Genomic DNA, 288,358 nt, shown 5'->3' with positions numbered 1-288,358 from the left:
AGGATTTGGTTCATTTTTTGTTGTTTGCATTTCAGTAATTGTACATTTAATTTCAACAAGTCTTTCTCTTTTTCTGATTAGTTTTTTCTTTGTATTACCAAACTTAAAAAATTATCTTTGAAGTAGTTGTACAAAGGAGTTGCCATTTAATAAAGAAGTTTCTGAATATAATACATCTTGATCTATGTCACCCCTTCCAACATTCTCACCCAACCCTCCCCTACCCACCCGGTCCATTACTCTTCTTAATTTTTAGGCTTCTTGGTTGCATTCCACCTCTCTTCTCCTCTCCACTTGTCTACCCTTTTCCTCTTGCCCCAACCCACCCCTTTTGAATACCTGGTGTTCTATTTTGTTGAGCTTTGATATGGCTTTCTAAGGAATTTAATGCATTTGTATGGACTTACATAACACCAATGTATTTACTTATGAGTTTCCAAGCTAAATCTAGCTTAGGGAAAAGATGTATCCTGTTTTATATATCGATTATTAACCATCATTCTGCACCTACTTTATTTATCTCTCTACATAGGCTCTGATGCATTCTGAATGTCTGCACCCCACAAAAATGCCATATGTTGCAACACTGACCTCCAGGGGAATGGGGTTAGGAGCGAGGGCTTCGGTCACAGAAGTGGAGTCCTCTTGAGTGGTATCGGTGGCCTTAGAAAGGAGAGAAGGAGAGCCCCCATACCATGAGCTCACAGCTAGAAGGTGCAGGCTGCCATGTAGATCACATGCCCTCACCAGACTCAGAACCCATGAGCACCTTGATCTTGGATTTGCCAGATGCTAGCATTGTCAGAAATAAGTTCCTGTTGCTTATAATATAAGCTTCCCAATCTATGACACTTTGTTAAAGCAATCCGAGTGGGCTAAGACAGGACTCTACACACATTTCCCTCAGAAATGTATTAGAGCCAGGGCCTGTTGGCTCACTCCTGTAATCTCAGCTACTCAAGAGGCTGAGATCTGAGGATCAAGGTTCAAAGCTAGCCCAGGAGGTAAATTTCTTATCTCCAATTAACCAGCAAAAAGCTGGTAGTGGAGCTGTGGTTTAAGTGGTAGAGTGCCAACTTTGAATGAAAAATCTAAAGGACAGCACCCAGGCCATGAGTTCAAGCCCCAGAACCTGAACAAAAACACCATCATCATCATCATCATGTGCTGACACCTCACACCTGTAATCCTAGCTACTCAGGAGACTGAGAGCTAAGGTCCTGGTTGAAGCCAGTCTATATCAGATGTCCTTGAGACTCTTATAACTAATTTACCACCAAAACCTGGAAGTGGAGCTATAGTTCAAAGAGTACCAGAGCTTTGAACAAAAAAGCTAAGGGAGCCGGGAGCCAGTGGCTTACACCTGTAATGCTAATTATTCAGGAGGCTGAGATCTAAGGATCACGGTTCAAAGCCAGCCTGGGCAGGAAAGTCCGTGCGACTCTTATCTACAATGGACCACTGGAAAACCGGAAGTGGTGCTGTGGCTCAAGTGGTAGAGTGCTCGCCTTGAGTTGAAATGCTGATGGACAGTGCCCAGGCCCAGAGTTCAAGCCGAAGTAATCCCCCCATACCCCCCACAATTGTTTTTTCTAATTCTATCATTATTATTTTTTTGGGTCCAGTCGTGGGGCCTGAACTCTGGGCCTGGGCACTGTCCTGAGCTCAGCTCTTCAGCTCAAGGCTAGCGCTCTACCACTTGAGCCACAGCACCACTTCCGGCTTTTTTCTTTTTGCATATGTGGCGCTGAGGAATCGAATTCAGGGCCTCAGGCATGCAAGGCAAGCGCCCTACCACTGAGCCACCTTCCCAGCCCAAATTCTATCACTCTTTTTAATATTTTCAACTGGAGTTCTGCTTCACATTAAAGAAACCCTTTTATTTCTTAAACCCACCAAATGGTGAGCGACTATTTTACTTGTATCTCCCTGATCGTTGTTGAGACTCAAGCTGCATAATGACTAGCCATAGCCTCTGCTGCATGGTGCATTCCTATCACAGCTCCACGACGCATGCATTAACTGAGTGACCTTGGGCAAATCACATGGTTCCTCTGAAATGAGCAAAGTAGCACAGGGTAGGTTTATCATAAGGATGAAATACAGACTACTTACCAGTCAGGGGCGGGCATATAGCAGATGTTTTGTAACATTAGCAATAGTTATTATCTCACTAACAACATTCTTAGACTTCCCTAAGATTAGCTACTGTTGGAAACAATTTTCAGACGCTAGTCTATTGAAAACAGTTCTGTGCATCTCAGCAGGAGAGTGAGGAATGGTTATGGGGGCTACAGCTTTTAAGTTCTTTTATGTAGCACTGAGGCCTTTGGTAGTTTTCTTCTGTGTGGTTTTGTGTCTCTTGATTTCTCTATTCCTATCCCTTCACTCCTACCACTTTGCTTTCAACCTTTAAAAAAACATTCCTTCCATTTTCCTGTATATTTATTTACCTTTGGTCATTTCGTTTTGGAGTTGTCAAGTTGTCCTTTACTAAAAATTCTTTGTGTCATTTCAAGAATTAGGTTGCAGGAAATGAGATAGAAAGTTATGCTTGCCTGGTTACTTTAATCCAAATGCTCTCTTTCGCATTTTGCAAGAAGAAAGTTGTGAGTGACTTTTGGGAAAACAGGTTTAAAGAAGATGGGGAGAATAGACTTTAGAGGGGTGAGGGAAGAGGGAAAGGTGTGTGGAAGCAGTTGGTATAATCGCCCAAACAATAGTAACCTTCCTAAATTCAGTGATCACTTCAGTCATTTGATGTCATATATGTATTGGTGTAACATATCCCACAGAAACACAATGTAACATGTTGGAAATGCCAAGAGCATGGAATATAGCATGTGTTTTGTAGCTTTAGGAATGTAGATTTCATACAGTGGGTACAGGACATACAGTGGTAAGTTAATGTTCTATTGGCTGTTCAAACACAGATTTGTTAAGTCATTTTGAATAAACTACTTAACCTGGCCTACAGAATATCATTTCCTGTCTCTTGCCCACCACAAAGTTGTCCTGTGCGTATCTGTAAGCAAAGTACTTTCATTGTTTTGGGTACACCCCCACCCCCCCACTCCCTCACCCCCCACAGTCTTTAAAAAGGTTATAGATCCCGGAAACTCAATTGCTCATTTCTTTTCTGAAAATACCTTCCCTAGGCAAGTGTTTCTGTGAGACTAATGGACCACTTACATTACGATAATCTAAAACTCAATTTCACTTCTAGAAAGATTTCTGAGTTGTCGCCCAAAACCATGGAATCTGAATGTATGGACGTGGGCCTGATAATCAAAATTTCAAGTTCACATAGAGATTGCAGGACCCTTGCTTTGGGCCGGATGACTTTAGAGGCCTTCCAACGAAGGAGCTGATTATCGTTCCTGTCAGGTTACATTTAATTTTATGTCAAAGGATAGCTACAATTTAAATCAGGAATCTGGGTTTTAAAGAGCACAATTAAGATGCTCTTCAGGCCCAAGCACCTAAAAACAATTTGAGGGGGGATTTTCTTGGTCCATAGGCATACACTGTGGGTGCTGACATGAATGTGGGCAGTGTTGTTACTACAGAATCATTCATTTCCATTTTTGAGAGGTGTTACTTCCACATCAAAGAGTGTTTGAGGCAACAGTTGACAGCTGGAGAAAATATTGAATCTGCATTTATCTCCTGTGGTACTTCCTCTGCAGAGACAGGAGGAGTAGGGAGTGAATAAGAAACTTAAGTCTCTCTGTCTTTCTGTCTGTCATGGTAGATAACTAACAGAAAAGAAGAATGTCTGCTCAAGTGAATCTCATAGGTGGCCCAGCCTTAGAAACCACTTTCGGAATTACTTAGAGTTCAAGTGAAACATTTTAGCTGAATAAACGTGGAGGACAGGGTAAAAAAGAAATCCTGTTACCTGTTCTGTGGACCTTGTAATCAGATCGATTGTCTTTACTTCCCTCCTGCTGTGAATACCCACAAAGAATGTGGAACCTGGTCTGAGTTTCTTCCCAGAGAAGAAGCACCGGAGGATGCTCCTTTTACCTCTTGTCTGTGCTTCTTCCTGACTGATGTGAGGACTCCGTGGACACACGATGCGCGCTGACAAGGTCTCTTCGTTTTAGCATCATAGGAAAACTAAGAATCAAGTGTCTTGTGTCACTTGGCGACTATTTGCTCTGCAGAAGACTTTACAGTTTTGATTTTTAACACAATCAATTCTATTGTCTAGTCACCTAAATGTCTCTCTCTCTCTATTTCTTGCTCTCTCTCTTTTCACTAAATGAGGATTTGAGAAGTGGTTAATCTTGATTTATTGTTTTTAATTCTTCTGGAATCTTTTGTGCAATTTGCATTCCACTTTGTTTGGAATATTTTTATTATCTTTGCGTAATTATTCAAAGGAGTTGCCATTCACCAAAGCAGTTTATGAATACCACGTATCTTGAACAATGTCACCCCTTTCAACCTTCTCACCCTCCTTCCCAACCCTCCCCTTCCCTTACTTACCTTAATTTTAGGTTATGTGTTTCATTGTTTTGCCTTTTACCAAAGCAGCTTATGTGTACAATGCACCTTGACCTATGTCATCCCTTCAATATCTTTACCCCCCTTTGTCCCCTCCTTCCCTGATATTTCTTAATTCTGTCGTATGTACAATGAATTCTTTCCTGCATTCTCTCTCCTTCCGTTTCATTTTCCTGCCTTACTTCCCCTTGCTTTCACTCTACCCTCTCGTGAGAACCCAGAAGGCTTAATACAGTTTTGATGGGAGATAACTTAGTATCTCCTTTTCTCTTTGCATTTTTGTCAAAATCCAAAGAATGCTACTGAGGTCATGAGTATTTTAAAAATTTTGGTTTACTTTTGAATCAAAGTCCACCAGTCCTCTGTGCGTTCATGATTACAACAGCAAATAATTGCATATATGTTGAGCCACGGAACACTGCAGGTCTTATTCCTTTCAAGTCTCTACTAATGATAGACAAGAAAAATACCCAAGCACATTGAAATGTTTGAAGTGGTTGTTAGTATAGACAAAAGTCAAGCGCACTTTTGTACTCATCTGAGAGCTTCTATATTAGGTCTTTTTCTGACAGCACATTATTGGACTCTCTGAAGAGCTAAGTACTCATTAAGTGTGAACTTTGATTTTATTTCTAAGAGTTAGGACAAATATCAGCTAATTAGAAACTTGATTTGAGCATTTTCCCAGGAGTTATTCAGAAGAAGGGAATGAACAAAGCAGGTACTTTTATTCAAAGTAAAGATAGTTGAAGAGACCCAGTCATTCAGAAAGGGTTGGTTATGTCAATGCTGAGTACTAGACTGTAATAATTAGCAAAATCTGACATCTGAATGCCTCAATCACATCTTTGTTTTCATCTTTCAATAAAAACAACAAGCCCTTAATGAGCTTCTGTGTTTAAAAGGAGGTAATTATTCAGTTTTATTTTTGCCCCTGCCCTTATTCTCCTCTTCAACCTTTCAGTAAAAGGTTGGTTTTTTCCCCATTGTTCAGGTATAAACTCAGCTAATAAGAGAATCAGAGAGAAAATGGCTTTAGCTGCTTGCTAAATCAGAAACAAACAAACAAAAAAAGGGTTTTCACTGGCTACTTCTGTCTCAGATTGCACTCTTCATTCGGCAGTAATACCATTGATGTGTTGATTTCTATCATTGTTATGACTTTTGAGCTCCTTCAGTATACGTAACCAAATTGTGTTTTCCCCTTTCCCATGTGTATTTCTTTTATGCCTGGCATACACTAATGATTTCATAAACATGTCCTGAGTTCTATAAGGTTTTGCTACTTGTTTTATAACTCACGCAAGCACACAATTTGCAAGCTGAGGTACTGACGTGACACTGAGTATAGTCCTTGAGGAACAGGAAATTAAGAATGAATTTTCCTTTCAAATCAAGGCTCATATCCGAGTTCTCGGTGATTAAGGAGGTACCATCTTTGAGAGATTTAATGCAGTAAGCAGAGGAAGTTAGTAAAGGATTAATAATTTTGAGAACCTATTGACCCTAGGCTGGGAACTGGAAGCATAGGCACCAGATGTGTTTTTCCTAAAAACAAAGTATTTTTTTTTATGATAGAAAAACTTCACATAGAACATTCTAGTGATCTGAGCCAGAATAAAGGTATGTGCCTGTAATCTTAGCTACATGGGAGATTGGAATAGTGAAGTCTGAATTTGGTCTTAGGCAAAATCTCCAGTTGCTATCTGAAAAATAGTTGAAAGCAAATATGAGCTAGGTGTGTGACTTAAGTGGTAGAGCATTTGCTTAGCAAGTGCAACTCCAGTGGCAAAATTATATTGTTCTGTAAGCATTTAACATGTAAGCATTGGTGTGACAGAGCCCAAAGATCAAAGAATATAGTAATTTGTAATAGTGCTAAGTCCAGTATTGCATGAAACTTTACGGGAAGTGGGTAGTTAGACATTAATGACTTTACTAGACTTTACAGGACTTGCTAGCCCTATCTACATCTTCATTGACATTGTTGCCCCGTTTTTACTTTTGTGAATGTATTTAATGGTAGTATCTGTATTGTATAACACTATAATCATAGCCTCAAAATAGAAAAATGTCACGGATCTTTCCTAATGATATGCGATTTAAGTAGGCCCTCAATTGTAGATTTGAAATATATTTCCCAGATTTGGGAATTATTTTCAGTAATAAATCCTAAGCCTGTTGGCAGAAACATTTCTCTGGGCTCTGTCTGTCTTTAATTTTGGATGGTCCCAGTCTATTTATTTCACTCAATCACAAACTTGCTTCTGTAAGATCTATGAGGTTAGTAATATTTTTGTGCAGAGTCACCAAGTCCTGTGTCATTCATCTTAGAAATGTACGTGAGCTGAGCAGTTGGCTTGTCTTACAAATGAAAAGAAAAAAATTGCACCTTGCCAAAGTTCTGAACAGTGGCCCCTTCTCAGAAAATAAATCATTCAATGTTTTCTTTAAGATTCACTGCCAAAGTTTAAATATTTAGAGCTTCAGATGAAGTAGGAATCATGGTTTTGAAGTCCCAAAGCATGAGCCAAAGTCTCCAGCTTTATAATTAATAATAAGCTGCCTATTTGTACAGATTCAACAGGTGTGTAGAAGATCTAGGTGACCTGTTTGGCAACGAGAAGTGAATATGGAATTTTCCATAAGTAAAATAAGACTATTAAAAAAAATCAATTTTACAACTTAATCCCACTCTGTGGAGAAGTTAGCCATAACCATTTGAGGCGGAAAGATAGAGATGTAGGCTGAGAAGCAGAGCAGGCCAAACAGAGTACCCAAGTAAAAATGGTTCAATGGCCTATAAAATAATGAGGTCTAAAAAAGCACTAAGATAGCAAGACAAGACCCAAAGTCCCTGTAAAATAGCCTGTATCCATGAAAATAGCCTGTGTCACAGAAATGGAGGGAATATGGACATTCAACAAAATAAAAGAACATGGGGACAGCACCAAAAGTGCAAAAGAGAGTTGACATGTTCATTTCCCTGACCTCTGCTTTCTTTCTCTCTGCTTTCTTTCTACTCTCTCTCTCCCTCTCCCTCTCCCTCTCTCTTTCTCTCCCTCTCCATCTCCCTCCCCCTCTGTCTCTGTCTCTGTCTCTCTCTCTCTCTCTGGCTATTGTCACTTCCAATATAATTTGACAACACATCCTCAGGTAATGCTAACTAGAAACAATTGGAGGACAGTGTGGTCAGAGGTCATGGGAAAGTCACTCTTCTCCAAGAAGCTCTTCTAATCATTCCAAGAAGGAAGTGCAAACTCCATACCAGTCTTGAATTCCTCTCTTCAGTCATGTTTATTTCCAGTCTAGAAGGTAATGCTTTTTGGACAGTAGCCAAAGCTCTTTCTTTTGCCTATAAAGAAGCTTCTATAATGTTAGAAATGTCTTGAGATATTGAGGTGTCTTGTAGGAATAAGGACAATAACTAGAAAAGAGCTCAGTAGGACAAGAGTTTACTTCTGCAGAAGTTTGTGCTACTGACAGGAAGCTAAGTAAGCAAGTGCACACACAGATTTTATCCCTAATCCACGACTGTCCTTTACTCCGTTTAGTCAGCACTTAGGCCATAATCTTGTATGATTGGCTAGTTTAAGAGGGGGTTAGAAGTGAATCCTAACTAAAGTCTGGACACTTGACCAAAGCAGGAACTTAGAAAACCAGTTCTTACTCAGCTGGCATTCTGGCATTCTGCCACTTGAATCACGACTCTAGTCCATATATGTGTGTGTTGTGTGTGTGTGTGTGTGTGTGTGTGTGTGTGCATGTGTGTGTATGTATATATATATATATATGTATGTATATATTTAAAACAACAAGATGTGGCCTAATTAAAATAGCTTCTTGTAAGATGATCGCTACTCTTAAAAATGGCAGTGCTTATATCAAGCAATCACTTTGACAGAAAATATTCTAATTCCTGCCATAATGGTGCAAAATGGGAATCAGAGAGCAAATGGAGAATGGAAATGGTTATGGGATCAGAAACTCCCTTTCTCCCCATATTCCCTCCCTATTCCCTATTCCCTCCCCAGGTAAAGCTTTCCCTGAGCTGAGATCCCACAGCTCAACTTTTCAAGCAAGGCTGATAGTCTTTTATTTAAAATATGTTTTTATTGTAAAAGTACTGTACAGAGGGGTTACAGTTACATGAGTAAGGTAATGAGCACATTTCCTATTGAGCATTGTTACCTCCTTTTTTTTTCCCCTTACACTGGTAGTCTTTTGGGGAGAGGGTTTCCTTTCTTTCACAACTCTCTTAGAACCCAGTTCCCTCTCCTACTTTTCCCTCTTCCCCTTAAATATGTAGCTTTGTCTGCTTGTTCTTTCAAACACAGTTTAAACTTGGACTCTTCATCCTTCTACATCAGCATTGGTCCTCAACAAGGAGAACTTAGAAATGATTTTGGTCTCTTTCGTCAGTTCAATCCAGACCTGTCAACTCATACTGCCCCAGAAGTTAGATGTACTGATTTTCAGTACTGATGTCTGGTCCAAAGCCAGAATGAGTTACAAAGATTTAAAGCAAATGTCTATATTATTCAGGAAGAAGTTACTGCCTGTTTAGGGACTTGACGCACTCTGATAAGTTCTGAGCTAACCATCACTATCTCTCCAGTTAAAAAAAATGCCAGTTAGTTAACTCCCATTGGGCCCTAATGAGCTAATGATGGAGGTCAGCGTTGTAAGACTATAAAACATGCTATGAATGTGAGCCACATATGTGATTTAAAAACCTTGGACTACACACATTTAAAAAAGTAAGACAAAAACAGCAACAAAGCATTAACAAAAAGATCCCACATAGATAAGACTAAGTTTACTTAGAACAAACACATTTGAAGTACTTAGCAATTGCTTTTAGCTAATGGTTGCCATATTGGACTGAGTAGCGTCAGTCAGAAAAGCAGGGATAGAGTGATAGTTGCTTTTGTGGTGGGGGGTGTTCTGGGATTTGAGCTCAAGGTTTTCAGTGTTTTATCCCTTGAACTGTGCCTTCCCTCCAGTTATTTTGCCAGTAGGGTCTTGTGTTATGCTGTCCTATCTACATTCTTTCTGTATGGCTGGGATGACCTAGGCCTGCCACTACACTCAGCTTTTTCATTTGTTGAGATGGGTTCTCATTAAATTTTTGCCTGGGTTGGCTTTGAACCATGGAACCTCACCTCTCCCTTTTGAGTGGCAGTGACATATGCTACCATTCATGATGGGAGACACAGCTCCCTAAAACAAAGTCATTCATTAAATCCCATCTAATTGTCCTTTATGACTTAAGATATGTACCAAAGGTGAAACTTGGGAGACTCTTTTCCAGTGAGCATGGTTCTGATCGGCTCACATTTCTTGTGTGTTTTTTTTCTCATTTTTTTAAAAAATCATGTGGGTGACAGTCTTGGCATCTACTTTCTTCTACCTTCCTACCCGAGAGAAGTTTCCACATTTTTAAAGGGCTATGTAGTTTTGTCATGGTGCCAAGATTTATTCCAGACAATACATTAGGTTTTCCTTCTAACCTACAAATCAAGACAAGAGAACTGTGTTTTCTTTGTTTTGTACATGATGGGTTTGTTCTAGGTTTGGGCTTGGATGAAAGCTGTCCTCTTCATTAGGTAGTAGACTATCTGTATATATCTTCATTTAGATAAGAAATAGGCTTTTCTCAGATGACTTGACATTTGGACCAATTTTCTCATTAAAGATCTCATCCTACAGTTCTTCAGGTTTAACTGGTTACTTGTCATGGTTCTTCATACATCTTTAATTCTGTTATAATTTTACTTCATGTAAGTGAATTGTCCTGTTATTATTTAGTTTATTCTTCATGAATCTGAAATTCAGGACGAACCAACAATTCTCCATACAATTTAATGTCAGTGAATACAAATAGGTGAAGTACTTCCTGCTGATTATTGTTTAATTTATGCTATTTTGTAAGAATTTTATTGAGCTATTTCTCTGAACCCTAGTCCATGTATAATGACTTTATACTAAAGCTTCTAAGTTCTGGGGTCTCAGTCTTTTCAAAGACTGCAGGGAAAAATTGTTCCACTGGAAGCAGGGAGAAATTGTGTGTAAGAATGTTTTTACTTTTTTGTAATCAAATATTATCTAAAGGAGCAAAGTAGAATTACCTGGGCTAATGTTCTTGTCTCAAAACAGGAAATGTTGCATTTAAGAGACATATACTTTTCTCACGAGTCCCAATTTTAATATTTCACAGAGAGAGCTGAGCTTTGTGTTGTTTAATCAAATATAGTCTAAAGAAGGTCTGCACAGAAAGGTGTGTGTGTGTGTGTGTGTGTGTGTGTGTGTGTGTGTGTGTGTGTGTGTGTGTGTGTGTGTGTGTGTGTAGCGGGAGTGTTTATGTGTTTTCTCAAGGAGAATGTCCTCCAACTGGAGAAAGAAAACAGAAGAAGAGAAATCTACAGTGGGTCAGAAAATGACACTTTTCTAAATCTCAGGAGAGCTGTCTGAAATAAATGCAGAAAATTGGGCAAATCAATGTTTGTAGTTTTAGTTAGAGAGTTAAAGTGGTTTTTTTTCTAGATGAAGAAGATAGGTAATGCGTGATGAGTCCGTTTTCATTTCCCATAAAAGGCACAGTCATACAAACAGAGTGTTATGAGCCCAGGAAGACCATTGGGAAATAATGGTGGTTGGATTTTACCTTAAGATTTCTCCCATTAATGCACAAATTTTCCTGTTGAGAATTTCATTGTGTTTTCATCTGCAACTCAGCGCCCAGCACTTAGTAGGTCCTCAGGAAACATTTGTGGAATTCATAAATAAAATACTCCTGTTTCTAAAATTCCACTATGTACACTATGGAAATAATGTCGACAGATACACATTCATATGAAGCATATAGATCCTATTGTTTTTCCTTTAATTTTAAGACTAAAAGACCTTCCCAGTATGGGTCAATGGTGCTAATGTTTTCACATCAGTTAGGAAACAGGGACAGGAAGGAATGTACTGACTGTGCTAGATTGTGAGGCGAACAATAGTTAAATTATTGTAACGTTTTCAAAGAAATGTCCCTACTCCTGCCTAGACTGCTCCAATCCCTCCCCCACCATTAAATCTCCACAGATTTATTCAGTAAAGATAAAGGCCCTGTACAGGGACTTTGAACAGACATCAGCTCTAACTGAGCAGGTTCTGGCTGGCAAGAACTAGGCCTAATGTTTTGAATATAATTCTCAACAGGGTATGGAAAAATCTCTTTGGAAAAAAATCATATGACATTAAGTGTTTTACGATCCATTTCTTCTCTGTTAAAGAGTCCTGAAAGGAATTACAAGTGTGCATTATGTTTTTGTTTTGTATGCTTTTTAAAAATAGTATTGTGAAGTACACAATGAGAGACCCTGACTATAAATAGGGAACCTTTTTGTGAAAATAAATTCTACCCTGAACTAATAAGTACCATTGGAAAATCTCATTCATCTCTCTTATGGTTTTCTTTGTTGTGTCATTAGAAGCTATTCTGTGTGAATTTGGCATAGCACAAGTATGTTTGAAATAGTATGGGAAAAACAAATGGTCAGTATTTACCAGGGGTGGGGAATATTTACAAATCCTTCACTAGGTTTGGAGTGGTTGGTTCTCATGAAGTCACCTGAGAAAAATATTTGAGAAGTAAGACTACTGACCTTTCTGATGCATTTTATGCAGATGTGAATTTCTCCATTGCATTGTATTACTACTTGCTTTGTGAAAGTCTTAGCTTATATTTTGTGTTTCAGAAGGGGAAACATGGACAGATTGTGAGCCAGAGTAGTAGACCAACAAAGACAAAGGGTATTCAAAGACTTCTCATAATCTGATTTGTGTCCTTGAGCTCTACTCAAAGATTTTCTACAACTAAATTATACTTTTTAGAATTTATTTTATAGTGCTAAGAAAATCATTTTATAGAATAGAGCGTCCAGAAGTAACAGAACCCTGATTTTTTTAGTAGATGGAGACTACACATAAACATGAGGTTATTTTTAGGGGATTGGGTGAAGGAACTTTGTAAGGTTTTCATTAGCAACTATTAACTGGGCTTGACAAGTACTTATGTTGGAGCATTGGGAGAAATGGGCTTGTTTTATCACTACCAAATCTTTCATTTAGTACTAGGACACATGCAAATATTTTCATATAAAATTGATCACCTTGAGCTACTTCATCTATACTATTAGTTCATGAATTCCAATCCTCCAAAAGTAATTTTATAGATACAGTAGATGAATAAAACCATCGTTCTTTGGAAGGCATGAGGGCTTCAGTAGAAGGCTAATATCTAAACAAGCAAGCATTAGTGAAATCGGACATTATTGGGGGGCCTGGATTTTCAGATTCTGGTTCTGTTTTCTCAACTATTTTCCCTAATTTCCTATACTTTTCCCTATATTTCTTTCTTTCCCACTCTTCTTCAATAGCTTCCTTAGACTTTGTTGCTAAAAACATATATCTTAATAACTCAGAATGTTAATGGTGCAATAGATATTCTTAGAGTTACAGTTTTAAAAGTTGTCAAATGTGTTGAATACATTCCATTGTTAAAGTACTGTAACGGTACCTTATTTCTGGATTGATTTTAGTGGTGCTAGGGTTTGAACTCATTGCTTCATGCCTCTTAGGAAGGCTATTACCTGAGTTGCACCTATGTCCCTTTTCTGATTATTTTAAAATAGGATCTCATGTTTGGTCCAGGCTGTTCTAGACCTCAATCCCACTTGTGTTTCTGAACAGAGCTGGGGTGAGTCACCATCGCTGGCTGCATGCTGCAGTTTCTGGCTATCGGTTGAGGTGGAGTCTTGGGTGTCCAGCTACCAGTTGAGGTGGTAAGTTTTTTGTAAGTTGTAAGTTTTTTGCTCAGACTGACTTCAAATTGCCATCCTCCTCACCTCCATCTTCTCAGTAGTTACGATTGTGGGCATGAACTTGCTATTTTTTTTAAAATTGGCCATGGGGCTTGAATGGCCCAGGCTCTATCTCTGAGCTCTTGCTCAAGGCTAGTGTGCTAGCATTTTGAGCCACAGCTCCACTTCGGGTTTTCTGGTGGTTAATTGGTGGTAAGAGTCTCGTGGATTTTCCTGCCAAGGCTGGCTTTGAACTACAATCTTCAGATATCAGCCTCCTCAAAAGCTAGGATTACAGGTGTGAACCACCAATGCCCAGTTTATTTTGAGTTTTTAATCCTTGTGTTTCAGAATATGATGAAAGTGTCACCCAGGAAAGATACTTTGGAAATAATTACTGAGCATGCTTCCATGCCAAAGATGTTGGATATTTGCTATTGAGTGAATTCTGTTTATTTCAAACTATTGAATAATGGACTATAAAAACACAACACAATTAAAAAACCCTGCCTCTAGGAAAAGATGAAATAAGAGGTCTTTTAGTCCTTCATTCTTTCCTTCCTCCCTTTCTCTCTCTTTCCTCCTTTCCTCTGTCCCTCTCTTCTTTTCTTGTTTTCTTTACAATTTTTAAAGATTCAATTAGTTGTGCAAGGGAATTTCATTTTTACAAGTCCATGTATACCTACAATGTATCTTGACTACATTATCTAGATAATTGCTATCAACACTTTAAGGGGAGAAATTGTTTATTTTGCTTTATAGTTTCAAAAGTTTCATCCCATTGTAGGAGGAGAGCATAGCATGGTAGAGCAGCTTACATCATGGATCCATTCATCCATCATCTGTCCATCCGTCTGTCTGTCTATCTATCTACATAGGGAGAGAGAGAGGAAGAGACATAGAGAGAGAGAGGGGAAGGGAGAGAGAGGGAGAGAGAAACAGAGAGAGCTGTCAGGTTGGGTGACCCCTCCGCTCTTAGTTAATCCTTGTTTCTAGAAACATCCTCAGAGACACATCTGGAGGTAGCTTTATTAAGTTCTTATGTGGTGCTCAGTTCAATCAAGTTGACAATCAGAATTAAAACTCACAAAGGATCTTAATCATTCAACTGTGCTCTTCATTTCATAAATAAGAGAACACGATAAATTAATGGCAAAGCTAAGAATGCTGCCCAGGACTTCTGTTCTTTATTCTAACATCATGTAATTATGCCCTTTATAGTAAAAAATGTTTTATTCTGGCACAAAATTTGATGTTAAAAACCATTATCCAGTAGTACATCCATAAATAAAAGTATTTTCTACAGCACAGCAGTCAACAAGGTGTAAGTTTGTCAGTTAACTATTCTCTATGCAGTCTTCATCTATGTACAACAATGTGTTTTGATGAAAACCTTTATTTTTTTTTAAGGTGAAACACACCAATCACTTGCTGGCTAATGTTAGTTCCAGTAGGAAGAAAAATAAACTTTGTCACTAAGTAAGGCAAAGAACCATATTAAATACCTCAGAGATTAGACTGTTCAATTCCTTCTCCTTCTGGGCCTCTGAGTGTACATGAGGGTTTCTGTCCTCATAGAACATAATGAAGGCCCATGCTCTTGTTTCTAGTGAATCCATGTACGTGGTGGTGGTAAAGACTGGTTTCCACACACAAGCCCATTTCCAAGGGTCACGTTTGCCCTTGATCCTTGCTCTGACAGTCACATGAGCCCTCTCCCATCTCTTTCCCAGCCTCCCCAAGGACCCTTGTGAAAACCCCATATGTTATTGCTTTGCAAAACTCAAATCTTGTGTATTTGTCCTTGACTATGACAGTAATGTATAGTTTATTCCAGATGGAGAAAGTCTGTTATACAATCAATGACATATATGTGTGTGTATGTGTGTGTGTGTGTTAGTTAACAGTAACTTGGAACTCATTCAAAGGAAAAAATGAAGCTATTTTCACCATTAGTATATCCAAGTGACTCATAAAACTTTCAGTGGTATTTGTATGAAAATACAGATTGCTCCCAATTAATGGAAATCACATAGGAATGTAAGATAAATCTTTACCGTAGGGGGTTAAGATCTTTGAGATTTTCAATATGTCTGGCCTTTAATTTAAATTTCGGTACAGAAAGGAGATGGCCAAGATATATTTTTGAACCTAACTACACATGTAGGGAGCATTTTTTTCTCCAAATATCAAGAGCAAAGCATTTTGATTTCATATTTCCTAAATTTAACATTACATTAAGGTGGTTTAGTTTTCCTGTTTAACTCTCATGCTAAGCTAATTTTATTTAAATAAAAATATTGTTATTTTAAGTCATACTTTTGGTTTCTTAAAGCTGGTAAAGGAAACCTAATGTAATGATTTGTAAAAATTCCGGTGAACGCTAAAATGTGCTGTTCTGAAACTATTATGGTAGACCGAGATTCTACTGCTTCAGTTAAAATAAGAATGCCTTAAAATATATTTTGATAGTGCTGAATGTATTTTAGGAGAGCGTTATTCAGTTTTTGTACATGTTTTTAATAGCAATGCTTTGAAAGTAAAACCAATTAATTCTGTTTCATTATTCAAACGGAGGCTAGTACTAGAACCGTAAAAAAAAAAAAGAAAAGAAAAGAAAAAGAGAAGGTAATAAAATATGTAGGTGTTGGCTGATTTATGTCTTTTTCAGCCTGTCAGCTATTTTATATGACTTGCTGTTTAATAATTTAGCATAGTATTAATAGCAAAATTAAACTCTTTCAGTATCCAGTTTCTGTTTCACCCATGCCATTTCCATGTGTTTCTTCAGATACGAGTTAATAAGACAAACTAGCCGAGAAAGTATGAAGCTCCAGGCTACATAGAGGGAAATGTTCCCAGGGAACATCTGCTTTGGGTAAAGCAATTTAATTGCAAAGATCATGGTGGTATCACTGGGATTTATTTCAGGAGAGGAGCAAAGAAGCAAGAGAGGGCAGTAAAGACCCTTGACACCCTCCTTCCTTTTGGAATTTTATCATCAGCAACCAAGGGGCCAAGAAAAATCTGTCTTCTTTTGCTTTCCTTTGTATTAATTTCCTCTGCTGAAATAAGGAAGTCTAAACAAAGCAGTCTGGACTTTGAAATATTATGCATATATGAAGCATTTCTGCATGCATACGTAGATATTCACCATCCACACATATGCATTACACATATAAGAGGTGTATGTACATGTATTTTCTGAACAATAAAATTACCCCAAGAGACTTGACAGAGACTCCCAAATGTCCCGAGAAGAGACAACTTTAATGGTACACGAACTGAAAGTTATAAGTAAGCTCAGTGACAGTGGTGTAGCCACATACCTCCCAGACTATCAGTGAAAAGCTTTCTCACCCAGGCTCATGTTGCTGCAAGGCTGATGTACAACCAGACAGTGATTTAGAAGAAAATGGTGGCTTGTATTTTGAAAAAAAAAAAAAAAGGTGAAGGAAATTAGCTATTATACCATTGGTATGAACATTGAGAACTATTGGGATTTTGGTGGAATGATGTCTCTTTTGGAATGGATCAACACATTTCTTCAGACATAGAGATTTGAGGAGGTTAATATTCAGAATTTAAGACATTCACTCCACCAGGACAGGCAGGCAGGGGACACGCAGTGGTCTTCTTGATATTAGTTTCCCAAGCATGTCCATGTTGAATTTCTTTTCTCTCTGATGATTGTGGCTGCCTTTCACATCCAGACATGAGGTAAGAACCTTTTCGAGTTACAGATGAAGAGAAAGCAAGGGACACCCAAGGGGACCATTGTGAATGAAATTTCTTTAAAAGGCACAGGTATTGTACAACAAGCCAAGTACATACCAAACATGCAGGTGAGTGGTGGCTGTACATGTAGAGTTTTGACTTCCAGCATGCATTGCAAGACCCATCAGTGACTTGTGAAGGCTCATTTGCAGGGTTTCAAATCAATGTAAAATATGGGTCCTTTCTTTTGTTCTTACAGGTAAGAATGATTGTCCTTTTCTAGTTTCTTTACTTTCCAAGCCTGTTTTTGGTAGTTGCTAACATATATTATTCTTAAACTAAAGGACTGCTGAAGAGCTGAATCCCATACTATTTAATACAATTGCAGTGGTTGAGCAATGCTATAAAGCGCCTCTTCGCAGCAGAAGCAATGAGTGGTAAAAGTTAAGACTGGAAACATTTTGCATGCTAGCATGGTGCACTTTATGGGTTGGTCATCTCAATGGGTTAGATAGATTGCAGACCCTGGTTTAAATATCTCCATCGTCTCCAACAGGAAGTTAAACCTAAGAACAGGAAAGTTAGTTCAGTGGCAAAAAAATTATGAAGTTTTGCACTTGGAATACCAGCTGCAAAGTATAGAATTAGGGAATATTCATGCTTTGTAAGCACCCGTGGACAATAAGCACCAAACTTTAGAAGGGGACTGAATGTAATCATGTCTACCTCTAATTTCAGCTACTTGGGAGGCAGAGATCAAGAGAATCTCAGTTCAAGTCCGACCGAGGGGGAAAAATACTCCCAATTCAAGTAGTAAGACAGACTTAGTTACCAGCTATGTGAGAGGCTGGCTCTAGGCAAAATGATGTCATTTGAAAAATACCTAAAGAAGAAGAAGAGCTAGGGGGCACATCCACCTATGAAGCACAAAGCCCTGAGTTTAACACCATCCCCAAACCTCTAGAAAATACACTTTAGGAGGGAATCTCCTGAAGTAGAGCTTTTACAGGGAAGGGTAAATGGCCTGGGAAATATGGTCAAGCTATAATGTATTATGCCCAGGGAAGAATAGAGAATAAATGAATAGTTGTCAGAGGGAAGAGACATTTTCTAGTTGTGGCTTCATTTGTTTAACTATGAAGCACAGACACACAAGACAGTTACACAGAACAGGAAACCTTCTTCTGTATCTTAGTGTCTTGCTCTGAAAGAGAATAATGCTATTGATTCTTGGTCCAGGAGCAAGGAGCAAGGAGCAAGGAGAAAGTCATCTAGTTAGCATGTGAAATCTTTGGCACATGTAGGGAGATGGTGCTGTATACTTCCCAGCGCCCTTGATGGGATGAAGGAAGACTTTTCCTAGCTGTTGGGTTGATAGCCCACAGCTATCATAAGGTTGTAGAGAGGCCTACCTGGAATCAGGAACACTCAAAGCTGGGATCCACAGCTAAGCTGTGCACACAGGGAGCAGGGATCCTTGGAGCTCTGTGTCATTTATCATGATGCCCTAAGGCCTTCATTCTTTCTTTATTTTTTAGCAGAGGCAGCAGGCACATGTTCCTGCATTCTAGTAATCACATCTCATTTCACAGCCCTAGGCTGAGAGATCGAGTCACTTGAAGGCATAGTGAAGTTGGCTTAATCAGTGAGACTATAAATCAGTGATTGGTCTGTGGTGTCTTGTCTCCATTTCCTAGATTCCAGTTCATGGGTCTGGACAGCGTCATCCTCTGTTATTTTCCTGTTTCACTCTTTGAATCTCTTGAATTCTGTTGGTGGAGGCAGCTTGCTTCTCGAAGGAAGAACACTTCCAGCAGAGGCATACCACACATCCTACTCAATTGAAGGCCATGATGCTACCTAGGCACTTCTGGATCCTCAGGCCAAGAGATGAGCAGGTGAGAAGTTTTCACCCTGGCAGATGTAGCTGACCATGATCCTCAGAATGTGGTGCACACCTGGGGCAGAAAGGAAATCTACGTGGATATCACTTCACCCAAGTTTGATGGTAAGTGAATATGTGTGAGGACCTGGCCTTGATGATTAGAGAATCTGGTAACTGAGGTCGAGGTTCTTGTCACCAAGTCAACTACCCAGACCAACAGAAGTGATACCTGAAGGTGAGCAGTGTCTGGAAGAGGGAGGGGAGGAGTCTGGATCTCTTGTGGTTTTGAGACTAGCAATGCAAGCTAGAATGTGTCCCATACCTCTCCTTCCATAGGTTTTCTGCAGGAAAAGAATCATGGAGGAGCTACTCCCAGAGCTTCAATCCTTCTTCATGTTCTAACACTCCCTACTCCAATGTCTTCCACCTGAAACAATCCCATTTGTATTTGTTTCTGCTCTTACAGCTACATTGTCCTTCACACTATAGCGAGAGTCGGCTTTTGGTAACAGACACTGGATCAAATTCTATCGGCACTGAAAATCCTTTAATGACAGACTTCAGAGTAAACTTGACCTTTATGGCCCCCAAGGGTATCCTACAAGACTCATTTTCCCCCCACCCCCCATCACGCTCATGTTATTCATTCACTCTGACTGGCCACACCAGAACTTGCTCTACCTCCTGGTCCCCTCTGCTTGGAATGAACTTATTGTTGCATGATTGGTGGCTTTGGTTTCTCTGCACAAATCTCTGAGAGATCTCTCTAGATGATCTAAAATATATCCACCAATGATCACAACATAGCTGCTTAGTTGGCTTTATTTATTTATTTATTTTAGGGAAATGTTCCACGAGATTGTTATTTCAGTATTATCTTGTTCCTTTGGTAGTTTTGTGTGAGTATTCCCACCAGAATCTCCACTCAGTGTAAGCTACATCAGGGGGAGTCCTTTGTTTCTCTTGTTGGTCTTTAGTTCTAGCACCTAGAACCTTACCTGATACAAATTCAGTTCTCAGTAATCATTTGTTGAATGAATGTGTCTCATGCTAGTGTTTATGACATGTAGCATCATTGAATCTGTTGTTGTTTTCTACAGTGGATCTATTTCCTCTTTTCAGTAATATGCATAATAATACTAAGGAACGTTCTTAAAGATATTGTGAATGAACAGTCATATTCATTGTGTTTGAAGTAGACAGGGTGCCATGTCTAGGCTCAGCTATTCAGTGTTTTGCTCTAAAGAAAATATCTGTTCTCTGGCTTACTTTAGTGAGGATGTTTGATATGACTGGGCCGGATTTGAATTATAAACTTCCAAACTTTCCTTGGAGACATTTATCCTACCTGTTTCCAGCACTTCCTGTGGGGAGGTTAATCTAAATTCTAAATTTGCTCCAAACAGGGCAAAATTTGAGTTTTGTTCTTCTTATTAACAAGTGTGAAAGAGTCCTTTTGAAGGATTCCTTTGATTTGGAACATATGAATTAGAACTTTTTAAGCTGAAGTCACCCATTGAAATATAATTCAGAGCCAGTGGTCGACTTTTCTTTGTGAATATTGATGCCACTGGTTTTACTCAATGGTACGAGCCTCTTTGAAAGTGAACCCTATGTTTACAGGGAAGTGCAGAGGCATTCAAACCTAATATTTTCAAAGTCAACTTTTAAGCAATTATAGAAACTGCCCTATCAGTTGTTTGTGGAAAGACTTACAGACTTATATTTGTTATGAAACAGAACAGTTTTATGAAATGTTTAGCTAACCACTCTGAGAGGTAATTTTTAAGACATGTTCTAGTTTGTAAACATGTCAGGCTTGCTTTATATTTAATTCAAAATTTCAATGACTTTTCTGAGGAACATCCAGAATTAGAGTTAATTGTAAACACAAAATTTCAAATTAGCCAATGAAATGCTTACTCTGGGATTTTGCTAAAGGTACTTTGCATACAGGATTGAGTTAAGAAGCTTGAGATGCAGAAGCTATTCTTATTTATCCAGAAAGACTCAAGATTATCACAAGGGTCTTGAAAAGAGTTCAGAATTGACTTTTTTTTTCTTTTTTGATGGTACTAGGGTTTGAGCTTAGGGCCTTGCCTTTGCAGTTTTTCTGATCTGTCAACTTATTATTTGACTAAAATTTAACTACATACTTATACCCAGTGTCAAATTTTATCTTCTGATGATTTGATGAATCTTCACTTACAGTTTCATTATCTTTTTTTCTAAAATGTTAGTGGGGCAAGCTTTACAAATAATAAATTATGTTCCTATAAAATTAATTTTCTTATCTTATTGGTTGGATACTCAGGGTTGTTTTCTATTTGTGCTTCATAAATCATTAAATTAAATTATGGAACAATTTCTATCCTTATTATTTTGCTTTTCTATTTGCTATTTAGTTTCTTATGTGTCATCCAAGAGAAAATTCTCCCTTATTTTTAAATGTCTTGTTTTACTTTTAATCTAATATATTAAATCCTAAACCCGTACAAGTGACACAATCATTTACAATGTCAGTAAGATCTCTGATAGAGGATATTATTTTGATCAGAAAGTTTGAGTCAGATTTATCCTGTGACTTTGATTTTCTTTGAGTTATGAGCTTTGGAACTGCTTTCCTATCTCCATAAACCCTAATCTAGAAATAGCACAGGAGCCAGGGAAGCTCTTTTTTTCCTTTTATAGCTCACAAAAATTACAAAGAGTAAAGCAAAACACACAATACCACACAATTTCATCGGAGCAGGTTACTACCCACATTCAGTGTGTAAATACAATATCACCCCTTTGATCATTCTCCCCAATCCATCTTAACTTCACCAGGCTCAATTTTTCATTAAATAGTTTTGGGTGTAGAAAAATAAAATTTGTAAATTCTTTACAGACCAAATTGTATGGTTTTCGTCTGAAAATAGACAGCTTTGAAATGAATCACAATAATGCTTAGAAACTGAAGTTTATTACCAGTGGAGGGAGAATTTTTGAATATCAACCACAGCTAAACATCCCTGGGAATTCATTTATTTTTTTGGAATATTGGCTATCTTGGCCATGCAGATTCTTTTTCTTTGAGAAATTTCTATTCTTCTGAAGTTAAAGTTTTTAGAACAGAGCAATACATTAATTTTGGCCTCTTTTATTAATGAAAAATTGGTGAATGGAAAGAGACAATTCCACCAAAGGGAAACAAAAGCAAAGGGGGGGGGGAAAAACCTGTCTAGAATAATGAAATGCCTCACTGTGGAAATGCATTCAACAACAGTAGTAAATGTTCCTTTAAATTTAATGCTGACCACAATGCTTTGTAATTTTCCTCACAAAAACTGGATTTTCCCAGCATGACACGCAGTGCTGGCATCAGTAACAGGCACTTAAAAAGCACTCATGCCAAGGAGTTAACAGGAAGTATCTTGGCAAACTCAGAGTCAAAAGGAAAGCACAAAATTGTCAGAACACATATCGTGTTTCTCAGAATTATCTGTATCACGTTGGAAGTTTTTATACGGAAGTGTGTGTTGACACAAATGATTAAGGCCAGGATTCCTACAATTGACAGGAAAATGACCTATAAATAATGACCTGTGATGGACTTGTCATGCAGTCATTAAGTGAAATATTCTAGAACCAGCTTCCTCCCTTTGGTATTCCAGTTTCCGGCTTCTGTAAAGTACTTTTCCTTTGCAAAGATCACTCGTTTCGTCTGAGACCATCAAGTTTCCTTTGGGCTTTATCAAATGATCGTTTCATTCTCTCTCTTAGATAAGGAGATCAAATAGAGCTTCACAAGCCTTTTTGGAATACATTTTGCTTGCACCGAAATTTTCTCGGGAGAGTCTTTTATTTTCATTTCTATATAAAAGGCAAAATAAAACACTTGAAATGTTAAAGTTCAGAATTTTAAAAGGTTAAGAGCCAAATTAATTTTTGTAAGTCATTAAGCAACTGGTTTGCCTATTGCTTTATGTAACCCCTCATCAAATTTGCTATTAAATGAATCAAACTCAATGGAATTTTTAGGAACATGGAATTCAGAGTGAGGCAGATGAACTAAATATTAAAGTTCCACCGTCTCACTGTATCTTATAAGTAAAATTTAAATTTCTAGAAGTCTTAATTTGGTAATCCAATTAACCTATAGAAAAGTGACTTGTAGAAAATAAATGAAATTGTAGTTCTCTTAATGTTCAGAGGCTCTACTGGATTCTCTCCTCAATTGTGGATTGTTTTTCTCATATTCAAAACACCCTATGGACCAATACTCATTCTTTTTTTCATTCTTCTTTCCCTTTTCCTCTGCTTCTTCATGTTGGTGGGTTGGAGATTACAGTGAAAAAGTTCTGTGAAAAACACTCTTCTAAACCTACAAGCAATATACATGTACTTAGGGGGAAAAAATCAATGGAGAACTTGAAACTGTCATGATAGGACAATTTAATAATAGTTTAATAACTATTATAATTAATCATTGATACAATTAATAGTTAATAACATGTAAATAACAATGAAGCATGTGTTGTTTAAGGCTGAGAAATATTTACAGAAACTAAAATATGAGATCTCACTACCAAGCGGAGTTAATATTCTGTAAGTGCTACATTTAATGATTTATTATGTTGCTTGTTCTAAATGCTAATGTCAGAATAATTTTTCCCACTACTTAAAAAAAATGACCTTAAAAAAACTTGTACATCAACAATTTGACATTGAATGATACTCAACAAAGGGATAATACATTTGCTCCATGTAATTAATGTTTAGTTCAGAGATACAAAGGGATATTAGGATCGTTTCATTTAACTTTCACATTTTATGGATAATAAAGGTGAACCTGAGAGGATTGGAGATAATTATGACTTCCTTATGTCCACAGAGTCAAAAATAAAGCTGGTACTTCACTAGTGAGATTGTGGTACATCATGATGCATGTTCTGAAAGCCAATTCTAATAACAAGATGAGGATCCATAGTTCTTTGGAACTAGAAATGTATGCTCTCTCTCTCTCTGTCTCTCTATCTCTCTCTTACTCTCTCTACCCCTACTCATATATCTTTTTGCACAGTATGTATTTAAATCAGTATTGAGCTGGAGAATATTAAAGACAGGAACGGCAACAACATTCACCTATAGAAAAGGCACAATCATAATGTAGAGAGAGGACATGTAAGACAGAGAGAAAAGTGAAGTCCAGTCCCTTCTAGATGAATTTTAACTGAAGTTGTTGTTCCATATCTACCCCTTGGAACATCTTCAATAAAGCACTATGAACAACCCTTCCTACATATCTCTTTCTCTACTTGAATTATTCTTTCTTTACTTGAAATAATTAATGGGTGTACCTTTAGGGAAAAAATCCACTGAGTACTTCATACAGAAGTGAACACAGTGAAGATCCTCCCTAGATCCTTCTTCTGGTTTACCCCCAGTTTTAGGACTCATTATTCTCTTACAAGAGCTAGTCTCTAGTCAAAAAGCATGGCCTATTATTGCCTTATACACATAACTTTCATGCCTTGAAAGTACCTAGACAGGCTTTGTTGTATGGGATGGTATCTCTTCATCCTTATCCATCAAAATTCTATCATGTTCCACAGTCTAGACTAGATGGTGCCTTTTCCAAAAAGCCCTTAATCGGTTGATTTTTTTTTTCCAGTGCCTTAAATATCGCAAGAACTATGATTCTTTGGAAACACTGTCCTTGAGACACTAACACTTACTCTTGAACTACATTTATTCTATACCTCCTAATACAGTTTATATTTGATAGGCATGGGAAATGTTTAGAGAAATCGAATAGAGATTTTTTTTGGGGGGCGGGTCTGGTCGTGGGGCCTGAACTCTGGGCATGGGCACTGTCTCTCAGCACTTCAGCTCAAGGCTAGCGCTCTACCACTTGAGCCACAGCGCCACTTCCAGCTTTTTTCTTTTTGCTTCTATGGTGCTGACGAATTGAACCCAGGGCCTCAGGCTTGCAAGGCAAGCGCTCTACCACTGAGCCACCTTCCCAGCCCTCTAATAGAGATTTTTAAACAGAAAAAAAACCCTCATGAATGAATTTTAAAAAGTTCAAAGGGAATTTAGAATATGCTTGGCCAGACTTCTCAACAACAACAGCAACAACAAAACCCCAAAGGCTGGCAGCATTGCTCACTATGGCAGGTTTCATTTTGAACAGTTACAATTGCAAAAAAAAATTTTTTTTATTGTGAAAATACCATTAAGAGGGGTTACAATTACCTGGGCAAGGTAATGAGTACATTTCTTATCAAGCATTGTTGCCTCCTCCTTTGTTTCTCCTTCCCATCTCCCCCCATTCCCTTCCCCCTTCTTCCCGGGCCAAAGTTGTAAAGTTCGTTTTTCCACAGAACGACTTGTACATCTTATTGTTGCAATGGGTCCACCTATATCCCTATTTAAACAATTTGTTTTTTCCCTTCTCCTCCACAAAGTATACCAACATCAAATACAGTGAAAACAGGGGTTATATCATGGGGGAGGGACATACAAAGCACCAAAGAAAGCATCTTATAAAAGTGTTAGAAACAATTGCAAGAAAGAAAAAACATTTGAATCCTTATCTTGGGGTTCATTTCACCTAACATCAACTTATCTGACCGTTTCTGCTTGTCTCAGACTGAGGCAGAGGACAAACAAAAGAAAAGAGCTCGAACCATAGGAAAAAAATTAAAACCTTGAGTTAAGTGGAAGTAAAACCTTTGCTCTGCAAATACTTCTTTAAAGATAAAGATTAATGGACTGAGAACAGTATTCACAACACACACACACACACACATATGTAATAGAGAACTTAGATCCAGAACATAGAAATAATGCTTCCAATTTAACAATAGGTCCAAATATTGAAAAAAAATTGAACAAAGATCCCAACAAAAAAGATACACAAATATTTAGTCACATCAGAAACAGATGTTGAACTTCATTAATCATTATGGATATGCAAATTAGAAATACCACAGAATACAACTGCATACTGATTAGATTAGCTAAAATGTTAGAAATAAACACTGGACAGTATCATGTATGTGCAATTGAGAGTTCTTCTATACTATTAGTTGGGTGTAAAATGGCAAAACACTTTGGGAAAACAGTTTGGCAATTTCTTATAGTTAAGTATATCTAGTTCTAGCCCCCCCCCCTCTTTTTTGTAAAGAAAAAGATCCACTCATTCTCTTATAGCATTTATTTAAGAAAAAAATATGTATACACACACACACACACACACACACACACACACACACACACCCTCTTGTGCATGCAGCTTTATGGTAAATTTACTCATAATGATTTCAATTTGGAAATGCCAATATACAGATAGTAACAGATAAAGACCATAGATATTTTGTGAATATATATATATATATATATATATATATGTATGTATAAGGGAATACTGATCAATAATAAATAAGAAACAAACTATGTATAAAAGGAAGGATGGATATCGAAACCATATTGAAATAAATAAGCCAGACACAAATGAGTTTATATGATCTAATTCTATATGATAGTGGCAGAATGGGTTTCTGTGCTGAGGATGACAAGACTTATGGAAAGAGGCCTTGAAACACTTCCTGGTGCGATGTAAATGCCTTATTCTCCTAGAAGTTGAGCTCTTCGGACTGCATTGTAAAATGGGAAAGACCTGATTTGCTCCTCCAAGAGTGGATGTCCTTTTCCCCCTAGAAGGTCACTTGTTTGTACAGCCAGACTCCAATTATGAAATAGGGCTCACTGTTTCAAATTAATTTTATTTTATTTTTGTGTGTGCCAGTACTAGGGCTTGAGCTCAAGCCCTAGGAACTGTCCTTTTGTGTTATTGTTTTTGTGTTTGTTTGGTTTTTTTTGCTTAACTCTGACACTCTAGAGCTTCACTTTGGGCTTTTTGGTGTTTAATTGGAAACAAGTGTCAGGGACTTTCTTTCCCTGATTGAGTTGGAACCACAATTCTCAGCCTCCTGAGTAACTAGGATTACAAGCATGAAATTCCAGTAACTGGCTTCAAGTTAACTTTCAATATATTGACTTGGTGAAACTTTATTATATAATGATGCAATAGCTTTTATGTAATTGTAACAGAGCCAAACATAAAAGAGGGGTGTTATAAAACCATTTTCTAAAACTCTTGGGATGAGAGCTATTTGGATTTTAGAATAACAATATGTTGTATGCTTTATATCTTGTACACCACCTGCAGCATTCCTTAATTAAAAACTTGATTATTTCTGTTATAAAAACACACAAGAGTTCATACAAAATGAGCAAGAAAGATCACATATAGACTCTTTTCAGTCTGAGGTCTGTTTTTAGCCAAATAAGTGCTGGTATCAGACTTCTAAAGCTTTAGTTTTTGAAGGTCTTTGGATTTTGGAATTGCAGATAAGGAACTGAGAACAGTATTTCAAGCTTATTAAGATGATTCAGCAGAGGACATGCTGTAACACTGCACATGTTTCATTGTAAGGAACGAATGCTGCTGTCAAGTAGAGTTATCTTGGCCAACACTAACTTCATGGTATTGCCTTTGAGTGGGACAGTGGAATCCTTGCCCAAGAGACAGTCTGGTATTAGTACAGTTCCTATGAGAATGAAGAAACATTTCTTTTTACTTAACTGAATTTTCTCCTATTTAATTACATTTTAAACTGCATATCTATATATAAGACTACAAGAAATGGACAAGCTGTAGAGAAAGTATAACTTTCCCTGTTAAAATGAAGAAATAAAAAGCTGAACTGGGAAGGGATTGAAGACTAAGTTTTAGCTTAAGTGTTCATTTGAATTTTTGCTTCGTTCTCTTGCAGTTGTCCCCGATTTCTTCTGCATGCTCTCCAGTGCTCATTGTCATGCATGCATAGAACCTTGGTACCTATGTGGAAGGCAGATAATGCCCTATAGTACAGAGAGCATGGTGAGAAGACTTAGACTAAATTCTAAGATGCTATCTTAAATATTGTAACTGTAGTATAGCATCTGCAGGAGCAAAGTCCATGAAGTAAGCCTGTCACACCATTAACAGACATTGAACTGTTATATGGCGAGTAAACAGAGAAGCCCCATTTTGAGAGGTAGAATTGGGAGTCTTTATTAGAAGGCCACCAACTGCAGGCAGACTCCTGTCACAAAGACCCGCAGTCCCATGAATACGCTTAATTAACACTGTCAGAAAACTGAGCCATGAGAGCAGGAGAGAAAAAGAAGAGCAGGGAAACAATACCAACAAACCAGATTAGCTCCAATGGAGAGCTGAAATGGGATGCCATGTTGACCAGAGGAGAGCCAGGAGACAGGACAGGAGCAGACAGGAGACTCATGGCATGGTGTAAGACCCTGAACTGGTCCAGGCCTAAATAGGGTCAGGTCAGGAGGCAGGGCCCTAGAGAGCTTGAGAGTTCATGAACCAGGACTGGCAGATCCAGTCACCTATTGTCCAAGTTCCAGCCCCTGCCTCTAGGAATTCAGGTTATGCCCACAACCTGGGAGGTGGGGCTTCCCTGCTTCCACCATGAAGACAAGATGGCACCAGTTAAACACCATATCCTGATATCTACCACGTGGCCAAGATGGTGGTTAGATTCAACTTCCCTACTTCATAACGAAAGGAGCATCAGGAATTAGAAATGAGGTTGAAAATGAGGTTTGCTAGTGGTGTGAGAAAGGAAAAACAGGAGAGATACAGCAAGAATACCCAATGTCCACCTATGGTAAAAGGTGTGAGACATGTGGAATGAGTCTAGGGGAAGGGATAGACCGAATGGGGAAAATGATGGAAAGGGTAACTGATCATGAAGCACTGGAGCTTAAATGGATACGTGAAACTGTAACCCTTTTGGAAAATCTTTTAACGTTCAGAAAAAAAAAATGCAATGGTAGCTATTTGTGTTTTTGTGAATCTAAGCTCTGCTATCTAGGAAATTGTGAAACATATCATGTTTGTTTATGCCTTTATAAGACTTTCAATCACTCAATACAGGGCAGAGGATTTATGATCATGTTTATTATGGTATTAATAATCCTTAATAGGAAAACTTATAGCTGAAAAGAGAAGTTACATAGTTGCGGTAGAGATCAACTAAGATTTCACCTTGCGAAAATGTTATTTTGCTTCTCCTTATAAAACCATTGCATGTTTTTGCCACTAGAATTTGCCAAGAGCTATATTTGATCATATCTCAGTGTAATATTTTATGATATCCCTTAGAAAGCCCAGTAGGAATTAAAATCCAACGAGTATAAAGAAAACTTAAAGAGTTCTAGGAAATTATACAAAAACATTTCCTTCAATGGGAAAGACGTAAAAGTTAACAACAGATCACTGAAAAGTTGCAGCTGTGATTTAATTTGGATACAATGAATGAAAATTAAACTTATTTTGTGACAGTTTGGCAACATTGTTCGATGAGCATGAGAGAAGTTTCATTATAAAATTCCAACTCTACATAAACACTCAATGAAAGCCCATGAAGTCATTTACTATTGAAATCATTCTTTCAAGCTGATTTCTTAAGCATCAAATTCAGTTAAGCCATCAACTTATTCCTCTTTTATTTGTTTTTTTCCACTATTTAGTTCTTATGGGAAATTCTATCCAGGTCATCATAACATGATTGAAAACAACTGATAATGAAAAGAATGCTAATTGGTTTCCTCTCTCTTATCTCTGATCCTTACACAGTAAGCAGAGCTTCCACATTCTTCCTCTTGTTTGTGCCCAACCTCTCTCTATATCTAGGCATTAAAAATTGTTTTGGAAGCAATCATGAGCTAAGAAAGCAATGCAAAGCATTGATAAGCTACATTGAATAGTAGATAGTGCTCTGAACTTGGACTAGAAATAGCAAGTGGTTAAAGTCACTGGATCAAAGATTTATTGAGCAAGTGCTAAGCCAAGTGTTAATGATAAAGATAAGACTGGAGTTTTTGCCCTTTGGGAACCCAGAGTCTAATAAGAGAGATGTGTCTATAAACAAATATAATCTAGAGAACAATACATATAAAAACAGATTGTAGCCAAAGTAATAAACATTTAGGCAAATAATAAGCTGGCTGGACCAGCAGAGACAGGGCCATTAACACTAGTCAAAAGCTTATATTCTGCCTCTGAGATTTCTGTGATGAAATCAACATCATTCCAAGTTGGGTAAGCCAAGGGCCATTTATTATTTCAGTCCTTCATTCCCACCCATTTCAAAGGCACTGTCAGAGCTAAACTCAGGAATTCCCAGATCTTAAATTTCTGTTTCATTTAGGCAACATCCCAAGTTTCAGTGACTTCTTTACAAAAAAATAATCTCCAGGTGTGGGTGGCTCCTAGCTACTCAGGAGGCTGAGATCTGAGGATCGTGGTTCAAAGCCAGTCCGGTCAGGGAAGTCTCCTGTAAACTAGCAGAAAATTGGAAGTGGGTGCTGTGGCTCAAAGTGGTAGAATGCTAGCCCACGTCCTGAGTTCAAGCCCCACAACTGACAACTGCCTCCCACCCCCCCATTCTATGTTCCTCTGCATTGTGTGCTTTCCCTCCCTAAGACAGTGACTGCCAACCTCTCTTCCTTCTCTCCTCTCAGACAACTGGTACCCCTGAAAGACATGTCCCATAAGGTAAAGATTCCCCTAAAATTTCTAGGGATAGCATTCTACCTGTCTGTGCCACAGCTGGATGCCAACTCTGTTAGAAGCCACCATCACCAAAGGCCTTAAGAGGTAGTTGCTATTTTCCTGACATCTCCAAATATGAAATGTCAATCAGTGAGATGAGAGTCTTTCCTAGTTCCCATGTTAATGTCCAGACACCAGTTTGCCCATGCCCATAACTACTCCCTCTGCCTCCAGGCTTGCTGGGCATTCACTGCTTGATAGTTGGGACCTAACAATCCTCCAACCCCTGGACTACTGAGTCTAAAGAAAAATTTATTTTCATTTTGTTTTTGTCAATCATAGGGCCTGAACTCTGGGCCTAGGCGCTGTCTCAGATCAAGGCTGGTGCTCTACCACTTGAGCCACAGAGCCACTTCTGGCTTTTTCTGATTAAATGGTGCTGAGGAATCGAACCCAGAGCCTCATGCATGCAAGGCAAGCACTCTACCACTGAGCCAACTTCTCAGCCCTGAAACCTTTACTTTCATCATAAATTCTTTCTACTATCCCATGAGAAATCCAGGTCTAGTGTTTTTCACTTCACTCTCACAACCATTAGGACCCTAAACTTCTCCTTTCCAACAATGGAAGTGGATTAAATTTGAAATCATCTGTCTGCACAGCATTTCCCCCTCCTAGCTAGTTGCATGAACTGTTATTTTTGGGGGGGGGGGGTTATATTGTGAGGCTTAAACTCTGGGCCTGGGCCCGGGCACTGTCCCTGAGCTCTTTTGCTCAAGGCTAGCCCACTACCACTTGAGCCACAGCTCTACTTCTGGTTTTCTGGTGGTTAATTGGAGATAAGAGTCTCACAGACTTTCCTGCTCAGGCTGGCTTTGAACTGCAATCCTCAGATCTCAGCCTCCTGAGTAATTAGGATTATAGATGTGAGTCACCAGACCCTGGTGACCTTTAAGAATTTTTACTATCTGCCCTGACCCTACTTACCTCAACTTGAACCTTAATCACACACATAATTATAACTCTTACCTTGACTGCCCTCCTTTTGACCTTAGATTCCATGGCCCAATATTTCAACAACCACCCCCACCCCCTTTTTTAGGAACTTTAATCTTATCTCTGTCTTTCCATTGCATTCATTTAGCCAAAACAGATTCTTAAACAATCTATGTCTTGGGCAGCTGAACATTGCCGAGGACAAGGGTAGCACTCCGATTACTCATCGTCATCTGGGTCATTAACGGGGATGCACATCCAACCACATTTCTTTCTCACTCACCTCAAGTATTCACACATTCAGTGTTGTTTCTCCACCTAATTTACACCAGGGATGACCCATCATTTTTTAGAGCCAGAGAAATTTCAAAGGGAAAAATAGAAGGGATGGAATGGGTGCTTCCTCATCTCTCCTAGTAGAAGGTCTTTGAGTATCTCCACCGCGTAAGGGGGAAAGGATCATCATTCTTTATTTCCATTAAACATTTCCATTGCCTAGATTCAAACACCCACACCTCAACCCTCAGGAAGCACAGCCCATCTCTTTTACCTCCATGTAATGTCTTCTTTTCTCAAATGGCTCCTTCCTATAAACTCTTGGAGTTATTTTTCATCTTAAAAGCCAAACCAATACAGAAACAGAACTCATCATGTTACCTTCACTCTTCCTCTTCTGAACTTGACAATCAACACTGTCAGCCCCCTCCCCCCTCCTCCCTCTCCTCCTCCTCCTCCTCCCTCTCCTCCTCCTCCCTCTCCTCCTCCTCCCTCTCCTCCTCCTCTTCCTTCTCCTCCTCCTCTCTCTCTTACTACTACTCCAGTCCCTGTTTGCTTTTATAAGTTAGTTTTCAAGCAAACTCTTGCCTCCTGCCCAGACTGTGATCCTCCTATTAATACCTCCCTCATCGCTAGAATGACAGGCATGCACTACTATATCCAGCTTTTTACTGGTCGGGGTGGAGTTTTGTGACCATTTGCCTGAGCTGGGCGTACACCACAATTCTCCTGCTGGAGCCCAAATGTCCCACTTCATTGGAGGAGGCCTGTCACGCGAATCCCAGACCTTTGGGAAGCCACCACCTCTCTGGTGGTGGGGGTTCTCGAGGTGATAAAGCTGGTTTTGTAAGTGGGTAGAACAATCGCCACCCAGATTCACCTGCTCCTGTGCCAGGTGCCCCCAGGCGGGGCGAGGAAACCGGTGTGGTGGGCTGTTCAGAAGGACACAGCAGCAGCTGCGAAGCAAGGTAGGAAGGGGTGCGCCCGCCCCTTTCCCCGCTCAGGTCCCATTCTCTTGTAGCGCCCCCTTTGGGCAAAGACTTGAATTTCGGCCAAGCAGAAACCTCCCAGTTCCGGCTTGGCGTTCAGACGCACAGGAGTGTACTCATCTTCTCCCTTAGTAGGTCCTATGGCTTGCAGAAAATCAAGCCTATGTAGCTGCAGCGGGGCAGGAACCACGGGCATTGCTGTCACGAACCCCTGCCAAAGAGGTTAATGCATCAGAGAACTCAGGATTGGCTGGGGAGACGTGAGAAAGTACCTGGTTCTCCATGGGGCTGATGAGGACTTTACTCATGCCTGTCACAGGACAGGACCTACTATTGAGACCTGAGCTCACTGCCAGCGTTAACCCTGGGTACATTGTTCTGGAAGCAGACAAACTCCCCACCACGCCAGCATGGCTGGTTGCAGAGGAAAGATGATAGGTGGTCAAAGCCAGGTGCTTCATTATTCCTGACTAGAATGATCTAGAGCCTTAGGGGAGAGTAGCTACAGTTCTTACAATAGCTGGCCCATGACAGACACTCCATAAATATAAAGGGTGAAGAGAAATCTGTACTTGAAGGTAGGGAACTAGTATGGAAAAAAATATGGCAGCTTCTGTTTGGGGGTCTTTCTCTTTCACTACTGTAACATTTTTTTAGTGACACTATTAGTGACAACCTCCTCTTCCTCCTCCTCCTCCCCTTCCTCCTCCTCCTCTTCCTCTTTTTCTCCTCTTCTCGATGATGATGATGATGATGATGATGATGATGCTAGTACTAGGGACTGAAAATTGTTTTTCTGAGTCCAGCTTATTTTGTGTAGCATGATCATCTCCAATTCTATAGATTTTTCTGGTGAATAACATGATTTTGTTCTTATTCATAACAATAATATTTCATTGCTTATAGATACAATATTTTCTTTATTCATTCTTCAGTTGATGGTTTTTTTTAAACTTTGCTTCCACAACTATTGTAAGTAGAGTTACAGTACACATGGGTGTACACATGTAACCATACACTGGCTTTGATTCCTTTGGGTTTTTATTCTAAGAATGGTATAGCCAGATTGTGTGGTGGCTTTGTTTTTTGTTTTCTTGAGGAATGCCCAAACTGATTTCCAAAGGGGTATACTGATTTACATTCCCATCAATGTATATAAGGGTTCCATCTCTGGTGCTGTCTTTATGAGCATTTGTTGTTACTTACTTTCTCTATGATAGCCATTCTGACTGGGGTAAGATGGCTTTAGGTTTTACCTGAAGACCTTTGATTCATTTCAAATTGATTTTTGCATAAGGTGAGTTGTAGGAATCCAGCTTCAGTTCTCTGCATGTAGAAGTCCAGTTTCCCCAGCACCCCTTGTGAATGAGGCTGTCTTTGGCCCTTTGGTCAGGAATCAGATGACTGTAGGTTTGTGTGTGTGTGTGGGGGGGGGGGGGGGAGGAGAGTTATCTGTAGGTCCTCTAGTCTATTACATGGATCTATATGTTTGTTTTTGTGATAGTACCATAGGTATTGAGTATTTTTAATACCTCCAGCATTGTTTTATATTCATTTATTTTCTTGCTTTGGCTATTTGGCATGTTTTGTGTTTCCATATAATTTTATTAAGATTCCTTTTACTATTTCTGCGAACAATGTCAGTATAATTTGGATGGAATTACAGTGACTATGTTGACAATAGTATAGGTAATTAACTAACATTAATTCTTCCAACCAATGTGGCCAGGTCTTTCCATGTTGTAGTCCTCAATTTCATTCCCCTGTGTTTTTACAATTTTTAGCCTTTTACTTCCTAGATTAGGTTTATTCCCAGTTCTTTTGTGATTGTTATGAATGGAATAATTTTCCTAATTTCTTTCTTTGAATTTATTATTTAACTGTATTCTTAATAATAATGGTTTTATAAGTGCTCTCAGTATTTGCAGCACTGTCTTGGATAATTAGTAATACTCATTTCACTGAGTTTACCTAAAATTCCTGAGGAGAATCATCAACTTAGGAAAACCACAACTGACTGAGTTGAACATTCCAAGAATGAGAAAAGGTGGTGTCCCCTTTCACAAGGATGTGGACCAAGCTGAAATTCAGTCCATCTAATTATAACCAGTTATTATCCAATTATGGAAACACTCTGTAACCAGATACAAGAAAATCCTCCAGTGAAAGCTCAGGCCTCAGGCAAGGTTTACTACTGGTCTCAGAAACCTAATTAAATATGATCAGAACTATGTTGAAAAGCCAGTTAAAAAGGAGATAGATCAGATATACTTCACAGCATTTATGCAGTTATCTTTTGACTGGAACACAGTGGGTGCCCTTTTCAAAGCCTTCCCTTTCCACTTCCTCTTCCTCTTTCCCTTCTCTTCCTCTCTTGCCCTCTCCTCCTCTATTCATCCCTTCCCCTTCTAGTTCCTCTCCTCTCCCACCCTCTATTCCCCTCCCCTCTTTTCTTTCCCCTTCCTTCCTTCCCTCCCTCCCTCTCTCCATGTTTTAGACAAGGTCTTGCTATGAAGCCCACACTGGCCTTGAAATCACTGTGTAGCACCATCTGGTCTGAACGCAAGATTCCTACACGCACCTCTGAAGTGTAGGCACTCAATCTTTAGTTAGTGAGAAATTATTACTGAAAAAAGGACAATGTTTATTCTTAACTGTAAGAGGAAACTTCTGTAAAAGGCAGAAGCTATGGATCAATGAATCACATATATCATTACACCATTCATGTTAAAACTCTTGCTATATTTTTTAAATTTTTGCAATATAAGAACACTTATGTATGCATGTGCAAAAATGAACTTGCATTGTTCATACAGCTATCTTCTCAGCTTTACTTTTCACTTATCAGACACCAAGAATATATTTATTTATGAATAAATATATATGCTTATTCAACTTTTTAATAGATTTACCTCTATTAACACATTAAACTTTGAGAATTCCTCTTTTATTGACTGTTTAGAAAGGTCCCATTTTACAAATATTATAGCTTCAATTTTAATCACTCATTTAGTTAGTTCTTCAGGATAAATTTCATCAGTGGAGTTTTCTGCATAAATGGTATATTCTTTTAGTCTTTCAGTGTATAGTGAATAAGTATCTACCATTAGTATCTTAGAATATCTGATTATTTGGAAAAACATCAAGATGCTCTTTACCATCTTTGTCAATAAGATATGCCAAGACAATCTTTTGGCTTATTTTCTTCTTCCTTTAATAATGGCCTCATATGCTTTTGCCATTTATGTTTCTTCTGTGAATTGTCTTTATTTTTTATTGAATTGCGTTCATTTAAATAGCATATATTAATTGTGCAAAATATATTAGTTGTGTTATTTTTTTAATCAGATTCACTGCCTCTGTCACTCTTTTTTATCCCTTGCCCCCTTTAAAAATAATTTTAATGGGTTTCCTTATTTAATTTTGATACATGTTCATAAAGTACTCATTGCCTTGCTCTCTTATTGATTTTTAAGAGATTTTCTCTTTTCATATTTTTTGTATGTTGCAAAAATGCTGACCTTGGTGAATTAACTATGTTGAAATGTCCATTTACATGCATTTCCTATATTCTGTTGAAGGACAAGATAAAGTGCATATCCAAAGGAGTTCTGCCTAAACAGACACAAAAACATCAGTGACAAATTTGCAGAAAAGCAAAAACAAACACAAAAACAAAACTCAGTAGTGGGCTCCAGAGAAACTCAGGAAGACACGCGGTGAATTCAGTCTGAGTGAGAACTGATGTGATCCACAGCGAAATGCTTTCCTTTATCAACTACTGATTTTAACTTTCTTTTTTTGGGGGGGGGCTTGTACTCAGCACTTTGTGCAAGCTAAGCATTTGCTCTACCACTGAACCTCTCCTCACTTCCAATTGGGCCCTCAAATTTCTCCATGAAGGAAAACTGTAGCTGGATGTTGAGCTCCACTGTGTATCTTTCACAGTTCCTCTCTGCCTGGTCATGTTTCTTCATTCCTCAGATCTGGGCTCCAGCTCTGCTTCCTCCAGGAAGCTGTCCCTGACCTCTCCGCCACCTCACACCTCTTATTTTATGTTCATGGACAGCACTTCTGGCCATTGTGACTTTACATTTGTGTATCTGCTTGTTTGATTCAATTTCTTGTGCTCACAAAAACGGACACTGCTGGGGAACAGAAACTTACTGGTTCTGCTCCTCTTCTTGCTAAGTTTAGTTAGTTATGAAGGAAATGAACAACAAAGATTTGTGAGCAAGCTGAGTTGTGTGTGCACTGCATTACAAAATATATTTACATCATATATCCTTGTACTAGAATACACAATGAAGAGAATAGAAAACATCAGATCTAAGCCATTCTACATGAACACCTTTTAATCTCATGAAATGCTTCAGATAGTATTATATAGAAAAATCTAAACTTAAGAGAGCAAGATTTACAAGCAAATTAGACTCTGGCACTCCTCATGATCAGAACATAGGCACCCTGAGCTTGTTGAAGCACAGAGGACTTCTTTTAAGTACTTCATAGCTTTAAAAAGGCTTTGATGATTTACAGAGACTCAGAGACAAAGGATCATGTCAGATACCTGTGTGGTCTCATCGGATAGCCATTAGCCATCTGTAATTTGTAACAATCCCATGGACATATGTGTCTCACACATATTAGATATGCTAAATATCAAAGACTTATAAAGAGAATAAAAATGTACCTCACTATCGTAAATCATAATCATACTTGGCCTTACTGTGTTGACTAACATATATTCTTAATATTAACCTCATTTGTTTCTTTTCACATTTTTTAGTGTTTAGGTAGAAAATTTTTGTGTCATTTATATTTTATGGGACATTGTTACTTTCTTCTATAACTTAACAACACAAAAATCTTAACTAATCTCAGCTTTATACTGTGTTTTACTATCTACAAGAATTGAAAATGGAAATCTGTGAAAGAGACGTTTGAGTAATAAAAACTGGTATGGAAATCTAGGTGTGAAAACTTATACAAGGAAAATTTCCACAGCATCCACTTTCCTCTTTGCCTTATCTACAATTTAACACAGCTTTTTGATAATGAACAAATTTACTTGCTTTCCATGGCCAAAGAAATCAATTACGAATGCTGGGAAGGGCAGCCCCTAGGGAGTTCACTTATATCTGAGAGTTTAAGCCCTGTTCTTTACATCTCATTAGCTGACTACTCCATGATGAGAATGGTAATAGAATATGCAATAAAAAGAATAGAAAACACCAAATAGACAGGGGAGAGATCCCATTCTGGGCCCAGTATAGGAAGAAGAGCTCCATAGTCTCAACAGCTTTAAGGATTCTTTGCATAGTCTCCTCTAGTCTTTGATCCCATGCAGAAGAGTTAAATGATTGATTACAGGCCATACCCCCACGGCACCCCCCCCCCCCCCCGCAAGAACATGATAGAGGTGTCATAAGAGGGTTATCAAAGGCGATAAAAAGGAAAGATTTGATTTTTGATAATTTGTTTACTAAGAACAGCTTGTTTTCCCCCAGGATAATGTGTAGATATAGAAGATTAGAAAGGGGGATTGGTGGTGAGGCTTTTGAATACTTATTGTTAAATAATTATTTGCAGTGCTGGGGATTGGAACTAGGGCCTCTTGCATGTCAGGTTGGTATTCTACAATGGAGCCACATTTCAATCCCAGCATTTTATTGTTAAAGGAGCTTAAAATTTAAAAACGAATCATCTTTTATTATACAACATATTAACTTTTAGGATAAACCTATATTAAGTTGGGCGATGGCAAATCTTCATATGGATACCAGCCAGTACAGCTCATCTCGTAGTTGTACACTATTCTGCCTTGCCTCTCATATCAACTAGCATCCTCGCCGCGTGCTTTATGACAAGATCTTAATGGAGTCTTTGGATTATTATACACTTTGGCCTAAGCAAGTGAATGACCGTTGGGTCTGTTCACTGACTTCAAATCACATGTTATCAGTGAAACCTTCCCTGCTGAGTTTCCTTTCATTGTATCTCCAGGCTGACCATTTCCTGTCAGCATCCTTAGAACGGAGAGTATACTAAAACCTAGGCTTAGCCAGTATGCCGATAATCCTACACTTCTGGCTTAGTAAGATAAAGCCGTTTTTTTTTTTTTTTTAATGTTTTGTTTCCAAATATTATTTTTTAAACCCCACATTAGAATTTTCTGCGATTGGTTTCTTGTTAAAAACAGCAAGTTACATTTTATACCACGTGTGGCATTGCCCAAAGATTTGCCAATGAAAAGTGAATTAATTTCTTGTGTATCTTATACCTCATTCAAAAAAAGTGTATGCTCTGTCTAGCACATGGTCTTCAAGAAGGCACAGGAGAAATAACTTAAGTTTGAGTGTCGCTCTGCAAACCTAGAAAAGAATGCTTGATCGTTAGCTTATGCAAAGTAATTTTTAGTTCAAAGTGTACTAATTATAAATGTAATGCAGCAGCATTCTTATATACCGGCTTGTGCTGGCAAATGTGTGTTATTTTATAGTAAATGTTATAAGTTGCTTTGTGTAGCTTCCTCTTTTTAACTTGGCAGATAGAGTCAATTTATTATTTTGGTCATGTTAGAGAAAGTGAGCATATCAGTAAATCAAAGAAAATGAGGCAAACACTAACTAAATCTGAAGATGAGAAGACTTCAAACATCCCAGTGGGCCAGAGAACACACATCCAGCACAGTTGTTTGGAATTGTGACCCTCCTCCTTCTCCTCCTCCTCCAGATTTCTCACATTATTATTAGACTGGCTAATGACCAAGGTGTGAAGGATTAGGATTCTGAGCCCCCCAGTAATTGGCAGCATACAACCTGCTATTGGAATGACAGGAGACAGAAGCCTCTTGCAGGTGATGAGAAGGTGGTAGTGGGCAGGAATCACTGGCACTTCTTTCTCAGAGATTTCTGGCTCTGTTATTGATTGTCATTGTTCTTACTGAAGTGTGTATATTCCCTTTCAACAATTTCAGCTCATTTCCTGTGAGGAGAGCTATATCTTCATGAGCAGTGAAATCAACTGATAGCTGAAGAAAGTATACAAGAAAAAGCAATGTGAATCAGAAGGAAAAAATCATCTCACTTTTCTGAAGTTATGTGAAAAACAACAGCCTTAATGAACAGATCCAAAGTAAGTGTTTGGCAGTAGGTCAAGATCAAACCTGGTTTCTAACACATGTAGATTATATAGAATTTTTGACAGGTGCAAGAAAAAGTTCTCCCTAGGAGAGAATGTCTGGGCATAGGTCCCTGGGAAAGCTCAACTCAGAAAATAAACTGTCCAAAGAAGAGAGAAAATTGAAGAAAGCAGGTCTTAGATTTTGTTTAGGCTCAGAATAATCTTTTGAGTAAGAGTGAAACAGCAAACATTGACAACCAATTCCATGTCTGGCCTCAAATTGTGGGGTTTTTTTGGTAGTCTTATTATTTTGGCATTGCATTTATTCACTGATATTTGGTTAGTGGATGTTTTACACTGAACTAGTCACTCAGTTTACCTACTGACCAAATGCCAGTTACATCATCTTGGGTTTCTCAATGGAAATTTCTGATTCTCTTTCAATTATCCACTCTGGTGTGATATTTTTTCTTTTCTTGAGTCCCTGTCTCTTTGTTCAACACACACATCCCAGGGACAGATGGCAGAGGAAGATACCACCTGTCTGACAATAGGCAGGTCCAGGCTCATTCTCTGAATGCCATGCTGAGGACAGGCAGACTGGTGATTCTGTAATCAGAGATGCTTAATTGTATTTAGTTTTGCTGCTACGTCCACACAGCCTGTATCTTTTTTTTTTTTGTTTGTTTGTTTTTTAATTTTTTAAATTTAATTTAATTTTTTTTGTGAACATACTGTATAGAGGGGTTACAATTACACGGGCAGGATAATGCATACATTTCTTATCAAGCATTGCAGCCTCCTCCTTTGTTTACCCTTCACATCCCTTCCCATCCTCCCCCTGCCCCCCACCCAATCTGTCCCCCTCCCCCCCTCCCCCGCACCAACCTCCAACGTTGTAAAGCTCGATTTCGACATGACCTTGTACTTCTCATTGTTGCAACAGGTCCACCTGTATCCTTAAACGACTTGTTTTTCCCCATCTCCTCCACAAGTTATACTGACATCAAATATAGTGAAAGCAGGGCTTATACTGTGGGGGAGGGACATACAAAGCAACACAGAGATAATCTTATAAATGCGTTAGAAACACATGCATGAAAGAAAAAAACATTAAAATACATATCTAAGGGTTCATTTTCCTAACATCACATTATCTGACCTTTTGCGCTTGACTCATACATATACTAGATATTGCAAATAAGGGAAACCATGGGACCTATGTTTCTTTGAGCCTGGCTTACTTCACTTAATATAATTTTTTCCAAGCCTTTCCATTTCCTAACAAATGGGGCAGTGTCATTCTTTCTGATGGAGGCATAGAATTCCATTGTGTATATATACCACATTTTCTTGATCCATTCATCTACTGAGGGGCATCTGGGTTGGTTCCATATCTTAGCTATGGTAAATAATGCTGCAATAAACATAGTTGTGCTGGTAGCTTTAGTGTGGTCTTGTTTGTAAACATTTGGGTAATTGCCCAAAACTGGGCTTGCTGGGTCATAGGGGAGCTCTATGTGGAGTCTTTTGAGGAACCTCCATACTGCTTTCCAAAGTGGTTGAACAAATTTATACTCCCACCAACAATGAAGTAAGGTTCCCTTCTGTCAGCCCTGTATTTTAAAACTTAATGACTATGTCTTCTTAAACTTAACTCATGGAGCACAGTGACATCATCCTTCTTCTCATACAGACTTCCAATAAGACCCTGCAGAAGAGAATGAACTATTTGATGATATTTATTATTCCACCATAGTTTTTTAAATTTTACTTTATTGTTGTTTTAGAGTTGATACAGTGTTTGTTTTACATACAACAGGTATTAAGTACTTTCCTTTCACGTAGTATCATCTGTTGCCTTATTGTCTCCCATCCCTTCCTCCCCTCCCCACCCGTGAGTTGCACAGTTCACTTTCATCAATGACTAGTGCAGCCAGTGCGCTCCACGGCTGCATTTTTTGTTTTTCCTTTGATTCTGTGCCTCCCCTGCCCCCCCCCCCCCCCCCCCCCCCCCCCCCCCCCGTCCCCGCAGATGTGAAGACACCGTAGCTAAGGTAAAGAATACAGAGTCATAAAAAAAGAAAAAACAAATTCAGACAAAAGTCCTTTGTTTCTATATCTTTGGTGTTCATTTCAGTGTGTGTATTGTTTTATACATGTATGAAGAGGCGCTTGGGTGTTGCACCTTTGTGATTCTCCCCTAAGACTATGCTCTTTGGCCTCACGGTATGTGGGTATCTAGAATTCTGTGTAATTTGTCATATCCCAGTATTGCACAACCGTTTGTTCTCTCTGTCTCTCTCTCTCTCTGTCTCTCTCTCTCTCTCTCTCACACACACACACGCATATGCACACACTCTCACATAGGTTGAAATGGTAGATTATTTCCTGAATATTTGCTTAACGAATGAGGAAATTATGTTTTAACTGTGAATTTAGTGACTAGAAGGAAGAGTGGAGAGGCACTTCCGGTTCCTGAAGCGTATGTACTCTTCTCGATTGGCCTATGGTTAAACAGAAGGATAGAGTTCAGGAAGCTGGGATGGAATCTAGTTACATTTTTAGATCCTCAGAGCCAGGATGTTTGCTTAACTACTGCCCAATTCCATCTGCTCTTCCACTCCTGGCTCCCGTTTATAGCATCAAAAGATGGGGGTTGAATGTGAGTGAGGGTGGGTGAGGAGACCAGCTTGTTTTTGGTGTTGTTTTGTTTTGACCAGGGAATATTATTCTTTGTGAAATTTGTAGTATAAAATTTAGAATACTTTCGCATTTTTTATTCTTCCTTTATCCATTTTTGTGCTGGTCTTTGGGCTTGAACTCAGGGCCTGGGTGCTGTCCCTGATCTATTTTTTTCTCTCTCAAGGCTGGAGTTCTACAGCTTGAGCCATAGCTCCACATCCAGCTTTTTGGTGGTTAATTGGAGATAAGAGTCTCATGGATTTTCCTGCCCAAGCTAGGTTGGAGTCGTGACACATAGATCTCAGACTCCTGAGTAGCTAGGATTACAGGTGTGAGCCACCAGTACCTGGCAACTTTGGATTTTTAATGAGGAGGGGGGAAAAAACCCAAAACCTCTTTTGTATAGCCAATTGTTGTTCATGACTTTATAAGACTTTTGATTCATATACAGAGCCCTAAGTTTCATTTACAAATTGTCAGTTCTCATCTTTCCTATTCTCATAGCCGCTAGATTAGGGAAATCAGCAGGCATATTTTAGGTTTTATTTTAAATTCTTTTAACTGGCATGAGATATACTTACTGGCATTTGTTAAATATATTAGCAAATGGATGATTAGTGTGTTCTTTAATATTATTACCATCTTTTAAACAAAGTTTCTCCTTTGAGAGTAAATTTTTTTTTCTGTTTTCAAGTCACAGTGTACCCATCTCTGATCTGATTCATGTCATGTCCTGTATTGTAAAGCCTCATGCTGGGAAATCCTAATTTCCTATGTCATAAGGTTGATGTGGCCACTCATAATCTTCTTAACCTTGGTTTGTTATAGCTATTTCCCAGCACTCTGATTCATGACCATCTCATTATAAGTCAGAGCAAAATATACACCGAGCACATTTTTTTTTAACATATAATTCTTCTTTGGGGATATTTTTATATTCAGCTTTGCCCTTGTCTATCAAGTTAAAATCGGCACTATAGCTAGGAAGGTCTTTGCTTTTGAGGCAGCTGTTTAAAATTAAAAAATGACTACTTGGGGATAAAAATGAAAAGACAAAGGAAACTTGGTTCCTGGTTGTCTAACAGTGCTGTGTATTTAGGAACCTATTTAGGAAATGGAAATGAAATTAAATATTGATGTATTTGAAGGAAAAAATGAATTGTTTTAATCTTGAGTTCACAGCGGAAGTGTCCTACCTTCTCAGTTATTATTCATTCCTATTACTGAAAGAACACTATTGTAAATGGATCTATCATTTAAAGTTTCACTATGGGCTGCCAGATAAGATCCAGTGGGATTTTTTTTTCTTCTCATACTTCCAAGCAATTATGAGCAATGGATAGATTTGGAGAGTTGTGAATAGGCTCCAATTTCAAAAATTTCTGATTCTAATACTTCCCCCTTTAAGATTCCAAGGATCTGCCTTTGAAATTTTCAGATCTTTTTTTTTTTTTTTTTTCCAAAAATGGAGACTTTTCATCCTGTCCTGGAAATCTAACTTCGTTGAGATGATTTTTTGGTCACACGCCTTTTGATTTTCCACTTCTAACAAGATAACAATTCAAGCTGGAATGAAAGCTTTCAGAACTAGATAGGTAAAACTTGCCATGGCCACCTCTCTTTCTCTCATCTGTTTGGTCCCCCATTTTCTAAGCCTAGTATGAGCCAACAAGGGGTTCAACTCTTGTACCTGGTTATTAAATGGAACAATTGTAATTCAAATGACATCTTCTCCAGTAATTTATTTTATCACATGATTTATGAGCATAGTGTCTTTGAAAATCTAGAAGAAATTATTGTTCATGTTGGGATTTGAGCAACCTTTTAAAGAGTCCTAAGGAAATATTGGGGCAGATGAGATTTATAATGTCACTTGTAAAATGACTAGTTTCTGAGTACTTAGTGCACAATGTGGTAACTAAACAATACAGTATTATACATTTGATAAGAGCTTTCTTCCAAAGGGTTCTTTCTCAAAGGTTTGCTTTCTTGGCAATTGTTCTTCAGCTAATTTAAGAAGTGTCTTGTCAAACAGGCTGTTTTTATGTTGATTTTTATATCCTCCAACTTTGCTGGATTCATTTATTAACCATAATTTAATAGTTTTAAGGTACAATTGTCTGTATATCAGATCAGATCATGATACCAGGAAGCAGTGACAATTTTACTTCTTTTTCAATTTAGATTTTTTTCTTCCTCTCTTCTTTTCCATTCTCTCTTCTTCTCTCTCTCTCTTTCTGTTCTATCTTCTCTTTCTCCTCTCTTTCTCTCTGGCTCTCTCTTTCTCTTTTCCTTACCCTCCTCTTTCCTTCCACCTCTTCTTCCTTCCCCCTCTTTTTCCTTCCTTCCTTCCTTTCCTTTTGCTTGATTGCTTCTGCTAAAATTTCCAGTGTTACGTTGACTAAAGAAATGGTGAGAGTGAGCATCCTGTCCTGTTTTGGATTTTAGTGAAAAAGCATCCATGCAGTATAGTATAGCTGTTTGCTTATTATTTATGGTTCATATTTTGTTAAATTCTTCCCAAGCTGGTTTTTTCAATGACTTTTTAAACTGTGAATGCATGTTGAATTTTATTAAATACCATTTTTCCATTTGTTAAGATAATGTGGCTGTTGTCATTTGCTCTATTGCATTTTTTTAACATTTGTTGATAACTGTATATTGAACCATTCTTGCAATGCTTGCATGAGTCCCACTCTATCAAGGTACTGTACTGGTGGATTGACTTTCTAGGATTCTTCATCTGTGTTCACCAAGTATATTGATCTGTAGTTTATTTTATTGTGTGTTTTTGTCTAGTTTGATATTAGGACATACACTGGCCTCATAGTTTGTTTTGAGGAATTCTCAACCTTAAAATTTTTGGAATAAATTGAGAGACACTGGCATGAATTCTTCTTAAGATGTTTGATCAAATTCAGCCACAAAACCATCTGTCCTAAGTTTTTCTTTGGTGAGAGGTATAATAATGGATGGACTATTGTTACTGATTATTGATTTATTCATGCTTTTATTTCTCTACTTTAGCCTTGAAGAGATTATGTATCTAGGAATTTGTCCCTCTCTCATAGGTTACCATATTTACTAGCATATAGTTACACACAGCAATCCCTAAGAACCCTTTGTATTTTTTCTGTGGAATTGGTGTGGTGTCTCCCTTTTCATCTCTGATTTTATTTATTTTGAGCTTTTTTGTCTTTTGCTTTTGTCTAAATGATTTTTTCCCCTAAAGGCCCAGCTCTGTTTCAATGATGCTTTATTAATTTTGAAGTCCTTTCTGTCTGCCACTTGTATTTTGCTTATTCTTATCTGTGGCACAATGGTCCACTGAGATGGTATTATGGTCTACTGGAATCAAATTGTCTATAATATATAATTTGCAAATGTTTGAGTTAGAATTTATTCTGGCTTGTTCATTCCACTTCCTTTTAAGATTTAGATATACAATTTAACTTAGTTCTTATTTTATTAATCTCAGTGGCTTTTTCTGCTACTGAGTCAAAAACCAAAGGGTTAATGTAGATGTGGATTGTGTATAGATGTCAGGTCAGAGGCCATTACGTTTTAGAGGATGCAGTGGTGATTTGGGCTCCTGGGTTGGAAGTCTTGTGTCAGTGGGAATTTCTTTTCCCTACAAGTATCCTCAGTTTCACTTAAATGAATGAAACAATCAGGAAACACAGTAACTTTTATATAACAGGACCCAAGAGCTCAGGCACATTTCCAGGATGGTTGACTCAGTGCTCCCGAAGGTCATCAAAGACCCATGTTCTTTCCACCCTTTGTGTCTGATGCTCTTGCTTTGAGCTTCCTGCTGAGCATTGGGAAGTAGTAGGCAGCAGTACCAAGTATCCTTCTGGACAAAGAAATATCATGAAGAGAGGAGAGGAAGGCTCTTTAATGTGGCTCTCTCCTAGGCACATGTCTTAGAAGTCGGGCATCCTTCTTGTCTCATTGGCAGGAGGAAGCAAACTGCTCAGTCCTGACTCAGTCACTGGCAAGAAGGTTGAGGTCAGCCTTTGAACAGTCAGTCCTGCTCTTGGAGCAGAGGGTGGAGCTGGACTCTGCTGAAACACGTGGATGACTGTGGGAAAGTTCTGACTGAAAAGAAAAAGGGAGGAACTGAGTTTAGATGGGCAAATAGAGTTCAAGTCCCTTACCAAAGTGTCTCACTGATTTCTTTAGATTTTAGAATGCTACAGGGTACCTACTAGAATCTAAAAATGAAAACTTTTCATGTGTATTCTTTCTAAGGATTTTTAAATGGGCAGTACCAAAATTATTAACATTAATCGGTCACCCAAACAATTCCACAGTAAATCGAATCAGCCAGATCAGTTCTGGGCATATCTCATTATCCAAGGAAGTTTTCACATGTAAACGAAACTAAAAAACAATCAGTCATTTCAAAAGGTGTGGTAACATTTGTTTCAGATCATTAACATTCCTGATAGAATACACAAGAAACTAGCTCAGAAATGTGGTCTGAAACCTTGCACGACAGTGCATTAGTGAAAAAGAGCAGAAAAGTCAGAACAGTATACACTGTTCCTTCAATTTGTGAGTAATGTAGAACGCTTAAAATTATATTATAAAGAGCACCCAATATGTAGTGAAAATGTATAATAAAATATAAATTGTAAAGTGAATATATAATGAAGCATGAATTATAAAGTAACACACAAAGAGGATTGGTATTAAGATCTCATCAGTAAACTAATTTTAGAGTTATGCAAGAAATGGCAGCTTTCTTTCTGCAGTTTAGGTTTTCCACATTTCCAAAAGGTATCATTGTGTTCTCTGCTTTCTCTACGAAGGAATTCTGCCTTTGTAATCTCATCTCTTAGGTAAGGAATTAATTGGGTTTGGTATGTTAATTCACAGTTAATGAAATGGTATGAGCTATATCTGAGCAGAAGCTGAAGAACCCTTTGAGGAGATGTCAGTGCTACCTGCTCCCCTCCTGCTGGGTACAGCAGGCCCACAAAAGGGCTATTTGTCATTCTGTATCTTTGAATTAAGCATGCATACAGGAACTAGGGATATGGCTTGAGTAGTAGAAAGCCTGCCTAGTAACACAAGGCCCTGAGTTCAAGCACCAGAATCTCTCTCTCTCTCTCTCTCTCTCTCTCTCACACACACACACACACACACACACACACACACAAACACACACAGATCGTAAGTGAAATAGACACCATTGTTTTTAGTAGGCAGTAATATTGTAAGCTTTTGGGGCTGTTCATTATCTCAGCATATCGTTGCAAAAACTTTCTAACATACAAGTTTATGTGTGGTGTGTTTTAACTCAATAATAATAATAAATATAAAAACCATAGTAGAAACATTATCCATACTTTCAGGAGATGGGACGTGAGCACACCATTGGAGCATGGAGGTCAGGCAAAGGGAGAAGAGGTTTGTTCTCAACTCTGTTGCACAACACTGTGTGGCAGCAGACCTGTCTTTCTTATTTGGTATTAGTATTCTTTTTGGTTCTACTCCCATGACTGCTTCTGCTGCCTGTAACATAAATATCTAACTAAAATACTTAAGTAATTGCTATAGCTAAGTCCTTGCAAGCTCTCTCTTCTTATCTTTTCCTGCCCATTTCAATTTTTACTCCTCAGTCATCAATGATGTCCTAATGGGCAAATGAAATGCCTTACTTCTTCTTGGCTTGTGTATAGCCATGGATTTAGGCAAGCATCCCCATCATTACCTGACGCTATTCCTCAACTGGTCCATGTGATGTCACCATGTTTTGGGAATCTCTCCTTTTTGTCTGTTACTTCCTTATTTTCCATTCCCTTACAAGCATAAATGCTTTAAGCTTTTCTTTATTCTTTCTTTCTCTTTTCTCGTTTTCCTCACCATGGCCACTGTGTCACACATATTAATTCATTTCAGAGATGTATAGAGACATGAGCAATATGTTTGCAAGTTGCCTCTATCTATTTTACTGGGATACAGTGGCATGGCTCTTGACACATAAATACCTTAGAAGAAAATAACATTCCACAACCAGAGCTAAACCTGCCCTCCCTCATTAGTGAAAACTATTCTCATTGGTGAAACTATTCTGTGAATGGTCCCAGGACCATACTTTTATGTCCAATGATATTTTCTGGGGCCTTTTCTGGTATGGTATAGGATCACTAGTTTTCACAAACAAACCACACTCAACAACGTGAAGCATTATTGATGTTGGCAAGATTCCACAAGTTATGTAATAGCTTGGGTTTCCAAATATGAGTTCATGGACTGTTATGCTCATGGAGAGGAAGAGCCAAATTTTAAACTAACGATTTTCTAGCACCACCTCACATATGCTGAGATGTTTATTTTGTGTGGAGTCATGAAAGCTTCTGTGGAGCTTTGTTAGCGTTGCCAGTTACACTTCTGGAATCTAATGAATGGCTTTAGCCCCAAGAAATAACATCTATGGTCATTGTCAGAAAAATTCATATTCTTCTTGAAATTGCATTTTATAATTATTTATCTTCATATACACCACTGTCATGGAGAGATGAAGTGTGTCCTGTTTTTTTTTTTTTTAAAAAAAAAAAAACCCTAGAGGAAACAGTTTTAGAACTTACTTTTGGTGACTTATTCCAATGACTAAATCCCCTTAGGAAACTATTTCCCATCTAACCTGAATATTTTAAAAAAAATGCCTAAATGTTTTCTTTTTGCTATGCTCTCACTGAAAATGTCTATAAATTCTTTCTCAACTGGGAAACCCATTTTTCATTAAATGGTTCTGTACTAATGTTCCTTAATCAAACCCCAATCCTTTTTAATAATAAAAGGAAATCCTACATCATGTCTGAGATACTCCGGACGATTTCCAATGCAGATGGCCGAATTCATTAATGAAAATAATTATGTTGTTATAGATTCAGTGTTCCTAACTTGCGGTTAAAAATATTTAGACTATCCAATAATGTTTAGAATATTTAATAGTGTTTGGAAATAACCACTAATGTTTCCATTGAGATACAAGCCATTATAAAACATATTCATTTAGCTAAATGTACAATACATATACATGTATAATACATGTACAAATGTATAATACATAGGTTAATACATATGCATATATAATACATACACATTTAGTTAGACTTCGAAGTGCTTCTTTAACAAACATAACGCCCATCAAATTTACACCACTAATGGTCAAAACAAAAAAAAGATGGGCTGGGGCTGGGAAGGTGGCTCAGTGGTAGAGTGGTAGAGTGGTAGAGTGCTTGCCCTGCAATCAAACCCTGGGTTTGATTCCTCAGCACCACATAAGCAAAAAGAAAAAAGCCGGAAGTGGCGCTGTGGCTCAAGTGGTAGAATGCTAACCTTGAGCTGAAGAGCTGAGGGACAGCGTCCAGGCCCAGAGTTCAGGCCCAACGACCAACCCCCCCCCCCAAAAAAAAAAAGATGGGCTGTAAATGTCAATTCTTTTTCAACTTCCTGGCTTTTGTGGCTGCTGTTACTCTTAAGCAGTATTATCACAGTGTAATATAAATAAGAGATTAACTTCGAAGTCAGTCGCCATTCACCATAAAACTCCTTGACCTACTCAAGTCCTCCTGGGTCAGCGTTTTCTTTGGCCAGCTTGGGCCTTTGGCTTTGGTACTGGGGGCTCACGCCATGGAATACTGTCAGCACAAGGGATATCCTTTGGAAAACAACAAAAACTTGTTCTTTTTTTTTCTTTGCATACACATGTAGGGAAAGCCATTTTTCAATTCATTAATGTCAATGAAGTTTATAAGGACAAAGAAAAGTCTTGCTAATTAACTATTGTGTTGCAATCATAATCAAGATTTACTAAGTACTTTTTGTGCCAGGGGAGCACATAGAAATTGCACAGGAGATGGTTTCTGCTGACAAATTTTCTGCCAGCCCTGGGTCCCAGGCTTCAAAAGTTTGGCACTCTGTGCCAAAACCTTCTGATTAATTAGGAAAATTCAACAAGCATTTATGAAAATAACTCCCCAAGTCATTTAGACACAAGTTAGTATTTTCCTGTTATAGTCCCAGTAAACAGAAGGATATTGGTTGATTGTTGGAGTGGGGGAGTTGATTGTAATCTTTTGGCTCGACATAATGAGCCTATGTCTTAATTTCACTTAATGGTTTGGAATTCCAAAGCCATGGAGTTGGTTGGGCAAGCAGAGGAAATAAGCACATGAGAAACGCAAGGAAAGAGACACATTGAAACCCAACTGGCTTTCTTTCCCCAGCATCAATTTGTAGAATGGATGGAATTTATAACTACCACTTTTCAGAAGCAGACACCAAGAATTAAAGTTATCATGGTGCTGTCTTTCTAGGAGTTGATAGTACACGTGCCTGCTCAGCTCAATGGACGAGGAGAGCAGTATTAAGTGACTTTGGGCTGCATAGGAGTAGAATTACTAAGAAGTTGTTTGAAATGGATGTTTTCATTTACAATTTTAACTGCACATAATGGTTTCCCCACAGGAAAGCTCATGGATCTATAACCCTGGTCCACGGTTCTCACACAGGAAGGGAGCTGTTTATGACTGCAGCCTGAGCCACCTGCTCAGCTATCAAGTGTACACTGGTTCCCCTGGGAACAATGGGGTGGGGTCGTTACTAGAAACACGGCTAGGATCCAGCTCTATTCCACTTCTAAATTCTGGCTGACTCCTCCACTGACCCCTGTCTAGTCCCTTCCATAAAGCTAACCATTGCTTATTTAAAACCAAAGCCCAGATACTTATGCCTTGGGAAATATCCTTACTTCACAGGGATTTCTTTGGCATAGAATATGTTCAAAATTATACTTGTCATCAACAAATATTTATTGGGCATATTCCACTAACACACAATGAATGAGTCAAAGGCATATACTATATCTGGATTTACATGGTATCTTTTTGAAAGCTGAGATTGTTATAAAGAGACTATTTTATAGACTGTTATATAAAGTGTGTGTGTGTGTGTGTGTGTGTGTGTGTGTGTGTGTGTGTGTGTGTGTACTGGGGCTTGAACTCATAGCCTAGGTGCTGTCCCTTAGCTATTTCATTCAAGGTTAGTTCGCTACCACTTGAGCCATAACTCTACTTTCCAGGTTTTTTTGCTGGTTAGTTGGAGACGAAAGTCCCACAGAATTTCCTGCCCAGGCTGGCTTTGAATCTTAATCCTCATTTCTCAGCCTCCTGAGTTGCCAGGACTATAGATGTGAGCCACTAGTGCCTGGGTGCATGAGAATTTTGGGGGTAAAAGAATTCATGTAAATTCTCGTAAGATTTCAATGAATAGCATTAGCCCTGTAGTGATTGATAATTGGATGTTTTCCATGTTAACCAGAATTAATTTTAAAGATAAACATTGACACAACAAAGCCCAGATCTTCCCCATCCCTGTAAGAACTTCAATGTTAACTCATGAAGTAAGTTCTTTTTAATTGTTGTTATTAGAACAGAGTTAAAAAGAAACAAACCAGATCTCTGTCCTTGAAACCCTGTGTTTGCAGGGTTGATGTGGGTGGATAAGGACAAGGTCTTCTCTGCATCCTCTATAGTGTGTAACAGCTCTTGGCATCGTGACACTCCACAAATGGCCTTAAGTGGCAAAATAGTCTTAGCACCAGAACCTGCTTTGCAGCTCCCAATTCAACGTTGTTTTTTTTTTTTTTGTCAGTCATGGGGCTTGAACTCTGGACTTGGGCGCTGTCCCTGCGCTCTTCAGCTCAAGGTGAGCACTCTACCGCTTGAGCCAGAGCACCACTTCCAGTTTTCTAGTGGTTTATTGGAGATAAGAGTCTCACAGACTTTCCTGTCTGGGCTGGCTTTGAACTGTGATCCTCAGATCTCAGCCTCCTGAGTAGCTAGGATTACAGGCGTGAGCCACCGGCGTCCAGCTAATTCAATGTTTTTTAATCTTTTATTTTACAATTGGCATAGAAAGAGAGAGAGGGGAGAGAGAGAGAGAGAGAGAGAGAGAGAGAGAGAGAGAGAGAGAGAGAGAGAGAGAGAGCTGTTCTAGAAATCAGAGGTATTAAAAGGATGGAGATCCAGAAATGGAAGGGGAAAGATGAGAACTGTCTTGCACATTATTAAACACTGGAAACAATGAAGTGGTTGCTAAGATCCTAAATGTTTTAGAGATAGACAAATCTAATGAATCTAAACCAGACCCAGTTTGGTCTTCTTATAAGAACCTCACTGGGACTGCAGTGCACAAAAATAACAACAAAGACAGTTCTAGACACAGTGAAACAAACTTTGTGTCTCCTAAATATTCCACTCAAGAAAACTGGTGCCATCAGCTAAGCAAATATGGTGCTCCAATTCAGTTCTCAAGTTTTGGACAGTAATTTTCAGCATGTTCTTCTGGGTCTACTTGCTGCTGTGGGTGACTTTATCCAATTTTCAGTGGGGGTAATTAGCTAGTTTAAGAAGGGAGAGTACAAGTAGAAGAATGAAACATGACATCACATTGTTGAGGTCTTGGATGCTTAGCATTTGGTTTTCCTCTGAATCAGTTCCTCATTCTAAAAATGAGTCCACTGGACATATTTCTTTTCACAATCAACTTCTCACTGACAGCTGCTTCAGGGAAAGGAACCAGGAGATGAGCATAAAGAAGATCTCGACTGATGAGGAATGAGCACTGGTTTTCCAGTGTGATGTGCACACTGGCGGTAGGTTATCTGCAGAGAGGGCTCATAGCTCTGCCTTCTGGATTCAACTTTCCTTTTCCTTATTTTGTGCATGTGATCATACTGTCTCCCCAGGTTCTCTCTCTCTCTCTCTCTCTCTCTCTCTCTCTTTGTGTGTGTGTGTGTGTGTGTGTGTGTGTGTGTGTGTGTGTGTGTGTGTAGGAAAGTGAAGGTTTGAAGGGAGAGAAAGGTGGGGGAGGAATATCTTTTTCTCTTCTTGTAAAAACACCAAACCTAATAGTTGTATTAGACTAGGGACATTCCTCAATCTTCATTACTTGTTTAAAAGCCTATGTGTCACATTGGGGTTGGAGTTTCAAAATAAAGATCTAGGGGAAGAGAAGGAGGGACACCATTCCGCCTATAGCAAATGATAACTATTGCTTAGTAACTACTACTAGTGCTAGATAAACGTTATATAGACTAAAATAATTCATAAAATAAGCCAACTGGAGCCTATCTGAGAAGATCTCACTTTATACTATAGGCAATAGAACAAGAGACACTTCATAATAGATTTTTGGCAACCGGACATATTGGTTTGGAATTTCCATTCTACCATTCACTCGTAATGAAAACTTGAGTAATTAGTTTAACCCCTTCTTTAATATGAAAGGTTACTGTAATGACTAAAGTGAAAAACTTTACATTATTAAGTAGTGTCTCTAGCACCCGAGCTATGTTTGGTAAAAATAAGTTAATATTATATGGATAATGAGTCCTATTCTACTAATGAAAGTATTAAAATGAGCTAAGTTCAATGAGAATTGAACATTTGTCAGAAACCTTGTATTAAGTTAAATGTTTTATATTTATATGTACACGTGTTGCAATTCAGGGCCTACATTCTGTAGAGTGACAATAAAAGCTCTCTGAAGAACTTAACAGCTCCCCTTAGGTTCAGACATGGGGTCCAGGTACAGTGTCCAGGTAGTGACAGACTCTCTGGTGCCCTCTTGAGGCTCTACTTGAAGAAGAACTATCAATGCTCTGTACAGAGCTGATGGTTTATTACATCTTTTATTGTGGCACTTAAAATCACCAGAGGCACAGGGATGGTAATTAGGTCAAAAGTGTTACATCAGACCATAGAGTAGTGTTTTTCCATAACAGTGATGAAGGTGGAGGTTTTGTTTTCCAGCTACATAAGCCTTCTGTTCTTTTGCTACTTTAACTCCAGGGCATTTTAGACCTTATAAGCAAAAGCAGTAGACCATTCTGTTGTGATCATTTTCTAGCTACTACTCTTCACACAGCTTTTGACATTTATAAGTAATTCTGTTCTTTCCCCAACTTGATTTTATGGATTTTTTTTCTAGGTTTGGCATTGCCCTTGCTTCTTGGCACAACATTGTGTTACTATTTTTAAAAATGAGCATGACAGTGTAGATACTGAAATGGAAGCATAGAGCCAAAACAAAGTTCGGATTCAGTTGGATGAACCAAAATGCTGACATTCAAATGTTAATGGATTCCCCGATTCATTTCTCTTTGCTCTTTTTTTTTTCCATCGTGAGATTTACTTTTAAAAATCCAAGGTTGCTATTGCATTCAGCACTATCAATTTAATTTCCATCATAGTATTAATAAATGTTTTAATTTTAGTCTCAGTGGCCTCCTAATGACTTTATTCTTGGAAATACTCTTTAAAATATGTGGTTTAAATACTTATCTCTCATCAGCCTTCCTCTTCATAAAAACTCTAAAAGCAGAAGAGATGATACAACCTTGATTTAGGTTGTGGACTCTCATTACAGAAAACTAATGAAAATATTTTTAATTTCTTTGTTGCTATTTTACAGTCTAGATATTTATGTCTGATTTTTCTAGACTTCATCTCACTGTGAACCCTAAAGTAACATAATGATTTTAGTATGCAAATGGATAATTTCACATGCCTTTTTTTCTCTCTTCTCAATCTGAAAAGGCTAGAAGTTACAATTGAGTCTATGGGTTTAACACCTAGAGAAATTAATTTCCATAAAAGAGGAATATACCGACCAGATACTTTGGAAGTGTGGGCAGTGAAGTTCTAGCTGGCCGTTTTTTTTTTTTTTTTTTTGAGAGACCAAGAAGAAAAATGCTGTCAGCCAGCCTGCTAAATTTGGAAATTCAGTGTGGTGCCAGCGGGTATGTTAGCAAGGCTGACGCTATACTTGGAATTTGTCAAGAACATCAATAATATTTCATAGCACATTTGGCGGTGTGCAAAGTAGATACAGAATGTATTCATCACTCTCACAATGAGAAATACCACATTTAAAAATGTATTAAGGTGACTTCCTCCATTCTGTTCTTCTATTTATTTTTATGGTGTTTATTAAGTAAGCACCTAAGCTTCTTTTGAAAATGTCCTATCTGAGCTAACATATGGAGAGTTTATTCACCCCAGATACTTCAGTTGGATTCAGACAGGGATAGAAAAAATAAACTAGTCTGGCTACTTGGGCAACTAATATTACTAATAAGTGCAGTTGTAGATTGGTGAAGTAAAGACACTCTCCAATTGGCTGTTAAAACTCAAGAAGCCAATGTTTCCATTTATCACCCTGTAGTTAGGTTGTTATGCTTTCAGAGTTTAGGAGAATAACGACTAATCTGTAAGGGTAACTGGTATGTCGTTATGTATGTGGGGAACATCCATCCATCAGGAAAGACTTTGTTCTATAGACTCAAAATTCTGGAGTGCGAGAAGGCCTTAGGAGGACTTTTCTGGACATTCGAGTTTTAGACACGTTAAACTACATTCTAGTTGTCTTGTGTTTCCATGGTACCATTGTACCTCTCATTCCAGATTATTTTTACTCTGATGTTAACCTATGATAATTTGTGATAGTGATTTCCAATTAGATCAGTGACCGAAAAGACAGGAGAAACCAACAGTTACAACTCAAAGATCTAGAGATTTCAGTGTTGTCTGTGTTGATTCATTTTCTTCAATGTCCTGAAGATGCCTTAAGTTGATGCCCTAGACCCAGCTCCTATTAAAGGGAATCCAACAATGCTGTTAGGTATTATTCCTTTTGGCACCCAGGAAAGGACTGTGGTCCTGGTGACCCCGTGAAGCACGGTGAAGAGAAGGATGGGCAGTCAGCCGGTAAGCCCCAGGACTTCGGTGGTCTCCATTCACAGTTGTGTGTGCTTTACACATACTGACCCCTACTGCAACCTCGTGATTTTTATCATGCTTATTTTCCAGAGAAACTGAGAAACTTGTCCAAAGGCATCCAGAGACAGGAGTCAGACATCGAAACAGGAAGGCCAAATACTCAGGCCCAGCTCTGACCTGCTCTTCTACCTTTTCTCTCCTCTCTCTAGAATTTGGTCACTGCATGTATTAAGTAACTTGTAAGTTTTATGTGTTAGCATCTCTCACAGTAGGGAAAGCAGTTTTACACATTATTATTTGATACTTATGACAACCTATTTGAAACTAACTCACTATAATTGTATAGACCTTGGACAAATTAATTATGATCTTCAGCTTACCTCACATTATCCTCATTCGTCTGTGGAGAATCTTTTTTTAAATAATTGAATTAGTTTAAGCACACATACAATGACTGACTTATCACTTAACTGAGCAAATATTCTAAGAGTAAACTATCTGAACTTCATGTTTGTATGCCTCTTTTCAAAATGAGTCTACTGAAAATATTCTAAAATATTTTGTTTGTTTATTTTTGTGACAGATCTCACCATATAACCCAAGATGACTTGGAGCTTGATATGTGAGCGAGGCTGGCCTTGAACTCTCATTTCTTTTGCCTCCGTCTCCTGAGTGTTGGGATTTTGCTTGTTGTTGAAATACAAATAGTATTTTATTATATGTGATTTTTCCAATAATGAATATATGACCAGAGCTATAGCTTGTTGATTTTCATTTCTCTAAATATGTAATTGTAAACACTAAAATTTTCTTATCCATTCCCTTATTATTGATAGTTATTTTGGTTATCTCTGGGTTTTATTGGTTTGGTAAAAAAATAAACATATTGGTAAATATTCTTGCATGTTATCTGGTGCACACATGTCCCCTTAGATATAAATCTTGGTGACAGATGTATCTGTGTTAAAGATATGTAATTTACAAGATAATGCTGTTATTTTTCAAAACGTTTGTACCAATTGATACTTGTACATAAATAAAACCATGTATTTGACTTCATTTTTGGTGGTACTGAGGTTAGAACTTTCTGGGTAAGCCTTTTGTCACTTGAGCCGGGTCTCTACCCCTTTTGTGCTTTGATTCTTTTTCAGATAGGAGATGGCATTTGAATGCAGACCACAGTCCTCCTATCCTTTGCCTCTTAACCGCTGGGAGACCAGGCACATGACACCACACTCAGCTTATTGGTTGAGATGTGGTTTCAATAACATTATGCTGTGGTTGTTTCTGAATTGAGATCTATCTAATCTCTGCTTCCTGAGTAGCTGGGATGATAGCCACTAGCTCCCAAATTTCTTAATTTGTGAACATTCAGTAATAGAGCATCAGGGTCTTCGGCCTTTTAAAATTTCCTTGAGAATGGATGTTCTTAGCTTTTCCCTCTCTACTGAGATGCTTGTCTTCTTGCCTTTATATTCATTTGTAGGAATTTATTATATAGTCTATAATAGTTATTACCTAAGGCTGGTGTTTGCATTGCAAATTTGTAGCTGTCATTGTCTTTTAAAAACATTTTTATAGACAGATGTTATAAGTATTTTCATACTTTAATTTTTCCATCACTAACCTTATGCATGTCTGTGATCTCAGCACTACCAAGGTTGAGACAGGAGGATCAAGAGTTCAAGACAAAGGATGAACAAATGCAGCAGTGATACTCACTAGACATTATGTTGAAATGGGACTATACAACTTGTGGGAGAGGGGGGTTAGGAGAGAAAAATGGGAGAAAATGAGGGAAGAGGTGACACTGTTCAAAAAGAAATGTACCCATTGCCTGACTTCTTTAACTAACCGCTCTGTACATCACCTTTACAATAATGATATTATATGTGTGTGTGTGTGTGTGTGTGTGTGTATAGTTCAAGACCCACTTGGTCTACACAATCAGTTTCCAGTGAAACTTGGCTATAGTAAGACCCAGTAACAAACAAACAAACAAGTCCCCAAAACAAACACATGAAAAAAGAAATCTGTTTTCTAATATTTATTGACATTATCTTTGTGTTCTCTTATTTAATCATTTTTGGGCAATTTTTATGAGTAGTTGCAAAGAATGTATATTCTGTAATAATGGTATAATTTTAAATATTCCTAGTAGATTAAACTTTCAGTTTTTGTTACTTTTTTTTTTTTTTTTTTTTTGGTTCCTTATCTTTCCTGTTTGGTTGTCTGTATAACACATCAACTGTTGGAAAATGTTGTGAGTTTTCCTACTATGCTGGCAGGTCTATCAATTTCTTTTTATAGGTGGGTTAGTCTTTGTTTCATGTATTTAAAATCTAGTAAGTAAAAATACTGAAAAATTTTATTTTTGGTGATATTTTATAAATATCCTCCAACACTTTTGGCTTAAGATCTATTTTGCTTAGAACTAAAATAGATATGTCCAGATGTTTTTGTTTTAATATTTATCTGATATTGTTTTTTTATTGAAACTTTTATTTCCAGATGTTTTTGTCTTAGTATTTGTCTGATATAGCTTTTTGTGTTTTTATTGAAACTTTTATTTATACTTCTATTTTGTGTAAGCTTTCATAAACAACTTAAGATTGATTTTCCAAACTTTATCTGACAAATCTTGTCTATTTGGTATTCTTAGTTGCATGTTAGCTATTGAGAAATAGGCTTGATTCTACCTTTTTTTCCAGTGGATTTCTATTCTTTCAGATTACTATGGTTTTTCCCTTTTCATCCATTGTAAAGAATAACTGACTTTTGGTTCTTTTTTCTCTCCCTTTCTTGTACTTACTCACAATGTCTAAGTCTGTACTTTTTTTTATTTTTTATTGTGAAAATACTGTACAGAGGGGTTACAATTACATGGGCAAGATAATGAGTGCATTTCTTATCAAGCATTGTAGCCTCCTCCTTTGTTTTCCCTTCCAATCCCTTCCCAGCCTCCACTTGCTCCCCCACCCAATTCTCCCTGCCCCCCTACCAAAGTTGTAAAGTTCGTTTTTGACATGACAACGTGTACTTCTCATTGTTGCAACGGGTCCACCTGTATCCTTATTTAAATGACTTGTTTTTCCCATTCCCCTCCACAAATTATACCGACATCAAATACAGTGAAAGCAGGGTTATACTGTGGGGGAGGCATAAGTCTGTACTTTTGTAGTTACCCTTCAAATGTTACCAATAAGATTTAACTTTGAGAAAATCCAAAATAAAAATTTTTTTTTTTGAAATAAAAATTTTTTAAAATAAAGTTCTTTACATAAATCATCAGAGTCTGGGTAAATTTATCTTCAATATTTCAGTACTCTAAAGTATTGTACTCAAATTGGACACAATATTTTTAATATATTACTTGTATTGTTTAATTCTAGTATCTTTATTTTTTTAAAAAAAATTGTAGAGCAGGTTTCTTGTGGGTAATTTCTGCAAGTTTTTTTATTTTTAGGAAACCTAATCATTTTGCTTCCCTATGGCTCTGAGATTATAGAAAGATATAGAAACTATAGAAAGATAAGCAAGTATGAGTGTTAGAAGGAACTTTGTTTCTGATGCTTATGCAGTGATCCAGGCAAGCGAGGATAACGAGGTGGATTGGTTTTGGTAGTGCTGCAGCTAGTGAGAAGTGCATTGGCTCTAAAAGCATTTTCAAGTTTAGCCAACATCTCTTAATTGGGTATAGACTGTGAGAGATAGAGAAGTTAGCTTTGAGGCGAGGTCAAGAGCTTTAGGAAATGAGAAAGATGTAACTACTATTAATTAAAATGGATGAGCTATAGATGAAGCCTATTTGTGGAGAATAAATAGGATTTTACTTTTGAATATGCTCATATAGTTGTTATTAGATATTAAAGATATAAATTGAGATATATGCTGGATTTGCAAGAGAGAAATTAGCATTTTTCAGTCATTTATGTATAGATCATATTTAAATTAAAAATATACTGGGATGCAGGTCTCTAGATATTCACACAGTGAGAGCAAAGGAGGATATTCTCAGATCATATAACATACTATCTATTGAAATGAACTCCAAGAAATAGAAACAAGAGATGTTTGTTGTTGCTGCTTTCATTGTTTTTTTCCTTTTGTCTTGTATGTTAGTCTATCTGTCTTTGGGAAGGTAAGGAATGTGGGGGACACAGAAAAGGTGGGAGAAAGGGTGAACAAACACAACACTGGTACTCACTAGACACTATGTGGAAAATGAACTATAGAGCTTGTGGATGGGGACGGGAGGGAAAACCTAGAAGAGAGAGAGGGACGATGTGACACTGCTCAAAAAGAAATGTGCTCTTTATCTGACTTTTGTATCTGTAACCCCTCTGTATGTATATAGTATATATTTTTAAAAAGACATTAAGATAATCACATGAAATGTAAAACAAAAGTAAGTACCTGGGAAGATAGGAGTAAGAATTGAGTGTTGGAAACTGCAATGTCCAGAGATCAGAAAGAGCCAAGGAGGAAGGAAAGATGCATTCAGGCAGGAGGTAAAACACCCACTGTGCTACCTTCCACAGTCGAGGACAAAGGTGAATTATCTGTATTTGACACTGCTGGTAAGTTAAATATTTGGAGGAGAGGGATCTGACCACAGATTTTGTTTTTCATCTAAAGGATAATCTTTTTTTAGTTTTCTTAGAGTGCCAGACAAAATGTTTTATGGTATCAATTTGGGATTTAACTGGATACATATGCTGAGTTTCATAAGAAATATGCCTCTTTTTCTTACTTTGTTTCTATTCATGTGTATTAGTGGCACATATTAGTGTGGAGTTTGGTGTGACCGTTCCTGGTAGGCAACAGGGTGTTCTGTTGAGATCTATCCTCCATTTTGCTGTGCTGTGTCTCACACACCTTTCCCGATTTCTCCTCACTACTGTTCTACTTTCAGGATGACTTCTTACAGCCTCCATGTTTGAAGAGCATAGTGGTACTCACTGAGTTACCAAGGTAGAGAGAAGTATGGGTGACATTCACTTGAGAAGTTTGGGTTGACTGGTGACATCAAGCAGTCGATTGGATTTAGCTTCGGTGGTGAAGAGTAATTGGAAACAGTGATTCTCCAGGAAATTATACTTACAAATGGAGACGAAATGGGAGGCAATTGCATCAAGGCCAAAGGTGAGAGACATAGATCAAGTGCTGGTTGGAACAATGGGGTAGAGACTTAAATTTATTCTGAGAATAAAGTTAACTCACCAGAGAAGTCTCTGCTATAAAAGACCATTGAGCACTAGAAACACAAACAGTTTTGAAATGAGTTATATACTTTAACAATGAAATATGTAGCAGGCTTCAAAGGTTTATATATACATATATATATTTACTATATATATATTTACTAAACATATAAACTATCTGAGCAAGTATCACACTGGTTTCATGTTGAAATGATGGCATTTTGGGAATAATAACATCTTGGGTTTGCTATACTATTAAAATTAATTTCACCTACTTTGCAATGGCTTGGAAAATGTTTAAATACTAGAACATTTCAAATTGCATTTCAGCAAAGTGTTTCCCCTGAACAATGTGCATATGTTCTAGTGAACTTGTCTAAGCAACCGCTTTGGACTGAGGATATAGCTCTGTGGCAGAGAGCTGGTCTAGCAAGCTCAAGGCTTTGGGTTTGATCCTAAGCATGGGGAGATTGGAGGAATAACAAAATAAAGACAGAATGACAAGCAAACTCTCTATATCCAGTGTAGGAGGGGTTCAAAATTAAGAAGCCATACACATTAACACTTAATGATAAATAAATATCCAGTTTATAATTTTTTCATTTGATCAAACTCTCATTGAAATTAGAATTTTATAATAGAATTGATTGCTCTCAAACCATGTATATACTCAGTAATTTGATCAAACATAAAATAGCTAAGAAAGAGTTCTTAATATTTGTGTCATTAATATTTTAGAATTGTGTTTACTTTTTGTTATTTTGCACATGAAAGAAATACAAATGTCATTGAAAACTTCTTAAATTAGTCGTTTTCTAACTATTTGTGTCCTCCATGAATATTTGGATCCAGTAATTATATATGAAGGATGGAGAAACTCAGCTGTGTTTCGATCTCACTGAATATCCTGAACTATTATTAAAAATTATTCGAGGAGCATAAAATCTAAATTACATTGTGCCAGGGATGTTGTATATTCAATTTTAGACTCATGTACTCATGTTTCAGAAGGAACTTGATCCATGAGTCTAGAATTAATTTACACACGACTCATCAACATTTTACAACATTTTAGACTTACTTGGTGTTCAAGAAGGTAGAGAAACCACTTAATAAGTGGTTAATGTTATCTAGTTAATGTACTCACTTCTTTTAGCCAAAAGAAAAAAAAACAATTAAAAAATATTTGTTGTGATATTAAAATCCAAAAGCCCATTAATAAAAGATTCTAACTGAAGTATATCTACACATCTGACATCAACTTACAAAACGATATAACATTATTGGATGGCTTTTGTTGTTGTCTTTCACTATATTCAAAAACATAAATTCTCCAGAATGGATCTGTATTCTACAATAGTTACACCATAGCTAGATTTACTCAGTACAAGCAGTAGGAAAATGGGGCTTGTATAAGTGTCTACAATCTCACAATTTTAGCAAGTATGGGCACTGCCAAGGAAATCTTTCTCCATCTTTCATATTCAATCACAAGAAGTTGCAATTGTAGAACTGTTGTGGCAGGTTTATCTGCCTATTTGCTTTGCAACTGAAATCCATAATACGATAGAGAGGCGCTGTAAGTTGATACATAAACAATTTCCAGAACATGTGCATCTCATTTTGATTTGTTTGTGTCAAGAAACAGGAAATAAGCAGTTTGGGGGTATTCCTCACATCTCTCCCACTCAAGACTAGCTGTCTTAGTGATTGTCAATGAACTCTGGAATAGTAGGCACTTACCAGAAATTTCTGCTTCCTGATTTGTTTCATGAGTTGGAAGACATGGAGATTATTCATAGGGAAAAATAGTTTCATCTTTCTCCTTTATATCTTGTGAATTAAGCACTTCAGTGTGCATTGAAGGGCCAATTTATCTTAATCAAACATTCACTCCAATTCACCAAAAGCTCTCAAAAGCTTGGCTCTTTTAATTTATTACAACACAGTATTCTTAGTTGAAAACATGCCCAGAGACATACTCATTGTATGCCTTTTCTTAAATTAAAGGACAAAGAGCGAATTCTGTGAAGCAAACAGTTGTCATAATTCTATATTCTATATTTATTCACAGACTGTGAAATCTTGCTCCCTTTCTGAAAAGGACTTGGGCTGTAATGATGTTTTATTGGCAGGCTTGTACAGCCGGATAACGATTGTGTATATATGTGAAACACGGCCTGTGGTTCTGCTGTCAAAAATAAATGGCTCAGAACCACAATCAGTTTTGACGTTGTCAGCACCCAGGTTGGTTTTCTGGACACACAGTGGAGCTGGTAGCGCTGGTTTGAGATCCCACCCCCTTTAAGCCTGAGATCCTGTTCATTTATTCCAGACTGAATGTTCAAGACAGACAGGACATTCTCCCTTACTCCAGATGGCTCCTGTTTAGATTAATTTCTGTTGAAGGGAAGATGGCTCTTGGTTTTATATTGCAAGCAGTTCACAATTCTTCTGTTTACCATAGGCAGCAACTGTTTTCTCGTTAAAGCCTCCTAGGAAGGAGCTCTGCCTTTGTCCAATCAACCTGAGTCCAAATGTGTGAACAAGTCCTCCACACAGGAGATTCATCCAGCACCTATTAGCCATATGCATGCATTGTACAGGATGTTTTTGTAATATTCATTTCTCTATGCTTTTATGACTTTTCAGATGGGAGCTGCCCAACCACATGGAGAGCTAAGCTGAACCTAACCTTTCCACTCAACTCAGCACCAAGGGCAGCTTTGCCTAGGCAGATGGCCATGTGCATTGGCGTGGACAAGCCATTTCCATGTCAGTGGACATTCTGGACTTTTCATAAGCAAGCTCAAATATATTTTAAAATACAATGTCATGTAATGGATTATGCCCCACGTGTTTGCTTTAGGGCAAAGATTCTTGCCTTTTTCCATTTTAACAGCTAGCTAAAATTAAATATATGAAATCAGTTTACAACGTTTTTACCCCTTGTGTTTGCGTAGGAGAGGGTTAAAGTTTCAGCCTGGATAGCACAGTCATTAATAAGCTTCCAGTTCGATCACTGAAAAGAAGTTGAAAAATAGAGAGGTGAGTAACAATGTTTTCCCCGGAGAAAATATTAGGAACATTGCATAAAATAGAATAAAGGTAAAAACTACTGGAAGTAAAAAGTAAAATGGTTTGATTTCTGATGTCTGCCATAACTCAACTCTATAACTTCTCTGGACTTTATTTCTATCACATTAAACTAAGAGTTTTGTTTGCCATTGCTATTTTTATTTATTTAATTTTTAATTAAATTTTATTATAAAGGTGATGGATAGAATAGTTACTGTTCTATAAATCCAGTCACGAGTACATTTCTTTTTGAACAATGGAACTCCCTCACATTTTCTCCTAGTTTCTCCCACTCCCAACCTTTCTTCTCCCCCTGACATTAGTATTTTTTGAAAGTAGACTTCTTGGATCTTTTTCTTCAAGATTTACAGTGAAGAGAGCCACATGATAAATTCAGAATGCATTTAGAAATTCATGAAACATTTGAAATATCTGAGAAATCAAGTAATAAAGAAATCATCTAAGGCAGATACAGTGACTCATACCCACAGTCCTAGCTGCTCAGGAGACTGACATCTAGAGGACTGTAATTAGAAGACAATCCAGACAAAAGGTAGAAACACACCTGTCAACAAATACGCTAGGTCTGTGGTTCCAGCTGGGTGAGAAGCATAAATAAGATTACACATTCTGAGGCTAGTCCTGGGGAAAAATGAGAGATCCTATCTGAGAAATACCTAAAGGAAAAAGCACTTGACATATGCATGGCTCAAGCGAGCCTGCCTGCGTGCCGAGCTGGGATAAGACCTTGAGTTCAGAAGAGGAAAAAGCGGAGGAGGAGGAGGAGGAGGAGGGGGAAGATGAGGGGGAGGAGGAGGGGGAGGGAGGGGGGGAGGGGGGGGGGAGGGGGGAGGAGGAGGAGGAGGAGGAGGAGGAGGAGGAGGAGGAGGGGGAGGGGGAGGAGGGGGAGGGGGAGGAGGGGGAGGAGGAGGAGGGGGAGGAGGAGGAGGAGGAGGAGGAGGAGACAAATTTAACTCAATTTGGGACTGGGAAGGTGGCTCAGTGGTAGAGCGCTTGCCTTGCATCCATGAGGCCCTGGGTTCGATTCCTCAGCACCACATAAGCAGAAAAAAACTGGAAGTGGCACTGTGGCTCAAGTGGTAGAGCACTAGCCTTGAACTGAAATGCTGAGGGACAGTGCCCAGGCCCAGAGTTCAGGCCCCATGACTAGCAAAAAAAAAAAAAAAGGAAACATACTATTAAATACTATATTAAATGCTCGGTGATAATACTTCAGGAATTACTGGTTATATAATTTGTAAAGGTTTTATCATAAATTTTGCAGGCATTTATATTTTGTTGATGAATGTATTAATATTAATCAATAATTTAAAATGTAACTAAGTTTACTTTTTTATAACTATTGCTTTTATTTTACTTTTACTGTCTCATATCTGAGATAATTAGCAAGCTCTGGTCTTCAGATTTGATGACAATATTCTCTAGCCTCATCAAATATGTGTCTTAATCTGAGTTTTAACTTAATTGTTTTAAACTGAGAAGCCTTACATCCACTATGTATATAATCTTATTATTGGATACTTACATGGCAAAAGAACTTGAAGTACAATGAGTATCTGTGAAAATTAGAACTCCAAGTTGAAATTTATTTTTGGGGGGCGTTTAACTTGTCATCTAAATGTCTAATATAATCCAAACACATTAAAAGAAATTAATAGATGATCTTACTTAGAACTGAATGCAAATGACTATGATGCTTGAGTTCATGGGTAGTTTCCATTAAACACTGTGAAGTTTTAGGGGATATGAAGAATTGATTAAATATCATAGGAAGTACAGAGATCGATGCTCTAGTTACTTGGTAAGAACAAGGAAGATATTTAGACATACAAATGATACCAGATGCCATATAACCTTGTGACCTCAAAATGATTCCAGCAATAATTTGGGCAGCTGCTGTGCGGACGGTACCATATGTCTGTTGGTCACTGAACTGAGATCCTGCTGGCTAAATTAGTTTTACATACCAGTGTGTAACTATTTCACAGGGTGAATGGCCTAATTATTCCAGAATGGGAAAATAAATGGGCAGCATATTCATGGTACTATTTATATATAATTTAGGAAAATATTTCATATTGTTTAGGAGTAAAAGAGTGCCTAATTTAAGATAGAATAAATTCCAACCTTTCCCTAGCATCCCAGGAATACAAAGAGCTAACTTTTGTTGAGTACTTGCTACGTTCTGGGTAAATGCTGGCCACTGTGAATATCTCTTATACTTGTCAAGACAGCATTACAATTGCTTTATACATAAAGAAAAAGAGGCTTAAGCCCTAAACCAGTGACACTTAGAAGTCAATTTTACATTCTTTACCAAAAAAAAAAAAACCCTCTACTCTCTCTTGGTTGCTTTTTTGTAGCTTTTGTTTTTGGCACAAGAAAAGTGTTTTTTTGTTTTGGTTTGGTTTTTTTTTGGGGGGGGGGGGGGTCTAGTCGTGGGGCCTGAACTCTGGGCCTGGCACTGTCCCTCAGCTCTTCAGCTCAAGGGTAGCACTCTACCACTTGAGCCACAGCACCACTTCCAGCCTTTTTTTTCTTTTTGCTTATGTGGTGCTGAGGAATCGAACCCAGTGCCTCATGCATGCAAGGCAAGCGCTCTACCACTGAGCCACCTTCCCAGCCCAAGAAAAGGAAGTTTTATAGCTACCTCCTAAAAGTGCCAAACACATTTCAGTCATTTCATTAATGCTAGGTGATGTTTTCTCTTCATATAAGATTCAGTTTAACATTAGATCAACAAGAAAAGTACATCTTATTGTTATGAATTTTTAGCAATAACAGACTTGTGTTCTATAAAAAAGACAAGTATTGACCCAAGGAAGTAGAACTTCCTTTCCTTTCATTAAATATACACTCCGAGATGTTCATAATGATGAAGTTGAAGCCAGTCTATGGATCCTGCTTTTCACCATTGTATCTAGAGTTCAATCATAATTATTCTAAATAAATATAGGTAGGACTTACATCGACGATTAAATCCACCTCTGAACCCTCAGATATATTTCCATAGTACAAGTTGACATGAATGTATACTCTTGGTACCAAGTAGCAACGTTCTTGAATATTTCAGTTAAGATGCACTGTATATATAACAGGGTATATTATGATGCCTCCCATGCCACTTAATTTGATAGTCATGCATACCATAGAAAAAAAGGAGTCATGATTTGGTTATAGTCTTTACCAGTAAGACTAGGAAGAAAAGGAAAAAAATATATATATATACATATATATATATATATATATGCATATATATATATATATATAGTCTTTGTAAAAATAAGGATAAGACTAGTAAGAAAATAAGACTAGTAAGAAAAGGAAAATCGATATATATAGTCTTTGTAAAAATAAGGATGTTTCAACTTTGATTGTATCAAGCTAGACATATCAGTACCATATATTCCAGGCAAAAGAAACAAACAAAAAAAGAATAAACTACAGTATCCCAAACTTCATTGAACACAGGCTTCAGCTTGTAGAATTATGAAACAGAGACTAAAAAGTATGTAAATATTATCTATCTTCCATCATAAAATTCACAACCGTTTACCCACCATGTTGATGAATTTAGCGACAGCATGATAAGGGTATTAAACCCAATGCTGTTAATTTCTACTCACTTCCCTAACTTTGAATATCTAAACTATGTCAACATTTCCAAACAAAGCATCTAAAGACCAAGTGAGAGCAGTTGGAAAGAGGAGTATATTGGTATGCTTTGCATCTTGAATATTCTACTGCTAAAAGGAACATATTTGGGGGCAGAGACACTAAGAACCCTGACAGTGGATGTAAGAAGGCCTACTAGTTTATATGCGTTAAGTTTTCAGTTGTAATGTTGGACTCAAATTCTCGAGTTAGACTGGCTTAAACTTGATTGGCATGCTACTTCTGGAGTCATGCCTCCAATCCAGGAATTTGCTAGAAGCCTAATGGATTTTTCTGCCTGGACTGACTTTGAATCGAGATACTTTGATTCTTACCTTGCTGAAGTACTCAGGTTTTGGGGCCAAGTGCCACAGGAATCTGGTTAAATATAACTTTTAATTGTTAGGTACATATGGCACAATGATAATAAGAAGCCATCAAACTATAGCAGATCTGTCAATTATTGTTTATATGGGGAAATGTACATAGATAGATCTTTTCTTCTGCTATAGACTTGAGAAGAGGGTTAACCATCATAAAATCTAATCACAATCCATACTGTTTGAAAGCAAATGAACCACTAGACTGTATAAAATTTTAATCTTGATGACCAAATTAAAACATAAATCATCATACAATCTGTGAAAAAAGGCGGAGAGATAGCAAATTAAAGGAAAAGGGTCACATTCTGAAGTTCAATGAAAAAAGCTCTATCTCTGAAAATTAATTTTTATCACAAGAAACAATTTTAATAAACTTACAGACATCCTTAGAAAGTACAAAAGACTATTCAAACAAGAGAATATAAAGGCTGGTGCTGGTGGCTCACACCTGAAATCTTAGCTATTCAGGAGGCTGAGATCTGAGGATCAAAGTCAGCCTGGAAGGAAAGTCCATGAGACTCTTACCTCCAATTAACCACCAGAAACCCAGAAGTGGTGCTATGGCTCAAAGTGGTAGAGTGCTAGCCTGGAACAGATATAGCTCAAGGTCAGCACCTAGACCCTGAATTCAAGCCCCATGACTGACAAAAACTGTCAAAATATTATAAAAACTTGGTTAGAATAGAAGGAAATAAAAGCAGGATGAAAGGAAAATAAATATGGGTGAATAAGGTTGAAATACTTACACACACACACACACACACACACACACACACACACACATTTTTGGGGGCAGGGGGAGAAAGGTTAAATGAAGGAGAGGATTAAGCTGATTAATAGGTATTATAAGCCATATCTAGACAGGTCAGAAATGAAACCCTTGTGCAACTAAGAGATGCAAATAACAATAAAAATCAATACAAATGGAAGCTATTTATATCATGAAAATATTAACCTGTTAGTATATAGAGAAAACTAAATAAACTTTGAAGATAATGTACAAAGTGAAATTTATCACAAAGACACAGAAGCAATGAAAATTAGAAATTTTGGAAGATATAACTGAACTGAAAATTACAACAGAAAGCTTCAAGAGTAGATTTAATCAAACAAAAGAAGGATGAGTGAACTCAAGAGATAGAACACTTAAAATCAGCCAGTCAGAGGAGTGAAATAAAGACTAAAAGCGTGAAGAAAGCCTACAGGAATTATGGAGCACTATCAAGAGTTCAAACTGTTGTATAGTACAAGCTAAAGAAAGAAAATGGTAAAAAACAATAATCTTAACGATATCTGCAAGGTGCTATAATTTGGAGATAGAGGATACAGGCTACAAACTGTTTCTAACCAAACTAAAGCTAATGAGAAATTTATCAGGGTACATAATAGCAAATTATCAAAAGTTGAAGATGGAAAAATAATGAGAGCAGCAGAAGAAGCATATCCCATACAAGAGATTGAATGTGACTAGTAGTTGCTTCCTTAGCAAAAACTCCCAAAACCAGGAAAAAGTGGATGACATATTCAAAGTACAAAAGGAACAAAATCACCAATTAATATTCACTGCTTCAAGACAGCCTTTCTGAAGAGAGGAATGAAAACTTTTTCAGACTAACAAAATGTAAGGGAGCTCATCAGTACTAGATCTACTTTACTGAAATTGCTAAAGGGAGAAATTGCTTGATTAAGCTAAAACAAGAGGACATTAAAATACAAACTACACAAATACAAAAGCCAAAGATATAAATAAGTAGATCCAATTTAGAATACTCTAGGACTGATATAAAGTTTGTAAATCAATTGTATTCACTGGACAAAGAACAAAAGACAGATCTATTAGATATAGCTAAGCAATGTTCACTATAAATGATATCAGAAACACAATGTTTGATCAAGATGCATTGTTCTTATAATCTGACATATGGAATTGTAACCTGTTTGTACAACTACTTAATAAAACACCCACACATATGCATATAATGTAGAAAGAGAAGTGAATATATAAAGTTGAATGCAATCACAGCTAAGTTGTTATCACCTTGACCAGGCGGTTTGAAGAATAAGATATTCTATGTAAATCTCATGATCACCACAGAGCAAAATCTCCAGCAGAAGCACAAAATAAAAACAGAAAGGATTTGGAGCTACCTCTATAATAAACCACAAAACTACAAAGGAGGACAGAAGAAACAACCAGGAACAAATGTGAAAATGATCATCTCCACTGTAAATTGATTAGCTTTTCTAATTAAAAGCTACATTTCCTTGACTTTAGCTTAAAGAATGATATGTACAGGGGGAAAATTCAACTGATATAATTCCTTAGAAAAAAGAAAAAACCAGTCTGACAAAATGAATATCAGAAAACTGGAGTTTGAAAGGTGTGGAAGGAGGTCCAGGGGTAGGGAGTCTGGATGAATGAAGAAGAGGAAACGGGAGAACATAGTTATAATATTCAATGAATACCTTATGGAACCAGTAAAATTGAGGGGAGGGCTAGAAGGGGTAGAGGAGAATGGTGAAGGGTCTGACAAGCAAGATGCATTGTACTTACACACTGATTTGTTGAATGGTAATTCCTTTGTATAACTGCTTCAAGATAATAATTATATATACAAATATTAAAAGATGTAGTGTGGGCTACTCAAGAGACAAGGATGGAAAGAACTGGGGTTTGAGGCCAACCAGGGCAAAAAAAACTAGTAAGACTTCTATCTCAACAAACCACTCAGATTGTAGGCTGCATGTCTGTAATCCCTGCTATAGGAGATTTGTAGATAACTGAATGTTTCTGATCCTATCAAATTATCCTAAAGCAAAAAGTATATTATATGAAGTAAGCCAGGCCCAAAGAAACATAGGTCCCATGGTTTCCCTTATTTGCAATAACTAGTGTAAGTCGAGGACAAGTAGAAAAGGTCAGAAGCTATATACATATGATGATATAAGATGAAGTTAAGTAAAATGAACCCCAAGATCGGGACACAACTTGTTTTTTCTTTCTTGCTATTGTTTTGAATGCATCTAAAATGTACTATGTGATTTTTTTGTTTCTCTTGTATGTTCTTCCCCCATGGTATAACCCCTGTTTTCACTGTATTTGATGTCAGTGCCCCACATCTTGTATATACATTTTTCTAATTTGAGGAGGGGAAGGGAAATAACAAAATGCTGAAATAAGGATACAGGACGACCCGTTGTAACAGTGAGATGAACAAGACACTATGTAGAAAACGAACTTTACAACTTGTGTGGAGTTGGGAGGAGGAGGGAGTTGGGGAGGTGGGCAGGGAAGTGATGGTAGGGGAAAACAGAGGAGGAGGTAACAATGCTCGATAAGAAATGGACTCATTACCTTACTCATGCAACTGTAACCCCTCTGTACACTATTTTTACAATAAAAATGTAATAAAGGGAGTTCCGGGAAGATGGCGGAGGAGAAGCTGGAATCTGAACAAGCTCTTGCATAGAAAACAGTTTCAGAGTTCCAGTGAACAGTCCCAAGCCAGAGAATCACACCAAGTGTGCCATCACAGGACAGAGAGTTAGTCAAGAGAGGGGAAGCCAAGCAGACACATCTGAGCAGCTGCCGCTGCGGCGGCAGGGTCGCAGCGGCGACCACCGCCGCGGAGGCATACCTGAGACGCAGTCCGGGACGAAGGAGCCAGACGCAGCGGACGAGCGGATTCTACTCAACACCAGCAAGAACCGACAAGGAGCGGACAACTTCATCCTGCACTTTGCAGACCAGAGACGACCCGAGATCCAAGACTCCGCGTGAGTAGAAGCCCCACTTCCTCACTCCTCTGGGAGCAGAGGAGGGAAGGCCACCCCTCCCCCCCCAGCACCGGTGATCTCCATCTTGGATACTGACAAAGCTCGGAGGAGCGGCTAGCTCCAGCTCAGGCCTTGGAATAGAGCTAGTCATTTGGCAGGTCACAGGAACTTGGCGGCGAGGTGACCTCACAGACTCAGTTCCATCCAGGGAGGGGTCGCCCAGCTCAGGCACCAGCCACTGGAGTGGCTCTCCTCGCTGGGTGGCCAGAGCCAGAGGCTGCCCCTCCCTCTAGCAGCCACCACAATCAATTGAAAAACAGAAACCCTGAGAATGGCTCCAGGCTGGGTGCTGTGAGTTTTTTTTTCACAAAATAGCCCCAGGGAAAAGCTACTGTTCGTTGAAAGGCCTCAACTCTACCCAGAACCTAGCCTCATCACTGCATCCCCCTCTTTTGTGATTCTCAAAGCAGATCACCCTCCCAGTAAACTAACCTGGGAGGGGGATCTCAAAATCTTGGGTAAAGCAGAGCATTTTCCTGCCTGTTCCAACAAACTGACTTAAGAAACCAATCAAGCCACAGGACCTCAAGCTGACCAGAGACTCCAACCAGACTCTAGTTACAGACAAAAGGGAGATACAGGACTCTTCCCACCCCTCCCAAAAAAAAAAAAAAAAAAATCAAAGAACTTTTTTTTTCTTCTTCTTCTTTTCTTTTTTTCTTTTTCTTGTTTTGTTTTTTTTCGTTTTTTGTTACCTTATATATATATAAAAAAAATTTTTTTGCTTTTCTAAAACTTTTATTAATCTTTAATTTTTGCCTCTTCTGAAAAAATAATTGTTTTCCATTAACTTTTTTTTTTTCTCCTCTTATAATTTTTATTTTAGGAATACGTGAATGTGTGTTTTCTTTTCTTTTCTTGTCTTCTTTCTCTTTTTCTTTCATTCTTAATTATCTTTTTGTTTTTTTTTTCTAGCTCTACTGAACTTCTGATCTTTTCTTCTCACTTTCCTATCCTTTCCATCTTTTCCTCTTTGTTCATCTTTATGTGACTTAACTCTTGTCCTGCACATCCTCAGATAAACCCGTAGTTAACCAGTAGACCCTATCCCCCATTGTGTACACACTTAATCCACAAACTTATTACTCAATTCAAAACCTCTGAGACTTAAATTCACTAATAGCAGTACTTTATACCTATACAATATTTTAAGCATTTTTTTAAAGTTTTTCTCATCTCCTCTATGTCCCTCCCTTTCTCTCAACATATTCATATTCCTCTATAAATAGATGGTCTTTTAATCTCTAAAATAACATTAATTTTTACGTTTCTATTTTTTTTCTGGTCTCTTTTCATTCCTCTTTCCCTTTCTTCTTTTTCTCTCTCTCTCTACTTACATCCTACCCAACCTATTTCCTGCATTGTGATTAGGACATAGTTAACTCTCCCTGTGCCTCCCCACACCAATCTATTCCTATTTTTTACCCACATCTCTTCCTAACCCTAATAATTTCTGGCTTTCCAAATTCTTCTCTGCGGTTCGAAGTTCTTTAACATATAGTTGTTTGATGTCGAATAGATGTATCTGTTGAACTAGATTGTATCTGTAGACTATTGACTGTACAAATGCAAACTTTGGTGGATGGTTGCCTTAAGATAGTGTTCTAGCACAAAACTGGTGCTATCTTCATCTCAAATGGGCAGAGTAAGCCGGAAAAACACAAGAAAAATGGCAAATTCGGGTATCTCAACTCCCAATCCTGATAATCAGGGGTTAGAACAGATAATGAATAATCCAGAGGAGAGTTCCCAAACAGCTCTACAAACACTGGTGGCAAACATGATAAATGAAAAGTTTGACAACGTACAAAGGACTCTGTATGAGCGTGATAGGGAGAGAGAGGAGGCATCCCAGAAGTTTATACAGGAATATCATAAGCGTGAGGAAGCTACTCAAAAACTGATACAGGATTTGCGTGAACAACTTGAGAATACTCAAAGAGAAAGGGAGGAATGGCGTGAGCAGGCTGAGAACACTCAAAGAGATCTGCAGGAATCCCACGAACGGGAGGAAGCTAATCAAAGAGTAATACAGGAATTGAGAGACCAGGTAGAGAACACACAAAGATCACTAAAGGCATTCATGGAATCCATTAACAAAGAGCTGAAGGAAGTCAGGGAGACCACAAAGGGAATGCTGAATGGAACCCAACAGAAGGAATGGGAGCCCAAAGAAACCATAACCAATCAACTAAGTGATTTGAGGACAAACACTGAACACCAAATTAAGGAAGTAAAGAAATTCATACAAGACCTAAAACAGAGCTTCAACAAAGAACTTGAAGCCATCAAAGCTGACCAACTAGAAGGAAAAGAGATAAAAAACAAAGTAGAGAGTCTTGACAGCAGGTTAGACCATGCAGAAGATCGAATCTCAGGGATTGAAGACAGCCTAGATATTATAGAGAAAGAACATACAACCATCCAAGACAAGTCCAAGAAATATGATAGATCTATCCAACACCTGGAAGACACCATCAGAAGGCCTAATCTAAGGATAATGGGTGTAGAGGAACACCTAGAAACAGAAGTTAATGGTCTAGGAAATCTGTTTAACAGGATCCTAGCAGAGAACTTCCCAAACATGCAAAAAGATAGGCCTGTCCAGATACAAGAAGCCTTTAGAACCCCAAATAGACCAGACCAGAATAGGACATCCCACCGTCACATTATAATCCACACAGGATCAACTCAGAACAAGGAAAAGATCCTTAAAGCTGTCAGGGAGAAAAGGGTAATCACTTATAAAGGGAAACCAATTAGAATCACCTCAGATTTCTCAGCAGAGACAATCAAAGCAAGAAGAGCCTGGAATGATGTATGCCATGCCCTAAAAACAAACAACTATCAACCAAGAATACTGTACCCAGCTAAACTCTCCTTCATAACTGAAGGCCAAATAAAAACCTTCCATAGCAAAGAAAAATTGAAACAATACATCTCCACCAAACCAGCCCTACAAAAGATTCTTAAAGATGTCCTACACATAGAAAACCAACAAGACCTCAATAAAGGCCAAGAAACTGCACCCAAACTGAGAATCCAAGAACCATAGGAAGAACCCAGTTTTCGCAGCCCCCAAGAAGGTAGATAACATGGCAGGAGCTCCCAAATACCTCTCAGTCCTATCTCTTAATGTTAACGGACTGAACTCTCCAATTAAGCGACATAGACTGTCTAGTTGGATTAAAAAACAAGACCCTTCTATCTGCTGCCTGCAGGAGTCACATCTTGCCCATAAAAACAAACACATTTTCAATGTTAAAGGCTGGAACAAAATCTACCAAGCAAACGGACCGCATAAACAGGCGGGAGTTGCAATCCTAATATCAGATAAAATAGACTTCAAATTAAAATTCATGAAAAGAGATAAAGAAGGTCGCTACATACTAATTAAAGGATCTCTCCTTCAGGAGGATATTACAATTCTAAATATCTATTCGCCAAACAATGGAGCACCCAAATTTATCAAAGAAACACTACTTTCCCTCAAATCCCATATAGATCCAAAGACATTAATCGTTGGGGATTTTAACACACCACTCTCCCCACTAGATAGATCAACTCGGCAAAAACTCAACAGAGAAACCGCAGATCTAAACAGCTGCACAGATCAATTAGACTTAACAGACATTTACCGAACATTTCACCCAGCAGCATCAGAATACACGTTTTTCTCAGCAGCACATGGAACGTTTTCTAAAATAGACCACATTTTAGGCCACAAAGCAAACTTGTCTAAATTCAGAAACATTGAAGTTATACCTTGCATTCTCTCTGACCACAAGGGAATAAAGTTAGAACTCAACACCAAAAGCCACCAAAGAAAGTCCAGTATCACATGGAGGCTGAACAACACACTGCTGAATCATGAGTGGGTCATGGAAGAGATTAGAAAGGAAATTCAAATGTTCATGCTATTCAACAAAAATGAACACACAAAATACCAGCTCCTCTGGGACACAGCAAAGGCAGTACTCAGAGGCAAGTTTATAGCTCTGAGCTCCTACATCAACAAATTGGAGAGATCTGAAACTAACAATTTAATGACACATCTAAACCTCCTTGAAAAAGAGCAGCAAGATAAACCCCAATCCAGTAGACGGAAAGAAATAATCAAAATTAAATCAGAATTAAATGAATTAGAATCCAAAAAAACTATAGAAAGAATCAACAAAACAAAGAGTTGGTTCTTTGAAAAAATTAACAAAATTGACAGACCCTTAGCAAATCTTATCAGAAAAAGAAGAGAACACACCCAAATTAATAAACTCAGAGATGAGAATGGAAACATCACCACGGAAACAAGCAAGATTCAGAACATTATAAGGGAATACTTCTCAAAACTTTATGCTAATAAGTTTGAGAACTTGACAGAAATGGACCTCTTCCTAGCAAATATTGACATGCCAAAACTAAACCAAGATGAGGTAAACTATCTTAACAGGCCCATATCAAGCATTGAAATAGAAACAGCAATAAGAGACCTCCCAGCTAAGAAAAGTCCAGGACCAGATGGTTTTACAGCGGAATTTTACAAGGCCTTCAAAGCAGAGCTCACACCAATTCTCCTCCAACTCTTCAATGAAATTGAAAGAGAAAGCTCACTACCGAACACATTCTATGAAGCCATCATAACCCTCATCCCAAAACCAGGTAGGGACTCATCAAAGAAAGAGAACTATAGACCCATTTCTTTGATGAACATTGATGCGAAACTTCTCAACAAAATTTTGGCCAATCGACTTCAACAATTCATCCAAAAAATCATACACCACGATCAAACAGGATTCATTTCAGGGATGCAAAGCTGGTTCAATATACGCAAATCAATTAATATTATTCATCACATCAACAGGAGCAAGAATAAGAACCACATGGTTATCTCAATAGACGCAGAAAAAGCATTTGACAAGATCCAACACCCCTTTATGATGAAGGTTTTGGAAAAATTAGGAATCCATGGAACATTCCTCAATACAATAAAGGCTGTATATGACAAACCTACAGCCAGCATTATACTCAATGGTGAAAAACTAAAGCCATTTCCTCTTAACTCAGGAACAAGACAAGGATGCCCACTCTCTCCACTTCTTTTCAATCTAGTATTAGAATGCCTAGCTACAGCAATAAGACAAGATGCAGACATAAAGGGGATCCAAATAGGGAAAGAAGAAATAAAACTCTCCCTCTTTGCAGATGACATGATCTTGTATTTAAAGAATCCCATAGACTCCACTCCCAAATTACTCAAGCTGATTCAAAACTTTGGCAAAGTAGCAGGTTATAAAATTAACCCCCAAAAATCAATGGCTTTTCTGTATGCCAACAATGAGAAAAGTGTGGCTGAAATTAGGAAAGCAACTCCATTTGTAATAGCCTCACAAAAAATAAAATACCTAGGAATTAACTTAACTAAAGAAGTGAAGGACCTCTATGATGAAAACTTTAAAATCTTGAAAAAGGAAATCAACACAGAACTTAAAAAATGGCAAAACCTCCCATGCTCCTGGATTGGAAAGATTAACATCGTGAAAATGGCAATACTGCCCAAGGCTATCTACAAATTCAACGCAATACCTATCAAAATTCCACCCTCATTCTTCAAGGAAATAGAAGAGGCAATCCAAAAATTCATATGGAACAATAAAAGACCCCGAATAGCAAAAACGCTCCTCAACGGAAAGAATACTGCTGGAGGAATATCAATACCAAATTTCAAACTCTACTATAAAGCCATAGTAATCAAAACAGCTTGGTATTGGCATAAGAACAGACCTCAGGACCAATGGAATAGAATTGAAAACCCAGAAATGAACCTACAGACCTATAGCCATCTAATCTTCGATAAGGGAGCTAAAACAATAGAATGGAAGACAGACAGCCTCTTCAGTAAATGGTGCTGGCAAAACTGGTTAACTACATGTAGAAAACTAAAGCTAGATCCTTATATATCACCCTGCACCAGAATCAACTCCAAATGGATCAAAGACCTTGAACTCAAAGCAGACACTCTGAAAACATTACAGGATGGAATAGGAGAAACCCTGGGTCTCCTTGGCTCAGGCCGAAATTTTCTGAATAGAGACCCGGAAACACAACAAATCAAAGAAAGGCTGGACAAATGGGATTGTATAAGGTTGCAGAGCTTCTGCAGGGCAAATGACATAGCTAGCAAGATCAATAGAAAGCCCACGGACTGGGAGAAGATCTTTACTAGCCATACAACGGACAAGGGTCTCATATCTAAAATATACTTGGAACTCAAAAAATTAAACCACCCAACAACAAATCCTCAAAGAAACAACTGCCCAATAAGTAAGTGGGCGAAAGACTTAAAGAGAAGCTTCTCTGAAGAAGAAAGAAGGATGGCCAATAGACACATGAAGAAATGTTCAACATCCCTAGCCATAAAAGAAATGCAAATCAAAACAACATTGAGATATCACCTCACTCCAGTTAGAACAGCAAAAATCAAGAACTCTAACAACAACAGATGCTGGAGGGGATGTGGACAGAAAGGAACCTTACTTCATTGTTGGTGGGAATGTAAACTTGTTCAACCACTTTGGAAAGCAGTATGGAGGTTCCTCAAAAGACTCCACATAGAGCTCCCCAACGACCCAGCAATCCCACTTTTGGGCATTTACCCAAATGATCACAAACAAGGCCACACTAAAGCTACCAGTACAACTATGTTTATTGCAGCATTATTTACCATAGCTAAGACATGGAACCAACCCAGATGCCCCTCAGTAGATGAATGGATCAAGAAGATGTGGTATATATACACAATGGAATTCTATGCCTCCATCAGAAAGAATGACATTGCCCCATTTGTTAGGAAATGGAAAGGCTTGGAAAAAATTATATTAAGTGAAGTAAGCCAGGCCCAAAGAAACATAGGTCCCATGGTTTCCCTTATTTGCAATATCTAGTATAGGTATGAGTCAAGCGGAAAAAGTCAGATAATGTGATGTTAGGAAAACAAAACCTCAAATATGTATTTTAATGTTTTTGTTTCTTTCATGCATGTGTTTCTAATGCATTTATAAGATTATTTCTTTGTTGCTTTGTATGTCCCTCCCCCACAGTGTAACCCCTGCTTTCACTATATTTGATGTCAGTATAACATGTGGAGGAGACGGGGACAAACAAGTCGTTTAAGGATTCAGGTGGACCTGTTGCAACAATGAGAAGTACAAAATGTCATGTCAAAACCAGCTTTACAATGTCGGTGAGGGGGGGGGAAGGGGGGTATGATTGGGTGGGAGGGAGAGGGGAGGCTGGGAAGGGAGGTGAAGGGTAAACAAAGGAGGAGGATGCAATGCTTGGTAAGAAATGTATGCATTATCCTGCCCATGTAATTGTAACCCCTCTGTACAGTATGTTCTCAAATAAAATAAAATAAAATTTAAAAAAAAAAAAATGTAATAAAGCTTGGATCAAATAGTCGAGTGCCTGTATTGCAAGCAAATATTGCTAAAAATATGAATGCCTCAATGTATGAAACGAAGCCCAATGGTAGGCTACCTACAAGGGACCTATTGTACTTGTAAGAAAACACATAGACTAAAAGAAAAGCAATAGAAAACCATATACTGTGCAAAGTCCAAAAGCAAAGATGTCTACTTTTTTTTTGTCAGTTGTGAGACTTGAGCTCAGGGTTGTGGCTCTGTTCTTGAGCCTCTTTGTGCTCTACCACTTGAGCCCCAGCACCACTTCCAGTTTCTGAGTGGTTAATTTGAGATTAGAGCCTCACAGTGACTTTTCTGCCCAAGCTGGCTTCGAACTGCCGCCTGCGTAGCTAGGAATACAGGTGTGAGCCACCAGTTTTCAGCTTAGATGTCTACTTTTTAAAATTTTTATTGTCAAGGTGATGTATAGGGGGTTACAGTTAGATAAGTAAGGTAGTTAGTACATTTCTTGTTACCACCTCCCTCATTTTTCTACCTCTTTCCCTCAGATGCTTACTTTCAACTACTAAAAATACAAAGTAATTCACCAACTTTAAAATGAGACACTGAAGGCCATTGTAAACTAGTCAATTTATTTAAGGTCTAACAGTTGTAGATATGTTTGCACCAATGTCAAAGCATTTAAAGGAGTCTATATAAAGGTCTTATAAAGGAGTCTAAAGGAAGAAATATGTTGTAATATAATAATGGTAAGGAATCCTTGATACCCTACTGTTCAGTAATACACAGATTATACTCACAGAAAAGGAATAAAGAAACATTGTACTTCAAACAAATGAACAACTCTTAAAAGACTTAAAAGACATATACAGAATATTCCATCCAACAACTCAAATAGCATTTTCTGACCATAAAGATATGAAACAAGAAATCAACCAGACTAGGATTTTTGAAGAAATCACAAATACATAGAAATTAAGTGACAGTCTTGAACAATCCATGCATGGATCATTGAAGAAATTAAAGTGAAAACTAAAAATACATCTGGAGGACCAACATCAGCTAAAACATATGACATGTCAAAGCATGAAACACAGTAAAAACAGTTTTAGGAGGAAAGCTTATAGTAATAAATGCCTTCACCAAAAGCATCTTTTAAAAAAGGAACAGTGTTACTCTTCAAGAACCAAAAATAATAACAAAATAAGCCCAAAATGAGTAGAAGGAAGGAAATAATAAAGTAATAAACATCAGCATAGAAATAAATCAGTGAAAGCAGTTAATGTTTGTTCATACCAAAACTAATAAAACTTTAGCTTGACGAAATAAAATGGGCTCAAAATCAGAGAGAAGGAGGTATTACAACAGACACTGCAGAAATACAAAGAGCATAGTTATACAACCAAAAAGTAGATAATCTGGAAGAAGCAAAAACAATTGCAGACATATACATCTTATGAAGACTGAATCAATCACAAAGAAATATAAAATACAAACATATCAATGACAGATAAGGAGATTACATTGGTATTGATAAACATCCCAGCAAGGGCAAGCCTAAGATTTGATGGCTTCACTACTGAAGTCTACCAAACATTTTATAAAGAATGAATATAAGTCTTTCTCAAACTCCTCTAAAAATTGAGTAGCAATGAATAATCCCCAATACGTTTCATGAGGATTCCCTGATAATAAACTCAGACAAGGACATTACAAGAGTAGGAAATTCCAAGCTCATTTACTTGATGCAAAAATTCCCCCCAGACACTTGCAAATCAAACTTAAGAGCACATTAAAAGGATCCCTCACTATGACCACAGGGGATTTTTCTGTGAGATGGAGTAGTTCATCCTACAGATCTGTACATGTAATATGTCACATTAATAGAATGAAGGTAAAATAACCAAATGAAGAAAACAACAAAATACCACATAATCTTCTCATTAGACACAGAAAAAAAATTAGGCAAAATCCTACATCTTTTTGTGATTTAGGAAAGCTGAACAAATTTAGTACAAAAGTAATGAAGGCATTATATAAGAATCGTACATGGGGCTGGGAATGTGGTTCAGCGGTAGACTGCTTACCTAGCATGCATGAAGCCCTGGGTTTGATTTCCCAGCACCACATACACAGAAAAAGCTAGAAGTGGCACTGTGGCTCAAGTGGTAGAGTGCTAGCCTTGAGCAAAAAGCTCAGGGACAGCACCCAGGCCCTGAGTTCAAGCCCCAGGACTTGCAAAAAAAAAAATTGTACAGCTCACAGTACACTCAATGGTGAAAAATTGAGAGGATTTGTATCTGAGATAGTGAACATGAGGAAGAATCACTTTTATCACCTCTTGTTAGCATGGCATTTGAGAGGCTTTTGCCAGAGCTATTTGGCAAGAGAAGAAAATAAAAACCATCCAAATAGAAAAAGAAGAAAAACCGTTACAATTGCTGATAACATGATCTTACATAGAGGAAAGCCTAAGTATTTCTTCTGTAGAGGAAAACAAACAAAAAAATCCAACTCAGTATTTATGCATGAATACAGTGAAGTTGTAGACTTGCAATCAGCACATAAAAGTCAACTGTATTTCTACATGGTAGCAATAAGCTCTGAAAAGAAAACCAAAACCCAAACCAGAGAATGATTCCATTTATAATTGTGACAATTATTAAAAGACTGAAGACTAAAAGTGACAAAGTTTCCATTTTTTTGCTTAGATTTGCTAATATTTTGTTTAGATTTATGTATCAAGATTTTATGAATGACAATGTTATTCCTTTCCTTGTAAGATCTTATTTATCTTTTTGTCAATCTTATGCCACATTCAAAAATGACTCTGGGTAGAGTTATTGCTTTATGTATTTTATTATTTTGTTTAATTTTGGAAATTATTTCTTTCAGTGTTTAGCAGTATGATTTGATGGCTTTCATGATGGAATTACATGAACAGTTATAGGGTGGTTTTTAGATTTTCAATTTCTTGTAATTTTTAGAATTTTTAAATTTTATTTAATAATTTTAAATATTTATAATATACTCTTTTTAGTCTTTTATTATCTGCCATTTAATATTTTTATTTCTGTTTTATATTTTCTTTTGAATTTTTAAGTTTTCCCTCATCAACCTTGCTAGAAATGTGTCAGAGTCAAACGTCTATGATCCACTCTCCACATAAATTGAGCAATTGTTTTTAATAATTTCTAGTGCAAATATTTAAAACTATATATTTTCCTCTAATAATTGCATTAGCAATTAGTCTCAACTTTTGATATGCATCTTTTCAGTTTTGTTCAATGTTAACATATTCTTTATATATTCCCCCTTTGGAGATTTTATTTTGTCCTTGAATTCTTAGAATTTTGCTTTGTCTTGTTTTATTTTTCTCTTTTCCGAAACACATTCATGCGCATGCATGTGCACACACACACACACACACACACACACACACACACACCCCTTTAATAAAGCTTGCTGTGCGGTGCTAATAAACTTTAGGTATCTTTCCAAAGTATCTTTTCTCACTTCATAGACAATTCTCAATATAAATGAATGAAATGGCCAATTATGATAGTTGTTTTGTCAAATATCTTTTAAAAGTTGTACATTTTATATTTGGAGCCATATTATTCCCTATGTTAAACAATGAAAGGGTTATGTCTTTACTATAATTAGCTATTTATATGTGCTACCCTCTATATCTCTAGTAGTACATTTTGTCTTATAGTCTGTCTTATATTACCCTTTCAAAAGTTCTTTTGTTAGATTTTATTTTTAGCATTTGCTTGAAACAATGATTGCAGATAAAACGTAAAAGCTAAAGAAATAGAAAATACATAGCTCTCATGTACTATTTTTGTAAGTGCCTTGATAGTCTCTTTCCTTTTTGCTTTTTGGTGCAAAACCTTAAGTCGTTAAAATTGTGACGGTTGACACAACTGAATTCATTTGTACCATTCACGTACATATTATATATAATATCTCTATGTGCTATGAGTGTATGAGTATATTAATTAGTTCTTTGTATTTGTTAGCTGACATGGAAGAGTTACAATTCATTTGGTTCAATTTCTTCATTTGCAACTCAGACTTCTTATAAGAAGTAGAAAAATCAATAGACTAAAATTCACTCTGGAAAGAGAAAGTATTCCACAGATGCAGAAAATAATGCAAGACCTGTAGAAAACGCCAATGCAGTCTCTGGGGAGCATTTAAACTAGTGCATGGCCCCAGGAATCAACTAACAGCAGGGTGGCTGGGCCCTCAGCCAGTTTCACAGAGCCTCAGCAGTAGCAGGAAGTGATTCCCATCTTGCTGGTCTTTTTGTCTGCTCTTTCCTGTGAAACTGGGAGTCTTAAGACTGAATACATTTGCCAGTTAATTCTTAAAAATGGGAAAAACAAAATAACTCCCATGATCTATTCTCCTACAAGTAAAAGAGTTGCATGCAACTATTTTTATTCCCTCTCTTCCTGCCACCATTCAAGATGACCCTCTCCCCAGCCTGAGAGAGGAATTCCAGGACACTTCTCCTCTGTGTGCTAATGTTAGTCTCAACCTGCCATTAGCCTTGTTTGTATGTAGTTGCTATGTGCAGATACAGACAGAGGCAGAGCAGTGCTGAGGAAGAGGCTACCTTCCCAATAGTGAGGAAATTGCCAATAACTCAAGAAGGTGGAGCCTTGCAGAGTTGAAAAGGTCACTCTCTCCCTGTGACAATAACAGGCATTTGTTTTATACAGGAATTATGCTCAGGGTTATCTGTGATATGCTATCTGCATAAATCATTTTGACCTGTGGTAACTTCTTGAGCAAAATTATCTACTTTACCCTCATTACCTTTTCTGAGGTCGCCAACATTTATAGCTTTTTTTTTTCCCTCCCTTAAGTTAAAAATCCAGTTGAATTTTAATATACGATTTTAAGACTAGAATTTTCATTATCCACAGTATGAGGCAATAGGTTAATTATAAGACACACTTGCATGTTTTTAATGAACAGTTTTGGGAGAGTAGGAAAATTAAATTCATCTGTTAGTAAAATAGAAAGAAAACCTTCCAAAGCTGTGGCAATGTGAAGGTATTAGAATGTCAATTATGAGTTTATTTTAGACATATATATATATATATATATATATGTACTACAGTGTAGACTTGATACTTAGCAGGCCTTGGAAACCATCATTTCTGGAAAAGTTACTGTGAAAGACAGTTTATTGTTAGACAGCTATGCAAATTTTACAAACATGCACAATATACAGATTTTCTGATCTTAGTTACCAAAAGTGGAATCACAATAATGCACAAGAAATGTGAAATACAAACAGATATTCTTTCAAGGAGCAGCAAGAAATGGCCTAAGCATCTTTTTAGACATTTCTTTATTAGATATTATCTTTCAATGAGTGAGAACACATGGATAGTTTTATAAGAAATCTCAAACAACAACAACAACCCTATTCATCCCTCTAGTCTAAAAGAGGCTGTTTATCTCTAGAGTGACGAATGGTCCCAATGGTTGAGTACTAACTGTACTCAGGCTACTGGAAGTGAATATTCTTATCATAAAACATGTCAAACATTTGAGGTGATGGAAAAGGAGGTTGGTTTGATCCACATTCTATTAAAAAGATGTGACATTGTTTTTTGTACCTCATGAAAATGTGCAGTTACAATTTGTCAATGTACAATAAAGCCCAGCATGGTGGCACATACTTGGAATCCAAGCTACTTTAGAATTGGAGCAGGAGTATCATTTGAGCTCAGTCCAGTCTGGGAAATATAGTAAGATCCTTTATCAGCAGAAAAATAAATCAGTAAATTCATATGAGTATCAACATCAATGTATAGAAAAGAATAAAGAAGACAGATGTTTAGCCACCTGTATCAATTGTTGATTTCTCCTTTTTCCCTTTTCAGGGTCTGGACACTGTCCCCGAACTTTTATTCCTCAAAGCTAACATTTTACAACTTGAGCCACAGCTCCACATTTGAATCATTAAAAAAAAATTAATGCTACTATACAGGTGATGTACAGAGGGATTACAGTTACATAATTCAGGGAAAGAATCTATTTTGGATAAAGTCATTCCTTCCCTCTCTCTCTCCTAGTTTTTCCCTCCTATCCACTTTTGGATCTTTGATGGTTACTTAGAGATAAGAGTCTCCAAAAGTAGAAAGGATAATGTGGAAGAATTACTCAAAGTGAGCTCATGATAACAATGACATTACTATCACATCAATGACATGACTAGCCCTCCTTCTATGTGGAAGAGTGACCGGTGTGGGTGGAAGAGGGGATGTGTTTATACACGCTGCAGTCCTGGCTCCCTATCCCATCATGATTCATTTAAATCATCCTCTTGGAGAAAAGTGATTCGTTGTGTTTGTGAACATGTAGCAGCTTCTTCTACTGCTGAAAGCAATGAGCTAAAACAGCACAAGAAGGACAAGAGTGCCAACACTGGTAGAGAGAGACAGAGAAAGAGAGAAAGAGAGAGAGAGAAGGACCAAATCTGTCCTGTGAACAAACGCAACAGTGGTCCAATGCTGAAAGAAATATCAATAAACTCCCCCACAGATGAAATCCATCTCAATGAATGGAAGTATGTGCATTTTGTGCCAGTGATGCCCTGCTCTAGGATATACTGCTGCAGCTCATTGCAAAGTGAAAATTAGATCTCCTTGCAGATCACCTTCCAATCTACTTTGCAATGCTTTGGGGTTTACAATATTGTCTACCAGAGTCACTATTTACATGCAGACATATCTATGCAGCAGAGGCTCCAGACTCCTTCATTAAATTAAGTGGTTACCTCCTGGGCAAGGAGAGAGAATGTCCTTGGGAGGTGGAGACTGGGGGAGGTAGTATCAGTAGTTAATTTAGAAGTGTAAGCATCACAGAAGATGCTTCCATTGGAAAGTTTCTAGGAACAAGGGCCAGGGGTGTTAAGTGGGGCACAGGTAGAGTTGAAAGGCATCTAGTTTTCTAGAATCAGTAGTGGCTGGATCTGTTAACCCTTTAAAGAATGCATATTATTACAATGCTTTTTGGTAAAGGCCATTAATATCATAGTTGTAAATCTAGGCAGTAGATTAATTCATTTCGTAGCCAAATGGAATGTCCCACAAGCCCAAAGATGGGATGAAAAGAAACTATTATGACTCTTGAAGCCTGGGCGTGACTTAGAGGATGGTAAACAAGTTGTAGCCATAAAGATGTTTCGATAATCAAGCTTTGATCTTACTTTGGGTATTTTATGTCCCAAAGCTTGCCTTCAGGAAGTGAAAATAACAACAACCCAAACACTGTCTTTGTTTCCAAGACAGCATCTATTTCAATATTTTTGTTTGGGATTCAAATATATTGGTAGTTTGATTCAATAGAATATATTAATTCAAGAGAATTGGCCTAAGTGGGTTTTGCTCTTGTAGGAGAATTAAAAATTTATTGAGAATTATTGAGGTTCAATTAATGTTGGCTTTACTCTGAGAGGTGCAAATGAAGACAATTCTTAGGTGTAGGGACGAGGTGGATTTCTAATGAAAATTTCCTTGCGAAATGAGAGGTATAATTTCAAATCTCTCGGATAAATACTATCTCCTGGCATTTGAGGATATGGAATATAGGTTTAACTAAACCAACCCAAACACAGATTTGGTCTACCTGAGTGGTGTTCAAAGTAATCTTCACTTGCTGAATGGTTTTGTAATGTAGCTGAGGTTGACTAGCTCCTTAATGTGTTTAATGTCAATTCAAGCTTAGGTTAATACATCCCTGGTTAAGATGCTTTACAAATATTTACACATAATTTATGCTGTGGCCACATTCAAATTAATTTGCATGTCCATGAATTAATCAGAATTTCTGGATTTGGCTTACATTTAGATTTGGGGGTGGCTCACTTCTGTTTCCTTTTCCACATTGGTTTCATTCATCATCACCAAAAACTCTGTCTCATTTCACTAAGTTCTAACTCAAATAATTAATCTTCAGTGACAATGTATTTGCAATCCTCGAGTCAAGCCATTTGCTAATATGTGGATCATTCATCTGAATTCACAATGAAAGTCTATACTATTGCAGAAAAGACTCATAAAAAGACATTGAAAGGGCTGGGAAGGTGGCTCAGTGGTAGAATGCATGCATGAGGCCCTGGGTTCGATTCCTCAGCACCACAGAAGCAAAAAAAGCTAGAAGTGGTACTTCTAGCACGGTGGTACTAGCACTAGAGCACTAGTCTTGAGCTGAAGAGCTGAGGGACAGCACCCAGGCCCAGAATTCAGGCCCCATACCACTACCACCAACAACAAAATAAGCAGATATGGTGGAAATATTTTGCAAGTAGACACCCAGAGCAAGGCACTAATATTTACTATGGAATATTTAAATAAAGTGATTGGATTATTTTTCAAATTATGATAAGTTTTGTAAGCTGTGAATATATCACAACCATCTCTTCCCTGAGTCTGATTGTCAGGTCCACCTAACTGTCTTAGTTTCTTAGGAACTGGAGTCAGTCTCTCTAGACTTTAGCTCAAGCTTTCTAGCTGGATTATGGGATGAGCAATAATATTTAGATGTGTTTCTTGTTAAATAACAAGAATGGTAGTGGGCATGTTAATAAAGTAAAAATTTGCTGTGCTTTTCACACATATTTAGAGTTGGAGGGATAATATTCTGTATGTTAGTGCTTTTTATCTTGTCCAGTAAATATTTTATGCATGCCTAAATATCACTTTCTTATTATTTCTTAAATGAAAAGGATTTCTTTCCTCCTATAGCTTTTCCTATAAGAATCAACTGCAGGGAGAACTGATAAGAACTCTTCTTATTTATTACCCAGCAGTGGTATATTCATGGACATAAATGACAGCATTTCATGTCACTCATAAAGCAAATAGCAGTAACTTTCCTCAACAACTTGAGGAATGCTAAGTATCAAAGAACACTGAATTTAACCAGCCGTGATCAGGACATATGTACAAATTCATTAGCTGGGTCTACCTTAGAAGTTTCTATTCTATATGACAACCAGGATCTTTCAGCACATTATAACCTCACAAAATATGAACTATATTCCATTTTTCTATTCTGTCTCATGTATAAATAGTCTTGCAAGCATAGCGGGTTACCTGAACCTCATTATCAGTTCGTTTCTACCAATTGCTTATATCTTTATAGAAAGAGGAAAGCATGAATTTCTAATATATCTTAACTTTCATAATTTATACTTAGCCTTCTCTTCAGCATTCCTTCCCCACCCCAAAACATTGAGAAGAACTAATACAACTGGTATCATTATATATATATATATATATATATATATATATATATATATATATATATAGGTATATTTGTTGGTATACTTACTCTTATTCTAAGAGTGTTCCTAGTTTATAAAGTTCTATGTGTATATATTTCCCCTTCCTTTTTAATAGATCTCTAAAACTCATGATTTAACAAATGACTACACACTGCATGCTAGAGATCTACTTCATCATGACCTGGACTTTCGGTTCACTTAAATGAGACAATTCCTGTACTCAGTCAGGAAAGAATTTACTACTATGGAAGGCAGCCAGTTGATTCTGCCAGAGCCTTCTATCTCCATAGTCACTAGAATTTTCTCAGAGCTATATTAGAATCTTTGGTGAAGACAATGATTCCGTGACTTAAAAAGAAAAGGCTAGTCTATGATTGGTCAAGTTTTGAATCTACCAAGATGTTTACAGATTGTTTTACTAATATATCTTCATGAGTATAATTGAGAAGGAAGTCGGGCAGGCTAATAGAAGTCTGCAGGATTTCCCTGTTCTCTTGTGTTTGGCATTTACCTCCATATTTATTTTTTCTTCAGTTGTTCTGATATCTGCTAATGATTTCTTTTTAAATCCTCACTTTAAGATAGTAGGATTAAAAAGAATTCAAATTTAATCTTTTTAAATTAAGGGGGAAAATGATGGTAGGAGTGCTGCGGATCATGATGCGTTATGCTCATAAATTGACATGTTCAGGTAAAACCCTTTTATTTTTATTAAAAAATAAAAATAAATTAAAAACATAAAATGTTAGGTTGTTAGACTTGTTTCCAAACCCCATTTTATTTATTTTTCTATGTTACAACAAAGCAAATTTACACATGGTATCATTATGAGATTCTTTTCTCTTTTGTGATCTCTGCCTTAGGACCTATGACCATTCTTCTTAGTGTAGTTAAAGTAGCTTTTATTTTACAGTTTGTTTGCTAGAACCAATTGACTACTTTTCTTCCTAAAACTGTTTTCTAAATTATCATCCATCTCCTCTTGCTACCATATCAACATGATTTATGTTTCTAGAATGCTTGATGTGTGTCTTGCTAAATACTTCATGTTATAACATCCAGTCTTCATAAAGAACCATTTTAAAAACTAGGGAGAAGGGCACAGGAAATAAGCAACCCATATTATCATCCATATTCATTGGTTGATTGACAACAAATTTTTTTTTAAATAAAGTTTCTCGAGAGGGGCACTGGTGCTCATGCTTATCATCGCATCTAGTCAGGAGGCTGAGGATCATGGTTCAAAGCCAGCCCAGGTAGGGAGTCTGTGAGACTCTTATTTCCAATTTATCACAGAAAAAGCTGGAAGTGGAGCTGTGGTTCAAGTGGTAAAGAGCTAGCCTTGAGCAAAAGGAACTCAGAGGCAGCACTCAGTCCCAGAGTTCAAACCCCAGTACTGGCAAACACACACACAAGAAAAGATCTCAGCCTTGCTACTTTCTGGAATTTCTTTGTTGGCTCCTGTCTTGTTCCTACCTAATTTTTCTTGACGTGGTTCTGCAGTTGTGCTTTGTTCCTTCCCAATATCCTTTTCGTCTTAATAGCGAGTTTTCTTCTACCTCGTCATTCTCTAGAGAGTACCAGGAAGCCACAGTAAATCTGGAAGTACACAAGGCCCTGTTTACAGGTGAGTTATTCGATGGCAAGATAACAGAGGCTGGGAAATTAGTCATAATGAGTGTTTCTGTCAATAGATGGCAGGAAATCATAGACTGCCTCAGTCCTGTTGATTGTAACTGCCTGGGGTTCTTGCTGGGACATGGGCAAAAATAATAATGGTTGGTATTTGAATTCAGCTTACCAAAGTAGAGCTGTATTTCATTTTACATATTTGTTCTATAGGACTCCCCCTCCCCCAGCTTGTTTGATAAAGGGTTGGAAGTAGGTGCAGAGAGGGGAAGTTCACGCTGTCATCTTTCCCTTCCTACAAACTTGGTGTGAAATTCCACTTGGCATCCTTTCTGAAATCCAGCCTGAGCAGCACACACAATGATACACAGTGTGTACAGGAAGGAAAATTCAACAGAGTACCTTTGGCTACCACCCATGCTTACACAGAAGAGGAAATGGGCTATTATCCTACTCTCCTGGCTGAACTTTGGCTACCATTGCTGTGAGGACAATATTTATCCTCATCTCACTTCATTCGAACTTCTGTACTGTTCTGAAGCCGCAGGGTGAGACGGCAGGAACACAAAAGACCTGAGGGAAAAAAAAAACAAAAAACTTACCTACCACAGTCAGGCAGTGTAGTCACAATCCACTCAGTTCAAGCAATAGAAAATAGCTTCACTAAATCAGATCCACTGACACATGGGTGGCGTTCGGGGACAAGGAGTCCATGAGACAGGAGATCAAGTTTTACTTCCTGAGGGCATTTAGAATCCCTTAGATCATAAAATGTGTAAGTAAAGAGGACGTACGTGGTGGTCTAACTCATTGATAATATATTGAATCAAAAGGTCTAACATCCTTCACCGATTTTACATGCTTAGATGTTTCTTTTTGTCAGAGGAAATATTAATTGTAACTAATTTTTATTAAGAAAAAGTCTTCTGCTTATTTATAGTTAAAATAGATCATTTATGAATTTTCAGCCACAAAAGCATAATCCTGTATAATCTCCATGATGAAACATGTATCACACAAGTCCAGTTGTGTGTTGTTAATATTATTTCATGACAATTGAGTAGTACTATGATTGCCATAGTACTTCAACACAAGTACAGACAGGTTATTTCTGTTTGGAGGAAATTGAAGAAGCTCTTTGAAGGTTTTTTTTTTTTTTGGCATAGGATTCAAGAGGGGAGAATGTTTAACAGAATAAAGAAGAGTTTACACATGAACAGAGTAAGTGTTTTGTGTGCTTAGCATTTAGGACAATGTTGGCTTATTGTAGGTGTTAATTGGGAAAAGGCAGGGCCGAGAAAACCTGCTCTATTGGAAGGAAAGGAAGAAGGAGAACACTAAGTAGAACTGGGTGTATGTGAGAGAGAATCTGAAGAGGGAAGAGGAAGTGGAAACTGAAGCAAGCGAGAAGAGAGGGAGAAATTACAGAAAGAAAAGATAGAAGAAAGAAAAGTCTAGAATCTTTTGATGAAGGAAAAAAAATCAGCTGTTGGCATAATAGGTAATAGAATCTCCTTTAGTGGGAAAAGGGTTTGGTTTGTTGGTTTGTATTACCAAGCATTTTAATGGTTTATTTATGATGAAACTGAGTTATTTTGAGGCTAGGTTCAAGAAGGAGCTGGAATAACAGGGTATTAAAAATTAGGTATAAATCATCCTGCCTTAAAAAATGTGAACAAGCATACCTGTTAGAAGAATTTAAAATTGCTTAATGATAAAGCCATGGAAAGAAATGGGCAAATGATAAAAAGTAGCAGCACATCATCACATTTCAGTGCTGTTTCTGCTCTGCTTATAAATCTGTGCCAAAGAATTTAGCATTGAATTAGTGTCATTGAAATCTCTGCAAGACACTGAGTCAGAAATGTAGCTTACAGCGAGGCCTAGAATTCAGGCAACTGCTCATTCCCATACTAACTGCTGACTGTGTTGCAAACCCCAGCACCTTTCTTGGATGGTTGTTCATCTCCAAAGGGTTGTTCAAAGCCGTACATTGGCAGTGACCTTGAAATGATCAGAAAGAATTTAGTGCCTTTTTGAATTTAAACTGTGTGACCTGTGCAAATGAACTTCTCCATAAGTCTTAGTTTATTTAACCATACAATGGAGATTGTAATGCTTACAGTTTCCTTCTGTAGGGAATTAAATCAAGTAAGTTCTAGGACACATCTAATACAATGCCAGGTGTCTGCAGTAGGTGTACAAGTATTAGCTCTCTTTCTTCTTGCTTGTTTTTATCTAATGACTCATTTTTTTAAAAAAATCTAACAGGTAGAAAAATACAATCCCCCCAAACCTAGGAATTTAGATTACCTAGTAAGGTTGGGCTAAACAATTACAGTTCAATTTGACTTTAGTAGTTAGAAATCAGTCTTGAATTTCAAGTAACCCTGTGCTGAGCCACTCTTTTGATTATTTCTCTGGATGTATTTAAAGTCATTACAGTTTTCTGCTGTTTTCATGGTGAATGACAAGTCCTACCCTTGAGTCAATGTACATCGTCAACATAAAGAGCAGGAGAAGAGAGCAAAAAGAACTAAATGTTAGAAGGGAAAGTATAGGATAATTTGCTGTCTTCCTTATCTTCCTTCCTGAGTAAAATCCACTGCAATTCTCCATGCCTATATTGGCTTACTGATCCCTCTTTTAAGTAAAATTCTGTACATTAAAGACCTATAGTGAATTTAGAGTCTATTTATGTAATTCCTTTATCAAATTTCCTTTATGTATCCCTTTATGTATCCTTTATGTATTCCTTTATTAAATTTCACAAAATTTGACTCTTCTATTTTTATCTTTCCAAAACAAGTCAAAATCAAAAGAAAGTCTAGTCTGCTCAGATGTATCTGAGATTTATTTTGCTATACGTAAAAGAAAAAAGTATAATTAAGGTTAGGTAAACTAAATGGATGGTCAGTAGGTTAATGTCATGCAAGGTTACTGCCAATTCCTGCAGACATTTGCTTAATATGAAGGTAGAATAGATGTCAGTAGAAGAGTGACATGTTTGCAAACTTGTCTCTAGGAGAGAAAAAGCCATCTGCATCTTCATAGTGGAACAGGTGTTTCACTGAGTCTTGTATAATTTTTTCATTAATTACCATGCTTAAAAAAACTAAGCTTATATGTATGTGTTCATGGGTTCAAACTTCCCTATAATATTCAAATCTTTCTTTTACTTTGTGTAAGATTGATAATTTATAATTTTAAAATTATTATAACCATATGGGTATTGAAAATATTATTAAAATAACACATTCCATTTTCCTTTGTATGTTTTTCAAGTATAACATGGTATGGGTTATTTATTTATTTATTTATGTCAGTCTTGGGGCTTGAACTCTGGGTCTGAGCGCTGTCCCTCAGCTCTTCAGCTCAAGGCTAGTGCTCTATCACTTGAGCCACAGCACCACTTCTGGTTTCCTTGGGGTTAATTGGAGATAAGAGTCTCACAAACTTTCCTGCCTGGGCTGGCTTTGAACTGAGATCCTCAGATCCCAGCCTCCTGAGTAGCTAGGATTACAGGCGTGACTCACGGGTGCCCAGCTCAGAATATCTTTTTTGAGTTGTGGTTGGACTTTTCCTAATACATGTTTTTCACAGAAAAACTTAGGCATACAAAGGTGATGCCTCCCTCACTTGCAAACCAGGAACAAGCATGTTCTTAGTTACAAGCAGTTAATTCACCTACTGACTGACTTGTTTTTCAAGAAATAATCCTACTGTATTAGGGAAAATGACCACTCCTGGGTACTACAGTGTCACTAGCTGTGAATGCTGTCTTTCCTCACCGTTCGATGTCTAGAGCTCTGTTCTTCACACTCTGTTATCCTTGACTATGTAATAAACAGACGACCATGTGCTAGAAGAACATGGGTACCATTTAAAAAATATAATACTGGTTATACCATAAAATCCAAAACTTGCGTGTTTTGGAAACCTAAAGATTCTGATGGATATACTTAAAATTAGTTTTAGGCTAAGAGTCATCTTTAGTATTTCCAGATCTTCATGTAGCTGACTTCCTGTCCTTAAATTCCACAGAAGCTCTGAACTCTGACTTCAGTGTCAAGTTCTCTTCCATACAGACAGCCTTATCCTCTACCACCTCTGCACCATTACCTCCCATTATTGTTCAGTTTTAATTCATACCAGAGGATAACTAACTTATAAAGGATTTATTTCTATTACGTATTAATAAATGGTATAGACACACTGTTTTAAGAGCACTTTTTCTCATACTCAAACATTTCTGGAGCATTGCTCAATAAATTTGAAAAATAAACTTGATTTAAAGGGCAGATTTTAAGTTCTGTGAAACCTTTATCTGTAATATGAGAGATATCATGCCTGTTTGGGTGTCGGTTTTTTTTTTTACATGTCTGGCTCTATGAATAAAACTATGTTTGACTCTACACTCTAATTAATGGAGTTCATTTTCTGGCCAGGTCTCTATTGGCAGCCCAGGATGGATCAAGGCCAAATTTTTGAGGCTGGTTGCTCATGAGTAACCTGACCTAACCCCTTCCACCCCCACATCCCACCAGCCCCAGCAAACAGATTTCAAAGTGGTTTTTTGGTAACAGCTTCAATGCAAATGATAATTTCTTTCATCTTTCTTGCTACCAGCTCTTTACCTTATATTTAGGTATAAGAACTTTCTCTCCAGCTTCAATGCCCAATTACAAGAGATACAAATGTCTCTCAAGGAAGCTCCTCTATGTCACATACTGATTTATGAATCACATTAAACTGTATATAGATTCATTTTGGAACTTCTTCCTCGGCAGGAGAGGGTGATGTGGAAAGCCCAGGCTTTGCAATGTGCAATCTGGCTTCGTGGCTCAACTGTTTATAGCTACGTGACTAGAGCTATTACTCATCTGTTCCAAACCTCAGCTTTCTTATCTAGAAAATCAGAATTTTTAGTACCTATTTCATTGTGCAATTGTATAAATTAAATAAGATTCAGTGCCCAGTTTTAAGGACTCATTAAAAGGTGGATAACATTATTACTACTATGATTATTTTTGAAATTCTCCATGATGAGGACAAGGGCTATAATTAATTGTCAACTTAACCTCACTAAAAGTGATCATTTGCAGCATCTGACTTGATGATACTTTATCTCCCAGGATCTCTGAAATATTTATCGCAGCTCAGGAAATTCTATCCAGGCTTTACAATAGACAGGAACACAGTTCACTCTTATGCTGACAGATACCATACTGTGGTCTGGGACAGTTTTTGTTTTATTTTATTTTTAAGCTGGTTAAAAAATATGCTTTGTCTCTGAATAAAAATATTTTTACAAAAATGTATTCACTGAAATATGACAGATTCAAGGGGGAACTCAAATAGTGTAATTCTTAGAAAGGCTAAGTCACAGTCCAACAAAATAAACACCCAGAAATGGGTACTCAAAGAGGGGGGTGGATCCATGGGGAGGGGTAGATAAATGAAGAAAGGGGGGGGGAATGCAATTATAAAATTCAATGCATAGCCAATAAAATTTCAAAAAACAAGGGAAGGGGTAGGATTGGGAAAGATGGGGGAGAATAAGGAAAGGGGTGATATTGATCAAGATATATTTTATTCATGAATTGCTTTGTGCAACTACTTAACAGTAATTAAAACAGGGGGGAAAGGAATATTTTTCATACGATCTTATTAGGTGAAATGTCCCCAGTGACTCCATTCCTCCTCTTCGGCCCCTTCCCTTCCTAATGTGGATAGACTGCCCCCTCTCCCCGCATCCCGGCGATAATGGGTAATCCATTGATGTAGTTAACTTTCTCAAGATCCAGTCGCCTCTAATAGAGCCAGGAAGGGGGAGCCAGGCCTTGAGCACACAAGCCTTTTTGCTAGATACTTCAGATTTAGCTAACGTTTTACCTCTGGACCCCAAAAACTCAGGTACATTTCACAAGGCAAAATGTCTTCAGCTCATCTCCAGGAATCTCCAAATTCTCTGCTGTTATGCAAAAGTGCAAGGCCAAAATCTCTTTTGAGATGCAAGCCAACTCTTAGTTTTGAGTTGTAACATTCAGAGAGCAAGTTACATTTGAAAATACAGAGGGTAAACACACTACTCCAAGAGAGGGCATGGGACAAGGAAAGGAGCCCACTGGAGACCAAAACTCAACAGGGCAAACACTGACTCCCATAGCTCCCTGTCGAATTTCTAGAGCACATGAGGATGTGTCATTCGAGCCCAGGGTGTAGAAGCCTTTTCCTTAGGCCTTACTGTCCATAGCCCCCATGACCTCTAGGTAGACATTCCATTTTTCTGGCCTATCTACCTGCCAGAGGTCTCCATTTCACTCTCACAGTTCCATTTTTCTCTAACGGGTGCAGGTCAGAGATTCTAACCGGTGCAGGTCAGAGATTCTAACCATCCATTATATTGCCTGGCCTCCCAGACTTTCCCTTGAAATATAGGCAGAATCCAGGACCTCACAACTAATGTGTTCTACATGCCTGCAAAACCAGCTTCACTGGGAAGAGGCAAAGGTGTGTCTGCAGATCAGATAAAATACCTCCGCCCATGAGGGTCACAGCTACAGTGGCTTCTGAATGCCTGGGTGGCTGGAAAGGGAAAACACTTCCAGAGATTGTCCAGTGTAAACCTGTGTCCTGGATCACTCCTCTCAAAGCAAAGTCTTTCAAATGAGTTTACACCTTTACACCATTGAGTGGGGAAAGGAGCAGCGTCTTTAATTAAAGTTTCTGAATGTTCCCATGCAGAAAAATGAAATGAAAACTCACCACATATAAAAAAGACAACTTAAATAGATCCATATCTGAAACTGTAAATAGATCATACCTGAAACTGTAAAATACCATGTTTTGCTGGGCTCCGGTGGCTCACACCTGTAATCCTAGCTACTAAGGAAGCTGAGATCTGAGGATCGTGGTTCAAAACCATCCAGGCAGGAAAGTTTGTGAGACTCTTATCTCCAATAAACCACCAGAAAGCAAGAGGTGGAACTATGGCTCAAGTGGTAGAGTGCTCACCTTGAGCTGAAGAGCTGAGGGACAGCGCCCAGGCCCAGAGTTCAAGCCCCACGACAAACAAAAAAACCCACAAACATTTTTTTTAACAAGAAAAATGCTTCAGGATATTTTACTTGGCAAATATGTGCCCCAAACACAGGGAAAAAAATGAACAGTTAATCAAATGAGGTTATATCAAATCAAACAATCAACAGAGTGAAGCAATAATCTATAAAGTGGGAAAAAATATTTTCAAATTATCTAGCTTATAAATGATCTGTCTTATAGTAGTATTCAGACTATATAAAACTTAATAGCAAAACAAAGAATCTGATTTAAAGATGGGAGCTGGGCACTGTGGCTCATGCCTGTAATCCTAACTACTCAGGAGTGGTAGTTCAAAGTCAGCAGGGAAGAAAGTCCGTGAGACCTTGGTGTCCAATAAACTACTCAGAAAAAGCCAGAAGTGTTTCTGTTGCTCAAGTGGTAGCTAGTTTCGAGCAAAAGAGCTCAGAGACAGTGCCTAGGCCCAGAGCTCAAGCCCTAGGACCAGAGAGAGTGGGCAGTAGACCTAAAGAATTAGTTCTCAAAAGAAGATTTACAAATGACCAAGCAAATATTGAAAAAAAAGAAGTCAGTCAATACCACTAATTATCATAGGAATGCACATTAAGATGAGATATTATAAAAAAAAAACAAGAAGTAAGTGCTGATGGGAATGCGTAGGAAAGGACACAGTTCAGGCTGTTGTGGAAAACACAAAGTAGCACAGCCATTATAGAAAATAGTATGGAAAACAGTACCGTGCTCCTGTTAGTTACTTTGCATTACTGTGACAAAGTATCTGACATCAGAAAGCTAAAATGATGAAACACTGATTTTCTCAGTGTTTTTCTTTCTTTTTAATCATGAAGGGACATTGAATTTCTGGATCTATTGATATAATTTTATGGTTATGTTTTTCATTTCATTAATGTGCTCAATTACATTTGACTGAATTGCATGGGTAAAATCATCCTTGAAGCCCTCGTTTCCACTCGATTTTGATAAGTAATCTTATTACTAATGGCATGATTTGCTTATATTTTGTTAAGGAATTTTGCATTTACGCTCATTAGGAATATTGGCCTACAGTTTTCTATTTGTGTGTGTGTGTGTGTGTGTGTGTGTGTGTGTGTGTGTTCTGGTTTTAGTATTGGTGTATTTCTGGAGTCAGAATGAATTTAGAAGAATTATTCTTCTCTTCAATTTTTTAGAACAATTTGAGACTGATTTGTGCTGTCAAATATTTGTGTTCTGTTTGAGAAAGATTTAATTTTGTCTTAATCCATACCTTCCACCAGATTAGTTCCTCTTTATTATTAATATTCACTTTAATGATTCAGATTAAATAATATAATTGGGATTAAGCAATAATAGAAGTGATGTCAGCTCATTAATGGGCAAGAGTAAAAGCAGAATACACTTGCAAGAGACCAAGTTATTTATATGATACCATCATTTTTGTCAGGAAATGATGATAATGTCACAGATTATTCAATGATATATATTTTTTTCTTTCTTTTTTATTGTGAAAATACAGTACAGAGGAGTTACAATTACATGGGCAAGATAGTGAGTACATTTCTTATCAAGCATTGTAGCCTCCTCCTTTGTTTCCCCTTCCCATCTCTTCTCATCTCCCCCTCCCCCACTCCCCCTACCCCCCCTCAAAGTTGTAAAGTTCGTTTTTCGACATAATGATTTGTACATCTCATTGTTGTAATGGGTCTACCTGTATCCCTATTTAAACAATTTGTTTTTGCCCTTCCCCTCCACAAATTATACAAACATCAAATACAGTGAAAGCACAGGTTATACCGTGGGGGAGGGACATACAAAGCAACAAAGAAATAATCATATAAATGTGTTAGAAACAATCGCATGAAAGAAAAAAAAAAACATTTGAATACAGATCTTAGGGTTCATTTCCCTAACATCAACTTATCTGACCTTTTCTGCTTGACTCAGACATATACTAGTTATTGCAAATAAGGGAAACCATGGGACCTATGTTTCTTTGGGCCTGGCTTACTTCACTTAATATAATTTTTTCCAAGTCTTTCCATTTCCTAACAAATGGGGCAATGTCCAAAGATATATTTTTGCTTTTATATTTCTCATATCTTCTCTATTCTTAGGGAGGTTGAATAACAACTTTGAGTTGTGAAATCTTACAAGTTTATTTCCTCTTACCATTCATAAATTTAATTTTCTCATGTAGGCTATAGTACATGACTTGACTGTACTGTAATGACTTGAACATAGTGACATTGAGCTTTTAATACTATAATAATTGTAAGAAGAACTTTATAGTTTTGTTTCCTAATTAATCTATGACAAAAGCCCCACAGGCTTCCAATTGAGTGTTTGGCATTAAGTTAATCTAGCACCAGTCAAATGAACTATTTTTTTTTATCATCTTAAACAATTGCTTTTCTTTCTAAGAATACAGTATGTCAGTAAAACTGACATTTTTAACTAGTAAGTTTCTCTGTTATAAACTTTGTTTCTTTGTATCCTTTAACAGGATATTATTTTTTCCTCTTCAATTATTTCTATCCTATGAATTTCTATGGTGCTTCGCTAGACAATGGCTTTAAATAAATATGAATACAAATGGACACGACACACTGTTGAACACTACCATTTATTTGTAGTGACAAGTGCCATTCAATAAATATGAATATAAACACACACACACACACACACACACACACACACACATACACACACACACACACCACTGAAAGCAACTATTAATTTGTTGTGACTTGATGGGTTTTAGGCGTAAGAATATTTGGACTATCCATGAGAAAAGGAATTTTTCTCTGAGGACTTACTTGTCATGCCAGGGCTATTCTGACTACAATGTATGTTAACACATTTACATGGAAAGAAAAAATACCCTTTGCCAGAGCTCATTATCATTAGCAAATTATTATTAGCAAATCATTATTCCAATTACCAGCCACTGTACCACACCCAGCAGGAACAGAAAGACCGCTTGTTTTCTCCTTTGTTGCAAATCATGTATGTTTATGTGGTTCTATGAACTATTCTTTACTATCAGCTTTGCTCATTTCCAAAATATCAGTTAACTAATTCAAAAATCATAAGCTCAAGTAACATAGAATGTAAAAATTAGTATATGACTAGGTTTGAAGCCTCCAGACTGAGAAGCTGAGGTAAATGAGCTATTTTTACTGTCCTGGCTGCCAACTGTGGTGTCTAAAGACGCTGGCCAATCGCTGAAAGCTCTTTCAACTCAGACTTACTCAGATGTTCTTTTGTGATAAGGAAGATAGGGGAAAGCAGAAGAGTTCCGTGCCCTTCTGTGGTAATGAAAGAAGGTCAGACACCACAGCATGCTGACTTTTAGAAAAGAGAACTTCCAGAGAGAGAAGAGAAAAGATTATTAGCAAAATTGACCTTGTAATCCACGGTGATCAATCCTAACTTAAGGCTAAATTGAAACCTTTGAGGAACAAATAATACATAATGACTCAGAACAATAATGACTCACTCTGGCAGAGGTGAAAAAGGCTTAATTTTAAATTATAGCAGCAACAGCAGATTTAAAAAAAACAAGCTTTCAGTAGAACTTCCCTTCTGGTTGATCTTTTTACACTGAAGGACTATAAATGTTTTAGATTTCTCCACAGACATGACCATTGGAACAGAGATACTTCTTATGAGAGTGATAGGAATCAGATTAATCTGGAAAAACCGAAATCAATGGGACCAACACAGAGGAACAAGGGTACATAGTGCTCTAAGGATATACTTACGGCGAGGAAAAGATTTTACTTTCATTGAGTAAATGTTCTTAGGTACCTTGTGGCATCTCAACAGCAGTTTCTGTTTATTACCGACACAACCTAAAGGTGATATAACTCACCTAGACAAGTTGATCAATTTATTCCAAAGCCTCAGTTCAACAGACAGCAATGGTATGGGGTAATCAATATCAAATGGCGTCTCAAGTATCACTATGCAATTGTAATGTGAAATATAGTCCTGCTATGAAATGCCTCCTGAACATACTGGAGAAGCCCCAACAAAAATGTCCTTTAGAGATCTTCATACAGAAATTTTATTATGCTGTTGTTTAAAGTAAGGATGTTTACAATCAACATCTAGTCTAGTGAATAAAGTACATTATAAATAATATTGTTGTGTAATTAATTATATTTAATAATGATCAATTATTTCATATTATAGGCATATATTTATTATGTGTATAATTAATTATATCAAGTGATATTTAAAATACAATATTACAATTAATAATACTGAAAATAATGTTGCTAACTTCATTGGATAAAAGATAATTCTATTCAAATAGGATTAAAACACACATGTGCACATACAGCATTAGATCAAACAATTATTCCTCAGCTAGATATTTTGATATTTAAGGCTGTTTCTGTGCAAAACTGTGGCATTTCACTAAAGTGTAAAATATTCCAAAGTTAGCTTATTTGACCGAAAAGATGATTAATAAATGCATGCATTTATCTTGCATCTTGATAGAATAAATTAACCAAAATAGCAGAACCAATTGTATGCAATGGTGTAAAATGACTGTTTAGATGTTCCAAGTCCACAATAGATGTGTAGGCTTCACAGACAGATGAAAAGAATCCTGAAATAACCAGAAGACTTGTCTTGATGTAAATAGTTCCATGAAACTGAAATTTCCGGACTTTAGTCTGCTGATCTGTGAAAATAACAGAACTAGATTAGATGATCGCTTATGATCCTTCCAGCATTGACAATTTATGTTTCTATATCAATGATCCAAGCCACCATGCCATTTTGTTGCCATATGGCTATTAATCTCTAGAAAATTATCCTTTTGACCTCGTAAGTATTTATGTATCAGTGTATAGCTTTCACTGAAGTACATTAAAAATTCATTATAATTAACATCGGGAGGAAAAGTTTGGTTTGTTTATGATCTCAATTATATGAGGAATCTGGAAAGACTTAAACTCCAAAAAGTAGAGAGCATGAGAGTGGTCAGTACAGGTACTTGGGTTTTGTGTATAGGGAAGGGGAGGTGCTGACCAGAAGGTTAGATAAGAGGAATAAATTCTGGTGGTCTAGTGTGCAGAAGAGTGACTGGAGTTAGTCACAATGTATTGTACAATTCAAAGTAGATCTAAAAGAGCATTTTGAATGTTCTCCCCACAAAGATGTGATAAATGATTAAGGTGATGGATATAGAAATTAGTTTGATTTGCTCAGTCCATAATGTTGATAGATGACATTATATTCCTTAAGCCTATCCAGTTTCTATTTGTCAATTAAAAATTAAATAAAACAGCTAGGCACTGATAGTTCAAGTCTGTAATCATAGCTACTCAGGAGGCTAAGACCTGGTGGATGGTGTTTTGAAGCTGACCCAGGCAGAAAAGTCCATGAGACTCTGTCTTCAAAATATCTAGTGGAAAGCTGGGTTGGAAATGTGGCTCATGTAGTAGAGCCAGTTAACCAAGCAAGTATAAGGTCCTAAGTTCAAACCCCAGGGCTGTCAAAGTGTAAATAACTAAATCCATACAATCATGCGCACATAAATAATAAAATGAAATAAAACAAAAAATAAAAATTAGGTTAAGATTTTCAACCTGTCGAGAATGTACCATTTTAATTTTCTCCCTAAATAGCTTGGCAATCAGCTGCACATGGAGACATTCCCTAAGCAATACATTTCAGTGTGCACTACATTTTTATTTCACTTTTTACATGAGGAAATAATCAGAGTTAGCTCATAAGGACTTGCTTTATGGAAAAATTTGGAGTAAATCTTTGGCTTTTTTCCTTTCAAAACCTCCCTGCCAGCTACAGTGAGATCCATATGCTGTGGGGTATATAAGGAAAAACTGTTTAAAATTTTTTTTCACACCTGAACTATTTTAGATGTCCCCAAAAATGTGCACCTAAAAAGAGACTGCAAAAATAGATTATAAAATTATTCTGGCATCCCTTACTGTCTCAAAAATGGGTAGTATTTACTAACATTTGCATCACACCGTTATACATCAAAGAAAAAAGCCAGTAACTTCACCAGTTCCTGGAGTACTATTTAAAGCAATCAAGTGAACAGAAGTGGTTATTGTGTCCCTTTGTCTCACTTGAAATGACTTCCACTATGAATAGATACACCTGGCTCTCTGCTTCCTAAGACCCTGAGTTTTTTTCCTCTGTAGAATTTGTAATTATAGTAGTTATTTTCAATTTATAATATGCAATCATTTATAATTACAAGCACATGTAATCTTGTTTTTTTTGTGATTTGGGGCTCTTGTAAGCATTAGGTCTCCATGGAAATTCCAGCATGTTCCTATTGTCTGCCACGTTGGAGAGAATGAGAGCCATTTGGGCACAATCCGAGGCTATCACAGAGGCTTCAGAGAGCAGGATATGGTGCAGGTGCAAGCTCAGATGCAGAAAACATTTTTTGAAGTCCTTAAGTGCTAGAATCAGATTCAATAAATGTTTTACGTCCCTAAATAGAAAATCTTCCTAAGCATACACCTTACTCATTCTTTTCTTTAAAAACTCTTAAAATTTGTTTATAAAGGTGATGTAAAGAGGGGTTACAATTACATAAGTCAGAGTACATTTCATACTTGCTTTTAAATACAGTAAAAAAGAAACACATGCACTTATTATATTCAGTGTACATTATGTAAAAATTAAAATAGGTAACTGGAGGGTAGGGATGGGGAGTAATAGAGGAGAAAGATGGAAGGTGTGACATTGATCATGAAGCATGGTACTCATAACCTGACATGGAATTGTAACCTCTTCTTATAACTATTTAATAATGAAATACACAAATCACTGCTGATATAGAATTCTAGCAATTCTGCATGTAGCATAGAATGTCTACACAGAAATGCAGAGGTACTTATAGTATTCACCACTCCATGTTAACAGTTCTCCAGACAACAGATGACACAATGTCTTTCTAAGTACATCACGTAGAATTAGGTTCCATGAACATTGTATACATTTTCAAAGTGTGTGTGTGTGTGTGTGTGTTTAACTGGTGGTAATTCCCAGGGCCTTGTGCTTGTTAGAAAAGTGCTCTACCACTTGAGACACACCCAATCACTTCTGTTTTAGTATTCTGTTTTAGAGATTAAGTTCTCATTAACATTAATTTTAGAGGCCCTTCTGTTTTTAACTCTGACTTCAACTTTAACTATCACACAGATTTCTGCCTAGAAGTATTACCAAAACAATGCTGACACCTATAGAGAATGTATTTTTAACTGGGGGATGAGGGAGAATCACTAGCTGCCACTCAGAATTTTCTCCATTGCCTCTCCTCTCATTCTGTAGGAGAACTAGTCCTCAGGAACAATTTGAGTTTTGTGTAATGAGTTTTCTTTTAGCATACAAAACTCACATAGTCTCCTAAATGTAGACCAAAATTAGGTCTAATACTAACTAAAAAATATGTTGAGAACTAGTCATCCCATAAAGAAATCAGGCTCTGATAGTGAAAGAAAACAAGGGTCCATTGGTCATAATTTAAAGCTGAAAATATTACCAAAATTGTGTTAGAGAACATCTTATTTATTGGCAATAAAAATACCTAAGAGTAACTTTAGTAATAACAATTTAGTATCCTTTTATCTTTTCATTAAATTTAATTTGTTATAAAGAAGGTTTTTATATACAGTGTGTACTGTAACAGTTTATATTAAAAGTCAACCGAGTTTACCTAAAATGTTAACCTGGTTGCATACCACCATTTAGTATCTTTATGAAGAAAGAGAGTATAACTTGAGTTATTTATCGACTTGAGTTGATAAATTGCCTTATATTAATTCAAGGATCCGATCCTGACTGCAAGAATTAATGTAGAGATAACAACTGTCTTCTACTTAACTTCTGTGTTTACATAATCCCTCCTGCCAAATATAGAGAAATCTTGACATGCAAAGATCATGGACAAGACCTTTCAAAACTATTTTAACAATAAGACTAATAAGAAAATAGTAGTGGCAAATAATTATATATCTAATGAAATTCATCGTCTATAGTATATACAATAGGCCATGTTAACCATATAATTCAAAGTGTTAAATAATTATAACAATGTATAGTCAGCATTATATAGATATCATTGTTTAGAAACAGACTTTGGTACTACAAATGATTTTGAAAGAAAGAATATCCAATATAAAGGTATTGTGTAAACTGTTTTCCTAGTTTACTATATTAGGAAGACCACAAAATGTTCAAAGTGCATATATTATCTGATCTTTGGACAGCAACAGATTATCAAATCAAATGAGATCATGAAGTAAAAGAAAATTGTAGTCCACAACGATAGATATTTCTGTATATAACTAATATAACACATAAATTGAAATGAAAGTAGCAAACAGGGAAGATACTTGGAATGATTTTTGAAAAAGAACAATAACACTTTAAGGGAAATCCAATAATGTCTAGTTGAAAAGTAGACAAGGATTACAAAAATATATTTTCGGAAGAACTAACACAAATATTTAACTAAGGAAAATTTATCCAATATCACTTTTCTTTCCAGAGTAGCTCAGAGTTCCAGAAATTTGAATCAGTGGCTTCTTAGCAAACATTATCTTGTCTTAAAACCATCCTTTGGTTTGCTTTGTGCTAGCTTTGGGGCTTGAACTCAAGTCTTAGGGGCTCAAGATTAGTACTCTACCACTGGAACCACATCTCCACTTCTGCCTTTTTGGTAATTTCGTGGAGAGAAGTCTCTCACAGACTTTCCTGCTCTGGCTGGCTTTGAACCACAATCCTCAGATTTTAGTCTCCTGACTAGTTAGGATTAAGGCCCGAGCCATCCTTTGCCTTTTGCTCAAAGAGCTGTAGCTTCTTCCTCTCTTTCATAAACCTAAATCTTACTCATGCTTTATAATGACAGGTCCTACATAGTATCTTCCTTTAATCCTCATACAGAATGTTTCATTTCGTGGCTGTTCAACTTTTATTTATAGTTTATGATCAACTCATACAGGCCTCTATTTTATTCATTTAATTGATATTTTATTTAGTCTCCTAATGGTAAGTTATATTTAGCAAAACAGTAGTAATTTGTGCTTCTCCATCCTTGACAGTTCTGTCATGCCTTCAACAAAATGAAATAACAAGAACAAAAAGTAGAAACAAAGCAAGAGTAGTGACAGTTTGGTTGGTATAAATAAAGACATTAACATACAAATTCAGTTTCTTATACACCAGGAAAGAAAACCTGTTTCTTTGCCGTGTTTGTGGGGCTTTTGGAACAGCTAGTTATATTTTGAATAGAAAACAAAAACAAAACTCTACTACATTCCAAAAGGAAGGAAATAAAAGCAAGATTATATTCTTTTGATCCAATATAAATTTGTATGTTAAATTTTCAAGTAGCCAGGCTGGTATAGTAGCACAAAACTGTAATCTTGGCACTTGAGAGGCTGGGTTTGAGAGTTTCAGGCCAATCTGGGCTACCTAACAGGTTCCTGGGTTATAAGGAAAAATTGTCAGTATATCACCACCACCATCATCATTGTCATCATCATCATCATCATCATCATCATCATTATCATCGTTGTCATCATGACTAAAAATACTTTCCAGTAAATATATCACTAAAACTAAAAAAAGAATTAATTTTAATCATGCATTTATTTTAACCAATATATTCAATATTGCATACATTCAACCACCATTTCATCATTATTGTGTCATTGGTCTCTTAAACACTGAAATATTTTACATCTTTGGTGTTTTATCTTTATGTCTTTGAGCACACATGTCTTTGGAGTAGGCACATTTTCCAAGGCTTAGTCATGACATGTGGCTAACGGCTACCTCTGCTAGTGGTCCACAGGGGTCCTAAGGAAGAAAAAGGAGGAAGCACTCTCCTGTGACTGAGGAAACTGGTTGCTACAATTTCTGCAGGTTTGCAGTGCTCCATCAACCACAGATGCTTCGGTAACCAGGACTTCCTTATTTCTGCATTAAACGTCAGGGTGAGCTCTTGGCGTCACCATTTCCAGTGATGGACTCCCAATTCCACCCTCCCCAATCCCATCCAATCTGGCATATACTGGCAAGCCAGTTTTGTGATTGTCTCCTGCGGGAAATTCCTGGATAAGAGCCAAGCCTGCTGCTTTAGTCCTTCCAAGATCTCTCTAAGCATACAATGCCAGCAAATTTCTTCCTGCTTAAAATAGAATAGTTTTTGCATCTTAAACTGTACTCAAAATGTACCCTCCATACAGCATCATCAATCTTATTCCTGAAGAAATGGAAATTGCAAACCAAGGATTTGGAATGTTAATGCCAATAAGATGGTCATAGATAAAGAAGAAAGTAATTAAAAAATAACATGATAAATCAACAAGAAAAATATTCTTGAGTAGTCTAAATGATAAAATAAGAAATCCACAAAACTGGGAATATATAGGATATAAGAAACACAATAATAAAATTAAAATTATAATAGAACATTATAGGTATGCTAAGTGTTTATAAATTTGATGTTATCACTTCTCGGCCTTTTGGCTAAGATAAGTGTAGTATAAATTTGAAAAGTGTTGGTAAATGGAATGGAGACACCATGAATTTAAAAGGGAAGTGAAGTTATCAAAGTGATTGGATTTGATTCCAGATATAGGGAAACCTGAACATTATAAAATATGAATAAAACATATCAAATAACAGAACACCATCTTTCTTTCTTTCTTTCTTTCTTTTTTTTTTTGTCAGTCATGGGGCCTGAACTCTGGGTCTGGGCACTGTCCCTGAGCTCTTCAGCTCAAGGCTAGGGCTCTACCACTTGAGCCTCAGCCCCACTTCCAGCTTTTTCTGCTTATGTGGTGCTGAGGAATCGAACTCAGATCCTCATACATGCAAAGCAAGCACTTTACCACTGAGCCACCTTCCCAGCCCAGAATACCATCTTTCTACAGATGAATTTCCATAAGAGGAAACATCAGGCCTCTCAAGTCATCAAATCAGAAGTACTTATATACAGTATTAAAAGAATGAAAAATGGAAATGATACCAGTCTTTCAATGCTAGCCTCAGAAGTTAGAGCACTCAAAATATTCATAAAAGGTAGCAGAACAAAAAAATAATCTCAAGTGATAAAAAGTATCGCCTAAGAATTTGGAAAGAACTAAAAATGTGATTTGTAGCATTTTGATATGGAAGAATAGCTGATTCTTATGGGTGAGAAGCACCTGAAAGATTGAAAGAAGCAAAACCATTCCCCAACTTATTGACATTGTCAAGTGTGCCTTCCCTTTAGCTAACCAACAAAACAGATGATAAAGTTACTCAAGAAGGGAGACAGGCTATCATACACATGATTTATAAAGTACAAATTACTATCTACTAACCATTCTTTGGTTCTGAAGAAGTCACTGTAGAGAGCCTGTTCTCTCCAACTTTGTATTCAGAAAAGGATGAATAAAACTGAAATGGGAAATATCTTTTCCTCCATTTTTCTTTTACTTTTTTCCTTCCTTTCTTCTTTCCTTCCTTCCTTCCTCCTTCCCTCTATCCCATCCTTTCTCCCTTTCTTTCCCTTTCTTCTTTTCTTCTCCTTCCTTCCTTCCTCTCTCCCTCCCTCCCTTCTCTTTCTTTCTTTCTTTCTTTCTTGTGACTATCATAATAAGGTATTAGTAGAATTGAGTTACAAATAATATAAAATTGGATTTATTTTACAGTGGATCAGGTTCTTTATTGAACAATACAACAGCAAAAAGTGACAAATTCTGCCATATCACCTTTGAACATCATCCAGCTTGTTAATCTCTCTCTTTGAAATAATATTCCCTTAATAGTTGGAGTGACCCAGTCTGATGAGTGCTTGAGGCATAAAAGTTTGGATTCTTGAACCTTGGTCATAGAGAAGACAGATGCAGTTGCTTAGTTCCCCACTATGAGAGAACAAAGAATCCACCACTGTGTGCACATGGAGACAAATGTCACAGTGCCACTCCCAACAACACAGGAACTTTGGAGCACTCTTGTTCCTTATAATGAATTGTGATGTGAAGACTCCTTATGTAGTGAAGATCCAGGACAACTGGGAGGAAAAAAGGAAAGAACACAAATACATTTAAAATGCATATTATCTCACAGCCTTACAGATCTACAAGGTATTAACGAGGTTTCAATTGGTCAAGAAATGAAGAAATTTTTAGGCAATTACCTCCTGATCTTTTTAAATTGCTACAATTCTGATGATTAGTGGCAAAAAAATATCATTGAGAGATTGTCATATTTTAAAAATTATTTTGAATTTCCTGGCTATATGTCCACTCATTCTGTATATTGTGTTTATTGTAATTGCACCAGTTGGTTATTTAAAATTGCTTTTCCAAAATACTAATTACAAGTATTTGGAAACTAGTCCAGTTTTGCCAACTATGATGGAGGTAAAAAAGAATATTAAATCCAACCTTTTCTTATAATAATGTTTAGTTTAAAATCAATATTAGCATGATGAATATGTCTGTTTCCCCAGCTACTTGGAAAGTAAAGGTAGGAAGATTGCTCTTGGAATTCCAGGTAAAGGCACAGGACTATATTTGGAAAAAAAAAACCCACAAAAAAGCAAAAAGGCTATGACTTAAATGGTAGAGTAGTTGCTTAGCAAGTGCAAAAACCTGAGTTCAAGCTTCAGTAACATGGAAGAAGGGGGAAAATTAACACCTCTATTAACTTTTTTTCCTTAGCCAGGCACTGGTGGCTCATTCCTGTAATCTTCAGGAGTGCATGCTACTCAGGAGGCTGAGATCTGAGCATCACAGTTCAATGCCAGCCTGTGCAGGGAAGCCTATGAGACTCATCTCCAATAAACACCAGAGAACTAGAAGTGCTGCTGTGGCTCAAAGTGATAGAGTGCTAGCCTTGAGCAAAACAGTTCAGTGACGGTGCCTGAGTTCAAGCCCCGTGAATGACAAGCCAAAAACAACAACAACAAAAATCAAAAGAAAAACTTCCTTATACATTCAATAACCTTACTAAAAATTGGATAAGGCAGCTACTTAAACTTGTTAAATGAAGTAAGTGGCCAATAAGTACATAAATATACCCCTGGCTATAATAGAAATGTAGATTAAAAAAAAGAGATTCATCTCAATTTAATCAGAATGCCCATAATCAAGAATATAATTAACAACAAATCCTGGCGAGGATGAGAGGAAAAGGGAACACTAATGCACTGTTGATGAGAATGTAAATTAGCGTAGTTCCTACGGAAATCTGTATGATGACTGCTACAGGAACTAACAGTTTAACAAAATGAGCACTAGGAAGCTAAATGTGTCTTGGATGATGAGGCAGGGTGGAGGGGGGTGTTAAGGGTAGGGGTGGGCAGATGAAGATAGAGGGGAAGAGTGGATGAAGGATGAATCCAGGAGTTCGTCTGTCTGTTTTTGCCAGTCCTGAGGCTTGAACTCAGGGACTGAGTCACAGTGCCACTTCCGGCTTATTCTGTTTACGTGGTACTGAGGAATCGAACTTCAGTCATGCTAAGCAAGCACTCTCCCACTAAGCCACCTTCTCAGTCCTGAATCTAGTTTTAAACACGCTATGTACAAATGGGAAAATGAACTAGGAGTCTTCAGGAGAGGGGCTGGCATAGGTAGGTTGGAGAGGTAGGGGAGCGTGATGGAAGGAATGGTTCTGATGAAGATGCATTGTACACATCAAAAATGTGTTCAAGGGACAACCCTGTTGTACAACCATCTGAAGATCATTTCAGGAAAAGCATTTAAAAAAGCATGAAAAAGTAAAATGGCTTTTTTTCATCGTAGAAGTGGAAGAGTGAATCCAGTATCACTGGACCAAAAATATGGTTCTTTCTGACAGCGAGGCTGGGGTCGAAACAAGGTTGGTCACGTCCAAGAAGGTTCAGAAGCTGGTGCAGCTGCAGCTAGTTGAGGTCCGGAATCCTCACCAGTCTGTCCAACTGGTTCCCCTCTAAGTACCTAAACCATCTGAGAGCAGCTCTCCTGAAGGCCCATGATCATGGACTTGACTGACTATTGCTACCAGTTCCGGATGCAGAGCTCAGAGGCAGCGTCTGTCAAGCAGGTTGAGAGGCTGCAGGAAGAGTGGCTGTGAGGCGCTCAGCCTTCTCTTGCCACGGCCCACAGGGGAGAAACCCAGCAGTGCTCTTATCTGCTACAAGAGGCCAAGACTCCGAGGTCTCCTGCGGCTGCGGTCCACGTGGCCACCAGGTTCTGAAGGATCTCAGCCCTCAGTAAGCGCAGAGGCAGACAGGGGGAGCAGAGGCCTCTGGGATCATTGCTTCTGCCATACTTCTGCCCCAGACACTGAGGAAGAAAGGCGTGGGTTCCTTTTGCTGCTCCCTGTGTGTGAAATGCTAGCACACATGGATTTTGAAGTCGTAATAAAAGGGCTGGGAAGGTGGCTCAGTGGTAGAGCGCTTGCCTTGCATGCATGAGGCCCTGAGTTCGTATTCCTCAGCAACACATAAGCAGAAAAAACTGGAAGTGACACTGTGGCTCAAGTGGTAGAGACCATTATCCTTGAGCTGAAGAGCTGAGGGACAGAGTTCAGGCCCTGGGACTGGCAACAACTTAATTAATTAATTAAAAGTCATAATAAAAATTTTATTGAAAAAGAAAAACCATATTAAAATAATGAATAGATCCAGAACTATTATAACCGTGTGTACTGCATACCTTCCCAGAAAACAAAGAACAAAAGATGGGAAGGAATGTAGGAAAAAACAATACAGCAAATAAATCACTAAACTGTTGTTTAACTATAAATATGGTGTTCTGTTGAGGTACAAATAACAAAATATTTGATCATTTTATTGGTAGAATTTATCCAATGGAATTGTTAGGACATAGCTACACTTCTAACTCAAATCGAGAAAAATTACATTCATATTCATATATGTAATTCTACTTAGAGTTACATAATCATAGTACATGGTGTTATGGTGTATGTGAGGATGCAGTATTGCTATGTATAATTATCTAGAGTCATTGTTTTTCACAAATGGCTCATTAGATTGCCACAAAGCTTGAGACTCAGTTCTGTAAGTCCACTTAATTGGAAGATACATACATATAGAAGTATAAATATAAATGTTATGCACATTATAAAATATGCAAACATAATAAACCTCCAAACACATCCTATTTGATAAAATCATTTTTTTCTATGAAAGAATTTTGTATTAGACTCATAGTTTTGGAGAACATTATTAAATATTATAGCACTAAGGAATAGGTTGGGAGTGTTCCAATTGTTAAGTACAGTTAAAGTTATAATTTCCATATCAATGGCAGTTATGAAGGAAGCATTGAAAATGATTTTAAAATGTTTCAAGGTACTTTCATGAAATTGTTTCTAACATATTTATAAGATGATTTCTTTGTTGCTTTGTATGTCCCTCCCCCACGATATAACCCCTGTTTTCACTGTATTTGATGTTGGTATAATTTGTGGAGGGGAAGGGCAAAAACAAATTATTTAAATAGGGATACAGGTGGACCCATTGCAACAATGAGATGTACAAATAGTTATGTCGAAAAACGAACTTTACAACTTTGGCAGAAGGGGGGTGGAGATGGGAAGGAATGGGAAGGGGAAACAAAGGAGGAGGCAACAGTGTTTGATAAGAAATGCACTCATTATCTTGCCCAGGGAATTGTAATCCCTCTGAAAGGTATTTTCACAATAAAAAAATGTTTCCAGGTAAAACCTATTTTGTATTATTTATACTAAATGTCCTGATGAACACAATGTATTAATATGTTCACTTACTGACAATGGAAAGTTACAAAGTACAAGCAAAAGATGGGGGGAAAGAGATTAGTATCCAAGTAAAACTAAAGAGAATAGTTTTTCACTTATTTAACCAATGAAGTAGTGCTAAAATAAGGTTGGAGAAGGGAAAAGACATTACAAAGCATCAAAAGAAGTGGACACATGTTTATTTCCATTTCATTCCTCCTCATAGTCCAAGTCAGGCAATACTTTCTGTATCAATTCTTCTCCTCTCCTAAAGTGTAAGTGGTCACTTGTCACAGACCAGCTACAGTTTTCAGTTGTTTCTTATGTTCAGTTGTTTCTTAAGTATTTCTACCATTCTGTCAGGTTATACCTGCTGTCTACCCAATTAAATTGGATGTTCACCCTGAGTGAATGTGACCTTTTATGACTACATTTTATTGTTAATAGATTGACTTAAGCAGCTAGTAGTCTTCATTATAAAAGTCATTACCAGGTTCAGGGCTATGGACTTTGACAGCTAAAATATTTTTATTTACCCCTTGGGTACATATTTATGTATTTATATTTTGTACTGAAATGCATTTTAATGTTTCAATTGGGAGGATCCATTATGCCTTACAGGATTAATAAAAATGTGATGCAATTAAATCATTCTAAAAATTGAGCATACAGTTTGTAAAAATGTTTATTGCACAACCAACTACTCTTACTTATTTGGAATGTATAAAAGTGATTCATTATTTTTTGTCGGCTGAAATTCATTTTTATATTGCCATTGGGTGGTTTGCCAGTTCTCTTTCATTTTTATTATCTTTCAGTGCAGTCTTGGAAGGTATACTAATAACTAGGGAAATTTCTAGAATATTTAATGAAAACAATCTTCGAAGATAATTAAAGATATCTTCACCCTCTCAAATCTGAATTAATGCTCTTACCTAGAAAGAAAAGCCATCTAAGGGCCTGTTTTATTAATATGTTTGTTTGTTTGCTTATTTTTGTCGGCATTCATCTGCAGTTCCTATACAGGCTCAGATTGAGTAAAGAAATTTATATTGGCTGACAACTTCTGGTTCTCACTAGAGGTCATAGGATGTAAAAAGCAAAAAACCCCAAAACAAACAAACAAAAAAAACCCCTCACCAGCATACAAGGGCACAGCTGCGAACGTGGGTCTGCACGGAGCATGCTCCATGTGGTATTGGGAATGCCCCAGTAAGCTCACCAATTACAAAGCCATATTCCACAGCACATTGGGGCCAATTAGTGCCCTGACTCCCGCACTGTTTCTGTCTTTGAAATTAAGAGCTGCAGAACTATGTGGCCTTTGAAGGTCTAGTAGAAAACCAGACATTGAAGGATCGGTACAACATTCTTCCCCAAACAGATGCTTCCTTCCACACAGTATAGATTTATCTCATGGCTTAGATTCTGGTCATGTCTTTTGGGAAGGATTAAAGACATTTAGTTAGTATCACAATTAATGTCAGCAAAAATCATCTCTCCTTAACAGTCTTAAGCATTCCCTCACCCCCAAATGCAGCAATTATTTTTTCATCCATAATTATACTTTAGTAAGTTTCTCCTGACGTATTACCATTTCTTGGCTAATCTTCATTTTCAAGTTTCGCCTTGAGAGAGGACTTGGTTCAGCACTGTCAGTGCTCAAACTGATGTGGAGTGCATACCCTTGACGTTTTGCCTAACATGGTAACTAGAACATCAATAAAACAAAATGATGCCCCCCCCCCACATACACAGATCTCTTACAATGATAAGGCAAAAGCATTCACTGTAAACCTTCAAGAGAACTTTTGAATAAAGTAACTATCTTGCAAATCTACTTTGAAGAATTGCATTTTCATCTTTAATGAAATTCAAAAACCACAAAATAAAGCTATAAACCTTCTTCCCCCAAATAACCATCCTTCTAACCTATGGTAGTGGTATTTAAAAAATACAACGAATTTGTCAATAAAACAAGCTCCACAGAGGTAAATTAAAATGTACCATCCTATACTTTACTTATTATTTAGCATCATATTACTTTGATGTTTACTTTGGGGAAACATATATTAGAAATAAAAAAGACCATGGTCAAAGCAGTAAAGGTTGATTTAGATAGGAGCAAGCTATAGGAATAGCTATAGGGGATATAGGAAAAACATAATATAGAAACTGGTCTTCTCCATTAAGCTGTTCATATAGTTAGGATCATTAAGTGGCATGTATGTCCTCTATTTTATGAGTAACTTCTGGTTTCATGATAATTTTATTTATCCTTTGGGGGCATGTACTGTGAACTAAGGCACTTATAGACTAGATTATTAGATGAAAATGGGTAGTAAAATGTCCCATTACATATTGAATTAATTGCTCTACTAATTGCTTTCCTGTTTTACTGGTAATTAAGGGCACACAGCTCAGGTTCTCAGCATGTGATCTGATAATGGTCAGGGTAAGCCATAAACTTTGCACTGATTTTAAAGCCAAGCACATGATAATTTCTATTCCTCATGGGAATTGTTACTAGACAGCAAGCACTCAGGAGACACCCAATTCATTTTTATAGATGTTCTAGGAATGTTCGAACCTTATGATTTTGCCTTTTGAACTTAATAGTGTTGGGCTGGAAATGTGGCTTAGTGGTACAATGTTTGTCTAGCATGCATGAAGCCCTAGGTTCCATTCTTCACTATCACATAAACAGAAAAAGCCAGAAGTGGTGCTGTGGCTCAAGTGATAGAGCTCTAGCCTTGAGCACAGAGATGCTTAGGGACAAAGCCCAGGCTCTGAGGTCAGACCCCAGGACCAGCAATATATATATATATATATATATATATATATATAATATTATATTATATATATAATAAAACACTAATATACATAATAGTGTTTTATTTTTCACATGAGGCTTTACTTAGGAATTATACTAGCCACAGGATTAAATTACTTATTTATTTATTTATTTTTGGGTCCGGTCACGGGGCCTGAACTCTGGGCCTGGGCGTTGTCCCTCAGCTCTTCAGCTCAAGGCTAGCACTCTACCACTTGTGCCACAGCTCCACTTCCGGCTTTCTTTTCTGCTTATGTGGTGCTGAGGAATCAAACCCAGGGCCTCAGGCATTCAAGGCTAGCGCTCTACCACTGAGCCAGCTTCACAGCCCACTTTTTATTTTTATATTCTTATACAAACCCAAATGAATGGACAGACTACTCCAAACCCTTCTGAAGATCATGGAGAGAAACAACAGCAACTCTGCCTGTATGTTACAAGCAGAGTACTTAATATGGAAAAGAACTAAGGTTCAGACTTGGGAATGAACTGGGTCCTCAGCAAAAAAAAATGACGGTATAGTGGAGGAGCTAGAATAAGTTAAAAAGCACAAGGTATGACCTTCTATAGACTACATGAAAACTAGAAACAACAACAACAAAATCAAAACTGAAGGAAAGTGTCCAGGCACTCTCCCACTTGCAAACATTACTACACCACTCCCATCTGAAATAACTATATAATTGAGTATCAAAACCTTGCCTGAGTAATTAGCCTTTGACAATCCAGCTCTCTTGTGTAGCCTGACAAAACAATGTGGATGTCAATATATTCCTGGCTCTGCTGACCCAGGAGATAATTAGAATCTGATGTTAGGAGAGTGGGTCAGCTCCTCTGACTAAACTTTGTCCGCTCTGCTCAGTTTACAAGACCTCTTTTCTTTGGGTTATGAAACCTAGAGTAAGTAAATGTTCTCTTCAGGAAGAGGAAAAAAGACGTGAAGAAAATGGTTCCTTTCTAAGTAAAGGCCATTCCAGTGACCAAAGTTTTTAAGAGTTGGTGGTGTTTTCTGAGAGCAAACCATACACACCCAATTTAGGGATCATTAGTTAATGTCATTTATAAAGTACTCTGAAGATGAAAAGCAATAAATATATAAACACACTTCAGATGCTTCGTATTGATTGGAAGTTGGTTTAACTATTGCTTTAGTAGTTGGAAAAGCACCCAAAGTGAGTTATTGTGTGTGAAGGTAAAGGCCAAGGTCATTAATTATTGCCACCTAGAAGCCTAGTATAACTTACAAAATAAATCTGATCTTGTCGCAGAACTAACCCCAGAGCATAATAGAAAGTATAGAAATACAGAAAACTAGTGTTCAAGTGCAGCTGCGTATTATGTATAGAGTTAAATAAGTTATAAGATAACTTGGTGATTTTACAATATATCATAATAATTAAGTCTGACAAGTTTTAAATATATACTAATCAATTACCCAACAATTTGTTCAAGAGGATAATAAACAATGTCAGCTTTTTCAACATAGCTCATTTTTTTCAGTAGTTTTATTTACTGATTATTAAAAGATGTTTGCTCTGATAAATCCAGATGGTCAGCTATTTATTTTGCAAAGGGAAATTAATAAAATTATCAACATGGTATTACTATTGGTTGGACATTTAGTTGTTTATGAGTGGAGACTGGAAAGGGGAATAAAACTTGGAAGTGAATGAGTCTTGTTTATGAATCTCAGCATTCTCTTTTTCCGCTCTTCTTTCATTTTCTCTTTTTATTTGCCATGGAAAAAATGTCTAGATCTTTTTCAATAATCTCATAAATAGTCATTACACATTTCCTCGCAGTATCTGATTGATGGTTGGTGCTCTTGCACAGAGGCATTTTTGTTGGTTCAGGGAAGAGGTGAGTGAGAATAGCATAGCCACTGGTGTGCCAGTCTCCATGCTGAGTGATTTAAGGACCGTGTGTGCGCATATTGTAAAGTGCCATGTGAGGTGTTCTAGTCATTTGTAAGTGTACTCCAAAGATCTAAGTTTTAGGTTTTTGGTCTCCAGTGAGGCATTCTTGGGAGACGTGGATCTTTTAAGAGATAGGAGGTGTGCTGAGTGGATAGGGAGGAGAACTCGTAGTTTATTGGGTAGGAAAGTTTGGGAGCATTTGTAGTTTCTGTTGACCCAGACATCACTTACTCTGGAGGAATGAAATGCGACTCATTTATTTACTCTAAATGAAATAATTACTTTTGAGTTATTTTTTAAAATAGACACAAAAAGAATCTATTCGTGTAACACATGGTATCACCATCACATTTAGCTTTTCACAAATCAAGTAGATTAGGAAACAGACTTCCAATTGGCATTATCTAGCAGACAACTTTAATTCCAATGACAGCAAACAGGATGTACCAATTGCAGGAGCCTTGCCTCCTGTTCTGGGTTTGTTAGGCTATTGTATTCTTGTTGCTGCTGAGGGTGGATGAGGGCCTATTTCAGGTGGCATGGTGATCAACCCTTCTTGACAGCTGATGGGAAGTACCACATTCATTTCCTCTTCCTGAGAAGACTGCATTCATATACTGTACCTATGTGGGAATCATTCAGAGAATGAGGCATATTGTTGCAATTTTATATTGTTCACTCACGGACAGGACTAAGTCTCTTTTATTTGATCATTTGTAATCCTAAGAAGTATAGAATTAGAGCTAGGCATTTTATTATTATCACCTTAGAATTACATTTAACCGGCTTATTTCTTTAAAAAAAATGAAGAGGTGAAAGCCTAAGATATTATGAATAACAATTTTCACTTCTACATGGAAATCCTTTTGTATAAGTATTTAGAGAAAAAAAACCCCATAATCTGAAGAGAATTGCTTTTCCATTTGAATCTGAGGTTTGCATAGATTAAGCACTCTAACTTCGTGGATTACACATTTATAAAACTGTAAAACTTACTCATCCTATAATGATGCCACCCCCACCCCATGAGCTAATGAAACATATTAATTTCTGCCCAATTGACGGATGTTTAGCCGAACTCCAGTTAGCGACTTTGGCAACTTTATCTGGGATGAGATGATGTAGGGCTATGTCTGCAGGCATTTGGATTAAGAAGGGACACTCCTAGGGTCTGGGGTAGGGAAGCAGTCCAAGAGCAGAGATCCTCTAAAGGAAATTTGTATTGTCTGAATTCTTGGGAGTAAGCAGCACAAAATCTTGTTTAGCCCTGCATTAAAGCAAAACTATTATTAATTATGCAAGCATTTTTTTGATGGGTAAAAGAATTTAGAATGACTCAGCAGGAGATTTCAAAACCAATGCCTCTACCTGCTTTATTGAACATGCTCTTCTTTTTTTTACATCTGCTGTCTGCTCTGGGAGTTAGGTTTCCAATCTTCATGGGGAGATCACCATCACCGGTGCGGAGGTCTCCAAGAGATTCCTGGCTCTGCCAAGAACATTAAAGCAGCTCAGTTCCACCTGGTCCTTCTATCCTTCCGCTGACATTGCAAGTACACACTTCTTCCAGGGTAACCTCTTGCTTTTCTTTAATAAGCATAAAACCTGGCCAAATTTCCAAAGCAAAGACTGGAGCTTCCTGTCAAAGGTGTGTGTGTGTGTGTGTGTGTGTGTGTGTGTGTGAGAGAGAGAGAGAGAGAGAGAGAGAGAGAGAGAGAGAGAGAGAGAGAGAGAGAGAGAGAGAGAGAGATCATACTTCTCTCCCTAGGTGAAACTTTCCAATATTGATGGGAACTTGGGAAAGGGGCAGAGTTTATAAAAGATGCTGAAGCAAGTACAGATTTCTTCCAGTTCTTGCTAAAAGGATAGTTAAGGGTTTTGATGGAAGAGGAAAGCCCATCAATCACCAGTCCACCCCCTCCCCCCCCCCCTCCCGCTTCCCGGAAGCTTGGGGGAGGTCTTCTCACCTATATTGGAAACTGTTTACAGATGTGGGGAAACCTAGGCATTGCTCACAGCAGGGGGCGTGCAGAATTTCCTGATTATTATTGTTACTTTCACTCCCCCCCCCCCCCCCCCCGTACAACTCCCCTTCTCCAATTTCTCACAAACCTGTCTTTGTGTTCAGCTGTCTGCTCGGGCTGACATTGTGGTTTTACCTCGCGGATGCGTCCTGCCAGGTTTTACGGTCCCTGTCTTCTGCAGAAGTGAAGCTAGTGAAAGCCAGAGAGGATCCCGAGCCGTTCTGAGCTTGGGCGCCAGAACTGTCACAGAAAATCTGCTTGCCAAGTATCCCATCCAACTTCCCTCCCTGCGTCCACGTGAGCCCCCAAAGCCTTCGTGTTTCCTGCCTCTGCAATCTGTAACTCGACTTGGTAGCATCATCATCCACCACGACTTATTGCAATGCGGTCTTAAGGATCTCAGTTCTTAGCAAAACTTTGTGGGTGGGTTGGAGACTCTCACCGTAGCGTATTTTCTTACCTAAATCGTTTCATGGATCGATGAGACACTTCTTTTCCATTTCTGGGCTGCCTCGAAGGTTAAAAAAAAAGCAGCAAAGGAAAGAAACACCCTGGCTGCTGATTTGGGGGGGGGGGGCTACCCAAAGAGGGGGGAGAAGGGAAAGAGATTTGCAGCTTCACCGTCACGATCTCGCGCGCCACCCCCGGTCTGGCACTCTCCACAACCAACACGCTCACCCGTCCCTCATCTCTTAATTGCTGGGGTGGGGTGCGGGGGGGGGGGGAAGACGAGGACCCTCAGATATTCGTTTTTTTCAAATCGTCCGTAAAATATAAACGGAATGGTCAGCGCTCTCGCGTCTGTTTGTTTGTTTAAGGCTATCAAACGAAGTCAGAGGAGACCGGCTGTGGCCCGGATTCTGACCCTGATTGTATGAATAAGTAAGCAGGATGCAAGTGATTGGGTTAGATGCTACGAAGGTTTTTTTTTTTTTTTTCAAGTTAGGAAGAGGGTAAAAAAGACAGCCCGGTTGGGGAGACGAGGGTGGGGGAGTGGAGAGGGGGGGAAAAAGGCGATCGGTGGCTTCTCCCCCCTCCCCAAATCCTCCCACTTTCGCTCTCCTGGCAGGCAGTGGCTGGGCTGGCTCCCGCCGGCTCCCCAGGTCTCCCGGCGTGGCCGTGCCTGCCCCCCACCCCCTTCCTCGGTCTCCCCTTTCAGTTCCGATGTGCTGATGTGCAGACCGGATTCATCTGCCCGGAGCGGCGGCGGCGGCGGCGGCGGCGGCGGGCGCAGGCGGCGGCTCGCGCTCGGCCGCGGGGTCCGCACAGCGGCGGGGGCGCGGCGCGGGAGGAGGCCGGGCGCGGGGGGCCGCTGAGCCCCGGCTGCGGCCGCGGGAAGTCCAGCGGGCTATCCTCCCTCCACCCCCCTCCCACGGCCCCCCCCCACTTCCCCTCCCCCAGGACGACCTGTCCGGGCTGGAGTCCACTTCCCTGCCCCTCCTCACCTTGCCCCTCCGCCCACCCGCAAGGTTCCCCGCTCCATCCCCGGCCAACTTCTCCCCCCCCCCCCATTCCCCGCCCCGGGCGCAGCTCCGGGGGCGCACGGGGCAGTGCTGACCCTCTCCACCGTCCCGGACGCACCCGCATGTCTCGGGACACCTGAGCTTCCCCCGGGGGGGCGAAGGTCGATCGTGCCGAGGAGTCTCCCGTGACGAGGTGGGGGGGGAGCAGAGCACCCACCGCGGGGTCCCCCCCTCCTCACCCTCCCCCCTGCTCGCGCGCCCTGCGCTCCCGCCGCGTCCGCTCCTTTCCCTCTCCCGGGAGGAGGATGGGGCTGGAGGCGCGGCGGCCGGCGATGCTCGCGTGGCTGCTGGTGGCCGCGGGGGTCGTGCTGTGCGCGGGTCTTGGGGGTGATTACGCATGGGATGGCGACGAGGAGGAGGACCGGACGGAGACTTTAGATTACAAGGACCCGTGCAAAGCCGGTGAGTGCTTCCCTCGGTCCCACTCCTCGCGCGCGCTCTCCCGGCGTCGGGACGGTGGCGCGCCGGGGGCGCCCGCCTACTTGGACTTCCGATGGGTTGGCGGTGGGAGAGCTCACCTGTTTCCCTCCCCTCCCTCGCGGCCCCTCCGCCGCCCTCCTCCTCCTCTCCCCCCCTCCTCCCTCCTCTCCACTTCCCAAGTTGCCTGGAGTTCCCAGCTGGGAGGATCGCGATTCCCCCCCCCCCCCCACCCGCGCCCCATAGTTTGGAGACAAATGTCCCGGCCCCGTTTCGGACCCTCCCCACCCCTCCCCGGCGAGACGGAACAGGTCACCCATCCCACCCAACCGGGTGGGCACGGGTGGCAGCCCAGATTCCCCCCCCCCCCGCAGCCTCTCCTCCGGCCAGGAATCTCAAATGTGGGGGGGAGGCCGGGGTGGAAGCGGACTGGGGCAGCAGCGGGAAGAACTAGAGGATTCCCAAGCTCGTGCCCATTCCCGAGAAATGTTTCCGTCCCCCGCCCCCCCCCCCCCCCCCCCGCCCAGGTAACCCCGTTCGAACTTGGTGCGGACGTTCCCTGGGAGCCGCACTCGGGCCCGCACAGTGGGAACCCGGCTTCTGGTGGTCCCTCCCCTAAGCCCCCCCCATCCCGTCCCGTCCCGTCCCAGCAGCCCTTCCCCGCACCTGGTGGCTTCGCCGCACCTCCCCTCTCCTCACCTGGCCCCGATTCTTCCCCCGCCGCCGAGGTGCCCGGCGCGCCCCCCTTACCCCCACCCCCGGGGTTCCCAGCGCTGGCGGCTGCACGGTCCGATCACTGCGGGGTTGTGGTGGGGGGGGGGCACGGCTAGTGTGGACTCCTGACAACTTTGAAAGAAGATTGCACAAGGTCAACTTGGTCACCCAAAGTTGTGTGCTTAGGAGAAGGGTGGAGAGGGTGGGCGAAGCATGGGGTCTGTGGATGCCCTCCCCAGAGTCTAGGGCTAGTATTCCTTCCCTCCCACAGCAGGGCAAACCTTACTCCCCCCTCCTCCTCCCCCCCTCCAGCCCTGAAGGATCCTATCCAAGGGAAGGGAAAACTGGAAACTACCTAATTAATTTTTAAGGTGTGTGTGTGTGTGTGTGTGTGTGTGTGTGAGATGAAATCCTCAGATCTTTTTTTTCCTTTGGTGAACCCTCAGAATGATACTTCAAAAATTCACCGTGGCTTAGTAGAACAAGTTGTCAGTCTGGATCTGACAATGCTGATGTAGTTCAATGTGGCTTTCAAGTTCCCTCCCATGACCTTAAGCATTCAATCTGTGTTCCCACCCCAAGTGCCCTGGGGCTCCCCCATGAGCTTGCACAAGATGACAAAACTCTCTAAGGCGAGTGACTGAGCAACTCCACACATGTGCTAAGATGGTTTGGGTAATGTTTACAACTCCATGAAAACTGTGTATTTCTTGTTTGTGGTAAGGTACCCATAAAATACATTATTTATAATATGGGCTAGGGAAAACTCTCTCTTTTTTATTTTTCCTTTAGTGCCAGTACTCTGGGGCCTTGGACACTTTTACTACATGAGCCAAACTTCCACTTCTGGCTTTTTGTTAATTAACTAGAGAGAAGAGTCTCATGGGTTTGTCTGTCTGGGATGGCTTCGAACCTTGATCCTCAGATCTCAGTGTTCTCAGTGCTAAGATTAGGTGTGAGACATCCAGACCTGGCTGGAAAACATCCCTTTTAATACTATGTTGTGTGAAAGATTTAATCTGCCACCAATATGTATTTAAACATACCTCAAGCATAGATGTTTATTTTCCTCAGCAAATAAACATCTAAGGAAGGGGGAGGGGAGGGACCCCTTTGGTGGCATTTCCTCTTTATGATGGGATTATTTATTTATTGAATTTTGGGGCTGTCTTTGTGCTTGTGGGCACTGTGACATCTGAGCCACACACCAAAGCTGAATCAGGTTTATTTTCTAACATAGATATTGAAATTAGAATGACTTAGCATGTATTATTATTTTATTCCTTATTTTAAATGAAAGAGGCATGGCTCTCTCTCTCTCTCTCTCTCTCTCTCTCTCTCTCTCTCGCACGCGCGTGCGCGCGTGCGCGCGCGTGCACACACACACACACACACTCTGTATGTATGTGTATCTGGTAAGAAAATAAGAATGTCAAGAGGAAACTTAAGCCGTATTCACAGAATTTGTGATCTCCTTTATAATGATCTATTGTATTTTTAAAGAGTTTTACGTTAACTAGTTGTACAAAGGGATTTCTATTCTACAGGTCAGATTATGAGTACAATGAACCTTGATCAGTGTTACTTCTTCCATTGTTCTTCCTATCTTTCCCAGTCCATCCATACCCTCGAGTTACTACCCCATTTTTAAACCGAGTGAAATGCAGGATTTATGATCTTGGCCAAAGAGTGGCAAAAACCTCACTTGCCTCACTTTTAGCACAGCATAAGACGAATGAAACTTGTAATCACAGGAAAATCATGAATACATTAGAATCCCAAGCCTGAGTCAAAGGAAGGTCAAAAGCCCAGAAGGATGAGAATGGATTTGTGAAAGATAGCTGCACAAAAGCAAAGAGAGAGTTTCTAGTGAGTGGATCTGGCCCTGGCCCAAGGCCTGTCTGGAATAAAGGCCCTTTTCCAGACTTCCCTCAAAAAATGTGTTAATATTCCTTAAAATCCCCAGTGGCGTGGTATCATGCTGACAAACATAGCTTCACGGTTTGAAAGCATTTCTGAGCACATAGTGTTAGCTGATGTTCATAGTATATGCAGATTTTGTTAATCTTCCCAGTTTACAGATATGAAAAGAGATGCTGAGTGAGGTTGAATGGCTCGTTCGGATTCTCCAGAACTGAATTCCAGTTCTCTTGATGTCCAAGACTGGCAGTATTGAATGATCATATTGCCTTCGTTGCTGGCCTTGGGAGCCCTTCCTTGAGATACAGATATAGAAGTTAGGTCAGGTTAACCAATGCTGACTAACAGAGATAGGAGAAGTGGCTTTGAGAATGTGCTTCCTTATTTTCCAACCTTAAGGCTTCAATGGTAGAGGTTCTTAGTTGATTTTTAATGTTTATCCTAAATTACTAGAATATTACAATTAAGAATCCAGTTAGTATGTTCTAGGTAACTTCTTTATCTACGTGGGCTGGTACTTGTCCTATCTGCAAGTTTCTATTCCAAATGAGATCAAAGTCATGTTACCCAGGAAGGAGTACTCAGTTATAGTTTGTCAAAAATTGTAGTGTCCTTAATGTACTTACGAATTTGAAGGTAATTGTGTACCTATAAAGGATTCTGATTTTGAGTTTAGGACATTATACGAAAAGAGTCTTGTATTCATTTGATTGCATTTTGATTTAGGTGTTTTTGGCATAAGTGAGAGTGAGTAGTTTCGTGTGGTACAGCTTCAGATATGTTAATATAACCAAATCCATCAGGATAGACAGTAGATACTTGTGACACACACACACACACACACACACACACACACACACACACACACACACACAGACAGGTAACCCTAAGGACCGTCTGCATTACTTTGTTCAGTGCAGTGCATAGTCACCTGAATATGCAATCAGATTTCTCTCAATCTGGACTTCAGAAGGGCCCCAGAGGACCTTGGGAAGCTGATGCTGCAAGACCTTCCCTTAGAGCAGGGACTGAGTGTCTTGTTTCATTGTCCCAATACATCAATAAATGTCCATCTGATGCATAACATCTATGAAGCATCTGGGCAAATTCAGTGAACAAAATGTTAATTTTCTGCAAGATTTGTGTAGAGATTGCCTGGACAAGTAAAGACCTGATGAACTAACTGCCTTATCACCTATTTCCCTCCCTCCTTTCTTTCCTCTGTCTGTCTCTTCCTCCCTCTCTCCCTCCTTCCCTCTCTCCCTCTTTCCCTCCCTCTCTTTCTCCTTTCCTTTCTCGATTTCTCCATCCTTTCCCTCCCTCCATTTCTTCTTTTCCTTCCCTCCTTTCCTCCCTCCCTCCTTTCCAGACTTTCATTGTTTCTTTTCTTTCTTCTTTCTTTTTTTTTGTGGTTAAGAGTGTATTAGGAAATACTAGACAACACACTATGTAGTAAAGCAGATAGACTAAATTAGTATCTAGGATATTAAGTAGAATGTTAGAAGTCTGATAGAATAAAAGTTTGTTCAGAAGAGTATCTTCATTCTCTGTAGACATATGTGGGTTCTATGAAAAAGAGACTTTTTAATTCTGAGTAAATGGTTTTTTTCCTCCTTGGGGAAAAAACAGAATATGATTATGCACCAATGAAGGCAAGATTGAGGTTGTCTTTTGAAGAACTCAGTACGACTGTTGATGTAGAAAGAAGCTTTGATATCCTAGAGAACTCATTCTACTTAGCTTCATAATCAGAGTTTTAGTGTCGGGTTAAATTTCATAAGTTTATAATTTATAGACAAGACTCTGTCTCTCCCTCTCTCCCTCTCTCTCCCCCTCTCTTTCCCTCTCCCTTCCCCTGCCTTCCTCAATGTTGTACTTTCTGGCTGAACTGACAGCTCCTAGGTGTGGCACCTCAGAACTTGATTCCATCACAGTTTGACATACCCAAACATTTATTTCTCCATTGGCGCCTCTCGAGACTGCCAAGCTCTCATTAAAAATATATATTTCAGTGAGCTGCTCCTCCTTACCAGTCTCTGTCGTCATACTTCTTCATTTCTTACATCTTGAAAAAATAATTTTCTCCTCCAGCCTCTGGTACTGACTCAGAAAGTGGCTGAAGTACAGTTTTTGCAAAAAGGGGCAGATGAAACTTTCTTTCTGTGTATTAAAGTTCCATTCTCTGTGTGCCAGGAATAATTCTCTAGCTCTCGTCTGGAAAGCCTGGGCTGTTCTGGTTCACAAGTGGCAGCTACTGCTAATAAGTATGGAAAAGGGTTATGTTTGCTTGAATGGGTCTCCTCCCCTCCCTTCCCACCCCTCCCCTTCCTCCTCTTTCTTCCACTCCTTTGGACTCTCCTCTCTCTCTCCTCTCTTCTCTCCTCTTCTTCCCTTCTCTTCCCTCTTCTCCCCTTCCCTTTCTTTTCTTTGTTTACATAGTCTACTATGTTACTTTCTTTATATGTGGACACATTTCAGTTTGACATAACCTCATTTGTCTATTGTTTTTTTTCTATTGTTTATGTTTTTACATTCTTGTCCAAAAAAAAAATTCTTGCCTCAGCAATGTCATGGAGTTTTCACTGTGCATTCTTCTCATAGTTTTATCATTTTAGGTTTTACATATATGTCTTTAATACATCTTGAGTTGACTTTTCTATATAGTAAGAGACAGGGATCTAGTCTCACTCTTCTACTTGTGGACATACATCCAGCTTTCCTAGAGTCATTTATTGGCAAGTAGGTGAGTCCCCAAGTTTGGAGTCTTTGTTGAAAGTCATTTGACTCAGGTGCAAGAATTGATAGCTGAACACTGGTCTGCGCTAGGGGTGTATATGGCTGTTTTTTATGCTAGTAGGATGCTATTTTTGTTATTAGAGCCTTGAGGTATATTTTGAAGCCAGATATTTCAATACCCCTAACTTCATTTTACTCAAGGTTTCTTTAGCCAATTTGGATCCAAGATGGTTTCCTATTTCAGTAAAGTATGATATGGATATCATACTTGCTATATGGATAGTGATTGTAGTAAGTATGTAAGTTTCTGTAGGTAGTAGGGATATTTTAATCATATTCTTCCAGTCTGCGAACATGAGTGTCTTTCCTATTTGTTTGTGTCCTCTTCAACTTCTCCTAGCAATGTTTTTTTTAAATAGTTTTTTAATAGTTTATTTCTTCATAGGTATTTTGTGTAATAATACATGGAATGTTTATAGTTTCTGGTCAGGTAGGTGTTTTTTCAGTACCTCTGTGTCCCTTTAAGCTTCTTCTTAAATACAACTGAAAGTATCTATGAGCCCAGGAGAGGCCTACTGAACCAGTAGATGTGTAAGGCAACAGTGGTGTCCCTTCCCTCCTGGTGACTTGCTTTTCTGTGAAAGTCTGTATGTAGGTTCATCCATAGCAATCATGTTGTCTTCCTCCATTTTGTATGTGTGGATCCTTCTCTTGAATATCTCAACCATATTTCTTAATATTCAGTTGAAATTCACTTGTCACTATTTAAAACCATTGCTTTTGAAAATTTCTCATAGTCATGGCAATAAATCTTTCAGCTTCTCAGTTATTGTGGTATTGTGAAGCAGTGTGAGGGCTTTTACATTCTTCTGGAACTCAGGTAGATTAGCATTAAGTGCTGATAATTTACCATCATTCATTTCAGAATATTCCATACTCTACTAATAGTACCTTAGACCCATTTATGAAATTAAACTAGGACCCTGCCTAAATTTAACGGTGAATGCTTAGAAAAGACAGACAAATAATGCATTTACATGAGGCAGTGTGATCTTGCTGGGACCATCTGGTGTCTGGGGAGGTGGTGGTGGTGAAGGTAGTATTGGAGGGTTATGTAGGAACTCTTCCTGCAAGATCCTGAGATGGAAGCTAGGCTGGGGGCTGTGCCAGGACTCAGATGCCCAACAATATCCCTGAGATTTTAGGATTTCATCTTCCAGGAGAATTTGGTAGTTACCTACAATTCTTTCATGTTCAGTATCTGGAATTAGCTGTGGCCTTATCTTTCTTAAATTCAAGAATGGTGACTCTACTCCACAACTTTGGATATAGCAGAGTGACTCTTTGTGATATGGCTTTCCTGGCTTATTTCCATTAGGTATCTATTGAAATAGTGACACTTGGGGAGGAAGATTGCCCTCCCTCCCTCCCTCCTTCTCTCTGTCCTTCCCTCCTTTCCTTCCTTCCTTCCTCTTTGAAAATTTCCTTTTAACCTCAGAGCTGAGGAATGACTGACATAAAATGTGTCCTTTCTCAGAAAGCAGGAGGGAATCCCTTGTTTATTTATTTAGATCTTGCCGTTTTCAGCCCTGAAGATGAGGTATTGATTATTGGATTTTGAGGCACTGTGAGCTAATGGACTGCTTGTTCGGTTAGCCCTTCTCAACATCCTCCTCCTCTCCTGTCAAGACCCTCCCAAGAGCTCACAATAAATTTGTACTAAGAAGTTTTGTAAATTAGGTGTTAATTGAAGTCCAGAAAGTCTACTAAAGAGGTGTTTATCTTACTTAGCTCTTCCTTTGCAATTTACATTGATGGCTTTGGCTAAATAGCCATCATACTCATGCTGAAATAAGGATACAGGTTGACCCATTGTAACAATGAGATGTACAAGACACTATGTTGAAAATGAACTTTACAACTTTGCTGGGGGGGGGGAGCAGCTAGGGAGTTGGAGAGGATAGGGATGGTAGGGGAAAACAAATGAGGGGGTAAGAATGCTCCATAGGAAATGTACTCATTACCTTGCTCATGTAACCGTTACCCCTCTGTACAGTATCTTTACAATAAAAATGTATATTTAAAATTTCAGATAAAGATCCTTGAATGTTAGTAATTACAAACATTCAAAACCATCTAGTAGGTAAGAGTCAGAAGAACTTCCCAGAAGTACTTTCCCAAGCAAAATATAATTTTATGTATTGGTTGTGTCATTTGAACCATTTGACTGAGCGCTTAAAAAAAGACTCTAGTACTTAAAAAAAGCCTTCCACACTATGATTATGGAGCTGAAGCTAGAAAGCATATATTTGCTATCAGCCTGTGATACCTCCGTGTTGCTGAGCTGGGCGTTGATGCCTTGTAATTGGTGTGAAGGGGGAGGCAGGGATGGATGGAGGGTAGGAGGGTGGAGTAGTTTGCTCATTCCTTACATTTCTCATCCATATTGAGCTGTCAGCATGAGGGCTGAGTACCACAGAATCACCTCTAATGGTTCCTGGCGGGTTGCTCCTATCAGTGTTTTCTGAGTTCTTTCTATGGTTGTGAGTGAACTTGAAGTGTTTATTGGGATAATCTTAGGTTCTCTTGAAGTGTTGGAAATCTGGCTGGCTTCAGGAGAGTTGGCCGACATCCTGAAATGATACCCTCCCTCTCCCCTGATCTTTCCTGATACAAATGTGTGTGTGTGTGTTTGATACTAAGATTATTGTGCTTATAGACATTGACTTATGTGATCATAACACATGTATATAGCCAAATAAAACATCATCCCAGTCTTCCTATGCAATGGCAGTCTCATAATATGGCATTGACTAGTGATGTAGCCATCTTTTTTTGTTGTTGTTGTGAATACACTTCACTTTGTTTACACAACAAAATCACTGCACAACACGTTTATCAAACCATATCCTCATCTGCATCATTAAAAGACACAGGCTAGTACTTCATAGCATAAAAGTTGAAACCTTTGAAGTTTCCAGGAAGAGGAATGCCAATAACTAGAAAATAGCCACATGGGCAGTATGGAGTACGTGTAGGTGGTACTTTTTTAGAAGAACTCTAGTTTTGTACCAAACAAATGAAATGAAAACATATACCGTTCATTGAATAGAATTAAACACACATTTTGGTGTTTCAGAGCATAATAGGGAAGATACAGCCTAGCGTTTATTTCGTGTAGTGCAGATTCAGAGAGAGCAGTCTTTTTGTGAATTCAGGGGTTCTGTTGGTTCACTGGGGTTCCTATGCAGGTACAGGTTCTGACAGTGTGCATTGGTCCACACTTTAGATTTGCTCTGTAGCGTGTTCATTGAATTCATGACTTGGAGTTTGTAAAGAGTGGGACCAACATCCTTTCCAAATATTGGAAAGACAAGATTAGGAAAGTGGTTTACAGTGTATATTACGTATGCCCTTGACGTATGACTGCCTTTGGGAAAACAAATATACCATATCACTGCCTTTAAAACATTAGATCTTCTCAATCCACACTCATCTAAAAACTCTTTTTTAGGAATAATATCAAGTTTTTGCTTTTAAAAAATTTCTCACATTCATTTTTATTAGCATTGACTAGTTGTACAAGGCTTCATTTCTGACATTTCTCTCTATTCGTACGATTTACCCTGAACAGACCTCCTCCCTCACAAGAAAAGCTTCTTGAAAGTGCAGTGTGGTTTCCTGTATGTGAAGTCAGCTGCATTATAATTTATTTGACTAAAATATATTCCTTGTAGCACATTCCCATGTTTTCTAAGAGAAAGAATACCTGCTTGCACTTTTCCAGAAAGTCAATGTGAACAAACTTTATTTAAACAAACTTCCTTTTCATATCTCATTTCCTAAATGTAATATCTGGAGGATATTTTTCTTTGACACACACACACACACACTCTCTCTCTCTCTCTCTCTCTCTCTCTCTCTCTCTCTCTCTCTCTCTCTCTCTCTCTCTCTCTCCCAGAAAAAAGCATAGTTTATATTCAGATTTGGGTGCTGTGTTGGAATAATTGGGATTTGCCATCTGGAGTAGGTAACAAAAGTAATGACCTAAGCCAGGGGCCTAGAGTTGCTTTATGTTTGAAAAGAGATCTATGAGCAGTTGCTGGATGAACTAGTGACAGAAAAGATGGTACTGATGATTAGGAATACGTCCAGTTTATCCCAGGATTAAAAGTACTGGGCAAAGAAACATCTATTTAGTATATGTCATGGTACTCAGAAGTGGAATGGGGCTTCCTTCATAGAACTGTGTGCTTCAAAAATAAGTATCTTTGTTTTTTATTGAATGATGTTGGTAGTGAAGTGTTCTAAGATGGATTACTTTTATGTCATTCTATGATAGATAGGATTAGAATCCAGAGCCCTAGACTTCACATGCTAGCGTATTTCATCTGTCTCTTCACCAGTTGGTATTTCTTCCTTTTAAAAAAATATGGGTACATATTTGTAAATTGGAGTTGGCCTCAAATATTCTTTTTTTTTTTTTAAAGGTTTCATAGGACTGGGAATGTGGTAGAGGGCTTGCCTAGCATGTATGAGGCCCTTGGTTCAATTCCTTGATACTACATAAAAAATAAACTGATGTGTAGAATGATTAAAAGAGATTTCAGAAAGACAAAATAATGATTTATTAGGAAGCTAGGCTTGTGTGAGAGATGGATGGAACTGTAATACTCAAACACCTCCTCTCCCCAAATAATAACTTATATTGGCAAGTCATTTACCCCTCTTATGTTTGGCTTACTGATCTGTAAAATGGTGATGACAACATGATCCTTATTGTATTTTATAGAAACTAGATGAATGTGAAGTATATGATGTTGTCTGGAAGTTTTTTGTATCATTTTTTTCCCCCAAAGCACAAAAACACAGACATAGAAGATTTTCAAAAATCAGAACTACTTATTTGTGGGAAGATGACCTTTATAAAAACATTTGTAGAATAAAAACCTTTTTTTTTCTTGCTGTGTATCAAAATACATTCATTCTCCTGTGCCCTAAACTTCGCAATCATGAGAGGATAAATCCTCCAGAGAGACTTTTTTTTTGTTTGGAAAGATTTCAGAGGTAACGATGTAAACAGTTTTGTGTGTTATTCTTGACTGTATGCTCACATGTCTCCTACACTCAAAACATATTGACAATTTTCAATTCACATTGACTAATGTGTGAATAGAATCTTGGCTGTATAGACTTTCTGTAATTTCTGGTTTAGATTTCATTTGCCATCTGGAACTACTTGAAGAACTTACATGCTCACAATCCCATGTTTACAGAGAACTAAGTTTGAGCACATGGCTCTAAGTTACAAATAGCCCTTAGTTCATTAAACAATTATTGCACACTGACTATGAATGAAAGGTAGGGTTTATGATACAATGCTGTAGTCTTTCTTTTATTTTTCACAGCAGGATAATTGTTTCTGTATAATAGTTGCATACTAATCACATAATTGCATGTTAAAGTTGTTTCAGCTTTACATATGTAAATAAACACTAGTACAGCTTATGATAAGCAGTGTAGGTGTTTTTTTTTTTTTACAATTTTTTTCCTGCAACTTTCTTTACTCAAGATCTGAAAAATGGGGCTGGGGCTGTGGCATAGTGGTAGAGTGCTTGCCTAGCATGCATGAAGTCCTGAGTTCAATTCCTCAGTACTCCATAAACAAACAAAAACATTAATAAGAAAAAAATCTGCAGAACATAAAGCTTTTTGAGGTGTCTATCTTTCAAGTAAGTCTCTGGTAGATGTTGGTATTTGGCAATAGATAGGGCTGGGAGGTAACCAATAGTTACTTATGCAATTATTTGGGAGTAATTTCTGTTAACGATCATGATTTTCATTTCCTTTTCCTAAAACAGATTGATTTGGAAATAGTTTTTCTTATTATTCTTTTTACCTTATTTTGTAGAGCATTCTCCACACTGTAGTTTCATCCTTAAATATGCTTAAAAGTATGAAATGCACTCTTGCTAGACCCTGGTCTCCAAGATCATTCAAGTCACGCAACAATTCTGACCTTGTAATAGTCCCAGTCCGAAATAGTCCCAGGCAGTTGTGAAGGCAGTGGGTGTTCATGCTTCTGAAGTCACTCTTGTCAAACCTCAGGTTCAAAGTTCTAGCCCAATCATGGCAGACAGAAGGCTGCAATTTCAAGAGACTCTTGAATTTGTCTTTGTCAAAAGTAGCCTTGAGGGCTGGGAAGGTGCCTCAGTGATAGAGCGCTTGCCTTGCATGCATGAGGCCCTGGGTTTGATTCCTCAACACCACATAAGCAAAAAGAAAAAAGCCCGAAGTGGCGCTGTGGCTCAAGTGGTAGCCTTGAGCTGAAGAGCTGAGGATCAGCGCCAGGCCCAGAGTTCAGACCCCATGACCGGACACACCCCCCACCAAAAAAAAAGTAGCCTTGAAATGCTCTATGCCTCTTTTCCTACATCAGTCCATTAGTTAAAAAAAAAAAAGAAAATCTTTCAAGAGCCTAGCAAGGATAACCGATGTGTAGATCAACATATGTTAGTGTCACATTACTTTCAGAGTCAAAGGTCACTCTGTCCTATTTGTTTCACAGCAGAGGTGGTTTGAATGTTAAGTGGACAGAACATGACCACAGGAGGCGGAAATTCTGTTTTTTGTTTTTTGTTTTTGTTTTCAAATTCAAGGTCTGTGTTCATCGGAGAAGAAGAGCTATAGGCAAGGATACTAGAACAGAGTTTTTCTGGCTTCAAGGTTTTTTTGTTTAAATTAAATACATGATATTAAAGGATAAATATTTTGTATCAAAAATATCACTTCTAAATGTCCTTGCAAACTTTCTTCCACTTGACACAAATGTACATTTTAAGTTATCTCCATAAAATTCAGCTTCATAAAGCTTTAGATCATCTGCATGGTCTAGCATGGTTTTTTTTATTATTATTATTACTATTTACTATCTTTACTGTTTTGAAAATCAAAAGTCAAACTCTTAACTCATTGTCAAAGAAAGTTTTATTCTTGAGTCTTTCACAGTAGTAAAGAATGACGTCCAGTACAAATTAGCAGTACACATCTAGGTAGTGCAATTTAATTTAGAGGACACTATTATGTAAGAGACTTCTGTGCAAACCTTGGACCTTGAAGTTTAATTATATTAGCTCAACTTACTTATAATGCTTTTGAACTGAAGATATTTTGTTTATAACATAGGGATAGTGATCCCTCAATTATACAATATATAAGGATTAAATGTACCAGGTCTGAGTAAAGACTGTAGGGTGCAACAAGTATAAATAGTATGTTGTTCTTGACATGTTTCAGGAATGTACTTGGGGAATGCAGTTAAGGTGTGTGCCTTTCCTGCAAAGATTCCAGCTTCTACTAGGAGGGAAAAGTCTCCACAAATACTTTAACTATCAATATGAAAGTGAAGTAAGCAAAGAGTATGTCAGCAGCAGAGGATAGAATGCATTTTTGAAGTAATAATTAATATTCACTGAAAGAGTTACGGGGACTGGATCCTCAAGTTCTATAACACATTTTTTTTTTCTGGTAAAAGGGTGGGGTAAAAAATTGAAGCCAAATAACTAAGATAAAACCTGAAGCTGCAAAAGTTCATGACTTTTATGAAAGCACAGGAAGTGATAATGAGTTCAATATGGACAGTGTAGAGGATGTGTTTAGAGGTTATGTCTTAAGAAGTGATTCTAGAAGACACAGTGTCAAGGAGTTTTAACACTCAGGCTATGAACTTGATTTCATTGGCAATGAGAAGGAGCCTTACTGAAATTTAAAGCAGATCATTGGCTTGATTACAGTCAAAGCAGAGTCTGGCACGGTTGGTGAAGGAAGCCATGAGCAGGTGGGAGGGAGCAGGGAGACTTTCAGCTTCTTGTGAAAACACTCATTTGTGCTGTTGCCATTTGGACAGTGTCAGTAGTCAGAGCAAAGAGTGGTTGGGCTCATGAGACCAGAGACAAGCTACGTGACCACAGAGTGAAGGTCTTGCAAGAAAGGAAAAGGATTTGGGGTAGAAGAATTCTCTGTGACTCCATAGAGAGTAGGTTGACAGTGATTTAGATAAAACACAGAAAGGGAATTTTATAAACCATATTTTGTTGAGACAAATGGACTTGAGATCTCTTTGTGTACTATTCTTGTTGGACATGTTGGGTTCAAGAGTATGCTGGTTATATTTGGACTTCGGCATTTCACATTAACTTTGAATTCTGCTTGCCTAATATCACTGTTTAGATGACTTCTGGTCATTGGATATGTAGGTTATTTTAGAGAGATTATATTCGTGATACTCACACTTCTAATCCATGAATATGGTATAGATCTCTATTTGTTCAAGCCTTCCTTAATGGCATTTAATTCATTTACAGTATTTCTTGTTTTTAAATTTTTTATTTATTTTTTATTGTGAAAATATTGTACAGAGGGGTTACAATTAGATGGGCAAGATAATGAGTACCTTTCTTATCAAGCATTGTAGCCTCCTCCTTTGTTTCCCCTTGTCATTTACAATATTTCTATCTGTAAAGTTTTCATGTGTTTTGGTAGAGTTATTAAGACTTTTCTTTTTTTTGATACTGTACCGTAGCCTGAAATTTTTCTCTTTAACATTTTTGTTGATATTCAGTAGAAATCTGTTTGATTTTTGATTTTTTTTTCTTTTTAGTCTAAATTCTGGACAATCTCTTATGAACTGTCAGTACTTTATCTGTGTGCCGGTCACATAAGCAGTTGGGTCATCTGCAAGGAGGCATGAAGTTTCATTTCTTCCTTTACAATTTCTGTGCCTTTAATTTGTCTAAAATTAAACTTTTCTTTTTGGACTGACACTATTGCACAGAAGTAACAACAAAAGTCTAGCTTTCTCTGTTTCCAGTTTTAATGGAGATGCTTTTAGTGTTTAACAGTTATATTATTTGATATCTTTAAATAATATACCTTTTTCATTAGATTAAGAGACTCTGACTTTTCTAGGATGGTATAATCATCCTAATTATACCTTCTGATGTAGTGAAAAAAGTTAATATTTACTAATATTAATAAATTTTGCCATTCTCAGATGAATCTAATTTGAACAATTTTTTTTAACATTGTTGGATTTGTGGTTTTTTTTTTTTTTTGGATTTGGTTTACTGATACTTTGGGATTTTTTTGTTTCTATACTCATCATCAGTTAAATTGTCTTAAAATTTTCTTGCTTTACTCTGCTTGGATTTTAGTGTTAGAGTTATATGTGAGGAGATTTGTCTTTACTTTTGTTGAGTAGCAGAGGGTGCTATAAAGTAAATTGTCTCCTTGAATGCATTGAGCTACCACAGTAAGATCAATCCAAAATGCAAGCCTTGTTTGGGAAATGTGTTTTGCTCATCAAGTCTCTGAGAATATTTACTTACTTTCAAGATTCCAAAAGTCAGTTTTTTTTGTGCAGATACCAGTGATAAGTCTGAGTTTCATTTTCATTCTTTGTTATATGTCATTGTTCCAATATTTTGAGAGTCTATATGTACTCTTTTCGGCTTCAGTGGGGCTTCTTGTTCTGTCTTCTGAGTCCTGTAGGATAATAAAATCCAACAATTATGCCAGCTAGTCTGGACAAAGACCCTGAGTTGAGCTGTGTCTTTGGTCTTCTGTTCTGAATTATATTTGTTTGTTTTTGTGTATTTTTTTCAGCTCTGATTTTTGTTTTACTCTACTGAATGAATTAGAAAAGTCAGAGTTAAAAGATAACTTGCATTGTTGTTGTTCAGGAAAGTGAATCCTATTCTACTTTTGTAGCAAAGATAGCTACTAGTCTCAGAAATGACTTCTACATCTTAAACATCATCAGGACAGTTCCAGGAAGAATTTAAATAGTATGATGATTAAATGGTTTTATTTGAAACTCCTTTATTATGACATATTAAATATAACCATAAAGTCTTTTTTAAATTAAAATATACTACATACTAACTTGGCTAACATGGGAATTGCAAAATGACCACACCCTTTTTCATTTTCAGTGACTCGTCAGCATATTCATGAGTCCTATAAAGGCATGATAAATCCAAGAATCTCTTTTGAGTTATATGTAAAGACTTCATTGTAAATTTAAAAAGAAAATTGTACCCTTCACATGGAAGAATTCAATATAAATCTCACAGGGGAAGAACATATCTAAACTCAGCTATCCCTTAGAATTTCCAGGGGAAGGGCTTTTTACATAAAAGTGAACCATGTTAGCTGCCTGCTGCTGATTTCTATTTTTTGCAGTTTTGTAGGAGTTAAATTAGGTTTTTTGTTTTTGTTTTTGTCTGTCGTGGGGCTTGAATTCTGGGCCTCAGCTCCTCAGCTCAAGGCTAATACTCTACTACTTGAGCCACAGAGCCACTTCCAGTGTTCTGGTGATTAATTGGCAATAAGAGTCTCATGGACTTTGTTGCTTGGGCTGGCTTTGAACCACAATCCTCAGATCTCAGCCTTCTGAATAGCTAGCATCACAGGCATAAGCCACCTGTGCCTGGCAGGCTTTTTCTTAAGAGTGGTTGTTTTAACATCTTTTTATATTCAACACCAAGTATTATTGCTATTAAAATAGAGACTTAAGTTGCTATCATTCGTGATCGTCAGCTTTCTGAAAAACTGCTAAAATATGTTTAATTTTTTCTTTTCTTTGTCTAATGAGCTAAATTTCTTTGACTTTTTCCTCTCACAATTTCTGAAACTTTTAATACCGCTACTTTTTTTTTTGAGGCATGGTGCTGCTTATGTAGTTGAGTCTAGCTTCACACTCAGGATTCTTTTGCATCCTAGCGCTTCTGAGTGCTGGGATTATAGGCATGTGCTACCATGATTGGCTGTTAATGCTGCTTTAGCTTCAATTAACTTGCACATTCATCCAATTTTTTCCCCTTCTTTTCTTTCTCTCAGTTACATGGCCTGAAAGCAAATCTCATTATTTAACTTGTGGAAACAGAAAATTCTTTAATTTGCGGAAATCCATGGGAATGTGTTGTGAGAGACTGTAACCTCAAACCCCTCGATGTAGAGACACTTCAGTACTATTCTGAAATCCCAAACAAATCCCAATTTTCATATTTAACCTATTTGGAGCAGATTGTGCAACTAGAGGGAGACATAGTGATTTGTGTTTGTGAACAGTGGTCAATTACAAAAGGTCATTCACTGACCCACAATGTGTCATTCTCCACCTCTTACTTATTTATAGTTTCCTAAGAATATGCTATTCGTGGTTGCTGAGTTAAGCCTTATTCTTTCTTTCTTTTTTTTTTTTTTTGGGTCCGGTCGTGGGGCCTGAACTCTGGGCCTGGGCGCTGTCCCTCAGCCCTTCGGCTCAAGGCTAGCACTCTACCACTTGAGCCACAGTGCCACTTCCAGCTTTTTTCTTTTGCTTATGTGGTGCTGAGGAATCGAACCCAAGGCCTTATGCATGCAAGGCAAGCGCTCTACCACTGAGCCACCTTCCCAGCCCCAAGCCTTGCTCTTTCTAGGTCTCTTTTCTTTTGAAGCATAAATACTATTTGCTAGGTGAATACTTAAATACTCTTTGCTAGGAGAATATAAAATCACTAAACATGAAAATCGTTAACATGAAGTATCAGGTCTGCTCACACATGTTCTAGGAACATAGAAACTAGGAAGCTGAGAAAACAACTGTGAGAATAACTCTAGCCTATGTTTCTTTGGGAAGCTCAGGCTGCAGTACAGTGGTGTTCAGGCTCTTTGCTCTTCAGCAGAACAGTGGTGTTCAGGCTCTCTGCTCTTCAGCTTCCTCCTCTCTAAGGCTGCGTGGGGCTTGAACTCTGGGCTTGGGCGCTGTCCTGCACTCTTCAGCTCAGGCTTGCTCTACCGCTTGAGCCACAGCGCCACTTCCAAGTCATCCTCATTCTTGGAATTGGATTATGGCTACAAAGATCTTCCTCCTCTATAGAAAACGTTTTGCCTTCCATTAGAATATTGCACTTTCAAGATGGTAGGTATTTTCCAGTGTTGTTGTACAAAGGAGTTTCAATTCAGTATGTCAGTTCATGAGTATAACGCATCTTAATTAAGTATTATACAGGCATATTATGAACAATATTATATAGTTTTTTCTTCAGTTCTCTGAGGAAAAACAGATCATCCTCTGCATATGATGGAAACAGCTACAAGATTTTTTTTAATTCTACAAGGAATATTCCAGGCCTGAGTGACTTTACTGGTAGATTTTTATCAGGTATTTAAAGAAGAAGTAATAACAACTCTAGACAAATTGATTCAGACATTGAAGAGATGTTTTCTGCTGATACAAAGATATGAACACAAGATAGTTTAGCTTGCTTGCTTTCCTGGGTTTTGCCATTTGAGCCACACCTCTAGACTGGATTTTTTTTCCTGCTGCTTATTTTGGAAATAAAGTCGCGTCAACTTCTATCGTAACTACTCCTGAGTAGCTAGGTGTGAGTCACTGTCCCCAAGTCTGCAGGCTGGCTTTGAACCATGATCATCATAAGCCATTTAGAAAAAAAGCATGGGATTATTTAAATCATAAGAAAGATGATGAAGTATATTTAATTAATTTTACATTAAATACTGCAGTATCCCCAGGCTTGTGCGTGAAAAAACTGTGACACCGCCATCATAAAGCATTGGTTTTTCTCCTTAGTTAATTGCCATTTTGAATTTAGCCTGTAGATCAGTAGAATAAGTTTTTTTTTCTTTTTTTTTTTTGTGTCATCCTCTCTATTTCTCTACTTACTAATCTTTGTTGTTATCATCTTTTTTTGTGGCTTGTTGTTATCATCCATGGGACCAGTGCCCCAGGGAATCCTGTCATCTCCAAAACTTTAGTTTCTTAACTTTGAGCTTGCCTTAAAGCTGCTTTCTATTTTCTGCATAATTATAATAGGAGAATCAATAAACATTTATTTCAGTAATTGTTTGCAACTAAAACATGTGAAACAAAACAGACACAAGAAATCCTGACAGTCCTGTTTATTTTTCCTGAAATTATTTCAGTTTGGGTTTCTGACACATAGATCTGTGTTCTCAAAGAAGATGAATGATTATGAACATAATATTTGGCAGCTTGTTCTCTGTAGGGAGATCTCATTCATAACCAATTTTACATCAACTAATACCTGAGAGTATGTCATAGTAATTTTTTATAATTAAAAGACCATCATGTCACAACTTTATCCATTTTGGGCTCTGGCACACACAATATTATTTTTTCTTTTAAGAATCAAAATGAATATTGCTTTCAATATTGATATTGTGAGCTATGGTCATCTTGATATGTTAAAGCAACTTCAGTACTGCATTAAAATAATTACATCAGCTCTCAAATATTTGTAGTTCTCTTCTTAGGCACCTGTGGAAGAGATGAATGCTTAAAGAGAGTATTTTATATTGAATGTGCTGTCCTCCAAAGAGATTAAATATGACAAGGAGTAATTGAATAAGTGTACAAGTGATTTTAATAGAAATGCCGAACAAGATCACTACTTTACAAGATACAAAAATGTTGATAAGTTAAATAGTATTGCAGCATTAAAATAGCTGTTTAGCACAGCTGTGCAAGTGGATACAAAATATAATAAATCATAGTGTGCAGTATGAACAAGAAGAATTATGCTTTATTTGTCTGTTTTGGAAATGCTTCATAAATAGGTGTGAACTGGATTTGCATAGACAGAAAGGATTAGTTTACAAAAAAATGACTACTAAGTATTTTTTATTCCACTTCCCTTTTCCTAAAATTCCATGTGTTTAATATGACTGTACAACAACTTCACCAGAAAAAGTAGTATTGTTATTCTCATTACAAAAAAGGATTTGAGAATTAAGTGGCTTTGACACAAAATTGATGCTGTTTATTCTCAGTTCTTTGACTCTGAATCATCTGAGTTTTGTATCACAGAGCCCCTAAAGAGAAGAGTGGAAGACATTAACCTAGTGTCATATTAATTGTGCTTAGAACTCGGGAATGATGTTGGAAGTTAGACTGGTGGCAGAGAGGGACTACATTCTAAATCTCAGAGAATACACTTGAGCTAAGGGTGGGGTAAACTAAATATTTTAATTTAGTAGGTAGAATAGTAGATTGTCTAGGCATGATTGTGGTAGAGACCAGGGTACCATAATAGACTTGAATGAAGCTATTTTGGTTTGTATTGTATTGTATTGTATTTATTTATTTAGTGTCACTGGAATTGACTATGGGCCTTACACTCTAGATTGGCATTGTACCACTTACTCTGCCTCCAACTGTGGTTCTTCAATGGGTCTCAGTTCCTGACCAGGCAGGCATCTGAGTCATGATTTACCTACTTTTAGGCTTTTGGTAGCATGTCCCACTTTGCACAGATCTACTTGTTGGAGACAAACATTTCACAGACTTTTCTGTCCAGGTAGTCTGGGAGCATGATTCTCTCACTGTTTCTCATGTTTTCTTCCTAGAAAAGGCACACAACACTTTGACTGTTGAGTTGTTCAAGCAGTGTCAATCATAAAACACGGTGATGATAAGCATTTTTATTTATTAGATGAAAATATGCCTACTGAATTCCTGTAATAACAGAGAAATAGAAATCTAGAGTCAATATCTTCAGTTATTTGGCATGAAGAAAGTGATACTAGAGATGGTAAAAGGGTTGCTTGTTGTTTTCAAAGTTAGAGCGTGTGATGAGAATTTGCAAAGTCAGTTCTGGAACTAGGGTCGTGTGGTCCTTCACAGCTCTATGCAGGTCAAGATGTGGAGCTACTCCTTACCTTTACTTTGCCTAATGTCTTCAAGAAAGTTAGGGAACTAAAAAATGTCATTATACAGTGTAATGCTAACATTGTAATTTTGTATCAGTACTAAACAATTTAATAAGCAAGTAAATAAGTAGTAATTGAGTAATTGAATAAGTACCGAGTCATTAAAATAATTTAGTATCTTTAATACTCTTTTTTTTTCTTGTCAGTTGTTGGGCTTGAACTCTGGGCCTGGGTGCTGTCCCTCAGCTCTTCAGCTCACAGCTAGTGCTCCACTGCTTGAGCCACAGCGCCACTTCTGTTTTTCTGGTGATTTATTGGAGATCAGAGTCCCATGGATTTTCCTGCTGAGGCTGGCTTTGAACTGTGATCCTCAGATCTCAGCCTCCTTAGTAGCTAGGATTATAGGCGTGAGCCATTGGCACCTGGCTTTCTTTAATACTCTTATTAATATCTGAAATACTTTTATTTTATTGTTTCCCTTTTCATGTGTTTATTGGCTATTTGAATATCTCCTTTAAAGAAATTGCTTACTTAAATTCTTCCTTTTTTATTATAAAGGTGATGTACAGAGGGTTTATAGTTACAGAAGTTAGGTAATGAGTACATTTCTTTTTGACAGTGTTACCTCTTCTCCTTTCTCCCAGTTGTTTTTCCCTCCTGATCCTCCTCCCCCAATAATTTTATTTTAGACAAACATGTCAGTCACATGAAGTAGTTGCTGTTACTAGAGCCTGTTGTCCAAGTCTACATCGAGGACAATGGGATGAAGCAACTACTCGTGATCATAGATCTGCTGAGTGCCCGGAGCCTACACTGAATCCTCAGTCTCTCTCCCAGTCATGAATTTGTCGGCTCTTTCTTTTTGACCTTCCTTGAGATGAAGAAGTAATGATTCTTTTTCCCTTTGACAGATGGAAAACTGGTGACTAATTACCTCAAGTGTCTTCATTTCTGACCCATCTCTTCTTTTAAGTTAACTTCTCAACAACCTTCAATGCTCAGTGTCTGTTGAGTCTCACATCCATGAGCCCTTTCTATGTCTTATTCCAAAGAAGAATGTAAAGAAGAGATCAGAAAAGTGTAAGACGGCTTGTTTAGGTTGGTCCTGGTAATCCATATTGAAGAGTGTATCACAACGCATAGCTCGTTTGGAAATCTGACCATGTGATACCTTTACTTTAAGGAAATTCTCACTTAGATTTAGTTAATGGTCTGGGCATGTAAGAATTTAGAGATTTATGTATCAGCTGTTATGGCACCTTGATTAGATAGAAACTTTATTATTGAGAGAGAATTCTAATGGGAATACATTGTAAATGCCAGACGAAGAGATGTGTTTACCCTTACAGTCGAGTAAGCATGTTACAGTAAATTACATTATATGTCCCAGAGAGGGATTAGTTTTACCATATAATGAACAAAAACTTTTTGGGTTGAGTTTTTGTCTTTTTCTCTCTTTCCTTCTTTAGTCAAATATGAAATAATTGTGCTTTGAGGTCCACAAGCAAATTTTTTTTTCCACTCATCATTATGTCGCATGAACTGTGAAGTAATTTCATGTTTATTCCAAGTAGTTCTCAAAATAAAAGAATTCAGCTCAGTTTCTCAAATGGATGCTTACTTATTTGAATAACAAATTGAGATTATTAAAAGAACCTTTTGTACATGATGGGCTTGATTAAAACATTCAAGGAAAGTAAAACTTTATGTTAATTGACTTAGTAAGGAGGGACTGCATGGCTATAAGTAGTAAAAATGCCATTAGGCTTTAGAGAAATTAAGTTTACACCCTCATGTTCCTGGGTTAGTATGTGTTTGTGTGTGTGTGTGTGTGTGTGTGTGTGTGTGTGTGTGTGTGTGTGTGAATGTGTGTGTGTATATGCTGGTATTAGAGTTTGAACTCAAGGCATGTGTAATGTCCCTGAACTCGTTTTCTCAAGGTTAGTGCTCTACCACTTGAGTCACAGCTCTACTTCTGACTATTCGAGATCAGAGCCTCATGGACTCTACTGCCTGGGCTGGTTTTGAGCCACAAATCTCACAGATCTCAGTGGGATGAGCCATGGGCACCTGGTTGTTGTCTATTTTTATCTTTTTTTTTTTTGGTTTGTTGTGTGGCCTGAACTCTGGGCCTGGGCACCATTCCTCAGCTCTTCAGCTCAAGGCTAACACTCTACCACTTGAGCCACAGCACCACTTCTGCCTTTTTCTGCTTATGTGGTGCTGAAGAATGGAACCCAAGGTCTCATGCATGCAATGCAAGCACTCTACCACTGAGCCACCTTTCTACCCCCTTGTTGTCTATTTTTATTGTGGCTGAAAAGGGCTTTTCAGAATTGAGAGTTCTAACATAGTACTTCGTGATATATATATATATATATATATATATATATATATATATATAATTTTAGAGACAACACATGTAGGTTGCTTTGTGGAGTATGGCTCAATTACAGAAAACACCTCTAAACATATACAATTATATGTAATTTATTCACCTTAGGAATTAAACTGGTTCTGCTTAGGTATGGAAGTCTACTTGAAAGTCTGTTCATACTGTGTTTCCAGGTAGAATACCATATTATTGAGCCTTTCCGTCATGCCTCTGACCTTTAATTTGTAGTCATGAGTAAAAACCACTGTCTTCTAGTAGTCATTTAAAACTGAGAGATTGCATATAAAGTTTATATTTTAGCTTCTCTTATATGCAACTTCTAGTACCCGCTGGGTATGTCACAAAATGACGAGAAAGTAAACATGGTAAATCTTCAAACTTCTGATGCCTCAGCTTCTTTCATTGGTTATAAAACCAACTAGAAATGATGTTTACATTCTTCTGGAATGCTTAGTTATTTGTTTTGTTCATTATCCTCGTTAGTGTTTGACTTTTATCTCTTGCCATGTGTAAAATGTTCATAGGCTTGTTTTTCTGTTGTTGCCTGAAGTTCTCTTAATAGTGTTACATTTATGCAGATTTGGAGACACCTTGGTTCTAAATAACCTGTGTAACTCTTTGCTTTCCTAGGAAAGATTCATTAAATTCTTAGAGAAGACAATGTGTGCCATAATCAGAACCTTGGCTCTCTGAAATAGTTTCTGATTAGAAGCACTAAATTGAAAGGATCAGTGTATTTCTGCACTGACTATCAGTCATGATTTGGAATTTCTGCAAGGAGTCAATACAATGATATGAATGGAGTGTGTTGGGAATGCAATCACAACCCCCCACAGACTGTGATTTCAGGGAAGACAAGTGAGGGCGTGATGTTCAAGCCAGTTCACCTTCCAGAGTGATCTTGTCTGGTGAATCTGTGAGCACATTGGATACCAAGCTTGGATAATGACAGTGTTTGTGCAAGCAACTGTGGGGGGTCAGAGTTGTTACTCTCCTGGAAGGTTCACAAGTCAGCATGCCCCAATTCCATAGATGCTGCCAGGAGACAGAGACAAAGCCCTTTATTATGTCTACCACAACCAACAGCATGAAGTTGATGTTTGAGATTTCCTTTCACCCTCAGTCCATTGGAGGTGACAAAGATGGGCCCAGATGGATCCTGTGAATGAAGAGGAATCTCATGGCCACTCAAAGTCCTGAGTTTAGGGAACTCTTTTAATCAGTTGAAAAAACAAAACCTCACCAAGTTTTGCCCTGAGAGAGATGTTATACTGTTAAACAATTCTGTCCTCTACTGTATCTGACTGAGTTGTTCTCTACATAAAAATAAATCCTTGGATAGATAGCACAGGACAAGGATACTGGTGCTGACAAGATAGGCAGACACCCAACAGTTTCTTAGAAAATCTGCCGTCAATTGGCCCTGAGCAATGAGCATATTCATGATTTTAAACTATTCTTCTCAGAATTGAATAGCTAGTTTATAAATCCTGGTTTACTGAAATCCTGAGCTTACTTTGGAGCATATCTATATCATCCTTATTAAAGACGATATTGATGATTAATTATCTGGCTAACACATGAGGAACTACAAGTACAGAAGAAAATTCTCTATAGATTGTACTCTCTTTCACACAAATATGCTGTACTGTAAGCCTATGAGCTGTCATATGAAGTACATTCATCACGATAAATAATACAAATTAAGAAATTGTATTCAAAATGCATGGGAATAGAAGTGCTTCAGATACAGTAAGACATCTTGGGGATGAGCCCCAAGTCTAAATATATTTATTTATGAGTTGCTCTCAGCCTTGTAATCCCAGCTACTAAAGAGAAGGAAATCAGGAGGATCAGGTTTGAGGCCAGTCTGAGCCAAAAGTGAGATATCCCTCTCCCCAATAAGCTACACATCAGCTGGATGTGATTGTGTGCATCTGTCATCCCAGCTACACAGGAAGTAAAAATAGCAGGATCAAGATACAGGCATCCCTGGGCAAGAACCACAAGACCCCCAAAATAAGTAAAGAAAACAAGGTTAGGTGCATGGCTCATATGGTAGCCCCTGTCTGGCAATGTGGGGCCCTGAACACTGCAAAAAAAGAAGAAGAAGAAGAAGAAGAAAGGAAGAAACTTACTTGCATTTCATATACTTTGTACACATGGCCTGGAGGTGATTTTACACAATTCTGTTCGTGTTTTGACTACTTTCCATCACTCACATGAGATCGTGTGTGGAATTTGCACTTCGAATGCCATGCTGGTCCTCACTGTTTTAGGGCTTTTTTTTTTTTGGTCTGTGTAGATTAGAGTTATTCAATTTGTAATAATCTGAATTCAAATTTTCTTTTAATAAAGATGGTCTGAAGCAAAACAAAAGAGGAAGTGCCAGGGCCACCAGGACCAGCTATTCATTCATAAAGGACTGGGTAAGCTCTGGGTTCAGGAGAAGGCTTTCTGCCGTCAGAGTTAAAGCTTGTGGTTAGGAGTGCAGGATTGTGCTGATGGAATGATCTGATGATTGCCATGTTCAGGTCTTTCTTTGCCAGGGATGTGACTGCCTGCCGGAAGGTAGCTTTCTAGAGCAGTATTTTGTGTTAACTGTTCATGTATTCAGGTCAGTAATGTGGAAGATTACGCACTCATTACACCTTCCATATTATCAATTAGAAACCGAAGATGTGGGGAGGTTGGAAGACACATAAAGGAAGGATCAGAGCTGATCTCTAGTACCTCCCTCAAAAATGAGAGAGAAAGAGAGAGAGAGAAAGAGAGAGAGAGACAGAGAGAGACAGAGAGAGATGGGAGGGCTCTTAAGTTATCTTGAGCAAGAATGATAATTTCTCTATGGATAGAAAGCTTGTCACAGTAAATAAAACTACCCAAATTAGTACGGTTTTGGGGAACTGGCCAGAAGGTAGGAAAGCTCATTCTAGTTTGTCATGAGAACTTGGCTCCAGTGTTGAAGCACCTTAATTGCCATTCAAAAATGTGTTTAAAAAAGATCACTATCTTGATCAAGTGCAAGTATAGAAGTGCCTCCGGGTAGTAAACAATCAAGCCCAATTATCAGCCATCCAGTGGGGAAACTTTCAAACTTTGGAAAATCGGGCCTGGCTTCATGGTTGGTGGAAGGCTGAGAGGTTTAACTATTTTGATCAGCAGTCAGAGACCTTGACTCTGCGGAGCCACGAGTCACCCAGAGAACATCTGCCGGATGCCTTCCTTTCTCTTGAGCAACTGCAAGCCCTTGGTGCCAGTGAAGCCAAGATTCAAGTGACCCAGGGTGGGTGGAGATGGCCCTGCTTGCCTCTTTCCAAATAGAGCCATTCTGCTTTGTACCCAGTTTCCATCTTCGTTTCTCTTATTAGAAAACAAGTGTAGAAACGTACCCATGTAATATTTTTTTTAATACCTTGATAAGATTTTTGGACACATTCATTTACAAAAAGCCAGGCAATTCACACTTTAAATGTGCATGTTTTATATATTTGAGTTTATGTAACATATCGAAAACACTATACAAAACAATAGAAGGCTGAGGCATGTAGAAGGTACATAGAGGCTGGGGGTTTACTTTCGTAATTTTCTATGCCCCCATGCCCCCTTTGGGCAGTAGTAGGGCTTGAACTCAGGGTCTCATGTTTGTGAGGTAGGTACTGGACCATTTGAATCACACTCTCAGCCAAACAGGTGAGATGGTGGATGGACATAACATAGATACACAATAAAGAGGGTGTAGAGTGACATATTATAATGGCAGAGAGGTAGAGGGTGTATGAGACTTACTGTGGAATTCTTTCAGCTTTGCTGCATGTTTGAGAATTATTGGAAGAAAACTCGCCAAACGTCCTCTTTTTTTTGAAGTTAAGGAAAGTAGGATTCAAGGGAGAACAGATTAAGTCATTGGCAGAGTGAGAAGTAGAACCACAAATATCTCCAAAGAACTGGTTCTGCTGCTTGTCTTTGCATTCAGAGTTGCACACTCAATCAAGATTTCTTTACAGGACTGTCAGACAAGATGTGAGGACTATCAAGGATGAAGTGACATTCATTCTGTGGGATTATGAAGTTCCGGTTCTTTCCCTCTACCACTTCTTTTGTTCTCCATTTGTTAACATTGAGACAATCTGGTATAGTAGATTAGAGTTGCTTGTGAGTCTATCTATTCTAAGATATGTAAGAGATGACTTTCTGTTCTGTTTTCTATCCACATATACATAAATGCCTGTGAATTTGTCATGGATGCACGCCCTTCAAATACAGGCACAAAGTCAAATTGTTTAGAAAAAGATGAAGGCTTTGTTTCAGATATCTGACTAGCATAAGTTATGATGAAGGATTAAAAGTGATTTCTTTCTTTTTCTTGTACTCTTCTGGAATGTGTAGAGGACAAGAATCTCAAGACAAGACTGCCTTAGTTTGGCCTTTGTTTGTACTATTTGTAGGTGAGAGGATTTAAGTTTCCTCAGCCTTTGTCCTTCAGTATAAAATCGTGATAACAGTAGTATCATGTGGTTTATAAAGTTAGTAAATACCACTTAGTGTTACTTACTCATAGAGTGAACTAGTGCATGACCTGTTATTATATTTTATTTTAATATTTCATGTTTATTTTTTGTATCTTATTTTACTTTCTATTTACAGCTGATATTCACTTTTGCAATAGGTTGTGCTTTTGAATATTTACAGGATTTATATCTTGCCTTGTCCTGTCAGTGAAGCATGCACAGTACAATATTCACAGTTTTTTTTTTTTACCACAAAACAAGTTTTCTGTATAAGATATTTTAGTTATGATAAGATTTAACACTCTAGAGCTTAGAACCTTTGTTAACAAGAATTTAACACAAAGGTAATAAGATTCTTACTGCCTATTAAAATTATTTGGGGGAAATTAAAAAGCTACTAGGTTGCACCCCAGATTCAATAAATTAGTATCTCTGTGAATAGACTCTGGATATTCTTTCCTGGAGGTTCTGCCATGATGTTAATGATAGGAACCATCCATCTGGTACTTTTGCCCTCCTTTTGAGTAGAAGAAACAGAATTGATGATCTTGGTGAAGTCATGGTGGTATTTACTTTCTGAACTGAAGTAGTATTCTGGTCTTCTTTTTTTTTAAAAACTTTCTTATCTTTTTTTCTAGTTGTAGTTTTAATTATGGGTTTGTGTGGGCCCTAAAAACCCTGTGTGTTGTCAAGTCTTGTTTTGATGGGTGAGCCACAGACATGTCAGGCAGTTGAGTTTCCTAAAGCACTGAAGAGGAGGAGTACAGCTCAGGGTCTCTGATCTAGAGTGATGAGATTGCCTATCCACAGAGTCTCTGGTTGGCTATTCTAAGTGTGATGCACTGTATGTTAGTTAAATCACATTCTATTTTATTCAGTACAGACATACTGTTTGTATTAAACTAATTATCTAGACACAGAAAGCTTTCCCAAGAGGGGGTAGAATAAACAAAAAGATCAATCTATTGTAATGAAGATCTTATTCTTTTAGTAGTATTGAATTCAGGGTCTTGCTCTTGCTAAGCAGGTACTCTACCACTTAAGCCATACCCACTAGGCCCTTTTGCTTTGGTTATTTTTCAGATAGATTCTTGCATTTATGCTCAGGCCAGTCTGGACTGTGATCTTCCTATTTATACTTCCTATATAGCTAGAATGAGAGGTACATACCACTATGACTATGATGACCACATTGTATTGGTGGAGGCAGGGTCTTGTGAACATTTTGCCCAGGTTGGTCTTAAACTATGTAGCTAAGCAGCTATGAAGATAGGAATGAACCCCAGAGTCTAGATTAATTGAAACGTTCAAAATAACTTTATCTGTTTTATGATATGATTATAATTTTGTTCTTATATTTGGACAATATCCTACCTATCTCAAAAACAATGAATTGACCTTGTGTATATTCCAGTGAAGAATTATAACATTATTATGCCTCAAGGCTAACTTCCAAATAAATGGCGATAAGGAACGATGTGTTTATAACTCATTTGTGACACAACCCTTGGAAAAGTGTGGTTTATTCTAGGCATTCATAAACAATTCTTGCTGGGGTGGGGTAGTGTTACCATTGCAAATGGCCCAACATGAATGTGGTGTTATGCCCCTTGAAGGCCTGGTTAAAATTCACTCTGGGACACCACTGTGCTTCTTTACTTCCAGAATGACCACTGCTCTAAGCAGTACTGGGGCAGTGCCCTGAAGTTCAAGAAGAAGCTCCTGGTCTTCTCATGAGGGGAGGTCAGATTCCATGTAAGTGACTTGCTAACTTGGAGGCTAAATCCCTTCGGCAGAATCACATGAAATCATCCTGTGAATGGTTGTTTCCAGTAGCTTTCATGTCATCATCCCTCCTCTAAAATACTGCCCTGGACCTGAAGTCCTGCTTCAGGTGTTCTTCTCCCTTACATCTCTGATTAAAAAAAACGTGTCGTTCAGAGATAGGAGAAGCTCAACCTTTTGTTTTCTTTGTATCCTCCACTGGCATTTTCTATTCCATGAAAATTGTACTTGGAGGAAAGGGCCCTTACTTTGAAATCCAGCAGCAATGAAGAGCACATGTAGAAAGTCTACTAGAATAAAAATTGTTTCGGGTTATCATGCTGCGTTGACAGCTTTATTTGTTCAGGCAGAAATGGCAGATGTAGGGCTGGCTGGCTCAAGAGGTAGAGCACCCTTGCCTAGCAAGTGTGAGGCCCTCAGTACCAAAGTCCTGTAGAAAAAAGTCAAGTGTGAAAAAGTTTATTTGAAAATGGTTGAAGTTTGTAAGTATTAAGGCATTAAACACAAAGTCCCAGAGGGACTTTCTTTTCAGAGGTTAGTGCATGCATTCCCGAGCATCTGCGAGTTCCCAAGGGTAACACAGAAAAATATGCTTGATGTATTCACCAAGGGATTAAACTAGAATTAATGTTTGCTTATGACAAATTGCAGGGGACTGGGATTTTTTTTCCTTGAGGGAAAAATAATAATAATGTCATGATGCTTATATTAAGATTGAATTTTCATTAAAAACAGAATAGAAAATATTATAATACCATCAGGTTTTATTTTCATCAAACCCTGAGAATCTGAACCTCTTTCCAAATGTTTTTCAAATAACTGTTTGTAAGTTATATGGTAATGACATTTGAAGACCATTTGAAGATAATTTCTCTTAAATGGTTGAACTCGATGGCTTTGGTGTGATATTAGGATACTTTGAATGGGAGGGAAAACAAAATTCTGCAGTATCTACAAGTTCAAAGTAACTTCTTTGTTTCTATCTAATGGTTTGGATCTAACTTAGGTAAACAAATTTGAATAATTAATGTCAAAGAAATGAATTTTTTACATGTGTCTACTTCCTTAGTTGGATCTGTCTTGTAATGCATTAAAGCAGTGAGTTCTGGAGGGAACAGAATCATGTAGTGGAAAGGCCAGATATATTTTAGGTTCATGGCTCCTGGAGTCCTCCAAGCTCTTTCAGCATCTGATCTAATTAACTTTTCTGCCAGCCCTGCTGAATTGTGGGAACAAATGAGACTGAATCTGTGAAAGTACTTTTGTTAACTGTAACAAGCTGTATAAAAATTAGATTATCTTTCAGATGTAATACATAGAATAAAACATTTAAAATAATCAGCGTGTTTTATCCCACACCTACAGAGATGGTTATTTTCTGTACATATATATACACATACATTTGTGTACAAATGTATGTGTCTATATTTAAATAAAAGCAAGAAGTTAGATGGACACAGTGGCTTATGCCTGTAATCCTACCTATTTGGGGATCACGTTTGAGGCAAGTCTAAACAAAAGGTTTTCAAGATCCCACCTCAACCAATAAAAAGCTGAGTACGATAATGTGTGCCTGTCATTACTGTTATACAGCAAACATAAATAGGAAGATCGTGTTCCAGATCATCTCCGGCATAAATATGAAATCCTATATTGCAAAGTTTAAAAGATTGGATAGGGAGCTTGCCTAACAATTACAAAACTAAAGCTAAAATGCATGGAATAGCACAAAAGTATTTATAAAATGCAGGTTTAGTTGCCGTGGCAGTTTCTGGAGTCAAACTTCCCCTACTAGCCCCCTTTCCTCTCTCTCTTAACTCTTCCGCCTTTATTGTCTGCTCTCTTTTTGCATCCTTTCCTGTATTTCAAAGTTGATAGATTTGCTTGTATAAAAACCTTAAGTTTTAGACTCTACGGACTTTTTTCTGTAAGCATATGAAATATCCTCCTAGCTGGTTTTGTACAAAGAGTTTTTGACGTCTTTCCTTTTGATGTTTTATAACTAGACAAGGTGAAGTTCTGAGCTGCTGGACCAGAAAAAAAGAGAATAGACATTGTTCCTGGGTGAGCAGTGAAACCAGCGGTAGTGTTGACAGGTGTATGTGGTCACACTCCAGTTGAGACTCTTCTAGCTAGGGTTTGGATATTTTAGTTCTATCTGTCATATCATTTGCAATTCATTTTTTTTAAAGAACCATACCACCACATGTTTGTCATGAAGTAACTCAGAGAAGACACAGAAAATACATAATGCATAAAGAGGAAAGTACATGGAATTTGAGGAGAAGTGTGTACAAAAAAAAAAACAACAACAAAAACGACCCCTGCCAAAAAGAAGGGGCAGGGAATAAAAGCCAAAAATTGAACCAAGTAATGGATGGTAAAGAACTCATTTATCTTGGCATTTATAGTTTAAACGTCATAGATTCAAAAGAGGGTATCTGTTTTGCAAGTATTTGAATTTATTGGCATCAAATATGTGCTGTGTTTCTTGATTATAGGTTGGCTGTTTATTAAAATTGTAGTCAAGAGAGTGGTTTAGAAAGCTAACATTGGTGTGAATGCTACCCGCCATTCTGTCATTTCCTAAAGCAGAAAATTGGGGTTGATTTTTCTCCATTATTATTCTTCCTCATTTTTTATTTTTTCATTTTCCTTCCCAGACTTTCTTCCCATGTGTCTTTCTTCTCCTTTCTTTTTTTTTCTAAATGGCCATATAAAGTCTCAAAAGTATTTTCCCCAAGACATACCAGTCATACAAGGTCACATTTCAGCAGGGATTCATGAGTCACAGGTATTGATAAAGACTACATTTGTAATTAAATGGAATGTTTTGAATTTGTGAACATTATCTTACGATTTTTTAGACTCTCTGTGTGTGCTGCGACTTGGCCAACAGAGTATGTAGATGGCTTTTGATCAATCAAAAAAGATTGGAGATTTCTCCATTTGTCTGGCAATTATTGAGCTGCTCTTGGGTAGGATTGCTATTTGTAGATTATCATCTTTGGATACATTATTTAAAAGTACCCCTTCTGAATCCAAGGATTATAGCAAGTCCATCTTCCTTCCATTGAGATTGACTGGATTTAGATTCCTACTTACCACCCAGGAACTTTTGCACACAATTAAATAGTACAGCTACATACAGGCACTCTTGGGAAAAATGTGGATTTCCCCCCCGCAAATCATGATGATTTATAAGTCACTAACTCTCTAATGTACAAAATACAGTGACATCTTTTTGTCTAGTCTTAGTCTTAATAAGTAGGACGGGAATGACTTCACACTTAAGTTGTGATATCCCTCTAAAGGCATTTTAAACACCAGTAACTGTATTAAAACCACCATGAGAATGAATTTAGATGCATTGCTATTTGTGCTTATTTTCTAATTTATTCTGATTCTGTGGCTCCAGTACTGATATCTGAGTGAGAGAGAACACCCGGAGGGTTGTGATAGAAATAGGAGGTTAGCCCAGGTTTATCTGGAGCAGAAGGTTGAGTGTAAGATCTAGCTTTGGGAGCTATTGGGTTTAGTTTACACAGCCACCTATGCAATATTGGAATTTCCTTGATGTCTGTGCTGTTATCTTGTACCTTGCAGCTGGCCTTAATGTCATGCATTGTGATCATGATTTTTTTTTAATTTTTTAATTTTTTTTTTTGGTCGGTCATGAGGCTTGAACTCTGGGCCTGGGCACTGTTCCTCAGCTCTTGAGCCACAGCACCACTTCTGTTTTTTTTCTGAGTGTTTTTTTTAATTAAAATTAAAATTTTTTATTTTTATTGTGAGAATACCGTACAGAGGAGTTACAATGACATGGGCAAGATAACGAGTACATTTCTTATCAAGCATTGTTGCCTCCTCTTTGTTTCCCTTTCCCATCCCTTCCCATACTCCTCCCACATCCCCCGCACCCAGTCCTCCCCACCCCCCACCAAAGTTGTAAAGTTCGTTTTTTGACATAACGACTTGTACATCTCATTGTTGCAATGGGTCCACCTGTATCCTTAGTTAAACTATTTGTTTTTTCCCTTCTCCTCCACAAATTATACCGACATCAAATACAGTGAAAACAGGAGTTATACCATGGGGGAGGGACATACAAAGCAACATAGAAATCATCTTATAAATATGTTAGAAACAATTGCATGAAAGAAAAACATTTGAATACTTATCTTGGGGTTCATTCTCCTAACATCAAGTTCTCTGACCTTTACTGCTTGACTCAGACATATACTAGTTATTGCAAATAAAGGAAACCATGGGACCTATGTTTCTTTGGGTCTGGCTTACTTCACTTAATATAATTTTTTCCAAGTCTTTCCATTTCCTAACAAATGGGGCAATGTCATTCTTTCTGATGGAGGCATAGAATTCCATTGTGTATACCACATTTTCTTGGAGATAAGAGTCTCATGGATTTTCCTGCCTGGGCTGGCTTTGAACCACGATCCTCAGATCTTAGCCTCCTGAGTAGCTAGGAAGACAGGTGTGAGCCACCAGCACCTGGCTGTGGTCGTGATTTTTAATCCTGGGCAGATAGCTGCCACCCAGCAGAGCTGCCACTGCAGCCTAGCTAGCTAGGTTACCTCATCAACTTCACAATAATGGAACCTCCCAGTTCCGTAGTTGAACAACTGAAATTTAAGACAACTTACATTTATTGCTTTAGATAAATGGAATGTGATGATGATTTATTGTGTGTGTGTGTGTGTGTGTGTGTGTGTGTGTGTGTGAGTGATTGTGTGTGTGTGTACCAGAGTATTGAGCTTTTGCTCAGCTATCTTGCTGATACCTGGACTTAAACCATTTGAGCCATACCTTCAGTCTGACATTCTACTGGTTAATTGAAAATGGAATCGTTTAGGAACTTTTCTGACTGGCCTAACTTCAAACCATTTTCTTCCATGTCTTAGCTGAGTAGTTGTAATTACAGATATAAGCCACTGACATAAGGCTTAATGATTACTTCTTTTTGGTCAAAATATTCTTTTTTGTATCCTTTGGAAGTATGAATTTGATGTTACTGCTTATTTAGGAAGTAGAATGGAACTCTGTGTATTGGAGATATGTTTAAGAATTTTAAAAACTAAAGTTTGTTTTCGACATAACGACTTGTACATTTCATTGTTGCAATGGGTCCACCTGTATCCCTATTTAAACTATTTGTTTTTCCCTTTCCCCTCCACAAATTATACCAACATCAAATACAGTGAAAGCGGGGAGGGGGGGGGGGGGGGGGAGGGGGGGAGGGGAGGATTGGGTGGGGGCTGGGGGGAGGATGAGATGGAGGATTGGGTGGGGGCTGGGGGGGGATGAGATGGGAAGGGGAAACAAAGGAGGAGGCTACAATGCTTGATAAGAAATGTACTCATTATCTTGCCCATGTAATTGTAACCCCTCTGTACAGTATTTTCACAATAAAAGAACAAAAGAAAAAAAAAGAAAAAAAAGAATTTTAAAAACTAGGGGGAAAAAGCACAAAAACAAACAGTAAAGAAATTTTAAAATATTATGTTGAGGCAGATAGAAAGAAAACTTAGGTCCTACTAAAGCAGAGATGCACACAGAAATTTTAATTAGAAACTGTCTTTATGGCAATGGCATAGAAGAAAACAGGCCTTTATAAATAAAATTTTAAAATGTTTTTTATTGTAAAAATACAGAGGGGTTACAGTTGCATGAGTAAGGTAATGAATACGTTAGCATTGTTACCCCCTCCTTTGTTTTTTCCCCTACCATCCCTTCCCTTCCCACCTTCCCAACTCCCTAACTCCTCCCTCCCCCCACCCAAGTTGTAAAGTTTATTTTCAACATAGTTTCTTGTACATCTCATTGTTACAGTGGGTCAACCTATATCCTTATTTCAGCATTTTGTTATTTCCCTTCCCCTCCCCAAATTAGAAAAATGTATATATAGGATGTAGGACATCAACATCAAATACAGCAAAAACAAGGATTATACTGTGGGGGAAGAACATACAAGAGAAACAAAAAAATCACATAATACATTTTAAATATGTTAAAAACAATAGCAAGAAAGAAAAAAACCTCTTCGAAGTCAACGTAGACACCCTGAAAACATTACAGGAAGGAATCAGAGAAACTCTAGGGCTCCCAGAAACACAACAAATCAAAGTTTGGATGGATGGAATTGCATGAAACTGCAGAGTTTCTGCATGGCAAAGCACATAGCTAGATCAATAGAAAGATGAATAGAAAACCTACAGATTGGCAGAAGATCTTCACTAGCCATACAATGGACATGGGTCTCATATTTAAAATATACTTAGAAAACAGGCCTTTTGTAAGATACATATAGAAGTCAGGTGAGTGAAGGATTATTAGTTTACTCCTGTACTGGTTTACTTCCTTAGATTGGATTACAAGCAATATTCAGGGTGAGATGCTGGTGTTGGATAGTGATCAAGGAACTTTAAACAAGTTTAACATAAAGCTAAAGTAAAAAATGACTAAGCTTATCTCTAGAACTTGTTAAGCGTGCTTAATTCTTCTTAGAAGTGGAGTTTTAGCTACTCTTTTCTTCTAGCGTTTAGCAGGCACAGACAAAAAGACACTATCATTGTTTTTAATTAAAAGGATTAATAGAAATGTAAGAGGATTAAGCATTTCAGGTCTGGCTTCTATACTTAATAAGGGAGCATTGGTTTGAAGCCAGTGTACTATACATGCTAATTGATTGCTACTTTGTTTGAAGTTATATAGCCGATTACCAGCTCTGAGATTCTTCAACTGGGGAGGTCGTGCTCATCTAGGAACTACTTTTTGTCCTCCTGGGAACATTGGTCAGTATTTGCAGACATTTTTGGTTGTCACAACTGAGGGTTGCTACTGGCATCTAGTGAGTAGAGCCAGAGGTGCTGGGCATTTTACAGTGCCTTGGAGAGCCGGCTACAACTATTACCAGATTGTGTTGACACTGACAAACCCTAATCTAGTTGGACTCCTTCTTTTTGTATTTTTCTCATCAGTAGTGCTGAAGATGTGAAGTTGGAGCTTCTGGAGACCTGTGATGTGACTGAGGAGACAGGCAGCTCAGTGGAAGTGACAAGACACAGTGACAGGAATTCTAAGAAAAGGAGGATCACTATTCTCTAGACTCTACAGAGAAAGGACAGGATTCCACCTGGATAGAGATCTGGGAGAGAAGGGAGGGCTCATTAAAAGAAGGAAAGAGAAGGATTTATAGACTAAAGGAAGAACATTAACATGCCCCTTTAGCAATGTTGAAAAAGTTTCAGAAGTAGAGAATATGGAAGTCAAACTCCAGTCATGTTGCAGAAAAATACTCCTATAACTTCCTTAAAAAATCCAATCTGTCTAAAAAATTAAAGCCAACAAAATAAGTATTGCCACCAGCACTTGGTTGTACGATACAGCATTCTTTCATATCTGACGTGACTCGCACACAGACGGCTTCACTGGTAGTCCACAGATTTCTTCAGGCTCTGTCTCTTGTCACATGCCTGAACTTGTTCCTGCGTTGTAGCTAATGCTTGGTCTTGGGTTGCAAAAAAAATAATCAGGTATATGGGATCAGACTAAAAAGAGGAGTTCCCTGATATGTTCTCCATTGGATTCCCCCAAAGACCTGTGAATTTGAAAGGTTTACTTATCAAACTCAGGGCATTAAGCCTGGTAGGCAAGCACTCTATTCACAGTAGCTGTGAATGGTAATAACTTGTAATTAGGGTAATTAATTCATAGGCAAGTTGACAAAGCACAACATCAGTGCATGTAGAGCTCCTAAAATAAAAAGAGAACATGCAGGCAGAAACAGTGTTAAGACTTCTGGCAGAAACTGGCAGCAGGCAGTACCTATTTTGAGTTCAGAGTAATAATGCCACCCAGCATTCCTGAACAAGAGGTTCCACCCCACCTCAGCCCCTACCACATGCCGTTTCTATTGCAGGTGTGAAAGTCAGCGTCTGCCATAGTGGGTATCACAATGGGAAATAGCAGTCAACTGGGGGGTAGAGAGATTCATTTTCCTGTTGTCTATAATGAAATAGGTAGGTTTAGCCTGGGTTTTCCCTCAGTAGGTCTGACTTTTTTTCAAGAGAAGAAAGTATAAGGGGAAGAATTGCTGTGGCTTTCTTTTGGAACTATCCAGATACGAAGAGATGTTCTGTAGTAGTTATCACAGTAGCTTGGTGAAAGTTCAGGAAATCTGTCTTCTGTTCCCAACCGAGCAGCTGACTTTCTGTGACATGCTGTTTCTTCATGTCTGAAGTCTTTGTAGAAATAAAATCTAATAATACCTGCTGATCCTTGCTCAGGACTTATGAAGTAATGTCTGCAGAGTGTGTGACAAGAAAAGACCACAGCACAAAAGGCATTTTTCTGCCTGTTGATAGTAATTTATTTATTCCCTGTTTATATGATTGCATTCTAAGTTGTCTGACATTTGGCAAACCTTTCCCTTTTTTTTTAACTTAAAAAAATTCCCCAACCAGAAAGTAAATTCCTGATTAACTGTTCATTATGAATTTGTCACAACCTCACTTAGCCTAAGAAATATCCCAGAAAAGAGCAGACTTGGCTGAACTTGAATCAGTATAGCTTTACTAATTTGACCTCTAAATTAAGCCAATATTTTAAAGACTGGATTGAGCTAAGGGAAAAATGTTAAGAAGCCAAGACCTTGGTGCATTCTCCCAGAAATCACAGGAGTTCAGATGTATTTATCAGCTTGGTTGGAGGAGGAAGAGAACGTGGAGATTTAAATACATGTTTATTTATATACCACCATGTTTCTCTTTGGTGTAGAGACCAGCACCAGCAGTAGTAGTAGAGAAACTATAATGCAAATTAATGGATAGTTTTTAAAGTATAATCTATGTTAATTAAAAATAGGAGTTCTTAAAGGTGATTTTTTAATGCAGTAAGTGATAAACATGCATCTGGGTTATTTAGATTTTGCTTTCTAAAAGAAGAAGGACTTACACCATGGTTTTAAGTACACTAGTAATGCTTCCCTAAAAGACAGCTATATTCATTCATTCACTTATAGTTTGGGATTCTTTTTGTGTTGCAATGACAATTTAATAATGGTTACAGGGGCTGGGAAGGTGGCTCAGTGGTAGAGCACTTGCCTTGCCTGCATGAGGCCCTGGATTTGATTCCTCAGCACCACATAAGCAAAAAGAAAAAAGCCAGGAGTGGTGCTGTGGCTCAAGTGGTAGAGCACTAGCCTTGAGCTAAAGAGCTGAGGGACAGCACCCAGGCCCAGAGTTTAGGCCCCACGACTGGACCAGAAAAAAAATAATGGTTACAAAGACTAAAATATTTACTCTCTGGTTCTTTATAACCTACAGTTTTCTGCATTATTTACTTTATAATACTTCGGGAGTTCTTTTAAAACACAGCTGTTAGAATCATATTTTTTTATGCTGTGCAGTCTCTCAGAAAAAGTCATGTGTAGAGTAGATGCGAGATTGTGAAGTGATCTTGGATAGTGTATTGCTGGCTTTACTGAGTAGGTACATAATAATAACAATGGATAAGTGCTGATAAAATGCTCATTGGAAGTTAGAGTTCTCTGTACTTCTGCATTTCTTTCTGCAGTAATTCCTGTTATTGCACATTTCACCAGTGACCTGGTGGCATTTATTGTATTCGTACAGCATTTAGACTGTAGATTAATTTAATCTGTGAACAGCTAATAAAATATCATTTATGATTTATTTCTAATTTATTTCCTGAGTTTATTTGTACAAATGACTAGTCACATACCGTGAGATCAGAAAGTCAAGTCATTCATTGACTCTATTGTGATTGGTGCATTGGAAGCATAGAAATCAGTTTTAATATCAGAGGAGAGTTATATTGAATAGTAATTTGATAGTTTTTTTTTTTATTTTGAGCTTAATTCAGTTTGCTGAAATTTCTGTACTGTAGTTTTTTATATGGCTAAGTTTCTTTCTGGTTCTTCTCTTTTATTGTTAAACAATTCAGGAGTGATTGGATGGTTGACCTTCTATTTGGACCAAGGTAATTCTCCATTTAGCAGTTAATTCTGGGAATCCAGTGACTAAAGAGGTGCGGGCCTGAGGCAAATGAGAGCTCTTTGCAGGTGGCTGAATTAATTAGTAAGCAGACCTGTGGCTGTGGCTATGAGTAGCAAAGTAGAAATGCTGCTGTAAGAAGATCAGTAAGAATGTCAGGTGAGTGACTGGTAGAACTCGGTTATGAGGCTAGAAATACAACATGGACTTCTGTTTGCATGAAAGTCACATGGTGGTTGGACCTGGTGTTGATAGGTGGTGAAGGGTTTGTAATTACAATGTCAGGCCACTCACCCTTGCCTTCTCTGGACCCTGTCTTGGGCAAGTATGGGATGAAAAGATGTGAGTAACAAAGACAAGACATCCATCAGACACGCCCAAAGCCATAAATTCCCCTTGTACACTCATTAAATCGGTCTCATAATACAGTTATTTGTATATATGTGAACATATATATATACACACACACACATGTATCTATATATATTTGGTGTATAGAAAGTAAGTGTTCCTAAAAGAAAGTACTCTTCACCCATGATTACTACCAGATTTGTGAGCTGCTATCTGTGCATCTGGGCAGGTTAATAGATCCACCTGGAGATGTATAATAACCATTTATAACTGCAAAGACAGAGCTTAGGCATGTGGCCAGAAATAAAGACTTGTTCTGGAAAATTATTGTTGTTTTCCATCATCTGTTCTGACATTTAAACTTCAGATTTCCTTCTCTTTCCTTATTGTTTGCCATCTCTCGTTAAAGAGATGGAATGACTTGTTGGAAAAATATTTTAGAGCAATGTCGGAAATCATGTTTTGTGTCTCCTGGTTCTGAAAAAAAAATGGCCTACTATACACATCAATTTGATAATTTACCTGTCCTCTAAGATGATGTTTTCCTGAAGTGTGGAATAAATTGTGTTATTGAATTGTTGGCTATATGGAAAGAGCTGCTACAGCCATGGTGTAAATGTTAAACAGATAGAAATATTTCCATCCAACTTACATACAAAGGTCAAGTATCTCTTATCTGAAATGTCGGGGGTCAGAAATATTTCAGATTCTGTAATGCTTCAGATTTTGAAGTGTTTGCACTTACATAATAAGATATTTTTGGGCTGGGCCCTAAGTCTAAACATGAAATTCATTTATATATCATGATAACTTATGAACATACCGAAGGTGCTTTTATAACTATTTCAAATAATTTAATGCATGAAACAGTTTCATGATGGAGCATATTTGAATCGTGTATGTTGGTGCTAAAACATTTTAGATTTTAGAGGATTTTGAAGTTTAGAAGTTGGATTAGTTATTTTTAACTTGTATGTACAGATACCTGCAGTGTACAGTAAGATCCCTAAGTTACTCAGGTGCATTTATTACTGTGGATTAGAGTGGTAAATAAGCTTTACATACATGAATTTGATCAAAATGTTCTCATTTCATTGTGACTGCCAACTGTGCAAAAGAAGAACCTTAGCATCTTTTTCTGTGTCTTACTTTTCAAGCTTTCTTTGCATGTTGGTGGCAGTGTTGCTGGTTGTGATTTAGTCACTGTTTCATTGTAATGGAATTGTTTCATTGTAATGGAATTCGCTTCCTGGTCTTACCAGTTTTTACATAAACTCCCTGAGATGCTATCCAGGTACATGGTGGGTGGAGGAAAGAGGAAGCCTCTGATCTGAGCATCTCTCCTGGGTTCTCACTGGAGGATGATGACAATGGTCTGGTTCCTTTGGCCATTTTCTCATGTGGAAACCCAGGAGGATGGATTCATGTCCCTACTAAGTCAGAACCCAGGGACGGCCACCAACATGACACAACCTGCAGTCTGCTGTCCATCCTAGTCTGGCTGTGTGTCTTTGAGCTTTGCATTTCAGAACCACTTGGAACCTGTTCCAGTGAAATCCCATCTGGTGAAATCAGCTCGTAGTGATGTGCAATCCTGTGCAATGTGTGAAGCGTCCTTCATGCCCTGCCTGCCTTGGATTCCTTTCTCCCTGGAGCAGTGGGTGGCACTGTCATTCCATTCTGAGACAGTTGTACACCTTCAGAGCAGGTTCTCGGGCTCTCCATATTATCCTTCCCTTCAATATCTCTGAGTTGCTCACCTTCTCTCAACTCTTTACTGCTTCTTCTTCATCTAGTGGAAGAGCCTGGGACACTTTTGCCTGTTTGCCCTGCTGCTCCTCTGATGCTTCAAATTTGCTATAGACTTCTTTTGTTCTGCTTTATAGTTGAATAGAAATTCTCCTTGAGTATTGCTGCCTCTTTCCCAGGGTGGCATTCATCTTCTCTTTTAAGTTTCAGAACATCTGCTGGAAAACATACTTCCTAGAAGAGGAAATTAAAAAAAAAACCCATCAAGGTTTTCAAAAATTATTCTGTAATTCTTTGTGGCCTAAACCGACTCCTTTCATCCCGGCAGTTGAAAGTCAGGAGAGGTTTGAGGCCTCTGTGTTAAGATTTAGATGTCTTAAAAAAATATGACAGAAAATGGTGTTTATAAACCAGGAACAGAGACCTCACATACAGTTTTAGAAGGATGTCCTGGTGGGCTGCAAGAGGTATATTTGAAGAGGGCGAAAAAAACCAGAGGTAACAGAACAGATGTTTTCTACCATATGCTTTTTTTTTTTTAAACACCTTGGCTGATCTTATCCCAATAGATTCCCTGCACCACTCTTGGCTGATCTCCTGGTGGCCTCTTCCCCTGTTACTGACCTCCAGAATCTGGTACCCTTTAACACGCTTGTCACAATGTCTAGAAGTTCTCATAGTTTAAGAAAAACACCTAGTATTTCTTACTGGTTCTAAATACCTGTAAGCCAGATAGTGGGGAATGGAGTTAAAAAAACAAAAACCCGTTAACATGAAGTTAAAGATTGAATCTGTGTTTCCTTTGTTACAGGATACTGATGGGAAGGGTCTGTATTGGGAAGTTGATTCTGTTTAAATGAACACTGAAATGATGAAAGGACTTTCTCTAATCCAAACAGCAGATCATGTTTCCTGAGTACCTGCAATGTTACTAGGCACTTTCCATTAAATGCTTCCAGTTAAAAACAATAATAATTGTACTTAGTAGTTATTCTTCCTTGCAGATATGGAATCTGAAAATCAGAAAGGCTGAGTTGTAAAACTAAAAAGAAATGGAGTTGGGATTAAGATTTAGGCCTGTCTGAGGCCTTTGAAGTTGCTAAGCTTCAGTAAATAGATTGCGTTAGAAATACCTTTGTGACAGATAATCTCACAATAAATAAAAAATGGCTAATGCACAGTTACCTTAGGAACACCGTGGGGGATTGTACGTGAGAGTAAATATTACCTGGCTGACACCAGTCTCTTTTCCTCTAGCGGTTTATAAATTTAAGGTAGTACTAATTCAGCATATGTGATCCATGTTTAACCTTTTCAAACGTAGTCTTACATAATAAAATTCAGATGTAGGATAGCAGACAAAACAGAGAGCTTGGTGAATTATAAACTGAATACCCTTGTAACTATAATTGTGACCAAAATTGGAACTTTCCCATTGCCCCAGGAATTACCTGCCAGCCTCTTACGGGCCATTCAGCCTTCCTAGTCTCCAGGTGCAACCTCGGTCCTAGTTTTTATTTTTATGCTAACTATTGTTCAGCGTGGTTTTTTATTTTTTAAATTTTTGAAAATTTTATTTTATTGTAAAGATGCTGTACAGCGGGGTTACAGTTACATGAATAAGGTAATGAGTACATTTGATCTGCAAAAAATGCATCCTAAACATGATCCTCTAGTGTGGCTCATTTTAACATTTGATGCCTTTTAAGTCTCTTTTAGCCTCTAGCTCCTCAATTTATTTTTCTTTCTTTTTTCTTTTGCCAGTCCTGGGGCTTGAATTCAGGGTCTGGGTTCTGTCCCTGAGCTTTTCTGTGCTCAAGGCTAGTGCTCTACTACTTGAACCACAGCACCATTCCCTGCTTTTTCTGAATAGTTTATTAGAGATAAAAGTCGCACAGACTTTATTGCTCGGGTTGGCTTCGAACTGTGATCCTCAGATCTCTGCCTCTTGAGATCTAGCATACAGATCTAGAATCGAGATCTAGCTAGGATTACAGGTGTGAGCCACCGGTGCCTGGCTAGCTGCTCCATTTCGTTCTCTCCTTATATTCTACCTAAGGAAGAATGTGTACTCTTTTAGTGGAATAGTTTATCAATCTAGATTTGGCCAACTGGAATACTCAGGGCATTCAACACATTCCTTTGCCTTCTTGTATTTCCTGAAGTTGGCAGTTGGGTACCAAAGTGTAATTAGGCCTGAGTTATTCTTGCATTCCTTTATCAGTGGATGTACAATGTCCAGCTTAACTTAAACCTTTCAGCCTCTATTGATACTTAACCCATTGATTGATTACTTGAATATTAAAAACGGATGTTTTACCATCTTTTTAAGCTCTTGCAAATAACAGAATAAATATATCCCAGCTTCTCTTATTTGGTAACTCAGAAGAATATTTTGGGCAGGAACTGGAGGGGAAATGACTCTTCCATTTATACAGTTTTAAAGATGACAGTACCCTTACCTGTCTTCTTGTAACAGGGACCAAGCACTATCTGTCAATATCATTGTAATTGATTAATTGAATTAATTAATTTGTTGTGGTTCAGTTTCCTGAAGTTAGAACAATCAGGACTCTATCTCATTACTTCCTCTACAGTGTTTTTGATAACGTTGCTTTGTACAGCTTTTGTAGTGTCTACTCTGCAATACATGCAGTCTACCACAGTCTACTGGTAGCAACAGTGACTGGAAGGAATGAAGGATAGAAACTTTTTGCCTTTGGGTTGCTTTACCTTCAACATTTTTAAAAGTGTGTGTGTGTGTGTGTGTGTGTGTGTGTGTGTGTGTGTGTGTGTTATTGCATTTTAACTTAGAGTCTCCAGCTTACTAGGTAAATGCTTTTACTACCTCGTAGCCATGCCTCTAGACCAATGCTATTCCTTTCCTATATCACTGTCTTGAAAAATGTTCTAAACCATCAATATGATTTACAGAACTCACAATACACACTTGATCTTCTACTACTTGTGTTGTCTTTTCTTCTTTCTTCACATTCCAACTCTTCATTTCTCATTCCTTTTTAGTGAATTCATTTGAAGAACTAGGGTGTATCTGGATATTTTTGAAGATAAAATCCCTGATGTATTCATTCAGGTATTTCTGGCTCAAGTATTATATCACAGGAGTGTTACTTAGTGTCTTTAATTTTCTTTGGTACTCAAAGACACAGGAAGAGTATTAGAAGCAGAATATTCTGTGATTATTCTATCTCATGTTTCACATACAACAACCTTGGAATAAAAGTGCTGTTTGGTGTTATCACCAATTCTGATTACTGAAGACAATGAAATGAAATGTCTTTATTTTGCTGCATATTTTGCTCCCTCCCCCATTTCATAATTTTCAGAGTTTGTATTTATCCCATTGTTTCTTTTTCTTTGCAAGTAACAATTTAATGCTTTAAACCATTTTTTCTGTTGGTGTTCCTGTAGTCATTTTGTTCTCTAGTAAATTCCTCAAGAAGGACTAAGAGTAGCCACATTCTCTCTCTTTTTTTGGGGGGGGGGGAGCGTCCGGTCATGGGGCTTGAACTCTGAGCCTGGGTGCTGTCCCTTGGCTCTTCAGCTCAAGGCTAGCGCTCTACCACCTGAGCCACAGCACCATTGCTGGCTTTCTTTTTCTGCTTATGTGGTGCTGAGGAATCGAACCCAGGGCCTCATGCATGCAAGGCAAGCGCTCTACCACTGAGTCACCTTCCCAGCCCACTGAGCAATTTTTATTAGAGTTTTTCTTCTCATGAGTTAATAAAAGTATCTTTAAGTAGTTGTATAAAGGAGTTGCCACTTAGCAGTCTATGAATATAACACATCTTGATCAATGTCATCCCATTCAATGGGCTCATCCCTCTCTCCCCACCCCTCCCCTCACTCTCCTTAATTTATAGGATATACATTGAATTCTTGAATTCTTGGTGTTTTATCTTAATGAACTTTGATTTTGCCTTTCTAAAATATTACACTACTTGAATTTCCCCTTGAATCTACTGTATTTCAGTCTAACTATTTGAATATACTTGTGTATATTCAAATACATTTGAATATTTGTAAATTTAAAGTTTGTATCTTCCATATCAAACCATAAAACAGCTTATAGTTTCATTTCCTGTGCCTCTTAAGTATACTTGATCATCCTTTTTTTTTCTAAAATAAAGTATTTCCTTCAAAGAAAATTATTTTGCTTGCTTTGAATATTATATACTTCTTTCCTCCAGATTTCTACAGCATTACAGTAATCTTTTTGCATTTGTTTTTTGCCAGTCCTAGGGCTTGAACCTCAGGGACAGTGCCTAGAGCTTCATTTGCTCAAGGCTAGCACTCTGTCACTTGAGCGAAAACACCATTTCCAGCCTTTTCTGTGTAGCGGGTTATGAGGAATTGAACCCAGGGCTTCATGCATGTTAGGCAAGCACTCTACCACTGAGCCACCTTCCCAGCCTGACAAGTAATCTTTAAGTGCGAATTTTACTGAAATATTTGTTGACATTAGAATTATGGTTTGATATTCTGAGATTTCATCTCGTTCTCTTTGTGAAGGAAATTTCAAGTATATTTTAGGTCATTTTCTTTGAATCATAGTTTTTAGTATTCCGTGTGTGTGTGTGTGTGTGTGTGTGTGTGTGTGTGTGTGTGTGTGTGATATGCTGGAATTGAACTCCAGGCCTTCTGTATACTGAACAAGCACCCTAGCACTGAGCTACCTCGCCAGCTCCTTCCTGAGTTATTTTGAGAATAAAGGCAAGTGCCACTAAGCTCAGCTATTTTTGTTAATTTTTGTTACTTTCAGAAATTGGAGTTGAAATAATAGAGTGGTTATAATTTTCCATATTTTGAAATAATAGCCTTATTTTTTTCCTCCCAGGTTTTCATGTCAAGCAGAAGTCATTGAGATTTTTCTTTTATTTTCTAAACTAGAATCTATTTTGGTTTCTTGCTCTCTTTAGTACTAAGAGGAAGTTTCCTAGAGAAGAAGAATATAGAAATGTCTTCTTTATATCTTGAAATGAGAAGTCTGTGTTTAGTTCCTTAAATATTCCTTGATTCTTTGTTGGGCATTTTCACTTTAATTTATGTATTATCATTTACATACAACAAAGATGAGAAAGGCAAAGTTATCTTCTTCACCCAACAAGCCTCTCCTCTGACTTGTCTATCCTCAACACCACAGTTTCCTTGAGCAATCAGGCTTGACAGTTTGAAATTACCTTTAACTGTAGCCTACAAGTTCAATTAGCAATTTGATTCTGTCATTGAATTTTTTTTTTCCTCACTGCTACTTGAATTTGATTCTTCATTTACTTTAATGAGAGATATGTATCACATACTTGGGTACTAAGACTTCCATAAAATTAATGTAAAATATATAATAATTGTGTATTCACATATATATGTAAAACTCTTAGAAATTGTAACACATACACATACACTGATACATATGCGCACAACATCCATGTGTATTTATAAATACAGATCTATCTATCTGTCTGTCTGTGTATGCCTGCTAGATATAAAAATCATTAAAGAGATTGCTAATTTTATGTTGGTTGAATTTATCATATGAAGAGAACTTTATTTTTTAACTTTTAACTTTGTTAAAAAAATATATACATATGTGCAAAGTAGAGATTGTTCCAAGCAAGAAACCATGCATTTTCCCCCTTCCTAGATATTCCTGCTGTGTTATAGTTCGGAAAGATGTGATGTGGATATGTGACCTTCTCCATGTCTTTTTTCTTTGGGGGGGGCGGGTCGGTCATGGGGCTTGAACTCTGGGCCTGGTCACTGTTCCTCAGCTCTTCAGCTTAAGGCTAGTGCTCTATCACTTGAGCCACAGCGTCACTTCCTGTTTTCTGGTGGTTTATTGGAGCCCTGACTGGCTTTGAACTGCGATCCTCAGATCTCAGCTTCCTAAGTAGCTAGGATTACAAGTGTGAGCCACCAGTGCCCGGCCTTCTCCATGTCTTACACTGTATTTTTACTAACGAGAAGAAGGCACATGGTCAAGCTTTGTTGTCTAGTTTCCCTGTGATCAAGCTCAGTAATGGACAGGGCCAGATTTATTTTGTATTCCATCAGCATTAACCATTGTTTGATATATCTTTCTGGGATAGCATCCTTCCATTTAACTGGAAACGCCCTGTATTTGCTGAATCCTGTCTTTCAGAATTGCTCATTTGATTAATTCTGTGTACACAGCGATTCAGCATGTCACATGATTATGTTTTACTAGAGAATTCATAATCACTTTAATCATTGAGATCTAAGAGAATGATGCATGTTTTCTATCATTTCAGGTCTTTATAGTTATGTCAGTGTTAAAACTGATTGACAGGGGGTATCTTCTACTTACCCAAGTTTGAGAAGCATACTTTGCTTGTTCAGAGCTTACATTCTAATTTACTGAACAAGTCTTTGCTGTTTGATAAAGTGGAGGCAGATTTGATTACTATTTCTAAGAGGTTTTGAGAAGAAGCAATACTTATGTCTTACAGAATATATTGAGGTTGTGAGATTGTTCGAATGATGAATCAGTAATTCCAACTTAGAAGAGAAAAGAGCTAAACCGAAGATAGAAAGTCATTTGACTGTATGAAAAGAATATATACCATGAATAGCTAAAGCAAAAGTAGAAACTGTTACAGCAAAGCTTAAAATTAATGAGGAGGAAGCATGAGGCAAGGTGTTTAAGAAATGATCAGGGTAAGAAATTTCAATACTTTACTATTGTAAACTTATTAATTAATTAATAAGTTACTAATTAATCCAATAACATTATTCCTTGGAATTTTTATAGTCCAGTATCAGCAAATGTGTCCACTTATTTGAAAAAAAAGGTAAAGTTAATGTAAAACTAAGACTTGAAATCCCCCAACAACAAATCCTCAAAGAAACAACTGCCCAATAAGTAAGTGGGCTAAAGACTTAAAGAGAAACTTCTCTGAAGAAGAAAGAAGGATGGCCAATAGACACATGAAGAAATGTTCAACATCCCTAGCCATAAAAGAAATGCAAATCAAAACAACATTGAGATACCACCTCACTCCAGTTAGAATGGCAAAAATCAAGAACTCTAACAACAACAGATGCTGGAGGGGATGTGGACAGAAGGGAACCTTACTTCATTGTTGGTGGGAATGTAAACTTGTTCAACCACTTTGGAAAGCAGTATGGAGGTTCCTCAAAAGACTTTACATAGAACTCCCCTATGACCCAGCAATCCCACTTTTGGGCATTTACCCAAATGTTTACAAACAAGACCGCACTAAAGCTACCAGCACAACTATGTTTATTGCAGCATTATTTACCAAAGCTAAGATATGGAACCAACCCAGATGCCCCTCAGTAGATGAATGGATCAAGAAAATGTGGTATATATACACAATGGAATTCTATGCCTCCATCAGAAAGAATGACATTGCCCCATTTGTTAGGAAATGGAAAAACTTGGAAAAAATTATATTAGGTGAAGTAAGCCAGGCCCAAAGAAACATAGGTCCCATGGTTTCCCTTATTTGCAATATCTAGTATATGTATGAGTCAAGCAGAAAAGGTCAGATAATGTGATGTTAGGAAAATGAACCCTTAGATATGTGTTTTAATGTTTTTTTCTTTCATGCATTTGTTTCTAATGCATTTATAAGATTATCTCTTTGTTGCTTTGTATGTCCCTCCCCCACAGTATAACCCCTGCTTTCACTATATATGATGTCAGTATAACTTGTGGAGGAGATGGGGAAAAACAAGTCATTTAAGGATATAGGTGGACCTGTTGCAACAATGAGAAGTACAAGTTGTCATGTCAAAAACAAGCTTTACAACGTTGATGGGGTGGGGAGGGGGGGAGGATTGGGTAGGGGGGTAGGGGGGAAGCTGCGAAGGGATGTGAAGGGTAAACAAAGGAGGAGGCTGCAATGCTTGATAAGAAATGTACGCATTATCCTGCCCATGTAATTGTAACCCCTCTGTACAGTATGTTCACAAAAAACAAAACAAAACAAAACAAAAAAAACTAGGACTTGATTGTCGAAGTGAAACAATCCCACATGGAAGGGGTATTGTACACAATAATGAAATATTTATTAGCTTTTATTTTGCAAGGTTATAAAACATTATTATTTTGGTTATCCAGTCAAAGTTCCGCTCCTGGCTTGGACACTTAGGGCCACATGATATAGATCTGGTTATTTTTCTTCTGTTAATAATAGAAAAAAATCAAATAATTAACTATTTTACCTGGTCCTTCTTTTGTATTAACTTCTGGTTATTAAATTCATTAATTCATCATAAAATTATAGGTTTTATTAATCCTTATTGCAGATGAAGATTAAATCACTTTCTTTTTTTGGGTGGGGAGGTGTCTGGTCTTGGGGCCTACACTCTGGGCCTGGGCGCTGTCCCTCAGTTCTTCAGCTCAAGGCTAGTGCTCTACCACTTGAGCCACAGCGCCACTTCCGGCTTTTTTCTTTTTGCTTACGTGGTGCTGAGGAATCGAACCTAGGGTCTCATGCATGCAAGGCAAGCGCTCTACCACTGAGCCACCTTCCCAGCCGATTAAATCACTTTCTGAAGAGCAGTGAAATCGTAGTTCCTTCATCAGGGCATCTGCTGGCATCTGCTTCATCTTAGTCTTTGGCTGTGTCTCTCCTCAAGTCTTCTGCTCCCAGCAACACTAGCACTTGAGGATGCTGAAAGAGACCTGGCCACTTCTCACTCTGTGGTTACTTTCTTCTCCTCTCTTTGGATCTTCTTCTACCTTCCTGGCTATCCCTCCATGTTTCTCTAAGACTCACTTTCAGCACCATCCCAGCACTTGCAGGCTCTCACCTGAGGCTGAGTTAAAAACAATGATCTTGGACTTCCATGACATTGCTTATGTTCTGTGTTTTTGCCTTCTGTGACAGATATTACCTTATTTATCACAATGGTTTGGCCAGTGCAAAAGTTCCATACTATCTGTTCCTGTGTTACCAGAATTTAACCTAGTTAAGCACTTTCCATCAGTTAGTAGCGTATAATTGGGGACGTATGTAATTATGGATTGCATAGCTTTAAAATTTGAACAGTTTACAGCTGTTCTATTATGAAGCTTGGTTCAGTTTTATTTCTATCCTTAAAGAGTAAACATGATGATTAGAACAATACCATCTATGTTCATAAGCATAAAGAGGTGTTTATTCAGATTTCATCAGTGGCTTAGATTACTCTTATACCTAGATTTTGGTTAGGAAACCAGAATGTGTGGTTGATCACTGGTCTTGCATCCATTCTCACAGCATTTAATTTTATAACCAGACAGCTATTTTGACAGACAGGGCATTTCATTTAAAGGATGGAAAGAGAAGAGATTTCTCTAGCTATCAAAAGTAAACAGGACAGCCAAGTTCCCTTTATTCTTTTTTTTCAATTTGTGTTATTTATCTGGATGCCACAAATCAAAATTGATCACACTGCAAGACTAACTCTGTTATTTATTTAGTATATTCAGCATCCAAGAAAGGATTTGCTAGCTTATGCAAATAGAATAATTGCTTAAAATGAGTTTCTTCTTTGTAATCTGTTTAACAATTTAAAAGCTTATATTCAAAGCAGGAAAATTTAAGCTTTTGTACAAAAGAAGAGAAAATTCTGAGTTAGAGGCCAACTCTGATAAGAAAGAAAACTTTTGCTAATTAGCTTCATGTAAGTTGTGTACACTGTTGTGTTAGTTTTATTCATACTTTCAGAGATCTTTATAGAAAGTTTGGGAATTTTAAATTTTAGAAGATCATAACTCTGGTAATATTTGTCATTTTTGTTTCCCTTTAATGGTCATAATATGACTTTTTCCTTGAAAATAGGTTAAGTACATGGAATAGAGAATACTTTGAAAACATAAAACTGCTTATCTCCTTAAAAACTGAGCCTTCAAAATACTTACGCAAGGAAATATTAAGTAAACCATGAATTTGATCAGTTTTGGCTGTGGTTATTGAAAGCTATTTCCTATAGTCTGCCTAAGACACATGTAGTCTTTGGAAAATGTGAAGCAAAACACTTACTACTGATTTCATCATTTAAGCCATGGAAAAATGCATTCACTAAATAAAAAGAGGGCTTAGCATATAGCAGAGCCATTTATATTTCTAACTTTTCCCTGTGTGTTTTATTGGGAATTGAATGTTCACAGTGAGAAATTTTTATGGCTGATGCATGTACCCCAGGTACATTGGCTTCTGCCTGTCATAATCTTATTGTGTTCAGTATTCAATCTTCCTTTTGGGACTTTGTCTTCATGTTTTTTCAGATTTCATGGATCTAGCTATTGGTGAACAAGTGGTCTTCTGATATATCTTTATAATAAAAAATCATTAAATACTCATTTGGAGGCATGGGGAATATCTGGAGATGCCTTTTCTAGATATTTATTTTTGGTGATCTCAACAGTTGAGTATAGGCTATGTAATGCAGAGTAATTTGTTTAAAATGTACATAAAACTTACACATCAAGTTGTATCACTGTTGCTTAGAAACTCTAAGGTTGTCCAGCATACTTACAATAATATCCAATCTCCTCACCTAGTCTCTTAAGGCTCTGAAGACTTGGTGTTTATTTGCTCTCTTACTTTATTGTTGGCTGTTTTCCTGGAACTTAAAATAATACTCAAATCTCCAGGACCATAGTTCACTTCTAACATAGGACACTGTCTGAACTCAGAGCCTTTGCGTCAACTTTTCTCTTCGCTTTGAATGCTCTTGGTGCTTTGTCTAGTTGCTCATTCTTATCACTCAGATCCCAATTTAAATACAATCTTCTCCATCAACCCCAAACAACAGACTTCTCTATATTTGTCATCATATTATTCATTTACTTTATTATGCATAGGTGAAATTTGCACATAAATATATGTTGTACACGTATTGTATACATAGATTTTAAATTGTCTGCCTTTTCAACCTTAAGTCATAGACTTTGAAGACTTGGAATTTAGCTATATTTTTTAACAGTGGCCATTAGAGCTAATCCAGTGATACATATATATATATATATATATATATATATTTCACTCATATATAGAAGCTTATGAGCAGTTCCTGAGTCAAGAAAGAACTTTGTGGAATTTAATAATAGCCACTGTGGCTGAAGTCTAATGGTGGCTCCATATAACCATATAAACTATATGAAAAGCTATTAAACTACATATACATATACTATATAAAATTCTGATAAAAAGATTATAAGACGTTAAAAAATGCTTTAAAAAGTAGTGTATGAATGTACTCACAAACTGTCATGTTGAATTGAAACCTCTTTGCCTAAATAGTTAAGGATAACAAAAAATGTAGTATAGAAATCTAAAAAGGAATGGGAATCAGAGGGACACAAATGTGTTAGGTGTTAGGTAAAGGGGTCCCTCTTCGCCCCAAGATTCCTGCCCCACGAATTATTCAATCAAACCTTAATCCAGGTAGTGCTGTAAAGGAACTCTCCAGAGGGAAGTAGAAGTGCAAGAAAGTGAACTCTAAAATGAAGGATTAATTTAGCTTGTTCATGGAGTCCCGTAAGCTCCTGGAGTTTATAGAGGTAGAAGGAGACTCCACCAGCGATGGATCTGCCGCAGCAAGAAGGCATGGTGAGGAGAAAAGCACGTGGCATCTGGAGTGGAGAGAGACTCCCAAGCTACTCTCACCAAGATTTAGAAAACAGAAAATGGCAGCAACTGGAGAATGAGCTTGGACATGGCTGATTCTCTAAAGCCTGCCGAAGGAAAGCCTGACAGTTCCTCTCAGCATGGTGAGATGTGAAGTGGTGCAAATAGCTGAGCCCCATTACACCCACACTTCAGATGTGTAGCGCTTCTAAGACAGATAGTGGACTTAGCATCTACATGTGTCAGATTTTTACTATGGCAGCAGTATGAATATAGGTGTTGGTTCCTGGAAGTAACAGGCTCTCTGTCATAAATACCTAAAGCATGTGGAAATGGCAGATGTCAGAAGAGTGTTGGAGAACATGATGTCATAGCCAAAGCCTGGATTACCTTACCTATGACGTCAGTAGAATGTGGACATTGGGGATGCCCCTAGGGAGGGCGGGAAAGGGAGTATTACTGGAACATAAAGGAATCAAAGACCATTTCCACACAGTGACAGAGACTCGCAAATCTGTGTGCTGTCCTTACTCTGCATGCAGAATGCTTATGAGATCAACTCTGATAGTTATTTGAATTTTTCCCAGCAAAGCATTAAATGTATTAAATGGTGCATTGTTCTCCTCAGGCCGCCATAAAAAATCCCACAGACAAACCCCATTATCATAACAAATTTAATGCTTGTTGTTCTGGAGGCTGGATGATCCTAGATCAAGACAGGCAAGAAAATAGTCATTTTGAGCTTTACTTGGCTTGAAGATGGTTGGCATGTCTGTCTGCTCCTGTAAAAAGCATAAAGATAAGAAAACAATCCATTTAAATTTAAAAATAATGGCTAGAGAAGAATCAATGCACTCTAAAAGTTGTTTTTTCTTTTTTTGGGGGGTGGGAAGGAGGTACAATCTTGAGGCTTGAACTCAGGGCCTAGGTGCTGACCCAGAGCTTCATTATGCTCAACTAGTGCTCAACCACCACTAAACTACTGTTCTACTTGCATCTTTTTCTGAGTAGTTTATTAAAGAAGAGTCTCATGGACTTTCCTGGCTAGGCCGGCTTCTAACTACGATCCTCCTGAGTAGCTGGGATTGCAGGCATAAGTCAACTGTGCCCTGCTCAAAGGTAGCTCTTTAAGAGGAACATTTTAAAAAGAATGAATGTGTGGTCACATTGAAGAAAAGCTTATTTTGGAGAAAATTTCTACAATTCATACAGATGTTGTATAGGGCTGATGAGAAAGGATGGTTTATAGAGATTGAAAGTACAAAAAAATAAGCAACAAAGAATGACAGCGATAGGATCTCATGATTCTAATATAGTTGCAGTCAACAAAGACTCAACAGAATTCACTAAAATACTTGCGTTAACCACTCTCCTCCAATTCTTATCATGAAAGGGAGAAATCAACACTCTGTAAAGGCCAAAGGGTCTAATAATGTAAAGAAAAAAAATACACCGTTGTCTTCAGATTATAGTAGGTAAAGCACACCCTACAAAAGCACAAGTATGAATGTTTTTTTAAAAAGGAAATGAGATAATATCTAAATTTCCTTGCTGATACTTTTTGGTCTGTTTTCACCTTCACTTATTTATGTTGACTTAATGCTGACAGATTCAATCAATCTCTTGAGTATCTTTCATGCAGACACAACCATATCTAAAGATACAAAGTAAAATGAAGGTCAGAATAAGATGTTCAAAGTACTTGTTTATCTCAAGAAGTCAAGCTACCACACATACTTGGTTGGACATCGTATATTAGTAGAGTATTGTGCTAGAAGGATGCGTGTCTATCCTATGGCTTTAGCTATTGGGGGATCCTTGTGGGAGGGAAGTGTCCTTTGTTTTTTGATTGCCATTGTTCAGATTCTCATCCAGTCTGCAGTTTTCTGGAACCATGAGGTTCAGCCAGATGGACAGCCGAGGCTGGGCACATACTTTGGCTTTTCCATTCTTCCCTTCTCCATCTGGAGTCTGGTTCCCTTTGCCAACACTGCAGTACCAGGAGCTAGCTTCTACCTTCCTCTCCACGCTTGTGCTCTCTCTCCATGGAGCATCTATTTATATATCTCTTCATGTCGCAGCACCCAGCTGGTTTAGTTGTTGTTTTCCCATTTGCAGAGATGTTACCTGAAGTGGTATTTATTTTTTACTTAAAAACACCATTGAGATAGATCTCCACTGTTTCTCTTAGTGTATTTTTTTTAATACCAATGAGATGAGTGAAGTTCAATCAGTTTAGCCAAGGACATTCGGTCATTTACACACATTTCTTGATTTCACAGGAGAGCAAAATTTTCCCTTAAGTCTTCTTTTGCAACTCTTATGAGAGAGAAAATGTTTCTGAAATGAAGGCCAGCATGTCAATATCAAAAAAAAAAAAAAAAGAATTTAATCATACTGGAAAATGCTTGTAAAGTTGCAGGGATAAGAAAGGATCCTGTGGTAAAAAAATCTCATGTAATCGATAATATTTCCTTAATTTTTTTACTGCCTTTGAAGTGATATTTGTCACCACATATTGGGGTTCACCTAATTTAATTAAAACTTCACTCTGATTTCTGAGATTCCTCATTTGGATGCTATCTTATTTTTACTCTAAATCTTTCAAGGTTTTTTTTTTTTATCTCATTTGAAATCTAAATCATGTCGGGCTTCTTTCCATTATCGACTAATTGGATTTGTATAAAAATGCTGGCAAAAGCCACTCAGCATTATTCAGCAGCACTGAAGAATGCCAAGGGAGATGGGTGGAGTATTTTAAGAATGTTTGTGTGTAAGATTCACCGTAAATATTGGTCTGACATACTGACATTTGAGAGGAGCTGAAGGGATAAATTCACTTACATAGATAAGCAAGTGGGTTCCCCAAAAGAAAGATATTTAAGATTCTGGAAAACATCACGACCATGGTTCAGTAATAGAACTGGGGGAAAAGTCAGTAAAGAACCATATTAGGGACTTGATCACAAAAGAGGGCCAACAGGACTGTTGGGGGCAGCCTAGGTTCTAGAGATTCAAAGACTATGCAATGAGCACAATGGTTGTCCTTCCCCTTGATGGTTTGTCATTCACCTTGTGTTTGTCACATGTTATATTTGCTTTCCCTGTCAAGGAGAAAATAATCATGTCACAGCTTCAGGAAGGTCGAATTTAGAAACTCTACAATTTTCAATTTTGTAGTAGGGATTAAAGAATCATGCATTCACAGGAGAAGATATTCCAGATGAAAGAAATAAGCACGCAGCATTGTCTTGAGCTGATAATGTGCCGCAAAATGTGAGGAATACGGGGGAGAGATCAGTAGATAGTCTATACTGTGAGTCTGGGAGAAGATGTCTCCATGGTGAGGACTCTCATGAATAAATAAGTTTATATATTCTTGATAGCTGTGCTGTTTTCAAAATGAACCTGAATGGGGTGAAAAAGTATGTTTGGCAAGAGATGGAAGAATAAAACAGATCAGCAGCACATCCTTAAAAATATCAGTAATTATTGAAATAACATGTTCTAAATCATACCTTTGTGAAAGTTGTGTTGTTGCTAACTCTTAAGAATCATCCGTGTGCCATGAGGACTTAAATTAATTGTGGTAGAGTTCCATTAAGATTTTACCAGCTCAAGAGACAAACCCACCTTTGCATAATGGATTAGGTGCTTTAAAAGAAGATATTTGCAAAGCAGTCGTGGTTCATTATTTTGGTTCTGCCTTTGGACTGTCTGGGGTTGAACCTGTACTGTGATTTCCTGGCTGAATTTCTCTGAGCCTCACCTCATTCGTCTTTTTACAATGTGGGGAAAACAGCTGGGCTACATAGTAGACTGCTGTGAAAAAATACTTGAACAAACTGATTTTGGTTATGAGGTTAATTATGAATAGAATGAGAGCAACATTGAGATATACAGATTTTAGGGTGTCAAAAGTCTAAAACCTCTGTGTTTACTAGGGAGTTTGTGTGTGTTTGTTTGTGTTTGTGTGTCTCTGTGTGTTATTTGAGCACAATCCATAGACTTTAAAATCATCACCCAGAAATCCAGGCTCCAGTTCCCACTAACGTAAGTTGAGACTCTCATGAATCATCAAATCTCATCTTTTCAGTCTTTTTAGATGTTGTCATTTTTGCCTTCAGGGGTTTGTGGTGTGAACAGTAAAGAGACTAAATGTGCAATCAGAAAAATAAATAAATCTGTCCATTGCAAGTACCTTGCATAATTTCAAGTATTTGTATCACTCATTTTTAATCTGTGAGATTATGTGGATTGTTCTATGGCTGCTCTTGTCAAATTATTTAGTTTTCTAAAATTTTATTTTTACTCCATCCATGACTTTGTTTCTCTGAATCAGAGTAATCTAAGTCTAAATACAGATGGATTGTCCTGGGATGATATGCAGACTGCAAAAAAGACATAATGCATTTCTTCTTGGAAGTGTTTGGATAATCTTTGATAAAATCATATTTACTTATTTTTTTAAAACAATTCTACATATTAGAATTGCTTACAAAAAATTTTAACCATACCCATTTACTCCGTGGTCAGATTTAAAACTCTTTTTATCCCTGCACAGCTTTTGAATCCTAAAGTAAATAAAAGAGTATTCCCCAAAAGATAAATCAGGTAGAGGATCATGCCAGAGGCCAATAGGAAAGCCACTGACTAGCTAGCAGGTGATGAGAGCCAGCAAGGAACCTTGGGAGAGGCAGAAGAGGTATGAAGGGTAAGGGGAAAAGAGTCAATAGTATTTGGTGACTCACACTATATAGGGGGAAGAGCGATAAACAATGATCTAGATAACATACTATGTATGATATTTTTGAGAAGTAAATATGTGTCTAAAGAATAAGTAGAGGGACTGGGAAGTTGGCTCAGTGATAGAGTTCTTGCCTCGCATGCACGAGGCCCTGGGTTCCATTCCTTAGCACCACATAAGCAGAAAAAAAAAAGCCGGAAGTGGCGCTGTGGCTCAAGTGGTAGAGCACTAGCCTTGAGCTGAAGAGCTGAGGGACAGTGCCCAGGCCCACAGTTCAGGCTCCACGACTGGCAAAACAACAACAACAACAACAACAACCCAAAAAACAAAAAACCCAGAAAAAGTAGAATGTGGAGGGAAGGGATGGGATGGTAAGGGAAAAACAAAGGAGGAGATGATGCTTGATAGGAAATGTACTCATTAACTTATTCATGTAACTGTAATCCCTCTGTACAGTATCTTTACAATAAAAATTTATATTAAAAAAGAATGAATAGAATTTATGTTGGATTATCCTTTATTTAGTAAGCATTAAGTTGGTTTTTTAAGTTTAACTTAATGATAAAATGATAGAATGGTCTGAATTCTACTCTGTTTACACTTTGACAAGTTTCTTTATTATCTTATCCATGAAAAAGGTGGGCGGATCTCACCCAACACAAGAAGTGATTTCCCCATCCTTTCTCTAAGTGGTAAATATCAGAGAAAAAAGCTTGTCTTGTCTGGTTAAAAATTGTGTAGTAGAATAAAGATTTAAAATTATCTTCACATGTGTTTTTCTCACACAATGCAGAACTTGTCAACAAATAACCATCACTAAACAAACTGCTTCTAGGTCTAAGGATGCCGAAGTCCATTTTTCCTGGGCTCATTGCTAGTTTGCAGACCACACTCTTGATTGCTCACTACCACCAGCTCCTTTCCCTTCCCTCTACAGCAGCATAGACTAACTGCTCAAGATTCTACAGAGAAAGGTTGTGAGTTTCAAATTCAATCATAATTCTCTCTGCACTAAGGAACCATTTTGGTAGGTAAAAGTAAATTGTATATATGAATTTTAAAATGAATATGGAGGTAGTGGCTCTCTTCTTAAGAAAAATGGGAGTCAATGGTAATCACATTGGTAATCTAAGAAGGGAGGAGATAAAGGGTTTTGTATTATCTGTTTCCTTTAAGGAAAATTATTTCAATTATAATACTCTTTACCAAAATATCATTTCAGTTCCCAAGGCTTAGAACTGTTCATCTTTTAACTTAAAAGTCAGAGTTGTTTTTCCCTTCTTGTAATTATAGCAATATAATTGACCTCACCTTAAGAACTGTGATACTTTGGGTTAAAGAATTATTCCTTTGTGATTTTAGAAAGCTGCTTTCAGTGCTGCCTAGGTGGTGAAAAGCCAGATATAAATGTGCTTGTGTTAAGTCTTCACAAACCTGGGAGTATTTTGAGCTTGGCAAAATAAAATTTCACATTGAGATTCTTTGTGTTGAGCACAATTCAAAACATACTTTGAAAACTATCTTCTCCCTTTAGTTTATACCTCTGGGTACTTTAATTCATATTATTATTTTTGTTTCTTACTCATTTCCAATATTTTATGAGAGATTTCTGATAACCATGAACCTTTCCCTTTGAACTTAGGAATTCCGTCTTGCCAATATTAAATTAAGGAACTAGGAAAACCTGAATTCAGTTTAAATTTTAAAATCTGTGTCTATTTGTTGGCCAGATATCTTCTGCCACTCCCAAGGTGTCTGTTTCTAATTATAAAGAAATGCTTAATCAGTCTATCATACACAGTTATATTTTCACATGTTTTGGTGGACTCTTACTTAGAGAGTTCATAACTCTAATATGCTAAGTACCAGAAGTGTTATTTTTATTTGGTGAAATTGGAATGTATAACAAAGTAAACATTTATGTTTACACACTTTTATAAAACTGCTGCATGCACGCTGTACCTACTGAAGTGGGCTCGAAATAATCAATTGTAGCTCTAAAGCAAATTATAATAGAAAAGGATATTGGAAATTTCCTCTTGTTTCTAGAAATTAATACAAGTTATGATCACAGAGAATATCATAAGTGAGTTGTGTGTATGTGTGTGTGTGTGTGTGCGTGTGTGTGTGTGTGTGTGTGTGTGTGTGTGTGTATTGTTGTTATTCTTTTAGAGATGACCTAGCATGGATTTCTTAGGCTCTGCTATTCTCTCCTTTCAGGGTAGTCTTGATGCTATAAAAATAAGCAATAGAGCACAAACTCCCAATTATTAATCACGGTATTCCAATGGACCTTTTTGTATTGCAGTGTTGAAAAATATAACTAATCTTTTTGAGGAATGTTGTTTGAACTTGTTCGTATTTTTCGGGTCCTATAAGAAGTTATTACTGTCAAACTACCATCTCATTTCTATGCGGCATTGTATGTACGATTTTATAGGCACTTGCCATTTACAGACAGATTTTCATTCTCTACAACTAATGGTAAAGGAATTATTAGCATTGACAACAGAATCTAAGAGAGAGTCAGAACGTTTCATTACTTTGTAAGATATAAGCATTCAGCTTTTAAGGAATATTCCAATACCATAGAAGATGACCTTTTTGAATAAAAAAATGAAACTTCCTTAGTGTTTACATTTGCCTATGAATGCTTACTATTAACCAGATAACATATATATTTTTGTCATGCGTAGATATTCTATCTTTCAGAAGTAACATCATTCAAATATTTAAATATTACTGTTCTCTGAAGAAACCTTCTTTTTCTTCATTTCTAACTGGGGGCATGGCTCAAGTGGAAGAGCAGTTCTAGCAAGTACAAGGCTCTGAGCTATCAAAAACAAAACCAAACAAACCCAAACACCCGCCACCCAAACAAAAAAATATATATTTAGAGTGATTTTCCCAATGACCCAATGGGAATCTTCATCATTTAACTGAAACACAGCCATACACAGTATTCTTAAATTCTTTGAGCTGTTTGGAGGGATTGGGTGGGGAGGGGATAAAAGGATGCTAAAAGGGGTGGGAGTGATCCAGTGCATTGTATTTATAAACTCATTAGTTCAATGATAGCACATTTTGCAGCTACTTAAAGACAATGAGGATATAATTAAAATATATTTAACCTTAAAAATACATTGAACCTATATTACAGAATATTTCTTTCCATATTCCATACTTAATATTTTTTCCATAGAAGGCATAAGACCATTTTCATTCAAAATAGACATTTTAGTGACCCTGGATGACTGAACTCCAAGACTTTTTAACCTTACTTTTTTACCTATTCAAATTTTAGCTATTGAAATTTAGCTATACGATGTTCTTACATAATTAACCTTATTGAAATCATCATGGCTATTCTAGTTTGAAGAGTGTATGGAATATATAAAATGGAATGTGTTCAGTGTGACCTATATCTACCGTGTGGGAAAAGAATTGAAGTTATGAAGGACTTTTCCCCCTAAGCTCTCTTTTTGTAGGCTAGCAGTATTAAATATTCCTTGGCTGGTGTAATGACTTGCCTAGTGGTTTCAGCCATGCCCACATTGCTGTACAAATGGAACCACTATTTCCCATGCCCTTCTCAGGCAATAGATGCTGCATTAATAATCATAATAGGTCCCTGGAGTACCATGTGATGCTCCCAGGAGATCACCTGAAGGTGAATAGAGTCCTTCACTTCCCATGACGAGGTTAAATTATCCTGTTAGCTGAAGTGGTGCACATCTATAATCTTAGCACTCAGGAAGCCAAAGAAGACAGGAAAATTGTGGTTTCCAGGCTAACTTTGGCAACATAAAACCGGTCCCCAAAAATCAAAATAAATGACTGAATAATGAATGAATTAAATGAGTAGATAAATGATGAGTAAATACATAAATAATAAACAAAGAAGTAGAAAAGGGAAGAGTATTTGTCCTTAACAGGATGGAAGAGATGCCTTCAGACTCAGAACTTTAGGGAAATTCAGGACTTTCAGGTGATGAGTTAGATTTTTTTCCATTGAGGTGACAAAATACTTAAACAATCTGTGAGAGGAACTACAGAGGTTTCAGTCCATTGTGGTGGGGAGGTGAGGCACAGCACTCTCAACATGACAACCCAAAGCAGAGGAAGTGCTGGCTCTCGTGCTTTTTGCTTTGTCCCTTTATTTTACCCAGGTTCCCAGCCTATGGGATAGGACCACCTAATTTCTCTCCTTTCATTAATCCTCTCTGGAAACACTGAACCAAACCATATAATCAGGTAGTTCCAACAAGTTTTCATGACCTCATTTTGACAAAATACTGACACAAACAAGTTCAGGACTCACAGTTTATTTGGATTCACAGTTTCAGAGTTGTGGTCTATGGTAGTAGGAGCTGTAGGATATGGGGGAGCTATTCACTTGTGGTGGCCAGGAAGCAGAAGAAGGGGAAATTATTTCTGCGTGTAGGCTTTGTCCTTTTTCTCCTTTTTTTCTACCCCAGTCTCAGATTATAGGATGGTGCTCCCCAAATTCCTGGTACTTCTTTCCCACTTAGGTAAATCCCCCTTGGAAATGCTCTCACTGAAACAACGCGAGTTCAATTGAATCAATCTTGACAATTTAATATTGACAGTCAAGATTAAATATTACAATATATATCCACCTATAGTTCTTTATCTCATGTATTATGGTTGCATTATTTCCAAGTAGGACACTGAATTATATAGCTTGCCCACTGAGATTGGCAAGTTCATTTTCCTTGGTGCTTTGTAGTTGCTTAGGCTTAAATCCTAGATGTCATTTTTAGTTTTCTGTCATTAAGTTGGAAAAAATAAGGATATTTTTATGTACTACTGAGAAGACTTCCTACCTTTCACTTGTAGTCTGCATTATTGATTAGTTGCTGCCAATCTTGTTAATTTCAAACATGCATCCATAATTGACATTAGCTGCTCATTTAGTGTACTTAGAATTCTTATTTCCCCAATATAGCACAAATACCTGGCAAATAACACTAATGTTTCCTTTTAGAATCTACCATTACTACTGGAGAAATATTTAATGATTATATTATTATTGTATCTCATAGCTGATTTGTGTTTCACCTATGGGCTGTGATGAAGTTTCAGTTGGTACCAGTGTTGGTAGCAATGGAGCAATGGTCACATGGCGGAGGATGGAGGTTAGCATCTGAGGGGATTACTAGGAAGAATTTTTTGGTCTCCATTTATGAAGGGCAAGAGAAAGTAACAGGACTAGACAACATGTTGGGCTACAATATAGTCTTGGTAAAGATTAGATTCAGAGCTCTGATGCTTGGATGTCTTAAGTTGAATGGAAGGAAATAGCTGTACCCTCTACACCCTGATCATTCATTGAATGTTGGCTATAAACAGTGATTATGGATGAAGCAGCAATTAGCCAAGGTAGTTGACAATTGAAGACTTAGAGTGAACAGTCTTTCAGTATGTGAATCAATTCCTCGATCTTGAGGTTGGATCTGTACAGCTCATCAAGCATATCATAAAAAATACCATAGAAATGACTCCAATAGTAGTGACACTCACCCATCCCTTTCCATATTTACAGAGGCAGTGGAGGCAGTGAACACCTAGATTATTGTATGGGGGGAAATCTTCCCTTAAATATAATTATAATAGCATGCCTAGACATATTAGTAAGCAAAGTCTACCAGTTATTTATGAAAAATTGTATTTTTAGACTAGAAAAGAAATTGTCTGCCAGTTTATTCCAGATTTTTGCAAAGCAAGATGGTATGATTTTCTGTAGAGCCAAAATATATTGTGATTTCTACAGAGGGAAGGCCATCTCCTTGACTGAAACTGTTAATATAAATGATGAAAAGATATGTTAATTGGGGAGGATAGGACAGACATGAAAGCAAAGAGAAAAATAGCCCCAAAGGCAAATTCTGAAGATGCCTATTCAAATCTGTCACGTACAAAATTACTGTCCCAAAGATCTAATGGATTGATGGCATTAAACACAAGAATCTTGTAAGTAAACTAATTTGCTCTGATTTGCTGCTCAACTGGCATTTTTCTGAGTATTGTTTTTCATCATGTATTTATCTATATTGATGTATGTTGCTCAGCTATCCTGACTGTTCCCTTTACAATTATATTTCTTCTTATGAAGTAGGATTTTGATTTTCATGACTATGGTATCTTAGGAGTTTTCTCATGACTGTCTGGGTTTTCCAAGTGTTGTTGATTGTGGGGCCCTGACAAAATGGGAGTTTCAGATTCGTTAAGGTTCAAGCCAAACCTTAATTTGAGTCAAGTCATCAAAAGTAGATCCTACTTTTCATTTGTCTCCCTAGAAATAGCCCTCTATCCTATCTATATTCTTCTTGAATTTATTTAATGGTTGCTTGTGAAGTAGCAAGTCACTGACTGGTATAGCCATAGCCTTAGAGAAAAAAAGATGCGATTGAAGTGTAATCCAGGCCAATTGTAGTGATGAGCTGTCGCTCAGAGATACTCAGGATTAAGTATAATTAGGGCCAAAGGTATAAAACTGGTAAAACCAGATACCCCATGAGCCGTTGCTGAGGCAATGTGACTAATTCTGGTAGTGAAGTCTACTTTTAATATTTCTCACAATTCAAAGTAGCCTTAAAGAGCCTGAACATGCTATGACTTCTTGAATGATAAATAGGAGGCTAAATAGTTCATTTACCATTGACTCTGAATGGCTGTTACAAGAGCCTGTCCTATATACTAAGTGATAATTACCAAACATAAGGGATTATATTATTTAGTATTGAATTCCAGGTACTTAAGACAATGTGATACAAAATATAAGTTCAACAAACCATAATGAAATGTCTCAAAATTTGGAAATAATAAAAATGGAATTTAAGCATTTCATGTGAATTCCTTATTTTTTATTTCTTTTTTAGAGTAAGTGTTCATTTTATTAACATTCCAATCCCCCCATAGAATTAAAGATAAATTAATTTTATTAATTATTGAAACGAATTGATACTAATGAGCCTTTTATAATTTCTGTCCTAATTGCTAACATACTGTATTTCTAAAATCCTGTAACTAAAAGAGTAATATAATCTTTAACTCAAAAATATAATTATATATAATATAATAAATAGTATGATGTAATTATCTTGAACTCAAAAATTTATAGGAACAGATGATGCACTCCTTCATTATCTGTAGGCTTTTGTTCTTGTCCAGTTTTATTCAAAAGGAGATTATTTTTCAGTTAAATTAATATTTCTATAAATGATGGCACTAATTCCAAAGAAGACAGTGATTATTTGGTATGTTTGGCATAGTATACCAAAAAGAGAATGTAAATCTTCGGATATATTTTGGTCTGTTTTAAAATTATTATAAAAAGATTTTAAAATAACTTTTGCTGAAAATAGTTTAAAAGGCAAATTACAGTTCTATCTCGAGTCCAAAGAGTTACACATAAGCTTTGAGTCAAAGTGTGCATTTAACATTGATTAATCAGACATACTGTAGGGCTGGGCCAAATTTCTAATTAGTATCTTCAAGTTAAGATTTACTATTCCAGTTCTAACTATTCAAATTAAAACATGGGACATTCAGGATGATGATTGCTGGAATTTATGAAAATTGGATTTTCTTAGTGTGGATGCTTATATTCGGATTGTAGCACTCATATATTTTTCTTTTATTATCCCGAGTACACTAGTGGCTTACTTAGCAACTTTGAAAAAACACATGTAAAAGATAGGTAGAGTCAGAGGTGGTTATGTCTCTACCAGTGCATAAGCCATGGAGGACTCCCATTTTGGAGATGTTCTTTCTGTGCCTCATTTCCATTTTTCAAGAGTGTATATTATCCTCATGGGTCAGTGTAGGTGCTTGTCTCTCTATCTCTGGGAAAGAAGCAGCCATCTCTTTCTCTGTTTCCTTAGAGGACTGCTGTGGTTAGGTGAATCACCATATTGACCTCAGATGGAAACATCAACAGATGATGGCTCCAATGAAGAGCTGGGTGACCCTGTGATAACACTATATCCTGTGAATTGTAGCTGTAAGTGTATTTTTTAAAGTAAAGTCTATTAGCAATTTCGCAGTATTAACAATCCCCCTAATACATTCCAAGTCTCAAAGGGTATAACATAGGCAAGAATACTTAATCTTAAGTATTCTTAAAATTACCATACATATTTATTATACTACACATTTAATAGTAGTGTAAGTTGCCTACATTTTATAGAATGTTTAAAGATGTTGAAACTTTGAAAATAATATCAACCTTAGGACTTTTGGCCTGTTTTGGTATGAATTAAATTCTCTGCAGTTATTCACTTAATTATGTAAAGTAGCCAACACTACAAAGAGAAAAAGTAGAAATCAGTACGTGGAGTCAAGTTTTCAACATGTCAATGAGATTTAAAATTTTACAAAGTTTATTTCACTGAGCACATGCTGTTTTGTGGCTGTTCAGTGGGAGATAGAAACCGAAGGAAAAAATTCTAGCCTTTAACTTGTGCCCAGAGGAAATCTTTTACAAGATAATAATAACCAGAAAGGTTGGAATGTAGCCATTTCTCTCAACTTATCATAAAAACGAAGCAAAATGAAAATGAGGAATAGTGAGAAATAAGAATCTTCTCTTTGTTGAAGAAGTGACTGGTCAGTGGGCAAAACAAAGCTAAAATAAATAAAATAATAATTCTACAAGCAAGTCTTACTTCATGGAAAAGAGATTAAGATTTGCTCCAAGAGCTTGTGTCAATATTTAGAAAATAAATAAGCTTAATTAACAAAGATGTATCAGAGTTGACTCCTACACTCCGTACAAATGTAAACAATTACAGGCTCAAGGGAAGAAAAACAAAACAAAACAAGTATTCGTTTTGGTCCTTAGAAGATGTGTAATGTGGGAAACATAAATAAACCAAATCTCACTAGTGGCTGCTTATGTATTCAGTGTGTGAGCAGTGTAAGAATGGTAGGTTTCTAAAAACTTGTGAACTACAGATGATTTATTTTTTTAAAGCTTGTGTGAGAAAATATTAGGCCATACACACAAAAAGTTTCAATATTTATTTTTATGTTTCTTGATCAAAGAATTTTTTCTGTCAGGGTTTTCTCTTTTGAGACAAAGAGTTCCAAATGAATATTTGTGGTATGGGTGATATTTAAAAAATGTCCTGAGAAATCCTGTCCACAGGCATTGTGGACTATAAATGCAGATTGATATGATATTTCAATGGGTCTTTTGTTATGGGAAAAAGTTGGTGTTCTGAGTTAAAAAGAAAGATGTTTATTTGAAATTTTAGCATTTAATCATGTCCATAAAGTAAGATGATGCTAAAATAGAAAGAGGAAACTAAAAAAGGACAACTGTGTTCCATGTTGAGAAAGAGCAGACGAATGTGGATTCATCTTTAAACTAACAGATATTGTGAAAAATTACTTTAGTGTTAAATATCTCCAGATATGATCCTCACTCACATTGTGCATCTGTGTATGTATATACTTGGTTTTTATTTCAGATCAGACATCTGACTTTTTATAGCATTTATAGCTTATTTTCTGATTAGTAATTGATCAAATAATATCATTTAACTAGTGGAGTTCTGATTAATAATTGATCAAATAATATTTAACTAGTGGAGGAGTTCTGTGTTGTTTGCAGGGAATGCTAAATTTGGAGTAAATTCAGATGCTTTTTCATAATCAATAATCTAGAGTAGCTTTTCTTATGTGATTTCAGCATAAGAGTATTTGAAAATATAGTATTACACAAGCTACTCATAACGATTGCAGTCTAATCTGAATGCAGCCCTGGGCAAAACATGTGAGACCCTATCTGAAAAATAACTAAATATCCTTTAAAAAAAGAAAAGAAAGAAGAAAAAAGAACATTATACAAAATGTTTTCTTAGAACAACTCTAGAATTGGATTCATTATTTTATTAGAAATTTAAGAAAGCTGGATAGGACATAAAAAACTTTGAGTATTTTTTAGAGTAGGCAGAAAATACATTTTTAGTAATTTTTATCCTGCATCAAGAGAGTTTTACAACTTTAGATAATTATCCCTTCAACTTGGAATTTGTATTAACTTTGATATGTGTCATAGTTTGGAATACTTATTCTGTGCATATGAAATGTCAACAGGATTTTTCCCCCTCTTTTGATTGATGTAACATCGTCTCTCAAATGTATATACTAGAACTTTGGCCAAATCTTATTTTTCTTTGGCAGTTTGCTTAGTGGTTGCCAATCATTTAAAAATAGTTGACTTTTGAGAGTCTACTCTTGCCCTTGTGTGCAGAAATTTTCATTATGCTTTCATTGTAAGTCCAAGTGATCTTGTCAGACTTTTCATGACCTTATTTTCTCTCCCTAAGTCCAGGATTAATAAACGCTGAAGTTTAAGAATATGGAAAAAGTGTAATGATCAAGTACTCTTGGCTATGGTTGAACCACTGAGTTCTCTCTCCAAATTTCATAAATCCCAAGCTTTAATGTTCTTCCTTGGCCCTTTACCTCCTGAGCTTGAGTGTTTTAGAGAACGAGAACAGAACTCTTAATAATACAAATAAAAAGGAAACCCAGGTCCCTTTGAATTGTTTCATTAAGTTTATAGCAATAATCCACTCTCAATTGAAGAGTTTCAAAATACTCATTCTTGGCAATAGTAAAGCATCCAGTGTTTTGGTTTTAAAGCCTCATTTTTGTTATGTGAAACATATATACAAATCAATGTTGTATTTCCATTTATTTTTGTATTTTTAACCAAAATTATATATTGAAGAGCTCTTTATTTGATAAATCATAATGTATTACACATTTCAAAATGTTAAAAGGGTTTTGAAAATTTACATCAGGGCATGATAAATGGTTGAGAAAGTATGTTTAGCTTGATTTAAACATTACACTATACATGTATATCAAAATGTCACATTACACCATTAATAGGTGCAATTTTGTTTTTATGAGCAGTTAAAATATACAATTTATTTAAAAGGAAATAAGGGTGAAAACCTGTATTTTCTATTGTGACCAGCACTTTCTTTTTTTGCATTAAAATTTAAAAAAAATTTTCCTGTAAAGATGCTGTATAGAGGGATTACCATTACATCAGCAAGATAATGAGTACATTTCTTGTTGAGCATTGTTACCCCCCTCCTCTGTTTGTCTCCTACTACTGCAAGATATGGACACAAGAGGGTTTTTTTTTTTGTTATTTTTTAATGTACTATGTGATTTTTTTTTTTGTTCCTCTTGTATGTTTTGTATGGTATATCCCTGTTGTCACTGTATTTGATTTTGGTACCTTGCATCTTGTATATACATTTATCTAATTTGGGGAGGGAAGGGGAATAATGAAATTCTGAAACAAGGACACAGGATAACACATTGTGACAATGATACTCACAAGACATTACGTTGGAAATGATCAGCACTTTGAACACAAGATTAAAGAATAAGAGTACTTCCTGTCTTCTTTCTTTCCTTTTCTTTTCTCTCTCTTTCTTTCCTTCCTTCCTTCTTTCCTTTCTCTTTCTCTCTCTCTCTTTCTATTTCTTTCTTTCTTTTCTTTCTTTCTCTTCCTTCCTATTTCTTTCCTGTCTTTCTTTTTTACTTTCTAGTTGCTTTAAGACTTATTTAATATATCATTTACCCCAGAAAAATGTATATTCTGTTCTTTAAATTTAAAAATACTCACTTCATTTTTAAAAATTTTAAAATATTTTTATTATGTTTAAGTAGTTGTACAAAGGAATTGCCATTCAATAAGGAAGTTTATAAATACAGTGCATCTTGATCAATGCCATCCCTTTCAACATTCTCAACCATCCTCTCCACCATTCCTTCCCTTACTGTTCTTAATTTTGTAGTATATGTTTGGAATACTTTTGCCATTTAACAAAGTAGTTTATGAATATAATGCATCTTGGTCTGTGTTTGCCCTGGAAAGCAGTAAGGAAGTTCCTCCAAAAACTAAATATAAATACCACATTTAAGCCAGGCCCAAAGAAACATAGGTCCCATGGTTTCCCTTATTTGCAATAACTAGTATATGTCTGAGACAAACAGAAAAGGTCAGATAAGTTGCTGTTAGGTGAAATGAACCCCAAGATAAGGACTCAAATGTTTTTTTCTTTCTTGCAATTGTTTCTAACATATTTATAAGACGATTTCTTTGTTGCTTTGTATGTCCCTCCCCCACGGTATAACTCCTGTTTTCACTGTATTTGATGTTGGTATAATTTGTGGAGGGGAAGGGAAAAAACAAATTGTTTAAATAGGGATACAGGTGGACCCATTGCAACAATGAGAGGTACAAGACATTATGTTGAAAATAAACTGTACAACTTTGGCACGGGGGTGTGGGGTTTGGGGGCAGGGCGGGGGAGGTGGGAACGGGAGATGGGAAGGGATGGTAAGGGGAAACAAAGGAGGAGGCAACAATGCTTGTACTCATTACCTTGCTCATGCAATTGTAACCCCTCTGTACGGTATTTTCACAATTAAAAAATCATCAATATAAATGGTATTTAAACAGATAGAAAACAAAAAAAAACAAAATATAGAACTACCCTGTAACCCAGCAATTTTACTCCTGGACATTTATCCAATAGAACACAAACAACACTATTGTAAAGCCACCAACACAACCATGTTCATTGCAGCACTATTTACCATAGCCAAGATACAGACTCAGCCCAGATGACCCTCAATAGAAGAATGGATCAAGAAAATGTGGCATACATACACAGTGGAATTGTACTCATCCACTATACAGAATGATATTATACCATTCATAAGGAAATGGAAAGATTTAGAATTGGGACTATTATCAACCTGAAATTGACTGAGCACTATTCATGAAATCTTGTATGTTAGCATTGAAACATGGAAGTACCATGAGGCACCCAAGTAGGTCATAGGGAAGAGGAGGATTCTGGGAATGCTCTCAGTAGTTCATGCTTGAAGAGTCTGTTTTTCTGTCTCTCAAGTAGCAGCCACCTCTAAAATATTTTAGTGTTGATTCAAGTAAACATATTGATTCTCTTGAGGGCAGTAATTTGCAAATATCACTCCCACCCAGCCTATGGACTGAAAGGTTCTGTGTCCTGTGTGTCACTGTTTTTGACAATCTACTATGAACCTCTTCCCAGAAAATTATGTGGCATCAGTGTTTATTTACCCATAAATAGGCTTGCATATAGTTTCTATTTTATTTTTAGAAATCACACAGTTGAAGTCTCCTTACAACTAATCCCAGGGCCCCCGCTTCAGATGGGAGGAGCTAAGTAAACACTGGGAATGGAGAGATAGAATGAAGAATGTTTTAGTGATTACTTGTTCTCAGTACATTATTTTATAAAGCACATTTATAATATGTATCAGAAAAAGTACTCTTGTTTCTCTTGCTCTTTAAAATTTTTTTAGTACATTGAGTGTAATTGACCTTTAAGAGAAAAAAACAAAACTTGTGGGTTTCTGTGTAGTTTTAAAATTATTCTTTCTGACCTTTAATTTTGGCCTACTGGTTAGTCCTGACTCCCAACTCTCCTTTTGAACATATGAATCTAAATAAATTCCAAGTAGATAATAATCATTAAAATTGCTCTTGAGGGTTGATTTTAGTCCAGTCTATATAACCATTTTCCATATTGCTTTAATTTAGATGTCACTAATCTCAAACCACTGTGTTAAACAGGCAAGTAAATGATAACTGCTTTATAAATAAACCATTTTCCTCTTTTTTGTGTGTTTTTTTGGGTATGTATGTATGAAAAATAAATAGCAGGTACCAGATAGATAGAAAAATAAGAATTCTAAATTTTCATATATTTTTAGAACTGATATAGCAAACATTTCATAATAATGTAGGCTTTTAAATATGTATTAAATACAAATTGCCACCTTTGCTTGCTACACCAATGCATAAATAAAATATTTAAGCATAGAGAAATGGGATACTTAAGTTCCAGTAGAGATGAATCAGTAAAACCTTCAGATGTGTGTAATATAAACTATGTATTTTAAACTGTGTGATAACTAGATGGGTACCTATTATTTCTGTATATTCTAGTCTAACTTGTTAGTTTCTGTGTGAGTACCATGTTGGTTTTGTTACCATAGTTTTGAAGCATAATTTAAAGTTAGGTGTTGTGATGCCTCTAGCATTATTCTTTTTGCTCAAGATTGTTTTGGCTATTCAGGGTCTTTTTGGCTTACAAGAGAATTTTAGTATTTATTTTCCTATTTAAGTAAAAAATATCTTTGAACTTTGATGGAGGTTGTATTGAATCCGTAGATTGCCTGTAGTGATGTGGACATTTTCATACTGTTGTTTCGGCTGATCCACGAATACAGATCTTTCCAATCTTTTATGTCTGAATTCTTTTGTTAGGGTTTTAGAGTTTTTATGTAAAAAGCATCTTCTTAGTTAAGTTTATTCTTAAGTATTTAATTTTTTGAGGCGCTTGTGAATAGGATTGTCTTCTTGATTTTTTTTTCTCAGCAGGTTCATTATCAAGAGATAGAAGAGTTTTTGCATGTTGATTTGGAATCTTTCCCCTTTTCCAAAACTGTTTATGAGACTTAAGAATTTTTTTTTGGTGGTCTATAGTCCATCTGTCTTTCATTTACAGGAAAACAGATGGGACTAGACATCATCATGTTAAATTAAATAGCCAGATGGAGAAAGACCAATATCACAAGTTTTCTCTTATAGATGGAATCTAAATCTTAATGAAAATATTATCAATGGCTATTTTGGGATGGAACCAAACATAAGGGAGAGACCAAAAGGAGAAACTGAAGGAAGATGAATATGATTGGAGAAGTTTATCGGCACATATGAAAACAGAATTAAAAAACTCTTGCTATAATTTGTTTTAAAAATGGGTGAAGGGGAGGATAAACAAGAAAAATAGGAGGACCGAATTGGGTTTAAATTGTGTTTAAATACATGATGTGCATGTGTGGAATTGTGATATTGCACATCATTTGTGCACATTAGTACACACTAATAAAATGAACCATGGAGGATATTGAAAATTTGATGGTCATAACATGATGCTAAGCGAAATGAACCCCAAGATAGAGACACAGGTGGTTTTATCTTCCTTGATGTAGTTTTTAATGTATTTATAATGTACCATTTGATTTTTTTGTTTCTGTTGTATGTTCTTCTCCCATGTTATAAGCCCTGTTTTCACTGTATTTGATTCCGGTGCTCTGAAGCTTGTATATACATTTTTCTAATTTGGGGAGGGAAAGAGAAATAACAAAAGGATGAAATAAGGGTATAGGTTGACCCATTGTAACAATGAGATGTACAAGACACTATGTTGAAAACAAACTTTACAACTTTGGGGGAGGGGGAGGGAGGAGTTGGGGAGGTGGGAAGGGAAGGTCTGGTGGGGAAAAACAAAGGAGGAGGTAATACTGCTCGATAGGAAATGTAACTATAACCCCTCTGTACAGCATCTTTACAATAAAAATTATATACAAAAAAGAAATTTCTAAAATGTTTATTCTTTTCTTTTGATAAAATCAAGCCTTAAAGAAGATGTGTGGGCCACAGGTCTACACATGGATGAACCATTTCATCTCAACCTATTGCTTTACTTTTAAAGAAGTTCTTTGCTATTCCATTTATTCCCAGGAGCAATAAATGAAGTTTTCAGAAATTCCAAATGATTTTGAAGTTATTAGTTTAGAAAAAAATGAATAAAATGAGTTATATCCTCCGGAATGGTTTTGTCTCCTTTCTAACAAGCCATCATTTCTCTGGCTGGGGGATTTTTTTTTTTTTAGTTGCTCAAGAAAAAGTGTTTTGCTTTTGTAAAAGGATTCATGCTTGCTGGCCTGGGTTTGATGTAATCCACTGGTGCATGGATCCTCGTGCATATGAAATGCCATCACAAGAAAATGAAATCTCCAACACATTTGAATTCTATTTTACAGATACTTACTTTATTAGACTATAGGGTTGGCAAAACCTGGAGTTTGACTGCTGGTGTGCTTCTGTTTTCAGGTTAATCACCCAAGAGCAAAGTTTCATTCTAGTTGGAAAGGTTTCCTTCTATATAAACTGCGTTGTTAAATGGCAGTTCCTTTGTACAATTATGTAAGGATGAAAAATGATAACAAAGATGGTAACAATGAGAATCATTTGTTAAAATGTAAGGACCAGAGGTTCTTCTCTAGACACTCTAACTCGAAGACCTGCTGGGTCTTAGACAGAGTGAATTTCAGAAGCAGTGTTCCAGTCTCTGGTTGTCCCCAGTGCTTCACATTAAGAAGACCAGAGGCAGAGTGTCTACCAGGCAGTGTCCACAACTATTGGCAGGGAACACACATGATGGCTGCGTTGAAAAGTAGCACAGTTGGATTTACCTTAAGATCTTGAACCAATACTAAATTTATCCCAATGACAACCAACCAACATTATAGCATAACTCGCAAAATATTTAAATTAGGTAGATCATGTTTTTCTTGAGATGAGTGGCTTCAGGGACTTTGGGGTATTATTTGTGTTTGATGCACAGGTTCAAGTTTACAAGTTTACAATATGGGTTTAATTTGAGGCATCAAACTCTTTGGTGGCATTATAAATGTTTTTGTAAAATGATTTTCAAGGCTTCTTTCCATGACAGTAGACAATAATGAGCATCTCCTTACATTTATTACATTTGTCAATAAACTAATTATTGGTGATAGGACAGAATTGTTGGTTGAGAAGAAAATTCAGATTTGTTTTGGTTTCTGTTATTTTGGTACAATTCAAGGCATGGGCAGTATCCTATTTATTAGTTTTTATTTTGCTCAAGGCTAGTGGTGTACCACTGAATCAAAGCTCTACTTTTGGCATGTGTGTGTGTGTGTGTGTGTGTGTGTGTGTGTGTGTGTGTGTGTGTGTATGTATATATGTGTGTATGTGTCTGTATGTGTAATTGGAGATAAGAGTCTAATGGACTGCCTGCCATTCAGACTTTAGGCTGTGATCCTTAGCTCTCTGTCCCTTGAATAGCTAGTTTTGCAGAATGACTTTTTCATGTTGCAGTGAAAAACTTACTTTGAACTAAATTCTACTATCTTCATGCCTAAATTTATAAACAAATCTAACTCCTAACCAAATCTAACCAAATGGCAGTGTTGTGACAGAATTTAAATTGATAAATTAACTAATTAATTAATTTCTTATTTTATATTTATATGAAGAACTTTTGATCAAATCCCAAAACTTTTCATAGCTTTTAGGATTGGCGTTTAAATGTTATCAGTTAACTAATTATACTCACTAGTTAAACCTTAGTTTTGTCATTTAATTAATGTATGAACTCTAGTTCTTTTAAAGCTTACTTTCATTAAGAGTCAAGTCCAAGCAAACACAGTGATTAAAGAGTGGATAATTTTGACTTTGTAAATTTTAATTTATTTTCCACCTTTATTTTTACATTTTACAGGAGAAACTCTGAGGTTAAATGAAAAAGAAGAAAACGTATAAATGTGTAGCAGGAAAACAATTACCCTGAGTTTCGAGGCATTTGTCAGAGTTTCACTGAGCTGTAATGACCATATTCTGTCTTGAGTTTGTTGTGTTTCCTAGAGTAACTGGGCTGTGACGTCTGGCAGCTCTGAAGGACCAATTGATTTAGTTTGGGTTCCACCAAGGAGGCCATTGCCTTGTGATGTTAATGTTAAAAGAGAAATTTGCATACTCGTTATAAACGAACGCTATTATTTCACAAGGGTCTATAGAGCTTTGCTTTATTAAGGATCATAAAACACTGGAGTCAAAGTGTTTTCCAGGCTGTAAGGAAATGGCTTTGAGGCTCCTGAAATCATAAACCATGTCTTACTTGTCTCAAATATGCAAGGGCCTGGCACCTGGTTTTAGTTTAAATAAAAGCTGACTTACATTTTATGTTTGGTAACTATGTTTGCATCTATAGAAACTCAAAGGCCATGTCATCTTTTGAGAAATGTGTTATAAATGTATAAAATGCACTAAATATGTGAACGAATAGGTAGCTATAGTAGAACAATGTTCTGTTGTCTTAGTTGTACTTTGATCCATAAAATTACCACAGCATGGAATTTAGTTATTACTGTTTCCACCTGTTTGTGAAGACCACTTTGGCCATAGGCATCCATAGAAAATACCAGTATGGTAGTTAGACCTTTACAATCTTTTCAGAGCAGCGCATGATCGCCAATTTCCCATTGCTTAGCACCCCTGTAAATCATCAATAACCTTCTTATTCAAAGAAATGATTTACACCATCCCCACAAAAATAAAATTTAAGAAAAACCAAACCAAACCAAATCAAATAAAAACAGCAGGCACACATGTCTATAGGCTATGTATTTATAGATATTAAGCGCCACCATATCCCATTAAGATTACATTAGCAGTGTTTTTTGAATTAGATTAGTTGTGTTGATTCTACTTCTGCAGTATTTTATATTTCAATTCAACTTTTCTCTTGTAGCTGTATTTTGGGGTGATATTGCCTTAGACGATGAAGACTTAAATATCTTTCAAATAGATAGGACGATTGATCTGACACAGAACCCTTTCGGAAGAGCTGGACATACCACAGGTACAGCTGATTACCTGACTTGTTCATATTCATTGTGGAGAATGTACTCTTGGAATGCCATATATATTCTTTGGATCATTATTAATGTCCCACTGATGAATTTAATTGCTTGCATGGAAATGAACATGTAGCAGTTTAGGTTTCATGTATTATTATTTTAACAGACACACTGAGGTGTTTATGTAAGGTTAAGTGCGTTGCACATAGTAACCTTCTGATTTTCTATAACAATGCTACAAAGTTCAGTAGTAATTGGATTGTAATTTGCATATGAGGAGATGAAATTGAGTAGTCATATAGTTTTCTTATTGTCATAGAGCTGGGAAATGACTGAATCAGAACCAAAATTCAGTTCTAAGAAAGGACACATAGTCTAGCCTTATTTATTTATCTCTGCTTTGGATAGTTAGTTGAAAAATGTGGATTATTCATAGAGTATATGGAAACTTCTTTAGCAATATTTTTGTATCTATCCAGATCTATCTTTATAACTTTTAGGAAAACCTCACAAGACAAATTCCATTTTTGTTTTTTTGAACATGTTTAGATTGTGTGTGTGAAAATTGAAGTATTTTAGAAATTCCTCAGTTCTCACTTTAAAGTATCTTAGTTAAAATGAAAGAATTTCTTAGAGAGATTTGTATTCTGTATTCTATACTGGAGAAAAAATGGGAGGCTAAAAGAAGAAAAACACTTTTTTCCCATAGTTCTGATTAGAATATTTATTTTTTATTTTTATTTTTATTATTTTTTGGGGGGGGGTCCGGTTGTGGGGCCTGAACACTGGGCCTGGATGCTGTCCTTTAGCTCTTCAGCTCAAGGCTAGCGCTCTACCACTTGAGCCACAGCGCCACTTCCGGCTTTTTTCTTTTTGCTTATATGGTGCTGAGGAATCAAACCCAGGGCTTCATGCATGCGAGGCAAGTGCTCTACCACTGAGCCACCTTCCCAGCCCCCTGATTAGAATATTTAATTGAGGCTATGCCTTTTGATCTCATTGCATTCTCAGTGCAGTTCAGATTTTCTTCTTCTATTTCATGAAAATTAAATACATAGTTTCTTTGTAGTATCTACAAGACAGTATATATTAGATGTAAGGATTACTGTGAATCAGTGTTTCCATTTATGTTTGTTTCCATTTATGCTTATTACAAAATTTTTGTTACTATGAATGGAGAAATTAAGATGACTTAAGAAACACCAGTGCATTGTCCTCTTAGATTCCATAGTTGTTAGCAGTTTATCATATTTTCTTTGAGGTACTTACATGTCTCTAGGTGTACAAAACAACATTTTGACATTAATTGAAGGATATATATAATATGTTTATATAAAGTATATAATACCAAAATACTGTTTATTGATTAATTTCAGCACTAGGCATTGACTGCAGACTCTCCTCATTCCTTCTTTAAACACTTTAGCACTGGTAGATTAGTGAAAACTCTCTAAGAACAAAGACATTATTCCAGCTAAGAAAATTACTCGAAACAAGAACATGTACTGGTCAAAAATAATGTGTCCTTTATGTGCATCTGAGATATGAATCATTGCAAGGGCACTTCTTGTTTTAGAGTGGATGCGTAGCACATGTCTTGGAGGTATTCATTGGCATTCCCTTTCTAGCTGCTGCTTCCCACTTAACGCTGCTGTGGAAGCCTTTGTTTTGGATGATGAAGGGATGATCACACTCAGAAAAATTCTAGATTCATTTGACGTAGCATTGCCGGCTTCTGTTAAACTTTTCATTAGCTTTAATGATTTTTAGGACATTTCTTTCACTTTCCCCTCACCTCACATTGGAGTCTTAATTTTCAGTCATTTGAGGTTTATTAAAACTCTATTAAAATTTTAAGTTTCATTTAAACTTAAGCCTTATGAGAATAGAACTGGAAGAAAAGTAACTTGATTTTAAACATATAGAATATGTCAGATTATACTCTTAATAAGAAAACATTATTTGAAATGCATATATGACAGGAATACACATGTGAAAATTCAGTGGTAATTTGCACAATTCTGGTAAATTTCCTAAAATTTACAAATGTAAGCTCTGTATTTTTTCTAACTGCTTCATTTCTTTGTATTCATTCATGTATACTGTGTTTTTCATTATTTTCAAAATTTATAGTTTTTCTATAAATCTTTATTAACATGCCTATTTTCATTGTTTTAGAACATGTGACAGACCACACCTTTTCTTTTTTCCTATTTCACTAAACTACCAATGTCGCATTCTATTTAAATTGGCATGAAAATTATTAAATGTTCAAAAAAGTTACTCCACTCCCAACATTGTTTTAATAGCCTTGAAACACTGATTGTTAATTCTATAATTCATCCTATCCTTGTAATTATCTGATTCTTACACAATGATACATCTATTTCCTCATAATAAATCCCCTTTATAACTCTATTCCTATATGTTTCAGACCTGTCAAAGATAGCCAGTCACCACAAATGGTCATTTCAAACACATAGATGCCTAGTTTAACAAGGTTTCTAGTAGCATTTTAGGAATGCACACATTTAAGTATGACCTCATCTTTCTAAAATGTTGAATGGAAAAAAGTCTGAAAGCTTTTTCTCAAGATGCACAGCAAAAATGTGACTGTGTAATGCAAATAATTAGACTATTATTTGTCAGTGAACAAACACTCTTAGTTGCCTTATAAGGACTTTGGAGTTTTTCTTTGGGTGGCATCTGTGGAAGTAGATTTTATTGTCTGTTTTTAGCTTCTACCTAGGTGTTTTAGTATTAATTTCAAAGGCAAAATTGATAGTGGAAGGGAATAATTCAAAATCCGAGAATAGTTTTATTGTCTTAGGGATTTCTGCTTCTATTTAAAAAAATTTTAACCCAAAGCACATATAAACACTTTTTGATGTACAAATGCTTCTGCATTAGTTCTGATGTCATGATCAGTTCCATCGCATGATTTCTTTTTTACTTTCCTTTTTTTTTGTGATGCTTCTTTCTTACTTTTCTATTAAAAATTTAAGAAGAAGGAAAATAACCTTTGGACAGCCTTTTATGAAAAGTGTGGATATGAAGGGATTTGGACTAGTGCAGAATTCTCTGGTTCCTAACTTCAGTCAGAACCTAGCCTTTCTCATCTTGGTTCTTAAAACTGAAAAAGATATGGTTGTACTCCTCGCTTCTGTTCTATACATACTCAGAAATTTCTATTGCAGGAGAATGTTTTGTCACGGAACATTCATTTAGATCCTCACCTTTGACTTTTCCCTTCATTCTATGTTACTAGATTCTTATCATTCAGAAAAGCTAATTTTCAAAATTTACTTGAATGTGTTCTGATGCATTATTTTATTATTATGAATTTTTACATTCTCAAAGTGTATCCAAGCTTTGGAGTAGAACTTGTGCTACAAGCTCCTTCCTCCAGCGTTTGCATTTCCATGACTGCTGTGGCATCTGAAAATACTGTTTGCATAGGGGAAATAGCTGGAAGGCAGGCAACAGGGCAGAACAACTGTGCTGTCATTCGGCATAGCAGTATGTGGTGTCAAGGGCACAGGGAAGAAAAATGCCTCAAATTATCCATAGATGACTCAATTACTAAGATGTCCAAATAAAGTAATTGAGGTTTCTTTGTGCATTTCTCCCACCTCCTTATGTTCAGTTGCCAGCATTTGAGGGTGTAGAACTTTTAACCTCTGCAGAGTTCGTAGAGAGTCATGACGCTAACACTTTGAGACCACAAAAATCAGATGGCCGTAGAAAAATCAGTGTCGTTTATTCTTATTGTTCATCAATGTGATGTTTTTATTATTGCAAGAGTTTTACAGTACACGAGTTCAACTGAACTATTTTCTTTTTCCAGGTGGGCTTGGAGACCATGGTATGTCAAAGAAACGAGGGGCTCTCTATCAACTTATAGACAGGATAAGAAGAATTGGCTCTGGTATATCCATCTTTAATGCTCATATTCTTAACTTGATGTGCAATGGATATCATACTCATACAAGTTCGGTTTATTTAAACCAGAGTACCTTTGTGATGTGAAGTGTTAAAGGATATATGCTAGCTAAGAGTCCCTTATTTATTTTTATTAACCACATCTCTCCCTATACATACATATATGCATATATTTAATCTACATCTACATCATGTAGATGTAAATGATAGATCTATCATTTATTACCTATCTGTGTGTCTGTTTGTCTATCTACCTACCTATCTATCTATTTGAAGTAGGGAGATTGGGTCTGTCCAGCACCATCTTGGCCCCATGGTGGATGGTAGGGTCTGGCATGTTGTCTTCATGGTGGAGGAATCTGAAGCCCCTGCCTTCTAGGTGATGGATGTGCCTGAATTCCTGGAGGCAGGGTAGGGAGTTGGATGATAGCTTATTAAACCTGTCCAGTGCCTGGGACTGGGAGTGTCCTGTAACCCTGCATCCTGACCTGATCCTTTTTAGGCCTAGACCACCTCAGGCACCATTAAACCCTGCCATGTGTCTCCGAGTTTGAGTCTTGTCTCTTGTCTCCGGTCACCAAGACATCCCACTTCAACCCTCCACCGGAGCTGAATTGGTCTGTTGGTATTGTTTGTGTTTTTGCTTTTCTGGTCTTAATGGCTCAATTTCCTAACAGTTTAAGTGTATTTGCTGGCTGCTGGTCTCTGAGACACCATGCAGTCACTGACTTTTAATAAAGACTTCAAGATTCGACCTCTCAAAATGTGGCTTCTCCATTGTCTTACCATATAATCTGTCTGTCTGTCTGTCTATCTATCATGGTACTAGGAGTTGAACTCTGGGCCTCTCACTTACTAGGCAAGCATTTTATCTCTAGCAACACTCAGTTCTCCTTGCTTTATTATTTTTGGGATAAGGTTATACATTTATGTCCAGGCCAGAGTGGACCATAATCCTCCAGCTTATGTTTCCCATGCAGCAGGGATTACAGATGTGTGTCATGTTACCCAGATGTTTGTTGAGATGATAACTTTGCCAACTTTGTGCTTGTGCTGGCTTAAAACTGTGCTCCTCACAGTCTTCACTTTCTCAGTAGCTGGGATTATAGGTTGGAGTCACCACAACTGGCTTTTAATTTAAGTTCTATATTTGTGATAATTATTTTAAGCTTCCCTTTACTTGGAAATGCATTAGAGCTGGGCACCAGTGGCTTACACCTGTAATCCTAGCTACTCAAGAGGCTGAGATCTGAGAATTGAGGCTAGAAGTCAGCCCCTGTGGGGTCGGCAAGACTCTTATCTCCAATTACCCATCATAAAGTAGAGCTGTGGTTCAAATGGTAGAGTGCTAGCCTTGAGCAAAACAAGCTCAGGTACAGTGCCCAGGCCCAGAGTTGAAGCCCCAGAATATAATACACATAAAACAAAATTTTAAATATTCAGAGTATATGCTTTTGAAGACTAATTTTCCTAAACAAAAATCTTTGCTCCAGAGCATCAAAAGCTTAGACATGCTCAGGATATAGACATCGGGGAAGCTATTTGTTGTGTCAGTGTATATAGTAGTGGAAGGGCATTTGTCTCAACTGTGATGGAAAAGTTATAAGAATTGTGCTAGTCTGTGAAAAGCAGAAACACTAACAAAACATGAAATCCTAGCAAGGAAATAAATGACTATATACATGCAGCTGCTCTAGCATAGACAGAATTTAATGAGGGCTAGTTTTGTGCATTACATACCTTGGAATTTTGCAGATAGTGAGGATGAATCTGAGAGGACTGGAAGAGAGAGACTCTATTAATTAAGCTGGCTAAGAGCATGTCGACTATCACTATATTATGTAACATCCATAATTTTAGACTCCATTGCCGAATACAGATCTTGAATAAAAGCTAAAAGATTTAGTTAAAATAGGATCTTTTTTTAACTTTGCATAGGTTTTTTATTATCTATTTATTTATTTAATTGTGAAAATACTGTACATGGGCAAAGTAATGAGTACATTTCTTATCAAGCATTGTTGCCTCCTCTTTGTCCCCATCTGCCCACCCCTCTCCCCCCTCTCAAAGTTGTAAAGTTTGTTTTTCGACATAATGTCTTATACATCTCATTGTTGCAATGGATCCACCTGTTGGAAAGGATGTGGACAGAAGAGAACCTTACTGCATTGTTGGTGGGAGTGTAAACTTATTCAACCACTTTGGAAAGTAGTATGGAGGTTCCGCAAAAGACTCAACATAGAGCTCCCCTATGACCCAGCAATCCCACTTTTGGGCATTTACCCAAATGATCACAAACAAGACCACACTAAAGCTACCAGAACAACTATGTTTATTGCAGCATTATTTACCATAGCTAAGATATGGAACCAACGCAAATGCCCCTCAGTAGGTGAATGGATCAAGAAAATGTGGCATATATATACAATGGAATTGTATGCCTCCATCAGAAAGAATGGCATTGCCCCATTTGTTAGGAAATGGAAAGACTTGGAAAAAATTATATTAAGTGAAGTAAGCCAAGCCCAAAGAAACATAGGTCCCATGGTTTCCCTTCTTTGCAATAACTAGTATATGTCTGAGACAAGCAAAAACCGTCAGATAAGTTGATATTAGGCAAAATAGGAGCTTTTTGACTACCACAGAGATTCATCATTTTTCTCTGGCCTTCCAAGCTTACCTGATTCGTATCTGCTGTTGTATAGAAATGCATCAAATCTGTGAATAGAAATAGTTCTTGGATGTGAAATACTTAACTATTTTTAATGTTTTTCGTAAGTACGCATTTCTTTAATTTTTTTGACTCCAGGCACATTTAAGCAAATCTCCAAATAAGGCATTTCAAAGTTTGGTCCTTTAAGAGGTAAGTGATTTCTTGGCCCACGACTTGTGTTTCACAGAATGTCTTAAATGTCACTGCAGGCTTGGAGCAAAACAACACAGTGAAGGCAAAAATACCTCTAAAATTCTCAGGGCAATATGAGAAAAATCGAGTTCCCAGAGCTGCTACATCTCGGACTGAAAGAGTATGGCCCGGAGGTGTGATTCCTTATGTCATTGGAGGCAACTTTACTGGTAAGATACTGTCAGCATGTCTGTTGTGGTCGAGAAAGAAAAACTACCATGTAGACTGAGAGTGTTGTTTTTTTTAAATTTAGAATAGTACTACATAAAACATAGCATCCAGTTTTAAACTTGGAGAAATACGGTAATTCACATAGGTTACTAACTGAAAAGATTTGAGCTTGACTCCCTGGAGTCTTGTGTTGTAAGAGTGTACAGTACTGTTCTGAAACTGAGGTTCAAGTGTATCTGTTAACTCTGGGGTCTAATCTCTCTTTCATGGACAGGAACAATGGATACACCATTTATGGAGCCTTGCACCAACATATTTGTAGAAGTAGTAAACTTTAACAAAGTGAGTGTGGATTCTCAGCAGTGACTCATTCCTGGTTCGCCAAGCTAGGTTTCTGTGGTTGATGATAACAAGGGCATTCTTAGCCACCCAGCCAGGCTCAGACTGGAGGAAGCTACCACAGAGCACTCCTTCCTGGCACAGACACTGTTTTATTAAAGTCATGTGATTTTTTTTCCTACCCAGGCAGCCAGCGTGCCATGTTCAAGCAGGCCATGAGGCACTGGGAAAAGCATACGTGTGTGACTTTCATTGAAAGGAGTGATGAAGAGAGCTACATTGTGTTCACCTATAGGCCTTGTGGGTAAGTAGAAATGGAAGGATAGCAGGAAGTTGCCAGGACAAGGAGAGGAAATTAAAACCATTCATTCCTTAATGTGGACATGGTCCTACTAGACACATTTACTCTGATGATCACAGAATTTGGTGTCTCTATGACCACAGCTAATTTCTCTTGTAACAAAGGCGTTCCTACTCATCTCATTAGAACTTTGAGTGACTCTGTCCAGTGTTTCTATTGGGGTCCTTGTAGAAATCTATGCAGTTAACTCCACAGTGCTGCGATGTACCTTGTATGCTGGTTTTTCTCTCTATTCTATGCCAGGAACCAGTTCATCTACATCCCAGCATTTCACACATGCTCCTCTGTTTGTCTTCACCCATCTGCTGTTATTACTGCTACCTTGTAAACCTGATGGTTAGAGCAAGATGGTAGCTATTCTGAGATGAATTGTTGTTGCTTCCTACATCCTGTGATAGGTGGTGTCTTTCAGATTTGATTCCTACAGGATAAACTCCTGCTTTTCAAACTTAAATTCCATGAACCGGGAAAATGGCTGTGTTACATCTGAATATGCATTTCCACAGCCTAACTGACCTTTTACATTTTATTTTAAAAGACAGCACTCATTCCAGCTCCTTGGAGAACAAGGCATGTACATCAATAATATCCCTGAACATTTTGGGAAATACTAGCTTGAGAATGAATCCAGATTCCTTGATATGACATTTAAAGAATGTCATAAACTAACCACAACATCGACTTCCAGCTGCTTCCGCCACCACATCTCCCCATAAATCCCATCGTCCAGCCAACACGCAATCATAGCAGTTTTCCAAGCTGTTTTGTGTGCTTTAAAATGTCTTTGGTTATAGAAGTTTTCAAACTTCTCTCTCCTGTTTTTTAGTGCATTTGAATTCATATTTAAATGAATCAAATTTATGATTAAACTCAGCCTTTTCTTTTCCTAAGATTTGATAGACTATATGATCTGTTTATGTCTTGCTATGTAAGTACCTGGACTTGCAGTTTATGACCACTTTTGTAATGGACCAGTGGATATATCATTGCAAAATAGTGATTTTTCTAATCGAATTTTTTAAATCTCAGTACCTTGAGCTTGCTATAATTGACTCATACCCCAAGTCGTTGTTTGTTTTTAGATTTCCTGACCTTTTTTTTTTTTTTTTGCCAATATTGGGCTTGAATTTAGGGCCTCACACTTGTCCATCTGGCTATTTTGGCTGGTCTTCTGAGCATGCTTCCTGTGCAACTTTTAACAGGTTGTATTAGAGCTGGAGTGACGTGGAAATTTCTGCCTGAGCCGGTTCTGAACTATAAATCTTTCAGATTTATCACTCCTAAGAAGCTGGGACTACAATTGTAAACTGTTTACACCTAGCTTCAGTTTGTCTTGAAAACAGGATCTCCCACGGTTTTGCCCGTGTTGGCCTGCAGTGGTGATACTATTACCTCCATTTCCTGAGTAGCTAGGACTACTCCTGGATCAGTTTTGACATAGGATCTTGTTCATGTTTGTCTGGGTCCACCTGGAACCAGGATCTTTCTGTTTCTGCCTCCGGGTAGCTTCCAACTGTTCTTATAGTTCTATTTTTACATTTCTTAGCTAAGATTTCTTCTAAAAAAGAAAATTTTTGTTAATCTGCTAGAGCTGTTTGAACGCTCTGTGGTGAAATTGACAAACAGAAGTAAAAATAAAAAATTCTTTTAGTTCTTGACCTAATGAGATGTAGTAATTTTGGAGAGGGCGGAGATTTGAATTATTTTGCCATGTATTCCATCTTTAATTTGCCATACATTCCTAGAACACAGTTTAATTTAAACACGTGATGTATTTCAATTTTGGCTATGAGTGACAGTAATTTAGACATCATTACCTTTCTAGATACTTTTGGATAATGCTATAAATTATTATTAAGCAATGTTTAATAATTAAGTGATGTTTCTGTCCAAATTACTCTAATTTTGGCTGGATGGATTTTGGTTACACTTGAAAAGCCTCCTACTTGTATACATCTATTTAATATTTAAAAAGTTCACATCTTAACTGCCCTCCTTCCTTCCTTTCCTTCCTTCTGAATATCTGATTCAAGCCATAGATCAGCTTACTTATTTCTAAATACATAGTATTTTTAGATCAACACATCTTCCTTCCCACCTTTAAATTTAGAAAAATAAACATGGACTTAGCATACTACTTAATCACTCAATTTTTGGTCTCAGTAAATGCATTTTTTAAGGATTTCTCACTCTGTTTTATCTTCCCAGATTATTCTTTCTCATTTACTATCATACGTTTGTGTTTTGCTCATGAAAGTTTAGCTGTTTAGAATGTTTCCCCCTTACTCTTCTCAGTGGAAATCTCTCCATTCTCACTGATGACTGAGCTTCCCTCAGTGAAGTTTTGCTCTATGAACAGCTGTGTATCTGTATCTTGCTGGGTCAATGATTAGGGCAGTTCATATACCTCTTTTTCCCTAACAGTGTTTACATTCAGAATTTCTTTTGCAAACTACTATATTTTCATAATATAACCAAGCATGACTCAGTTTGGGTCTTGCCATGCTATCATCAGGTTATTCAGTTTTATCATTATTACATTAAAGCAGCAGGAATTTTAGTTTAAATCTCCAAAATTTGCAGGGTGTCTTGTTTTCCTGTGTCTAACTTATGTTAGATAAATGATGAATAACCTTTTGAGTATGGGATGAGTACTGTGTGTACAATTAAGCCATATTATTTTAAAAATTATTCTGAGATTTGGGGAAAGTATATATTGATTTTCACCATTTTCCTACTAGTTACCTCTCTCTTCTTTCTATTATTGAGTTATTAAGCCTTCAAGTGCTGTAATAGATTTACAGATGAGTGTATCTTGTTTTATCTGTTGGGATGGGATGGGTTAAAATGCATAGGAATTTAAAGCCTTAGGAAACGATTGATAAAAATAAGATGGGAGGACATGGTTGGTGTGTCAAATGCATTTATATTGGAAGATAAAATAGTGAAAGTCTGTTTGATCACTTGATCAATTCATTTTGACACTGTTCTTTTAATTTTGTAAATTTTTAAAAGAGTTTCTTCCAATTCCCCATCCACATCTGTTTTGTTCCAGATGCTGTTCCTATGTAGGTCGGCGGGGAAATGGTCCTCAGGCCATCTCCATTGGAAAGAACTGTGATAAATTTGGAATTGTTGTTCATGAACTAGGTCATGTGATAGGTTTTTGGCATGAGCACACACGGCCAGATCGAGACAACCATGTGACCATCATTAGAGAGAATATCCAGCCAGGTGAGAACTTTCAGGACATGTGCACTTAATTATCTTGTAAAGAGTGTCATCATTTTTGATACAGTAAAAACTTTGATTTATTAAAAACTACCCAGGATGTATTTGTATTATTTTTCTTAGAGATTGAATGATCTCATGCATTGTTAAGGCTCGCTTTCTCTTTTAACATCTAGTTATTTATAAACTCTATTGAAAGAACCTAAATTAATGTTACTAAATGATTTTTTTCTTTAAGCTTTTTACTTAGCATTATAATTTATGTTAAATGAATCTACAGAGAGCTCAGGGTTTACCCTGACATGAACTGCAACCACAGAAATTCATGTTATATCAAGTATAATTTCTGGAAAAAAGTTGAGCCAAATGAAGCCTACACTAAAGGCATATCCTTAAGAATATTTCAGCAGCTGAAATATAATTTTTTATTAAAAATTAATTTTCTGTGGTAGTTGGAAATGTGCTAATTACCACATCATAAAATTTTGTTTAGCTTTAGCATACAAAAAATTCAGTAAATTTATATACCAGAAAAATTCAGAAATTTGAAAGTTAATTTTGAAATGGAAATTTTCTTCTAAGGTAGTGTTCTTTTTAAACATAAGCAAAGTAAAGCTATATTATTTTTTTATTCATAGTTATTTAAGTTACAATGTTGAACCCCTTAGAACTTTCTGTAACAATGTTGATTATTATTTGATCTCTATATTTGGTCTTAATTATTTATTGAGGCACTGTTTTGTATTGGAGGTAATGTCAAGAAAAATTTCTAAACTTACTGTGGGTTTTGTGCAGATATATGAATGACTGTGAGTGAGAAAAAGTAGTAATTAGCCAAATAAATTATAACAAATCCCTTTGGCAAATCAAAAGATATGCCAAAAATTAAAATTAAGAAAAGTTTTGAAGAAAAGAAGTAAAGTAGAATTGTTCCAGGTAGATAGGGAATTCGAAAAGTTCTAGGCTATTAGATGTGTTAAAGTTGTTTTCTTCTAGCCACTGTGGCTGCCAAATAAATTGTGAGAGATCAATTGGTAATTATATGGGAAAGTTAGATTATAGGAAATCTAATCTACCAACTATCTTACTGGCCAGCTGATCTATCTATCTATCTATCTATCTATCTATCTATCTATCTATCTATCTATCTATCTATCTATCTATCTATCTATCTCTATCTATCTGAGAGTGTGGGAAGAGAGGAAAGGAGAGAGAAAAAGCAAAAAGAGAGATTGGAGAAGTCATCTGTAGAGTTGGACAGCAAAGAGAAGCAAAGAGAAGCACAGCACATTTATACTCTCCTATCCTCAGGGTTCATCTTGCACTTTGCAAGCTTAAAAAGCGAAGGTGACCAGGTGATGGTGCTCATGCTTGTAACCCTAGCTACTCAGGAGGCTGAGATCTGAGGATCATGTGTCCAAGCCTGTGGGTAGAAAAATCTGTAAGACATCTTACTCTGATTATCCAAAAAAGCCAGAAGTGGAGATAGGGCTCAAGTGATAGAGTGCTATCTGTAAGCAAAATAGCTAAGGCACAGTACCTAGGACCTAAGTTGAAGACCCAGGATTTGCACAATAAAAGGGAAATAGTTTTGAAAATTGTTTTAGCTAACAAGGAATAAGGGGTTTGCTCTTGACCACAGTTATTTAGTTTCCTTTGTCTATCAAACGTTTTACTATATGGATAAGAAAATGTTAACAAAGATTGTAACATTTAAAACATGTTTCTTACTTTTAAGTAAGTTGCTTATTCAACATGACTATGAATCTAATATGAGGAAGAAATATATAATTAATGTAAATAATAGAGTGCCAGACAAATTACAGTTTTTAACATTTTTTTTCTGTTCACTAAACTTTTAGGGCAATTGGAGAAGCAAGAATTATTGGTTAAGCTTTTATGAGTGATTGGAAGTATTATAAAAGAGCAATTGCAGTCTGAAAACATTCATATTGGAGATGAATTGTCTATACATTTATTATTTACTGACTCAGAAAATATTAGGTGTTACTGCAAAGCAATGTTTGTGAAGCACTGATGGACCTAGGCTTCGAATCTCTATGCACATTAGGTTACTATGATAAGAAGAAATTGCTAAAAAAAAGTTTCTGAGGCTTGGATTAAAGTTAGAATATGCCTTTTAGACCTTGCTATTTTTTATTGATAAATGTGATTTTCTCTGGTCCTTTGCATCACTGGGACTTGTCCTTTTTTCCATAAAGAAGACTCATTTTCTTTTAATTTCAGCAGGTTATAACAATGATTCTTTTAAGTAGCAACAACAACAACAAACTATGTCACATACATTCAAGTAATCACTTATCATGGTCATCTAATTTTGGATGCAGTTGCTTAAATTCTTTCAGAAAGTTTTACGTAGTATTTTGTTTTAGTAAGAGTCTCTGCTCCCATATTGTGCTCTCAAGTGAAGTCTTTTGGGATAATAACTACAAAATCTGGTCCGTAGGTTTCTTTTGTTGTTGTTGTTTTGGTTTCATCTTTTCATGGGATTTGCTGGCACGAGTTTTAAGAGCTGCTTTTATGAGACAGAATACAGGTTGTAATTTTGAAGAATGTTTAAATGGGACATATCTGAGTTGTGTGGGATACATTTTTCATTATACAGGCTTGTTAGTTAATCAAAAATAGTTTCATCTTTAAGTGCATTTATTGTATGGCTCTATTCAAAGATGGAGTAAAACACTTTAGCATCAGATGGTTCCTTCTGCCTTTGTACAAAGAAGTGTTTAGTAAGTTCCATTGCATGATATTATAGTTCTCACTCAATCTCTTTTTCTCTCTTTCTGGTAGTACTGGCTACTGGGGACTCATACTTTCTAGGAAGGTGCTTTACCACCTAAACCACTCCAATCCGCTTGTTTTGCTTTGTGGAGGCATGGCTGGACTGTGATCCTCCCATTTCATTTCTCCTTGTCATTAGGATGGAGACACTTTCCTTTGTGCCCAGGGCCACAGCTGGAATAACAGGCACACATCGAGCACTTATCCATTGGTCCAAATGCCGCCTCATGAATTCTTATTTTGGCCTGGACTGGCCTCAAACTGCCATCCACAATCTCTGCCTCTTAACTAGCTCGGCTTGAGCCATTGATACTGGAAATTCCATGACTGACTTTCATAAATTAATGTGATATGATTATATTTGATAGAAATATGGCCATGGGAATAAGAACCTTTGCTATGTGAGTGGTTTACTAGCTCCAAATGTGAAGTGGAATTCTACCTTATGTCGCAATGTTTCAAAGCTTAGTTACATACATGATATGACTTGAGCCGTCTTTGTCTGCTTCCACTGTGAAAATAGAGTCATGGAAGCCTAAAGTTTATTAAAAGCAATTCTTTGGTTGTGGAACCATGGGTGTAGACCTACAATGTTTGTTTCTTTCTATTTTCAAGAAATAATGTTACCATAGGGAATAAATAGGCCATTGAATAATCTACTAAACATGAAGATGTCCATGAGTGAAAGTAGCAGATGTGAACTGAAAGTCTGAAGCATATTTTTCATAAAAAAAGGCTCTGATGCTGTATGCCAGTGGCTCGCACCTATAATCTTAGCTACTCAGGAGGCTGAGATCTAAAGAATTGTGGTTCAAAGTTAGCTTACACTGAAAACATCTCCACAAGACTCGGTCTCCAAAGTAACCAGAGAAAAACAAGGCTGGAGGTGTGACTCAAACAATAGAGTGCCATTTGAGCAAGCATGCTGAGCAAGTATGACCCCCTGTGTTCAAAGCCCAGTAGAACCTTGTTTCAGTTTTAGATGGAAGTAGATTTACTGCTGTTGTTTTATCTTTAGAGATCAAATAGCATAGCTAAAGCCAGCAGACTGTTTATGTTAATATTGTGTTTAGATCTTTTTATAATGTTTCTTAGATTCTAAATGTAATTATAAAAGGAAGATGTTCAACTCATTAGATGAATGCATTTGTATAATCATTTGTACAGTACTCACAAAAGCAATATGATTTTAAAGAAATAATTTTTTTAATATTTTTGATTATAAAGATATTATATAGAGGGGTTACAGTTATATGAGTACATTTCCTATCGAGCATTGTTACCCCCTCCTTTGTTTTTCCCCTACCATCCCTTCCCACCCCACCTCCCTACCTCCTCCCACCCCCCCAAAAAAAAGTTGTAAAGTTTGTTTTCAACAGTGTCTTGCAATCTGTTACAATGGGTCAACCTGTATCCTTGTTGCAGCATTTCGTTATTTCCTTTACCCTCTCCAAATTAGAAAACTGTATGTACAAGATGCAGGGCACCAGAATCAAATACAGTGAAAACAGGGGTTATACTGTGGAGAAAGATCATACAAAAGAAACAAAAAAATCACATGGTATATTATAAGTACATTAAAAACAACAGCAAGAAAGATAAAACCTTGGGGTTCATTTCACTTAGCATTATCTTATATGGTCATATGTTCATAGCTTTTAACCTTTTCTGCTTGTCCTAGGCATATACTAGTTATTGCAAATAAGGGAAACCATGGGACCTATGTTTTTTGGGGCCTGGCTTACTTTACTTTTCAGATTGTACCTTTTGACTTTTAATTATTAAGAAGTGATAAAAGAATATATTTATAAGTCAAACCCAAAATGTAATTCTGTTTTGCAGAAATTAATGCATGGATAACTCCAGGATGGCTCTTTCAGAAAGATCTTAAAGATTTTTTTCTATTTATTCATTTTCTGGCATGGGTACCTGAGGGCTGGCGTGTCAACACAATTAGCGAGATAAGTCATTTTGCAAAAAGCAGATGCAAGTCTAGGAAGGAATGTAGTCTTGCCTTTTCCACCAGTTAAAAGGATGCTTTGATTTGTTCATTCCTGATTTTTAGGTCAAGAGTATAATTTTCTGAAGATGGAGCCTGGAGAGGTGAACTCTCTTGGGGAAAGATATGACTTTGACAGTATCATGCACTACGCCAGGAACACCTTCTCAAGGTTGGAGTTTCAGGTTATACTTTTTGACTTTTAATTCCTTTCTTCCATGTGACTCCTCATATAACTGTACTTGACTTTAAACTAGATCCACCTTTAAATATTGCTGTGTCATAGCAAAAACAAAGTAGAAAAACATCAAGAGCTACCACAGGCATTTATTTAAAGGACATTTTGAACTACTCTGAGTGTGTGTGTGTGTGTGTGTGTGTGTGTGTGTGTGTTGTGGATCAAAACACCCACAGCCTTGTGCAGGGTGCAAGCACCATACAAGTTACTGTAAAAATACGTTTCCCCTCCCAGTTCCTACTAAATACATAAATTAAAAGCAACCATTAGAATCATATGTATTAAGCACACAGTTTTGTATTCCTTAATCATAATCAAGTTCAAAAAAGATAGCTAATCATTGCCAGTTGGCAAAGCATTGCTTAAAAAATAGGCATCCTGTGGTTGGCTACATTGTCACACCAAGCAAAGTATGTTTTTTTTTTATTGTGAAAATTCCTTACAGAGGGGTTACAATTACATGGGCAAGGTAATGAGTACATTTCTTATCAAGCATTGTTGCCTCCTCCTTTGTTTCCCCTTCCCATCCCTTGCAAAGTATGTTTTGTATTGAGCTGCTGCTGCTGCTGCTGCTGCTGCTGCTGCTGCTGCTGCTGCTGCTGCTGCTGCTGCTGCTTCTTCTTCTTCTTCTTCTTCTTCTTCTTCTTCTTCTTCTTCTTCTTCTTCTTCTTCTTCTTCTTCTTCTTCTTCTTCTTCTTCTTCTTCTTCTTCTTCTTCTTCTTCTTCTTCTTCTTCTTCTTCTTCTTCTTCTTCTTCTTCTTCTTCTTCTTCTCTTCCTCTTCTTCCTCTTCTTCTTCTTCCCCTTCTCCTCCTCCTCCTCCTCCTCCTCCTCCTCCTCCTCCTCCTTCTCCTCCTCTCCTCCTCCTCCTCCTCCTTCTTCTTTTGGTTGCAGCAAAACAATCCTTTGATTGACTTGAATTGTAATGTGGTGACTTAAGTGTGGTCTGTTTTTGTTTTGTTCAGGGGGATGTTTCTGGATACCATTCTCCCCTCCCGTGATGATAATGGTATACGTCCAGCCATTGGTCAGAGAACACGTTTAAGCAAAGGAGATATTGCCCAGGCAAGAAAGCTGTATAGATGTCCAGGTATTGCAACCGTAGAAATGCAGACGTAAGGCTCTGCTTGACAGTGCGCCTCCAGATACATATGCCATGATTTGATCAACTGTGCTAGGGAACCATGAACACTTTGTAGTTAGTGATCATAAAATGAGGGAGAAAGACCCCTGTAGCACCTAGACCTACAAAGTTCCAGAAGCCGAATGTAAAGCACAGAGACAGCACATTGCTTTCTTTTACTTGGAATGAGTAAACAAGAACATTGGATGGTTGATTGTCATTAAGTAGGAATAGGATTTCATTCTCAAATGTTTCCTTGTCAATGTCAACAGGGTATCCTGTTGAGGTCCTCTGTGAGGGCTTTCTTTCTTTGCAAGGACATTAAGAAAACAGCATAAAAATGAAATCTTACTGCTAGGAATTCATCAGTGTGTTGCCAAACAAATAAAAAAATTCTAATTACATTTCCAGTGAGTTACTAGATGTTTGACGACTGGCAGACGTGGTAGTAAAATCATGGAGTGAAGATCCTAATTCTAATATTCTAGTGGTCTAAGTTGGTCATATTGTAGATTCTAACTACTGTGTACTTAGAATCATTGAAATATATCAAAGTAACGTATTGCTTATATACATTTGTGAATTAAATATATTCATTTGTTTTAATTCCACTTTAGAGAATCTTATCAAAGCATGCTGTGTGGCTTTAGTGGGACATCAAATCCTTATAAAATTTATTTTGAAGCAGTTATGAATTATAATTTTCTCATTGAAACACACTCAACCCCCAAATCATGATTTAGCATCTAAACTGATCTCCTATTTGGAAGCACATTATTTATGTTAATAAAACTTTCACTCATTTTTTTTTTTTTACTTCTGTAAAGCATTAGTGGAATATCTAAATGATTCATCCAACAGGGCTAAATTATGTATTTTTGACCTTGAGCATTTTCATTTTCTTCTAAAGCTCCTTCTGTCTGGCTGTCACATCAGAATAAACATTGCTCCTTTAAATTTATTTTGTGGTACAAATATAGTATCTATTTTTTGGAATAAATAGTTATACCTCTCAAGCTGTTTTTACAGTTCTGTTTTATGCTTTTGGTGTCATTATCTTTCTTTAACACAAGCAATGCAGAGCCATTTATAATTTATTGAGGGTTTCATGAGACAAGAATTCGACTGCTGGTAGCTATTGCTCTGTAATATGGTGATACCTCAGTTTGCACTTCTGGTCTCCTTCAGCGAAGGGATTGGTCTTTCCGATTGTTGAGTGACGGTTATAAAGACAAATGGCATCATTGGACTAATCAGTCTTGAATTAGAGTTACTTAAGGCAGCCTAAGTTCAGAAACCTCATGCCAGGCCTGTCCCACACAGCCAGAAAGCCCATAATAGAACGATGCTGACCTCAGTAATACCCAAACAGAGATTGTGGTGCCATGCAGCTAATAACTCATTATTTCAAAATGCCTGGTAACTACTGTCAATGAATAAGACAAGATTAATAAGAGAAAAAAATAAACCATACTATTTGCTTTTCAAGCAATTTTTATTTATGATCAACAGAGGGAGTACATATTTTAGAGCTTTTATAAAATACAAACTTCCCATGGTGGCTTTTTTCTGCTGGATTATTTTATAAATTATTTCAAAATACTGTGCGTGACATTTTAAGATCACTTTTATTGCATGGCTGTTATCATTTCAGATATTTCAACCTTGACATAGTAGTCTCCGTTCAATTTATTCAGTTCACATTGAACATTCATTTATTTAATTCATGTTGAGTATCTGGATGGTATATTTTATGTGGTCCTGGACTTGTATCAATTAGGTTCTCCCTGACTGAGGTTGAACTTGGGTATCCTTTTCATTGCTGTGTGAGAAACAATGAGAAAGATCAACACTAGAGAGAACTCTATGGATAGCAATTCATTTCCTTATTAATCTTATGTATACAAACGCGAACGATGCCATTAGGATATACAGAAATTCTGTAATAGAAACATATAAAGAAATACTTTTAGGAAAGCAAAAATTATTCTTAGAGTTGCATACAGTTCTAATTCTATCGCTTAGAAGTTTGACACCAGCCTGACTTCTTTACATAGTAAGACCTTTTATTGATAACAAAATGAAAACAAAAATCTATGGAAAGATATATAAACAACTTTATGATACCTATATCCTTTATGAAAATTAATGCATAGCCTCCCATCTTCTTGTTCCCTTCAGCATGTGGAGAAACCCTGCAGGAGTCCAGTGGAAACCTGTCCTCTCCCGGCTTTCCCAACGGCTACCCCTCCTACACACATTGTATCTGGCGTGTGTCCGTCACCCCAGGAGAGAAGGTAGGTGATGTCTGCAGGAGTGCCATGTTCATCTCTTGTGAGTGAAGACCTTCACCATGTGTCAAGTGGCATCTCCATTATATTTTCTTTTGCAGTCTTTTTTATTGCCTTAAATAGTTATACCACAGGGTTGCTATCCACCAAAGTGATTTATGAATACAGGGTATCGTGATCAGTATCACCCTTCCCAACATTCTCACCCATCTCTCCCAACCCAACCAACCCTTCCCTTACTCACTTTAGTTTTAGGTTATGTCTTGATCTGTGTCACCAGGTCAACATCTTCGCCTCCTTTTCAGCCCACCCCTTTCCTTATATTTCTCAATGCTGTGGTATGTGCAAAGCAATAAATTCTTGCCTGCAATTAGTGATGCTATCATAATTAAAGAAAGTTTGAAGGCACCTTCAAGAATTAAGGCTGGTTGTACTGTAAGACACCAGAAAAACATGATGAAGCCTTAGTGATTCAAATCACCATAATGTCAAAAGAGAATGGACTAGCCTAGAAACAGGTCAGAATTACTCCAGAGGAGGCAAAAGGCTTCTTTTATAAGCATGCATATGCATTTATTCATATATTGAAATACATATGTATGTGTGCATATAAATAAATGTGTTGGGGCTGGGAAGGTGGTTCAGTGGTACAGCGCTTGCTTTGCATGCATGAGGCCCTGGGTTCGATTCCTCAGCACCACATAAGCAGAAAGTAAAAAGCTAGCAGTGGTGCTGTGGCTCAAGTGGTAGAGCACTAGCCTTGAGCTGAATAGCTGAGGGACAGCACCCAGGCCCAGAGTTCAGGCCCCATGACCAGATCCCCCCAAAAAATGTGTATTGTGTGTTTTTCATTTTTTGGTGGAAGTTTATGTAAGTGTCAATACAAATAGATTTTCATTTGATTTTATAATTTCAATGGAATTGTTTACTTTCACTCTTTGACAAGAAATTGCTCTTTGAACCAACAATGATGTGATGTGTGTCATTATCAAACTGGCAAAGTTGCAATACATATGACATTAAAGTCCAAAGAGCCTTTCTGTAGGGTATTTAATATTCTTTGCCATATTTTTCAAAATATGGCATTTTCAGCCAGAAATTTCTTGTATGAGCAAAGAAGGTTTTTATAACAATAAAAAGGAAACAATTTTTGAAAAATAAGAGAAAAATCCTGATGTGAGAACATGTCTACAGTCTGCTATGAAAATTAAAAGCGGGCTAAAAGTCATTGGAATAAAATGATCAAATATTTAAATAAAATACATCAGCTTTTAATTAAAAGCTTGGGAGGTTGTCTACCAAAATAATGTATTTTTCTTCTTGGTAAGCTTATGAGCTTATTTCTTTTTTACTTCTTTGTTTTATGTATTAGCATATATTATTTTGTGCAGGAGAAAAACGTTTTAAGATATTAAGTTAATGTTTCAACAGTGTGAATGAACTTAATGCTGTAGATTTGTCCATTTAAAAGAAAAATCATAGTTAAATAGACTATTGTCAGTTCATACATATGTCTTCCTAGGACTGAGCATTAGACAGTCAGGAAAGATCCCTGTTGAATCTGCTTGTCACATTGCATAGTTCTTCCTGGGAGCAGTCAAGAATGTTCAGCTAGGAAAGTAGCTGTATTGAGGTCATAGAAAAACACACACTACTGAGTTTTCTGTTCCTTAGAAATAATTTCCTTTGAATGAGAACAGATTGCTGATGTCATTTTTGCAAACATTTGTTTTTCATCATTCGCCCATGCTTCACATGGGTGGGGCCAGTGTACTATATTGTGTTTATATTGCCAAAGGCACTATTTAAAAATTAACAATTGCTATATCACGTTTTGAGTCAACTGAAATAAATATGTCTCTTATCCGGAAAATAAATCACCGCTATCAAGAATCTCACATGCTTACAACTCAGAGTGTAATTGCCAAACTCTGGAAAAACTAAAAGAAAGCAAGATGCAACTTGTCATGGTTATTTAGGACATTTCAGATCTTGTTAAGACATCTAAGCATGACTGAGCATGAGAACGTTTTTCATTGCCTGGGAGGTGGTGAGAGTTTCAAGGTATAGGTAAGGGCAGGGAGAAATATACATTGATCTTCCTTCCTTCCTTCCTTCTTTCCTTCCTTCCTTCCTTCCTTCCTTCCTTCCTTCCTTCCTTCCTTCCTTCCTTCCTTCCTTCCTTCCTTCCTTCCTTCCTTCCTTCCTTCTTTCCTTTCTCTTTCCCTCTTTTTTCTTTCTCTTCTTTCTTTGCTCTCTCCCTTCATCTTCCCCCCTCCCTCCCTCCCTCCCTCCCTCCCTCGTTCGCTCGCTCCCTTCCTTCCTTCCTTCCTTCCTTCTTTCTTCCTTCCTTCCTTCCTTCCTTCCTTCCTTCCTTCCTTCCTTCCTTGCTTCCTCCTTCCCTCCCTCCTTCCTTTCTTCCTTCCTTTTTAAAATTACCTTTTAAGTAGTAGTACAAGAGAGTTTCAATTCAGCATATCAGTTTATTACTACAACGCATCTTGATTGATGTCACCTCTTCCATCTTCTTCCTCTTTCTCTTCCAACCCCACCCATACCCTCAGAACAAGTAGCATACGTGTACAGCAAAAGTGGGTTTTGCATGTTTCTACATTGATAGGCTCCAAGCTTTACTAAGATTAAAACGGCCACCGAGTTCAGGATATATAGGAGAAATGTAAGACTTAAAACCAAGGCATATCATACAATGCTATTTCATGATCCAGAGAAAAATTATGGATAACACTGATCTTGTAAAATCTTCAAGGAAGGGTAAGTTTTTAAGGACATGTTATGGCTCCAATTCACTATAGAAATTGGCAATTAACAAGATATGGTATAGGAGTGGGGACTGTGGAAAATGGTAAGAAAATGTTCTGGTTTATAGCTGGCAATGACAAAGCAAAATTTCAACATAGGTAGATTTGAGCAGAACGGTTGTATAGTGGCATGGTCCCACTCTTTGGCTGCATGCCAGGTGATTAATCTCTGGTGGACCTCAGAGTGTATCTGAGGCTACTCGACCAGCTAGTGATAAGACAGGAACTTGAATCTAGGTCCCGTTTCCCCATCTATTCTTTGAGGTTTCAAATCCTTTATTGTAACATGTTGATTTTCTTATGGAACTAAAATTAAACCAGTGTTTTACATTTCTCAGGGCAATTGGCTTTAGAAAATTAGATTGATATTTTTTTAAATCACATACATGTTTTCAAAGTTTACTTTGTGAAGGATGCCTGAATAAAACAATTGCTAGAATGCTGTTCATGCCTGGGACTCTTATAGTGTGTATGAGTGTTTTTCTACCCATCATCTACTTAAATCTCTGTGATTTAATTCTGGTGAGATTAGCCTGATCCAATGGCTGCCAACTTGCGGGAAGAAAGTTTATCAACTTGATAACACTTCAGTAAAATAACAAACTGAGGAGCTAGAACGTAAGCTAGAACTCAGGTCTTCTGACTCCTTATCAAGAACAGCTTCTAGTTGTAGGGAAAATACAATATTTTTTCTTTTCAGTGTAATACAATTTCACAGCTAAATAAAGCCTTAATGATACATTACTCCAACCCTTGGCAAACTTTAATGGAAAAAGTATGTGATAAATGTTTACCCTGTATGTATTATAAGACTGTGTCCCAAAAACTTGTTTCTAACAGTGCAGTACCAGAAGCCAACACAGATAATACGGTAAAAGAATGTGTACAATAAAATTTTATTTACAAAAAAATAGGATGGTGCTGGGAAGATAGCCCAGTGATAGAGCGCTTGCCTTGCATGCCTGAGGCCTTGGGTTCGATTCCTCAGCACCACATAAGCAAAAAGAAAAAAGCCGGAAGTGGCACTGTGGCTCAAGTGGTAGAGCGCTAGCCTTGAGCTGAAGAGCTGAGGGACAGCGCCCAGGCCCAGAGTTCAGGCCCCACGACTGGACCCCCCCAAAAAAACTAGGATGCAGGTAGAATTTGCTAATGGCTTATTCATTTACTGATTTATTCTGTATGAATCTTTATGAAAAATATTCTAGTCAATAGAGGGAGCTTATTAGATTTATTTAGACTTCTGGTTAGAACAATCAATTTTATCATGCCGATTTTTATTTTATTGTCATCTCTCTCTAAAGTCATTTGCTAATCTCAGTATAATTAGTAAGGATTGTATCTTCCTGGTTCTCAATTCTCTAAGGCATAAATGGTCTTCTAATTGACCTTTATATGGTGTCGAGAAATTTGTTTAGGTAGTCAATAATGTCTTAACTGTGCTGACAAAAGATCATCGATTATATCGTTCTCTAGAGACTTGCGGCCATACAGTCCCTTGAACTGTGATCTGCCTTTCTTCAAGATTCTTCACTCTGCAGCATTGTCAAACAAAAAGCCCTTAATAAGCAAATCCAATTGCAATTGTGTCGCCTTGTTCAGCTAAGACTCCTCTTCCTTGCCCTCTGCCCTATCGTGTGCTCCGAGGGAGCTATGATTAATTTTAAATTGATACTCCTATTTACCTTCAGAAGTAAAACATTTATTATAATTGCATTATGTAGTGCCCATATTATCATTCTTTGAAAGATGTAATGTATTTCCATAAAATAGCATCTTCACAAAAAAACTAGTATTTCCCAAGTGCTTTTAATTTGTAATTCAAGTAAGGATTGTGCTAGCAACATTAGTCAAAGGCCAGAACTTTTATTTCTATAGTAAGAGCCTTGAGATTTGATTTTAGAAAACCTATCTTTATTACATTTTCTACTTAAGGATCTCTGTGTTTTATATTAGTGTCAGGCCGGTTTTGTTCCTCCACGGTGCTTGGTGCTTAAATGGGAAGATTATAAACAAGATAGGAAACTTTTCTGCTCAGAATTATCCCCCTCTTCCATCCCATTATGTGTGTGTATGTATGTGCATATTCCAAGACTTCAGATATTAACTGTTTGTTAGCAATCTATCTACATTGTTTTCAACATTAGGTGACATTTGATGATATACATGCATCCAACATAGTTGATTTTTCCCCCTCTCATCCAGAAAGAAATTGAAACTATTTTCACATTATAAAATAACCCTTTGAGTCACAAAACATAACCTGGTGTCTTTTTTTGCCTCTATATTCTAGCTTTGCCTTTACAGTTACAACAAATAAGTTATTATATGATTCTATGGAGCTAACACTTGGGCAGTTGTTATGGAGAGAATAGAAATGAGGAATGAAACTTACTGTCAGTGTACTCCCTTTCTACCAGGGTTGAAGTTAAGTTAAAAAACAAAAAAATAATGCTTTCTAAACTATAGTCTAAGAATAACTAATGTGGTCCTGGAGGAGAAAATGTTTTAGGTCATTGGTAGAAATAATTAACCAAATAAAATATTTTCATAAGTGTTGAGAAATATTGGAAAGACAGGAGTGATTAGGACTTTGCCCTCAGATATTTGGGAACATTTTTGAATAGTTTTCTTATTTGGAATAATAAAATTGAGTGAATGAAAACACAAGTCCAAATGAGGAAGATGAAATAGGTTTTATAACATGCTGGATTATAAATTTTAAATAGCCTATTTTAAAAATCATCCTTAATTTTTATCTCTTAATAATAAAAAAGGACACATTAAGCTGTGTGGTTACTTGAAATCTACCATGTGCAATTTTATCCTTTATTAGGGTGGTACCTAGCCATAAGTCTCCATGAGAAATCTCCATAATGATATTATGTCTTCAAGCTGGAAAGGACTAAGCAAATTTATTTTTTTAATCAAAATTTTTTAGGATGTGTGCATCTACTGGGACTTGAACTTAGGGCCTTGTGCTTTTGTTTGATTTTTTTCATTCAAGGCTAGCAGTCTCACATTTGAACTACACCTTCACTTCGAGCTTTCTGCTGGCTGATTGGAGATAAGAATCTTGTGATTTGTGTGCATTTCTGGCCTTTAATCTTGATCCTCAGATCTCAGCCTTTTGAGTAGCTAGAATTACCAGCAAGAGCTGCCTAAGCCAAACTGCAAGTTTTGAAAAAGGGGAACACAACTACTTTTCTTTTTCAGCCCAGAACTGGAAAGACTTTCTGGAATATGGATTTAGGATTACTGATTATATTTTTCTCTTCCTGTTTGTTATTACTTTAAAGTTCTTATATTCAGCCTTTCTATCATAAGTTGGTTCTTTCATCCTTTAAATATTGTTAAACTGCTATCGTTTTATGGTAAAACATTTTATTTCATTTTATTTATTTATTTTGTTGCTCATGGGACTTGAACTCAGAGCCTGAGCACTGTCCCTGAGCTTTTTTCACTGAAGGTTAGCACTCTTAATAATTTACACCACAGCTCTACTTCTAGTTTTCTGGTGGATACTTGCAGATAAAAGTCTCACAGACTTTCCTGCCTGGGCTAGCTTTGAACCACGATCCTTAGACTCAACCTCCTGAACAGCTAGGATTATAGTCATCCACCAAAGCCTGGCAGTATAAATAAATAAATAAATAAATAATCACAATTTATTTTGATTTTAGTAGATAAAGACAGGTTACTTCCATCTTCAAGCAACTTAGATATTTTAAGCAGAGTAGTTAGCATGAGATTTAAAATGAGAATATACACTAGGGTATCCAAATGAATTTTACTTCATAAACTGCTATTTCTCATGATCAGTTGTTTTATTTGGGGGGAGTAATAAAAGAGTTAATGATTCAAAAAGTGAAGTCTTTTGTAAAGCAACAAGAAAGTTATCTTTCCTAGAATGGCTCTTAAATTATCTTTACAAAATAGACCCCATCATTCCAAAAAAAAGGAAAGAATAAAGGGTCGTGTTCAAGGTCTTCTAACTTGAAAGGTCTTTGAATATATATCTTTGGATCTAGAGAAGAATAGTAACATGTGACTTTAATTATAGTCAGAAGAACAAATTCGATTGCTGAGGCTACATTTAAACATTTCAACACACACAATGATATTATGTTCTGGGAATATGGCACATGGTGGTGATTTTTAACATAATTACAGATGTCTGACTAGTTGCCTTTGAAATAAATTATTAACGAAGAAGGCACTCGTGGGAAACTTGAATTTCTTCCTGATCTAAATTAGGTATATCTTAGGATGATTCAAAATAAACTATTTGAATAAAAGTCTCTGTTTGTTCCACAATTGGGCCACATTAATTTCACAGAAACGCTGGGCTCATGGCTAAACAATTTCATTTATTACCGCCATTAACATGATGATGTTTCTGTTGCTCTTAGTAAATCTGAACGAGAATGTGAAAAAGTGTTATCAAGGTATTTAAGAAGAACATTAGCATAGTATGAATATAGAAAAAGAATTAGCTGCACATCCATTTTCACCTCCATTTAGGTGGCCTTACCTCTAGGAATGCAATCTCTATATATTCTTTAACGCTTACTTTTGCTCTCTGTGTTGGTCTATCATGTTGCAGATTGTTTTAAATTTTACCACAATGGACCTATACAAGAGCAGTTTGTGCTGGTATGACTACATTGAAGTGAGGGATGGATACTGGAGGAAATCACCTCTCCTGGGTAAGCAGGTACTGTTCAGTTACGCATGTATTCTGGCCAGCTCTTTAAAGACTCATCTCACAATTAAAATATGTGTGGTCAACAGTTCAACCATATGAAAATATTCAGGTGAAATATACAAATGGCACGGTAGTTGATTTGAAGTGGTTGAAATAGGAGGTTGATAATCCAGTCCGAATGTGAAGATTGAGCATAGTCTTCTTCAGTGCTAGGCTCAGCAAGGTAACTTTCTGCAATGTTGTCATCATGTTCAATTTGCAGTTATAGTTTTTATTTTTATGAAGCCAGAAAAATTGTGTGTTTATTGTCTTTTCAAAGTCAGCTGCCTAGTAGCCACATTCGTATGCTAGAGATAGTTTTACTAATATAGTAATAAAGATAGTTTTAATAATAATGTAATATGTTCAGAATCATTTCATGTACTTGGTCATACTTCACCAGTTATCATGTGAAAAATCAGAATTCAGATGAAGAAAAGCATCAGCACATCTTTGCAGAAGGATGTGGGAGGAACAGCATTATTATATTCACCTTCTCCTTAACTCTTACCAATAAATTCACAATTAGAAAAGAATCTAAAAATTCAGACCCAAGACTTGTGGTACCATCTGTGACTCTACTGTAACATTGCAGATGATGGCCTAGTAGAAGTAATAAGCATGGGCAGTAATACTAAATCTAGTTCTGTGGCTATACCATTGGACCTGGATAGAGAAAGAGAGAGCTCCTCCTTGGGCTGAGAATGCATTCCACTCTCCCACTAATAGCAAGATGGATGATTTGAACTAGTTCCCCGGGATGACTCATGCCATTCTCTGATTCCTCTGGATTTCTGTAGTTCCCTACCTGTGACCATTTATGTGTATCTTTGTGAGTTTACCTAGCCCCTTGTAGGATGGCACTGACATAGGTTGCCTGGGGCTTTGTAAGTAGATATAAAGCAACTACTTCGTTCCCTTAGTAAGCAAAAATTAAGGCAGATATTAGTGTTGGCTCTAATGTCAAGGAATCAAAATAGGAGACAACCATTGGATAATTTGTGGCTGGTGTGGAGAGCGAGTAGAGAACAGAGTTTCATTTAGGAGTCTATTCTTGTATGTCTTTTAGGTAGATTCTGTGGGGACAAAGTGCCGGAAGTTCTGACTTCTACAGACAGCAGGATGTGGGTTGAGTTTCGGAGCAGCAGTAACTGGGTAGGGAAAGGGTTTGCAGCTGTCTATGAAGGTAAGTCACCCACAGTGAAGAGCTCATTTTATCTTAGGTCTCCTATCAGAAATGCCCTATCTCTTCTACTAACATAATGATGAAATGGAAGAGGAGGCAGGAAGTTGGGCAAACACTGTCATAATATTCAACGTACATACCTGAAAATGGAGCTAGATAAACCGAGGGGATGAATGGGGTTGTGAGAGATGGAGAAGAACAATCAAAAGGCGGGGAGGGTAACATGGATCATGATGCAGTCATTGTCTTTACAGACTTACATGTTAAATTAAAACCTCTTTGGACAATTCTTTTTTGGTTTGTTTTTGTTTTCACAACTTCTTAAATATTAAAAAAAGGATGTTGTAACCATAGTTACAATTAAGAATTTGCATTTTGATATTCAAAGGATGATTTTTTTTAATGAAAATACTTCCTACATGGAAATTTCACAAACAGCGTATTTTCTGGTGTCAGTGATAGATGAACAATGAAAGGTACTCAAGAATTAATGGGAGGAACAAATGGTGAAAGAGTTCTTAAAGCTTAATTATTGGTTTCATGATATGACCACAATATGGTGAAGAAATAAATGGTTTTCCTTTGTAGTGATTTTATATGTATTTGGTCCCCAGACTGCTGAAATAATCTATTGTAGCAAATGGCACAGAAAGTAATTGTGCACGTCTCTGAAGTACGCTTTGTCTAAATAGAAGAGGCAGCATTCAGAAGAGAATTTATTCCATTCTTGGTTCTAGACTTTTCCGAAACAATCAACTGGCATTGTTCTTCCGGGATTTAGTAATAGCTCCTGTTCTTTTTTTTTTTTTGAGGGGGAGGGGACAGCTTGTGGACAGAGGAGCTCCTTTTTAGTCAGGGACTTAAGATGATTTCTAACACAAAAGAGTTCTGCTTCCTTTAAACTTTTTAAGTAAATGGAAGCATTTTGTTCCAAAGATTTCCCGCATGACCAGGAAGAGGGTTATGTGGATGGAGCTACAGCTGTTGAACACATGGAACTAGTTCACTGCCAGAAGTCCAGTGAGTGAGTTCTGTTTGGGGTGAAACTTCTCTGCTGATGAGTGATTTTTACCTGTGGTCAAAAGACCAGATCAAGCTGGGCAGAGATTCACAGAACAAACTCCCAGAAAGTGGATTTATAAAATCTCTAAAAGCATTTAAAAGTTTTTTTTTTTAAAAAAACTTGCTTTTGTGAAGAAGTGATATCACAGTGGTTAAGATTATATATTCCGTGGATGATCATTATCTAATGTTTATAGTTAAGTGACTATTATTATTACCCTCTAAATCTTTACAATAGCACCAACAGCCAGCTTTGATTCTTTTTTTTTTTTTTTTGTAATATCACTTGGTTTATAGTCAGAGTTCCAGGCACTGAACTTAAATCTTAACCTCAAAAGAAATGGAAAATGAAATGGGATGCCTAAGTTCATTGCTTTGTTTGTTTGTGTTCTTCAGCCATCTGTGGAGGTGAGATACGTAAAAATGAAGGACAGATTCAGTCTCCTAATTATCCCGATGACTACCGACCAATGAAGGAATGTGTGTGGAAAATAGCTGTGTCTGAGGGCTACCATGTCGGGCTGAACTTCCAGGCCTTTGAGGTAAAGTCTTTCAGGCAACCTTCTTGGAGCATATTCTCTATAAATGACAGTGGCATTTAAGAGGCTCCTCATTAAATGGGCCAAAAAAGCAGAGAAATCAGCCTTTTAATCAGTGAAGAAGCAAATGATCGCCTATAAAATGCAACATCAAGGGCAGAAGTTTCTTTTCTTTCCTCTTGTTGCAGACATTTGGAGAAGATTAAAGTGGGTTTACATTAACTATGCTATTTGAATCAGAATGTTTGAAGTGCTGACAATAGTTTTTTTGTTGTTTCGTTAATATATGTAACAAATACATAGGCCTTTTTTTTCTCCCCACCAACTAGTAAGTAACAGCACTTTCATTTCTCTTCGAAGAGGTTAAAAAGTAGATAGTCTCTTTTTGCTACTGGGAACCCCTTTCTCTTTTCTTGCTTTTATCCGGTTACCTAGGCAATTAAAAAAAATCAAATGTAAGCACTCCTAAACATTTTCAATTTTATTAAAAATAGGTATCAGGAGATCTGTACATGGTTGTGTTTATTAAAGGAAGTGCTAAAATGAACTAAAAATCAGTAAGACTTCTGGATCAAAGTCTGATTCCAAAACTACTAAGGCTGCCTAATGTATCATTTTTATTTTTGTGGAACAAAAAGGATCCAGGAAGGGATTAGAAGCCAAGCAGTGAGGGAAGTTTTCAGGAACTCAGTGTTTAAGTCAAAGCAACAGACTAGATACTGAGAACTCAAACTGAGGTGGGAAAAAGCAGGTCCAGGAAAGAAGTCAGAAATACATAGTTCATGGCTGGAGAGTATTCCTGTATGGATTAGAATTCAATTCATTGTCCTAGAACCCACAGGAAGTAAGAGGGCACCATCTAGCCACTCCAAGAGTGAACGTGGTGTAGTAAACTAAGGCCCTGTCTTGGACAGCAAGGAACTCTTGCTGCAACCTATCAAGCTAGAATATCCTATATCCTACCTGTGAGCCAGTGGCTCGTTATTTTTTTTCTTTTCTTTGGTACTTGGGTCTATCCCCTTACACATGCTGTTTACTTTCCTAGATACATTTCCTTTAATCATGAAAAGGAAATGCTTTCTGCTTTGATCATGAGGTTGTATTTCATGCTTGTGACTACTTTGCAGTTTTGGAATTTTTGGTTTTGACATTATTTGGTTCACATTTGAATTCTTGTCTTGGAATGGAGTAATAGGAGCATAAACATGGTTCACACAGCCCAGTTTACTGTTAGCAGTGACCTAAAATTGGCAAGAAGGATTTCATCTGAAATTTAGACTCAAACTAGTTTATTGAAAAAATATCTACTCAGTGATCATATTGCCTGTGTTTTGTAATATTTCAAGAATTATGAAACATAACTCATTCAATAAATAACTCCCTGTATTATGGAAGTTTCTAACACAGGAATGGTGTCAGAAAAGGCTTATTTTACATACCAGGACCTAAAAACTGAGAAAAATGAAACTATTGACTTTGAAGCTGTTTTGAAGTTTTACTTAATTTTTGGTTTATCAGTAAAGTAATAGTGATATTCTCTGATATTTTCCAAAACTAGGAGAACACATGGAAAGCCTTTTCATTTCAGGCACTGAGCTTGTTGAATGAATGAATGAATGAATGAATGATCACAGTGCTTTCGGATTGAGGAAAAGTCACAGCCCTAGTTGGCCAATGGAACCTTTTATTTATCATGTCTACATTCTTGTCCCTCCTTCTTTAGGTATTATGTCTGTCATGTTTCTACCTCAACCATTTGTGTATTTGACATATGGTCCTGTCTAATAAGCTTCTTTTTAAATGTTTTTGATGGACCTTGGGCTTGAACTCAGGGCCTGAGTACAGTCCCTGAGCTATTTTGCTCAAGGCTAGCGCTCTACCACTTTGAGCCACAGCACCACTTCCATTTTCTGGTGGTTCATTGGAGATAAGACTTTCCTGCCTGGGCTGGCTTTGAACTGTGATTCTCAGATTTCTGCTTCTTGAGTAGCTAGGATTACAGGTGTGAGCCACAGGTGTCCATAGAGGCTTGTTATTTTTATATGCCCAAACTCAGCCCCTCGATGGTCTTGCTTTCTTCAGGAACAGTCTTAATTCTGTTATTTTTTCCCTCATAAAGTTCAAAGTCACACTATTAACATGTTGTATCCCCTTGGACTTCAAGTGATGAGGACATTATGCCAATTTTCTAGCACCCTGCTGGTCCCCCTTCACCTCTGCTTGGAAATCATTTTGGGAAGCTTGGCTCTCAAGCCTGGTCCTCTCTGTTTTATTGTCCACACAGAATCCAGCGTGAAGCTTTCACAATGTGACATTCTTCCCAGACTGTCACTGTTGGATCGAACATAAGATCCAGACTCAATTCATGATTTGGCCTAGGTTCCTTGCTACTGCTTCTTTTCTCTCATCACCTCCATGCTCTTCTAGCTCATCCTCAAAAGCACCAAGGTCCTCCCCACATCACATTTGTCACTCAAGATCCTCTCCCTCAGGATCTTTGGAAATACTTTTCTTACCTCCAGTTCAGTCTAAACCATTGTTCTGTTTTAGTTTAGTTTAGTGCATCTGTGATGAGTGGAATGTATGCTATGGCTTAATTATTTGTGTCCTCACATGCCTATCTCTCTCACTAAAATACAATCATCCCAAGGTAGGTGATTATACAGGTAAGGTAGACCATTAGATGGGTAAGATAGCATGGGTAGGAGCCATTATCTGTGGTGCTCACCACTATCTCCAGCACCAATGGCTAATCACTGTCCCTAGCACCAGTAGTTCTATGGTTAATATTTGATGATGGAAAGGATGGATAAACAGACGGATGTATGTATATGAGAATGCATGAACTTGATGGTTGAACATTAATGCATCCTTTCCTTATCAAAGGCATGGAAGGTTCCATGCAGAGGATAACAACATGAATAAGTTAGATTTAGATAATGGAGAGACTACTATGACTGAATGTAGACTAGACATCCTGGATTCCAAGGAATTCACAAGTGACTGTAGTTGAAATGTCATGTGTATGCCATCTAAATCTTCAAGATAAGACAATTAAAATTATGCTATTAGCCTGGTATTACACCAACATTAAAGTGCTTATTTTAAAATCCTAGTTGATTTTATTTGAAAACTTACTTCCTTGGTAAAATTGTATGATCAAGACAAATCACCATTCATAACACTCTGAGAATCATTTATAGATAAGTACACAGCACCAAAACATGCACAAACTCTCACACCAAGCTGTGACGGTGTCCTGTAGAAAATATGTGCAAGATAAAATCACTCAGGCATGAGTCATAGTGTTCTTGGCTGTGAGTTCAGTTTTAATGAATCAATATTTCATATTAAGGTATCTTTAAATAGAAACACACATAAAACAGGGTTTTGATGGGTTGTTAAAAAGAAATTGTGACTAGCATTTCACAGGAACCTAACACTGTATTTGCCTAGGAGCAATGAATCAGTATTTGCTAATTCAGTGTTCTCAGCAGCTTTATGGAGCATAAATAAATAGGTACTTTGAATATCAAAAGTTAATAGTGTTAGCTTGTTTAGTAAGTTATTGAGCTGTATCCACTTATTTTTATTTACATACTTTTTTTTTGTCGGTCTTGGGGTTTGAACTCTGGGTTTGGGCCCTGTCCTTCAGCTCTTTAGCTCAAGGCCAGTGTTTTACCACTTGAGCCATAGCGCCACTTCTGGTTTTCTGGTAGTTTATTGGCGATAAGAGTCTCATTGACTTTCCTGCCCAGGCTGGCTTTGAACCATGATCCTCAGATCTCAGCCTCCTGAGTAGCTAGGATTACATGCATGAGCCACTGACACCTGGCTCATACTGTGTTTTTGACACAAAGATTATATCTTTTATATAGACAATGAGCTCACAAGTTCTGTATATATTTTTTCCTGAATAAAATCATTGTTTTTATTCTCTCAGTTCAGTTTTTTCAAAGGATGCCTCTTTGCTCCTTTATGGTCTCTTTTATTTTATTTTATCTCATTGATGTTTGAACTCAGGGCCTGAATGCTAACCTTAAGCTTTTCTGCTCAGGCTGAAAATCTACAACTTGAGCCACCGGTTCACATTTGATTTGTTGGAGGTAAGAGTTTTATGGACTTTCTTGCCCAGGATTATGGGAGAACTGAGCCACCAGAGTCCAGCTCTATTTTCTTTTATGTAGAAGGGCCACTAAGTTGAACTTGTTCACCATTCTGTTGGAGACAGAACTTACTAGCTGGCCACCATCTATACCTCCCTGTGACTTTGGGCCACAGTTTAAGCTTTCCAAGGGCCACTTCATTTTTTGATGTCAGTACAGAAGGAAGTTGCAGGAGGCACCTTTGGGAATGAGTTCCTGGAATCTACTTCATCTACACTGTTTTTGAAGTGCTGTGGTCTGAATGTTTATCTGTCCTCAGAATTCACATAATAAGCTCTCGAGTGGACCTTTGTATATGGGGCAATTAGGAAGTGATTAACTCATGAGGATACAGCCCTCATGAGTGGGAATAGTGTTCTTGTGAAAGAGATTTAAGGAGCTTCTGTCTTGGGAGGAACAGAGAGAAGGTACTACCCACAAACAGGGTTCTCTCCAGATATGAAATCTGACAGCACCTTAACTTTGTACTTCTCAGCCTCCTGAGCTGGCAGAAATAAATTTCTGATGACTAGGAATTACCTAGTCTATGGTGATCTCTTCTTGACATCCTGAATGGACTAAGGGAGAGATATTTTCCTACTGGTGCATTTTTTAAACACTGAGATACTGAAGTAAGTTTGTAAAAGCACATAGATCATCTCTGAAATTCAATGTTCAACAGAAATGCTAACTCTAAAGAAGCCTCTAGTACTATTTTATTTGACAATTTTAGTAAGCATCAATACAGAAGAGAAAAAGTTTGGGGGTGCTGGAAATGTTTATAGGAACAACTTCAAAGAAATGTCAATAAAGTGAAAATTTGAACAAGAAGTGAAATAAATCTAGAGCTTACTTTTGTTTAAATTGAAATCGTCACGCACATTAATTCAAGTCGGATTATGTTTGAGGTACGTGTCAGCATTGCTACACATTCTGACTGGAAGTTTCTTCCCTTATGAAAGCCAGACATGTTTACTAGCCTACACAGGGCTGGAAGTTTTAAACAGTGCACACATCTTTATCTTGTCACTTGGTGAATTCCCTGACTTCAAGCAACCCTTTAATGTCTTTAAATATTTTTATTAGTTTACAATAACTAGATAGTCTTTGGGAATGAACTCAGAAGCCAAGATAAGGAAGTCTTAATTAGTTCACATGTCAGTGTTCAGTTAGGAATACATGTTGGTCAATAATGGCAGAAGAGAAGGAGAAATAGCTCTTCTTTTATTCACTGCTTTTCTATACTGTCCTGGACATATTTATCTAACCCTAGCTGCTGTCAATAAAGTCCTTAAACTTAAAAGCAAGTAAATAATTCTTGTGGACATGAAGGAAAAGAAAATGAACTGGTAACATTTAAGTATTGGGATTTGAGCTCTGATGTTCACATTTGCTAAGAAGGCCATACCTCCATTCCTTTTGATTTGGTTATTTTCAAGGTAGGCTCTCACTTTTGCTCAGGCAGCTCTGCACTATGATCCTCCTATTTCTGTGTTTCCTTGTAGCTATATCACCAGGTTTTATATCTGTCATCATATCCAGCTTTTTCTGTTGAGAGGGGTCTTACACCTCCCTTTCCCAATATGCCTTTGGTTGGCTTTCAACTATGATCTGCCCAATCCCCTTCACCTAAGTAGCTAGAATTATAGAAATGACTAGAATCACAGCTATGATGTTGCGAGCGCTCTGTGTGTGTGTGTGTGTGTGTGTGTGTGTGTGTGTGTGTGTGCATGTGCCAGTTCTGGGGCTTGAACTGAGGGGTCTGGGTACTATCTCTGAGTTTTTTTGCTTAAGGCTAGCACTTTACTACGTGAGACACAACTCTACTTCCATCTTATCTTGTTGTTGTTGGTGGTGGTGGTTAATTGGAGGTAAGAGTCTCACAGACTTTCCTGCCCAGGCTGGCTTTTAACTGTGATCCTCAGATTTCAGCTTCCTGAGTAAGAATTGTAGGCACGAGTCACCAGCACTCAGTTGCTGTTGCTTTTTAACATGTTTAAATATGTATTTCTTCCTCTTTAAGTTGTAACAGCTTTGTAAGTCAGATAATGAGTATGTTTCTTTTTCTTTTTCTTTTTTTTGTCAGTTGTGGGGCCTGAACTCTGGGCCTGGGCGCTGTCCCTGAGCTCTTCAGCTTAAGGCTAATGTTCTACCACAAGAGCCAAAGCGCCACTTCCGGCTTTTTCTGCTTATGTGGTGCTGAGGAATTGAACCCAGGGCCTCATGCATGTGAGGCAAGCACTCTTACCACTGAACCACCTTCCCAGCTCCAGAGTATGTTTCTTTTTGAACAGTGTCACCTCTTTCCATTGCTTGATATTATTTCTCAGACTTCCTTAGATTTTTGTCATTATTAAAATAAGTTAGTGTTTAATAAGACATGTTTATTTCATTGTTTTCATTCACAAATTGTGTGTGTGTGTGTGTGTGTGTGTGTGTGTGTGTGTGTGTGTGTGTGTATGATGGCTGAACTCAAGCTTTTGCATTCAGTAGGCTTTCTTGCTTGCAGCTGGCATTCTACCACTTGAGCCACATGTCTACTCTGGAATTTTTCTGGCTATTTGGAGTAGAGTCTAGCAGACTTTTCTGTCCTAGCTGGCTTTAAACCTCAATCCTCAGATCTCAATCTCCTGAATAGCGAGGATGACAGCTGTGAACCACTGATTGATTCCCAGCTAGTCTTAGTTTTGTTTTTTAATTTCTTAAAAGCAAGAAATAGCTTTAATATTTTTCCAAATACACATCATTTGCAAGTTGTGTCAATTTTATTGCATTGCCTTCATTTGATTCTCTTATTAGTTTGAGTTGATTGTATTTTAAAGGTAGATTGTAATAGTTTTCAGAGAAATATTTTAATGTAGCAAAATACACATAAATTTTACTGTTGTAATCATTTTTTTGCATTAAGTACATGCCACACTGTTGTGCGAACAATCCCTAGAATGTTTTTCAGCATATAAAGCTGAAATTCTAATTACACTCAACAACTTCCCATTCCTTCCTCTGTTGAATTTTTCTCCCCAGGGTCTGGTAACAACCATTTTTTCTCTCTCTAGAAATTTGACTAGTCTCTGTATGTAATGTAAGTGTAGACATGTAACATTTATATTTCATTGCTATAGTATTTCAGTTAGCTGACTTTCTCAAGGTTTATCTCTAGGTTATCACATTTCAAAATAAGTATCATTTCATTGTATGTGTATCATGTTTCATTTATCCATCTACTAGTAAGGACCTAAGATTGTTTCTGTTTTTTGGCTATTGTGAATCATGGTTTCAACATAGATATACTATATATCTTCATTTATATATAGATGTCTTATAGATCATAATATATATGTATATAATTCAAACTGCTGTATGCATTGTATATGTATGTTATATATTACATATATGTGTATAAGCAAAATGTGTACAGGCATGGGAAGATAGATAATAGATGAATGTAAAGTACGTAGATAGGTCTTGAGTTCGTGTTTGCTCCTATTTGATGACAGACTGCTCCTCACTGGAAAAGCTCACATGCCAGCCCTGACTACAAAGATCTGAACACTTTACAAATGTGAGTCAGCTACATTTGGTCAAAGGAAATTTACTTTAGTTGCTTCTCAGTAGGAGCCCCTCACCCTTCCATGGTTCCCATGAACAGCTATTTAGCACTCCTCGCTTCTCTCTTATCTTTGTACTTTTATCTACTTCCAGTTTCATTAATACCAGTTTTCTGCAGAGCTGGCTATCATTTTCACTGTGTTCTGTATGTGCATCTGAGGTTTGTTTATATTATGATAAATTCACCGCATTCATCTATGGTTTATGCTCTGGTTCCCTTAGGGTCTGTAATAAATCAGCATTGTTATTATCAGAACATACTCATTATATGTGTCATTGGACATGGCATTGTATCCACCTTCCAATTCTGAACGGTGTCCACGTTTTACCTCGAGGAAACGGCTTTTTTCTTTTCTTTTTCTTCTTTCTTTTGTTTTGATCGACCATTGGCTTTCTCGTTCCTTTTCTCATGTAGTTTAAAATTATTGGCCTACCATCAATGGACTTGATTTGCTTTTTTAAAAAAAATGGAAGTTAAAACTTCAACCATATTTATTTCTATCTATCGTATATATTGGCTGAGGAGGTAATCTGATGTCCCTGGAGAAAATGCTGCACAGATGATATAAAATAAAATACCTCACACTTTCTTTTGGGCTCACTATCATTTCTCTGGGTCATGCATATGTACTTGATGAAATATAACTGTAATTAGCAGTGGAGGAGCAGATTCATTGTGAAGCTATTTTATCCCAGATTAAACTGGAAAAGCGCCTAAACACCATCATCAGGACATTGCTCAGATATCTAGGATTGGTATAGAAATAATATCTTTGGACTCTTTTTTTTTTTTGCCAGTCCTGGGCTTGAACTCAGGGCCTGGGCACTGTCCCTGAGCTTCTTTTGCTCAGGGCTAGCACTCTACGACTTGAGCCAAAGCACCACTTCTGGCTTTTTCTGTGCATGTGGTACTGAGGAATCGAACCCAAGGCCTCATGTATGCTAGGCAAGCACTTTGCCACTAAGCCACATTCCCAGTGGGAGAAAAACAAAGGAAGGGATAACAATGCTCCACAAGAAATGTACTCATTACCTTACTGATGTAGCTGTGGCCTCTCTGTACAGCATCTTTGCAAGAAAATAGAATAAAAAAAGAAATAATACCTTTGGCATTGTCATACTCTGTCTATATGAGATGTATTTCACTTTCTAAGGAATTCCACAATAGTTGCAGCAACCTGTGAAAAAAGTTTACATTTCTCCTATGACCACCCAGACATTTACATATTATGCAGATACTTTGTACTCCATAAATGGGAAACAACTAAGTATTAATCAGTCAAAATACTGCAAACTGAAAATTAAACTGATATATTTGATATCAATTAAAAGAACAAAGTGTGTGTTATGAACAAGGCAATATCAATTTTTAAATTTTAGTCATGAAGTAATGTAAATGTTTTGGTTTCATTTCCAATAATGCCTATCTAATTTTCTTCCCTTTTAGTAAAATAACTTTTTAAAGCAATAATCTTAAAATAGAAATTTAATTCCCTCTATAGAGGGAATTAACTCATCTCACTTTTATGTTAGCATTGACTTTACTTTGAAGCATTGGGTATTTCTCTAGGATCTCTCTCTCTCTACCTATCTATTTATTGTTAGTCATGGGGCTTGAGCTCTGGACCTGGGTTCTGTCTCTGAGCTCCTCAGCTCAAGGTGAGTGGTCTGCCACTTGAGCCACAGCACCACTACTAATTTTCTGGTGGTTAATTGGAGATAAGAGTCTCATGGATGTTCCTGCCCAGGCTGGCTTTGCACCGGGATCCTCAGATCTCAGCCTCCTGAGTAGTTAAGATCACAGGCATGATCCACTGGCATCCAGCAATCCTCTCATTTTTATTCTCCCAAGTAGTTACAGTTATAGGTATGAGCCCGTGATACCTGACATATAAATTCTTTTAATAATCAAAAAGTCCTTCCTCCACGTGCAGTAGGAGTGCACCATGTGTACACCCATGAGCAACACCCATGTGTACTTACTTGCTATGTCACTTTTTTATTAACAAGTCACAACTGTGACAATGAGAGTACACACGAATCTTCTTGTAAAAATTATTTTCATTAATTAGTGAGATGTTCTTGCATCTGTCCTGCTGTAGATCGAAAGACATGACAACTGTGCGTATGACTACCTGGAAGTTCGAGATGGGACCAGTGAAAATAGCCCTCTGATAGGGCGTTTCTGTGGCTATGATAAGCCTGAAGATATAAGATCTACCTCCAACACTTTGTGGATGAAGTTCGTTTCTGACGGAACTGTGAACAAGGCAGGGTTTGCAGCTAACTTCTTTAAAGGTAATCTCCAAGAGTTCACAAATGAGAGATTTTTCTTGGTTAAGATTAAATGTGTTGTTTAGCTTCAAATCAGGAGAAAACAGAGTTGAATATGTATTGGAAGTAGAAATAGTCCCTGTTCAGGGATCTTTGGGCGGGGGGAGGGATGTATGTTTTCATGGCAGAACTTAGGAGAAAATACTAGAATTTGAACTCACAGGGCAGGAAATCAAGGTTCTCTATCATCTTTTTTGTTTTGGTATGAAATAGTCAAAACTAACAAAGGAGTTACCAATAGGGAGAAACTATTTTCCATACACACAACACACTCTTCACAGACAGAAGGGAATTCACTGGCATAGAATTGCTCAGTTTACTTCCGGGTGCTGTCATTGTCCATGCGTCTCCCATGAAGTAGCATCCCCTACACTGGAAATAACATGGCCTCTTCAGCAGAATATCCCCATGCCTAAAACATCCTTTATTCCCACAGCATTATTGCTTTAGTTTTGAATTATTTCAACTTATTCTCATGTCCCATGTTTGGTGTGTATTACCAAAATTAAATGATGGACATTTTAGTGCAGCTAATGACATCAGCTCATATTTAAGAAACTGACATTTCTATTAAGGGTATGGTTGTCGTATAAAACTTTCCTGAGTGAAGCAACGTTTTCTCTCTACTGATCTTTCAAGAATATGTGCTGTATTTAATTTGTGCCTGTCCAAGTCCAGTGATAGCTATCTCAATATTTTCATACTGTAAAAAATCAACTAGTATAAGCCAGCAGCTGGAGACTCATTCTTGTAATCCTAGCTACTCAGGAAGCTGAGATCGGAGGATGGTGGTTCAAAGTAAGCCTAGGCAGAAAAGTCCATGAGATTCTTATCTCCTGTTAAGGAGCACAAAGCTGAAAGTAGAGGTGTGGTTCAAGTGCCAGCTTTGAACAAAAATGCCAGGAGAAAGTGTGAAGCCTTGAGTTCAAGTACAAATAGATAGGCAGACAGAAAAACAGACAGACAGAAACACATACACAAACACATCAACTGTATAATGAATTTCTCTGAGAATATAATTGATGGATTCATATAAGTTGAAATTGTATGAACTCATTGAAATATATGTTGACATGTTTACAGTTTTCTGCATGCCTTCTATTCCACAGTAGGTACTTACACAATTGGTTTTAAAAATGTGTAGTGTTGCTGATGTATTATTTCTTTGGAGATATTACTAGTGCCTATTTATAATATATTTTTTCTGAAAATGCAATTATGGAGTACTTTGTCATATACATATATGTATCAATACAAATACATATATATGTATATGTATGAATATATAGTCATACTCATTTAAACTTTATATACACTTATAAAATATTGAATTATTACATATTCAGGACTGAATGTCTATAGGTAAAGCACCAATTACTATAATTTAAAGAACTAGTCAGTTGCTTGCGCTTTAAATATTTTTACAGTTAATGTCTTATCAAATCTACTTCTCATAATGAAATGTCTTTAAAATCACTCTGTGCATTTAGTTCTAGGGAGAGAAGTCAAGGTTTCATGCATAATAAGAATGTGCTCTGCCCCTGAGCTGTATCTCCAACCTCTAAAACCAATTTTTGAGAGGTATCTAGGAAACTCTATTTTGTAATCAGCAGATGAAAGTTTTTCCCCCATTTTGTCTTTCTTTTGATTTTTTCCAGCATTCTTAGGTTACACTAACTTAAATTCTTACATGACATCCACCATCCGTCCATCCATCCATCCATCCATCCATCCATCCAGACACATTGTTCCTCTTTCTTTGCTGTGGAAATGAGAAAGGAATACCCTCTCTTTTATTTAGAGCCATGAAGTATTCTATTTTCTAAATTTACAACTCTTTCCAAATAAACGACTTTTATTCATCACTTTGGTAGAGGAAGACGAATGTGCCAAGCCTGACCGTGGAGGGTGTGAGCAGCGCTGTCTGAACACACTGGGCAGTTACCAGTGTGCCTGTGAGCCTGGCTATGAGCTGGGAGCTGACCGGAGGAGCTGCGAAGGTAGGACCCGCGCCTGCCAGAAACCCCTCCTCCTCCTTTACATTCTCATTCTCTCTTACTCTCTGTCTCTGTCTGTCTGTCTGTCTGTCTTCTTCCTCTCTGGCTCCATTATAACATGTTTTCTTAGCTAGTAAGTCTTCTGAAAATGAGCATCTTGTTATCTATTGTGGCCGTGCATCAGTGGCAAAGGCATTAAAATGATTTGCTTAACCGGCAAATGCCATCTGCCACCTCTTTCTTGACTTAAAAAAATACACTCTTGCTATTTCTTTCCAAAAGTTTGAACAAACTCTTGTCAGGCTTTCATAAGTGTCCATCTCATGTATTATACTACTAATCTTACCTGTAGAGTGGGCATATTTATGGAGGAAATAAAGTATGTCTGAAAAGAGGGCACTGATTTAAAGAAAATTATAATGAAACATTATATAATTGTTGCGATTGTTAGAATTATTTCACAGTGGTAAAATTGAACCCATGACCTCGTATATACTAGGCAAGCAATATCCCTGGCCCCAAATGACTAACTTAGTGTGGCCCTCTCGAAATAAATATTTTACTTTAAGTCACTTATTCATCAAAAATGGTAAAAGTGAATATGCAATTTGTTTTCTTTGTACATTTATAAGGAACAGATATATACACATATGTATGTATGGATATATATCCATCTATCATCTGTCTATACACAAAGACAGAGACTAATTTTTTTATTGTGAAAATACTGTACAGAGGGGTTACAATTACATGGACAAGATAATAAGTATATTTCTTATCAAGCATTGTAGCCTCCTCCTTCGTTTCCCCTTCCCATCCCTTTCCATCCTGCCCCCACCCCCCCATCCAATCCCCCCTCCCCACACACCAAAGTTGTAAAGTTCGTTTTCGACATAACGACTTGTACATCTCATTGTTGCAATGGGTCCACTTGTATCCCTATTTAAATGATTTGTTTTTCCCTTCCCCTCCACAAATTATACTGACATCAAATACAGTGAAAGCAGGGGTTATACTGTGGGGGAGGGTCATACAAAGCAACAAAGAAATAATCTTATAAATGTGTAGAGACTAATTATTTAAGATGGTATTGGACTCCATAGGAATTAATTATGAATTGGCATACAATATGTGTTCTAGCCACCTGATTTACTTTGGGATACTGTCAATTTTTCTATTACAAATAATGTAGAAAAGGAAAGTAAAAAGTAGTTTTTAAAAATACACAGGACAAGCTGGGCGCTGGTGGCTCATGCCTGCAATCCTAGCTACTCAGGTGGCTGAGATCTGAGGATCGCAGTTCAAAGCCAGCCCAGGCAGGAAAGTCTGTGGGACTCTTATCTCCAATAAACTGCTAAGAAAACCAGAAGTGGTGCTGTGGCTCAAGTGGTAGAGCTCAGCTCTCCATGAGCTGAAGAGCTGAGGGACAGCGCCCAGGCCCAGAGTTCAAGCCCACACCAGTACACAGGGAAAAAAACAAAAACAAAAAAAAAAACTAGTTGTTAAATAAAGTGTTTTGTGTTAAATTTGTTCATTTTACCATAATTTATCTTGCCTGGTAGTTCAGACAACTTGATGCTATTTGTGATTTTGGAATAAGTAAGTGATTTTGATCGTTCCATATAAGATTATGCTATGGTGCATGTCTGTGTATAGATGTAGTATGTATGCATGTACAGATATCTGTTTCCCTGTCTCTCTGTCTCCTTCTCCCTCTCTTGCCAGTCTCTTTCTCTATATATTCTTTAATTATTGCAGCTGCTTTATCAGTTTTCATAAAAATTATGTTTTCTCTGTATTTTGCAGTAGCCAAGGTATTATAAAATATTTTATACTCAATTAAAAGATAAGGAAGTGAGACAGAGTGCCAAATTTTAATGGGATTGAAAGTGTTGCTCAGTCATATGGTTATTTGTTCCAAAGCTATATGTTCCAAGTGGGATATGATGAATTAAAATAGCTGTTAAAACTAAAGAATCTGGAGGGCCATGTTCAGTTGAAATTTAGTGTGAGATGTGTGGCTGTCAATAGCAGGTTCACAGAAAGGAATTTGTCAAAAGCACCTTTCTCTCCTCTTTCCTTCTAGCCGCTTGTGGAGGACTCCTGACCAAACTCAATGGCACGATCACCACACCTGGGTGGCCTAAAGAGTACCCTCCAAATAAAAACTGTGTGTGGCAGGTGGTTGCACCAATCCAATACAGGATTTCTGTGAAGTTCGAGTTTTTTGAATTGGAAGGCAATGAAGTAAGTGAACAACAGATAGGTTTTTTGGTCAGGTTTTGGGACTCTCTAAAGGCAAAATGGCGAACTTGAAAGAGAAAAGAAAGGAAAAGGGAAAGAAGGAGAGAGGAGGTGGAGGGAGGGAGGGAAGAAGGAAGAAAGGGAGAAGGGAGAATGCCAAGCATTAGTGTAGACATCTTTCTTTGTTCTACTTGTGGTTTGCTTCAGCAAACCACAGGAGTAGGAATTTACTCATGAGTTGATATAATACATAATATAGGATGAGGAGGAAAAGTTTGCATTCAGGAGGAAAGAAGGTGGATGGAGCTTTGTGTTCTAGAAGCATTACTCTTAAAATAGTGATCATGAGAGCTACAAGGGCCCTTTTGCAAACGTTGTTAACATGAATTAAAATTTTGATTTCTGCATAGAAAGCCAGTACAGTTGGATAATTTACCTATGGGACACAACCAGATTTATCTAATACTAGATTAAAATGAAAACTTCACATTTTTCCTCAGGATGACAATGCTAAAGGAAAGTCAGTTGTAAAGTCATATGTATTCTTAAATATTGCTAATTACACATTTATGTAATAAGGTCATTCATGCAAGGTGATTTTTAAAGTACTCTATTAGAAGTTTAGAGAAGTGTGTTGCAGAAACATGCATTAGTTTCATAGAATTGCTGAAGAGTACTTGTCATATGAGTGTGTTACAGAGAAATCAGATAACTATACTTCATTTTGTTATCAATTCCTGCCTTTATTTCCTGGAATAGAATTTGTATTTATTTGCAACCTCGAGTCCTCTAAATTATGTTCTCAGGACCTAGCACCAGAAAGGAAGAAATATCACGTTTTTTTTTTTTTTAACATTTTGAAAGACAAAAGATCTTTTAAAATTAAATACCAAGTGTATGCCTTTATTTTTTTTTATTGTTTTCCACATTTTAATTAAAGTCAATTAGTTGTACAAGGGAGTTTCATCTGACATATTCATCTATGCATAACTATGCCTAGATCAGACTTACCTCCTGTGTCTCTCCATTCTTTCTCTTTCCAAAACTTTGGAAGTTCCTGGGGTTGGGGGTTTAGCCCAATGGAAGGGCGCCCGCCCGGCGCGCGCAAGGCCCTGGGTTCGGTTCTCAGCCCTGGGGAAAAAAAAAAGCTACAAAACTTTGGAAGTTCCTCATGGTGAGATTCTGATCAGAGCACTGTGTTTATGGGACCTAACGCTGGATGAACCCAAACTCTACACTGCCAGTCACCATAGTGCTACTGTGAGAAGTGTAAATTTGAATAAAGTATTTAAAAAATGGAACTTTAGTTTAATAGAAGTGTTACTTCTATTACTCGTGCTTGTTTTGTACACTCATAGACCAGTGTCATGGCATGACTGTCAGTGTTAAGATATCCATGGCAAGTTCAGAAGATAGCAACAATAAATTTCTCCTCTACTAGAGCTTGCATGCTTTGGGGCTCATCATCAAACCCTTCTTTCTATTTTTTTTTCTTTACCTGTTAATTCCAGTCTGACTACCATGAAGGTAAAAGAAGGTAAAATATGGCATGTATTTCACAAATACCTGTCAGTCCTCTGGTACTCTTCAATCTAGGTTTGCAAATATGATTTTGTGGAGATCTGGAGTGGACTTGCTTCTGAGTCTAAATTGCATGGCAAGTTCTGTGGTGCAGAGGTCCCGGATGTGATTACCTCTCAGTTCAACAACATGAGGATTGAATTCAAATCTGACAACACTGTATCCAAGAAGGGCTTCAAGGCACATTTCTTCTCGGGTAAGTCTGTCCAACACAATGTGTGTTGGACAATGTCTCTGTGAACTGGCTTTCACTGTTTGCCATCTTGTCTTCAGGGTTTTCTCTAAATGTATCTTGGAGGTACATAAAAGAGATGACTACTTGCTCTAGGTTTAAGCATTTTTTTTTTTACTTACTATTATACCTGACATTAATAAAGGGGTCCTGAAGTCATGTCCCCCAACAGTTAGCTCTTATGTAAAATGCAGTATTCTGAGAAGAGCTACAAATAACAAGCATAAGTTTCTTTATAGCCATGACAGGTAGATATGAATAATTAAACCAGGCATCCAAAACCTAGCAGATTCTTAAACATAATTTTTTTGTTTTGGAAAACATACACTTATTTTAGCAACATATCTCTTCTTTTTCACCCTCCTTTTGCCACATAATTTTTATCCTAATAGCAATAAATAATCACAATATCACATCTTGCTTTGTTATGGTAGGAAATGAAATTATGATTTTAATGAAAATAACACCTGAGATGTGTTCAACAGTTTTTACTTATATATTTGGAAAAATTTAACCAACTCAAAGTAAAATTTCTCATGGAAGCTAAATTTTGATATGTATCCCCCATTTTGCAAAACAGAGAAATAGGAGCGAAAAGTCTTTATTTTCTCATATTCAGAGTCATTCTTTATCAAAGCATTACTCTGAAATACTAAAAATATATAAACTTTTAATAAGCATTAGTAGAGTAGCCAATTCTGCCTTTTTAGCCAGCAAGCATTTAAAGCAACTACACTCCAATGATGCTCTAACATTAGGCAATTTGGATTGAGTTAACTCTATGTACATTTATTCCAATTCTTCTATGTTGAAAATTAATGAGATTTAGGGTTAGTTTGGAGTTTTAAGAATGATTGAAGTCAATGCTTCACTGATTCCATTGTGGTCTGAGTCAGACACAAAAGTGAACTGGACATGCAATGGAACTCTGCTTCCCTGTTCTGGTCCCTTCTTTCTCCCAAATTTAATTACCTCTCAAAATTTCTCAGGCTTTCACTGAAGATTTATGTTAGTCAAAGTGGAATTTTAATACCCTATTCTAAAAAAGGGGAAGACTTTGCTAGAGACTATTTTATAAATACGTGTTTTGCATATTTTCATTTATTTAAAAAAATGAGCGAAAAAATTGAAATAATGAGGTGAATAAATCTTATCAAAAATGATTCAGGATATTTTTTGCATTTCCTTTATCATACCTTTTATTTTAAAATTACTTACAAAGTAAATACTGTACTCCAATGTACGATTAAAGACACTCTGAAAACTATAAAAATTCATTTTCTGTTATTTTTTGACATCAGGAAAGTTTTCTGAAATATAAAGGGCATTTGGCTTTATTTATTTGTGTTGTAAGAACAGTCTTATTGAAGTATAAATCATGCTTCTTTAATTCTTCTAACATACCTTAATTCTTCTGCCTGTATGTGTTTGATATATTCTCATATCACAATGCATGAATATCACTTTTTGCATATGTGTGCTGCAGTGTAATTAGAGAAGTAGAAAAATGGACACATCTTTAAATGTTCCTATTGGATCATTTCTTTCAAATACCTTTTAAAATTTTATATTGATAAAAAGAACCATTGGCTTAATTAAAAAAGCAAAAGTAGCACACCTGGTGTGTCACTGTGGGCTCACTCATTCTCAATACAAAAAAATCAGCTGACAGTGTAAAGCCTCCAATGTAACTTTGCTGTGTCCACTTCATTCCCTTTGTGGGAATAATGCCGTCTAAGTGAAATGCCTTTGTATGTGGATCAGGAGCAAGCTCCCCTTTGACTTCATGGAGTATGCCAGCGAGGATGACAGCTCAGAGACTTGGGTGATAGCTGTGGCTATCAATAAGCTATCAATTAATTACCTATTAACCTAGCTTGGCTTTTTTCTCCAGTAATGAATTTTCTAGGTATTTCTTAAAACTGGTGTTGCCTATTCCAAACACTCTATTAGTGGATTTAGGCTATCAGAAATTGATTTGCTTACAATATATAAATTAAGTGTCATCTATAGCATGGGCTAATGATATGTTTCATTGCCTTGGAATATTTCAGCATATCTACCTTCATTCATGCTTAGTAAATGTGTAAAGTTAATGAAAAATATCAATGATAGGAATGACGGAAATAATCACATACAGATCTTGAAAACAATTTTAGCCTCTGTTGTCATATGATGATATACATCTATATATACACACACACATATATATATATATATATATACATACACAGAAAGAAGGATTTTAATCTAAGTTAATGATATTTCTTGCCTTTATTTGACATTTCAAAATTATTTTTAAGAATAGAAACAGAAGTGTTTGGAATTATTTGGCGAAAGATTTGTTCATTTTTGCTTATGTCCTCAAAAAAAAAAAACCTTCTACACCATCACAGGAATGAAAGTGGATTATAAGTTGATCCATTAAGAGATGGAAACTTAATGACACAATCCAAGGCTCCAAGCTCAATAAGGACAGGAGAGAACTTCAACACCTTAAACCTGTGTTTGTTGTATGCAGGGAAGGGAGAAAATCGTGGCTTAGTGTACCTTTTGCCAGTATTCACCACATGATGTTTTCTTTGCTTTTGAAGCTACTGACTAATGAGTTGGGGGGGGGGGTTCATTTCTTTGCCAGACAAAGATGAATGCTCTAAGGATAATGGCGGATGTCAGCACGAATGTGTCAACACCATGGGCAGTTACATGTGTCAGTGTCGGAATGGCTTCGTGCTGCATGAAAACAAACATGACTGCAAAGAAGGTAGGGGAAGACAGCACTTTCCTTGACATCTCTGATTTCATGTGGTTGGAGTAAAGCTTGGCTCTTGAGCAGAATTAATTGCTTCATCATTATTAATATTATATGAATTCGCTGAATGAATACTAATTATGTGGATAAATCTTAACAGGGCTAAAGACGAAAAATAGTGTATAACATGCAAAGATGTAAGCTGTATCATGGAGATGTTATTGTATCATCTAAAGCTTTTTACATTTCACAGGGTGGCAGTAGAATAACTACAGATTGAGAAGCTGCGATGATCCTTGGGTCATTCTAGATCAGATCCTATGAGGCTAATTTTTGCAAAAACGTTTTCCATTTGATGTGATAGCCATCTGTTCTTGTAGCTGTGTGACATGTGAGGAACCTCTTAAATACCAGTAGCGTCCTGCTCAAACGTCTACCAAAGTGAAGACTTTTGTCAGTGGCAGCTACTGTGCCATTTAAAGATTTAACTCAGGATTTTGGGAAAAAAATCCAAACAAAACCCCACAGCATATTAGTAGCACAAAATTAGCCAAAATATTTTGATCCCAGTGCCTTATAAAACTTCAGGTTTTTTTTAATACAAAACTTTTACTTTTCTCGGGTACTATGGGTTAGGAGAGAAAAACATAATTATTCAATTCTTATTTGTTCTTTCGAGAGTGTTCTCTGGAATTTCCTGATTAGACTGGATGTATGCCTGTCTTGAATGGAATTTTCTTTCTTTCTTTCTTTTGTCAGTTGTGAGGCTTGAACTCTGGGCCTGGGCACTGTTCCTAGGCTCTTTAGCTCAAGGCAAGCACTTTACCACTTGAGCTACAGCACTATTTCCTGGAAATTTCTTAAGAGAGCTTTTTATATGTAACTTCAGTGTTTGTAGACCCAACTAAAATGTCAGGTAGTAAATTTTTGCATATACCTTGAAGACATAAAGAACCTTCTGAACTAACCTCCTTGCATTCAGTTATGTTCAGATAGGATTTTCCTTTTACATTGGGATAATGGCATTGTGTGAAATCATACACAAGCAGGAATTTTTCTTTCTCCACTTTCATATAGGATATTTGCAACTTCATGAGATACGCTATTAAATAAATAGTTTGGGATAACAGGTGCAATTGTTATTGCAGACTGGAAAGCAAGAAATACCCAGGAAAAAAACCCAAAGAAGCCTTTACTGATTTGTACCTAGTCTACATATAGATAGCTATGTAATCAATAAATTTGTCATCTATATAGCTACATAATCAATCTATCATCTATCTGTCTGTCTATCTAACTCTATCTACCTACCTATCTACTTACTTACTATCTACCTACCTACCATGGTTTACCAGTAACAAATACGTCTTTATATGTCCAGAAATAGTTTTGTAAAAATTTTCCTTCTAAATAGAATGATGTTCACGTAGCCTTAATATTCATATTCTCTCTCTCTCTCTTTTTCTCTCTCTTACTTCCTCCTTCTTTTGGCAATATTGTAGTTTGGACTCAAGAACTTTCAGGTTAGATGAATGGAAGAAAGAATTTAGAAGAAAGAATTATTCAGATCTTCTTTGAGAGTCTGCTATGAAATCTTCTACTTAAAATAGATACATAGCTATTTTTGAAAGGAAAATCCTTAATGATGGTTTAAAACTTGCTAGTTATAAGTGGCAGGTATGAAAGCAAAACCACTTCTGCACTAGAACACTATTTTAAAACAAGCATCAACTAGAGCCCTGTAGTTGCACAGATTGTTTGACACAGTCAAAATGAGTACCAATACAATCTAGTTCAACAGATACAATCTAGTTCAACAACAAAGTATCAATGGACTAAGAGAAGCAAAGAAAGAGTCATTAGACCAGAAATTAATAGGTTTAGGGAGAATTGTGAGGAGAAAATTGTGAGGAATGTGGGGAGGGAAAGGGAGAGAAGGGAATATAACCAAGACCTAAATTCAAAGAGAGGAAAAGAATAGAAGGAAAGGAAAAGAGAGATAAAGAAAAAAGGAAAAAAGAAAAATTAAAAAATTAAAAATGAAACATTTAAAAAGTAAGTATAAAGCTGGGCACTGGTGTGTTGAAAATGAACTTTACAACTTTTTTATTTTTATTTTTTTAAATATATTTTTATTGTGAAAATACTGTACAGAGGGGTTACAGTTACATGGGTAAGATAATGAGCACATTTCTTATCAAGCATTGTAGCCTCCTGCTTTGTTTCCCCTTCCCATCCCTTCGTATCCTCCTCTGCCCCGTCTCCCCCCCACCAAAGTTGTAAAGTTCGTTTTTCAACATAACAACTTGTACATCTCATTGTTGCAATGGGTCCACCTGACTTTACAACTTTTGTGGGGGGTGGGGGAGAGTTGTTGGAGAGGTAGGGAGGTGGAGGGAAGGAATGGTAGGGGAAAAACAGAAGAGGAGGTAACGATGCTGGATAGGAAATGTACTCATTACCTTACTCATGTAACTGTAACTCCTCTGTACAGTATCTTTACAATAAAAAATATGTACAAACAAAATAAGTGGCGGGGGCTCTACCACTTGTGCCCTTTCTTACTTTGTTTGTAGGTTGGGTCCTGAATTTTTTGTTTGGGCATGATTCTAGTCTTCTCTTTTTTTTTTTATTTTTCCGGGGTGGGGGGTCTGGTCGTGGGGCCTGAACTCTGAACCTGGGCGCTGTCCCTTAGCTCTTCAGCTCGAGGCTAGCGCTCTACCACTTGAGCCACAGTGCCACTTCTGGCTTTTTTCTTTTTGCTTATGTGGTGCTGAGGAATCGAACCCAGGGCCTCAGGCATGCAAGGCAAGCGCTCTACCACTGAGCCACCTTCCCAGCTCCAACCATAGTCTTCTTAACCTACACTTTCTGTGTAACTGTGATTATGGATCTGAACCAACACACGCAGCTTGTTTTTGAGATAGAAGTTTCTCTAATGTTTTGCCCAGGGACAGACAGGAGCCACCAGGCCTGGCTCAACATCATTCATTCATTTGTTCATTTATTGCCAGGAAAAGGGTTGAATTTTCTTTTATGTATGCTGTAGAACACACACCATGCACAGTTCAGCTGCAAGTATCTTCACGTTGCTGCAGGCTGTTGTAGATCCTGAAAACTCTGCATTTCATGTGACAGGACAAATGTAGGGATTAGGGAATCAAGAAAACCCTTGTCATGACTCAATCCAGAATTCTTACCATGATAAAATTCATTAATGTTGCAGGGCTGTGGATTGAACCCAAATCTGCTTGCAGGCTCGGCAAGCACTGTGCCACTAAGCTCCGGGCCTAGTCTTTTAAGGTCATTATTTTGTTAGGTAATCCTCATTTGTTTGGTAGGAGCTAAGTTTCTCTCTCTCTTTTTCTCTTTCATTCCCCTGCAGCAAATCCGCACCTCCCTGTGAAAATCTAGTATGGCTAGGGAATAGGTGTAGATTTAAGGAACAAAAACAATAGTGATTGCATTCATTTGGCATGGACCGCTTGTGCAGTCTAGCAGCTGGGCAGAGTACTCTTCTAATAGTGAAGAACTTCCCCAAATATGGTAACATTGTGCAAAACATGGTTGACATCCATTTAATTGAATGAGACAGTTTTTGAGGTTAGTTTAGAATCTATCTTCAAGATTAGAAGCTGTTCACTTATTTTCCCCTAGTGTTTCATATCTCTGAGGAAATGGAAGTAAGTTTATTCTAACAACTACAATTATGATTTAAGGATTAGAATATATACTAAGAGGGAGCAAAAAATGTAAATACTTGACTTATAAAATTCCCTGTTGATGTTAATTAGCTGCTGGTCAAGGAAAACTAATAAAAATTGTACAACCCATCGAAAGTGTTTTGCACATAGCCAGTGTTGAGATTCTGCCTTGTCAATATATGTTGCTCCACTGAAGTCTCAGTGGATAAAGCCAACAGTTTAAATAATTTGTTTTCTTTGAGGAGCTTACCTAATTTGTGCTAAACAATTCCAGTGAGTCAGACAACAAGCATTGTTTGACTGTGCCCTGAAGTGTATTTGCCAAATGCAAATGAGTATGATCACGGAGATTAGAATGATGAGTAGCTAGTGTTCAGGAAACTCTTTCCACGGAGCAGTGGGAAAATAGGCTGTAGGTTTTCTAGCCCAATCTTGGATTCGATTTGTTCACCAACTGATAATGTCTTTCTTTGCACAGCTGAGTGTGAGCAGAAGATCCACAGCCCTAGTGGCCTCATTACCAGCCCCAACTGGCCAGATAAGTACCCAAGCAGGAAAGAATGTACGTGGGAAATCAGCACAATTCCTGGCCATCGGATCAAATTAGTAAGTGAGCGCATCCTTCTTTCCATTACATGCCTGTGCCTTTGTAAGGGGCACACAGTTGGTGGGGATGGGGAGAGAATATTTGGTTCATTGAATTGATTCAGTGGGCAGCTTGAAAATATCTTCCTTTGCATGCTTTTCCTCATGACACTAAATAAACCTTTGCTTTCCTAGATCAAGAGGGGATAGCCATATTGTATTTCTCTAGTTACCATTAAAGGTCCTTTACTAAATGCTTGAGAAGGCATTACCAAAGTGGATGCTAACCGTTGGGTTTACCTTCCAATCATTTACTGGCAGTAGTGTTCCTAAATGGGAGAATCAATGAAGGAACAAGAAGTCAGGCATTTAGCAGGGAAAACAATTGGAATAAATCACTTCCTAAACACCACATAATACATTCTACTGGTTTTGTGAATTCTATGTGCCCCATATACAAAGCATTTTTTACAATAAAATAGATTTTGTCTTATGGTTTGGAGAATATCACTTTTGCATAATGTATTATCTTCTATAATAAGATACTGATACACTCATTATATATGAAAAATTCAAATATGAGTATTGTTTGCTTTGTTTGATTTCCCTTCTGCATTCTTTAGCTATTGTAATCTGTCCTGGTTGAAACTAAATGTTGACTTCAATTACAGAGTTTATAAATTCTCTACTTTAAGGAAATAACATCATAGGAATATGGAAATTAGAGAATTACTTTCCACATACTGTATTTAGAAGCAAGAAATACTGGCCAACAAGGCTTAGAACACAGTCTAGCAGACATCTCATTAAAGAACAAAAATTATCTCAGGAATGAAGATGAGTCTACCCATCTGAAATGGTTCATTGAGGTACAAGACATAGTTTTAATTTCTCTGTTTGGACTTTTCTACTCAGTGTTTTTTTTTATTTTGTCCAACAAAGAGTATTTTTTAAACTAAAGCATTATAATAAAATCAGAGGCAGTGATACGGAATTCCTTCTACTTGCCATATCTTGTAAAGGCCTTGTCACACGAAGTCACCATTTCAGTGATTCATGCTGACGGACTCTAGATACTGAGATGAGAATGGCAGGAAGGACATTGCTCCAGTCCTGTCCAAGGTCCTGACTGAGAGAAGTTATTAAAAATAATGGCATCTTTCTATAATGCACTAAGCTAAAGAACTGGGATCTGGAGAAGCTGACAGTGTCTTCTAAAATTTTTAAATAACCACTACCTCATGCCATTCCACAAATAAAATGACTTCCAGTCTTGTCAGTTTTGAAAGGGTTTCCCAGAGAGTAAGCAGGGCTTGTCTTATGAAACACTGCATGTAGGCTCAAGAGAAGTTAAGAACTAATGTGTGTACAGGGCCTAATACTTTCGAGGTGATGTCATGAATGCTATCTCAGTTTGGTCTCCGGAGTGACACAGAGTGAACATGGCCCCTAGAAGTTTAGATGACTTGATAGGTTTGAAAAGCTTTAAGAGTCTGAATTCCTTAAAATCCACATAGTCTGTCTCTACACTTTATCTTGCTTTTTTATTGTAATACCTTATATCAGAGAAGGAAGAGATGCATAATTGCTGTGGGTGCATGGATTTAATAATTTATATTAGAGTTCTTAAATGCAAATCTATATTTGCAAGGCAAAGTAATAATGATTAAATTAAAAAATATACAACAGGGAATTATGGAGAGATTAGGAACATATGTTTTGAACTCAGAGACTTGGGTCTAGATCCGAGCCCTTCTGCTCACTCTATTCTATCATGGGAAAGCTATTTATCCTTGGATAGCCTTTATTTGTTCATGGGGAGCTGGGGGCTAGTGCTGAATCATGTTTTGTATGTGTATTAAATGAAAAAATATATAAAATGTTTGTTGTAATGCCTTATTAAATATCAACAAGTATTGATGGATGATATCCAAACAGTAATAGTAATGATCATTTTTAACACAAACCACAAATCTTTTTATTAGATTATTTAATCATGACCAGTAAGAAATTTCCCACAGCCTTGTGAATACGAAGTTCATTTCTAACAAGGGGAAGTGTAGCAAATTATCCCTTTTCAGAAAATCTCTTATTTAAAGACAGTCATGTAGAAAATTTTATAGAGGTTATGTACTATGGTCTGTTTTGCAACAATTTTAATGCCAGCACTTTATTGTGAGAACAGCCAGACAATACACAAATGAATAGATTTTATTGTGTTCCACTAAAATCAAATTTTACAAACAGGACGCAGGCCAGATTTAGCCTGTGGGATGTCGTTCATCTTCCCTGGAGCTAAGAAAGTTTGGAAAACAAATCTGAACTGGACCCGATTGGCTAGCACTTGCAATCCTAGCTTGCTACTCAGGAGGCTGAGATCTACACAACTGAGATTTCAGGCTAGCCCAGGCAGGACAAGTCTATGAGATTTCATTGCCAAAATAACCAGCAAAAGACTAAGCTGGATATGTGTCTCAAATGGTAGTGTGCCAGCTGTGCAAGCCAGCCCAGCAAGCTGAAGGCCTTAGAAAGCAAACCTGGGTGTGCAAAAAACAAAGTAAACCAAAAACAATGAAAGAGAATATGAGATCATAAATTCATAGTGATGTGATTGCTTCCCTGAATAGTATGTACTGAGAGGGTGAAAAAGTTTAGCCCTTACGTTTTTGAAAGGAAGAATAAGGGATATTGACCTTCATCACTCTAACCCATAGAGCCAGTGATCTGCCACCTTCCTGCAAGGCACTTTTTTGAAAAGGAAGTTTGTAGATGGGTTGAAGTGAAGGCTCTTAAAATGGGGAGAATGTCCCAGATTACTTTTGTGGTTTGATCATGGAGTGCTTAGAAGTGGGAGGCAGGAGGTTAGATAGGAGCCAGCATGTAATATTATGAACATCGAGATTAGTGGAAGGAATCAAGAACCTACAAAAGAAACAGAGACTCTCCAGCTGGAAAATGGCAAGGAACAGATTCTCACTCATGACCTCTACAAAGAACTCAGCCCTGTCTGCTCATTTTAGACTACTGGCCTTCAAGTTTGTAGGAGAAAGAGTCTGCCTTGTTTTAAGCTCATACATTTCTGGTTATTTGCTATAGCAGTGAGAGAAAAATGAATGTGTAAGTTTTGAATTTAGTTTGAATTTAGTGATGTGTGTGTGTGACCATGAAATGAAGCCATGACTGTTTGATAGCTTGAAATCTTAATGAAAAGATGCTTGGAAGAAGTTTTCCTACCAGAGAAACATGAAACTTCTAAAGGAATGACCTTCAACATCTATACTCCTGGCTTCATCCTGTCTCAGTTCTGAGAGACTCAATGCATCATTACTTTTAGTACTTCCTTATATCTTGAATTAATCTTATATCTAGACGTTTAGGAGAATACTGCATTAGACCACATTGTCATTCATCTTATGATATCTTTTAAGTTTTGCTAAGTAATGTATAGTGGCCATTTATAGCCTTACATATGAGATAATTATCAAAAAGAAAATCAAACAACACTTCTGGAATTTGTCACCATAAATCCATAAAAAGTTTATATGATTAGAAATACAGCGGAGCTGGCAAGGTGGCTCAGTGGTAGAGTGCTGGCCTAGCATGCATGAGGCCCTGGGCTCCTCAGCACCACTTAAGCAGAAAAAGCCTGTAGTAGCACTGTGGCTCAAGTGGTAGAGTGTTAGCGTGGAGCTGAAGAGCTGAAGGACAGTGCCCAGACCCAGAGTTCGGGCCTCATGGCTGCATCAGATAACTTTGTTCTGTGCCACCCCTCTCCCTTCTCCCCATGTTTGATTATCTTGTGAGAAACCAAATAACAGTTCTTCCTCTAAACAGAAGTAAAAGATAGCTAGTAATAAAGGGCTCCAAACGGTCTCTCATAGCTTCTGGAATTGCATCAATCCTTGTATTGGTCTTAGTTCACATTTTATTGCTGTATTAAATACAATTACTGTATCATCTTGACTTTTGGGAATATATGTGGTTGCTTTCCATGACCCTGTCCTTTGGCCAATGCTTGCATTTTTAATAACAGAGTCTCTGTAGATGCAGAAGGGACAGCATATGCAAGCCCAGGAGCCAATCAGGGAGATTATTATTATTCTGTATTCCAGAAACATACAGTTATTTCCATAGTCTATAAGAGTTCAATGTTAGTTCTTTTGAATTAGACTCTTGAATCTCTTAGTTTTCCTAGTAGGAAATGCATTGAGATTTCTGACTGGAGTTTTGTTGTTGTTGTTGTTGTTATTGTTTTGCCTTTCTAAAACCTAGTCGAGTAATTCTTGAATCATAGATACATCATCAGAGAATGAACATGCTTTAAGTTTTGTTGTTGTTGGTCATGGGGCTTAGATTCAGGGCTTGGGCGCTGTCCCTGAGTTCTTTTACACAGAGCTAGTGATATACCACTTGGAGCCACAGCTCCATTTCTGGTGGTTAATTGGAGATGAGAGTCTCAAGGATGTTCCTGCAAGGCTTGACTTTGAATCCTGATGCTCAGGTCTCAGCTTCCTGAGCAGTTAGGATTAGAGGCGTGAGCCATTGGCATCCAGCTAGATTTTTTTGTATATATTTTTTATTGTAAAAATAGAGTACATAGGGGTTACAGTTATGCATGTAAAGAGTACATTTCCTATCGAGCATTGTTACCTCCTCCTTTGTTTTTCTCCTACCACCCTTTTGCTCCCTACCTCCCCAGCCTCCTCCCTTGTCCTCCCCCGAAGCTGTAAAGTTCATTTTCAACATAGTGTCTTGTACACCTCATTGTTACAGTGGGTCCTTATTTGAGCATTTTGTTATTTCCCTTCCCTTCCACAAATTAGAAAAATGTATTTACAAGATGCAGGACCCAGAACCAAATACAGTGAAAACAGTGGTTATACCATGGGGGAAAAACAAAAAAATCACATGGTACATTCTAAGTACATTAAAAACAGCAGCAAGAAAGACAAAACCACTTGTGTCCCTATTTCAGGGTTCATTTCGCTTAGCATCATCTTTTTTTTTTATTGTGAAAATACCATACAGAGGGTTACAATCACACGAGCAAGGTCATGAGTGCATTTCTTATCCAGCATTGTTGCCTCCTCCTTTGTTTCCCCTCCCATCCTTGCCCTCTCATCATTCTCTGCCCCCCCCCCCCAGCCAAAGTTGTAAAGTTCATTTTTCTACATAGCCTCTTGTATATCTCATTGTTGCGATGAGTCAAGCTGTATCCTTATTTAAACAATTTGTTTTTCCCTTCCCTTCCCCAAATTATACCAACATCAAATACAGTGAAAACAGGGGAGGGACATACAAAGCAACAAAGAAATCATCTTATCAATATGTTAGAAACAATAGCAAGAAAGAAAAACCATTTGAGTCCTTATCTTGGGGCTCATTTTCCCCAACATCAACTTAATCTGGCCGTTTCTGCTTGTCTCAGACATATACTAGTTATTGCAAATAAGGGAAACCATGGGGCCTATGTTTCTTTGGGCCTGCCTTACTTCACTTAATATAATTTTTTCCAAGTGTTTCCATTTCCTAACAAATGGGGCAATGTCATTCTTTCTGATGGAGGCATAGAATTCCATTGTGTATGTATACCACATTTTCTTGATCCATTCATCTACTGAGGGGCATCTGGGTTGGTTCCATATCTTAGCTATGGTAAATAATGCTGCAATGAACATAGTTGTGCTGGTAGCTTTAGTATGGTCTTGTGATCATTTGGGTAAATGTCCAAAAGTGGGATTGCTGGTTCATAGGGGAGTTCTATGTGGAGTCTTTTGAGGAACCTCCATACCACTTTCAATGGATCAAGTTTTACTGGAAATGCTTAAGAAAAATTTTAAGCCATAAAAGGCAGTGGGATTTTTTAAAAAGAAATCAGAGGTTTTTTTTGAGTTTTCAAATATTGTCTTGCTGACTCTTCTGCTCCCACTACAAATCTGCAGGATTTTTGAAAATACAAATGGCTCTGGGAGACTTGCCTGTGGCTTTGGGTTCCTGGGGCTACAAAATTTCACATTCTGTATCATTTAGATAGGAAGACTCATGGGTCAGCATGTGCAACAGCAGCAAATTGTGTATAATCCCTTGTCTTGTGAACTCCAGAAACATTTTTTAAGCTATTCCAGTTTCCTAAGGGCTCCTATAACACTTTTCTTTGCTGTAGACTTTCTTTGACTTACAAGATCTCAGCATCTGTGCTGACTGATTATGTGGCTTGGACCTATAGGTCAGGCTGATTTCTGGAAAAAGACTACCTAATCTTTTCAGTTGACCTAACAACCTGCCCGAAATATACTAGCTCAATGTCACTTTGTATAGTACTGTTTTGTTCTGGTAAACAGATGTTATTATTTACTTCCAGAATCTCAGATTTCATTAAAGAGTAAAGTAGTCATTTATTGATGTCTTTCACCTAGTTTTTCAGTGGTTCTGTGAATGGTCTCAACACATTGGGTCTGTAAATTTAGATCCATTTTCAGTCATTACTTATAGGATATAAATAAAAGAATATTAGCCTTATATATTGTTACCCTTACATAATACTACCCATGCCTGTGCCTGTGCATCTTGTATTTATACATAATCGAAACCAAAGTTTGTATTCATGTCACAGTCAAAACAGATAATGATGAGAACTGGAATGGTTTTCAGACAATGTGTTTTTCTTTCTTTCTTTTTTTTTGGGGGGGTCCGGTCATGGGGCCTGAACTCTGGGCTTGGGCGCTGTCTCTCAGCTCTTCAGCTCAAGGCTAGCGCTCTACCACTTGAGACACAGCGCCACTTCCGGCTTTTTTCTTTTTGCTTATGTGGTGCTGAGGAATCGAACCCAGGGCCTCAGGCATGCAAGGCAAGGGCTCTACCACTGAGCCACCTTCCCAGTTTTTCTTTCTTAAAGCAAGGTTTTATACTCTTGAAATTCTACTCTAATAATTCAGAAGCTAATAAAAAAGGATGGGTGGAATTGATCCAGATTTCTCATGGTAGTTTCTCATTGGTTGCAAACTAATACTAAGACTGTCCAGGGTAACTGGGCAGCCTTCATGAGTGGCAGAAATCCAGAAGATTTGACTGGTCATATCTACAGTATTCATTTTCATATGTGCAATTAATTGGTCATATTCTTGAAATTGATGCTTTGATAAATGAATTGATATGACTTACTCAGACATCCAGGCATTCATTTAGGGTCTTCTATATCCCATGTGTTGTGTTTAGTTTATTCTACTCTCGCACTGTATTTCAGGTATTAAGTTTAATAACATGAACTCCTTCTATGGTCAGATGGTTTATAGGCTGTGCTTTAGGATAAATGCTGTCTGCTAAAGTCTTTATGTTCAATGTGTTTCTCTACAATGTGTGGTATTTCCAGTGAGATTCTTTGTGTTTTGTCTTTCAAAATTTTCTTTTTGTACCATTCAGTGGTGTTTTTTTTTGTCTGATGAAGTGAAAATTCCTTTTTACTTATAATGATTATAACAACTAATGACTCTAATGCATACTGGTTATTGTGATTTACTATTTGTTTCTCCTTTTTCTTTAAACTAGGTCTTCAGTGAGTTTGAGATAGAGCAGCATCAAGAATGTGCCTATGATCACTTAGAAGTATTTGATGGACAAACTGAAAAGTCACCTATTCTTGGACGTCTGTGTGGCAATAAGATCCCAGACCCCGTTGTGGCGACAGGAAATCAAATGTTTGTTCGGTTCATTTCGGATGCCTCCGTTCAGAGAAAGGGCTTTCAAGCCACCCATTCCACAGGTAGCTTCTCTCCTCTGATGAAGCTCCAAGTTTCTTTTCTGGAGAGTGTATGTTTTAGGTCCAGTAACTGGATCATAAATGAAGCTCCAAGAAACTCACTGACAGACATTTTGAGATATTTTCAGAACTACTGAGCATGCTGCTACCTGAATAGCTTTGCAAAACTGGAACTGAGTTTGAATATGATTTGTAATCCATGCGATATGGAGAAGTAGACATATCTCTATTGTTAACTTTAGCAGACAGGAATCTATACCTAGGTATTAGAAATTTACATTTTGTATAATAAGCTGTAGGGTTCGTTAGCTTTTCCTCTCGTGTATTTTATAAACAGAGGGCGTAATTGAGGTAGTGGATTTGAACTCAGGGCCTCATGCTTGCTAGCATACTCTACCACTTAAGCATATCTCTAGTTCTCCTTTGTGATGGTGAACATTTGCCGAGATTGGCCTCATGTGCTGATCCTTCTGCTCTCAGCCTTCCAAGAAAATAGCATTACAAGCATGAGATGCTGGCACTCCTCCTTCTCTGCTTCTTCCTTCTTCTTCTCCAACTCCTTGCTCTTCTTTTTCCTCTTCCCCTTCTCCACTTCTTCCTTTCCTCTGCATCCTCCTCTGTCATCTTCTCTTCTTTCTCTTCTCTTCTTCACCTTCTCCTCTTTTTCCTTCTCCTTTTAAGTACTGGGACTTGAATTTGGAGCCTTCCACTTTCTTGGCAGGTGCTTTACTACTGAATCATGCCTTCGGCATTTTTGGTAATTTGCTATGGAACATAATCTTTTTTTTGTTCTAGGCCTAATCTCCAATTCAAATTTTAGAAGTTGCAATTAATCTTTAACAGTTTAATTTAGAGAAACATTTTATATTATATATATATTACACACATACAATACACTTACAATTTTTTTTAATTTAATTTTATTTGTGAACATACTGTACAGAGGGGTTACAATTACATGGGCAGGATAATGCGTACATTTCTTACCAAGCATTGCAGCCTCCTCCTTTGGTTTACCCTTCACATCCTTTCCTAGCCTCCCCCCTCACCCCCAATCCCAATCCTTCTCCTCCCCCCGCCCCCCCGCACCGACGTTGTAAAGCTCGTTTTGGACATGACAACTTGTACTTCTCATTGTTGCAACAGGTCCACCTGTATCCTTAAACAACTGGTTTTTCCCCATCTCCTCCACAAGTTATACTGACATCAAATATAGTGAAAGCAGGGGTTATACTGTGGGGGAGGGACATACAAAGCAACAAAGAAATAATCTTATAAATGCGTTAGAAACACATGCATGAAAGAAAAAAACAGTAAAATACACATCTAAGGGTTCATTTTCCTGACATCACATTATCTGACCTTTTCCGCTTGACTCATACATATAATAGATATTGCAAATAAGGGAAACCATGGGACCTATGTTTCTTTGGGCCTGGCTTACTTCACTTAATATAATTTTTTCCAAGTTTTTCCATTTCCTAACAAATGGGGCAATGTCATTCTTTCTGATGGAGGCATAGAATTCCATTGTGTATATAGCTATGGTAAATAATGCTGCAATAAACATAGTTGTGCTGGTAGCTTTAGTGTGGTCTTGTTTGTAAACATTTGGGTAAATGCCCAAAAGTGGGACTGCTGGGTCATAGGGGAGTTCTATGTGAAGTCTTTTGAGGAACCTCCATACTGCTTTCCAAAGTGGTTGAACAAGTTTACATTCCCACCAACAATGAAGTAAGGTTCCTTTCTGTCCACATCCCCTCCAGCATCTGTTGTTGTTAGAGTTCTTGATTTTTGCCGTTCTAACTGGGGTGAGGTGATATCTCAATGTTGTTTTGATTTGCATTTCTTTTATGGCTAGGGATGTTGAACATTTCTTCATGTGTCTATTGGCCATCCTTCTTTCTTCTTCAGAGAAGTTTCTCTTTAAGTCTTTTGCCCACTTATTTATTGGGCAGTTGTTTCTTTGAGGATTTGTTGTTGGGGGGTTTAATTTTTTGAGTTCCAAGTATATTTTAGATATGAGACCCTTGTCCGTTGTATGGCTAGTAAAGATCTTCTCCCAATCCGTGGGCTTTCTATTGATCTTGTTAGCTATGTCATTTGCCTGCAGAAGCTCTGCAACTTTATGCAATCCCATTTGTCCAACCTTTCTTTGATTTGTTGTGTTTCCGGGTCTCTATTCAAAAAATTTCGGCCTGAGCCAAGGAGACCTAGGGTTTCTCCTATTCCATCCTGTAATGTTTTCAGAGTGTCTGCTTTGAGTTCAAGGTCTTTGATCCATTTGGAGTTGATTCTGGTGCAGGGTGATATATAAGGATCTAGCTTTAGTTTTCTACATGTAGTTAACCAGTTTTGCCAGCACCATTTACTGAAGAGGCTGTCTTTCTTCCATTCTATTGTTTTAGCTCCCTTATCGAAGATTAGTTGGCTATAGGTCTGTAGGTTCATTTCTGGGTTTTCAATTCTATTCCATTGGTCCTGAGGTCTGTTCTTATGCCAATACCAAGCTGTTTTGATTACTATGGCTTTATAGTAGAGTTTGAAATTTGGTATTGATATTCCTCCAGCAGTGTTCTTTCCGTTGAGGAGCGTTTTTGCTATTCGGGGTCTTTTATTGTTCCATATGAATTTTTGGTTTGCCTCTTCTATTTCCTTGAAGAATGAGGTTGGAATTTTGATAGGTATTGCATTGAATTTGTAGATAGCCTTGGGAAGTATTGCCATTTTCACGATGTTAATCTTTCCAATCCAGGAGCATGGGAGGCTTTGCCATTTTTTTAGTTCTGTGTTGATTTCCTTTTTCAAGATTTTAAAGTTTTCATCATAGAGGTCCTTTTACTTACAATTTTTTAATTGCATGTTTCTTAAAATATCTAAGGGATTTTTAAAAATTATAGATACTTGCTGAAATCATTTAGCTTCCACTACCACCTAGTGGCATAGCTGATGTATGCAGCTTGAGTATAGCTCTGGACGAACTCTGTCTTGGTTTCGCACATATTATTTTAAAGCAATTATTTTTGTTATGATTTCCTAAACATAATTTTTGTTTCCTTTTTGTTTCACTCTGAAGAACCTAGATTTTTAACTATTTCATTTCTCAATTTTATTATCACTTTATAGTGCAAGAACTGTTTCTTTGTCTGATATTTGGTCCATGTTAACTTTGAATTTATTTTAATAAGGAAACAAATTCATCATCCCAGGTTGAAGTCAGCTAATTGAGAGAAAAAGCTTTGTCCGCTAAGCATATATTGAGTCTTCTCTTAGAAGATATGGCTGCAGCACTTGAGGGGCAAAATAGGGAGAGAGTAATTTTTTTTTTTTTTTTGGTCGGTCATGGGGTTTGAACTCTGGGCTTGGGCGCTGTCCCTCAGCTCTTCAGCTGAAGGCGAGTGCTCTACTGCTTGAACCATAGCAGCACTTCCGGTTTTCTGAGTGGTTTATTGGAGATAGGAGTCTTACGAACTTTCCTGCCCCGGCTGGCTTTGAATCATGATCCTCAGATCTCAGCCTCCTGAGTAGCTAAGATTACAGGCGTGAGCCACCGGCACCCGGCAAGAGAGTAATTTTTAAAAGGTAGCATTGTCTGACAGAACAGGTTTTTTTTTTTTTTTTAAACTAGTAAATAGTATCCTATTATTTGTCAATGGCATTTAAAATTCAATAATATATTAATGTTTCTTAGAAAAGGAAGTATTTTGATCAAAATAAATTAGAATGTCCACATTCGTAGGCTAAATTACAGGAGCTGTTACAGAGTTTAATATTTACAGGACACAAGCAAATATGCCTTTCCAGATAACATGAAGATATACTCCTGCCTTACCTTCTCCTTTTTTTTTTTTTTCTGTTCCCCATAGTCAAATAGAAAATTCTCTGGAAGTTTGTAAAGTACTTTTGAACCACTGATTTAACAACACTATTGCTGATATTTCAAATGCCATCTTTTCTTTTTTCCAGGCTTGGCAAATTCATAGGCATATTTGTTGAAAACATGTTTACTCTCTTTGAAAATCATCTCTTAAAGGAAAATGTTGAAAGCTATGATGACCCAGAGCTTAAATAGTCATGGGATTCTCAAAAGCACTCAAATAACTCTGTTCATGTCATGTAATAATTCATTAAAACCATCCTTCTTGTGTAAATAACAATGAAATGTTCATCTTTAAGATATTCTCATTTTTTCTCTCATGGCCAGATTATTATTTTCTGATTTCTTTTTTTGGTGGGAACTATGATCTCTAGGAATCCCTTGAAACCAATAGATGCACAGTGAACTTCTTGAGGTGTGTTTTAATCATTCATATGTGTAGTTTAAACCATTTGTTTCTAAAAGTAAGCAAGTTTTTACAAATAAAAAAAACAGAAGGAAAAACAACTCCTTTCAGTGATTTTCAGATTTGTAAATATGATGGAATTCCTTTTCTTACATGTTCACACACCTCATTTTCTCGCTGATGTTTGTATTCTTCCTTTGACATTTTCCCCCAAGCTGATGAGAAGCTGTACCTTCCGGGTCTTGACATTGATTTCCCTACTTTGTTTCTGTAAAGTGGGAACACAAACATCTTCCTGGATTGTCGAGCCAAAATCACCTAAGTTTTTTGACAGTTGTTTGAAAGTTAAATATAAGGTTTCTTTTCCGAGAGCAGATTAAGTATCTGAAAGTGCTACTGAATTCTGTCTGGGTTTTCAGCTAATACTTGGTGACATTTAAATCTCATAGGCAAATGATAATAATAATGGCAGTATCAGTATTTTCTGGGCTTTCGCTATGATGAAATGTTTATGCAGTAATCCATTTCCTATCCATCGACACCCTATGATGGAGATACTGTGTATTGTCTTTGTTTTAGAAGTAAGGTTGTGCAGGGCTAGTGTAGCTCAGAAGAAGAACACTTGCCTTGTATGTGCACACCCCTGGGGTGATGTTGGTCAATACATTCTAAAAACCAACTAATATTGGTGTCATTATTATCACCTGTCTCTTTCTCTGTGGAGGACAGTGGATCAGTGCAATGACATTGTTTACCCAGATCACAGGGCTCGTGGACGCAGGCGCCGACTTTCCAACCTAGGAAGGCTGGATCTGGAGCCTGTGCCAACATTTGTGGCACTCTCTGATTCTCTACTGCCCTATCTGAGGCTAAAAGGAGAAACTGAGGTCACAGAGCATTTAGACGTTGAAATTGGACCTGTGGAAACTCACTGAATGTACTCATTTTGTTTTTCTTTCCTGGGTAGAGTGTGGTGGCCGATTGAAAGCAGAACCTAAACCCAAAGATCTGTACTCCCATGCACAATTTGGTGACAACAATTACCCAGGACAGCTTGACTGTGAATGGCTGCTGGTATCAGAACAAGGCTCTCGGCTTGAGTTATCTTTTCAGACTTTTGAAGTAGAAGAAGAAGCCGATTGTGGATATGACTATGTTGAACTCTTCGACGGTGTTGATTCAGCAGCTGTGGAGCTTGGTCGATTTTGTGGATCAGGGGTAAATACATTAGTTACAGGACACTTTAGATACCACTTTTAAATGCCTATTAATTTATGATTGCTATGTGTAACAATTACAACTGGGTATTATTACTAGCCTGATGAGAGGTTATATGTCTCTTCTACCCTTCTTGCTTTTCTGCTTCTAATGGAAATTTATGTGACGGTATAAAATTAGCAGATGACTTAAGGTTAGCATTTGCATTCAGCATTTTTATTGCACAACGTATTTGTAAATTCTTAGTACTCTATAGTCAGTATATCTAAGCAAACACTCTTTTCAATGTCCTTTAACTCTCCTAAGTTAAAACACAAAATCAAAGAAAAAGAATAGGCATACCATTCAAAATTAAATTTCCTTCTCAAAAAACAGATTTGGGTGGGAGTGCCAAGGTCACTGTGTGTGTGTGTGTGTGTGTGTGTGTGTGTGTGTGTGTGTGTGTGTGTGTGCCTAGCCAGTATACAGACACTTGTTCCATTGCATGGGGTTGTATGTATATTTATGGGGTGCTGGAGGCAGGTCAAGGAACTTCAGGTGAGAAATAAGAAGAGAACACTTTAAGGTTTTCTCAATACCTTGTTCCTGGGATGCATTGTATTAATCTAGATGAGTCTTCTGAACTCATAGTTTATTGTAAAATAGTAGCTCTAAGTTTTTGTCTTGGAAAACTGGTATCTGCTGCCTACATGACATTGTTGAATTCCAGCCTAAGTAACACCTGAAAAAATAAAATGGCTTTTAAATAGCTAGGTTATTAAAATAAGAACTACTGGAAGATTGAGGTACTGGAAGAGGCTCCAAATCAGACTAACTTCAGCATCAGATTTACCACCTCTTTATCCTTTCTGAACTTCAATTTAGTATTTGTAAATCAAGGCAGTTGGTCTTAAGTGTTGGAGGAAAGCATCCCAAACTCTAGAAGGGTGCTTAGAACTTGGAAGCAAAGCTCAGCATAGTTCTGACTTGGTCTTTCTGAAGATCTTGTTTCATTATCTATAAAAAGCAGAAGTCACTCATAAATAGTGTTCAAGGTTGTTTATATACCAAAGAAAACATTATTAAACATGCATAACATGGAAGAAATGTGACCCATTTTCATTGCTTCTTTACTTTGTTTCCCCTTTAGCCACCAGAAGAAATCTATTCAGTTGGGGATACAGTTTTAATTCACTTTCACACCGATGACACCATCAATAAAAAAGGATTTTACATAAGATACAAAAGCATAAAATATCCAGAAACCATGCATACCAAAAAATAACACCGGCACCTCTGTTTGAAGATAAACAAATGTTCAAATGAAGAGAAGACATATTTTTCTAAACTGATGATATGAGCACAACTGTTTTATATAATGAATTTGAACAACAAAAACAGAAAACTGTAAGACTAGAATTATCTCTGTACTAAAAGAGACACTTCCAGTTAATCTTGATCAGCATTACAAGAAGGGTATTTGAACTCCATGCGTGATGAAGAGCCTCACATGCTACCAGGAGACATCTAGCCTTTTCTTACAGCTTGAAACAGATGCTTCACAACACTAACAGATCAGTTCAGGGGTCGTGACCCTGTGGAATGTTCTATGATTCTTTATCAAGATTTGGGAGATCCACAGCCATCTTGCAAGTCTAAAACTGGAAAACTCTCTTCTTTGTCTTAGCATACTTGCTTTGACTTTGTATCTCAGATACAGTGGAAACCAGATGCCTAGAAGTGGGTGTGAAGTAGGAGTGTTTTAAAGGTGGTTTGTACTTTAAGAATGTGTGCGAGCGTGCGTGCGAGCGTGCGTGCGTGCGTGCATGCGTGTGTGTGTGTGTGTGTGTGTGTGTGTTGGATGTTTGGAAACTGGAATATTTCAGCTTCATCCTTTTCACTTGCAGGCCAGCTTAACCTCTTTAAAACAGAAATGATAATGACCACGCCCTCACACGTGGATGCCCCTGACCTGTCCCTGGTGTCTGTGAATGCGGTTACTTAACACTCTCAACATCACTTATTTAATTACTGGGAAAAAAATACCCTGGTAAACTTCTCTCTGTGGAAGTGCCACCTTTTTTTCCCCTCACCAAATCCAGGATGCCGGGGATGTCTTATGAACCTTCTAAGACAATGCCCGCAAGGGGTGTACAGGAATCTCCTAAATGAACTACCTGTGTGGTTCTTATTAAGTGACTGCCGTTGTTGCTGCTATTATCTTTTCTCTGTGGTTGGTCTGTGATTGGTGTAGTTATTACTGTTGATATTGTCATAGAATTTAGTGTATTTTAAAAAAAAGTTGAAGTAGAAGCGGGCTTTGTGAGAAATTAAAAGATTTCTTTCTCTTTTCTCTGCTATGTCTCCTCTTCCTGGAATTCAGATTTTTTTTAATGCAATGATGGGAAGGGGGATTCGTTTCTGGAAGAATTCACATGGTGCTATTCCATACACATCTTTAAAGAACAAGTTTTTGACCTTTGAGCCAACCACCTGTAGACTACGAATGTCTCTCTATGTTCGTCCTGGCCTATAGCATTTGAAGACTGAAGATGTGCTAAATTTATCAAGAGAATATCATTTCAAGTACAGCATTGGTCCTCTCTGAGGGTGGGGCGGGGGTTACTTCGATGCCTTAGATATGCTTGCTCACAATCAAACAATCCTCTAGAGACACATTTGGAAGTGTTGGACCTAACTGTCAGTTCTATGGGCAAAACCAACTTCTGTGACAGATGGTGGATGTAAATATGGTGAACTGTGTTTGTTGTAGAAAAATGGAACTTTAGAATGAGTTTCCTGCTTGGCAGCCATGTGTGTTTTTAATATTAATGTTTGTATATGTGTACGGGTGAGTGAAGCACTAGAAAGTGGAAAGTTCTTGGGGGGATGGGCGAGAAGTGTGAATTTATGTGCCAAGTCCTACTAGACTCCTGTTTGAAATAGCACCTTTTTTAGGTCTCATGGACAAATAATAGCAATGTGTAATTCTTCTCCATCCTACTGAAGAAATGATCTTTCCCTTAGAGAATCTATATTTTGATATTTTTGAATGTTCATGTAGATGGATACTGAAGTAGCTGTATTTCTCTTACCTGTCCATGAACCTTCAGTATTTGATAAAATTAGGTCAATTTCTTTATTTTGTTTGTTTGTTTGTTTTTACAAAATTAAACTGTATGCAGACGTAGCTGATTTGCTCTTAATCTTTTTGGTTGTTGTTGCTCTGAGAAATCGTTTCCTTCACATGAATTGTAAAGTGTAAATAACATTTTTTTTAAAGCAGTCTATCTCCTCGAATGTCACTTTGGAAATGTGTAACTGTTGCCTGTAAAGCACATGGACCTTTTAGTGGAGCTGATTTATTCCAGTAACTTCTATTCTTTGTTTTCCCCACTAATCTCCAGTTGACCATGATATGCCAGCGAAGGAAGAGAGAGAGACAAGATACAGGCATTCCCCTAGGAATCTCTGGGACCTGCTAGGGGGCCTGGCGCAGACATGCGCAGTAGCTCTTTTTAAACTTCCTCTTACCCTTTGAAGACTGGGGGGTCAAGGGTCTCATTTTGCAGTCCAGGAAGTGAGGCACAGAGATGTGTGGAACATCCCAGAAGAACAGTGTAAAATTAAATGTAGAAACTCAGCTTGCTGAGTGCAAAATTTGTGTTTGTTTTACAAAATGTAGTAGACACTTTGATATACATAAATGGTAGATTTTTTCCAAATGATGAAACTTTTCCATCTAAAGTCAATTACAGGGTGAGATACAGTCAATGCTTTCAGAATAAACATACTCCTGTTAGGAAAAGCATTAGGATTAGAACGTCAACTGTAGTTATCTTTAAGAACCAGAGTTAGTACTAAACAGTAAAAAAAAAAATCCTATAGTTTGGAATTAAAAATGAGCCTTTTGTCAAAATGAATATATTAAGTAATTTTACCTGGCATGGTAAGGAGAGATGCAGTTTTCTGTTTTAAGAAGTAGTCTGACATTCTGACTGATACCTTAGGTAGCCATCTTGACCTTTTTGTAACATGACTGGGCAATTACAAAAATTTTTCAGAAGACATTGTCAGAACTGTAGGTCTCTGATGTGGATATTAATTTTTGTTGTATCTTGTGTCAGATATTAGTTATACTGCATATTATTTTTATATTGATTCAACATTTGCCTTAAATGTATTGTTAAATGAAAATGCAGATGGCTTCATCTGTTGTTTTGTTAATAACTTAGTTATTGTTCTAGGCATTTTATTAAATTAATTTTGTAAATTATTTTCAACCCTTCATCAGTATAATGGTTGTGTTTTATGTTTGCCAAGCTTCAAAGTGTCATACAATCCTCTGGCTGTGCATGTGTGTGCATATACATACATACACAAACATACATATAAACACACACTTTTAATCTGATCCTATTAGATTACTTTTAAAAGTTAATTTAAAAATAATTTTCAAAACTAAAGCCCCAAATATTCACATGCTTATTGGCTTTTTTTTGCCAGCAAATATACCATGACATCAGATTCAAATTTGTTCAGTTTGGTTTTTAAATCTCTCAGTCTCTTTTATTGAGCTGTTATAATTGCTGAATTTTTTTAAAACAAAAATAGATTTATTGTCTTTTCTATATGTTGCCAAAACATTTATTAACCCTTCATAATAAATAGTTTTCATTGATTACAGTATGTCCCAATTTTTTGCCATAAATAGCTTTTTTTTTTAAATTTTATTTTATTTTATTTGAGAATTGCTGAATTTTTAAATATTAAGTTTTATGTTTTTTCTGCCACATAGACTGATGGCCCACGTTAGTAATCCTAAGCGATTCAGGAGACTGAGCTCTGAGTATCCAAAACCAGGCTAGGAAGGAAAGCCTCCAGGAGATGCTTATCTCCAATTAAACCCCAGAAAATGGGAAGTGGTGCCATAGCTTAAAGTGGTAGAGCACTAGCCTTGAGCAACAGAGTTCAAGCTCCATGACTGGAAAAAAAAAGTGCAGACACACCTAATAGTTTTATTTTACACAATGTTAAAAGTTAGAACATTTTAAAAAGTTTTAACATTAAAATTAAAAGTTTCAATTAGTTAAATACATGATCAAAGTTAGTGTCTAAGAATTCTTTCTAGTTTTATCACTGGCCATCCTGCAAACTGCTCATCTTTTACTCACCTCCAGTATATTGAATCTGAATCCATGCTGATCATGTGACCACAGTTCTAACCTATATCCACTTTAGGTACAATGCAGGAAGATTCCAAAGCAATAGCAGGGCCTTGTGCACAATTCACTGCACAAAATTCTATCCAGTATTTTAAATAAGAAAATGAATTTGAGGGCTGGGAATGTGGCTAAGTGGTAGAGTGCTTTGCCTAGCATGCATGAAGCCCTGGGTTCGATCCCTCAGTACCACATAAACAGAAAAAAGCTGGAAGTGTTGCTGTGACTCACGTGGAACAGTGCTAGTCTTGAGCAAAAGAAGCCCAGGAACAGAACTCTGGCCCTGAGTTCAAGCCTCAGGACTGGCAAAAAAATTATTAAAAAAATAAAAATATGATCAGTGTAAGTTGTTAATTCTTACTAGGTTTGTAAGTGGAGATATATTTGGATTAAAAAGCACTCATAAAGAAAAATCATAGACCATCAACACTGACTTGTGAAGGATGATGGTAAGTCCCGGCAATGGAGTAATATCATATTTGCTGTCAGGATAGACAGGTGAGTAAATATGGAAATTAGCTGTGTTAAGGAATGTAGACGTATGCCTTCAACAGTCCTTTTGATTGACTCTCTCCTGTCTGATCTCACCCTATTCTGTCTACCTATGTTTTCTACATACGAAGAAAATGCATTAACATTTCATTTTTTGCTCAAATATTAACTTTTTGATCAGACTTGCATCTGAAATGAAAATAATTAAGTTATGTGAAGCCGATTTACACTAGGTTAAGCACATGTTCAATGCTTCGTTACATTTTGAAAACTAATTTAAAGCCACGTAGTGGTGTTTATCAAAATTGTGTTTTTACTAAGGGCATCATGGGATGATTATACTTCTGACTCTAGTATGAATCTGAAAGCAAACAAATTTCCTCTCTGTCAAAAGGTCTATTAAGATTTTGGTTGAAGAGTAAGTGCAGAATTTAAAGATCATAATTTTCAGTCAAACTGTGAAAATGAATCTGTAACCACTCATGATATCTTTTCATTATATTTAAGTAGTTGTGCAGAGGAGTTGCCATCAACAAAGAAATTTATAAATACAGTGCATCTGGGTCATTGTCAGTGCTTTCGACATTCTCAGCCATTCCTCCCATCCTACCACCTCCCTCACTTTTCTTAATTTTATATTCTTCTCACTTCTTTCAATATGATATGTGCACAGTGACTTCTTCCTGTATATCTTACTCATCTTTTTTTAAATAATTTTTTTTGGTTATGTGCCTGAACGCTGGGCCTGGGCGCTGTCCCTCAGCTCTTCAGCTCAAGGCTAGCGCTTTACCACTTGAGCCACAGCACCACTTCTGGCTTTTTCTGCTTATGTGGTGCTGAGGAATCGAACTCAGGGCCTCATGCATGCAAGGCAAGCACTCTACCACTGTGCCACCTTCCCAGCCCCTCTTACTCATCTTTTAAGAATAAACCACATTGTATCTTACACTGTTTGTCTCAGGTATTAGCTCTTGATACATAGTTGAAGACTATGAATTCAAGCTCTATTGATAATTCAGTACCTGAGAGACAATACTAAATCAATAATTTATTTAAATATCTAATTGAATAACAGTGACTCTAGGGAAATGGGAGATTTTAGAAAATCAGTCATTTGGGAAAAATAAAAGAAACTCACATCCTAAGGGCACTATTACATGTTGGAGGAGAAAGGATGCAAACAATGTAATTATAGCAAAACCAGATTAAAAACTGTATACCACAAGCTGAAACTTCAAATTCAAAAGTAAATCTAGAAGTAAGCATAGAATTTAGAGTTTCTGGAAACCCAGAATCTGTGAAATCTTCAATTCCTAGATTTCCTAGAAATTTAGACTCTTTAGGAAATCTGGAAATAAAAAAATGGCCTTTGAGTGATTCCAAGCTTCTAAAGGGCTTTTGCATTTAAAGTTACTCGATTTATTCTCTGTAACTCATGTCTTCATTTTAAATTGAGCAGCGGCATGAATTGTAGTAAAATCAAGATTTACCTGATGATGATATCCTATGTTGGCCAATGAGGGGGAGGGCTAAAATAAAAATTTAAAGATTCAAAATACTGGGAAGTTTTATTTCAGTTGGTCTACCAATCATTAATGATTAGTAGATATAGGAGCTGGAAAATGTGAAAGGGGTAGAGCTTAAATTTCTCTTCCTGTTTTTTAGATTCATGAAAGAGAGCTCTTATTAACAAACATAGGCTGTTGTCATTTGCATTAGGGCTAAAGCCAAGGTCCTGGTGTTTATTTGTGTCTTTCTGCCATCTTTATTTCCCACATTCTTCCCCATGTTCTTGAGCCAATGAGAACCAGAGAATCATTGCATTTGTTTTCATACAAATTGTAGCCAACTTCTGCTTCTGGCTATAAGAAAGTTTCAGCCCAGCTGTTTTTAATATTGGAAAATGAGAGAGAGAGAGAGAGGAGGGGGAGAGGAAGGGAGGGAGGGGGAGAGGGAGGGCGAGAGAGAGAAGGAGAGAGGGAGAGAGGGAGAGAGAAGAGGGAGAGGGGAGAGAGGAGAGAGGACTATGCAACACAGTACTACAACAGGCAATAACTCAAACAGTAAGAGAGCGAAGGTAATGGAGAGCAAAAATTGGGGCAGAAAGAGAAAGGAAGAAAGGGATTCCCTTTTCAAGAGATGTTGGGTTTTGTGTTGTTTTACCAGTTGCTTCTGTGTAACTCCTAGCATTTCTACAGTCTTCTAATGATATTTTAGAAATCATATCTGGAAATGGAATAGATAGGGTAGTAGTGGTTTAAACAGAGGAAATGCCAGTTTTGCCTAGAGCTTGATGACTGGATACAAGTGTTGTAGTCAGACAAGATGAAATGTTAGTTTGTTCTACTATGTAGGGTTTCAGTTTTAATTTTAAAAGAAGTAATAATTGCCAGGAGAAAATGAAGGAATTTGTGCAAAATTTGAGGTAAATTATTTTGAACGAAATCAGTAGTGATTAACAATAATAGCTAAAACACCTACATTATATAAAGAAATACAAATCACTATTGTAGGCAACAGAATTTAATTTTTCCCATGCAGTTAATGCTGACTCAAAATTATCTAGTTACACACTTGTTCTTAAGAATATTTTTTTCAGTTCTAAAATTTGCTTAAGTTGTGCAATTTATTAACTTCCCAGATATACCTTGATCATTAAAGTTTTATGAATCTTTTAAGAAATTAATTTCTCCTTCTAGCCCTGTACTGTAATCTGGACTTTTTCTTGAGACTTGTTTTACTATGTAGTCATATACTTCGTTTTTAGTGCATTGGGATGTGAGGCTACAATTTCAACTTCCAAAGTGATTTTTCCCCAAATGAAGCACATACATTAAAAATGTTTCAAAGATGTAGCATGTTCACCAAGTATGGCATTGTTTCATTCATGGCATCATTTAAGTGAACTCACAGAAGCAATATGATGTATTAACAAAACAAGTTCATTTACATATCTTCAAAGCAATAACGGTGTCAATTTCTATACAAAACCACCAGCCACCAAATCTTATTAGAAATGTGTTGTTATAAAAAAAAACCCAGCTGATGTTTATTAGGAACTAATATCTTTTAGGTCCCCTTCAATCACACCACAAAGAATTGAATTGTATTAAAGACAAGAAGGTTGCACCCCAGGAGCTTATAAATTTAAGATATTAAAAATAAACATGGAGAAAACTAATTATATACAAAAAGGAGGAATAAGTATTAGGTAGTATAAGATTGCTGTCCCAGTTTGTACCTGGATAAATAAATGAGATAAAGTTGAAAAGAAACAATGTTTTCAGCCTTGGGTGGTCATATGCTTTTGAGCAAATTTTAAGTCATAAAAAAGAATTGAATACCTTCCAAAGTAGAAGTGAGAAAGGCATTCCAAAAGGCTGGAACATTATGATCCCAAATGCTGAGGTTACATTCTCCAAGAGAAGACCATAAAGAAAGATGTTAAAGAAAGTAAGAAATTTTCATGGGTTGAAGAACTGTTGTAAGACGGTGGGTGGTAGGTAGGCCCAGAGTTGGTAGGGATTTCTTTCTCACACTGACGGACAATATTAAATTTGGTATAGTGTTATGCAATGGTTTAACTACGTGTTAAAAATTAATTTTGACCAGGGTTTTAATTTTTAAATAATTATTTTGGGGTGGTTTTTACATGATCCACATGTAATGTGTGCTACTAGATGAATGTGTGGGACAATTGAATCTTTTTGAGACTAATACTTGAGATGTTATTATTCCCATCTGCTAGCTGGCTCATAAATCTATGTGAATGGTTATTACAAATATAGCTCAGCATGATATTTGCATGTGTTTTTCAAATGAGTTTGGTATATATCTCTTCCCAAGGGGTTAGAAACCTGGTTTTCATTCAGTGTAAAGCTTGCTCTCCAAAAGGAAGTTATAGCATGTGTCTGTAGTAAGTGATTTATGGCTGTTTCAAATTTTTGAGTACTCAGTAAATTCATGTAGTTTATCTCCTTTTCTTTTAGATGTGAATTTTTGTTTGATGGTCAAATAACCAGAAAAGCTATCATTTATCAACAGATGGGTTTCTTAAAAAATTATTAGCGTAGTAGATGATTTAATTTTGCAATACACTCACTTTATTTCATTTTTGGCACAACCAGTTAGGTGAGATAGAAATTGCTAGATTGTTTTTTTTTCTACTAGTAATTCTATAAGACCCAAGGAGAGAACAGGATCCTTAGCTATACCTCAGTGAAAAATTTCACAAATAAGATGATAAGAAAGATCCCAGGGACAAATTGAGAGTGGATAAAATGAGGGTTGCTAGAGTTTATTCTGTCCTGTGATACGATTTTTTCCCCCTTTCAGCACTCCTGAGGAGGAGAAACTCAGTCTGCTTTGGAGGTGATTTTCTTTGTGCTGGTTTGATTGACATCTGTGTTTATAATGTGCATTGGTTTTTTTTCTTATTGCTTCAGAGAAAATGAGGTTGAAAATCCTCATCTTCTGCTACCTATCACTGCCATTAAAATTTATTTTGAGGATGCCATTCAGCCTGTCAGAGTCTGCGGTGTCAGTGTGTATTAAGAAGCAATATCACCAGAAATTACATCACGGGCTCTTTGGGAAGAATTCAACACAGGTCTTTTTTACCACATGTATTTTTGTGCTGCTATGATTTGATTTAGTGTACAGACTACTTCTTTTGGTGGTGTAGGTTTTTTAGCATCAGCATATAAGTAAAACAGTAATGCTGTTCAGCGATTATTTCAAACATGTTTGCTATAGAAAAATACAGGTAAGCAAAGCCAACAAGATTTGGCAGATGGAGAGGAAAATGTCTTGCTGAGCGTTCTTGCCATTTTGGCAAAAAGGGCTTGTTGATCTGTACATCTTGGGGTGGGGGACTGGGGGAAAGGGAAATAGGGTGAAAAATGAGGGCAGGGATAACAAGTTTGACAAGAAATGTACTCACTACCTTATTCATGTAACTGTAACCTCTCTGTACATCACCCTGACAATAAAAATGAAATGCTATAGCAGTTGAAGGACTAAACAAAAATAATCATCATTTGCCAAAAAAAAGGTCCTGTTCTTCCATAAACAGAAGGTTGTGAAGAAGTACTCAAGTTCTTTGTTAAATAAATAAGTTAGATGAAGAGGACGTTGGTGATCAAAACATGGCCAATTTTTTTTCTGCCTTAGACTTATAAGTTCTTTTTTCCCTCTATACTTGAGCCAAAACAATAAAAGCCCAAACCCAAACCCAAACCAAACAACTGGACAGAGAACCAATCAATAAACAAAAACTTCAAATGAAACAACAAAAAAATACAGTTCCCACCCCACCAGCCTCATCTCTACTTTTATTCTTGGAGTGTTTTGCTTGGTGAGAATTGGGAATTATAGGCTCAGGGAGTCAATACAGAATATTGCATGGAGCACACTTTTACTTGCATTGAATAATACTGAGGCATGTTGACTTTATGCTAGAATTCCTCCAAGAAAGGGAAGATTTATGAATGCTATGCTTGAGGCCCTGACAGTAGAGTTGGGTAACTTGAACTCTAAGGAAATGTAAACACACACCACTTTACTTTGGCAGATCTATTAGTAATTTTGTAAGGCACAAGGAAGGAACATAATATGTAGCCACACCTCGGTCTTATTTCCCATTAGAACTTCCTTATGAAGACTAATTGGGATTCTGAAATAATCATTTCAACCTTCACTGTTGAAGGAAAATAAGAAAATTCATAAAAAATTGATTTTTTAAAAAAATCAATAAACTGCTAAGCTTCATTTGAGCAATCAAATTGGTGCATTTTTATTCTTGTAGAAAGTAACTATATATATAATTATTATTTGATTGGATTCTTTTTTTTTTTGTTCGAGTCCTGGGTCTTGAACTCAAGGACTGGGCACTATCCTTTAACTGTTTTGTTTGAAGCTAGCATTCTACCACTTGAGCCCCATCTCTACTTCCAGCATTTTTGGTGCTTAATTGGAGATAAGAGTCTCATGGACTTTTCTAGTTGGCTGGCTTCAAATCATGACCCTCAGATCTCATTCTTCTCAGTAGCTAGGATTACAGACTTTAGCCACCAGCACTTGGCTTGATTGGATTTTTGTAGGCTTGAATTATAATTGAGAAAATGAGTACCAAGGTACCCAAACGTATTCTCAGTAGTAAAGCAGTAAGACATCTCTTTATTCTGAAGAGCATAGAGAATGTGCCCTCAGGTCTTTATGATAGGAAGAAATGAGAATGGATGAGCTTTTCCCTAAAGCAACACACTATTCTGCTACATTCTTTTGGACATTTTGTAAAGTATATGAACAAATAATGAAAGAATATACAAGCCCCATGGGGCTGAGGAGGCTATGCCCAGCTGTTCCTATCAGATGAAAGAAGACATTCTCAAGCTCTTCAGAGTTGAACGAGATTGGAAAACATTAATTTGATATTACAATTGCTGACTAGTAGACAATACTCCAAATACGCGCCCTATCTCCTTCCTTGGTTTACTATGCTCTTCTATCGGTCTAACTCCAGAGGGCTTGAGGCCAGAAGATCCTCACTGGGAAAAGCGTTGAGATATAAATTGGATTCGCAGCTACCTACTGGCTTTCTTGGTATGCTAACAATCACTTGATAATAGAAGGATTCTTTCAATCTATAATAGCCTAAAGTTGTAACATCTGTTAGGAACAAAGCCGCTCTGAAGGACTGACAGTTTGAAAAGGAAATTATGTGGTTATATTTGCTTTAGACCTTACCAAGTTGCATCTACTATACCCACCCACATCCCCAGTGAACAACAAAAGAAAACAAATTATTTGCTAGTGTTATTATTTACTAAATATTATCTACTTTGAGGCAGGGTGAGAGGCTTATTGGATACCTACATGTTTTGCTGAACAAGACAGAATTAATTTGTACTTTATCATTGAAACACATGCTTTGATTTGAAACTACGTATGTTTTGTCATACAACTTATGTCTACTTCAGAATTTAATTGACATCTCATTAAAGCTGTCCATTTTTCCATTCCTTATGACTCTCAAGTTTCAACTTCTTCAATTTTCAGACAGAAATTGTCTAATTTCTATCCATTCAGTCATCCACAGTGCAAAATTCCCTTTATTTGTTTTGCTTATAGAACATGGAGGCATTCAAGGTATAGAAAAACTTCCTTTTCTTACACATCTTCTCCTGATTACTTGTCGGTTTACATATCTCTTTTCTGGTCAGCTTTTTCTGCTTGCCAAATTCCTAGGAAAAATAATCTTACAAGTAGTATTAGAGTTGAAATCTGTTCAAATTTTATTAGTGAGGTATGTCTTTTTTGTTTGTTTGTTTTCTGTTTTTTGGTCCGGTCGTGGGGCCTGAACTCTGGGCCTGGGCGCTGTCCCTCAGCTCTTCAGCTCAAGGGTAGTGCTCTACCACTTGAGCCACAGTGCCACTTCCGGCTTTTTTCTTTTTGCTTATGTGGTGCTGAGGAATCGAACCCAGGGCCTCTGGCATGCAAGGCAAGCGCTCTACCACTGAGCCACCTTCCCAGCCCCTAGTGAGGTATGTCTTAAGGCTGTTCTTTATGGGGAGTAGCTAAGTGAGTTCTTTTCTTTCTGTGCCTTCCTAATTTTAATTTTCTATTAACATAAATTAATTACATAGAGGAGTTTCACTGTGATAGTAACAGCATACTTACAATGTACTTTGATCAAATTTACCCCATTTATTTTATTATTTCTTAACCTTTCTCCTTCCTCCCCTCTCCTTTTAAACAATGTGTGGTGGGATGAAACCTAATCATTTTCTTGATGATGGCCATTCTAATTGATGTGAGATAGAATCTCTGTGTTATTTTGATTTGCATTTCTTTCCTAATGCACAATGTTAAAAATGTCTCTAAAATCTATTCAAAACAGTCAAGGACCTTAACATAAGACCTGAAGAATTACAAAAAAAACATATAAAAACATATGGAAAACACTGGAAGGCCCGGGCAACACTTTCCTGAATAGGAATCCTATAGCTCAGCGAATAAAGACAAGAAATGACAAATGAGATCAGCCCACATTGAAAATCTTCACATCAAAGGGAACAATTTCCAGGATGAAGAGACTACACACAGAATAAGAAGAAATCTCTACAAGCTATTCTACAAACAGAAGAGTAATTTAAATCTAGAACACATACAAAAAAATGAAACACTGAAGGAACAAATAAACTAATGAATGGGCACTCAGATCCAATAGTTCTCAAAAGAAGTACAAATGGCTAATGCATGTAGGACAAAATGTCAATTTGTTCCTCAGGTGGGAAAGATCATTTCGAGAAGGAAATCATAGGTTTGCTGGTCTAGTTACAGCAAAACACTTTGGAATGAGAGAGCATGAATGGCATGGGCCTACTGTGTACAAAGTACACCCATCACCCTTCTGTACTTGCCACCTGTGATCTGTGAGATGTCTGACTTAGCATGTGTGTACCACAGTTCGTTATACACACTCTACAGGAAGAGTTGCATGGTGGTATCTGCTGTGCTAGCTGTGATAGGAAGTTTCTCCAGAGCCTACTCCAACGGGCAAGAGACCACAACGCTCCTTTGTAAAGATGCCATGATTCCTTGATTTAAGCATAGAGAGGAGGCGGGTGAATCTTGTGTTCAGAGTTGCTCACCCAATCCGATCTTGCCCTGGGGAAATAATTTCCACTACCCTAAGCAGAAGGAAGTGCAAAATTAGGGACACAAATAAGTGGTCCAGGCTTTGAGGTGAACTTACATAGCATGCTTCGTATAGCCCATCTAGATAGCTTTTATAGACTTTGAGTCTGTTTTACTGGGCTTAAATATTCATTGTTTACATTTAGATAATTATGAAAAATTTGACATGTTCCTCCTAGATGAGCTTGCGTTATTTATGTGGTATTAATGTGATTCTCTTGCTATCCCTCTCCAATTTAGTCAGAACTACTATATACACCATGGTATTTTTCTTCACTGGGCTTTCTAGTGTGATTTTGTCTGATTGGGCTTCTTACTGTGCTATTTATAGCTGAGGATGAGTGTTCCTAATCAGGAACATCTCACAGATCCTGAGATAAAACAGAACCACAGGTGTGAAAATTAGAAAAAGTAACTCAGAAGCCAGACTGAGATTGTGTGTGTGTGTGTGTACATATACCTCACTGTTTTCAATTTTACACATTTTCTAAGTACATATCATTTTAGTTACAGAACCTGAAAAAAAGATTTGGCTCATTAAAGGAAGACTCCAACTTATGTAGCGTGCCACTTACTAACTGATGATTTTCACAGGGAAGATCATTGTTAAAAATGGTATAATTAAGACCAGAGAGTCTAAGACAAAACATGTCTAATCTATAGAAAGATTATTACTCACAGTACTTTATGAGATTCTACTAATGAATGATACAAATTAAAAAGTGCTTAACTTAAAGCAGCACAGTAAAAAAATCCAACCAGAGAGAAAGGAAACCCAAACCAAACTGAGATACTATTTTTTCCATTTTTTTTCACACATTGAGCTACTAGTAGTAAGGTTGCATTAATAAAGCTATGTGCATATGACCATATAATCTGAAGCTAAGTGAAATGAACTCCAAGATAGGGACACAAGAGATTTTATCTTTCTCATTGTTCTTTTTAATGTACTTATAATGTACTATGTGATTTTTTTTTTGTTTCTTTTGTATGTTCTTCCACCATGGTACAACCCCTGTTTTCACTGTATTTGATTCCAGTGTCCTGCATCTTGTATATACATTTTTCTAATTTGGGGAAGGGAAGGGAAATAACAAAATGCTGAAATAAGGATATAGGCTGACCCATTGTAACGATGAGATGTACAAGACACTATGTTGTAAACGAACTTTACAACTTGAAGGGGTGGAGGGAGGAGTTGGGGAGGTGGGAAAGAAAAGGATGGTAGGGGAAAAAACAAAGGAGGAGGTAACAATGTTCGATAGGAAATGGACTCGTTACCTTGCTCATGTAACTGTATCTGCTTTGTACAGTATATTTACAATATGAAATATATATTTAATTTTTTTAAAAAGAATGTCCTCCTCTAAAGGCTGATACATGAAACAATTTGTACCTAGCACTACTACCTTGATGCTTTGAGGAAGTGGCTGAACCTTTAAAGGTAGGACTTAGAGGGAGGTCTTTTTTTTAATTATGAAAATATAGTATAGAGGGGTTACAATTACATGGGCAAGGTAATGAGTACATTTCTTATCAAGCATTGTTGCCTCCTCCTTTGTTTCCCCTTCCCATCCCTTCTCATCTCCCCCACCCCCAACCAAAGTTGTAAAGTTCGTTTTTCGACATAAGGGCTTGTACATCTTAGAGGGAGGTCTTATGTGATTAAGGCATCTTTCACGTTTTCTGTTCCATTTCCTGGCGAGCAGTTTTCTCACATATCACCACCATGATGTATTTATTGCCAACCGATCACAGACTCAAATCTTCAAACTATGATCCATTAGAATTTTCTCTTTATGAGTTGTCTCAGATATAAGAAGGAAAGCAGGCAAACAGAGATAGTAGCTTCCAGTACTCATAATTTTGCTCCCTAGTACAATGGAAAATGAAAAAGATGATCTTTCCTCACTTTTGCCATTACCTGGAAGAGTGCTGAGCGCTGATGGACGGTGAAAAGAATTTTCATGTGTCATTGCTGGACGGGGACAGTTCAAAATTACTTCTCTTCCTTCCGTTTGCTGCTTACCTCAAGAAAGTTGGATCTACAGAGATTCATCATCTTAAAGGAGAACATTGAAAGTTGGATCTACAGAGCTTATAGGAGAACATTGGTGATAAGTAAAATTTTGGTTGTGTTCTATCTTTATTTGCCAGGGTAAAGATTATATGATTATTTCATGTTTTATAACAACTGACTAATAAAAGGAGAATTGGATATGCTCAATATGGGTAGCTACATATAGAACTGGATGCCAACTATGGTGGGGGTTTGTATAAAGGAATCTATTTGGGGAGGTAGGACCTCAATAATTTGTACTGAGAGTCAAATTTTGTATGTCAGTGGACCTACAATCTCACTTTTTGATTCTGTTTTAGAGATATTCACACAAAGGTAAAAACAAAGGATGCTATTTATGTTCAAATATAAGCTAAACAATTATGAACAAAGTGCCTTATACCCCAAACAATAACTAGGCTAAGTAATAGAAAAATTCTTATTTTTATTACCCTGAATATGTTTGAGTTAGCCAGAGAGCTATAAAATAGCAGCAATTTTTATTGTCTTCTTCAGTATAGTTTGATACATATAAAAGGAAATATAACTTTCAAAGAAACAAAAAAGGAGATGGGTACCTAGCTACTCTGGAGGCTGAGATCTGAGGATCTCGGTTCAAAGCCAGCCCAAGCAGGAAAGTCCCTGAGACTTTTTTTTTTTGGGGGTGGGGGGGGGTCCGGTCGTGGAGCCTGAACTCTGGGCCTGGGCACTGTCCCTCAGTTCTTCATCTCAAGGCTAGCGCTCTACCACTTGAGCCACAGCTCCACTTCCAGCTTTTCTTTTTGCTTATGCGGTGCTGAGGAATTGAACCCAGGGCCTCAGGCATGCAAGGCAAGCGCTCTACCACTGAGCCACCTTCCCAGCCCTCCCTGGACTCTTATCTCCAATTAATCACCAGAAAGTCAGAAGTGGTGCTGTGGCTTATGTGGTAGAGCGCTGGCCTTGAGCTGAAGAGCTGAGGGACAGTGCCCAGGCCCAGAGTTCAAGCCCTATGACCAACCAAAACAACAAAAAATGGAAGTGTGGAAAGAGTGGATAGAAGTAAGGAACAGAAAAACTGTAAATAACAGTCACTAAACGAAAAAGAATAAAGTTATTCTTCTCCACGATGGGGACACAAGAACAGGGACAAACTTTTTAATGTTTATTACTCTGATTTGTTATGACAATCATAAGGCATTTTGTAAACTGAAATTTTGTTCATGCTAAAATATTTATATATTTTTAAGAGACCTTGAAGTAATTCATATTTTAATTTTTCATATTCAGAGCATGCAAATGACTGTGTTCTTTGGCTTCCCAGCCGTGGACATGATGTGTTTAGGAGTCTGTGTCTATTCTCATTCCCTGGCTGTAAACAAACTCAAGCTAGTCACTTGTCAAAACCCCAACAAATGAAAGCAGCTATGACAGGAACACATTTCTAGCTCAAACATGATGGGCATATATAGTTAAATCTACTCCTCTTCCATAAAATGAGTCAGCCAATCTGAGCTACTTAGGATATTGAGGCATGAAAGATCCAGGAAGAATAGTCTATAAGGCTCCATCTCCAATTAATGAATGAAATGCTAGACTGGAGGTAAGGATCAAGTGGTAGAGCACCAGCAGTGAGCAAAAAAAGCCTAATAATAAGCATGAAGTCCTGAGTTTGTTCCCTGGCATACACACCACACACACACACACACACACACACACACACACAGGACAATTAATTTTTTGTATTGAAACACGGATTAGATTTCTCCCATAAACCACAGGATGCCTTTATCAATAAGGTGTACAGGGAAATCATTTTCAGAGGAGCAGCAAGGATGCCCTCAGGCTGCAGGGAAGAGGCCTGGGATGGTTGTTATAAAGTCTTGATCTGACCTGTTTCTCCAAAATATTCAACTTTCACGATAGGCTATTCTCAACCAGATCTATATTTATGCAATGCTTTGATCTGGTTTGTATTGTTGTAAGATAATTCTGCATCTGGGAAGTTTATGAAGAACAGAGGTTTATGCTCACTCTTCTTGAGCCTAGATGAGATTGCCCCCAGGAAATGTAGCAGTTTGGTAAGGATTGTATCTTTCAGAGAGAAAGAAAGATGTGTGTCTTGTCTCACATGGCAGAAGATCCAGGGTCAAAGGGCCTGAGCATGGTGTGAAACTTCTTTCATCAAGGTGTTAATTCCACTCACAAAGGACAAATCCTCCTGACCTAATGATAGTCTAAAACCTCACCGACAATGCCAGCATACTGCCCATGAAGTGCCAATATCTGGCTTTGAGGGGGACACATGGAAAAGAGAGGGGCGGGGTTGCCCAGTGAAGTGTAGATTTGCTTAACCTCACCCTTTAGAGGAGACTTTTGACTATGAGAGAAAGACCATCACTGCCAGCCTGCATTCCACGTGACCCCTAGAGAGAACCAACCTTCTTTCCTTCCTTCCTTCCTTCCTTCCTTCCTTCCTTCCTTCCTTCCTTCCTTCCTTCCTTCCTTCCTTCCTTCCTTCCTTCCTTCCTTCCTTCCTTCCTTCCTTCTTTCCATCATTCCTCCCTTCCTTCCTTCCCTCCTAATATTCCTGGGATTCAAACTTAGGTCCTTGTGCTTACTAGGGCAAGTGCTCTACCACTTGAGTCATGTCCTTAGCCCTGTAGCTATAGTTTATTTTTTGGATAGGGTCTTGGCCTAGGGTTGTTGGCTTGTAATGATTATGCGATTATCTTCTGACTTACACTTGAGGGAAGTGGTAGGATCACAAAAGTGCACCACTATGAACGGATTGGATTTAGAGATAGTCTTACTATGTATTTGGGCCACAAATCCTCATCTTATTACCACCTCCTAAGAAACTAGAAGCATAGGAAAACTTTTTAACAAAACATATTGTAGTGGCTTTATATCCAATATATTTTTACTACATGATTGTGTATGCACGGATCAATGATAGTGGGACTCAAGTTGTTTAGTATATTAAAGAAATGAAAAAGAGATCATTGTATGATACCTTTAGGTACTTGACTTTATTTTTTCTTCTATACAAGAGGAAGGTTATTAACAAGTTTGTCCCTGATTTATTTCCAGAAGCTTCTTTAAAATACTTTTGGAATTTATATAATTTGATTATTGGGGTTCGAAAAACATTGCTTACTATAAAAGCATCTCAACTAACTAATAAGTCCTTGGATATTAATTGTTTTTCTATTTGTTTAAGAAAGAAAAATGTATATTGCTAATATTTCAATTTTAATAGAGTACAGGTCAAATTGTTTTTCAATAGATGCTAATGGGTTTTCTAAGAAATGTTCTGTACTGAATTGCTTATTAATCTATAGTTAATTTGCTCTTCGCTATGGTTCAAATTAGAGCATTTATTATACTTACATGCATTGTGAACCGTTAGGGAACTTATGAGGCATGAAATCTCCTACATTCTGCAGTCATGGAACACTTCTTCCAAGAATCTCTGCTTGTATCTTATACTATTTTGTGTCTCATAATATTTAGTGTCTCCCAAAATATCTTCAGAAATCATGGTAAAATTTAGAAAAAGTACCAGATTGTATAAAAAACGTAGTCTTTCAAAATATGATTGGGATTGGCTTTTTAAAAAAAGAAATATTCCTTAGAGATAGAATATCGCTCTGTAGACTGTGTATTCTTTGTTCAATTTCTGCCAAAACAAATGAGAGACTGCCATTATGCTCTCCAGGGCACTTTCCCCCCCATACTAGTGGTATAAAAGATTGAACCCCACAAGATGGACCCAGGATTTGTGCCCAAAGCCTCCAACTTCTATGGGCAGTTTACAAAGAACTAGACTGTAAAGAAGTCATTGTCTCTACGTGTCACATGGTATTGACCATGGGGTGCCAGTACAGACAGAGAAAGCCTCCGAATGACCTTCTCATGGACCTTGAAACTCCACCAAATGGAAGTTGAACACACCCACAGAAACACATCCAGGCCTACACTAAGAACATGATCTTAAGAGGAAGCAAACTCACTGAGAATACCATTTGTCCTCTGTCCCCTGATGGAAAGGGTGCCTCACGGTTTGCTCTTGCTGGTTTGTATGGCCAGACTCCAATAGTGGGGAGCTGGGGTGCCACAAGTGTCCCCCACATTGCATGTGTGCATGTCACCACTCTAATGGTTGACTCGGAAAAGTCTTTCAACCAGGAACCCAACAGGTTACAACTGACTTGTCCGTTCGTCTTTCTTCCTTAAATAGTTGTTTTATTGAGTGATTCTCTAGGCATAGAGCCCTGCCCAGGTAGTTATACAGTGAGGTCATGAGAAGTAGATTGTGTGGGCTCTGTGTCTTGGCAGATGCTTTTTCACTCATTGGTTTATTCAAGCTGTGAGCCTGTGGAGCCCTGACAGATTAGATAGAGTAGATGCAGGGGAGGTTACTGTTGTCAGCCTGGATCTTGAAGTATAGGGAGCTGGTAGGGACAGAATCAGATACCCGGAAGTCACGTTATGGGGCTGCACTCTAAGAGTGGCTAGAGCTCATAGAGACCTTCTCAGGTGGTAAAGATCTTTCCCTCTTCTTCTCATCCCTGTGAAGAAACAAAACTGAGGGTATTAACTTTTACATTCTTTTTCTTTTTAAATGCAAAATTCAAAAAGGAAGTTTAAAGTTTAATATACTATTTTTGGTGCGTGCGTGTGTGTGTGTGTGTGTGTGTGTGTGTGTGTGTGTGTGTGTGTGTGTGTGTGTGCCAGTTCTGAGACTTGAATTCAGGTCCTGAGTGCCATCTCTGAGCTTCTTTTGCTCAAGGCTAGTGCATTACATCTCCACTCCCCCTCCTCCTCCTCCTCCTCCTCCTCCTCCTCCTCCTCCTCCTCCTCCTCCTCCTCCTCCTCCTCCTCCTCTTCCTCCTCCTCCTCCTCCTCCTCCTCCTTCTTCTTGTTCTTTTTTTTGGAGCTTTATCAGGCTGGTTTTGAATAGCGATCCTCAGATCTCAGCCTCCTGAGAATCTAGAATTACATCTGTAAGCCACTGGCTCCTGGCAAAACTTAATAGATATTTTTAATAATGAATGCTGGTATGAAAAGAGAACCACAGTTCCTCTTATGTTTTTATCCAGGGAATGGGACCTGTGACTTACATACATAGCCATAATCAAACCAATCCAGCCTTTGACAACTAGTTGGATATACTATTCTGACAAAGAAATGAAAAGGTTTCTGGAACAGTGATGCTAATTCAACTAACTGAACCCTGAATGGGGTGAATTCACTGGGTGACAAGTGGATGGAACAAAGAACTTACAGAGTATAATATAGACAATGCTACTGTTGCCAATAAGAGTTTAACTGGGGTTTGGAAGAGAATGTGTATCATTACTGCCTGATGCAGCAACTGCTTCTAGATGTTGGGTTCTCTGGGGAAATGCAAAGAGAGAAAGAGTAGGTACACTTCTGATCTCAATGCTTGGACAACATTTTGTGTAATTTAGAGAGAAATTGATGTCAAGTAAGCAATTCCTGGAAAATAGAAAACAAAGCCAGCAAAGATGAATTGACCTTGCATGACGCAAGAGCAGCCTTGAAGCGATTTACTGTGTGACTCTGTGCTCCCCTCTCTGTTGGTTTGGCTCATGAGCTTGTCTTGGAAATGAGCTATTAAATATGGATTTCATACACAGCCTCACTGTGTCCGTGTGTGGGCTGCAGGCAAAGCTGCTGACACAACTTTACTTTATCCTACCCAGATTTTTCAGTGTGAGGCCATCTCTTGGGGTGGTGGGGTGGGGGTAGGGTACAGGGGGAGGAGGAGGGCAGAAATGTTCAAGGCAGATGAGGAGAAAAAGAACAAATCCCTTTTATGTGGAGAGCTTGTAAAAAATCAAATCTAATTTTGAAATGTTACATGCCAATCTAATAGGAAATCCTCTCCTGAAGGGAAAATCACCACGGCCTTGGGAGCTTGAGCTTCTGTCATGTGGAAAGGAATCTGTGGCAGTGTAGCTCAGAGATCAGGGAAGGATATTGTAAATCAAGCTTGCAGCAACTTATCATGTAAGATAGATAAGTTTGGGGCCCTCTAACAGGTTTTGAGGTAAGGATTCCAATATGCTTTCTATATATACCATTGTTGCATTGCAGATATTACATATTTCCCAGAGGGTTTTGATCCCTTGGATGCTAAAGTTTATGGGATGACACAATTTTTCATAGTTGTATGAAGAGTAATAGCATCTTGCTTTTCCTATGGCTCCCTTGAAATTGGTTTAAATTTTTCTCTCTATGTATTCTGAAAGGTGAATATTATGTGTCTGACAGTACATAAGACTTATAAGTACCTTGGCTCACAGGTAATGCACAAATGGATCGCACATAAGGGGAAGATAATTTCTCTCTATAAAATTTTTCTATATATGTGGTATCTCAGTTTTAGATTCAGCTTCCATATTATCAAATGTCTTAGATATAGTAAGAGAGGGGTCATCTGTATATATGTATGTATGAATGAATGTCTACATGTATGTGTGTATGTAGTTACACAACGAACCATAAACACCTTATGGAGAAGGTTTGAGAAAAGATAAAGTGCAGTAGATTACAGTATCTGAGGAAGTACTTTAACAAGGATTGATTTATTGCGCCTATTTGCTCCAGAGGGATCACATGTAGACTGAGTGTAGACCTTGAAACTGGGAAGATAAAAGCCTTTTGATCCCAGTGCTGGTAGATTTTGTGAAGGAGACATAGAGGACAGAGGCTGTAGGGGAGCGGATGAGGACAGGAAGGGTTTGTGTACAAACATAGGACTTGGCTTTCACCTAGAGTGCAGGATTGAGTGTATTTAGCAGTTGGAAAATGAAAACGCTGCATAAAATGTCAACAAGTATGGTGGTGAGAAGATAAGAAATTTATGTAGAATGATTTTATTCCCCAGTGACATAAGAAACAAGTCATTGTGTCAAAGAGAAAAGTAGGAAGGTTTGGACGGTATGAATAAAAGAGACTGGCAAATAGCCATACTGAAGAGCAGAAGGATAGAAGTAGTGTAGTTGTCCTTGCTATTGTAGAGGTTCTGGGGGTGGAGCACCAGAATGGTGCCCTTGGGGGAAATATCTTGTTCTAGGCTATTCTTCCCGAAGCCAGGTGGGATACCAGGAAGAGGAGGCATGCAGTAATCAGGAATGGCACCACTATCAATGGCCATTGAGTGGCTTTGACCTTCATCATTTACAAAGACAGACAGAGTCATGCAGAATAATGGTATGGAGAGAAATATTGTCATCTGGTTCTGTTTACTTTCTCATTTCTGAGGGGGAGCCATAGAGAACAGGAGTCAATGTTAACAGAGAA

The 288,358-nt window shown here is 37.4% G+C and overlaps 1 protein-coding gene across 1 annotated transcript; it reads left to right on the top strand.

Annotated features, from left to right (window-relative positions):
- The first annotated feature begins 122,352 nt into the window (after window positions 1-122,352).
- Tll1 (tolloid like 1) lies at window positions 122,353-266,093 on the top strand. The gene is made up of 21 exons (XM_042701112.1): window positions 122,353-122,509; window positions 198,294-198,404; window positions 202,250-202,330; window positions 205,267-205,419; window positions 205,946-206,063; window positions 209,176-209,354; window positions 214,219-214,324; window positions 215,354-215,478; window positions 217,693-217,808; window positions 225,225-225,327; window positions 226,435-226,551; window positions 228,010-228,155; window positions 238,009-238,204; window positions 240,115-240,240; window positions 242,324-242,484; window positions 244,078-244,258; window positions 246,933-247,058; window positions 251,229-251,356; window positions 258,881-259,094; window positions 264,342-264,592; window positions 265,722-266,093. Exons 1-21 carry the CDS (start codon window positions 122,353-122,355, stop codon window positions 265,854-265,856), a joined length of 3,030 nt encoding a protein of 1,009 aa, XP_042557046.1. The 3' UTR covers window positions 265,857-266,093.
- The last annotated feature ends 22,265 nt before the right edge of the window (window positions 266,094-288,358 follow it).

The sequence above is a fragment of the Dipodomys spectabilis genome, unplaced genomic scaffold (assembly GCF_019054845.1).
Source record: "Dipodomys spectabilis isolate Male_0828 unplaced genomic scaffold, ASM1905484v1 ptg000009l, whole genome shotgun sequence".
NCBI lineage: Eukaryota > Metazoa > Chordata > Mammalia > Rodentia > Heteromyidae > Dipodomys > Dipodomys spectabilis.
This window is presented reverse-complemented; position numbering and strand designations above follow the sequence as displayed.

What these genes read in the sequence shown, in the direction of transcription:
- Tll1 (XM_042701112.1), top strand. Translation starts at nt 122,353, where the DNA reads ATGGGGCTGGAGGCGCGGCGGCCGGCGATGCTCGCGTGGCTGCTGGTG. An exon ending in AAAGCTGTATAGATGTCCAG is followed by an intron (nt 215,479 to 217,692) that starts GTATTGCAACCG and finishes TGTTCCCTTCAG; the next exon opens with CATGTGGAGAAACCCTGCAG. An exon ending in TCAAGCCACCCATTCCACAG is followed by an intron (nt 259,095 to 264,341) that starts GTAGCTTCTCTC and finishes TTTCCTGGGTAG; the next exon opens with AGTGTGGTGGCCGATTGAAA.